This window comes from Ceratotherium simum, chromosome 22 (assembly GCF_057802395.1).
Source record: "Ceratotherium simum simum isolate JZ-2026a chromosome 22, ASM5780239v1, whole genome shotgun sequence".
Taxonomy (NCBI): Eukaryota; Metazoa; Chordata; class Mammalia; order Perissodactyla; family Rhinocerotidae; genus Ceratotherium; species Ceratotherium simum.
In genome coordinates, this window is record NC_141921.1 from 47702125 (window position 1) to 47990482 (window position 288358).

At 51.0% G+C, this 288358-nt stretch overlaps 1 protein-coding gene across 4 annotated transcripts; it reads right to left on the reverse strand.

Moving 5' to 3' along the window:
* Window positions 1-18148: 18148 nt before the first annotated feature.
* On the reverse strand, window positions 18149-151741 carry AJAP1 (adherens junctions associated protein 1). Of its 4 annotated transcripts, none has more exons than XR_015555878.1 (6): window positions 151633-151741; window positions 83590-84398; window positions 32181-32268; window positions 29893-30135; window positions 27922-28052; window positions 18149-20770 (listed from the first exon to the last, which is right to left on the reverse strand). XR_015555878.1 is itself a non-coding variant. In XM_087446933.1 (5 exons), the coding sequence occupies exons 1-5, from the start codon at window positions 120088-120090 to the stop codon at window positions 20749-20751; spliced, it is 1272 nt and encodes a 423-aa protein (XP_087303059.1). In that variant the 5' UTR covers window positions 120091-120352; the 3' UTR covers window positions 18149-20748. The 4 variants fall into 4 exon arrangements, 2 of the variants coding, with proteins under 2 accessions (XP_087303059.1, XP_087303058.1); XR_015555877.1 differs by lacking the exon at window positions 151633-151741 and adding an exon at window positions 119981-120352; XM_087446933.1 differs by lacking the exons at window positions 27922-28052; window positions 151633-151741 and adding an exon at window positions 119981-120352.
* Between the last annotated feature and the right edge of the window lie 136617 nt (window positions 151742-288358).

Below are 288358 nucleotides of genomic sequence, written 5' to 3' on the forward strand. Positions count from 1 at the left end.
TGCCACTCCCTAGTAAATGGTCAGCCAGACTGTGTTGAACCCACTCAGTAACTGGGAACTTATTATTTGTCATGGCAGTCTGCACCATTTCTGACCTATTTGATTGTTAGAAATTGCACCAGACTCTTCTTCCACATAACTTCCATCCATTGGCCTCAGTTTGCCCTCTGAATGTGTGTAGACAAGTGCTGTCCTATATTCCAATGATCACTATTCAGTATCACAAGACTTCTCACAGCTCCCAAGTCTTCTTGATAATGATAACAAATGTCACTATATCGGCTGATATTTGTCAACTGTTTACCTGCTTATTTGAATTTGACAACACTCCCAAAAGATAGTTCATATTATCAATTCTGTTTTAAAGATGAGGAAACTGTTTGAGTGATGAGGAAAATGAAGCTCACAGGGGACCACATAGAGAGAGATGCCCAAGGAGGCCCAGCTGTTTGAGTTTTTTCAGCTCTGGCTCCAGACACACGAGTGATGGAGCCTTCAGAGGATTTCAGCTCCAGCTACCATCTGACTACAAGCAGGTGAGAGACCTCGAGAGAGAACCGCCCTGCTGAACCCACTTAACTCCCAAAAGAGTTAGAGATGAAAAATAAAATGATCATTTTTATTTTAAGTCACTACATTTGGGGTGGCTTGTTGTATAGCAATAGACTACCAGACCACTGACTTCATCTTGCACTGGCCATTCAGGCCAGAGTCAGGGAAGACTCTGGTCTAGATGTGCACAAGGCAAATGACCAGTCAGTGCCACCTGTTGTCACTACCACTACCTCCAGTACTGCTGTTACAGTGATGAGCATGTACTACAGACACAACCCAATGCTGTGGGAGCCTAGGGCAGCGGTGGACCAATCCCAAGGTCAGGGTGTGTGTGTCAGAATGTCAAAGAGTTTGAAATACTTTTCCTGGGAGAAGAGTAATTTAGGCTGAGCAAACAGTTTAAGCATGGACCCCAAATAATAAGTTATATTGAGGACTAATGCTTTGCTCCTTGAGGTCGAAGCATAGGAAGAGTAGGGAGGGGGCAGAAAAGCTGTGAAGGTGGGGAGGAGCCTGTCCAATCTAGTGCCTTTTGAAGGAAAAGGGCAGCTTCTCATTGGCAGAAAATATCCAGGCTTTGGAAACCCCTTCATTTGATTTGCCCATGTGGTTTATCTTATCCAAGTATTGGAAATGAGAGGCATGGCCTTACCAGCTTATCTCACAAGTGAACAAGGGATTTATGAGATGCTAGCAGCAGAGTTACAGCAATAAATGATATGACCCTGATTTGGCCATTGTCCCGCCATATTTCCAGAAGTTGGTGTTGTAAGGTCTTGCTTGGGCAGATGCTTCTTCCGGCTCCTTCATGCTCAGCCCAGCATCCCTGACTGCAGGCAGGGTGCTGTGGGGTGCATGCCTGTGCTTCTGGAGCGCAGCCAGGAAAAGGTGGAGCAGAGGCAGACTGCCTCTCCCAGGCGCCCAGCAAAGGGCCTCCAATGACCCAACGGTTTGATTTGTATGCTTTCTGTGATGCTTGATATTCCTTCGCCCATCACGGGCCAGAGCCCAAACCTTAATAAAAGGGGAAGGAAGAAATCCTCCTTTGGTGGTGGGTTTCACCTTGGTCAGCTCTCAAACAGGGGCCAGATGACAGACGACACCCAGGGGAGAGGTTTGGGAGAAAACCACCGGTCTAGCCATAATTAAAGTCGACCCAGAAAATCTGGATGCAACCAAGAAGTGTGACTCCACCATTCAGGGGAAGGTAGGAAATACTCCTAAAAGAATTAGGGTTTGTCTTTCATTGAATAAAATAAACCTTCCCCTGTGTTGTCAATTTCCAAAGGACTGTTCTTTTCTAGGCAAAAAGTTAATTCAAGGGTGTCCATTCCCTGGGTGAATAGATGAAATGAACACTCAGCCCTTCCCTAAGACCATCACAAAGACAGACATTGAATGGGTTTGGAAGCTCTGTGAAGGCATTTGGGCCAATGAGGAGCCACTGGAGATTTTTGTGCAGAAAATATTTAAGGTCAGATTTGTAACAGGCAGTTAGGTGAGAAGGTTAGGAGAGAGGGTGGCCAGACCAATCAGAAAGTGATGCAAATAGACCAGATTAAGGACCCCAAGGCTTGATCAGAACAATGAGAGAGTGATGCAGAGAGGGAGAGGGCAGAGCCATTTCTTAATGACCTGTGGGGAGAACTGGCCTCCCCAGGGATGGGGTCTTGATTCCTGGGTGGCCCCCCTGCCTTCCTCAGCACTGGGCAGCCCCCAATCTCTGCTCTGCACCCCAGTCTTTATTCACCAGAACCCACCCCAAGACCCTTCTTCCCTGATGGGCACATGTCCCTTCCTCCTCTCTGGCCACATTCCTGCAAGGTGGAGACAGGAGTCCTAGTATGTGGTGAGCAAGAGATGGGGCTGACGGGCCACCCTGGGGGAGGCTCCAGGAGAACGGGGCTCTCTGGTCCTGGCTGGGCTCCTGGTCTGTTTTCTCCCAGATCACACCGTAAGACCTTCTGCCCCAGCCACCTCCACCACCTTCGGGCATTGTGCCTCGAGCAGCCTTGTGCATGGACGTTTCACAGCACGGACATCTGGCTTCCTGGTGAGCACCCCACATGGTCATGGAGACAGCTCTGTGTTCTGTTCCTCTGTGGATCCTCCCCCTGGGCCGTGGGTCTGCCTTGGGTGGCCTCTTCCCCTGGGTGACTGCTCTCATGTCTCCTCTCTGACCCTTGGCTATGGTCTCATTTCCTCCAATCCACTGCCCAAGTCTTTTTTCTCAAACTCTGCTCCGTTCATGTCACCCCCCTGCTCAAAAACACCAACGGCTCCTCATTGCATAAAGAAGTGATTCTGGTCCAGTGGGATACATCTGGCCCACCTGGGACACCTTTCAAAACCAGACCCATTTAGTCTGAATGAGAGCCCATTGTCCAGGTGACCCAGTGTGTGACAATTGAGTGTGTTCCCCTCTGGTCCACAGAATGAGGTCAGAATGTCTGAACCCATCCATCAAGGCCTGGCCCTACCTCTGTAGCCTCATTGCAATCGCTCCCTGGAGGAAACCTCTGGGGCAGACTGGTCCCCTTCAGGTTCCCTGACATTGCTCCCAAGCCACGACCTTCCCACCCGACTGCACACGGGAGCCACGCTTTCCCTCTGAGACCCAGCTCTGTCTTCCTTTGAGTTCCCTGGTTTCTATGCCAATGCTTTAGTACAGGGGTGACATTCTAGGAATGCAACCGCTGTGGGGGACGAGGTGAGTCCAGAAGGGGAAACAAATGCCAGGTGGGGAGAGTTACCGCGTTGACCGCAGCCTCTCCAGAACACACAGTGGGCTTGCTTGGTCAGGCAGGACTTCTCCAGAGAGGCCACGTGGACACACTCTGTTTGCAGTGGTCTACTGGGGGTGGAAAGGAGAAGAATTCATCACCCAGCTCCTTCTTTCCTTCCTTCTCGCAAAGTTTGCCCCAGAGGTTGTTAACCCCTGCGCGTGTCCAGGTTTAAACGACCTGGCCTGGCGGGGCAACATCTGGGGAAGCCCAGTTCTGCGATATCAAGGGATCACCCAGGCATGGCATGCTGGGGGAACTGGTGAGCGGACACAGCCCACAGATCTCTGCAGGCCCAGCCATGTGTGTAAGTGCTAAGCAGGATTTGTAGCACCTCACTTGGCCACGGGGACCAGGAGGGTGGGAGGGGGAGGTGGGAGGTATGAAGTGAAGCTTTGTCTGGACTCAGGGGGGAGGCACAGCTGCTGCCCTGTCCCCGCTGCTCAAGTAGGTGCAAGTTCAATGGCCTCCACCATAGAGGCTATGACGGGGCTCAGGGAGAATGTCTCCACCACAGAGCCCGGCCTCTTCCCTGGGCAAGGGTGAGTCTGGTGCCCAGTGATCCTCCTGGAGGGGCATCAACTGCACCACCAGCAAACCTCAGTCAAGTGACATAGTGAGGCAGCTAGACGGAGTACGGCATCGTCACTTCCATGGGGCCCTCCTCGGGGCTCCCAGGCCTTCTCATCTGTAGCTTCCACATGCTTGAAGCACCCTCTTTCTTGGACTTCCCATTTTTGTGTATCTGACTCAGTTTCCTTCCCTCATCTGATGGTGAGTCTTCTTCCCAGGACTCACAAGCCCTCCAGGAATGTTGGTTGAAGACCTCTCCTCCAGAGGGCTTTGCCAGAACCCACTAAGCCACCACCAGCATGTGGCATTCCAGACTGGCCTTCCTGGCAGGTGGCTTCGCAGAGTGATGAAGTGTGTCTATGCTGGAGTAGGACCACCCGGTCCCAGTCAGGCTGTGTGACCTCAGGAAAGTTACTCAGTATCTCCCCACCTCAGTTTCCTCGTCTGTAAAGCTTGGATGGCACTAATGCTTCCTTCCTAGCATGATTGTCAGGAGTAAATGAGGCAATGCAAGCAATGTGCTTGGCACTGGATCTGTGGCCAGGAAGGGCTCAAGCCCTCTTGTAATGGCGCCATGAGGGAGGAGGAGGAGGAAGCCAAGGTTTTGCTGGAGGGACTCTCACCCTTTGACTCCAAGGCGGTTCCTTCTCTCCCTGCTCACCTCCAGCAAGTTGCCCTACCTGGTACATTGAGCTTTCTTGGCAATGCTCAGCAGTGCAGGAGGAATACTGAACCCAAGGAAGGATTAAGGCTCCTCCTCCTTAGGTTCAAGAAGACAGGCCCTTACAAACCAGAGATGATGTTCTGGCAGGTGTGGTGGTGGGAGGAAGGAGAACAGAGCGAGCTTGAGCAGGAAGTGGGGCATGGAGGAGCTCCAGCCCCTGGGTTTGGATGCAAATGGTCCACAGATCAGAACAACCCTCTGCCTTCACTCATGCTCATCTCAATGACAGTGATGAGCTTGCAGCTGCACCACTGGGCCCTCCGATCTGCCATTTCTGCAGAACTGGAGCTGAACTATTAGTCTCCCTCATGTGTGGTTCACCCAAGTTATGTTGCTAATCAATATTTGTGTCCAGGAAATTTAAAAATAACCATGAGAACTGAGTTAGAGTAAACCTCTCTCAGCCACCTCTCCAAAGAGTTCTGTGCTGAGGCCACCAGGACAGGCTTAGAGACCATGCAAGGTGGGTGAGCTGGGTGTGAGCACCCCTCAGTCCACGTTATATGTGATAACCTTACACAGAAGGTGAATGTGAGCCATGAAAAGATGCTACTCACTTTGAGAGCCACACTCTTGGGCAAGTTGACAGAAGCTTGGCTCTACCAGTCAAAAAGACCCCCAATGAGAGGACTGAGACAAGGTCATCTTTGACCTCCTTTTCAGGAGAACAAGCGGAGGTTCTGAATCTACCACCTAGGATTGGACAGGCAGGAAGAGGAGGGTGGGATGTGTCCAACACTGAGGTGGTCTGGGCGCCAATGGGACCCGACTGGGAAAGTTGGGGTCTGAGTTGGGCTGGTCTCTCTCTATTGCCCTGGCTGTTGCACCTTCGCCCCTCAGCCCCTGGCCATGTGCAACCCCTGCTAACACTGACAATGGGAGACAAGCCTAATGCCTGTTGATGACGTTCAGAGGAAAAGCCCCAGGAACCACAGTTCCCACTCCACCCACAAGTCCCCCCTTCCACAGGTCCCTCCATCCTGCCTTGAGCTGGGGATTAAACAAGGAATACGGCAGAATTGCAAGTTGCCTCCTGTGCTCTCCCCCAGCGCCACATCCTTCCGAGCCTGTTTCCCGTGTCATTGATTCCAGAATGAGATGTTCATTTGCTCTTTGAAAATAACATTCGGAACCATTCAAACAAGCCTCTTCAGCTCAGATAAATCACAGCGGATGGAATGGGAGCTCAGTGTTGTATTTCACTTAGAGGAGCCCTGCTCTCCTGGAAAGCACCCAGACCTTCCCAACTGAAACACAGCTTCCTCCTTAATTCCATTCCACCAGCACCCGCCCACCGTCAGCTTGATTTAAGCAGTAATTCAATCCCAAAGTGAACAGCATCTTTCAATAGTTCTCATTATTTTTCTGCATTATGTTATCATACCTAAGGACCTGGGCTGAGAGACACTCACATCCCAATCATTACGCAGCCACAGGGCATGGTCTTGAAGCCCAGCGAGGGTCTGGTCTAGGGAATCAGGTGTCTGCTTCATTCTTGGAGCGATTGTGGCGTGATTTCTTTTCTCATGGGAAGAACAAGGCTCAGCCAGGTGCCCGTGATAACACTTCACTATTATTTTTCTCCATGACCCAAAGTGATCCAGCATAATGGGGGGGGAGTCCTTTGTGGATGTGGGGAGGATATAAGATAAGCGGGGTCACCGAATGAACCGCCTCGACGCACGACTTCAACAGAATGGGGTGAAGCAGTCAAAGCCCTGAGGTGCTCTCCTGACTCAGCTGTTTTGTGATGACAGCCCCACAAAGCCAGCTGGTATTCATGAGATCAGTTGGAGGTGGTTAGTGGTCCGAGCCTGTGTCCACAGCTCATTCAGTGTCATTCTCAAAAACTCATTATCTTGTAGTTTTCCAGAAGCTCTTGTTTGTGCAGAAACATTCTCTGTGACCAGGCTCTGGGTGACTGCCTCTAAAACTCCCAGCAGGATGTCCACATGCTGGTTCTCAAGATGCGCTATCAAGCCAGAGAGCAAGTGAACCAACCCCAGCATCTCCAGTGCCAAGGGGAGCTCTGAAACCGGCCGGGGCCGTCTTAGAGCAGAGCTGCAAGCACACAGTAGGACAACCCAGACTGGCTCTGCACTGTGGCTAGGGCGTGGCCTCCCTCCCACACCCTCTCACCCCGCCTCCCGCCTTGGGGCCCTCAACCTCACTCCCAGAAACTCCGCAAGCCTGGAGAGCCACAGCCTCTAAGGCCGGAGGTATTGCTGCTTCGTTTCTGCCAAGTTCAAAGCTTAATAGCTAGGAGACGCAGAGAGTGCTGTGGAGAAGAGGGAGCGTACAGCACTGGATCTGCACAGGTCAGAGGGCAGAGGGGTCCTTCTCAAATCCAGACTCTCTTGCCAAAGGTGAGTGTAGGGGGGAAAAGAGTGCTGGGAAGAGCCCAGTGGATCTCGAGGCAAAGTTGCCGACAGCGTCTCTCGCCAGCCACAGCGGCCTCCTTCCCTTTCTCAATGTGGCAGATCCTCGTGGGGACACTGTGACGCTGCTGGAGGAAGCATGCAGGAACTTCAGGGAGGAAGAGAAACAGAAATAAGGAACCACAGATGCCGAGCAAGAAAAAAAGAGGCAAATCTCTGCCTTTGCAGCTGCTCTGGAGCAAGGAGGTGTGTATCCCGGGCCCTCTTTCCTGAGCTTCATTACAGCAGACAACCTTGGCAGCTGCTTCACCTCTGTCTGGCAACCTGAGACCAAAACCAAAGCAGTATTCTGGGGACATCACTTGAAAGGGGAGCCGCTTCTCCTTTCAAAGCCCAGCTGGGCCTCCGACTAGAAACCCAGCTGCCTCGGAACTCAAAGGTGCGGCCACTGTCCCGTCTTTTCCCGGACCAGCCCCCAGCTTCAGCGGGGGTGGAGAAGGAACTGGAACCTCCTTGGAGAAGGAACTGGAACCTCCTTTCTGGATTCACCCCCCGTCCCCAGCCCCCCACTTTTTCTCAGGTTAGATACAGAACTAGGAAAAGTGGGCAGGTTCCAATACTAGTGATGGCACTGCACTCTGATTCCCCGCTGTTCTGGGCTGATTTGTGTCCCCCCAAATTCACATGGTGGAGTCCTAACCCCCAGTACCTAGAATGAGACCTTATATGGAAACAGGGCACTGCAGCTGTGAGGGGTTAAGATGAGGTCGTGCGGCCCTAATCCAATAGGACGGTCATCTGTATAGAAAGGGGAAATGTGGACACAGAGCACACACAGGGAGAAGGCCATGTGGAGCTTGGAGTGATGCTGCCACGAGCCAGGAGCCACCAGAAGCCAGGAGAGGGGCCTGGGACATCCTTGTGAAGGAGCACGGCTGTGCCAACACTTCGATTTTGGACTTCTGGCCTCCAGAACTGTGAGATGACACATTTCTATTGTTCTAAACCACCCTGCTTGTGGTACTCTGTTCCAGCAGCCACAGCAAACCAATAACCCAGTTAAAAAGGAAAATAAATAAATAAATTAAAAACCAGGGAAAAGGGAGGCCATGCTTCACTGCCTGGGACGCCACCATGTCTCCCGATGGAGTCGTGGTTTTGGGGAAGACTTTCCAGTCAGTCCTGGGAGCCACCCAGTGGCAGACAGGATGTCTTGGATGATAACATCCCGTCTATTCCCAACAACCCTCTGCAGAAAGAAGATCACCTTCAACTCCCCTAAGGCAGGCTGTCTCAGCGTTGGCACTATTAACACGCGGGGCCAGATGGCTCTGCCGTGGGGCTGTCCTGCGCGTGTCGGGGCTGTGGCAGCATCCCCGGCCTCTGCACGCCATAGGCCGGCAACACCCCCCTCCCCAGCTGTGACAACCAAAAACGTCTCCAGGCAGTGCCACATGTCTCCTTAGGGGGCGGGGCGGGGTAGCAAAATCCCCGGGGTTGAGCACCACTGTCCTAAAGGAGCCCATCACACTGTCTTAGACCCCACGTTCTTGCTTCTCCTCGCTTTAATGCCCAGCAATAAAGCACAGGAGATGCATCTACTTGAAAGGCTTTTGTTAGGAGGAAAATGGACGGCTGCAATGTAGAGGGCCCCTGCAGACTGGCAGCCTAGAAGGGTCTAGAATCCTGTGGTCTTTCCCAGCCTGGGTCATTGGTTCAGTTGGTTTTGTAACAGACCCAACGTGCACCTTTGACTTCTAGACGACTGAATTGCCTTTCTCATGAGGGAAGTGATGTGGGGCCCCCTGCTCCCTGAAAACATATTTCTTTGCCCTCCTTCTTCTCCCTACAGTCAGTGGGGACACTTCTAAAGGGATCCTGTGTAACACGCCATGTCCCTTTGATGCTCAGCCCATCTTCCCTGTGCCGGGAGGGGAGCCTGCCCAGCCATCCTCCAGTGCCAAAAGGTTTCTGCTGTGCTTGCGTATTTGGAAACCCGTCATGGTCAACTCTGCCAAGTTGATTCCACCATATTGAGACCCCATATTTATTTTCCTGGCTTCAGTTCAAAGGCAAGAGCTCAATGCACTAGCAAATGGACACTAGAATCCCAATTTCCCCTTCTCACTGGTGAGCAAATTAAGTTTATGTTAATGGTATCCTGGCTGTTGATTTGTTTAAATCAGCTAAATGACCGAAGCGGTATTGTTTTTTCTGCTTGTTAAAGACAGTTATGTATCCCATTCATCAATGTGTCTCAGGGCATTAAGCCCCTCACTGACTCAGGAGAGGTTTTCCCTGGAGAGCCAGTGGTTACTTCAGCCATCTGCCCGCTCCCAGCCTCAGAAACAAATGGAGGCTCCCAGGGTGTACGAGGAGAGAGACAAAGGCAGCACTCCGAGCTAAGATAGAACAGAAGCTCAAACGTCACTGAAGGTCCCGCATGCTGGAAGAGGCAATGAGTAAATCATCTATCGATTCCACAGTGGACATGGGATGGGGGTGGGGGAGAGCACCACCTGCTCTCCTGAGCTAATTAGGGGAAAATGATGCTCATCCAATTTGTGAGGAACGCTCTACCGCCTGCTTTCAGTCCTTGGCATGTCTGCATCCTTGAATGTGTTTTCCTCTTAAGAAAAGATGGCTGAGACTTTCTCCAGCTCTGCACACCTTCACTTGGGGTCCTTATGTGCAGGTCAGCTCTTTTGGGCTGGATGATCCCTAGGACCACGGCTCCCTGCCTCCTGCCTTCCTGTATTTCTGACGCTGGTCTTTGGCCTTGGCAATGGCTACACTTAAGAAAGAAGGGCCAGAAAACTTAGCAGCAGGTTAACCATGCCAGGAAGACATTTCTGGAGGCATGTGAGGCTGCAGTTGGAGCGGGGGTGGACTGGGTACGGTGCTGGGTCCAGCTTTGCCCCACCTCTCCCAGGCTAGGGGCCCTTCACAAGCCATGTGCTCTCGTGGTGTCCTGGTCTGTCCCACCCATTAAATGGCTGCCTTATCCTCCCGGCTTTCTTAGATGAAGTCTTAGAGCCCGCTGGCCAGGGGCCGGAAACCTCAGCAGCTGACACAAGGACTTCGCCTTTCAGTCTACCTCAGGGCGAGCAAGACCTCTGCTCCCACCAGAAGCCGAGTTCAGTCCAGCAACCCCTAAAAAAGGGGACAGTCTTTCTCATCCTTGGCATTATTGACATTTCGGGCAGGATAATTCTTTGTTTGGGGGGCCATCCTGTGCACTCTAAGAGGTTTAGTGGCATCCCCAGCTTCTACCCAACAGATGCCAGTAGCACCCCCTCCCCAGCTGTGACAAGCAGAAATGTCTCCAGACATTGCCAGATGTCCCCTGGGGGGAAAACCGCTCCTGGGTAAGAACCGCTGGGCTGGCGGCAGGGCTCTTGCTCACATGTCATTGGCTGGATCTGAGCCTGTCTTTTGCCCTCTGTAAATTCTGTGCCTTCCACGTGTCCCCCAGCTCCACTGATGGAGGCCCTTTGGCTCTCTGGCCATGACACAGGTGCACAAGTATATGCTTTTCCCCGAGGGGCGGTTTCCACTGCAGGGATCTGCAGACTTGAGCTGGGCTCGGACTGTCCCTCAAAGCGCAACGGGAACCCCCAAGCCTGCTGTTGTGGGTGCTGCTGGTCTCAAGTACAGCCTTGTGGGACCGTCCCCGTTGGCCCAGACTCAGCTACACCAACCCCAGGACCCGCACACAGAGACCTGGAAACCTTCTTAGTTGTTAAACCGGGAAAGCGTTCGTTTGGAAATAATGAAGAATCAGGGTGGAAATCTTAGAATCTGTGAGCCATAGCGTAGAAATCTGAACGTGCATATTCTTAGAGTAGGTCTCAAATAAGATTGTCAAAAAAATAGACAAATAACACTAGGAAAAAAAGTCCCTTTGAGATCATGGCCTCAACTCATGGTGATTCTTTTCTCATTTTTTTTTTCATATTATGTTTTTTTTTTTAATAGCAACATCAGAGTACTAAATATACACAGGAAAGTTGATATAGGTGTTGCATTTACAATGTTTTCCAAATACATAGCTTTGAAATACAGAAACAACTTAAAAAAATCTGGAATAAAAGTTCACCTGTATGGAAATCACACCCAGCCCCCCACCCCCCAACCAAATATATTGTGTCATTTCTGTTTATTAACATGATTATGATATGCATTTAAAGAAAAACACAACAATAAACTACAATAGTTTAACTCTTTCAAGAAGATGATATATAAATATGTCTATAAGGACAGCAGTGGTATAGATTTATGTATAACACTGAAACAGAGAGGTTTTCCTTTTTCTGTTGAAAAATAACAAGTGCTCCGTGTAAAAGTATAAATAAACAGTTAACAGTTTATTGTATCAGAAAATAATTTAGGAAAATCAAAATAAACCCAGTTTTACTATACATGAGTAAGGGGGAAAAAATAAAGTTCTAAAACATTCAACTTAAAACCTGTGAAAATAGGCCACTGTGGCCATCATCATTTAATTTCCTGTCCTGCGGTTCAGGTTCCTGGTTTGTGAGTTTTCTAGTTCCATGGGTGAGCTGGGGAGGAGGAGGGAGAAATGGGCCCCATCTTTAAATTTATGAATGAGACCTGGTGAATTCAGTGTTATTCTAAAACACTGGGAGTGTCGAAATGGAAATGAACCCTTCTGTTTCTCATACCTGTGTCTCTCAGATAGATGCCCCACAAGAAAAATGCAGCCAGTCATTTGGATGTTTCTCTGGGTATGCTGTTTATCCCAGCCTGATGCCCAGATGTGCCCAACAGCCCACGCTGGATGATGTGAAATCAAAACATCCAAAAGGCTGAGTGCCTTTTCCACTTAATCACAGAGACACTCTAATGATCAATGATGAGCTAAGCCAATGATAAGTGAAACTGGCAAAGATGCAGTCAAAAGCTAATTGGACGTCCTTTTCATACAACATTCACTGGAGCCAGAATTGTCAACTGTGCTAACCATGGAGAGACCCCTGCAACTTGTCCTCGCTAGTTCGGCATTTAATGACCAGTTTCCACTGAATTACACAATAATTGAAGGGTTTCAGACGTTTCCGTTCTGTTTGGTTATTGGTATTTTCTAATTGTTTTGCAGTAAACATTTATTCCTTTTGAAAAAAATATAAAAGACTAAAAATACAACCAAGGCCTGGACTTAGGCTTCCTGCAATGTGCAGTTTGACACCTTCTGGGTCCAACTCATGTTCAAGGAGACTCTCAGGCAATAGCATGTGTAGAGGGACTGAAAACTGCATTTCAGTCCCATTAATCTCTTGTCGATCCATACGTCAATCACTAATTAAGTAAATTTAATCAACAAGGTCATTAAAGTTCGGGTGAGGCTTTGTTGCAGTTGACCTGCTTTTCCTTTAAATGATTTTAACTGAAGGGTGAACAACCGTGTTCTGGGTTCCAGTACCTGCCATCTTGTTCCTCCAGGGATGGTAGGAGGAAGAAAGGATCCAAATGGGGCCGCCAGAAGAAGAGGAAATTTAAAAAAAAACCAGAACTCTCTAGTTTTTAAGAAAACAATTATCTGGAGCTCAAAACTGGTCACGTTTTCCCAAAATCTCAATGTTTCATTCCAAAACCTTGCAAGTTCCCACTTCTCCCTCTCACCACGACTGGGAAAGTTTCAGGGAGCGTCGAGTGCTGTGGACAGTGTTCTCCTGTCTTCACACCAAGCAGCACAACACGTGAAGGTCTGAAACATCTACTGAACCTCAAGCCGTGCCGCATCCTCCTGGGTTGGTAATTCATCCTTAAGGATCGACTTTATGGTCAGTTGACTAAGAAGCAGGTTTGCAATGGTCATTTCACCCTTCTGGCTTCAGGGGAAGCAACCCGAATGCAAGCGCAAAGCAAACAAAAAAATAAAACAATCTGTCTGAAGGTCATGGCAGTTCAATTCAAGAAGAGTGTGGCTAAACGTGGGATCTGTAATGCCCACTGGCTTTTCAAAACCAGCTGCCCATCCCTGTCTTTAAGGCCTTTCACTGGAGAGCAGTTGTGCTTGTATGGGAAATGGCACAGTACCTAAGAGCACCTTAGGGATCCCTCCTCTCCAGAACTTTCATGCGAGTTCATGTTTCCTGGCTGTATGTAAACTCATCAGTCAAAAAAAAAAAAAAAAAAAAACACTCATTTTGCTTTGTAGACTTTAAGTTATAGGCAGTTACATAACTTAATATTAGGGATCCATATGTATAAGAGAGAGAAAATACAGAGTGGTCTTCCCATCCTAAAATAGACTTGAGAGGCAGACGGAGAGAGTTCCTTCTGGTGGCAGCGGCTGTCACACAAAACCTTGTCAAGAAGAATGCTATTGGCTTGCTGCTACACCCTTACATGGACTTCAGCAGCTGAAGACTTCAGTAAAACGCCTCTCTCCTACTCCAATTAGTCCCCCAAAGGTTGGAAATTGGGTTTGGGGTGTCACAAGGGCTTTGAAGTTACCCCTTTTGGCTTGGGATGACTGAAGAGTGGAGAAGGATGTTCTCCATCCTTCCATCTCTTCCATCCCAAGAGTGGGATGGTCCTCTTGGGAAATGGGACAGTGGCCCAGGAGGTTGGTGCAATTGTGTCTGACCTTGCAGTTTCCTGTGTAATGATTTGAAACAATTATATGGGGGTCTCAAAGGGTCCCCCATCCTAGACTTTTACTGGCTACAAATCTATATGATGGTGATGAAAAGTCAAACTTAGTACTGCATAGTGTTCTTGTTTCTCCCATGGTCAAAGTTCTCCTCGATTCTCTAGAAGCAATAACTTGCCAAATGCAGTAAGACTGGTATTAACTGACAGTCTGCCAACCCAAAAGCCATAAACATCAACACTAGAGAATTTTATGGCAGAATTTCAGAATTTCGACAAATGTTAACCAGTGTGATCAGCTGACTTTATGTCCACATAAGAATGAAGCTTCTAGAAAGTTGTTATTTAGCGTTGCAAATATTTGGGTGTTGATTTATGCATGAAAATCCAGGTGTCCAGGGGATTCTATTTTAAGAGAGAGACCACCTGGAACAAAACTAATCAACTTTCATAAAGGAGTGTTTCCTACAATCCCATCCTCTCTGCATCATTCCTGCCATGCATTTCTCAGCAGGTGTCTACTGCGGGGTTCAAGATATTAGTAAGAGCTAATTCACCTGCTGGGCATGTCCTAGCAACTCTCTTGGCATGTTATATTAGCCCATTTGATTTATACTATCCATGGTGCATGTGTGTTCTGATTCCAACCTACACGGAAGAAAGAACATAGCATTTATACATTCGCTGACCCGCCCGCACTACTCACTAGCTGCTTAAACTACTCCCACTCTAAGTGCTTATAAACCTATGTGTCCCACATGGGCAAGGTCGACCCCGTTTATATCATGCTTCTTAAGCTGAGGCTGTTCCATCTATGACTTAGATTTATGGTTTTATTCAAAACTACTCTCTTGATTCTATGCACAGTAACTCTCAGAGCATTTAGGAGGAAATCTATCAAGTGGGAAATGCAATGGAGCTCCTGAAAGGATTTATTTTAGCATTTCAGCTCCAACACAGACACATATTATAACCGAGTTAACCATTCTCTTCAGTTGCCTTTAGAGCTGGGCGTGGGCTGTGCATTTACAAGTGTGGATTGCGGACCTATGGCTGGCGTGCTGTCTGGGAATCCTGGAGAGAAGCCCCTGCCCCAGCCTCGCCTCTTGCTCCTGTGTCATTCTACATTCTTGGTGCCATTGTGTGCACAGCTTCCTCATCAGCTGAGCCTGTGTTTAATTAACTTCCCCCAAAGCAAAGTGAAACAGCACGAGGGGGGAACGTGCGAGCACCTGGGAGCCTGGCTGTCCCAGTTCTGGAGGGGCTGCTCCTCTGCTTCATCGCAGATGCTACTACTGGCCCTTTGGCATAAAGGGAGATTGTGCACAGAGTTAAATTCCCTACCCACGGATTGCCCGCTCACGTGGTGACTGATTTGAACTCCACAGATTGGCTAGAGCGTGCTTGCTGGCTGAGATCTTTCTAGAATCATTTGAGGTCAAAAGAAGCTCAATCTTTCTCTTTGCTCGATGGTTGGGGTGATAGAAAAGATGATGATTCTGTGCCTCTATTCACCCACTCCTTACATTCAAATGCAAACTCTAAACCCAGAAATGCGAAACTCTGCACAACCCTACTCCACCCTTTTGGAAGGAAGGGCTGGTAGCATATTTCAAAATGTCAAACCACCATGCAAGACTTCACTGGAAACCTCACGGATAACACTGAGTGTAACTAACACAGAAATCTTGGCTCAGAGTGGAGGACGAAGAAGAAGTTCATCCTCATACAGGAAGCGCATCAATGTAAAATAAGTCGGGACGGATACTCAAAGATGCTCAGATGGCGCGAGTTTGGCTCATTTATGTGGGCTGTGCTATTTACATTGGAAAAAAAACAAACGATCAGAAAACAGTATGGCACAGCAAATTGACAAACTGCACCCAAGTAACCACTCCAAAATTACATGAATCACAGCATGTTTTGGAATAGCTGCTTACTTAAAAGCAGATGTTGTTTAAGAAGTACGCTGCTCAGTGTGATCAGTGTTGAGGGTGAACTTTTGACAAGGCAGCTGCCTTCTCGTAGGAGGAGGGATGACTCTCCTGGGGGCCCACAGTGCCTTGTGGGCTGCATCTCTGTCCTTGAATTCGTTTGTCCTCCTTGAGACCTGGTTAACCTAGTGGTGACTTGACAACATAGGTATGTGCATGGGGAGGAGTCCGGGGGCAGAGACAGCACCCAAGGAAGATGAAAGTTCATCATCAGGGTAACATCCCACCCCTTGGCCCCGCCTCTCTGCTTCCCCTGCAGTACCACTCCTGGCTGAATGATTGAGGGGTTTGGTGGAAAACCAGATAGAAGAGTTTGTAATGATTGAGACATCTTATCCTCAGCACTGCACTGCATTTTTATCCGGAAGGTAGGAGTAAGGCTTTCTTGCTCCCTTCAACCCCAGACCAGCCCTCGGTGATGATTTCCCAGGAGCAGGTGGTGGCATGAGGAAGAGACACAAACTCCCTCTTCTCTCTCTCTCCAGTCACTCTGCTCTGTTCCCTTCCTATCACTTACTCCTCTCTCTGGAAATCATTTGGTTTGCTTTTATGTTAATTATCTGCCTCCTCTCAGAGCAGACAGTAAAACCCATGAGGGCAGGACTTGTCCGTCTGTCTCCTCATCTTACTGCCAACATGGAGAAATTCAACAAGACTTTGTTGAACAATCAGATGGATAAATGATCAGCTAGTTATGGTGATCCAGGAAGAGTTGTTTCTCTTCTAATTGTATACATGAGTAGTGTCTTCTTAAAGAACTCACTCGGCGAAACAAAATGGCCCTGGAATCTCGATAGAACTCAGGAATCTCATTATCTTTTCCCATCCTGACTTGCGGGATGACTCTGTGGAAGAGAGGGGCAAAGACAGCCCAGCGGAGTATCGACACTCACTTTTGCTGAGACCTCCCTGATGAAAGAGGGTGACAGTGTCATATATAGACAAAGAAACAGTGTGTACTGATGCCATTTTGAAATGAATGCCATGGGAAGATCCAGCCTGGCCTTGAAAGAGCTGCTGGTCCCTGCCCTGAACATCAGCCCTGGTTCCTCATCTTATCTTCCAAGAAACTGGGATCCAGATACTGGATCATCTGGGAGAAGCAAAAGAGATGGAATATCTCCAAGGGCAATAGAGTCAAATAGAGACTGTACAAGGTGAAGGGGTCAATTCTCTGATGTGTACATTTCATAATACGACAGATGGGAGTGGACATCCACGCACAAAATTCCTGAAGACCAAAACCTGTAAGGAAGGTTCTGCCTGATGTTGAAATGTGACTGAGAAAGAGTAATATATTTGTGAGAAGAAAGAGTGAAGACTGCAAGATAACTGTAGTAATTACTGAATTCCTGGAAGTCCAATTCAGAGAGCTGGTGGGATTTGCACATGAGTCCAGGTTTCTAAATTTAAAATGCTCCACGAAGGACTGAGATGAATATCTAGGAGTTGAATGCAGCATGAGAAGTCCACCCAAATTCAAGATGGGGAAGGACCAGCAACACGTGGGAGAAAACATAGCCTCCTAAGTGGCCCCTCCTTTCCGTGCAAGAAGGACACTAACTGGACACTGACAACCCTCTGACATGCCCCAGGGGTCCCTCTACTTCCACACTATGCGTGAGCAGGCTGGAACTGAGAAGGAAGACTCGGTGGGCACACGGCCTGGCTTTGCCTTGGACACTGCTGGAATCTGAGCCTGGTGGGAAATGATCAGTAAGCCTTCCTGGCCATGCCTGGAGCATCCCCCCCTTAGCACTCAGAACTTGTAAAGAAAAGTCATTACATCTGTTACTTCAACCAGATAAAAATGATATCAAGTACGTGAAGATTAGAGGTGATTACGCCTAGAAATAGATTTGACTATACAGCAGAGAGTTCCCAAAAGCCAAGCCCAGTTGTTCTGGAAGCTTTAAGAATCTAATGGTAGGCAATAGACAGTGGTCTATGTGCTGCCCGGGGGCCCAGGACTGTGGGATTTCAGGGAGTCACTGAAGGAATGAGATGGAGGTTAGACAGTAATTTGGGGACCTTACCAAACCACATCGCCCTTCCTTTGAGTACCTTTCTTTAGGAAAAAAACGCTAAAGCAAATGTAAGGACTGAGCCTTGGGGCCAAGAAGCTGTAGCCTTTGTGATGGATGGACCCCCGCGGGGTTGCTAATGGACCCTGACGTACAGACAGCCACGCAGAGAGAACACTGACCAGCCCAGAACATTACTCGCGGCTGCGCAAGGATGGGCAGGCCAAACTCGTCAGACACTGACACATAAAATGTTTGGACGTGTGTACACAGGGCCTGATTCAGTAAAAACCTGTGCTCTGTCGTTTAGTAGACCTTCCTGTGGTGGAGCTGGATTTTGTAAGCCTCCCTACTTTCATTTATTATCTCCTTGTGCAGAGATGAGGTTTCCAGGTAACCATTTAAAAAATAAAACAAAACATCTATACACACACTCCCTCAATCGTCACGAGATGGGAGTCTTCCCCACGTGGATCTGTTTTGACAAATGTTAGTGCCAACTAGACCTCCTGGTGGAGAACGTGCTGGGGTCTGCCTGTCTGGAGGTTGGACTTGTGCGCGTCTCCTGGCCCTGCCCTGAGCGTGTGTCCGAGGGGCTGTGTGTGTGTGTGTTTGGGGGAAGGGGGCTTTGTTATTTCAGGCCTGGAGTCCTAAGGTGCTCTGGAAAGAGTTCGGGCATCGGGCGTGCAGCCGGAGGTGAGGTGGTGGACACCGAATTGCGGCCCCATCGGGAACCCTGGGTTCCCACTGTCGGAGAATGAACAGGCCCCCTGCCATCCCCTTCTTCCTGGCTGGGCTCACTGGAGCTCCGCGTGTTAGAGCAGAGCAGCAGCTTCAACGGCCTTGACGGAGGCTGACAGCCTGGCCCTGGTGACAGTGACACCAAGCTGTGCTCATCTGAGTCAGGAAGGCCCAGCGCCAGCCTCCAGGGGAGCGTGGTTTGCAGGCAGTGAGACGGATGAGTGGAATGGCCCACAAAGGGAGGTGCGGGATGGAGCGCTACACAGGTGAGTCCCAGCAACGGGATGTGATCACACGCCAGTGGCGGATGTTTGTGGTGTCTCTGTGTGCCGAAGCTTTGGGGGAAAACAACAAAACCAAAACCAAACCAAAACAATGCCTTTCCTACTCAGCGAGCAACACCATGAACACAGACCTTCACCCTACGGTGTTACGAAAAAAATTTTTTCCCTCCATTGACGTTGCTTTACTCTCCCATATTCAAGAGGTGCAACAGGGAACTTGTCAAGCACATTTTAAGGTGACGCAGAGGGAGACTGAGCCCAGTGGGAGAATCAGGAGGTCTCCAGCCCAGCCAACAAAGGGGTGTGAGGTTAGCTGTCCACCTGACCTTTAACCTTTGAACCTGGTCTGCAGACATTCCATTAGACTGGCTCACATACCCCACAGGTGAAACCACAGTCACACATGGGCCATTCATAGGAGGTAGGCCATGCGCACCTGATCCGGGGTCCCCACAAGGAGACACTCGCTTTCGAATGGGGAGGTGTGAGACCCTCAGATGGACCCGCTTATCCCTTACAGCGCCCCCTACTGACGCGCGATGGGGCACCAGGGAGCCTTCGTAAGTGGGGTTGTGAGGGAGTCCCACCCTGCCAGACGTGGCAGTACTTTTAATGAAGTGCGTGTGGTCGGGATTCTCTGTAAGGAGGCTCTGGTCTGGGGCCCCATTTCCGCTGGAAACCTCCTTAGTAGGATTCTTGATGTCAAAACACAAATGTCGCCCAATGGGAGCCGACAAGAGACAGCATCTTTGCTACAGCCTCCCCCAACATTCAAAGTCACTCTCCGGCTCAAGAAAGAGCAGGCACCCTCTGTCCACTGGTGTGGGAAAGAAATGCAGACCATGCTGGGGCACGGCTCACGTGGGAGCAGCCTGGGTCTTTCGCACATGAAATTATTTCTCATTTCCAAACAGACTTGGGCCCTTGTAAATTTCTGAGTTCTGCTCTGACATACACACACACATTATAAGGATATATTCCTTTAATTTTTGGAACTGGAAAATTTCTTTAATTCGGTCTGTGCCTGTATAACACAAGATGGCCAACAATCCACGGCCCACCCAATCTCGCGCTCAGGCCCGTCTGTCGGCAGCCAGCTACATAAATGTGCACGTGGCTGTTAGGTAGCTTCTTCAAACAATTAAATGCAAAAAGATCATATTTATGTGTGTGTGTATATATATATATATATGTATGTATATAAAACCGTGGCATTCTTAATTCTGGCCCAAGATAATAAATCGCACGTCTGTTGCCACTCACCAAATACCTAGCAAATGCGGGACAAGTCATCTAAGGGTCTCCTTGCATGGGTCGAGGCTGTTCCCGGGGTGGATGGCGATGGGGTACCAGGTCACCAGAAAGGATATGCTCACTCGTGGAACTGCATTTCCAATATATGCATATCTATGTGCGTGTGTGTGTGTGTGTGTGTGGGTATGTATGCGTGTGTGTGTGAATTGCCAAAGTAGAAAACACCAGTTTATTCTGTTCATACTAAGCATGTTAAGTAAATCAGATTTTGTAACTGATAACACACTTTTTTTTAAAAAGGAACATTGAAGATCTTCAAAAATTGCTACAGTACAAAAAAAGTGTGTGTGTGTGTCTGTGTGTATTTATATATTTATATATATATATTAACCAGAAATAGAGACTCTATTGGAAGAGATTCCCACCCCAGTTTGCTGTGAGTTTCTACGCGCAGTTCGCTTGGCTTCAGCTGTGTCACCAAGTCTTTCGGTCAGTACATGGCACATAATGGTATTATTGGCACAGGTTCGGAATCGGAGTACACATCCCAGGGTCAGGCGCTCCCTTCGGTCCTGTCGCTTGGTCTCCTCTCCTCTCTGTCTCCAGGTCCGTTCTTGCATTTCTTGGTTCTGTTCTCCAAAGAAAACTCGGGAAAAGGCAGTTCCCCATAGGCGTGAGCATTTTTATAAAAATATATTTGGCCTATAGCGTCCTGCTCTGTCAGTTCCCCACCGGCAGACAGAAGGGGTAGGTGTGGGGACCCTCCCTCTTAGATAGTTTAGTTTTAGGTTTTGTGTTTTTATTGTTTTATTTTATTTTTTTACAGGTTCACCAACGGAATCCTGTGTGGAAAGAAAAGAAGAGATTAAATGGCAGCAGACCGAGGGCAGGCTGAGTCTAGGCAGCCTCTCTGAGCCTCTGTAATCAAGCCCCAGTCGCCCTGCTTCCCAGCCAATGGGCACCAAAGTGTCCTCAGAACACACAGATGTCTGCTGGACCTGGCCCCCAGGACCTGGTACACTCGCTAGGAGTCCCAGGGGTGTGAAGCGGGCCCAGGCCCTCATGTGTGTTACTATATTCAGTGGAGGAGCTGTTTCTGCTGTTGGCACCAGCAGTGGGGCGGGGCTTGCTAAGAGGGGCTGGGATCATCCCGCATTAACTCTCGAGGGGAGATTGCACCCCAAGCCTGCCCGTGACTGAGCGCACCCAGCACCACGCTCGCTCCTTCTCCAGCTCCTACCCACCAAGGGCAGAGGTGCCGCCTGCCCCATGCCTGGACGGCAGGAAGCAGTGCAGTCCATTTCAATCCACTGCTGGGCTGAGGGCTCACTGAGGCCGGGACTCGGGGAAGTTTAACAGATTTCATCAGAAAAACCACCTTCTGGATCTCCCCAAGAGGGGATCTTGCTGAAGAGAGAAAGAACGTGAATCACAGGTGCATGCAGGCCAGATCAGCTGGCTGCAAAGAAGGGGGCGGCTCTTACCCAGCCTGGGTGTGTGCCTCAGAAAGTGGGAACCCCAAAGTCTCCCTGCCTCAGTGATAGACCCCAAAAGTCCACATCCCCCAGGGAGTCAGAGAGCTACAGCCGTGCTGGGCGTGGCCAGGTGAGTCAGAAGGCATCATAGCGGAGCCTGGAGGCACTTGAGCTCGAAGCTGCATCTCCGTTCCAAGGATGGGCATTGCTTCTCTCTGCTGTCACTCAGAGCTCCCACCAGCACCCCACAATGACAGGAAATTAGGACCTTTAAACAGTGTAAAGGGGAATGCCACTGCACCCTCATCTAAGCAGCTGATACAAATTAGAAAGCAGATGGGGGACCCAATGATTCCAAAATGCAGTTGGGAAGAACTCAGCTGGAGCTCTGCATTTTCACAGCAGCTCCCAGACATGGCAGCCAGGCTGGCCCCATCCTAGTCATCTTCGGAGCAGTTCAGAAATACAGCTTCCTGGGCCAGGAAGAAGATTCTGGAGAACCAGAATCAGGGCCTCTGGGCGGGGCCCGTGAATATGGGTTTCTGCAAGCTCTCCAGGTGACTCGGATGACGTGCCAGGCCCGGGCCCATTACCCGTTCTTCTCAACAGACTAGGGTGTGGGGCTCTTTCTCCTGAATCAAATAAGCTGGCTGGGTGATCCTCGCCGGGACTGAGAGGCACCCAGGTGGAGGGGACACATTCTGCTCAGTGCTGTCTTCGTCATCTTCTCCAAGAGCCTCACCACATCTATGTCTATTCCTCCTGGAGCAGGGGTGGGCACGCTTGCTCCCTCTCTAGGACCCCTCCCGGTCTGGACAATGAAGTCAGGGCCCCTGGTCATCACCTTACCCTGCCTTCTACCTTCACATGACACCTGTTTGGGCAACTGCAGGAGGCCTACAACAGAGCATCTACTCGTCTCCTGTGGGATCACCTGCCCACTCTGCTGTGAGCAGGCGTGTCATCTCATCAGATGGGTGCTGGACCACCCAGGGTAGCTTTCCTCCAACTGTGCACCACCCACCTCCTCCACTTTCTAGAACTGGGGGAGGGAGTGGTGGTTAACAAAGCAAAATAATTAAAACAGAGAGAAACGCCCCTCTTGCATGTCTATCTCCATTCTAATTTTTTGAAAGTTAAAAAATGTGGAGACAAATGCTGTATGATCCCACTTCTATGAGGTCCCTAGAGGAGTCAAATTCATAGAGACTGAGAGTAGAATGGAGGTTGCCAGGGGCTGGGGAGGGGGATGGCGAGTCAGTGTTTAATGGGGACAGAGTTTCAGCTTGGGAAGATGCAAAAGTTCTGGAGATGGAGGGTGGTGATGGTTGCATAACAATGTAAATGTACTTAATGCCACTGTCCTGTACACTTAAAAATGGGTAAAACAGTAAACTTTATGTTATGTCTCTTTTCCTACAATTTTAAAAGTTAAAAAAATATATTAAAAAATATGGGGACACTGAAAGCTGGGCCTGGTAACCAACCACCCAGTTCTGGTGGCCGGGGACAGCCTCCGGTTTAAGCTGCCGTCCATTGTCCCAGCGTGATGACTGACAGCGCCCCTCCTCACTCTCAGATGCGTCCAGGGTTGGACCACGAGTCAGTGGCTTCCGGCCCTTACAAGGAAGGTTCTGCAGAACCGTCGCTGAGGCTGCTTTCCGATCCTTTATTCTGACCTTAACCAGACAGATCAAGGTGGGAGGCCAGCTTTCGCTCCTTCCCTCAGGCCAGGCGTCTCCCTCGGGTTTTCCATACAGACGTTAGCCCATCACTTTCCTACCTAAGAGTCTTCAGGGCTTTGGATCCTTTGGGACGCAGTCTCGCCTCTTGTTCCCCTCATCCCTCCTCTTCCTCTTCTTCTCCACATTCCAGGTGGCACCCTGGCCGCCAATGGAAATCTCAGACCTCAACTCCTTCAAGTTGCTGCTGACGGTCACCTCCCTGGGGAGGCCTTTGTGGACACCCCTCTTTTCCTAAATGTGTTCTCCATCCCGTTTCTGTCTATCAGAGCACTGCTTCTGTGGCTTCTCAGGTAGAGGACGAGCTGCAGTGATATTTATCTAAGCGAGTGCGTGTCAGTGCCACCCAGGTGTCACGGGGTGTCTGCCAGGCCCACATTTGGTTCGCCTGGGTTCCGGCTCTGAGCCTGGCCCGGAGAGGGAAATCACTCCTGGATGAAGCTGAGAGAAGAGGCGTCTGTGCGGAAGCAGCCTCGTCCTCGGCCCCGGAGACTGAAGCCTGGGATGACCTGCACGTGCTGCCCGCAGGTGGACACTGAAGGGAGAGCCACCTCGGAGGGTCGACGGAGGGGCTCTGGGCCACCTCGGGACGGAGCCTCTTCCAAACCGATGGGCACCTGTCTCTGCCCAGTGTCTCAGGATGACGCAGAGCCAGGGAGCTGGCTCCAACCCTGCACCTCGCACTGCCATTGTAAGAGCAGTGCTGGCTTCCTGCAGAGGGGTGGGTTCCCTCCAGGGGCTCCGCAGGGGCAGCATCAGCCCCTCAGGCTGGGAGGAGGGGTCTGAGGCTGCCCACCAGCACCTTCAGGGCCTGCCCTACATTCCTGCCAAAACCCTGCTGCTTGCCCTCAGCCCATGGGGGAGTGCTCGTGTTTCTCTGTTTCAAAGGCTCAGCCCATGAGCCTCTCAGCGGAGCACTAACCCGAGGAGGGCTCGGAGAGGGACGTGCGTCCCAGGCCAGTTGGGAAAGATTTTTGACAAGGTGAGCCCTCGACGTCCTGGCTGGAGAAGGACACCAGCGAGGATGGCCCCGGCCAAAAGGGTAAGCTGTGTGCTGCAAAGGGATCCGAGAGATCGGGATCTGGGATAAATCCTGACTTTGGAGAAACTAGTGCCCTCTGCTGCCTGGAAGGAAATTCTCAGCTCTCCTGGCCCCTGAGGGCTGCAAACCACACAGTCAGTCGTGGGCTTAACGATCAGCGTCTGCTTTTGCAAAACAAAGAGAACAGGCAGACTACAGCAAGAGCCCCCTGGAGCGCTGAAGCTGCTAGTTAATTTCTCCACATCCCGAAAGGGCCACTGTCCCCCAAAGTTTTCCTTGGTGCTGGTTCTCATCTTAGAGAGAATGGTTTCCAGAAGGGTCTGGATGTTTCTTTGAAAAAAGTGTTCCTTTGAATTTCAAAAGCTGGATGTTCTGTTAATGTATTTTTTAGAACAAAGCGGGAAGGCTCAGGTGTGGTTCTTGTTTTTTATTAGTTATGTCTTCAGTGTGTTTTTGCAAATAATAATAACACATGATTTATTTCTCTCTTGCTTCAGATGCGAGAGCTTTTATTACTTTTCAGGCTCCCTTCGGAATGAAGTGGCCTTGGCAAATGGGAAGATCTGAACACTAATGAGGTTTTCTGAAGTTTTGTTACATGAAAAATGACAGGAAATTAGCTGAAGAGCCATGGCAGGCGTGTGTCCGAGGTTTCTTTCCCTGGCACACCAGGGGAAGGCCAGCTTCATTTGTCTCACTCAGACGAATCGAGCCCCTCCACAGAGGTCTCAAGGAGGCAAGAATTTGCTGGAATCTATCACAGAGGCTGAATCTAGAGAACCAGAGTAACTGTCTGCCCAGGCTGGGGCGCCTGTGCCCCCCAAGCTCGGGCATCACCCACACTCGCGTGCAGGGAAGCGAACTTGGCCACGGTTGGGCCCCAAATGCGCATCGGGATGGCATGAGCAGACAAGGCGGTGTCATCACAAACTGCTCTCTCATCATTAAAAATGCATCTGGAGAGGCTTAACAGCTACGCACAAGATAAATCTCTCTGCTGGCTCTTAAACCTTAATTAAATGTTTCGGTATTAATTGCTATTTATTTAAGGGACAATAAGTACCTAGTAAATCTGAGTGATCTTCTGGGCCTTTCTCCACCCAATGCTCATGTCCAGGCATTAACTGCAAAAATCAGGGATTCTTAGAATCCGAATGCCTTCCTCCCAGTGAGTGATAAACAGTCTGTCGGACATGCAGTGCCGGAATCTTGAGGCATTTTTCAAGGACTAACAAGGCTGTTTGCACAGCCCTCCTGGTCTGTAGGAACAAGAGATGGCTGGAGTGAGTCATTGCTTTGTGTCCACAGGCATGGTGGCTGAGCACAGCCAGGCCCGGAGTAAGTCCTGTCGGCTCTTCTCACCACCTCAAATGGCCTACCTGAGACCCACAGCGAAGGGCTGAAGTTCTTGGGACACAGAGGTGTCTCCTTCTCTAAATGGAGGTGGTCCTGAAATAGCTCCTCGGTGCAGTTAGGAAGTGGGGTCTGTACACTTTGAGAAGAATGTGGCCCACCCAGGGCCCATCTAGGGGCACCCACATGGCGCCAACACTGTTTGTGGGGGGCCTTCGGTGCCCCGTGTTGCCAGGAGAGAACTCGACTAATGAGATGGGAAAGTTTTCTGGAGGAGAGGAGTAATAATAGCACTTTTTTCCCACTTGGATTTTTTTTTTTAAGTCAGGGCTGCAGCTCCCTGTTCCCAGGTGGATGAAAAGGCCCTCGGCCCAGGCTTTAGGGAGCTCAGGAGCTGACCACTCAGCTGCACAGCTCCTTGCTCAGCAGAATCAGGCTGAATGTCCCTGGGACACCAATTTAGTTGGAGAGATCGACTTCATCTCCCACCACCCAACTCTCTTCCCACTTGGGGCTGGGCTGGCGGTAGAACGGGGTACAGAGGCGTTGCACCGGGGCTCGCAATGGAGGCTCTCTGACGGGTGGGCAGAGCCAGGCAGCCTGGGGTGATCCGGCCCCACCACTCACAACCTGACTGACCTCAGGCAAGTCACTTCACTTCCCCATGCCTCAGTTTCCCCCTCTGTAAGATGGGATTGCTGGGAGAACTGTATGAGTTCCTAAATGTAGACAGTGCTCCAATGAGCTGCCATCTGAACGTCCACATTAGGGAACTGTCCCCCCTAGCGGGGGCTCTCTGGACCAGAAGGTGTGGCTGCCTCCAGGCCCGCGGGCCTGCAGCTCCTGAAGGAAGGGAGCGGAGGTCTTTGATGGCAGGGCCAGCATCAACCAGGTCAACGTCTTACGCTTTTACGCATGTTTAAAATCCTAACAAAGATGTTGGCAACCACCTAGCCCGGCCCTGCAGAGGCCTTGCCAGGCAGGCGGGGACTCGGCTGCTAATAAGCAAGCTCCCCACTGCTAGCCTGGTTGGAACTCGGAAGGGAGCTCTGTCCGTGGCCTTAATGAGGCGAGTCACATCGAGGCAGACAAAGGCACACGCTTTTGATGGATGGGCCACGCTCAGCGCATCTGGCCCTTGCACGGTCGGGGACAGACTGCGTCTCACCTGCCTGGCCCGCACAGTCTCAGCAAAGGCCTTTGGGTGGGGGGCTTGGTTTCCATCCTAATCTAATCACTTCTCTTTGTTCGTTGGCTGAACATCATGCTAAGCAAGTCATTTTGGCTTCAGGATAGGCAGTGAGGGCTGGGATCAGGAACTGACCACTTCATTCCTACTTCTAGAAGCAGCTGGCTCCTCCAGCCCCCAGCTCAACGCTGCGAGCTGAGTCCTCAGAGGGCCCTGTGCAGCCCCGAGAAAACACCTTCCCACCTGGCCCTTCACTCACTCTGACGACAGCATTTTCCATTCAGTCCCCACACCAGAAGGCGAGCAAAAGTAAGAAAAAATATTTTCAAATATCAATACGCCAACCTAGAAATTGGGTTCCCGTCTCATGGAAGGGATCTGATGTCACGTTTAAAAGGAATATCTGGGGGAAAAAAAGATGCTCTCTGGATGAGCAAAATGTGTATCCTTAGAAAACTTAGCATTGAAAAGAAAAACAAAGACACAACCCTGGGTGGCATCTACTGACTGTGCACAGAATGTGCAGCCACGGGGGCGAAATGCTCCCCACAGCAGCCGGGCGTTCGGAGAAGAAAGCAATTTAACGTAGGCATTAAAGTTAATATCATTGAAAGCAAACCAAATGTTCCTATCCAGCAGAGCGTGGAAAATTCATCCTGTCTCGGTACCAGGCCTGGGCTCCAAATTAGTGGATGTCTCAAGTCCTCACTTCCTTTCTTTATCATTTTCCTTCTTATCTCTTATTTTTATGTTTCAAAATTGTATTTTAATTCCGCCTGGTGCCCTCCCTGCCGTGTGAAGACTTGCGGTGGTGGGGTGGGGCCTGCCCACTTAGCCGCTGCCCCGTCTCTCCCGGTTGAGGGAAATGAGAGCTGTGGTTGTAGAGGAACTGCTTCTCCCTGCCCCACAGGCCATGCCTGGCCTTCCCTGGGCTGGGCCGGCACTGACAGAGCCAGCGCGGTGCTGAGTCGGGTTTGTGGGTATCTGTTACTCCCCTCCCTGGGCCGTGGGGCATTTCTAACATGTGCAGCGGAGAGACCACAAGCCCAGCCCTCTGGACGGGGAAACGCCATTGGAATCCCACCCACGGTGAGAAGGGCTTCCAGTTATCCCTGAGTGGAGACGGGTGGGGAAGGTGAGGAAGGTGAGGCAGAGGGAAAAATCAATCGTGTCCAAAAAGAGAGGTACGTACCATAAAATAGACACATGGCGTCTGCCCTGCCCCAGGAGGTAAAAAAGACTTCGGCCAGTCAGCAGGAGATCTCAAACCATTTCTCAGACACAAAGGCCACAGGAATAAGATGCCGATCAGAAGAAGAGGGTCTGCAGCAAGCAGAGAAACGTGCTTGCCCGCGCTGGTACACAACACCGACAGGCAGGCCCGGTTGGGCCTGCCGCAGAAAACTTGCTTCTGGGTAGAAAAGGGCCCAGGAAGATGATGCTCTGCTGGACCCACTGGCCTGTGGCAGGAAGGGACCCACCACCCCCGGTGGCCCGCCAATGCTCCCTTCCACCGTGGGCAGCCTTGGAGGACACGGCCCGAGGGATCCGTGCACAGGAGGAACCCGACACAGAGGCCGGAAGGCTGGCGTTCCAGCACAGTGGTGCGATCTCCAGATTTCAGTTTTTGAATTTGTGGGACAAACACACAGCTCTGTGTCTCTGCCTGAGAGCGCAGGGATTCCACCCATGTTACCACACTTTGTAGAGGGCAGGGCCTGACTCCTAAAATGGCCCCCCCGTGTTTTGTCACTTTTGAGACTCAGCTACCGTTTCCCAAGGCCAGTGAGAGCCAACAGGGCATCACCTTCCGCCAAAAAGCAAGAACCTGTTCCATCCGACGCTTCTGAGCCAGGACGTGGGAGCGCCAACTGTGCCCACCCTGCACGTGGACAGGGCTCTCACACGACGCAGGGGCAGAGAGTGGGACAGAGAGGACAATGACCACTCCAGAACTCGCCTCCTTCCCTTCCCCCAAAGGCTGAGGCACTGGTCAGGCAGGATTCACACCCAAACCGACACACACATTCAGTGAAACGGTTTGAAAATCCTTTTGCCAATTTGTTGCGAACTCGGCCTTCTGGAAGGCTGGGATGCAACCAAGGAGCTCCCCAAATGTCGCTGAGTGAAAGTAAAGTAGTTTAGAAAGACATTTCTGAGGTTTCTGCTCTCCAGGCTCCTCCTCTGGGAAGGAGGCCTCCCAGACAGAGAATATGGCAGAGTCCCACGTGGAGACAGGAGAGGAGTGGCGAGAAGGAATTTAAGGAGCACCCAATCTTCTCAGGGGCAGGACGGGACACATACAGTATGGGCACTACAGCTGGACAGGCAGCCCTCGCTCCCAGGGCCCCTGCCTCCCCCTGATGAGCAAGCAACACAGGAGCGAGCGAGCAGCCACCCCTGAGTCTCCTGGACCTTGGCTCCGGGTGGAACCCCTCAGGGCACCTTGGGTAGTGTCCTCCGCTGCTCATCCTGCTGCCCACAGTGGGCCCTTCAAGGCAGCCTGGTGTCCTACTCACTTTGTCCTAAGATTTTTAAGTCGTTGGAGAATTTTTTTTTTTTATTTACAAAATGATGCATGAATGCATGCTCACTTAAAAAAATAGCTTACTGATGTTTTAATCTAATTCTAGATAAACCTTCAGAAGCTGACCCAAGGGTTTCTTAAATATTCCCAGGGATGGTCTTTGGAGCATGTCTTCTTTGAGAGACTACACGCGATTAATAAAAAAGAGCATTCAATAACCAGGAGTCTGGTTGGTATTTGATATTTTTGCTAGATTTGCTGCTGACATTTTATTGATGGGGTTCAGAGATACTGACTGGGGAGTGATCAATCATGGTTTGTTGATATTTAGGAGGCCTGTACTACAGAGCTGGCTTTGCAGGATGACGCCCGCCCTCGCCAGGTGGTACTGAGGGCTGGGGAGGCGTTTCCGTCCACTATCCAAGTGAACCCTGGCTGCTGCTGCCTTTTCTCTCTGCGTGGAGAAACACCTGTTTATGTCTACCCTGGCCCTCTTGTTTCGCCAAACCGGCTGCCTGCACTTGCTCGGGCCCTCAAGAGATGTAAAGGGTGCTTCACATGGATCAACAGCCCCCGTGACAATGCCGTGCCACCAGCAGTTTGCAGCGGCAGGGTCTGGCCCGAACCCAAGCTTACCGGTTCCCGTTAAACGTGGATTTGTACTCCCCCGTTGGGTGCAGCGTCTCGTCGGTGTACACGGGCACGGACGCCCGGACACACTCGTGCGAACACTGCAGGGTCTCGTTATAGGCTGTGAAGATGTCCAGGCTGCTGGGCACCCGGGCGGGGGTGAAGTCCGTCAGGTTCTGGCAGCTCTCCTCCTGCTGGTTGATTTTCCGCTGGTGGCTGTTCCTACGCGTGTTCCCGCTTTGGGCACAGCTGGAAGACAGACAGGTGGGGTGGGGTGGGGGCAGGTAGATGCCGAAACCCGCAAACACAACTCCGGTGCTAAACTGCGGAGCCTTCTTCTCCAGGCATTAATTATACATCATTTAATATTAAATGGTAATCCCCAGCCTCTTCAGAAAGATCAACCACAATCAAGCAATCAGCTTTTTTTTTTTAATAAAATTTGAATTTTAAATGTGGCCATTACTGCAGAGAGGATTATGAGGTAAGCGGTTGAGCTGTGTTACCCCAGGGCTGAGGCCTTGTCTGGCCGAAGAACATCAGCCGGACAGTGGTGCTGACTCGGTTTCCTCAGGAACGCCTTGACGGGATGAAGACTGATGGGTGCCGGTAGGGAAGCGTTGCTGCATAGGCTGGGGTGGCCCGATTGTTCACTTTGGAACAGACTCTGTAATTATCTTTGGGGAGAGCTGGCATCCTCAGCCCCTCCCCCGCCCATGCCCACAAGTTGGAAATGAGACTGGACTGTCCATCCTTCACCATCCTGCGTGCCCAAGGACACCGGCCTTCATGCCCACTCCTCTGGACCTCGGAGGCTTCCAGATGCCACCTAGGATGGACAGGGGAATCCCACCTTTGTCGGCCAAGGGATTTGACAGAACAGACAATCAATGACCCTCCCTGTCCCCGGATGTCACTTCTGGCAAGTTCATAGGATGGGCAGGAATCCCATCCCCACGGAGGGGGACAGCTAGGAGGAAATTTGGGGAGGCTTCACTTTGGGGAGCCTCATCAGGGCAGCAGTTCTTCTCCTCTCCCTCCCTTCTGTGCTCAGAGCCTATGCGGAATGAGGGGGCTGCAAGGGGCGGGGCTCATGACCCTGCCTCCCTGTAAGTCATGGATATGCCCTGCCTTGTCTTCCCAGCGAGAGGAATCCTGATTCCTGAGGGTGAGATGAATGAAAAAGTCAGGGGGTCCCCAAGGTCACAGAACCCACTCATCTACCCGCTGGGTTTCTCCTTGGGGTAGGGGGCCTTTCCTTGATCAAGATGCTGGATGGGATTGTCCCGCCATGCGTCCACGCAGTCCAGGGCTCCAGAGCACTTCTCCAGCTGGCCAGCTCCTGTCCAAGACGCCCCTCTGTGAGCTGAGTCTTGTCCTCGTCATCTGCCCAGGAAAACGCCCTGGGTCTCGGGCTAGCTGGCCAGTAGGAGGCGGCTCCGAGGCCTCGCTGGTTCAGTGGGAGGTCTGTTGTGGGGTTGTGCCACCCCTCACCCCTCAGCCCCGTCTGATTTCCTATCCCACCTGCGGGCAGCGGGGGATCATTGGGTCCACTTCTCTACGAGGGAGCTCCAGCTTTGATGCTAAAAGGAGCCACGTCTGCTGGAGGGGTGGCTGCAGGCAGACGGCGCCTCCGAGGCATGTGAGCAGCAGGGTCACCCCGCAGCTCCCCGATCTTCCCAGGGTGTAGCAGGCATGTACACCCAGCAAGGCCAACCTCAAAGTAGGCCAATTTTCAGGAGGAAATAGGTAAAGACAGGCCGCCTGGAGCAAAGCAGTAACCTAGTTCAGCAGACACAGAGCGGCTGCGAGAGGCAGGAAGGATACAAAGAGGCTGGCCGGGCACCGGCCGCAGGGACAGCCCAGGACAGCGAGGGGCAGGCGCGGACCAGCCCAGGTGGCTGGTAGGAAATACAGAAAAAGGGTCGTGTGCTGGGTGGGCGAGGTCCAAAGTTACGCTTGGATCCAGAGAAAGGCTTCGGAAACAGGAACCTGCTGCCTGAGAAACTAAGTCAGGAAGGCTCGGCTCACTGGCATTCTGCAGAGAAAGCCCGGGAGGGGGCTACACCCCAGGGTGGTGTCAGGGAGCCCGGCGGCGCCCAGCAGTCAAGCTGCCCTGGGGCCAAGGTGAGTGGGCTGTGCCAGGGCAGAAGGGACTGCACTGGATTCTCTGGCCCAAACGGAAAAACCATTCCTTGGGTTGTGACCGGCCGGGTTCAATCTTTCTGTGCACACTTCCCCAAGGACCCCCACAGCACCGCCTCCTCCAGGCCAGAGGAGCTGAGGATCCTTACCAGTTTTTTAAGACAAGAGTTGTAATCAGGGCAGCTATGACCATGATGAGGGAGACGGTGATGGTGATAATCTGATGGACAGCCAAACCTGGGAACAGAGAATGAGAGAGAGGGGAGCTGTGAAACCAGGGCTGCAAGACAAAGGAGCCCAGGAACGGGGGTGGGGATGACACGGGGAGACGGACTGACGGGGTGGGCCACATGTTCCTGTCAACCTGGCTATGAACACGCAGGTCCCGTCTACAGGCAGTCTACAGCCTCCCCAGGGAAGGGGCCGTGCAGGAGGGCTGCGTGGGGACAGGACAGGCTCTTGGGTCTCTCCTGCCCCACATCAGGTGCTGGCAGGTGCTGTTGGGCACCAGGGCCGCTCTTACCTGGAGTCTCAGAAGGGAGGCCCCAGCCCAGCCTCTCAGTCCCCGAGCAGTGACCCAACCATGGGAGGCTGTGTCCTTTCTTGCACGAGCCCCTCACCTGGGACAGGTAAGCTCTGGCTGAGGCATTCCCCCAGGGCCTGTCACCCTCCCTTCTCCCTCCCACCTTGGGTAAGTCTGCTCCTCGATTCTAAGCACCAGGGCAGCTGGCCTGTGAGTGGGAGCAGGGTTTGGCCTGACCCAGATGAAGCCAGGCTGGCCCAGGACTTTGGGAAGGTGGGGAAGAGGGACACATGGGTTGACACTCTTGCAGACTCAGGCATGTGGATCATTAGGAAACATCTTCTCTTTCCAAGTTCTCTCCAAGAAGTTCATTGCCTGATGAGGTTCCAGGGAATAAAAGCTCCAGACCAGTGGCTGATGCTTCCAAAAGTCCCAGAGGAGGGTCTGTGGTCTCGCCTCACTGCCCTGTCCTTCTCTGTGTGTGCACGTTGCGGGGGGGGGGGGCAGAAACAGAAGGGAACAGGGACAGAGGGACCAGCCACTCTAGAAACAGGGCAGCCAGAGCCCCAAATCAGCTGCCTGCTAACCCCACACATGGGCAGCCAAGCACAGGAATTCTCTCCCACACTCTCCCTCCGCCCCCAGCCCCCTGCACCATCTCGCACCAACTACAGAGGCACAGGGAGGGAGGAAAGGCAGGCTGGCAACAGCTCTCATCTCTGGTCCCCCAAACACAGCTATGTTCCTTCTGGCGACACATCTGTTACATCGTTCCCAGAACATGGACACTAGGGCACCTTTTGGCTGGCGCCACCGGTCAGAGAGGACCACTTGTTAGGTCCCGGGATCCCGCCTCGTCTTCCTGCTGTCAGCAAGAATCAAACCTGAGGAGCCAGGTGATAGAGGCCCTGAGGGGCCGTGCAGAGAGCCCTGCAGGTGGCAGCTCCCTGCCCCACAGAAGCGCTGATTCCCCGTGTCTGAGCACCTGCCTCTCTCCACTCCTAGCTCCCCATCCTGATGTCCACTTACAGAGACCCACCTAACACACCTGAGGACCCCAGGGGTCCTGGGGTGAGAACATGTGTACACGTGTCCCAGCGGGAGGACTTCATTTAGTCTAAGATTTTTCTGGTGGCCTCCCAAGGACACAGTCTCCCAAACAGATGTTACCTCTCTACTGACTGTGTTCTTCGTGGGGGGAATTGCTAATAAATGATTCAAACTTGGTGTGACCAGAAAGTAAGCTTTCTCTTCCTGTTTGCCCCTCTTCCGGGCTGCTTCTGTTTGTCGTGAGGGATTCTCACCCTGAGCCCACAGGATAAGCACCACTAGGAAACTGGGGCACATGCATGGAGGCCACAGGCCTCCCTTCATTCATTCTTTTACCCATTGATTCAAGAACCACTTATCGAGCACCTGCTGAGTGCCAGGCAGGGCCAGTTTTGACCAGCTCAGCCGTGGTGCCACCCTGAGGGAAGAGCTGCTCTGCCGCCATTTTTTACAGTGGCAGCCCTCATTGCTGGTTCTAGCCAGTGGCTTCCCATACACCTGTGACCAATTCATGGCATCTGCAGTAAACCTCTGGGCCAGCTTTCCTTCTCCGCTAGGATTGCCAAATTGGCTTGCCAATGAAGTTGGAAGCTAGCTATACCACTGGGACCACCCTCAACCTCACCAACAATGGAGTGCCCACCAGGCTCAGTAAGCCCTATTTATTCACCAGCTTCCCTGAGATCCAACTCAGACTCTGTTGACAGAGGGAGGTTGAAAAGGGTGTCCAGTTTAATGAGCAACTATGGAGGATAGCTGCTCAGACTCCCCTCACCCTCCATCCACACACTCCACTAACCCAGTCAAGAGACAGCCATGCTGTCATGAAGAGTGTGTGCTCATCCTGTGTCTGTGCTTCCTGTGAGGAGAAGGAGTCCAGTGATGCCGGTGATGGTGATGATGGTGATGATGGTGGTGGTGAAGATGGTCGAGGTGATGATGGTGATAATGGTGATCATGATGATGGTGATGATGGTGGTGGTGGTGATGATGATGAAAGTGATACTATAAGTGGTGATGATGATGGTGGTGGTGGTGGTGACAATGATGACAGTGATGCCATAAGTGGTGGTGATGATGATGCTGGTGGTGGTGATAATGATAGTGGAGATGGTGATGATGGTGATGATGACGGTGATGATGATGATGATGACGATGATAGTGATGAAGATAATTATGCTCAAAAAGTGGCAGCAATCGTCAGGTGTATATTATCGCATTTATTCCTGGCAAGAACTCTCAAAAGTAGATACTGTTGTCATCATTTATGGAAGTGAAAACTATCTGGGCAAGTTTGTGTAAAACCCTTGGATCAACAGGATCTGCCGGCTCCAAAGCCCATACTGAGAGAGGCAGTATTACGGGATTCTGAGCTCAGACTCTGTTCATCTCAGTTTTGGCTTTGACCTGACAGCCTCACTTCTTCTGAGGCAGAGGTGGGCCCCTCTCCCCTCTACATCCTGGGAGAACAGGCTTCTAAATCACGGAGGCAGGTGCTTGAGCCTCACCACCTCCTCACAGACAGACCCCTTGGGGAGTGCTCTGGGCCCATGCCCAAAGCCTCTCAGCCATTTCTTGGCAGGTCACACCCTCATCTCCACGGCAAGAACTATACCTTTGTTTCTTGTGCTGAATCTGCCATCTTCTAGGTCAGGAGAACTCAACGCCTGTGGAGGTGGGGAATGTAAAAGAGCACAGCGAGTGGGTGTGAGCCAACAGGAGCAGTGGGGACCTGTTCAACTGCGAGGCCAGGCCCTGCTAGAGGCACCGGGCATCCCCTAACAAGAGCAGAACATCTCGATCATTCCCCAACGTCTGCAGGCCCAGAGGAGGCCCAAGGTACTGCCAGGTTTTGACCTTTCGTCTTCTTACCAAGGGAATTCTTCTGTTGGGCTGAATATCTGCAGTGGCCAAAGTCCTTGGAAGCGAAGAGTCCATGACCAGCTGTATCTTAGATGGTTAATTCCCTCCCACTCCCCCTGTGGGGGAGGACAGGAAAGCACTGACTCTCTTCTTCTAATGGATGGAAGAAACTGAGGCCCAGAGGGGAAAACAGTGGCTCAAGGGACCCCCTCACTGACAACTGGGAGAACAGAAGCCCAGACCTTTGCCTGAGGTCCTGATGAGTCTCTGAGCCCCTTAAGGAAAGGCAATTCTTCACCATCTTTATAATCATACCTCCCTCCCATACATTGTGTGACACAATACCTTACAACAGTAGCTATGTGACGTATTATTGAACCAAGGCATGAAGAGTGGAGAATAAAAGCCAGGGAACAGGCAGAAAGAACAACAGAATTCTAATGTTTGCCTTGTGCTGGAGGCCCTTCTCCTGCCTTCCGTGTGAAATTTCTCCACAGGACTTGCCAAATCAAAAATTGGAGGAAATGGTACATGGATTCATAACCTAAGATCATCTGGGCAGAAATACAACAATAATATAATGGCTATGCTTTCTGGAAAGACTTCTCTACACCAGGCCCTGTGCTAAGTCTTCACACATGTGCTCAATTTAATCCATCACCTATCCTGCATTTTTGCACCTGCCTGACCAATGAGGAGCCTGATACTCAAAGGAGCAAAATGACTTTCCTGTGGTCATTCGGCAGAGCCAGGAGGAAAGGCAGTTCTCTGCTCTGGAGTTCCAGTGAAAACCAAATGTCTAGGTCCGGATCTAATGCATCTGGAGCCACTTCCTGGTAATGAAATTGGTTAGAGGTAACATCTTACTACTCCTCACACACTTGACTTGCCAAGCAACCAGCCTTGTGCTGCATCCCCCTGCCCATGGGTTTGGATGGGCCACTGGGCTCATGCATCAGGAGTCAATGGCTACAAGAAGACCCCACAGACCCCATGCTTTTGACACGTGGTAGGAATGATATTTGTAGGAAGCAGGTTGGAAGATGGAAAGTCCATAAGGATGCTGCACCATTTCCTCCCCTTGAGGGGCCGGCTACTAAGAAGAGAGCAGAACAATACATCAGAAGTGTAGCGTTTCAAGCATCTGTCCATCATATAGTCCTCCACGAGTGCCAGGAGTCATTTCCTCGTCCGTGTAAGCCCCTCTTTGTGTGGATCCTGGGTAGGAAACCTTGCCCTTAAGGGCCATAGAGTAAATATTTTAGGTTTTGCAGGCAGTATGGTCTCTGTTGCAATTTCTCAACCCTGCCATTATAGCGCAAGAGCAGCCACAGACAGTATGCAAACAAATGGTGTGTTCTAATAAAACTTTATTTATAAAAACAGACAGTGGTCAGATTTTGGTCACAGGCTAGAGGTTGCTGACCCCTGATTTAGGTGAATTATTGAAGGTGACTTGGCGTATAAATGAAATAGAAGTTTACATCTATTTTGAATGGTTGGTTAAAGCCGGGACTCAGACTGCAATCCTTTGGTTCTGAAGACTAGAACCTTCACACTCCATCATCAAAGGTCTACTGTCTTTTGAGATTTTCACTGGTCACTGACAAGGTGATTTCAAAGACAGCCACAGCTTCTATCTTATCAAGTTGGGCCAGGAAACCCAGCAGCGGGCTCGGTTTGTGCATGTGAAGTTGGCTTGAGGATGGATCACTTTGTGTGACGGTTCCCCTTGAGAACTCAATTAGACAGGAGTCTTGAGTTTTGGAAACTGAATCTCAGGGAGAATTTTACCAATTTAATTCCTCCAATGACCCACAGAAATATTTCAGCCATGTGTCTCTCAATTTTCTCCATTAAGGTTGAAAAGAAACTGCATCTTGCAAACGACAAGAATGCTGAGCAGACGCAGTCACCGTGTCGATGGTCTAAGGATGGTGCTCCCCTCCCCACCACGCAAGTGGCCCTGTTCTCAGGAAGATGTCTTCCCAACCTCTCTCCTTCCTTACTGATTTCTCTCAACAATCACACTTTAACAATGTTCCCTCAGGTCAATATCTGGGGGTCATTAAATAATGCACGCAGGAACATCTGTCCCATAATCCCTACTGACCCTGGGCAAGGTGATTCTTGAACAGCGTCTACACCAACTGCTGGGCGGCTGTGATTCGGCAGACAATGATGTCACCTTAAGGGAACATACACTCTATACCCTCAAGAAAGAAGGAAAAAAACCAAGTTTCTCCTCTCCTCTTCCAAGGTCAGTATTAAATCCGTCTTCAAACTCTTTGCAATTCAGACGTGGTCCCAGAGCACAGAGCATGCTGTGTGGGGGTTCCTGCTTCCCTTTCCTGACAGGTGTTATCGTTCCTGCTAATTTAGGGGCTCTTTCTGTTCCTGGTAATTGCCACTGTATACTAATGTGCTAGGAATCAGCTGCCACCCAGATAATGAAAAATTACACCCGGAATAATGGATGAGGACAGATGGATTACCAAGCTCTGCATCAATCAATAGGGCTTTTATGGTTATATCTGTGGTGGTGTGTAATAAGATCAGGCCCCAAAGATTGATGTGGAAGTTGGTAATCCATCTCTGGGTCTGGACGAATTTCTTATTACATGAAGTCAAATCAAACATGGGCCATTGTCCATGGCAAAAACAACCCCATCGAGTGCTTTCTTTTCCTGCACTTGAGGGGGGTGAGTGGCACATCTGGCTGGTATGTTTGGAAGAAGGCAGGAACAATGGCCCTGGAATTTGCCAGAGCAAAGGGATGATGTTTCTGAGTTTACAGCAGCTCATCTTACAACGCAGAGATCTCGTGTGCCTGCATCATGGGAACAAAGACTTGGTGACCAATGGATCCAAGGATGTCTATCATCAGGGGTGTGACAGGTGAGAGGTGACAATGGGTGTTCAAAGTGACAATTCCACTGCAAAGAAACCATCCCTTTTCCACAAAGGCTACAGCACGTTGACTCCACAGTACACCCTTAACAAATAGTCTCGGGAACACGGTGAAGCTGCAGCGTCCACTGTGGGACAGGCCAGAGGCCAACCTGGCTTTCCTGAGGAGGAGGTTTATGCTCCAAGGTTTACGCCAAGGTTTAGGCTCGTTCTGAGGCAGGAGGCCACCTCTGAGGGGTGGGGGCAGGATGTTGAGGAAAATGCACCTTCTAAAACTGGGGTGGTCACAGAAAAACAAGGCTGCCAGCTTCTGTGGCAGGGACACAAAGGCACGCCGTTTTCTGAGTGACCCCGAGAGTCTTCCACGGGGTGAGTGATGGAGGAGCTTCGAGCAAAGGCTCTATCGAGATGAAGTCTCCTCTCATTGAAGTCCCTCCAGCTCAGGGCAGGATCATCAATAGAGAGAACAGGGCCCCACCAGTGAAACGGCTGTGCTGACACCTCACAGGACTCAGCTTTGTCCCCACAACATAGTGAAAGCAAGTCCTCAAGGAATCACCCCAAAGGGACCTCAGAGTCAGATTGCAGCAGTGGTCCTCAGCCGGGGACATCCGGCCTTGTCTGGAGACATTTCTGATTGTCACACAGGGCTGGGGTGGTTCTATTGGCATCTACAGGTAGAGGCCAAAGATGCTGGCAGCTGTCCTACAGTGCACAGGACGGCCCCGTAAGAAAGAATGATCCGGACCCAAACGTCAACGATGCTGAGGTTGCTTGCTAAGGGGAGAAATGTGTGAACAACATCAAGAACAGGGCTTCTGAGTCTCAAACCCACGTCACACCATCCGAATCGATTCTCTGGGACACCATCAGTGTGGCAGCCCGTGGTTAGCGAGTCAGAAATGTCCTGCGATCACACTCCATGTGGCCACAAAGTGAGAAATGCGGTCCTGTCCCCCCACATCCCGTCTTCTCCCTCCAGCACCCCCTCACTGGGAGCAAAGACGGGGCTGGGAGGCCATGCAGGACTGACTTCCCCACAGCGTGCAGCTGCTATGGAGTCAATCCACATCACGGAATGATGCTCCTTTTACTGGCAGTGGGTGCCACACTGTTCCAAGTGAATTAGTTCACGCACAGCTCACTACAATCCTGTGAGGTGGGCGCAAAGATGCTCCCCGTTTCCACAGGGAGGTGCAGGGGTTTTCTTAAGGTTGAACAGTGCAATCTGGGAGGTCCCCAGACCACCCTCGGGTTGAATAATTCGCTAGAAGGACCCACAGAACTGAACAAAGCTGTCACACTCCAGTCACAGGTTATTACGGTGAAAGGATGCAGACTGAAGTCAGCAACGGGAAGAAGCACATGGGGCGGAGGCCAGCAGACAGCAGGCGTGGGGTTGCAGCCATCCCCGCCCAGCAGAGGACCACCACAGCACCACTCCTCCCAGTGACGATGGTGACCACATGCATGGAGCGTCTCGAGTCAGGGAAGCTCCCTTGAGCCTAGGTGTCCAGAGTCTTTGGTGGGGCTCGGTCATGTGGACATAGTTGACCTCCTGCACGGCTGGTCTTAGTCTCCAGCCCCTTTAGAGGTAGAGCTGACACCCTGTAGCCCAAGGCCCCCAGGTAAACAAAGACATTCTTATCAGGCAGGATCTTTCGAGGGCTTTCCTAGAGGTGACCTCCCAGGACCCGAGGTCAAGGACATTTCTTTGAGCAAGGTTAACCATTGACGGCACACAGCTAACAGCCGGTAAGCATGGGACTCAAACCCAGGAAGGCCTGCTCTGGGCCCATGCCCTCAGCAGCTCCCCTGTACAGGCTGTCAGAGAACAGTGGTCCTGTCTCCACAGGGGATGGCCAGTGGCCGTGGTGCCATGGTCCAGAGAGTACCTGGGGATCATTACACAAACCCTGCTGGCTGGGGGTTCCAGAAGGGACTTGCAGTTGGACTTACGTCCTCTGACATTAGGCTCAACTAAAGCTGTCCCATCCCTGGGTTAGCCACATTGAGGAGCAAACTCTTTGGAAAAGGAGAACTTTCTTTGCATTTGGAGACTCCTCTGAACTTGAGAGCACGGTGCCACAGAGGGGGAGACAGAGGAGCCTGGGGGCTATAAAGATCGCGCAGCAGCCAGATCTAGACTCCAACAAAGGCATCCGTCTGCTTCCACATCTCAGCACCATCTTCTCGGCCAGATCTCAGCCTGTTCCGTGGCTTACCCCGAGGGGCAAGCAGACCCCGAGGGGCCCTTTCAGACCCAGTAGGACACAGTGGGCAGAGAGCTTGGGAAACTCCATGCCCTGGCAATGGGGTTTTCCCTACATCATGGGTTGAGTTTGTCCCCCATTATTCATATGTTGAAGTCCTAGCCCCCCAGCACCTCAGAATGTGACTTTATTTGGAAATAGGGTTGCTGCAGATGTAATTGGTTGAAGTTCACATGAGGTTGTACTGGAGGAGGGTAGGCCTCTAATCCAAAATGACTGGTGTCCTTATGAAAAGGAGACATTTGGGGACAGACACGCACACAGGAAGAAGATTGGAGTGATGCTGCCACAAGCCAAGGAACTAACAAAAGCCAGGAGAGGGGCCTGGGACATCCTTCTATAGATCCTTCAGAGGAGTATGGCCCTGCCAACACCTTGATCTCGGACTTCCGGCCTCCAGACTGCGAGACAACAAGTTCTGTTGTTACCTTGTGGCACTTCGTTATGGCAGCCCTGGAATCTACTGCACCTTCTGAGCTGAGATGCTTTCTGACAGCTCAGGGACCTTGGGACATCAGTTAGAGGCAAAGAGGCCCAGAGCCCTCACTGTGTATTTACAAAATCACGATCCACTACACAGCTGACTTCAGAGAGCCACTGTCTTAACCACACACGTTGTCGGCCCCGAGACCGCTGACACTGGGACCTGGGTGTCCAGCCCCTGGACAAGTGACTTGGTTTCTCTGTAATGGGCTGAACAGTGTCCCCCCAGAATTCACGTCCACCTGGAAGCTCAGACTGTGACCTTATTTGGAAATTACAAATTTAATTAACTACCTAAGGATCTCGAGATGAAATCATCCTAGATTCAAGGTGGGCCCTCAACCCAATGGCTGGTGTCCTTATAAGAGACAGAAGACGAGCGGAGAGAGACACAGGGAAGAAATCCACATTGAAGACGGAGGCAGACGTTGGAGTGATGCGGCCACAAGCCAATGACTGCTGTTGGCCCCCAGCGGCTAGAAGAGTCTGGAAGGATCCTCCTCTAGAGCCTGCGGAGGGAGCATGGTACTGTTGACACCCTGATTTTGGCTTCTGTGAGAGAATAAATTTCTGTTGCTTTACGCCACCTAGTTTGTGGTAATTTGTCATGGCAGCCCCAGGGAGTTAATAAATTCACTTTGCCTCAGTTTCCTTATTTGCAAAAAGATGGAGGCAGGATTTATTCAGAGGACGCAGGCACGGCATTAGCCGCACGCCTGGCGCGCAGGAGGCCTCCGTGAGCGCAGGTTTCTTTTCTCCTGTGGTGTTGAGGCTGGGCCTCTACAGCTCTGCTGCTCCTCCCTGCACGTGCGCACAAATCCTCCAGAGATGGAGGTGAATGCAGACTCTGACTTGGCAGCCCTCCCTCTGAGGGGCTGAGGTTCTGTGACTCTCCTGCTCTTTGGATTCAAGGTCAGAAAACTGCGGCCCTCAGGCCACATCCAGCCGGATTTTGTAAATAAAGTTTTATTGGCACGTGGCCACGTCTCTTCACGTACTTGTTGTCTAAGGCTGCCTTTATGCTCCAACGACAGGGTTGAGACCTGACAGCTGAAAACATTTTCTATCTGGCCCTTTAAGAAAAAGTTTGGGACCCCTGCCCTAGAGGACCCCTGAGAATCCCAGAGTGGGCACTGCTATGTGTGGCCAGACCGGGGGGCGAGTGGGCAGCTGGGGGGAGTGACGGCTGACCTTCTGTGACCCGGCCCACCCGCTTTTCTCATGGGTGTCTCCCTGACATGATCACACGGATCCAGGAAGTCGCCCCTTGCGGAGAGCTGCAAAGGCTTCCTAAGCACCTCTGAACTGCATTTCATGGCCACGAGAATGGGTTACACGTGGAAGCCAGGCCCCATCCATCTGGTCTCCCGGACTCACATTCAGCCGGCAGCAGTGACCAGGACGCAGAATGGGGGCCCAGGAAACGTGCCTCCCAGGCTCGGGCGCCGGCCACCCCAGGTGTGGGGGCCAGATCTGCTCATTTACAGGCAGCATTGTTTCCAAGCAGGAAGGCCAGTCCTGAGGGAAATGCAAAACGCCTCCGAGAGAGGATGAAATTCTCAGCTTCCAGGGCAGCTTTCAAAGCAGGAGCATGGGGGCTTCTGAAGCCTGTCACCACCTCCACCTCTCCCCATGTTGTGTGCTGTTTCCTCCCAGGACTCTGGGGCACATGCGCACACGTGCATGCATGCACACGCACGCGTGCACACGTACTGAATTTATCACTCATCTTGTTGAAGACCAAGCAGCTGATACTCAGCTTTGAGCTCAGTAGCCAGTATGGAAATGACCCATTTCCTTCACTTAACTCCCAATAGCATCTGAATATTTCAACAAAGCATGACAGGCTGGGAAGGAATGTGCTGGGGAAAGCCAGCATTGCTCCTTGCTAACAGAGAGGTCAGGGGGGCTGGGAAGGGACACCCACATGGCGCCCATCAGCCAGTGCTTCAGAGAGCAGAGGGGCCTTCTGCTGTCAAAGCAGCACGGTCCACGGACCTGGGCCTGGCAGCTGAGGCTCTGGGTCCCACATGTCAGCTGCGAAGTCTGTGAGTGGATTACTCACCAGCAGCGCCAGCACCCGCCATCGGGACGGAGTCTATATTTAGCCCGTCAAATGGTGAATGGATCAAACCTCTAAGCAATGGCGAGGCTCTCCCCCACAAAACCTGGCTGCCCCGCCTCTCGGAGCCATCCTCGCCATGCGCCCTCACTATTCCCATTCTGCAGATGCTGCTCCTGGCGCTGCCGCGGTACTCCAGATCAGCGGCCGGCGCACAGTAGGTGTGTGGAGGGCAGTGGCTCTCACCCTGGTTAGCATCACAGCCGAGTCTGGACAGAGGCTCAGCCACGGTCCTGGCGCAGGAAGGCTGGGGCTCAGTGCACGGCCGGAGCAGACTCTCGGTAAACAGGTTCTAAACAAATGGAGCCCAATGTCCCTTCTGTCTCAGGAAGCCCCACGACGCTCAGAGCACCGCGGCCCCACTCCCACCCAGTGTCCAATCCCAGGGGTCTTAGTCTCGCCAATCTTTTATTTGAAGCTCTCTTTAAAAATACATCCCCTATGCCCCAGTCACCTACCCAAATTACACAGACGAGAGACCAGACCACAGGACACGTACCTCCCTGTGGTCTGCACCCTCATCACCTACTTGTTTTCAGTGATGTTTCAGTGGGTTGGCTGTGACCGAGGACGGACACGCCCGTCCAGAGGCTCCATCTGAGAGCAGCGGCTCTGAGCACGGCCTCCACAGTCTACAGGCAGAGACCAGGCGAAGGACGGAGCAAGCGGTTCTCGGATGCCGGCTGAATACCAGAGGGGCACTCAGACCAAGTGCAGCGAGAAGACCCCTGACTGTTGGTGCGTCACAGACAAAGACAGAATCCCAGGGCAGAGACAAATACAAGATGAATTCCATCACGCTTGGAGCCGGTTCTACTTGCACTTTGACCTCAGCTCTGTAACTTTGAGCTCCCTACCTTCAGAATCGCTCAGGAGGTAGCAGGTGAAGCACAGGAAGCCTCTAGCCCAGCACGCAGCGCAGAGTGGGCCCACCATCACTGCTCCTGTCCTGAGGTCTTGGGTAGAGGAAAGAGCAGTGTCTGAGACTGATTTCAGACAGAAGCTGCCCCCTGACCCCTGTATCCACGAGGGTCACTCATGAGAACGCCTTCCGCAGGCAGGCTGTCCTGAAGGAGCTGGCCCATGCTGTGTGCCCTTCACTGAGAGTGAGGCAGGGTAGGGCCGTGTCTCAGTGCTGGGCCTGCAGGACCTCAAATGGCCACCCCATCATTTCTCTCCCTCGTCCTCGTGCAGGGCCTGACAGCCCCACAAAGAGACACGATTGAAAAGGGACACACCTCGTCTCCAGAAGGTCCCTCTTAGACAGAAAAGTGCTATGTATCCACTCACTAGCTGTCTACTGAGGACCTACTATGTGCAGGCACTGGGCTGGACACTAAGCTGCAGTTGGGGACAACAGCAGGCGAGTCCCCACCCTGAGCATGCTCAGTCAGAGGCTGAGGAGGCAGGCTCCTAGCAAATATGCTCAGAAATGAATGTGCATTGCATCTGTGACGAAGACTTCAATGACAAGGAGTACCATGAAGGCCTACAATGGAGCCAATCCACGAAGTTGGGGAGAGGGTCCCCGAGAGACTGAAACCAGTCCTCCAGGAGTGAGATGTCGCCACTGTGGCCCCAGGTCTTCAACCCTCCCTCCATGCTCTTTGCTGTGTCTCTTTGCAGTGCTCCCCATCTCACCTCCAGGCTGGGCCAGTGATGGGGGCAGAGGCTGGACACGGGCCTGTGGGTGAGGCCCACTCTCGTGCACCTTGCCGTCATGAGGAGAACATGCCCAGGGCAGGTGCTGGGGCATGAGAGGCACGTGGAGCAGAGTTGGCAGCCTCAGTCATGGGAACTGAAGCCAGCCCAGATCAGCCAACAGACAGCAAGCCCCAGCCACGTATGCGAAGCCGAGGAATACACTCTTCCAGTTGTATGCCCTGAGGTTTGGTGCTGTTTGTTACACGGCATTTCTGGGGCCACAGCTAGCTGATACGCTAGGTGAAGCGGGGAGGAAACGGTCTTCCAGGCAAAGAGAAGGAGCTGCATGGACGAAGGTCAGAGTGGGACAGCCTGGGAGGCCTTGCGGCAGGAAGGCTCCACTGACACAGCAGTATAGGGGGATTCTTGCTCCTCAGGGGTGTGGCAGTTTCCAGACCAGAGAGCTCAGAGTACCAGACATCGCCAGGTGTGACATCTAATCTTCCCAGCCTCACTCACTCTGTTATCACTTCCCCGAACAACTACTCACATGTGAGCCTCGGCTCAGGAACCCCGGGCTCTGCCACATGGAATGAAGGGAAGGGCTATGGGACAGACGGGTTTTACATTGTAGAGAGAGAAGGGCTTAGGGACGTGGCTGTGGGCAGCCTGAAGGCACCCCATCTGCGTGGACTATGGTGGATGCAGCCCCCTGCCTTCCCAAAGACCCTTCTCAGTGTTCCAAAAAGCAAGAGTTCTGTGCTCAAATCAGAACGAGGCACTCTATGCATGAAGCCTAGTGCCCTCCTAGAGATTCATGATGCACAAGTTTGAGAACCCTCCAGAAAATAAACCCATTTCAGAGAGTTGGTTTAACCCAGCATTCCCCAGACAACTTGACACCTGCGCTCTCCTCCCACAGAACACAGACATCGGAACCCCTGGGGAAACGAAGGCTCCATGAAACTCAGCAGAACGTAGGCTCAGGAGGAGTGAGCCCCCTGTCTTGTGGTTCTGCTCACTGCTGCTTCTCCAAATCCAGCATGCTATGTGCTGCACCCTCAGCCCTCAGTAAACGTTTCTGGGAGAGAGGGAAGGAACCCAGCTTGGGAATCGCTGATCCAGGGGGATTCTCCTTGCTGCCCAATCACAGCTGGGACAAGCTCCTGCTTTGGAAATTAAAAGATCAGAGAAGAGCTGTCCAGGATGCATGTCCACTAGAAACGTCACCCAGAGCATTCTGGAGCACTGGTCCTGGGCTCCGAGCCAGGGGGCCCGCTGTGTAGGGACAGTCATCTCTCAGCCCTCACTGAGCTGCCTTCTGCAGGACCGAGTCCCTCACCTGGGCTGGCTGCTTCTGGTGTGGGGCCCATGGTGGCCACCCTCCATTTACATGTTGAGATGGGCTTGCTCATTGATGTAGCTACAGAACTCCATCAGCAGCCTACCTTCCAGTGAGTTCTGAGTCAAACCTTTAGGGTTATACCGAGTCTGAGAGGCAGGGTGGGAGGGTCCGGCCTTGTCTCCTCGGAGCACTGCGCAAAGCTTGCCAACAGAGCCCAGCGGCCCCGTTGGCTGTCAGCTCTGCCTTCAAAACCCACTGACAGCATCACTGGAGCCAGCAGGAGGGACATGGCTACCCCACGTTCCATTAAGATCTCCATGCAGCCAGAAAGTTTGGGGAAATTGCAATGGAACGTTGACGGAGAAGGGTGGTGTAAGAGAGAAGAGAAATGCAGGAGCTCCCAGCACCAGGAGCTCCCAGCACCAGCTTCCCGCAGGGGTTCTCTGGACACTTCCTACAGGCTTCCTGGGAATACTGTTATATCCAATAGCAGGCACTGTCTTTACACCAATAACTACCAGTTTATTAAAAACAATAAATAGATGCATTTAAAAGGCTCCAACGCCCCCTTCCCCTGCCCAGAGGCCCTACTTGGTAGTACTGTTGCCCTCAGGCCGTGGCCTGCTCGCCCTTCTCCCACTAGGATGGGGCACTTGACGAGAGTCACTGCTGTCCCCCCTCCCCCCCCCAGCTCCATGGCAGAGCCACCTGCTGGGCCAGCTGGGAAAGGCTTTGCCTGGGTAGGGCTGGGCTTTTCTCCATATCTTGTCCCCGGGGGCTGCTGCAGTGGTGGCTTTGGACACATGTTCCCGTGGTGTCACGAGAGCAGGGAGGAGGGCCTGAGGGGTGGAAGGGAGGGGAGGGGAGCTCCTGGTGGAAGAAGGAAGCCAACAGGAAAACAGCTGCCCTTCACTTTGCTGTGGCATCCTGGTGACATCCTAACCCATGTTTGTAAGACAGCCTTTCAAAGCACGAGGCTGAGACCCCGTCACAGAGAACAAGCAGAAACAAACACACAGAAAAATGTTCAAGTTCAGTCTGGGAAATCAGAAGCTAGGAATTCCCTGCGAGTTTGGAGAACAGAAAAGGCACTGTTCTCCCACCCTCAAAATGACAGCCATTAGGATTCAAGGAGGCATCCGTGGGCTGCAGAGACAAAACGGAGGCTGAAGCCTTCCGAGGAGGATGGGCCCTCCAGAAAGATGGAAACACAGCTCCCAGTCCACAAGGTCCCAACCTAGTTGCTGAGAAACAGCCACTAGAGCAAGAGTCAGCAGCTGTTTCCTGTAAAGGGCCAAAGAGTTAAAACTTTAGACCTCGTGGCCCCCATAGTCTCCCTTGTAACCAGTCGCCTCTGCCCCTGTAGCCCAGAAGCTGCCACAGACAAACGCAAAGGGGTTCAGCCGTGTTCCAATAAGCCTTTGCCTGTGGACACTGACATTCAAATTTCAAATAATTTTCACCTGTCACGAAATACTATCCTTTTGATTTTTTTCAACAATTTAAAGGTGTGAAAAACCATTCTTAGCTCCCGGAATGTGCAAAAACAGGAAACAGGCAGGATTTGGCCCACAGGCCATGATTGGCCAACCTCTCATCTAGAGCCTCAAATTCCCTCTATCTTTTTGTGCACAATGTCCAGCACTGAACACAAGATTACCAGGCATACCTCGGGGCAGGACCAAATTTACAAAAATCAAGAGAGGCAAAAATAACAGACAAAAGAAACAGTCTTGTAGAGTATATAGGTATTGGAGTTATCAGGCACCAGCTTTAATGTATTCAAGAAAACAGATTACAAGATGCAGAATTTCAAGAGAGAATCAGGACAAATATAAATACTAACATCTTATCTATAAATAATGCACATGAATAATTTATATATTTATATATGAATAATACATATGAATACTTTTGAAGAAAACAATCTATTCCTGCTAATTCCTGTGTGGTTGGCCTTGGGCAATTCTTGTTTCTTTTTTGGGTCCTGGTTTCCCCATCTGTGTAGCAGGGAACTGAGCCTGCATCAGTGGTCCTCCAACTGTTCCTCTGAGCCTTGACATCGTACCTTTCAGGAGCTGGAGAAGAACGACGGAGGAGGCTCTGGGGTCCCCACTCTCTCTCCATACTGTGCTGTCCCCCTTCAACATGTTCTCCACGGGGATACAACATTTCACTAAAAGAACTTTGCAAACCTTTGATTAGTGCACGAGGGCCCTTCCAGCGGCAATGATGCAGATTCTGTAAAGGGAGGAGGTTCCTGATAGGTTCTGGCTAGCATCTTCAGAGGCAGGGGTGGAATGATCAGGAAAGGTCCGGGGAAGGGAACCTGTGAGGTGGCCAGAACAAACGCCATGTGGCCAAGGAGTCCCCAGGTCACGGTTGGCAGGAGTCTGTGCAAAGAGTATGAGGAGGCCTGAGCAGAAAAGGGACACCCTGCCACCTTTGTATCAGGATGCATCTTCGTGGGCTCCACGAGGCCCCCTTCTCCCCAGAGCACCCAGCCTTTGTCTCACGCCTTGAATTCCACCATTTGAGTCCCAGTTTTATAGTTGTCTTTTGAGAAGAATAAATCATTCAGGTGACAGTGTAAGTGGGTGGCAGTGTGGGGGGCATGGGGAATCAAGACCATTTCTTCACGGCAGGAGGGATTCAGAGAAGCAAGAAAATCCTGAGTCCTGATACAGTGGAGACGTTGAGAAGCAAGGGAAGGGTAGAGGCCAACCCTTGGGGAGAACTCTGCCCCAGAAACTGCACTAGGCTCCCTCCTGCTTATCTAACATGGGTGCCACAATGTAACAGTCCTACTATGTGCTGGCTGGACCGCTCAGCCTTCCCAGCTCCATAGGATGGGGAATACGGGCTCGCAGAGATTGCATGGGCACTCTCCCTGGGCAGCCGGTTCAGCTCTCAGCAGCATGATTCCCGTCTCCACACCGACCACGCCCACGGCATCATCTCTTACAAGATCTCTCGCCTTCTACATTCTTCCATCTGTTGGGTTTCTCCCTGGAGTAATTCTGCACCCCTCCAGCACAAAACAAATCCTCCTTCCGTGTCTCTCCGTCTCAGTGGATGCCACCAGTGTTTTCCCCTTCTGCCTCCTCCCCCTCCCCCGCCTCTCCTTTCTGCCCCTCCTTTCAGGACACGCCGTGGCTCTGCCTTCCTCATGTGTCTGATGGAGTTTCTTCCGTCCAGCGAGCCCTGTACTTTGCACGGTGGCTTTCCTGGCTAACTCGCCCCGTCTCACTGTGGGCACTGACATCACCACCCCGTGAGATGGCAGCCACCTGTCTCAGGAGGAGGTCTGGTTGCATCAGGACCCGGGGGCTGAGTCCAGGAGCTGGGACCCCGCCCAACCCCTCAGCTGCTGTGGCCAGAGTCACCTGTGCAGTGGGCTTCTGCTCAGGCCCGGCAGGTGTGTCCGGGCCCAGTGACCTGCTCTTACCACACACGGAGTGGAAACACTTTGCAGTGAGCAGGATGCTTTCCCCTCGGCTTTTGTTTCAATAGCCGTTCTGTCTTCCTGGACAAAATACCATCACCTGGTCTGCCCACCAGGCCTCTCTGTTCTTTGAATGAAATGGTCGGGCCCTGCATAAAACTGGGGAACAGACACCTCAGAGAGAACACGCACAGCCATGAGGGTGAGCCGCACCCAGACTGGCGCACACTGGCTGCAGCCTGGGCCCCCTCTCCTCTAGCTCCTGCATCCCACTGAGGCGGGAGCGCTGCCTCACAGGCTCCTCACGTCAACCGCTTGCTGGAACCGACCGGAATCAGATGCTCATTCACGGTCGTCACCCCGGGTGCCAAACACTGTGCTGGCCGAAGCCTTCAAAATCCTTCCCAGGCCACAAAGCACTCTGCCAGATGCAGTGACCCTGACATCGTCTCCAGATGAGGGGAAGAAATGATCGTGATGGGGGAGAAATGAGTGGTCTTGAGGAGCAGCTCCTCCCAGGCAGTGTCCACAGGTAGCCACCAGCACGGGGAGCAGCCGGGGTAATGGAGGAGCGCTGGCCTTGGGGCCACGTCTAGCCGGGTGACCCTGGGGATCCAGACTGGCTGACCTCTCAGTCTCAGATTCTACAGTGGGATCAATGAAAGCTGACTGCTTCCCCACTCATCCCCCCAGCCCAGGTCAGGGCCGTGGGGGTCTTGACCCTGCCTCCTGGAAGTTCCATCCAATACATCACCAGCTCCCTGGGACACGGAGGATGACCACATCACTTCTCCCTCCCTCCCTCCTGCTCTCTCATTTTCTCTCTCATTCTCTCTGTGTCTCTCTCTGGGAAGGTGAGATCCCTTCCACTCTAGTCCAATCAGGCCAAATCTGGGCCACATCGCCCTCCTCCTGAGGTGCCAGCAGGAAGGAGGACACAGTGATGGAGGATGAAGTTTTACAGGAGATTTCTGAGGTTCGCTATGTCTCCCCACCACAGCATGTGCCCCACCTCGGCCCCACACCTGGGAAACTGCTTGTCCTGGCCTGGCGGCAAGGATGGTTCCACTGCAAAGGTGTTGGTCGCCAGGTGCTCCGTTCACTCCAGGCTTCCGTGAAAACTACTTTAAAAGGAGAGTTATGAGGATGATGAGGTCGGCCATCGGGTCCCTGTGGTCATCTCCTATGTCCCTCTTTAGCACAAAGGTCTCAAGGGCAGTGGGGCAGCCAGGGTCATCCTGCCTTGATGGTGTGAAGTGTGCCCACACCTCCCCTGCCTGCCTCCGGTGCATGTGCGCACAGGTACGCACAGGCACACAAACACACTTGGCCACGCACATAGACACACAAGCACACGCACACTCCCTTCCTGAAATGCCCTCTCTGCCGCAGTGCCCCTCACACATGGGGCCTGCACCCGTCCAGCATCTGTCGGCTCTGTGCACACGCTCCTGGTGACGAAGCAGACACACCAAATATTTCTGTTTTCCCTGGTCGGCCTCTTATCAGCTCACAGCACCCCACACAACGTGCCTCCCTCCCTCCCACGTCTGAGGAAGGCCCGATCAACCTGTCGTCTGAGAGCTTGCACTGCATCTGAGAGATGCAGATGCACAGAAGTACCTGCAGTCCTCCCACAGCCCTACATGTCTGGGATTACCATGTTCCCTGCCTTCACTCTCTGCAGAGACCCATGGGTGGTGAGGGTCTCCGTTTTGCAGATAAGATCAAGGATCCAGGGACAAGGTGACTTCTCCAAGGAGACGCAGCGGCATGAAGCAGAGCACCACTTGGGGTGGCGCCTGACTCCACGCTCCGCGGGAGGCCCTGCAGAGATGTGCGTCCCGAGGGCTTCTTCAGGGTCCCATGGGACCTAGGGGGTCGGGGATCAACAGCTGTTTAAACTCCTGAGGGTACTTGCCACTCAAGCAGGGAATACAAAGTTGATAGGATGGCAATACTGTGAGCCCTTAAGGTTGAACTGCTGGGTGGAGGGACACCTGGACTGTGATAGGAGCAGAGAAATGGTGTTACTAGTTGAATTGTGCCACCCCCCAAAATACAGGGTGAAGTCCTAACCCCAGTACCTAGAATGTGACCTTATTTGGAAATAGGGTCATGGCAAATGTAATTAGTTATAAGAGCATACTGGAGTAGGGTGGTCTCTCATCCAGTGTGTTTAGTGTCCTTATCAGAAGAGGAGAGGACACAGAGACACATGTAGAGGGAAGAAGTCCACGTGATGACAGGGGCAGAGATCAGAGATGCGGCCTCAAGCCAAGGACACGTGGCAATGGGAGAGGCAGGAGCCTCCCCTGGAACACCTGTAGGAGGCACGGCCCTGTCGACAGCTTGATTTCGGACCTCTGGCCTCCAGACTGCGATAGAGTACATTTCTGTTGTTTTAAGCCACCCAGTTTGTGGTGCTTTGTCACAACAGCAACAAGAAACTCACAAACAGTAAAGACTGGATTCTGTGGGGTCAGGCAGCCGAGCCTTCAGAAGGGGGCTTCTGTCGACGAGGCGTGGATGGACCTCACAGGAACACAGCCTCGTCCTGCTGGCTCTGCAGAGAGAGACTCTTTATTGCAGACTAATCCGGGGCCTCCACTCTTGGCTCCACACCCAGACCCCTGTCCCAGCAGTGCAGCGACCACAGGGACACAGTGCCTTCCCAACATGGCATGCGATGACCAGTGGTGCACTGCTGTCTCATCTGGGACACCAAAGGTCACCAAAGTCCTGATTTAGGGAGGCAATTCCTCAGGTGAGGGAGCGTTTCTAGAGGCCACCTGTGAACAACCAACCAAACAGGCAAAACATAAAGCCTGATGTTCATTCCGCACAAGCGCCGCCACCCAAGTGGGTGCCCGCTGAGCTGCAAAAAAACAGAGTTCAATGCAAATAGTTTGTATCAAATGCGACTATTTTCATCCTAGGCCATGAAACATTTTCAGTCATGGTGTGAAATCAGCTTCCGAGAGGACCTAGAGTGGTCAGTGCTGGAGAGTGTGGGTCCTCCCCCAGATGATGACAATGAGCCACCATTGGCTGGGTCATTGCTACAGGCCAGGTGCTGTCCAGGCCCGACACACAGAGTGATCTCACAAAGTGGGTGCAGTGGGTTGAATGGCCGCTCCCCAAAGATAGATCCAATTCCTTACTCCCCGTCCCTCTGAATGAGACCTTATCTGGAAATAGTCCTGGCAGACGTAATTAGTTAAGGATCTCCATTATACTGGACTTGGGGTACCCTCTAAGCCCAATGAAAGACATCCTTATAAGAGAAAAGAGAGGGAGATTTGGGACACACAGAGACACAGAAGAGAAGGCCATGTGAAGAGGAGGCAGAGATGGAGCAATGCAGCCACGAGCCAAGAACACCGTGAGCCCCCAGAAACGGGAAGAGACAGGAAGGATCCCCCCGCAAAGCCTTCAGAGGGAGCACAGCCCTGCCAACACCTGGATCTGGGACTTCTGGCTTCCAGAACTGTGAGGTGATAAATTTCTCTCGTTGTAAGCCCTCCAGTTTGTGGTGACTTGTTGCAGCAGCCCCAGGACACTCACACAGTAGACTTGGCTGTCTTCACTTTACGAGGAGGAGGGTGAGGCTTGTCCAGGTGACCGGGCGTCTGATGAGTGGCAGAGCCCACGTGCAGACTCAGCTCAGCCTGATTCCAAACCCACACTCTCTCCACGTGTCCTCAAGTCCCAGCCAAACGCCGAAGCAGGCCACTCGCCCCAGCAACAGAGGGACATGGGACAAGGACATTCTCCAAGAGAATGTGTTTCCCAGGACCCTGCAGCCTCCGCTGGCCAGACTCCACCTAAGATCCCCAAATGACCCTCCTGCTCTGGACTCAAAGCCAAACGCAAAAGGGACGCCTCAGAGCTTTCGGAGGCAGCCTTTCATCTCCACCTGCCCGCTCCAGCCAGGGGCTCTGGGAACTCCAAGACATACATAATTCATTCCTGGGCATAAATCAGTCTGGGAAGCGCACCGCTGACTGGCAGCGGGAGGGAGGTGTGGTCCTGGCAGGAGGGGGAACCCCAGAGGAGCACTCCCTCGGACCCCTCTCTAAGTGCCGTACTGAGCGTTATTATATTCTAATCAAAGCACCGAGATCTGCAGCTGCCGTCAAGGTTGGATGGTGGGGCGGCATTACTCTCAAAGGTGTGGGGAGAAGCCAAAGGCTCTTAACGGGGAAAAGCAAACAGAGAAGCCAGAACACCTGTGCCCTCCTCGGAAGAAGGGAGCAGAATCGTAGCTGAGCCCACTTCAGCACACGTGGCCCATGACTGCCACTTCTCTGCAGAACAATTAATTCAGGAAATTGTCATCCTAGACTCTCCAACAAACTCCAGGCCTTTGAGGGAGCCTCTGACGACCATTTGTTATTGTTACACATTGTTATCTAGCATGATTGCATACGATTATTTTCATTATCTCAATTCTAGCTGTGGAGGGGAAATGCAGCTGGAAGTTGAGATGGGATTGCCTCGTTCCTTCCTTCCAAGGAGTCTTGGTCTAAGGGGCTCTTTCCTTGGCATGGGGGCGTTGGCCCCAGAGGGGCAAGGTGCAGGTGAGGTCTGGACCCCTGGGCCCCACAACAGCCGCCAAGCTCAGCATTCAGGCCCAACTTTTAGGTCTGCCTCTCTCCTGAAGCTCCCATAACCCACGTGTTTCTACTACTTCTGCCCTCCTGTCACACTGCATGGTGGTGCCACCACCCTTGGGCAAACTATCATGCTTGACTTGAAATTGGAATTTGTCTTTGGGTGTGCGTGCGTCTGTGTGCATGCACGTGTGTGTGCCTGTGCATATGTGTTAGCGTGCGCTGTGTGCATAAGACTGGGCATACAGATGTGTGTGGATGAGTGTGTGCATGTGGGTGTGTGTGCCTGTGTGTGCTGCGTGCACATGGCTGAGCATGCAGGCATGCATGCATAAGTGTGCACATATATGTGTACATGCACATCTGTTTTGGGTGTGCCTGTAGGTGGATGTGCCTGTGCCTATGTGCCTGTGTGTGCTGCATGCACGTGGCTGAGCATGCCGGTGTGCATGCACGTGTCGCATCTGCATTCAGATCCGCATTCTCTCTCTGGCCCAGCTCAGACAGGCCCAGTCCTTCCCCACGGGGCCTCTCCTGGGGCACTCAGCACCATGCTCTCTGATAGAGCTCAATAATTGCTCTGTGGATTGACTCATTGACCTTGGACAAATCACTTAAATTCTCAGCCTACTCATCTTCCAGAGGAAAAAAATACATGAGAGTCCTTTAAAAATCATGAAGCATTGTACAAATGTGAGGATTATGTCTAAGGCTGGGAACAGGAGGGATGGCTGCATCCAGCTTGGGAGCCAAGGTTCCTTCTGGGTCTAAACCTACATGCAAGAGCCTGCCCCGTGTGCTGCGAAGCTCCGGCCTGGCTTCTCTGCCCTCAACAAAATGACTCAGGCCCTCAAAGGGCCAATTTGGTCTATACACTCAGATGTCCCCTGCGGTCAAGGTGGCATTGACCAGAAGCCCGTGTGCCTCTGTGCACCTCTCTCCCACTCTCCTCCTATAACCTCCCTCCCCTTTTTCTGTTTGGTGAGGAAGATTGGCCCTGAGCTAACATCCGTGCCAATCTTCCTCTATTTTTTGCATGTGGGATGCCGCCACAGCATGGCTTGATGGGCAGTGGGCAGGTCTGTGCTGGGATCCCAACCCACAAACCCCAGGCCACCAAAGCAGAGCACCCAAACTCAACCACTACACCACCGGGCCAGCCCTCTATAACCTCTTTTAACTAGCCTCCTAGCCTGTCCACACGATCCCACCCTCTCCCAAGTAGAACACCTGATCGCTTCATCTTCCCATACCGAACCGCAGTCCCAGTCTCGAGAGCTCTCACTGTGATGGTCCAGGATTGCGCTGCCCCGCCGTCTCCCCTAATTATATCATCAAGGCTGAATCAGTACACGTGTGTTACTGAAGTCAGGAGGCCAATCATTCCCCAATCAATTCTGAGTAGGTAAGTCAGGAATTGTTCCTGGCGAGACCTCCTACAGATGGGGTTGAGCCAACCCGACCTTCATTTTGCAAATCTGCCCCAGCTGCACAGAGCACTTAAGGGTTCAGGTCAAAATGTAGAAGATGGACTCATTGGGAGGTGGGGAGGGGAAGAAACTGAAAACCATTAGCTCCTGGTGGAGTCTCAGCATTTATCTGACAGCCTGCTGTTGAATGAGTGAATGAATGAATGAATACATAGATACTTGGATGAATAGGCGTTCAGGGAGAACTGGCAAAGAGGATATCTGGTTTCCATGAAGTTTGTTTTGGTGTTTCTCCACCCACGCTGAGTCCTTTCCCCTTTAATTCCCTACACCCTTATGCCCATCTCGCAGCCCCTTAACTGTGCCTCTTCCCCCGCCCGGGCCCCGCCCCCACCGCACACAAGTTCTCCTCTAAGCTGAGCTTAGCGTGCAGATCTCTGCTTTTGGAAACTCTGTCCTGTGTCCTGCTGCCCCGGGCCTCTGATGAAGTTCTGATAACTTGACAAGGAGCCAAGGGGACCCCGGGGACTCCCACAGCAGAGAACATTGAACACTTTCATTTTCACAAGAGCCTCTCACACCTCCCCCAAGGGTGGCCATTGGTGGGTGTGGACGGCACTGCAGCCATCATGCAGCAAGTGTCTGGGCAAAGGCTAAGCTTCAGAAGCCCCAGGTCATACTCTGGAGGCAGCTGTGGAACCAGCATGGGGTCTGCGGGCACAGGGGACCCGAGGGGCATCTCCCGGCACATGCCAGCCATCACTGCATGAGGGGCATCTCCCAGCACATCTTTGCCATCATTGTCACATTTTTTTCCCCTACAAGATGCAGTTACCCAAAGAAAACAACATAGGGCCGGCCCTGTGGCTTAGCGGTTAAGTGCGTGCGCTCCGCTGCTGGCGGCCCGGGTTTGGATCCCGGGCGCGCGCCGACGCACCGCTTCTCTGGCCATGCTGGGGCCGCGTCCCACATACAGCAACTGAAGGGATGTGCAGCTATGACATACAACTATGTACAGGGCTTTGGGGGAAAAATAAATAAATAGAATCTTTAAAAAAAAAAAAAGAAAACAACATAAAGCCCATTCATTCATGGTGGCAATGGCCTCTGAACACCAGGGCTTTTGGAGAAAAGTATAAGTATTGTCCCTAACCATTTCTTAACTGGGAGTGGGGTAACGATGTCCTCGTTGTGCCTCCCGTTGACTCCTGAAGGCAGGGACGCTTTTTGTGTGTGTGTGTATGTGTGCGTGTGTGTGTGCACACACAGGCACAGGACGGGGCTTAAGGAGGAACTGAAAAGGTGACGGGCTTTTAGACTTAGTGATTTAATTTTTCTTACTTTGTATTTTGAAACCATCTCCAACTCCGAGAAAAGGGGTGAGGCCAGCATGAAGACAGCACGTACCCTTTCCCCAGGCCCCCACCCAGTTTCACCAACCGTCCCGGCATTACCCCTCCCAGACCACATGTCGCCTGTAGTTTTGGCTTGTCACTAATCTCCTTCGATCTGGAACAATTTCCCAGGCTTTCCTCAACTTTCACGACCTCGGCATTTTTGAAGATGATAGAATAACCAGTCATTTTGCAGAATGTCCCTCAATTTTGATTTGTCCAGTGTTATCGCATGAGTTATGAGTTTCGGAGAGGAAAATCATGAAGGATGCCGTGTTCTCGGTGACTCCAATCGGCCGGAGCATGAGGCCGACTTGTCCGCCTCCTGGCGGGGGTGACTTGGACCACTGGGGCCAGGTGGCGTCTGCAAAGTATCTTCACTACAAATTTACTTCCCCACTTTGTGGAAGTAAGTATTTTCTGGGAGATAATTTGAGATGTCAAGTCCCATTCCTCGCCCAACTTTGGCCCACTCTTGTTATCATCTGTTGATGTTTCTCGCCTGAATTAATGATTACTACGATGGTGGCAACTGTTCTAATTCCCTCATTCCTTCTGTATTTATTAGCTGGCATTCTACTGTCAAGAAGAGGAGTATTCTCTTTTCATTTCTTTATTCACTCAGGGACCCCTACTTTACTCACAGGGTTTTACCATCATTGCTTATTTTGTACCTGAAGTTTTCTTGGATCTGGGCAGTGGGAGCCCCTTCAAGCCACTTCTCAGTCTTCCTGACATGTCCCCATCGCTCTTTGAGCACTTCCTTAGTTTCTGGTCCCACAAGATGTTCCAGACCTCACATATTCCTCCCCTGCCCCAGCCCTGGAGTCAGCTACTTCTGCAGAGCCCTGGTCCTCCAGTGGAGAATGCTGGGAACCAAGGCCTGCGTGCTGGGCATGGTCATTGCCACGGGGGTGCTGCTGCTCCCCGGGCCTCTTAGTCGGAGGGCCAGGAAATGCATTTATGAACAGTCACGCGGAAAACCATGAGTCTGCACCAATGCCTCTGTAGTGGGTTGAATAATGTCCCCCCAAAATTCGTTTCTACCCAGAACCGCAGAATGTGACCGTATTTGGAATAGGGTCTTTGAAGCTGTGATTAAGTTAAGGTGAGGTCATCCTGGAGTAGGGTGGGCCCTAAATCCTATACGACTGGTGTCCTGTGAGAAGAGGAGAGGACGCAGAGACACACGCACGGGGGATAACGCCATGTGAAGGTGGAGGTGGAGGTGGAAGGGTGCAGCCACAAGCAAGGAAAGCTCGGAGCCCTCAGAGGCTGGAAGAGGCGGGAAGGGTCCTCCCTGAGAGCCTCCCGAGGGAGCACGGCCCTGCCACACGTTGATTTTAGACGTCTGGACTCCAGACTGAGAGAGAATCAAGTTCTGTTGTTTTAAGCCCCCTGGTTCATGGCACTTTGTTACAGAAGCCCCAGGAAACCAATCCAACCTCCAAGCCAACCCAACACCGTCAGACCATTTCAGCGCCCCCTTTCCACCTCTGTGCCTCCTCCGCCCAGGGAGAAGCCTGGCTCCCAGCATGTGTTTGCGTATCTGCTCAGGCCCTGCATGAGTCTCATCTCAACCCTGCCAGCCACTGCCCTGCCTTCATGTCCTCCCTGAATGGCCGCCAGGCACTGGACTTTCAGCCGAGAGATACTCTCTCTTTGCACGTGCAGAGTCCCGACAGCTCCTGTGCTGTCAAGACATCCAGAAAGTCTCTGCTTTAGATGCTTCCAGAGCATGAAGGCCAGTGCCAGGAGCAAGACACCCAAGTCCTCACACTGGACAGAGCTCTGTCGATCATTTTTTGTTGTTGTTGTTGAGGAAGATTGGCTCTGGGCTAACATCCGTGGCCATCTTCCTCTCCTTTATATGGGACGCCGCCACAGCATGACTTGATATGCGGTGCGTGGGTGCGCGCCCGGGATCCAAACCTGCAAACCCCAGGCCACCTAAGTGGAGCGCACGAGTTTAACCACTACGCCACCAGGCCTGCCCCTCCTTTTTTTTTTAATATTAAAAAACTGTGATAAAAAAACACATAACAAAATTTACCTTAACCCTTTTTAAGTGTATAGTTTGGTAAAGTGTATTCACACTGTTGTGCAACTGACCTCAAGAACTTTTTCATCTTGCAAAACTGAAACTCTGTCCCTACTAAACACTCACTCCCCATCCCCCTCCCAACGCCCCGGCACCCACCATTCCATTTTCTGTCTCTGTGAGCTTGACAACTCTAGGAACCTCATATAAGTGGAATCATATAGTATTTGGCTTTTTGTGACGGGCTTATTTCACTGAGTATTATGTCCTCAAGTTTCATCCACGTTGTAGCATGTGTCAGAATTTCCTTCTTTTATTTAAGGCTGAGTGATACTCCATTGTGTGAATGGACCACATTTTGTTTCTCCTTCATCCATCGATGGACACTTGGGTTGCTTCCACCTTTTGGTGATTGTGAATAATGCTGCTGTGAATATGGGTGTGCAAATATCTCTTCAAGTCTCTGCTTTCTCTCTTTTGGGAATATGCCCCGTCAGGTCCTTTTCTCCTTCCAAGATGAGGGAATCCTCCGTGAGCTGCACGGGGATGCCCAGCAGTGGAGGGAGTGGTCCTGGATGCCCTCTTAGGACACAGTGGGTGAGAGCCTACGGTGGGGAGTATACATAGGGGGATCCCGACCCCCCAGTAGACACTCAGGTGCCAAGGAGACAGGAAGAGACCCCGGACCCTGCTGGGGAAGCAGAAAGAAAAGTGCATTTGACCAAACACACAATGCAAAGTCAGAGGTGAGGGTCATGGCAACCATGCAATACCGTGAGCAACAGAAATCACAAGTACGTAGGAAAACAAGGAAATAAAAAAACTAAAAACCCCAGAATCTGCTGCCTCCTCCACTTCTTCAGATGGCTTTCTTTTTTTAAAAAATATGCTCTAAGGGTCATTTCTGTACAGTGAGAGAACATGAAAATACCAACAACTCACGTGAAATACCAGCCAAGATGACTAAGTAAGAGAAGATGAAATGCAAATTGATCTCTGCTTCTCGGGAACTGATTTAAGAATCTGTTCAAAATCAAATTAACTTTTTGACTTATTTCTCCAGAAAGCTCAGAGGGCAGCAACGAGATCTCGGGTTAACACTCTCTCCCGGGAAACACAGGAGCCTTGCGGGGATCGAGTCACAGATGCATTTCCAACCTTGGGCTTCCCAGGCCTGTCACCTGGCCATTGAGGTGGACAGAGGGGAGCTGTCTGTGCCGGGATGGACCCAAGCTGGCAGACCAGGGCCTGTAGTCAAGCAAGATCTGTTGGCTTGACCAGCACCTGGGCACCCCGTGTCATTCAGGTCCTGGTCAGCAACGGGGGTCTCAGCCCAGTGCTGATGGCAAAACCAGCCTCCTGGGAGAGGGGAAGAGACAGCTTTGCCCTCCCCACGTCCCAACTCTCCACCTGAATGTCACGCCCAGGCATGCCCCGGCTCCATCTCAGCAGGTGACAGTCTCCATTCTCCTGCTGCTTGGCCCAGATCTCGCCGACATCCTCTATCCCTGTCCTTCTCCTACCGGGCTTCCGGTCATCACTGACCCAAGTCAAGTCACAGCCTTCATGCTGGTCCTGTGCCCCTGCACGGTTCCGCTGCCCTGGCATCCCCAACAGGTCTCCCTGCTCCCGCTGTCCCTTCTGAACACACTTGAGAACGGAGATCGGATAGGATCTTGTGGCTCCCTGGCTCAAACCTCCTGTGACTTCTCCTAGTTTCCGGATGCCCTGGGGGTGCTGCCCGTGGTCTGAACGCCCAGGCCGGCCGCACTCTCCCCTCTGCTCCGTGCGCACTCGGCCCGCACCCCGCCTCCCCGCTGCGCCTCGGACCCTGCGCCGGTGCAGCCCGGCCGTTCTGTGCTGCCCACAGCACCCTTCCTCCCACTGCTGATGCGAGTCCTGGCCGCTGCCCCTGCTGCGGGCGCAGGATTCCCCCTCCGAGCGACGTTCCTGCTCTCTAAGCCCTCCTGTGGTGGCCTCACATCCACCCCAGGTGCTCGCCGCAGTTCCCAATCACGCGTTAGTTTGAGTGAATTTCCGGATAATCGCCCTCCCTGGACCACCGGCTCGTGAGAACAAGGCCCGCTGTGTCTACCACGGTGTTTCCAGGGCCTGTCACCACGGCCCAATGAAGACCTGAGACAGGAATGAATGAATGTGCCACCTCTCTGGGCCTGGACCCTCTTCTACTCCGGGGCAGTCCTCCCAGCACCAGGTCGTCCCATCCTGATTACGAGGCTGCCCATCGCCCAGGGACCCGGGCTTTGGGTCTCTTTGCTCTTCTGACAGATTAGGAGGAAAGAAGTACAGCTTTTAAGACCTGTGAGTGAGATCTGTCCTAGCACCCAGGTACAATCAGTGCAGGAAGCCCTGAGCTCCAGGCGGGTGCAGGAAGGGAGACACTGGGTTCCAGGTTATCCCCAGACCCACATGGCACCCCCACCCTTCAGTTTATCGCTCCCTCTTTTGGGACCTGGGCACAATTAGGCAGCTGGCATTTCTCTAGTTACGCCCAAGCCCATGAAAACGGGCCTCAGAAGGCTGGGACCCAGCACCCGGTCCCAACCCTGTGCAACACGACACACCCAAACCGACAGCCATCATGCTGTCGGTCATGACAGCAAGGGAAAGAGAAAACAATGTGCCCAGCCCTCCAACCCCTGCCAGGGAATCAGAACTGTGCAAGATGTGAGGGGCTGATGGGTGGTGAGACGGGCCTGGCCAGGGTGCTCGGAGAGGCGAGGAGCAGGCAGAGCTTACCCCCACTGCCATGCAGCTCTGCCTTCAATACCCACCCCGACCCCAGGGCCTGGGCTCTGATGAGAGCCCCCAAGGCCCACGGGTGCTCCGTCAACCACCCCAGTGGTAACTCCAGGTGGAGAAGGGACAAGGTCCTCTCAAGAAGCAACTCAGAAGTCCCCACTTTGCTTGTGATGACGCAAAAATGGGTAAAAATCCCCATTCAGCCGGTGGGCCAGGGCCGGACTTCAGCAGAGGGATGGGCCGGCTCCACACAGGTGTGCGTGCTCGGAGGCCCAGGGTCCAGGGAACAGGGGACCTTTGGGGCCCGTAGCCCTGGGGTCAGCCTCTGGTTCCGCCCTGCCATAGATGGTGCATGGACTCCCTAATCTCTTTTAGTCTCCATTTCCTAATCTGTAAAATAATTTTAAAAAAATAATATATACCCCAAAGAGTTGTAGAGAGGATTGAACAAGATAAGGCTTACAGTAGTGCAATGCATAACAATAACACCCCTGAAGCTGGGTTCAAATTCTGACTCCACCCCTTAGAGGCTGTGTGACCTTGGGCAAGTCACTTAACCTCTCTGTGCTTCCATTTCTGCCTCTTCTGAATAAGGATCAGAGGAGTGTCCACCTCTCAGAACTGCTGCATGCATACAAGATTTCATTCAAGACAAGCAATTAGAACCTGGCTCCTTGTGAGTATGCAATCTATCTAACTGTTGACATTAAGGCAGGTGATATGAATTGGACCCCCCTCCTTCATTTTCTAGGGCTCAGCTGATGTGATGCTGTCTTCTAAGAGAATGCAACATCCAAGCTGGCACCTTTCTTCCTCCACCCAGAACAAGCGCTCGGGGTTCAGGAGATTTGCGGGTCTGTTGGATTTTAATTGTCATGATTAAAGGGGCCTTTTGCAAATCACTCTGATTTTCTCCTGGGCTGAGCCAAGTCAATACCTGGGACGTGATGGCTTACAAACGCAGCTAATTGGAGCTTCACGAGGCCCTGCTGGTGCTGCACAGACCTCACGTGAACTGCTCCGTTCTGTTCTCTCTCCCTCCATATCCTTTGATCCACATTTCGTAAGGGCATCTTGCCCTAGAATTATGAGCACAGAAATCAGAGCAAGAATCTTCCGCGTTCTATTTCTGGCTCCAACACAGACGACAGTGTGGGCAGATCATAACACCAGAATTTTCTCTGGTCTCTGGGAAATAGCACAAGTCACAGTGACCTTCTCCTGCCCTGGCCACCCGAGGGGGACAGGTTCATCCCAGACCACTCGGGGCGGGGGTGGTCAGGACACACGGGACCTTGACCCCAAGTCATGCCCATTGGGATGTGCCGTGCTAGGGAGCAGGATCAGTTCTCCTGTCCCGTTTTTCCAGAACGATGATTCTCAGAACAGGGAAGGTAGCCGTTCAGTTGTATCTGGTCCCCACTGGCCTGCAGGCTCCATGAGGACAGGGGCGAGACCATTCTGCTGACTGTTGAGGCCCCAGCTCCTAGCGCAGTGCAGGGCACGGGGTATATCTTGGTTGGTTGAATTAACGAATGATTGAACGAATGGACAAGCAAACGGGATTCTCTCGAGCAGCTTCTCCTACCGCACAGCCTGCTTCTAAACCCAGGACTTGGAGATGACGATTCTCAGGGCAGCTGGGGCCTTGGGTAGGGCAGACCCACATTTTCCCCGGGAGGTCTGAGCACCAGGATGTGGGGGCAGTCTGAAAGGAGCATTATACTTCTACAGAAAATAAATCAGGTGAAACCCTGAGCCCAGCCCGGGGGGCCCTGCCTCCCCCCGCTCAACTCCACAAGACCAGAAAGGAGAAGACTGGGGTGCGAGGCGGCCCACAGCTGAGGGGCCAGGAAATCCTGTGAAGATTCCCGAGGTGAAAATGAGTGTTTTAACAGCTTTTTAATTGTTTTCCAAGATCACATGCTCTGGATGCCCTGCCGGGCAGAGAGGCGTCCAGGATCCTATTTTAGTTCATCTGTGGGGAATGTGGACCAGAAGAGGCCACAGGTGGATGTCTGGGCCAAGACAGCTGGCTGGGGAAGGAAGTTCTCCCAGGGGGTCCTGAGAACGTCAGAGGCAAGGAGGATAAAGGCATGCTGTAACTAGTGGGAGTTCTAGTGTCCCCGACCCGAGGCCCAGGGGGGCCTGGCAGCAGGGTCACCCCACTTACAGAGGTGCACACTGAGGCCCGCCCTGGGTCTCGCGGTGGATGGGTGCCACCCCACCCCTGTGCTCCTTCTGCCAGGCTGCTCTGCGCCAGCTGGCACCGTGGGGCCCCCAGGACGGGTGATGCTCTTGTTTCCGGTAAGTGCTGGCACTGAGAGGCTGTCTCTAGGCCTGATTCTGAGGGTCCCCCTTAGACCCCTTGCCTCCGCACCGTTTCCAGGGCCCCAGGACTTGGAGAGGACGGCAGGGGGCAGGCTTCACTCCAACATCTCCGTGCCATTCTTCCTTCCCCATTCCTGCAGTTTGGCCCGTGTGACATCCAACAATGAAAGGTCCTAGAAGAGATGGCTTTAGGGTCCCCTGGTGGGGCCTCCTCAGAACACTCAGACCCTGAGGGTCTACTGCCATCCCGCTCCCTTATCAGGCTCTTTGGGGAGGTGAGGGGGACGCAGCCATTGGCCCCGAGGGGGAGGCATGCTTCCATCTGCCCCCTCCTGAGGATCCTCTCTCCCCAAAGGGCACGTCCCACTGCCATTCCGAAGGCTTTAGGGGCTCACAGGTTCTGGGGGGGTCAGTAACAGGCACCCCCTTCCCCCGTCACTGTCACAGCCAAGATTAGGAGGGACACCTGGCCTCCAGGAAGGCGTCTTGGGGGACAGACCGCATGGAGAGGAATGCGGCTGGTGCCAGACCCCCGGCCCCTCCAGATGGATGTTGGGGAGAACCCCAGCCTCCCAGGATGGATCGGAACCGAGGGAATGGGGGAGGAGGGCATTCTCCCAGGAGCCTAGTACAGCTGTGGCTTTTCTCCAGAAACTTCCAGACAAAGAGGCTGCTCTGTGAGCATCTCTGCCTTGTCCCAGGCAGGCCGGGAGCCTGTGGGGGCCGGCCCTTCCGGAGGTCTATGCAAAATGCACCCCGTGTCAGAACAAGCTTGCTCTGTGGGGTCTCCGTGTGTCACCCCCCAAGCTTTCAGGCCACAGCCCCTGAAACCACCTGCCTCTGCATCCTTCTCAAGCTGCCCCTGCACCTCTGACCTCAGATGATGACAGGACGGGGTCTTCTCTGCCGGCGGACAGTGCCCCACGGCCCTCTGCCTGCACGGCCCGTCTGCTATGTCTCTTTCATTTTCTTTTCCCCCAGCTTTATTGAGGTAGAATTGACAAATAAAATTGTGTATGTCTAAAGTGTACAACAGGATGCTCTGATGTATCACACTTTTCCTAACTATTTGGGGGCACTTAAGAACGCACAGAGGGGGGTTGCAGCTCTACCTGGTGACAACAGGATCTTACAGGAGTCTGAGCAAATGTCAGCTCTTTAGTTACTTAAAAAACAACAACAGCAATGAAATGTCCTCGTGGTAAAAGCATTTGCAATCTCCTCTTAATTTTGGGAGCTGAATCCATGAATGAGACTAAAGAGATACCCAAGGAAGAAGTGACATACTTTCTGCCTAGGGGGAAAAGGAGGAGTGCAGGTAAAGTTTGATCCAGCCAGGCAGGGGATGAGAACTGCTCAAGCACTGAGCATAGGAGGGGGGCCCGGATGAGAGTTGAGTGTCGCTTGGAATGTCTGACCTTTCTTGTGCACCTTTGGGTGCCCAACTCCATGCTGCACCTGACAGATGCTCAAGAAACGTTTGTCTCTACAGGGGAACGGGGCTGCCTCGATCCAGCAGATGTGGGCTCAGTACTGAAGGACAGAAACGGCTAGTGTTTTCCTCCTGAGGGAGATGCATCCTTCCCTCGGGCTCTGACCTGAAAGGCAGGCCTCGGGGTCCACAGTGCTATGTCCTGCTGCAGAGTGGGGGGCCCCGCAACGTTGCCAATATCTGGGTTAGCGGGTGACGCTGCCTGCCTTCCAGGAATCCATCTGCACGAACAACAAATCCAGCAGAAGTAGCGGCTTGTGTTTTTGCTTCTCTTTAAAATTTGCAATGAGACAAGATCAAGAGGAGGGGAGCGCTTTCCCACCGCCTGCTTCTTCTCAGGCACCCGGTGGGGCGAGCGCAGAGTAATCGTGCTGCTGGAACAGCCGTGCCGCTCTGCCCAGAGTGCTCTCAGGGTCTTGTGACTCATTTTTCCCCTGAAGCGAAGTTACAAATAACTTCAAACTTTACAAGAAAACTGCCACCAACACAGCAGCAGACATGTTAAATAATCCACATGTGGTCGAGGAAAACTCCCAGAAACTTCTGTCCTTGTGGGCAAAGAGCCCCTTCCCTCCACAGCCAAACGCCCCCTCCCTCCTCTTGTGGGGCCTCAGGGGCCGTCTGCTGACACCAGGAGACAAGAGAGAAGGGTTCTATTTGGTTGGCAATGGGGTGGGGAAAGAAGGGGGTATTCTAGGGTTGAACTTTGTCCCCCCAAAAGATGCTGAAGTCCTAACCCCCGGTACCTGTGAAGGTGACCGTATATGGAAATAGGGTCTTTACAGAGGTAATCAAGTTACATTGAGGTCATTAGGGGGGCCCTCATCCAATATGACCCACATCCTTATAAAAAGGGGAAATTCGGGCACAAAGACAGACGTGTACACAGGGAAGATGATGTGAGGACACGGGAGACGACGCCCTCTATACACCAAGGAGCACCTGGGACCACCGAGCTGGGGGAGAGGCCTGGAACAGTCTCCCGCGCAGCCTCAGAAGGACCAGCCCAGCCCACACCTTGGTCTTGGACTTCAGCCTCCAGAATTGAGACAATAAACGTCTGTGGTGTAAGCCCCCCAGTCTGCGGGAGCCACGCAACCTCACAGAGCTCCCGAGGCAGAAAGACCCCCTGCCCCCTCGTGTGGAGCTTTTATTTGGCTCCGGCTGACGTTCTGCGATGATTCACTGGCACCAAGTCGGAACCTGGCAAACAGGCCTGTGGACAGGTAGGCAGGCCATCCCGATGGAGCCAAGGAGTAGAAAAACACGGCTCTCCGGGAGGGGCCAGAGCACGGAGCGCGCGGGCAGGTGGCTCTCCCACCTCGGCCGCCCAGCTCTGCACCCTCTAGCTGGACAGTCAGAGCGTCCGGGTTAGTGTAGTGACACCCACAGGGACATGGGCCCGTCGAGTGTTTCTCCTTCTGACCTGCTCCTCGGCCGCAGGAAAAGGGAGCAAGTTGTCAATATCCTGTCCCGGAAGCCTGGAGGCTCATTCATTTCCCGTAGGTGCTATTTACAGGTGGGAGGTCGAGATGGCTGAGCTTATTAATTGATGACCCATCTCCGGGTGTTGATGTGTAATTCATTTCCATGATTTTTCCCAGGACACAGCAGAACAATGGGCTCTGTGCTAGCCAGGGCTGGAAGGAGCAGGAGTGGGGGGGACAGTGCCCTCGGGGTCCATAGGCCCCATGAACATCAGGGGCTAATGGGGAGACCAACAGGGGGTCTGCGGCCAGGGCTGAGGGCCACACATGTGTGGGGTGACAGGCCCATTGAGGCTGGTTCTAAGGGTGAACTGGTGACAGAGAGCCCACCAGGAGGGCGGGCATTGGAGGAGAGGGACCTGAGTCCAGGTAGAGGAAAATTCAAGAAGGAGACAAAGTGTAGCCATCTGCGGCCCAAGATGGAAGTTTCCAGGGCCTTGATGCTCCTCTCTGAGCGGCTGAGGCAGTGGTCACATTGGCCAATGAAGGACGGCCACAGTGCCTGACAGCCCACCCAGACCCATCACCCATGACCACCATTTATTCATGCATTCACTCAATCAAACCCACTTAATGGCCTCCCTAGCTTCCAGGCTGTGTTGGTCATCCATGCTGTGGGACAAATGGCCACAAGCTCAGCGTCTCAACACCACCTTTTGTGATGTCAGATTTGTGGGTCGGGAGCCTCACTGTGGCTTCGCTGGGTCCTCTGCCTGGGGTCTCAGAGGCTCTGGGCTCCAGAGGTGTCAAGCAGGGACCAGAGATCTCCACTGTTCTGAGGTTCCTGGGCCCTCCCATGGCCGGGCTGAGTTCTTATCTGGAAGCCCGACTAGGGAAGGAAACACTTGCGAGCTCATCCCAGGCGTGGGTGGAATTAATTTCCTTGTGGTTGTGGGACGACAGCCCTGGCTTCTCACTGGCTGCCAGGGGAGCCGTCCTCAGCTCCTAGAGGCTGCCTGCAGTCCCCTGTCCCCTGAAGGCCATCCAACCACATGGCAGCTGCTTCTTCAAGGCCGGCAGGGGACAGTCTCCCTAGTGAGTCTGCTGGCAAGGCGGTCCTGTATGACCAAAGGTAATCAAGGGATGATGGCTCCTGTCACCTCTGCCATCTTCCAGTGGTTAGAAGCAGGTTGCAGGCCCCGCTTGTGCCCCTGGGAAGGGATCTCCAGGGGCACCAATGCCAGGAGGGGGATTCATGGGGCAGATGAGGCCAGGGCAGGGAGTGCCCAGAGGGTGTCTGCTCCATGTGGCCGTGCAATAAACACTGTTTAAGGGAGTCGTGAGTTTTCTCAGCCAAGGGGAGGGATGGTGGCCAAGGTGGTGGACTCAGGAGCCCAGAAAACACAGGGGTGGGCCCCGGAGCCAATCAATACTCTGGACGCCCTGGCTCTGGGCTCAGAGTGACAAAGGGGGACCAAGGGCCCTTCCGTCCTGAGGGCTCTGGGCTCCCCCGCAGGCCTTTCCCACTGCGACCCAGCGATGTGCTGCCCCCCGGCCAGGCAGGTGCTGAGCGAGTGGTCAGGTGGTCTTCACACGCCTGCTTCTGCAGGGCTCCCGCATGCAAAGAGCAGTGCGGCCCAGGCTCTGAGCAAGGACTCACCGTGGAGCAGACGCAACCCAAACGGAGGCACCTGGGGCCAGCCCCCAGGCGGTGCTGTGCAGAGGGGATAGCTTCGGGGCGGCCGCCCCTGGGGGCTGGGCTCCGTGGGCCACTCAGCGGGGTTTCTCCCCTGGAGAAGCCGAGTTGGAGAAGAGGAGAGGAGGCAAGGCCAGCCCGTGGCTGCGGTGCAGGCACGCCTCTGCCTCTCCAGGGCCCTTCTTGTCTGTTTCCCGTCCTGCTTCCTGAGATGGTGCTTCTCACCTGCCCCGAAGTCCAAGAGCACTTATGGGGGCTCCAAAACCCACCTCTGGATAAACTGAACCTGGCCACTTCCTCCTGACCAGACCTCCCCCAGAAATCCCCTCCAGGTTCCCAAACTTGCCACCCCAGCCAGTACCCGCTCCCCACTGTGAAGCCCACTCAACTCCAGGAAGCAGACTGCGGGCCCCTCCCGGCTCCTGGGGTGAACGCTTCCCAAACCATGCAATTACTAAGGCTCCCCCACCAAACATAAAAAGATGATGGAACGTTGAATAGGAATGCACACAATCCTGACCACTGTAAGTTTCCAGTACAACCCCCTGGAGTGGTGCCCCCCCGCAGCACACACGCACACATAAACACACACTCAGCCTCTGCTAAGGGGTTCTACAGAATGCCCCCCACATCCACCTCTCTTCATCCCCATGGAGATTGGAGCACCATTTCCTCTCCTACCCTGGTCCCCCCTCAGTACCTCAAAATGTGACTGTATTTGGAGAAGGGGCCTTTAAGGAGGTAATTAAGGTTAAATGATCATAAGGGTGCAGCCCTAATTCAGTAGGACTTGTGACATTATAAGAAAAGGAAGAAACACCAGAGAGCTGTCTCTCTCTCTCCACCTGCACAGAGGAAAGACCATGAGGACACAGGGAGATGGCGGTCATTTACAAGCCAAGGAGAGGCCTCAGGAGAAACCAACCCTGCCGACCCCTTGGTCTTGGACTTTGAGGCTCCACAACTGTGAGGAAATAAATCCTGTTGTTGAAGCCGCGTGGTCTGTGGTACTTTGTTATGGGGCCCGAGCAGACTAATATAGGAGGCCCCACCACCCAAGGAAATCGCTGGGGTGGCCAGGGCCAGCCCCTCCAGCGTAGTGACCAAGGCCATCTGAGGTCTGGTTTTCCCCCTGGGATGTACTGGCAGCAGCAGAACAAGCCTGGTTTCTTGGTCAATCCCAGACACTCCCCCACTTTTGCCACCCTGTTCTCCTCCTCAGCCAAGCCCCTCTGACCAGTTTGGCCCATGCCCCACCCCATCATGGGCTCTCAGAACCAGGTACGTCTCCGTTACAGACCTGTCAAGATTCTGTGTCATGCTGGCTTGTGCACACTATAGGTGACCTGCCTCTGCCTTAGACAGAAGCTTCATGAAGGCAGGAGAGTTCATCGTTATGCTGCCCAAGTTATTCCAACCTCAATCTCAGGGCACTTCCTGGGGAAGGAAGGGAGGGAAGGAGGGAAGCAGGGAAGCCTAGCGCAACTGTATGAGTAATGTGGGCCTGGGCCAGTTACAGCCTCTGTTCTGACGCCATAACATGCTGCACTATGGGAATAATCAATTCCATCTCACAGTCAAAGATCACCTGGCGCCCTCCATCTGTGATCTCCGTGCCCCTCAGAGAAACTGGTCAGTGGTACATACACGATCAACATGTGCGATCTGCAACCTGTTCTGCCCCGGCACGTGCCCAGGTCCTTCTAGCATGTTTTTACCCCTTCTCTTCCTCACCCATCCTTACCCCATCACAGTTCCCCAAACAAAAGCAAGTAGGGATGTCTACATGCAAACTCAGTGCTCCCACCTTTCTAATTGGGGGCTCACTTTGGTGCATGACTCTACTCCAGGGGATGGCAAGTTTTTTCCATAAAGGGCCATAAAGTAAATATTTTAGTTTTGTGGATCGTACAATCTGTGTTGCAACTACTCAACTTTGCCAGTGAGGCGAGAAAGCTGCCATAGACACCACAGAAACGAATGAGCATGGCCATGTTCCAATAAAACTTTATTTACAAAAGCAAGAGGAAGGCCAGATTCGGCCCACTAGCCATAGTTTGCCAACCCTGTTCTGAGTCCTGTAAAGTGCTGGTCTTGACACCTGATGACCTCTTGGTGCTGACTAAGCTCACTGATGGTGTGGTCAACCCCAAAGGCTGCCATCTGTGGACCACAGAGCCACTGGAGAGGCACTTCCCAAGGAGTGATCTCTGTGACACCATCCTGGTAGATTCTCTATACTCGGGGTTCTTTAGTCAAATGAGAAATGAGTTTGAGAAACACTGTCATCTCCCTCCCCCTCAAGGCAGTGCATGACATACATCAGCATTCTGTGAAATTAATAAAAAAAAAATCAACTAAATTGGAGTTGGAAGGCCTGTAGGGGGAGCTCTCATGCCCTGTGATACATTGTTGATTACTCCAAACAGGAAGGGCATATCCTGCATCTCTGACAGGAAGGTGTTTTCTGCTTCACTACTCGGCAGGAGGAAGGAAGATTTCTCTCCCAGCCCAGCAACAGCCCAGCCAATGAGAAGCCTCTACACATCAGACTCCCGGTTTCCTCCAATGGACTCTTTGTTTATTACACCCTCCCCAACTCCCCCTTTTCTCTATAAAAGCAGCCCCCTCCTTTGTTCTCTGGATTTGCCTGTGGTCCCCATGGCCTGTGTACCCTAAATTGCAGTTCTTTTGGTTGTTCCCTAATAGGCTCATTCTGCAGGGAGAACAACTGGACTGTTTCCTTTTTCAGTTGACAATATTAACGGTACCCTAGCATACTAACGTGCTCCAGGAGTCCTGTATTAGGAAAACCCGCTGACCTTTGTCAACCTGAGTCCTCCCCACACACTTCTGTTCTAACGTAAAAGTTTTAGAGTAAAGCCCCCATTGGGAGGAATGTCCTGGGGCTGGCTCACTGGAGAACGCTGTCCAACATGACCTCTCAGGCCACGGATGGGTCAGGTGACACACATGCGAATCCTGGGTCGGCCACTAACACGCACCGGGGCCCGGGGCAGCACGGGCTCTTTGCAAGCCTCGTTCCCGTGGTGGGAGGAGGAGGGTATCCAACAGCAGGCTTCCTTGTTCATGACACAGGCACTCCTTGAGTGTGGTCATGCGCACGGCCCTAGCCGAGGCGCAAGGGGACCCCAGGACAGGATGGATGCAGCCCCATTGCAGTGAGCTCACTCGACTCCCCAGGGTAGGCGTCTCCCTGAGGACTACAGGGAGGGGAATGCTCAGTGCGTAGGCAGGGAAGGGGCGTGGGGTGCTCCACCCAGCGCCTGAGTGAGGGCCCCCCCCCACATGCGGGAGGCCCACCCTGCTGCCCCTCCACTGCTTCCAGGGACATCAGCTTTGGTACCAGCTTTGCCGTAGAAGCGACTTTCCTCCTCCTTGCCTGCTGGGCAGGGGAGGCCCTTGCTACTCAGGGTTCCCAGGGCCCTACCAAAGAAGGCTTCTCCACACCTGGATGGGACTCCCCTCCTGTATCCAGCTGCAGGGGACCAGTCAGCCTCAGCTGAGCTTCCCCGCTACCTGGAGCCTGCGGGGCACAGGCAAGTGGCTTCATTCTTTTCTCCAAGACACGGCCGCTTTGCTCACTCTGGAGACAAGCTGGAATTGCCCACGTTCACCCACGTGGGCTGGTGGTGGATGCCAGCAGGTGTGTCCCGGGATGGCCATGCACACGCAGCCCCAGTGTGCGTAGAGACCAGGGTGTGGAGTGTCCGAACAGGAGCAGAATCACCTTACTCAGGCTGGGCTTTGTCGACTTTGAAAAGCACGAACATTGTTATTCTGTCTCTCCTTTTCCTTTCCTTCTCTCTCCCAAAGATCTAAGGACCTGCGTGGCATTTCACCCTGTGACCCATTCCCACAGCTGTCTCTGAGCCCAGAAGTTTCATTTTTAACACCATTCAGAAAACTGATGTGGGGTTGGCTGTGGACCTGGCACTGTGCTGGGAGCCAGGGGCACAGGGCTGTGGGATCTGGCAGTGGGAGGTTTGTTCCTGATCCTGATGGAGTTCCCAGGCTGGGTGGTCACCCATGGAAAGTACTGGGCTCTCAGGTGAGATGTGCTGTTATTGGCATTAGTGGGGCGCGGGGAGGCCAGGCGTCTGAGCAAGTGACTGTGAAATGAGAGAAGTCAGGTGAATGCCAGGAGATGGGGACAAAGAATCCAGAGGACCTAGAGGTGTGGGCAAAAGGAAGACGGGCGTGGAGCGGGAGGAGCAGGAGCCTGGCCAAGGAAAGGCCCCCAGGTTGCTCCTGGGGGATCCCAGGAGGCCTCCTCTCCCTCTCTCCCTCTAGGCTGCCAGGTTCTTAATGCAGGAACCAGGGAGTGCCTCTCCACCGCGGGGCAGGGGCGGGGATTTTAAGCGTCCCAACAGTGATCAATGGCCCAAAGGATAAACTGCTGATGGGAAGACGGAGAGCTGGGGATGTGGCCAGAAGGACGGCGGGCGTGAGTCTTCAGGATATCTTGGGAAATGTGTAACCTTCCTGCCTCCCTCTCCTTGCCCCAGTCTCCACTCTGCCCCACACGGCACCCACCCCATGGAAGTTTGGGGCAACAGCAGGGCAAGTTAAGTGTCTGTTCTCCATTAAGCGGCAGCCCCCACTGCCAAGCCGGAGGCTTCATTTTTCCTAATAACGGCCTGGAGGCACTAGCCCATCCTTAGCTGCTGCTGAGATATCAAAGGCAGCCAGCACTGCTGCACACGTGGCTCGCGTCTCCCAAGCCTTTGGAAACGGGTGCCCTGCCTAATCTGACGGGTCAGCCCTCCACCGAGCAGAAGGGGCTCCCCAGTCTTCTGAGGACAAGCAGCAACCACGGACGGGGGTTCTGGATGCAGGGCCAGCCCTGGGTCTGGGGTCCACATGCCCTGAATGTAGGCCCATGGCCCCATGGAGGCCACAGAATGTGAATTCCCAGTAAAGCCTGGGCCTCAGAGGGACGAGTGAGGGACTGAGTCTCTGCCAGGAGCAAGGCCAGTCCTGGTGTGGTTGGAGAAGGCTGTTAAAGGGTGTGCTCCAGACGGTCTGTCCCCATGCCTGAGAAGGAGCTGATGGAAGGCAGGGGAAAGTGCCTGGGACGACCCATGCACTTGGTGGTGTTTTCCCAAGAACCTCTCTGACTGGGGCAGGTGGGGGTTGCAAGGCCCCAGAGGAGCTGGTGTAGGAGTTGGTGCAGGGTGGTGTCTGGGATGCATTCTTGAGATTCTGCTGACCCGTTATGTGACCAGGTGAGGATGCCAAGCTCACCTCACCAGGTGACGGGTCACAGGCGAGGCCAGGACATTGCCAAGGCCAGCAGAGCAGAACCGGGTTGCACATTTGGGCACAGCTCTACCACAGCTCCTGTTTGAACTCAGGGAAATGCCCTATTCCTGCTCCTGACCAGGCCACGCCCCCGCCACTAGCTCCAGCCCCACTGCCTCCTTCCCCCGTCCAGTCTCCCTTCTGCCAGGAGGCCTTCGCACTTGCCCTGGAAGGCTCCGGGCCCACATCCTCCCCGACCACCACCTTCCCACCAGTCAGGCCTCGCCCTCATGCTCCCACCTCCCTCCGTGGGGGCCTCCTTGGCCATGACCTAAGTCAGCCCCAACGTTCCATCTGACTCTCCGCAGGTGCCAGGCCATCCTGAATGACCTCTGTGTGTTTCCGCTTTTTGTCTGTCCCCCGCCTGCGAGGACAGAGCCTTCTCCGTGCTGTCTCTCGTGGATACTCGCTGCTCAAGGTAGATCCTCACAAGCAAAGAGGAGAAACGCCCACCAGTGGCTAAGGCAGGACCTCCAGACCCACCTTCTCACGGCCACCCCTCGCTCTCTCGACCCCGAGCTCGGCTCGTCCTGTTCAGCTGGACTGTGTGGGACGGCAGCTCCTCAAGCGTCAGGACAGTCCTTTGTCTCCTTAAGGACTCCCCCTCGCAACACCTCTGCTCCCTCCATCATGATTCTTCATTCTCTACTGGACCATTGGCATCAGCGGGCCAACACGCCTCCACACGCCCTCGTTAGAAACCAGCCAGACACAACAAAACAGCAGAAATTCTCTCACCTCTGTCGTCCTCCACCCTCTGCACCCCCAGCCCCATCAGGCCAAACTCCCAAGATCTCCGGCTCCCCCACTGCCTCCACGCACTCACCTCCTGTCTCCACCAGTCCCCTCCAGCGGGCCTTTCTCTTATCCAGCCTCCAATCGCCTAACCTTGACTAGGACCTCGACTAGGACAAAGGCGACGGTCGCCTTGTGCTCATCTCTCTTGCCTGCCGGGAGCTCTGACATGAGACCACTCCTCCATCCTCTTCCCCCTCCCCCTCCTCCCCTTCTCTTCCTTGGGGAGGTGCTTTCTTCTCCAGGCTTCCATGGGGCCACCCTCTGCTTTCCTCTTCCCTGAGCACTCTTCCTCATGCTGCGCTGACTCCCCAGGGCCCAGTCCTCCGTCCCTCTCTCACGCCGTCCACACCCGCTCCGGGTCCACATGACCTTCCACATCAGACACTGGATGGCTCCTGAATCTCCACCCCAGACTGCACCTTCCCCTGGCTGCAAACTCACAAACCCAGAAGTCCCACAGACGCCTCCTCTTGATGGCTAACACGGCAGCTGAAACTCTACATGGCTGACCGGGGCTGCTGACTGGTCTCCAATCTGCACCCACCCAAGCTCACCCGTCTCAGTCAAAGGCACGACTTGCAGTTGAAGACATAAGTTGCTCAGACCAAAGACTTGGGAGACCTTCTAGATTGTTCTCTTTCCTTCACTTCCCCATCCGATTCCTCAGTAAGTCCTCATCCTCACCTCTCACCTGGATTCCCACCATGACTCCCGCTCCGGGCCCACTGCCTCTGCCCTCCTCCCACGGACTGTCCTCCAGGAGCTCCAGAGCCTACAGGAGCATCAACGGGATCACACCTGTCACTTTGTTTATCCCAAATACTCAGAATAAACCCAGAGCCCTCACACAGCACCTCAGGGCCCCGACGTCCCAGTGGTAAACCTTCCTCAGCATAAGCACCACCCCCTCTGTGGGCGGTTTGAGAACGCGAAGAGTGGAGCATGTGCTTGGCAACCTGGGAAGTGCTGTTAAGGCTACAAGAGGGGCGTGTGTGCAGGGGAGGGTCTGGAGAGAGGAAGTTGTCCCCTGCAAAGGACGTGCTGACTCACCACTCCAGCCCACACCCCTCCCCAGGCCTGAACCTCTGTGATGGGGCTCCCACCAACCACACCTCGGGGAGGCTGCTGATCTGGCACATTATGGGGGGTCTGTTGATGGCTTCCCAGGGTAGATCTGACTGTCTGAAGCCTTCCAGGGCAGAGAAAGGCCACAAAACAACTAGAACAGCTCTGGCCGGACAGCTGCACGTCCTGACCCTAATACCTTTGGGGAAGGATGCTGAAGGAGACAGAACAAGTAGCTCTGTTCCAGCACAAGTGCCGTTCCATCCTCCCAACGCAGCCACAGAGCGAGACGGACTACACGTGAACTGGGCCCGCTGACTATCACTCACTGTCTGCTCAGCTTTCCACATGGGTTAACATGGCCAAGTCTCAGAACGACCGCGAGGTAGAAGTTATTTCCAGGTTCTGCAGGCAAAGAGGCCTGCACTCCCTGAGGTCACATGGCATAGCCAAGGACACGCTCTGGCCAGTGTCGGTGGGCGACCAGCTCCTGGGCCAGGTCTGGGTCAAGGCAGGAGCATCTTCATCCCCAACACATCCCATACGTCGGTCACCTCCAAGGGGAGATTCTGAGCCTTTGCTCCTGTGACATACTCAGCATCTCCACTGCTGAAAGAAACTTCTGGAAAGGGAAAATTACTCCTCTATTATTGCTTATCATCACCTCCTAGCAACAGACTTCAAGGCGGAGATTCACTGAACCACATAGAGAGCAAAGACTCAAGGCCTCGTCTTCCCGTCTGACCATATGGCACACCCATCACGCGTGTGATCTTAGCTGAGTCTCCAGAGCTGGGCGGCCACCACCGGGGAGCGCTGGAGCTTCACGAGGAACCTACCTGCCACAAAGGTGCGGCTGGTGCTTCTCCCACCAGGTGTATCCAGCGGGACCCTTTCAAGCCGACACCTGCGATGTGGGCCACTCCTGGGCAGGGGCCGGGGTTCACCCAGCTCAGGGGAAAGTGACTCCTCATCCCAGGATGGCAGCTCTGACACCCAGTCCACAGCCTGCTGCCCCGCCAACCCCAGAGCTGGCCGGTGCCCAGGAACCGCTGGGCTTGCGCCTGGCCCCCCAGGATGGCAGACTGTTGATGCTGGGGGCGGGGGCAGCAAACCTCTGCAGCTTCTCCTGTTATTGACAACAAACCAGGAGGGAAGTCTTGCCAAGGCCATTTTTCTAGCTACAGGCGGAAGGAACACAGGGCCACGGCAGTTCAGAGCTGGAGGAGCGGGCTCAGGGTTTTCTCATCCAGCATCTGTTCTAGAGGCGAGGAGACTGAGTCTGGTGGGGCCGCCTGCCCGGCTCCCTCTACCATCCAGGCCTCTGGGCTTACAGGAGCTCTGGTCTCCAGCTCTGTGCTCAGCCCTCCCAGCCAGCCACCGCTTCCCCATCCTCTGTACCCCTGCACGTCCTCCCCACCCCTCAGGACTCATTCACTCACCAAGAAGCCTGGCCAGCCATCCCCCCACCACCTGAAACCACCCCTCCTCCTCTGATCCGTGTTTCCAGAATAACAATTGTGTGACTGCCTAAGTTGTGGCTCTGTGACATTTCCTCTCTCGTCCTTAGCTGTTATTTCTTTCCTGTTCAAGTAGGTGTCCTTACCTGTCTAGCTTTCCCAAACAGATTTTAAACTCTTTGAAAGAGGGCAAGGGGCTGCGTTTTCCATCCCCTCACCCCTCCCCGACCCGAGATGCAGCATTTAATTCAACTAAGTAACAGAGTTGATGGTTCCTCTGCCATCAGAAGCCAGAAATTCTACAACCGGCCCTCTTAACATAGCCAAATAAAAATTCTAAAAACGATGTTCTGTCTAATATGTAACCTCAACGTTTAGAATCATTCCCCTGTGAGGGGAGGAAAACCATAAATTCAGTCCACCGATGACAGATCTGTCAGCAATCCAGTGTTTAGTAAAGTGCGGGACGTAAGGAAGACACATGCCACAGGGGGGTGTTGCCTGCAGCTCACCAACACCCAATACCTGCATAGCCGGTCACCCCACTCGTCACCCCCAGAGGAGACCGACTTCCAGGCGGAGGAAGTGTCAACTCAGGCCTCCCTGCAGCTCTCGAGGGCTGAGGCGGGCGAGTTGAGCACAGGCGCCTAGGTAGAAAGTGTGCTAGGAGAGGCCCCACGGTTCTGCAGGAATTCAAGAAACTTCTGATCCCTAACGTGCACTTAGAAGGAGAATGAGGCCCTGGGGGAAACAAAGAAGCTCAAGAAGCACTAAATGCAGAAAGTGGGAACGGGGAGCATGAGAAAGGGAACGAAAGAAAGCCGGTGATCAGCCCTCCCAGAACTCCAGGCTGGCTTTAATGAGTTGGAGCTCATTTATCCACTGGGTGTGAACACAGCTTTGCTCAGCAAAAGCAGAGGGGAGCCCTGGGAGGCCGGATGGGTCCAGAGAGCTGTTGGCAGGCACACGTGATGCCGCGACAGGTCGCCATCCGAAACCACAGCTGGCAGGACATGCCGCACTGCATCCGTTCAAAGGCCCCAGTTAAGACCCTACAGGCCAGCCTCGCCAGCTACAGAGCTCAGGACGTTTAGTGAGCTCTGAATGCTCATTTGTTCCTTGACACTTTTATCCCAATTAGGCCACTCAAAACTTTTGAAGTTCATGAGTCATTTGCTTCAAATATCTTTAAATTAAGGACAGATTCACTTCCCTGGTAGCAAACAGCCAGCCAGTTAATTAAAAGGGTCTCAGCATTGAAAATACCACCGCAGCTGCTGGCAGAGGGGAGGAGCACGTCTCTCCCCGCAACATCGGACTCCCCCACTCCGATCCTGCGTGGAGAAAGCAGTGCATCCTCTGAGCCCTGCTCCGGAGGCAATCCGACCATCAGAGCAAGAGGAGCTGACCCCAGCCTGTCCTTCGTGCTTTCAGAGGGACACACCTAAAGGACACTGAGGGCCTCCGGGTGACAAGGACAACGCAACTTGGAAATCATCCTTGGAAACGCATGAGTGGATTCCAAAGTAAAAATTACCAGGCTGGACCGGGATGACATCTGAGCCAATGCGTCCTTGAGCTGCTGGGTGTCAGGAATACGTGATTGATCCAAATGGGAACAAACCTTGAATGACAATGGGATCTAGAGGGCTTCTTGGCCCCTTCTGTGCGGTGCACTTTCTGAGTTGTGAACATGAGCTGTTGAAGAAAGTGCCAAGGGTGTCTAACAGGCTGGAGAGTCTCGGGGCCGGGGGCTAGCAGGCAGGGTCTAAGAACTTCAGGCACAGGAGACTTCTACAGAGCATTAACTGTACGCCAAGCACCCACGGCCCAGGAGGCCCCACAGCAGGCAAAGGCAGTCACCGAAAGCAGCCGCCTTGCATTCCCCACAGCTCCCTTTATGAGTTTCAAGATTAGAGCCCAGGAAATGACTTTCTGTTTTTCTCCCGGGAGACTTTGTGATTCCAGACTCAGAACACAACCAGCAAGAGAGCTGTCACAGGATGGCACTTCGCTGTGGGGAGCCTTCCTCTCTCGACCTTAAGTGAACTTCTGACCCATCTGACACTCACCCTCTGCCAGCACCATGTGAGGATGGAGCTCAGCGCCTCAGTGAACCTGAGCCAGGTGATTTTCCACCCTGAGCAGTTCCTGGCCAGCGCCATCTACACCTCTGCATGAAGCACCAAGGTCAGGGTTGAGGACGTGGGACCTCAAAAATGACCTCATCCAATACCCCCACGATGGAGCAGCAAGTGGGGCTGCAAGTTGGTAGCAGCAAGTCGTTACAAGGATAATAATCATCATTGTCATCACCATCACCACCATCAACATCATGTCCATCACCATCATCACCATCATCACCATCACCACCACCATCATCACCATCATCAATGCCCACCATCAACATCATCACCACCATCATCACCACCATCATTATTGTTGTCATCATCCTCACCATCATCATCATGGCTACCATCATCACCATCATCACTGATCACTACCATCAACATCATCACCATCATCATTGTCATCACCATCACCACCATCAACATCATGTCCATCACCATCATCCTCATCATCACCATCACCACTACCATCATCACCATCATCAATGACCACCATCAACATCATCACCACCATCATCATTGTTGTCATCATCATCACCATCATCATCATCACCACCACCATCACCATCATCAATCACCACCATCAACATCATCACCATCACCATCATCATCATCACCACCATTATCTCCATCATCATCTGCTCCATCATTATCATCACCTTCATCACCAACATCATCACCATCACTACCAATATCACCACCACCATCATCATATCCATCCTCATCATCACCACCATTATCATCACCACCATTATCATCATCACCATCATCATATCCATCATCATCATCACCACCACCACCATCATCATCATATTAACAGCAGCAAACATATATTGAGTAGCTTTCATGTGTCAGGCACTGAGCACCTGGCACACACTATCTCACTTAATTTTGACAACATTATTAGATGGTTAATTCTGTATTTCCCATGGAGGCACAGTAAGGATAAGCTAGTTACCCAAGTTCAGCTGACACAAGGTGAGGACAGAAATTTGAAGGAAGGCGGGAGCACTCTCAACCACTACAGTAAAACCAGGAGGAATTTCCCGGTCACTTCACTTGCAGGGTGATTCCAGCAGCCACTCCATGTAATGTTAGCTCCTGAGGGAGTTCAGAATACCCCAAATCACCAACCACCTGCCCTTTCCATGCTTGGCAATGCCTGTGCTACAGACAGACAGGAAAATGTAACATTCTAAACATTTCTCTACAGAAGCAAAAATAAAACTCACAACTCCCAAAATTTGATTTCAAACATCCCTCTTTGGACAGCAGAACTGACAATGAATTCTCCATGTCACTTCCTAGAACCCTAATTCCAGAATGTGAGGTGCCCTGGCAGTGAGTGGGCAAAGCTGGGTGTGTCTGAGATGACGAGATTCCCTGGGGGCACATTTGCCCTTGACACCTGGACCCTGTCCTCAGAGTCACTCTTGCTGGGTATAAAAACAACTGGCAGGGACGGAGGAGTCGTAGGCGCCGGGCCCTGTAGAAGTTTCTCCTCTGCGTTGATTCACTGAGTCCTCACAGCAACCCTTGAGGAGAGCAGTTTTGAGCTTTATTTTGCTGATAAAGAAAATGAAGCCGAGAGAGCAGAGAACCTGCCCAGGGTCACACAGCTACGTGCAGCAGAGCCCAGCTTCACAGGCAGATCTGCAGCCTGGAAGCATGTGCTGCTAACTGCCATGGTCTGGGACCCCCAACCACCCTTGCCACATCAGATTCTGAGAAGTGTGAGTGGCGGTCGTGCTCCACACAGACTCAGGGGCCTGGGTCCCCATCTGACGACAGCAGAGCAAGGGGGACTTGGGGGACTCCTGTTTGGGCTCTCGATGCGCCAGAACTTATGTAGCACCAGCTGGGCTTTGACGGACCCGGCGAGGGGAACCATCTCCACGTTTTTTCTCTTCCCTTTGCCTTGGCCTGGGAGCCCAGGACTGCCGGCTGTCCCTTCTCAGCATCGGGCATCGCTTCCCAGAATTAACATTGCTCTGCATTAGAAGCAAACGCACAGAGTTTTCCCCTTTTAAATTTGTTTTGCTAAACAAATTAATGTAGCACCAGATTATATTATGAAGAACCATAAATCTTTTCCAAGATAAGCATCTGTCGAGTTGGATTAGCAGCATCCAATGTACTGTGAATTAATTTGCTAAGCCTTATAATGCTGTCCCGGGTGTTTAACTTAGTAATAACAAATGCAATTTGGAATAAATGGGAACCTGCTTTCTCATCCGTGTCTATATAGTAAGTGACGTATGCAGAGGAGATGACAGTAAATGAATTCAGCACTAAATTCTATTATGATGATGGCTTGTGAGTTTACTGAGGTAAAAACAAGTGCTTTGTGAACTGCTCATGGGAGCCTGGCACAGAGCTGATGAACCGCAGGCCCCTGTGTCCGTAGATTCTGAAAGCAGGCTATGAGGGAGATGGCCTACGCGTGGCCCTGCAGAGCAGACCATGGTGCTCCCCAGCTCACAGCCTCCATCCCTGGGCCCGGGCCCTGACCCCTGGCATTGAGATGGAGCTGGGTTTCCTTTCACAGATACGTTGCTCTCTAGGGAAGAGGAGCTCAGAATGAAAACTGAGGTTCTCGTGTCCCGTAAAGGAAGGAAGTAGGTCATGGCACAAAAGCCACCCACTCCATGGAAACCCGTCCAACTACCGGCCGTGGTCTGCCTGCCGGCCAGGAGGCAGACTCAAGTGCAGACGCCGAGTGCAGGGGAAACGGTGGCGACTTTGCGGAACAATTCTCTTCCATCCCCTGGGTTGTAAAGAGGACCCCTATGGGGCCCGCAGAGCCCAAACCCTGGGGAGTGTGGGGAAACAAGCGGAGGAAGCCCCCACCCCTTTGCGCTTACGCCCCGGCATTTGCATCTCGCTTCATGAAGTCAGCGGACATCGCTGCATGTCTAGGACTGCAGGCAAAGTCTGCTCCGTGAACTTCTGAGTCACAGAAGGGCGTGGGGCCACGGCTGGGTCACAGAGACAAAGGGAGCTGGGGGCGGCCTGGAACACAGGGGTCCTGGACTCGGCACTCTCCCTCAGCTGGCTGTGAAGCTGGGTACACGCCAGTGGCTACCCGTGAATGGACAAGCTTTGGCCTGGGAGATTTTCAAGGAGCAATTCTGAGGCAAGCGGAGGGGAAGGTACAGGAGGAGAAAAGAAAACAAAACTACATTGTAGTAGATATTTCAAAGCCAAGAAATGGTCATCGTCCACAGGCACGTCAAATGACAGAGGCAGAGGAACCAGAGCCATTTGCTCTGACCTGCATCCTCCAAACACCTCGTAACCTGTCTCCGGAGAAAGGACACTCCCCAACCTGAATCAGTGTGCAAAGCCTCACCTAACACCATGGGAAGTTCTTCCTTATGCCTGACCTCAGTCTCTCCTGCTGTTTAAGGGGATTCCTAATTCTGGACCAATCTGGCAATCACCTCATTATAGGGCCACACCCTTGAAGGTTTTTGAAGACTCCACAGGGCCCCTAACTCCATCAGCAGATATGCCCACATCTTACTCCTGGGCTGGCCCAGGAGACAAAGTTCCACCCTTTGGGAAGATGTGGCTCTGTGTCTGGCGGGGCTCAGACACCCGTAAGACAAGCACGGCGGGCACAGCAACCACTTCCAGACCCCCACTAGGGATGGAGCTCTCCGTTTTCCTTCCACCAGCCAAAACGGCCTGGCTCCCTCCTTCTAGAGCACAACCTACACTTGCCAGTACACACGTGTGTGCAAGTTCAGGGACACGCAACGCCCCATCCCTCCCCCAGGCCCCACACCCAACTCCCAGCCCTTCACCATCATTGTTTTAGGCTCCACCACTGGGAAACGGAGATTCCCACAAGGGAGCATCACACGGGCACAGCTCAACATCCCTCCCCCCTACGAGCGAACCCCAACCAAAAGAGAGAGAGGGCCGTACCTGAGGTCTCCCCCAGAATCCGTGGGGGCTTGTCTTGGCCACCGTCTTTGCTGGGACTGGTGGAAGGCTCCGTTGTGCTAAACCCAACTGGGATCCTATTCCTGGGGTCCAGGGGCTCGGTGATCCCCTTAGTCTGCAGCGTCATGGAAGTGGCCGTGGTGGCCATAGTGGTGGTGGTTGTGGTGGCCACAGTTGTCTTTCGAGTTTGGAAGATGGAGACTGTGGTGGGGCCGTAGAAGCCCGGAAATGTGTTGGATTCTGGGGCCTCTTCCTCCCCGGTGGGCCCCCAGGCAATGAACTCCGTCTCCGTGGTGGGCCTGCTGCCTCGGAAGTCAAAACCGTTGAAGCCGGGCCCCTGCAGGTGCCTCCTCCCCCTCCGCAGGAGGGCCTGCTGGTCCGTGGTGGCCCCACTGCCCGCTGGGGACGACGACGAGGAGGAGGAGGAGCCGAGGGACGGGCTGGATTTCACAGCAGCTGGGGGCTTGGCGAGACCCCCTTTGGGAACCAGGGCGGCCACCTGGTCCCGGGGTCTATGCGCCCGTTTGGCACGGGGACTCTGCATCTGCCCGTGACCGCGCTCCACGCGGGGCGGGCGCGGGCTCCACACCGGGGCGGGGACCCGGGCCGGCTGTCCACTTTTAAAACTCCACAACCTGGGAGGCCGGTGCGTTGGCCGCGGCAGGAGCCGGAACTCGGGGCCGGGGCCCAGGGACTCACAGGCGGGCAGATCCATGGCGAGCTGAAACATGGCTATAAGTATCCAAGCATGGCTTCCTAGGGAGCAGCCCGGCCAGCGGATGCACACGGAACTGCGTGGAAAAGAGAGAGCAGCGTCAGTGTGGGGCCCCGGGGGCCGTCTCTCCACCCCCCCCAGGACGAGGGAACTCCCTCTGTGATGAGCGCTAATCCCAACTGCAGAAGGGAATGAACCCCTTCATTAGTTCACTTCAAAGGCTACTCAAGGGCGATCTATTAACTGGCATCCTAAAAGAACAGTCCTGACTGCGTGTGTTTACAAGAGCTCGTCCCCACCTCACGTCTCTTCCAAGGAGCTCACAACACACACGGCTGGTTGGTAACACACAGCCCACCGCATGGGAGGGAAACCAACCCTCAAACCACCCCCATGACAAGATGGCCTCAAAGGCCTTCCATCCTCTGCTTGGTTTCGCCCAGAATAAAACGGAGGCACCAAGAGGCCAGCAGGTGAGGGAACGGCCGAGCCCTGAGCACAGTCTACGCTCCGGGCCCAGGACCCGGTGCATTCCTCCAGGTCACAGAAGTCACCCGACCCAAGCTGGGTGACTCGAAGAGCGCAGTCCTCTCTCCTGAGGTTTGGAGGGGCAGAAGGTAACCTGTTGGGCTTCCCGTGGGGCGCACAGGCCAGCCATCTCCTGAGCCCCTGTCACGCGCTCTGCACTCTGCACACCCCACCGTCTCCCCTCCCCCTGGCATCTCGTCAAATATGCATGTGTTGAAGCAGCGCACATGCTGTACACGGGAAAGCTTCTTATTTTTGGCCTCCTCTGGATGTGCTCAGGAACACGAGACCTGCTGTGGATGAGCAGAAAGTTTACCCGGCTCTGCGCAGGGCGTCTCCTGGCGATGCGCCGATGCGCCGCCTCCCCGCCTCCCCGCCTCCCCGCCTCCCCGCCTCCCCGCCTCCCCGGTTCATCTTCAGTGCAGGTGCCCTCTGAAACCTGATCATCCACCCCCACAGCCCCAGGGAAGGCTGGAGAAAGGGCAGACCCCGCACAGCCAGGTGAGGGTTCAGGGCCGCCACTCAGCGGGCCGGGCTGTAGGGAAGGAGAAGCTAGGTGGGCTCACGGAGTGGACCTGAAAATGCAGAGCACAGTGGGAGCCCCGTGGAAGGGCTGGGGGTCAGGGCCCACCCTCCCCATCCCACCAGCTCAGATAATTGAGGCCAGGTTACAGGCAGAGTCAGTGCTCCTCATCAACATCACGTCTGAAAATTGACATGAACCCAGAACTTCAGTGCCTGTTGCAGGTGGGGGTGGGAGAGGGCATTGGGTGCTTGGAGCCACAGCCAGAAAGCTGCTCCAAACCAGGCCGGGGGAAATGAAGTTTGGCAATTTTTCTTTATGAGGTGTCACATGACTTTAAAAGGGACTAAATCAGTGAGTGAGTGTGTGTGTGTGTCACTGAGGGTGAGCACAGGGGTGTGTTTCAGAATTGCGTGTCGGGTGTGTGTGTGAGATAGTGTCAGTGTGAGTGTGTGTCAGAGTGTGAGGCTGAGTGTACGGTGCGTGTGAGTGCATCAGCACGTGAATGAGTGTGTCGGTGTGTGTCAGGGTGTCTGTGTGGGTGTGTCCGTCTGTGCTCCCCCTCCTCACTCCGCACTGAACCCCATGTGGGGCTGACCCCACTCTCACCGATACCAAGGACCATGCTGCTGCCCGCCGGTCATCAGATGTTGAAAAGAAGAAACTTGCAGTAATGAGCGCTAATTACCAAAAAGGACTTATCCCCAAATAAGGCCCCAGTGTTTTAATCAGAATGAAAGTGCCTTTGCTGAAGAGATTAAGAATTGCTCATTATGCTAATGCCTCCGCAGGTTTCTGCTGGGGTGCAATTTCCCTGCCCAGCCAGGCAAGCTCCGTGCAGGGACTGGGGCCACTGTCACAGCAGGCAGAAATTAGGTCAGTGTGAAATTCCCCCTGCACATAAGGGCACCAACTCTGCAGCCGCAGTGACTCAGGGAGGAGGCTGTGGAGCCTCTGCTGCTCCCACCACTCTGCACACTGGACGGCGGTGCAGGCCGCAGAGAAATGAGATGCTGCCCAAGCAGGCGTGGCGCCTCAGCCCAGAGGGGACCACCGGCCACCATCAGGTACCACCAGGCCCCCTCAGGGCCCCACTGGGCAGGCTGAACGAAGAGCAGCCACAGGCAAACCTGCCTGCCATCAGTACTTCGAGACATATTGCCCCAGGAAATTAAAACCGCGGTACCTGAGCCTGTGCTCGCCTGCCCGCCCTGGCGTAACTTCACACACAGGTGAAGCTATTTGTGAGCTCCGTCATCTGTGAGCTGTAATTGGTTACCATGGAAACCCCGGCATTTCCACACACCCAGCTGTTATGCAGAAAAACCCACCCACTACAACAGCAGGGAGAGCTGGATTCGTTTTTCCTCTTCAAGTTCAGTTTCTTCCTTCTTTTTAAAGTAATGGATCTGTTCAGAGAGGGAAAATATGGAGGGCGCGGGGACAAGTCAGGACAGGGGCTCCACCCCAGACCAGCAGCAAGGAAAGGCCTGGCCGGGGGGGGGGCTGCAGAGAGAGCCCCTCCCACAGGGAGGTCAGGGGCCAATTCTGTGGCCAGCAGGGGACCCACAATTGGTCTCTTTACAGGGGTCAAAGGCCCCAAACCCTCTGCTCTGTCACCAGGCCCATTGGCCTAATGTGCAATCTGGACCTTCCTGGTCCTGGGACACACGTGGGGACTTCCTGGGGTGAGGCCGCATCTTGGCATAAGCGGATTCAGCCACATTGGGAAGGACCACATGAGGAGCACCAAGTGACGTCTGTCCTCATCCCTCCAGCCAGCCTTGCAACCAGGCAGGACCCCAGGAACACTCTTCCCTCTGACCCCACTCAGCACAGGCCTGGGAAGCCCCCAATTCCACCCTCATTTCATGATTAAGAGGTTCTTGGAGGATCACTCCCAAGTCCTCTCACCCCAGGAAGGCATCATGGTGCTGTCAGCCATTTCCCAATATGGCAGAGGACCCCACACATCTGCAGGAGGGAGGCCTCTCGGCTGCCGACGATATCACTAACTGTCAAAGCTAGCATACAACACATACACACCAGGGAGGCCAGGCCACGGTGCAGGCAGAGGCTGTGCCAGCTCCCCCAAAACTCTGGGGCATCCACAGACCCATTAAGAACATGTCCCCACTTCACACCCATGAAGATGGCTACAAGCAAAAAGACAGACAATTCCAAGTGTTGGCGAGGATGTGGGGAGATGAGAACTCTCAGACAGTGTTGGTGGGAATGTGAAATGGTACAGCCACTACGGAAAACAGCCTGATAGTTCCTCAGACACTAAGAGTTACTGTTGACCTAGAAATTCTACTCTTGGGTACAAATATATGCCCACACAAAACTGGGTACAGGAACGTTCACAGCAGCATCACTCATAATAGCAGAAAGAGGAAACAACCTAGTGTCCGTTACTGATGGACGGATAAAGAAAATGTGGTCTACCCCTACAGGCCACAAAAAGAAGCACTGGCACGTGCTACAATGTGCATGGACTTGAAAACAATACACGAAGGAAAAGAGGCGAGACACATGAGGCTACATGTCGCCTGATCCGTTTACATGAAACGCCCAGAATCAGTAGAGAGATCTGTAGAGATAGAAAGTAGATCAGCGCCAGGAGCTGGGGGCAGGGGGAACAGGGCGTGACTGCTAACAGTAACAGGGTTTCCTTTAGGGGTGATAAAAATGTTCTGGAATTAATAGCGGTGAGGGTTGCACATCCTTGTGAATATATTAAAACCACTGAACTGTACACTTTAAAAAGGTGAACTTAGGGTGTGTAAGTCATATCTCAAGAAGCAGATGTGTGAAGGGTAGTGGGGAGACCGACTTGGGGTGCGCTGCACAGCGTCCTAACCTGGGCCCTGGCCTGGCAGGTGGAGGGAGGAAAGGATGCTGAGGCAGGAGTGGCCCCTCTGGGCTACAGGCACACTGCAGTGAACGCGTCGTGGGGACGTCTCAGACTCGTCCACACGATCCTCGCTGGGCCTCGCCCCTCGCGTGAGCACCCTGCTGCCCAGGTCCACACCCTGAGATGGACGGCCGGGATGGCGCCCGCTCAGCAGCGGCCCCACCCAGACCTTCCGGTGGAGAACAAGCTCGCCCACCTCCCCACCTGACGGCTTCCAAATTGGGAACTGCTGCGCCACCTCACTTTAGTTTCTAGTTTGCAGCATTCTTGCTTCTCTTCCTTTTAAATTTTTATTGAAATCTTTTTTTCCCAAGAACAGGTTAATAAGATTCAGTGAATTGAGATTCAATTTGCTACCTTCTGTATATTTTCTTCCCAGCATAAAATCTCTGTCAATTAAGGGAGACAAAGACATGTCTCCACTGGAGGTTGCACCTTTCCCCGACGGGGGCAGGTGTGCAGGGGCTGCCTCCTGCAAGCAGTTCCCAGAGCACTGCCGTGATGAGAACCTGGGCTGGCCGGGCCAGAAGCTCACGCAGGAGCCCTGGGAGTGCCCGGCCCAGAGGCCACCAGGAATGTCCAGGATGGGATGGGACCTCAGAGCCGTCCGCAGGTGGCCAGTCTGTCCCAGCCCTGCCACGGGCAGTGACGAGCACCCCACACACAACCCAGCACTAGATGACTGAGGAAGACCCCAGCCCCCAGAGTGTCTGCTCTTGGGCTTGTCATCAGCTGGCTCGAGGGACAAGCCACAGTGGGAATAATTCTGTTTGATGGAAAAGTGGGCCTATTGCTTCTGCTCTGCAAGCCCCAGTTTTTCCATACTTCACACCAGATGGTCGGAGCAGGTGGGCTCTGAGGTCTTCTCCCCTTCTAAGAAGATGTATGCGTCTATGATCAATAATCGACAGGGTACAGCTGGAAATGACTCCGGGGACGCAGGCAAAGAGACACAGATGTGCTTTTGGCGCTCCGTCAGCTCATGTGAGTCCCTGCTCCTTTGTGGACACTCCCCCGCCCCAGACATAGATGTCCCCTCACCTGGGGCCCAGGGACCCTGTGGAGACTCCCTGCCCCTCCTCAGCATGACTCCGTGTCCAGACGCTTCTTGATCTCACTCCGCTTCCGTTGGTTTGTTTGCTTAAACTTGTCCTCTTAGGATAGTTCTCAATTTTCGTAAAAATTGCACAGAGCACAGAGAGTTCCTGTGTACTCCTGGTGCAGATCCCCTGAAGTTAACATCCTGTACCACCTGGTGTATTTGTCACAACTAAGGAAAAGCACAGGTACATTACCATTAACGAAATTCCGTGCTTTATTTGGATTTCATTACTTTTTCCCTAATGCCTTTTTTCTCTCCCAGGAACCCACCCAGGACACCAGGTGACATTGAGTCGTCACATCTCCTCAGGCTCCTCTGGGCTGTGACAGCTACTCAGACTGTCCTCGTCTTGGGGACCATGAGAGCTGTGAGGAGGGCCGGTCAGCTATTCTGTCGACTGTCCCTCTATCGGGATTCGTCTGCTGTTTTTCTCGTGAGTAGACGGGTGATGGGGTTTTCTCAACACATCATGTCACAGGGAGCTGCTATCGACACGACTCACCCCTGTTGATGCTGACCGCGGTCCCCTGGCTGAGTGGGACCACTGAATGGTGTCTCCACTGAATGACCTCCCTCCCTTCCACATGGGTGCTGACATCGGGAAGCAGGTCACTAAGCACAAAGCGCACTCTTGGTGGGGGCACCCACTTCTTTTAACGCTTCATAACTCACCCCTTTGACAGCCAAACGGGCTGGAGGAAACGGAACGGGACAGATCTAAGGAAGTAACTGTCCCACGCAGAGCTGATGGTGGATGACAGGCACTATTTTCCCTTTCCTTAAAACTTATGCTTCAAGGGTTTCCAGGGTGTTGGCTGGCATGGCGGAGCCAGTGTGTCCGGCCCCCAGGGATCTGTCCCCAGGGAGCTGGAGTGAGGCCTGAGAGGGACGGCGTCACGGAGATTTGCTCTCAGGCATGCTCAGAGCCACCTTCTCCTAGAACACGATGGTGTTATTCCTTTCCTTGCAAAGACGAGACGAAGGGGCAGCAGGCTTGGGGTCCTGGATGGATGGGGCTAGCAGCGAGCCTTCTGAGAACAAATCCCAGACCCCGAGGCTATGACTGAGGGGCCCACGGCTGCCAGGCTCAACCCCTGACTTTGGGCAGAGAAAAACCCCAGGTGGGGGCCCTTTTCTCATCCCTCGTCCTCCTCCTCTAAAACATGCACTCCATCAGGAAGAGACATGTGCTTTTAGGTGGGAAGGGAGATCTTGGTGCCTGCCGCAGACAAGGCCCGTCACCCCCAGGTTCTCCCTCGATTCCACGCTGCCCCCAGCTCTCTGGCGCCCCTGCCCTGGAGAGAGCGATGCCATCTCCCCAGGCCGCAGACCCCTGTCTCTTCCCTCCACATGAGAACCTCTGGTGCCCATACAATCTCAGGGAGCCTCCTTTCGACGGTGTCCCCCGAGCAGCAGGCGGTCCCCCACCAGATCTCAGGAGCAGAGAGCTGCCCTCCGTACTCAGGGACACACAGTCTTTTGGTCTCTGTCCCCAGCATCGGCTCAGGAAAGGATCACGCTCTCTTCTGGAACGCAGTCACAGGTTCCATTTTCCTAATGAAAACCACGGAGCCGTGATTCTCCTGAATGGCATTCTCACCCCGATGTCACTGAGCGTCTGTCAGATGCTGCTCTGTCACCTCGTGACTTAGAGGATCAACAGCGTCCTCCCTCTCAGGAAAGGCGCCCGGGTTGCCTAGAGGGCTTTCACGTCAATGGCCCCAAGGGATTTCATGGGCACGCGTGATATTTGACACAAAGAGAAGGAGCAGTGTTGGAGAGAAACCTCCAGAAGGACAAGAAGTCTCTGGCTACTCTCTTTCCTGAGAGTAAAGAGAGTCATGGGGGTCAGCCATGGGGTGCCAGGGTCCTCTAGGCACCCTCCCCCACAAGAGCAGGTCTCACTCCTGGGTCCCAGCCTGGGAGGCGCCAAAGCCTGAGTGGACCAGGGGCGTGCCTCCTGCCCGCTCCAGGGCAGCTGAGGGCCAGCACCTTGCAGAGGGTGTGCTGGCTGTATCGCGGCCTCCGCCCAGGGCCAGGGTCATCACAGGGGGCGTGTGAGAAGAATCTGAGACCACCCCAAATGTGTGTCCACCTAACCCCTCCACTTGCGTTCACCGGCCGCAGTGGGAATCGCAGGATGTCCTGGCTGGAAGGAAGAGCTGTGGTCTTCTGGTCCAGCCCACCCCAAGGCCAGGTCCTCCACCCGCTGCTGCGTGGGACCTGAGTGGGGTGATCAGCTTAGGTCCTATGGGCAGGCTCATGCGGGAAGCGGTAGGCGAAGCAAAGTGAAACCAGTCTCTTGACTGACCCCTCCCTCGTGGGGCATCTGTGGGTGAGTGTTCCTACCCCACACCCTCAGACCCGGATGATACCAAGACCCACAAATGAAGGGGCCTGGCTGGGGTCACAGGGAGCCAGCATTGGACCTGGACCCGGACTCAGAGACTTAAGATCTCTGTGCTCAGGAACTAGGTCCTGACAGTCCTAGACCTGTGGGACCAGGGACACACTGGACATAGAAAATAGAGCAAAGGCAGAACCTCCGACCCCATAACTGTGGTGACCCCACTCCCTGGACAGTGGCTCCACCCCAGGGAGGCGTGGGGTGGGCACTGGACCTTTTCAGGTGCTACTCCACGCCCCCTCCCAACCTTACACAGAGTCAGGACCCTGCAGGTCTCGGGGAATTGCTTCACACGCTCCTGCAGAAGATAATCAGCCGTAGAATCTCCGTGGTCCTTAGGGTTTACACAGCGCGTTTATATACATCGATGCTTCTCAGCCGGGGTGACTGTGCCCCCAGGGGATGTTTAGCAACGTCTGGAGACATTTTTGGTTATCGGGTAGCCGGGGGTACATTGCTACTGGCACCTAGTGGGCGGAGGCCAAGGATGCTGCAAACATCCTACAGTGCACAGGACAGCCGCCACCACAGACTGAACTGGCCCTGAATGCCCACAGGACTGAGGTCGAGAAACCCTCTTGCACATGTATGGTTTGCTCCTCCTGGGGCCTGGTGAGGTGGGAATGACCATCTTTATCCCCAAGAGCAAAGAGACTCAGAGATGACAGACCCGCACAATGCTCCAGAAGAGGAACAGTGCGGTGCTGACAGGAGGGGCTCACGGCTGGCTGCCTGACTTCCAATCTTGGTGCTGCCCTGCTGGCTGCGTGAGCTTGGGCAATCTGAGTGACCTCTCTGCGCCTCAGTTTCCCTACCTGTAAGATGGGGCGAACACGGGTACCCACACTGCGGGGCATCACGGGGACTCCACACTTTAGGCCTGGCTCCTCGTAAGTGCTCATGAGTGTCAGCTGTGATCCCTCCACCCCCTTGTGCCCGCAGATGGTGCCGAGGGGCCCGCCTCCTCTCCCTGGGAGCTCCGGAGCAGGGCGTCTGCAGAACTCAGAGGCACGGGGGAGGTTGCTCGACAGCCTTCCTGGTACTTGAGGAGACTGAAGGATAGCAACGCTGGCGTTCTGGTTGCCTGGGCAACATGCCCGCGAGCATTCCGGAGGAGTGAAGTGGTGACAAGCAGTGGGTGGGTACACCGTGGGTGGGAACGTTCTCTCCCGGGAGTGGGGAGCAGGGCTTCTGCGTGTCTGACACTACAGCCCCTGCTGCTGCAGCCCCATCCCAGTGCCCTCCTGCAACCATACTGCAGCGGGACAGCGGGCAGGCCACCCAGGACCAGCTGCCCCATGAAGTGTCTCTGGCCCAGCACGTCCCTCGGTTCAGCTACTGTCCCTCCTACATCACATCTGTGCCCTCTCTGGGCAGCGCCCAGGATGTGACCAGCAGCTGCCCCAGTGGCCAGATTGCCTCCCCAGGTCTGCCAGGTACCCTGGGCCACACCTCCCATGATTCCTCTGCAGTTGGGGACAAAGATCTGAGATGGGCCTCCAGCACGAGCTAGCCCATCTTGGGGCCAAGCCTTGTATCCTATCCATCTTCCTTTGGGCAAAGGAACAGACTTGGCACAGCTGGACATTAATAGGAGCTGGACTAGAATCCTGCTGTGTGGTACCCACCCCCCCAGTGACGTCAACTCAGAGCAAAGAAGCTCAGAAGGCCCTGGAAAGGCAAAGTCGATTCTGCAAACCCCCAGCAGAGGTTCTCAGCCTGAGCCTCATGTGAGAATCACCTGGTTGGGGGAGAGCGAGATGACAAGACACTGAGACCCAGGCCCCAGCACAGACTCACTAATCGGCATCTTGGGGGACCAGGCCCAGCATCAATAGTTTTCGGAAGCTCCCTAGGGGCGTCCAGGGTTGCAAGCCGAGGAACATTGCCCATTCCTCACTTGGACCTGGTTTAATCCTACTTTATGTCTATTTTTAAAAAGAGATATAGGATGGGGGCAATTGGGGGGCAGCGATGCTGCAGGCAGGACTGGTGCCGGGGCACCCTTCAGAACAGGGGTCCCGGGCAGGGCATAAACACATGTGTCACTGCTCCTTCAGAGCTCGGCTGCCCTCCGCCAGGGTTCTCAGGCCAGGAAGATGCTCACGGGAAAGTTCTGACTCAATCATGTGAAGAGACAGGAGCACTACACAAAACATAATCATGAAAACCAGTCCGAGGAGGACTGAGCATGGGGAGAAAGGATGGAGTGGAGCACGAGGCGGGAACCCACATGGGTTGTGCAGCAGCCACGCCAGGCGCCGGGCAGAGCGTTTCACAGGGATCATCTCGTGACGTTCGCATGGCAGCCCTCGGAGAAGGGCTGCTGTTACTTTCATCCTGCAGGAGAGAGGGGAGCACGAAGACAGTGGCTGTGTTTTTCTCTGCAAAGAAGTCTCTTAAAAATGCAACGGGAAGCAGGTGATGCTGAAGGAGGTAGATATTCAGCCGCAGGGAGAAGTTGGTTCTAGGCAGGATGTGTTTTTCCAAGGTTTCCGGTTTTGAAAACTGTCCGGTCATCTCTCATGCTGAGCAATATGCATTCCTCTGAGAGAACATTCGAGTATCTCCGACGCTGCTCCTGGAGATATACAGCTCATTATTCATAGTCTCGTCCCTGAAAAGTGGAATTAGAAGACGTTGCCGGCTTCCAAAGCGCCCATTGACGTCCCTCCGTCTTCATGGGAAATATCTATTTTGGTTTTGTTGCCATTGTTATGTTGGTATTTACAAAGCTCGGTACGCGTGCCAGGCACTTTTTAAGCCAACAAGAAGGATGGAGGAGAACAGCGAAGGAGTTGCTGCCTCTCAGAGTAACAACAGCAGGGCTGTAGTGGGCTCCATGGGTTTCCAGGATTTGCAGAGACAAGGAAAAGAATGCCCTTGATGGAGGTGGGGAGGGCGAGGCACTGGGAAGGGGGAGCAAGACGGCCAAGGGAAAGCTCTGCAATCAGGTGGATTTGGGCCAAAGGTCCAGCTCCATCACTAACCAGCTCACCAACCGTATGGCCTGGGCCAGGTCCCTTCACCACCCCTGGGCACCGTCTCCTGTGCCTACCTTGTACGAGGGGATGTGATGATAACAAGATGCTGGCAGAGCTCTTAGCAAAGGGCCTGGCCTCACTTGTTAGCAATGAAAAGGAAGTCTGGACTCTGGCCACAGGAGGTTACGACAGAGCAGCCGTGTGTCCAGTGACAGAGAAAGGCCACAGCCAAAGGAACCCCCAGGGACCAGCTAAGGCTGGGACCCTAGTTCTTTCCACCGGTCTCCAGGCCCACCCTGCCCGAGCCACTCATCTCTGACCCCCAGAACCCCCAGGACCATCCCTTAGGAAAAGCTTGGAGGAAGAGCTTCCTTCCTGGGGTGGCTGCTCCAAGGGGCTCGGTGTAGCTAAGGCACTGTGGCTCCTCCCACAGCAGAAGATAAACTGGGAGGAAGACGAAATCAGTCGTCTAAGAGCTCAGAGTGGGCGTTATTGAGGAGGTGAAACTGCAGAAGAAGCTGGCGAGGTTCAGAACCTCATGGGAGGCACCGGTGTTGGACCAGGAGCACCCCGCAGAGGAAGGACAGACAGGCCCTCTTCAGGCAGCTGGGGGAGGGGCTCCTGCAGTCGACTGGGGGGAAGGGAAGGGCAGATGACCTTGAAGGTCCTTCTGAGTCTCTGACCAGCAGATTCTGGGTAGCACGAGGTGGGAAAAGAAGGGTGCAGCCTTACACAGTCAAAAGTAGACCCACCGACCTAAGGGGACTTGGGAGCCCAGAAGTCCTCAACCAGCCTTCTCCACACCCTCCTACAAATGCATCACTGTCCTCAGTCCCTTATACCTGAGTGTAAATGAGGCTGAGATGAAATGGGGCCTTTGCAGGGGATCAAGGGACTTTTTTGGTGGCCTGCATGGGGTACAGGGGATCTGAACAGAGGGCCTGGAGGGGCAGGGGTCAGTCAGGGGCTCCTCCATGGTCCATCTAACACTCCAACGTCCATAGAAAGGAAAAGAGAAAACGGTAAATTGGAAAGAAGCTGGAATTGACAGAAGTACATGAAATCATCTATGCAAATCCCATAGTGTAGGCCACGGTTCTGTCTGGTCTCCAGCTACGCAAGGTTCCCAGTCCCCATCAGAGAAGAGAGGCTCTGCCCCTTCCCCACCCTGATGCCCACCTGAGCCCAAGCCAAGCCTACGGGGACAGAGCACCGGACGCAAGTCCCAACAGGCCGCAAGTGAGGCCATGGACACACTGGCCTGTGGAAGCGCCCCTGGGAGAGGCGGGCTGCCCGAGCACCAGCAGTGGCCCCAGGACAGCCCTGTACCGTGTGCTCCACTGGGCCAGCTCCCTCCTAGGTCCTCGCTTGGTCCCATCTGCCCCGTCCATGCCCTCTGAGAGAGGCGACCCCACTCCCCATGTGTTACCAATGAGGGGATGGACACTTCAGAGACGTTGGTGTACCTGCCCAAGGTCACCAGGTAGGGGGTGGTGCCTCGGGGACCCAGCACTGGCCTGCGGAACTCGGAACCCACTTTGTGGCTGCCCGGCCCTGCCTCCCCCCAGGGGCTTGGGTGCAGAGCGATTCAGGGGCAAGCTTCCTGCCAGCTGTGCAGAGTCAGAGGGAGCCAGGGGAAGTTCCGCCTGATGCAGACGAATCCACTGTAACCACCACCATCAATGGTTTCCTAGCCTCTGTTTGAACACAAATGGTGACAGGGAACTCACTACCCGCAAAGAACACTGAGCAAACGGGGGGCAGCTCCTCAGATAGAAAAGCCTTCCTGTGTGAACCGTGAACAGTTTCCACGGGGTTCCTGCCTCCCACCCCCAGCTCTGCCTGCAGGGGGCTCAGCTCCCATCCAACCCCTGAGCTAAACTCCCACACACAGCTCGCATGTGCCCTGATGCACACACACACAGACACACATGGTCACACATGGACCCACACAGATGCACAGACACACAGACGCACATGGACGCACATGGATACACATGGACATACACACACACAGGCACACATGGACACACACACAGAGACACAGGGACACAGACACCCACAGACACACACAGAGATACTTACAAACACACATGGACACACACACAGATACACACAGATACACACACAGAGATACACACAGACACCCAGATGCACATGGATACACAAACACAGACACACATGGACACACACGGATGCACATGGACATACACACAGACACACACAGGTGCACACACACCAACATACATGGACAAACACACATACACACAGAGACATATGTGGATACACACACATGCACATAGGCACACACACAGGTATACACATACATAGACACTGCACACACACACACGCAGACACATGCACACATTCACACACATGCTTACACACAGACACACATGGACACACAGAGGCGCACACATGCATGCACACACAGAAACACACATAGACACTAGTTCCCCACTGCCCCTTGTGTGTTCCCCCACCGTCTCCTCTTGGGGCACAGCTGTGAGACCCACTGTCCTCGCTGCCTCCATCAGGCAAACGCCATCTCACTGAGTCTCCAAGTGGAGTGTCCAGAGCTCGGCCACAAACACAGCTTGGTATAAACCTGATGTGATGGCCACCACTGGTGTGGTGACAAAAAACTGCCATTTGGGGAAATTCTTCCCAAAAGAACCCAGTGGAGCCAGGCCAGCGTTCGGCCCAGGAAGGGGCTTCCTGGGGGGTCAGAACCTCGCACTCTTCCTAAGATCACCCATCCTGCCAATGCCCCGAGAAGCAGGTGTCACAGGAGTCCTTCCGGGAATGTCTGGGGTGTGTGACAGCATTTCCAGGAAGCCCAGAGCTTCTAGGCAGCAGCCGTGCCTTGAAGGGGGAGGAAGTGCTCTGTTTTCTGGGAAAGCCATGTCCCCAGATGCTGGGCTCTGAGGGACCAGGACCAAGGAGGCCTCACCACCCCCTCCCCCTCATCCAGGACACCTGGCTTCAAGCTCTGGTCGGCTTTGTGTGGAAGTCCCTGACCAGCTCCTGGGCACTTCCAAGAGGGGTTGGTTTGTAGACACACTGCATTCTCCACTCAGGAGAGGGTTTCATAGGATTGTCTGGAAAGTTCTCCACTCCCGACCCCGGGATGGACGGCAGTGGGGTATCAACGAGCTCTCTGGAATTAGCAGTTCTGTCTTCAGTGTCTGTGACAAGCAGGTCTGGCTTTGCATCTTTTCTCCATCCTGCACCTGAGCTCCACACTCCAAAGACAATGTCCGACACAGGCAGGGCAGGAATGGCCATTCCCACCATAGAGATGGGGACCCTGAGGCCCAAGGTGACAGGGGTTAAGTGGGCAGGGAGTGATTGGGAGCAGAGCCAAGATCTAAACCTGGCCCACCTCCACCTGTCACCACACCACCTCCTGCCGTCGCAGGTAATTATCCTTACCATGGGGACAGCTGTGCAGAAATCAATGGCCTTTAGTTGTCATTAAACATCATTAAGAACATGAGACAGTCCCACGGCAAAGGCTCACCGCTCCAAAGCTGGCCCGTAGGCTGGAGAGGGGGCAGAGGTCGGTGGCCTCCTGAGGACCACCTGCCAAGCTGAGTTTCGAGGGAGGAAGAGGAAGGAGAGAAACGGCTGTCCACAGAAGCCACGAACCTTCTGGGCAGCAGGCTGGGCGCTGAGCTGCACCCTCACAGGAACATCGCCCTGGTGTGAAGAAAGCACCCTAAGCCAGGAGCCAAGAGATGCTGCCTCATGTGCCTTTGTGGCCTCAGGGCACGTTCTTCCACAAAGGGGCCGCCCCCGGGCCTGTCGCCACTGCAGCCCCCTCTGACCCAGCTTCCAACTCCCTGCTCTACAAAACCGTCAAGATCGCCTGCAACCACCGTGATTCTGACCCCGTGGACAGGCCTCTGCTATCAGCGGGTGGGATAGCACCGAGAATTGCTGCCCTCTGTTCTCACCAAGGGGGGTCTTCCCTTGGTGTCGACCTCCCACCTCCCGAGGCCCTGTTATGGACTGAATTGAGTCCTCCCCAAATTCATATGCTGAAGTCCTGACCCCCAGGACCTCAGAGTGTGACTTCATTAGGAGATGGGCCTTTACAGAGGTGACTAAGGTAAAATGAGGTCATGAGGGTGTGCCCTAATCAGATATGACTGGTGTCCTTATAAGAGGAGGAGATGAGGGCACAGACACGCACAGAGGGATGACCATGTGAGGACACGGGGGGAAGACAGCCATCTACACGCCAAGGAGAGAGGCCTCAGGAGAAACCAGCCCTGCCCACACCTTGATCTCAGACTCCCAGCTCCAGGACTGCGAGAGAGTCAATGCCCGTGGTTCAGGGCCCCGTCTGTGGTGCTTTGTGACAGCTGCCCGAGCTGACCACAGCAGGCCCTTCCCTCTCCTGCTGCTGCTGCATCAGCTCCCACCTGGAGGGGTTCAGAGCTCAGGGGCTTCGGCTCGTCTCCATCTCCGCTCTCTCTCTGGGGGCGGGGACCGCGGCTCTGGATGCTGCACGTGCAGGGGTCACTCACGAACATGACCCCACCTCACAGGTCCAGACCAGGCTGGCCAGCCCAGGCTTATCCACCCACATGGCCAGCTCACAGGAGAACTCAACACGGCCCCTGCAAAACCCTTGCCCACTTCAAAATGGTGCACCCGTCCGTGTGCCCAGACGGCACCACCATTTACCAGGTACCAGAGTCGAGAATCTACAGGCCACGGAATCCCACCCTTTCCTTCCCGGCTCCCCAAACACACGCTCAGTGGGCCTTGTCCATTCCTCCCTGCCACACAGGGTTCTCAGCTTCTGTACAAGGACTTTGGAGCCTGTCCCGTGCATCGTGGGACTTTCAGCAGCGTCCCTGGCCTCCACCCAGGAGATGCCAATAGCACCCCCAAAGTTGGGACAAGGTCTCCAGACATCGCCATGCATCCCCTGGGGGACCAAGTGCCCCAGGCTGAGAATCATTGCTCTAACACACACCTTGAAATCCTCCTGTCTCCACCTCCACCTCCTCCAGGTCGCCATCTTGCCTGCCTCCAGCCGTCTCCGCTTCACGCTGGCTCCCCACCAGCCATTCCCCAGCCAGCTGCCAAAAAGATGCTACAACCTAATTGAACGGTGCGCTGCTTCTCCCTCTCGGCGTCCTTCCAGGGACACCACCCCAGTCTTCGTGAACCCATCTAAAGGAAGCCCCCTTGTGCAACCCACGAGCTCATCTCCTCCTTAGTCTGATTATTTTCTCTGGAATTGATGCTCCGTGAGGACAGGAACTGTGCTCATCTTCCTCACCAGGGTGTCTCTGACAAGCAGACAGCTCCCAGGACAGAGCAGGCACCCGATGAAGATGCGTTGAGGGAATGAATGGATGAGTGAGTGAATGAGTGGTTAAGTCACTTGGCCTCTCTAAGCCTCAGTTTCCTTCGTCTGTCAGGGAGAGGAAACGGCGCCAGCTCTGGGACAGTCACTCGACCACCATCCCTCAAGGGGGCCCTGATCATCAAGGTTGTCAGATGGGTTAGGACCATCCTCACCACCATGAGCGGAGGACACCATGTGGAAGGTGTGCAGCCCACATGGATGGAGCCTGTGCCCGCCCAGCCTGGGAGGACCACAAGGGAGATGCCAGTGCAGGGACCTCACCCTGCTCCTCCCAGCTCTCGGGCCAAAGGGTCACTGAGAGACAGAGGAACAGCTCCAGGGAGGACCCTGCAGGCCCCATGGTGGCTCTTCTCCCTGAGACCGTCCACTCTCCTTTACTTGTCCCCGACTCAAGGAATGAGGCTCGTTTTCCTCCAGCGCTAATCATTCTTGACACGACTTGGCAACTCTCTCTCAGTCCCTCAGTGCCCAGTGCACATGCAGCCAGCCTCACTAGGGGAGAAAGGGCCCCTTTGCAGCCAGTGGGAGTTGGGGGTCTGGTGCTTCCAAGGAGGGCATCCTCCAGCCCATATCTGTCCCATCCAGGAAGCTCTCCCTGTCCATCCTTGGGCATCTTCTAGCCCCTCTCCCCTCCTCACACCTCCCAGAAGCCCTCCATGACTCCCTCCCCCACTTCCTTCCTCTTTCCTGGCCCCATGAAGCTCAGAGTCCCCCTCCACCAGTGCCTGCCTGTGTACCCCAGGACCACTGGTGGGCACCACCCCCTGCTTCTGCCTGGGAGGTCTTCACGTCCTGGCAGGTCTTCACGTCCTGGCAGCATCACGGGGCTTCTATGTGGTTCCTCAGAAGCTTTCTCCCCACAAAATGGGAGAGGAGCCCGGCCTCGCCGATCTCCAAGGGCTGGGGTGGGGGAGGGACGGTGCTAGGAAAACGAAATTGCAGCCTGAGGTGAGCGTTTATTAAGCTTGATTGTTATTTAATATTATTTAATATTCATTACACTTTAATACTAAAGTTAATTGTGCTTCTTAATTTTTATTTTTATCCAATTACTCTACAACCATTGATTAAGCAACTACAGTGATGGGTGCTGGGGATCCAGAAATGAGGAGAGAAAGTGCCCACCTTCTCCAATCCAGTGACACCTCAGGGCCCGGCTCAAACGTGCACTCGACGATCGTTTATGGAGTGAATGAGTGAATGGACGGAGGAGTCAGGAGCTCACAGTCCACTTCGGGAAACAGGCATTTTAGCGGACAAATGAGCCAGAGGCAGAGCAGTCTACGTGCTGGGGTAGATTCAGCTCCGCCTGGGTGAGCCTGGGGGGGCTGCTTGGAGGAGGTGATGGGTCTCGAATGCCCAGTAGAAGTTTACCAGGGAGAGGAGGTGGGGAGAGCAGAAGGAATGCCATGGCTTGATTTGTGGAGTCTGCTCGGGGAGGCCCAACAGCGGTCAGGAGGGCTGCCGAGGAAGGTGGGCAGTGGGGGACTCCTGAACCCATCTTCTCTGGGGGCATTAGGAACCCCCCAAGGCTCACTGAGCACTTTGCCTGAGGCAGGAACGGGGCTGGGTTCTCACATTCACAAGCTCAGTCAGTCCCCATGATGACCCGATGATGGAGGACATGGCACCTCCCTGTGCCTCAGTTTCCTCATCTGTGGAACAGGCAGGTGATCTGAGCACCCACAGTAAGAGGGGAGCTGCGGTTCAGGCCCAGGCTCTCGGCCCCAAAGCCCCCGGTGCACCACAGCTCTGCTAGCTCGCCTTGTTGGCGCGGAGGGTGAAGAGATGCACTTGGCAGACGATTCCCGGAGGAAGATCTGGGGGAGCAGTGTTGACGTGTGCAATCCTGGTGACCACATGCAGCGGCGGCGCCAGCCCCCCGGGGTCCCCAGCGCCCAGCTGCTTTGCTCTTGACCAGGAAGCTCCCGCCCACGCCGTTTCCCTCCTCTACCAGGCAGGTGCTTCCTCGGGACCCAATCAGCACAGCAGCTAGAAGTCACCCTGATCACGAATCACTGATGCCACTGCCCGCTGGGGGACCCTGCCCATCGCTGCCTCCCAGGTGGAGGTGGAGGTTTGGGGCCAGCGGGAGGGAAAGAGCTGAGGGAGGGACACGGAGGAGGGGAGAGGGCAGCACACGCACAGGAGAGACGACCCAGCCCCCAACAACCCTCTTCTCTGTGGGATCCTGCAGAGGCCGCAGGCGCCCGGCAGCACCGAGCGCCAGAGAGGAGCCTCCATTTCTGGGCCTCAGTTTCCTCACTTGTAAACGGAGACCACATCTGACCCCTGGGAAGGCGGCGACCATGGAAGGAGATAATACGAGTGCAGGGCTCGAGCTCAGCCCCAGGGGTGCCGGCAGTTTGTCCTTACTCCTACTGTCCTTCTCAACAATGAGGAGAATGGGCCTACTCGGAAGGGAAGCCCGGCCTGTGTCCAGCCTCAGGAGGGAGACATCCTGCGGGGACAAGGCTGTTCTGGCTCCCTCTGCTCACCTGCCCCACCTGCCAAGCCCAGCCCAGCCCAGCCCGGCCCAGGCGCACCTGCACCCTCCCCCGGGCCAGCCTGACTTGGAAATGGGATGGATGGGATTTTCCTCAGGCTCTTGAGAGGAGGAGGCAGCGGGCAGGCCTGGGTTTGGAGGTCACAGGCGGCCCTCTACGAGCCTGTCCCCCTAAATGCATTTTCACCCTCCGGCCTCGAAAGCTTTGCCCATGGCTTTCTCCCAGCTGGGAGCACCTGCCTGACTCCTCCGCACCCCCCTGAATTCTCCCTTCCTTCCTTGTCCACTCCTGGGCCCAGCATTAGCTGGTCAACTGCCTTTACCACCCAAGACAAGTGCTCACGTCCGCCCGGGGCGCCTCGGAGGGTCAGCTAACTCTCAGGTTCTCCTCCAACATCTCCTCGGCTCACGGTTGAGATGCAGCATGAGACCCGGAACCCCACCTCCTCTCTGGATTCCCCTTGGCCAGCCCAGGACACGTGTCCAGTAATTCCCCCGAGGTCTACTGTGTGCCCTGCACTCTCAGAGCAAGCGGGCAGCTGGGCCCTGCTGACCAAATGGCAGCCCAGGGCGCTCCCTCCACAGCCTATAGGTGCCGTTCCCTACTGCCCAGAGGTGGACCCGGGGAGGCCGTCAGTGAGCCCTGCCTGACCCCCGCTGCCCAGCCCTGGCCTGGTCTGAGAAGGCTGCAGGGGAGGGAGGGAGGGTTGCCGAGAGTAGCGGACACTGCCCAGCCCCAGGTGTGTCCCCTGAAAAGGAATCGGGTCACACAGAGTGGAGACTTCCCTTTTACCAGAAATGGTTCCAGGACCTTGAGTGTCAAGAGAACGTGGGAAATTCCATTTCTCCTTGTGGACGGTGCAGCCTTGGGCAGCTGCTGAAGCTCTCAGTGTCCCTGTCTGTAAAATGGACTGAAATGCCTGTCTCCTGGAACGGTGGTGAGGATTAAATGAAATAACAGCAGTCTAGGACCTGGCTTCCAGTAGTTGCTCAGTTAATGGGTGAGGAGCTGTGTTTCTCTTGGACCAGGACAGCACCCAGCGCCCATCAGGCCCAGAGACGCAGACAGAGGAAACAGTGATGTCCCCTCTCCCGGGAGCCACCTCGAGCACGTGCAGCAGCTCCTGGCTGCGGATCCACAAGGAGGAGAGGATGCGGCCATGGGGGCTGCCAACGGCTGCTCTGCTGGGCTCCCATCCTTAAAACCAGAGTCACACAAATCATTGTAAAGGTGCAAAGATCTGGACCCCTTGGGTCAGCATTGCAGACCCAGCTCAGATCCCAGACCCCTAGGTGATGGCAGGGTAGTGCCCAGCCCTGCCTGGGGAACAGGTCTTTGGGACAATGAAGGGGCTGGTTCCAGAGCCTGGAAATCCTCCTGCAGGGTCTGGCTGGGTGCAGCCCTCCACTTCCTGGAGGAAGTCAGAACGTCTTCTGGCCATGGGCCAGGGTAAGGCTCCACCCTCGACTCTGTGCTCCTCCAGGGAAGGGTCGAGTCTTCTTGTCTCCGTCAGAGGAGGAAATACATCCATCGCTTCTCCAGGGGTGCACTAGGGATCCACGTGCCCAGAGCTGGGGAGGTTCTGTGTTACAACTTGGGGCAGCCGTGAAATCCAGGTGCAGCCCTGGGCCAGGCAGCCCAGACGAGGGTGGGAACCCCCTTTCTTGTTCGAAGGGGAGAAAGAACGAACCTCTCCCCTGACTTGCCCCCACCGGGGCCTTCCATCCCCTCGGCAGGCAGGTGTGCTCCCTACCAGCCCCGCTTCTCCGCCTCTCTGCTATCTGCACAGCCGTCCGTCACGTGCACCGAGCACCTTACAGCGTGGAAAGCACACTCTCCTTCATGCTCACGCTGGAGTTCACGGCCCAATCGTGCCTGATGGCTGAGGAAACCGATGCTCAAAGTCCAGGGACCTGCCCAGGTCCACCCCACCCAAAGGAGCTGAAGCCAAGCCCCAGGTCTCTGGGGTCCCCGTCCTCATCCTGCATCTTGTTCCAGCTTCGCACAGCAACCACGTCCAGCGGAATCTACAGGAGGGAATGCCAGGTGCCGTCCCCAGAGCTGTCCCCAGGGTCCTGGGCAGTGGGGGGTCTGGTACTCACCCTGCTGTGTGCAAAATTCCACCAGGAACGCCTTCTACCTTCTGCACGGAAAGCAGGCCCAGCCTCTGCGGTCCAGCCTCTGCCCGCCTGTGGGTGGGCTCTGCCAGACTCCACTCATCTTGCCATTAGACCAGAAAACAGGTATTTTAGGTGTAACAAATTGCTTGTTCGGTTGTTAATCGGGCAACCCTTTGGCAAGGGAAAACAATTTAACCGCCTTAATCAGTTGAATTCACACCAGGCGCGATGTTCTGATTTATCGGTAATTGTCTCTGAAACCTCTTTTGGGGCAGAAGGATGCCGGCGTGTCTCTCTCTCTCTTTACTCTGCCAGGAGCTGTTCTGGACGCTCTGCTCCCTCGACATGATCTCAGGAACATTCCACGGAGAACGGAGAGTGTCCCAGACCAGAGCCGGTGTGCCGGGGTTGGTCAGGAGCCCTCACCACCGTGAAAAGGAGTGACCGGGGAGGGGGAGGCTCGCCTTCCCTCACCAGGCACCTGGAGAGCCCCTGGGCCTCATAAGGAGCCTGAGCACCCAGATGAGGCTCTTCCGATGGGTGTGGACTGACTGGGTGCCACTCAGAGTGGGGCCAGGCACTAGCAGGGCTAAGCGGCAAGCCAATGCCTCCGTGCCTCAGTTTCCCCATCTGTGGAAGGGCAGTGATGTTCTTAGGGACTTCCCCTGAATTTTGCTAGTGATACGATTCGAGTATGTGGAGAATCTCCACAGCAAGGAAAACGACGAGAAAAAAACATCAAATAAGGGCCCTTTTTTTTCAGAATTCTGTTTTCAAGTTAATCATTTGTTTGTTTATAAGTGAGAAGCTACACCTTGAGTGTTTTCACTAAATAAGTCTGTGTTTGAATGTCAATCAGTACACTAAAATTTCTCACATGTTGCATTTCACCTCAGGACTTCAATCTCTCTCTCCCGGTCTATCTCTCTGTCTGTCTGTCTCTGTCTCTTCTCTCTCTTTCTCTCTCTGTATCCCTCTCTGTCTCTCAGTCTGTCTCTGTCTCTCTTTGTCTCCCTCCCTCTCTTCTCTCCTTTTTCTTTCTCTCCTTTCTTTTTGGGTTAATCAGGCCACAATTAGCTCACACGTCTTAGGCCTGCTCCACGACGGATCCTTCCAGGCCCCGGAGTAAGACACACCCACCTCACCTGGTACCCCTGAACCCCTGTCCCCAGCCGTGAGGAGCACAGAAAAGACGTTAGATCTTTTATTTCCATTCAGACAGGAAACTCAGACCTCAGTGGAGATGATCCAGCCGACGAACCCCAGGGGTTCCAACCCCAGCCCAGAGGCTGCTCACCCAAGCTTGACCTCAGGCTGGGCACGGCGTTATGATGGCTACCTTGGTACACTGAGGTCAGCAGAAGGTGTGTCAAGTTTCTAACCTCTTCCATGCTGGGCTTAAGGAGAACCTATCTCCAAATTTCGGCTGAGACAACAGATGATTACGAGAGATTGCAAAAAATGATCCACGACTTCTCTAAATAAATTCCCCCAGGATTCCGCTACACGGTGAGTGCCCACGGTGGATTTCATGAGGTTTTCAAGCCCTCAATCCTATATTCTCACTATAATCACGGTTTTAAAAATTGAATACTTTTCTATGTTTGTTGAATGGATTCCAAAAAGAGAGAGAAAAGACAGACAGACACACTCAGCCATCTTTTAGGAGGAAGACGCCAACTAGAGGGTCTGAGGGAAGGACCAGGGCTCCTGGCTCCTGTCACCATCCATTTTCTTGGTCCTGAAACCTACAGGAGGGCTCCCTTGGGGGGGATTTGGCTGACAGCTGACAGGTGGCTGGCCCGGTCAGCTCGCGGATGGGGAGTGGGAAGCAAGGGTGCTGAGCTCACTCGGGGTGCTAACTCTGATCCCTCTGCAGAAGCGGAGACTATCCTTCACTTCGAGGTTGAAATCCCAAAATCAGGGTTGATACCAGCCAGCGAGTCACACTGAGGGACCACAGGCATTGGTGACTTCTGGAAGGCTGAAGGGGACAAACAGACCAAGGGGCTCATGGTTCCCCAGGTGGGCATCCTCACCGTAGCCAAGAAGAGCAGGTAAAACATTCTGGAATGATGGTCTGTCCACAATGGCATCTAAGCTAATCTCCTTTTTCATTTGTGGGTGTTGAGATGGGTAGAATGGCAACAAAGAAGTAAATTCCCACTGGTGCCACATGACAAGAGGGCTCAGTGGGGGCCTGCCACGGATTTACCTGCTCCCTCAGAGTCGGGGAGGGGTCCAGGAGGACTGGGCTTACTGAAGCCATGTGTGTGTGGGGTGTTCTTTTGGAGATGCAGTTATTCTGGGGGCACAAGGGAATTAGGGACTTACCTGTGCTGTCAATGAAGAAAGAAAACTTGAACCCAGCCCCCGCTGAAGTTCCAGTTGGGAGAAGGGAGACGGGGTCATCAAGGGAGGAATCTGAACCTTGAAGCCCAACAGTCCTGGGGTGAGATCCAGCTCAACCACTCACTCCCTGGCTACACTATACGGCCTTCAGTATGTTTGCTCCTCTGGGAGCCTCGGTTTCTTCATCTGTAAATCATGGATGACAGAAGCTGCCTGTGGAGTTTTCAGAAAGAGCAGGGATGAGGGACACAAAGTCCCTGGCACATAGTAGACACTCAACGTGACAATGCGGTTGTAGTGGGTGAATGGCAGCCCCCAAAAAGATATGTCCATGTCCCAACCCTCTGAATCTGAGAATGTGGCCTTACTCGGAAAAAGGGTATTTGCAGACGTGATTAAGTTAAAGATCTGGAGGTGAGATCATCCCGGATTATCTGAGTGGGCACAAAATACAATGACAAGTGTCCTTATAAGAGAAGATACCTTAGAAGAGATTTTGGAGACAGAGAAGACGGCCACGTGAGGATGGAGGCAGAGATGGGAGTGATGCGGCCACAAGCCAAGGAACCCCTGGAGCCACTGGAGCCACCAGGAGCTGGGAGAGCTAAAGAAGGATTCTCCTCTAGAGCCTTTGGAGGAAGCACGGCCCTGCCAACACCTCGATTCTGGACTTCTGGCCTCCAGAACTGTGAGAGGATATATTCCTGTGGTTTTGAGGCCCCCCACCACCATTGCTTTGTTACAGCAGCCCCAGGACACTCATACAGCTGTGATCATTTGATAAGGGGTCGCTGAGTAAAGGAGACTCTACCGGCTACAAGGAAGGAACAAAAATAAGGCTAAATCATTCCATCAGTTCAGCAACCAGCAACCATCAGCGGCCTCTTGCCTGGCACGTGTGTTTTGGGGGAAGACCTCAGAGGAGAAGAAAGGCCCTGCCATCCAGGCTACCGTTTGGGCTTACCCAGGGAAAGCAGGGGACAATCCCTGAAGGAAGGGGTCCTGCCAAGTTTGGTGCAGGCTTCGGTGGCCACGCGGGCCCCTCTGTCACCTGACACTTCCTGCCGTCCCAAGCTGGCAGAGGCTGTGACAACCAAGCAAGCAGACCTTCAGCCCTGTGGCCTCAGGTTGACCAGATGGCTGATCACAGGCTGCCAACAGCACCTGCCCCCACAGCCGGGGGTGCACCACAGGGGCAGAGGGAGGCCCCCACCATGCATGCTCAGATGGCACCACGGAGCGGTCTTCATGGAGTCTGTGTGTCCCCCACCTGGGGCAGGGGTGCAGGGAGTCTCAGAGTGGGGTCAGGTCCCTGGTCCCCGGAAGGACCTCCTGCCAGCAGCAGCCTGAAGGCAGAGACGCCGGGTTTGGTGATCCATCAGTGTTATTAGTAAAGATCATGGCTGCCACCGGGCCCCCGCAAATTGTGAAATACAAATTGTTAGCAGCTTGCAGAGCATTTGCAAATAAACCATCACAGTGAGGCATTACAAGATCCCCTAAATAAGCGTCCTGGCGGAAGGCAGTGACACGGGGCTTGTGTATATCCTTTCTGCTTGACACTTGTTCCATCAAAAGGAGGCCTCACTCGTCCCCGTGGAGAAGCTATGCAGGCAGCATTTAAAATGCAAAGATCTGCTGATTTTTCACACAGAATTATACAAATGGAACCACTCTTCCATTTTATGATTGAATTAGGTAAGGTATTGATGGTGCAGAGAGAACCAAGGTTATGTCCTTGTTTTTCATGATTTATGGGCTTGGAGCATTTCACAGCTCCTGGTTCTGGACACAGTCATGCCAACACGTGCTGTGGGTGCCCAGGAAGGCTGGCTGTCACACAGCCGCGGGACAGCCGCGGGATGGGATCTAGGCCATTATCGCGTCCTCCAGAGAAGCCCGTAAGAGGGGAAACTCCAGCCCCAGGAGGTTGCCTTTGTCGTCTTGCCCTTTTTCCTCCTGCCATGATGACTTACGATGACAGAAGGCAGAAGACAATTGCTTGGGACTAGGTCTGACTCCATTCTCTGAACCCTGCTGTCCACACCAAGAACTCAGGGGGCTCTCCAGGGAGTCGGGAGCCAGGGGAGGTGAGCGCACTGGACCGTCTGACCCTGCCTCTGTTCTGTCTCTGTACTGCTCTGCATTTACCGGCTGCCCTCGGACAAGTCACCTCCCCGTGCCTCTGCATTCCCATCTGTGAAATGGAGAGATGTCTGTCTGTCTCCAACGGTTAACACATAGCTGTATTTGGAAGCAAGTGATGACCCAGAGGTGCCTACAAAAGTCTTCTCATCCCAGGAATCTACCCGGGAGAGGCAGTGGACCTGGAATGCTAAGAGGGAGAGAAAGAGCTCCTTGGAACCAGGACGTGTGGGTAATTTGCTCCTGTTGCTGTCCCCGCTCCGCCCCCCTGCCCCGCTGCTCACTCCCTCCATCCTCACCCTGCTGCCTCCACCAGGAAGACAGGCAGGCCTCTGAGCCGCCCGGGGTCCGCTCCCTGAACCCGCCCTCCTGCAGCTCATTCAGCTGACGGCTGCGAAAGCCGCTGTTCATAACCGTGGCGGTGTAGCTCCCTTGCCCCGGCCGTGAGGGACTCGCACGGCCCGTCCTTCCTGCCTGGCCTGTGAACTCTTCAACCTGCAAGATGTGCTGAGCCCGGAGCAAATGGAATGGAGATCGGTTTCCACAGAGGACAATTATCGGCTCCCTAACAGCTGCCCCCAAACAGCTAGGGATGCATCCCCGCCCTGCACATGCAGAGAGCAGCAACATCCTGTGAACCTTGGAGCTTTACAGATGCAGGAAACTAAACGCACTGGAGTGAGCCCTGCCACAATCAGCCCTGCACACTCAAGGGCCCTGCCCTTCCCCGCCTTTCCTGGGCTGCTTCCCTGGCCTTCCGCCCTGCCCCCTCCTCCCTCCACCTTTTTCTTCCTCCATCAGGCCCTGCCCACCCCCACTTCCTCACGCCCCCAGCCCCTGTGCATCAAGCCCTCCTGACCCTTCTCACTCTGCACCTGTCCAAGTTCCACCCCGGGCTTTCTGAGGCAGTGATGGCAGGTCCTTCCAACACCCCTCTGCAGCCCCATCCCGCTCCAGAGCTGGCACACAGGCAGTGCCCTCCAGTGGCTGCGGAATGAATGAGAGAAAGGGTGGGGACAACTTCATCTCAGCCCATGAGTCTCACGGAGATTTTCCAAGCTCTGAGGCCAGAACATGTGCGGGAGTCCCCCGGCGGAGCCAGGACCGCGGGCACCCAGCACAGGAAGCAATGACCCTAAACACACAGAATCAGCATTTCCTGCATCTCTTTGCTGTCCTGAGTGTGTGGAGTCACCTTTGCCTTTTGCCCACATCAAGGTCATAGAAGATCTACTGAAACGGAAGAGACCCGCTCTGAGGTTCTGAGGGGCCCCCGGGCCCGTGGCACCAGCATCACCTGAGAGCTGGTAAGAAAAGCAAACTCTCAGCCCACCCCAGACCCACTGAGTCAGAGAATCTGCGTTTTCACAAGCCCTGCCAGGCGGGCGACTCCAAGCCCTGTGGGCGAGCGGGAACCTTGACTGACCATCTCGAGCACATGCTCTGGGCAGGCTCTGGGCAAGGCGCCTTACAGTCTCAATCAACTTAATCCTCCCGCACCCCTGAAGGACAGACACTGTTATTAACCCACTCTACAAATAAGGGGAAGGAGGCACAGAGAGGGTGACTAATGCACCCAAGGCCACACAGCAGATAAGAATCCAGATTTGAGCCTTACCTGTCTGCCTCTCACCATTAATTCAGAGCTGGGACTCTGGTAGGTGGTGCAGTTGGAACCTGCACACACAGGGGTAGAGAGAGCACTGGGGGCCTGAGCTGACACAGCGGGGCTTCACAACAAGGCTGCCTTACTCCTCACAGAATCATCATCCTCACCGTCATCACACCCATGTCCAAAACTCATGAAGGCTCAGCACGGCTGTGGTGCTGTGGGGGGTGGGGTACAGGAAACACACAAGGCAGTCTTGGGTTTGGACCACACAAAACCAGGCCGACTCTATGCGGGTGCCACGGAGACCTACCTGGGAGACAGAGCTCGGAAGGGCCCGGAACCCAGGGGCAGTGGAGATGCGAGCTGGCCTCGAAGGGCTGATGTGGTCTCAAGGCTGGGGAGCAGAGAACAGGGGTCCAGGTGGAGGCACAGGTGGGGGGCCTGGGTGGGGCTGGAGGGAGGGAGCCACACAGAGGGAGGTGGAAGCTAGACAAGTGGCCGGACTGGACTGGGGAGTGGACGAAGCGCCCCTGAACAGGAAGATGCTATTTTAGCAGCAACAACCACATGGTGACAACCACTCACCATTCATGGAGAACTTCATCAACGACCACAGCCCTGCGAGGCCAGCTCCTCCACATTCCATGGATTCTAAGACACGCTGCCTGCTCATTCAGCATCTCCAAAGTTGGGACATTAGGATGTGTCACCAATCCACGGCATCATAGTGCCGACAGACTATGGTGTTATCAGCGGACTCTGAGCCAGGCTCTCTAGATTAATTCTGGCCCTGGTACCTCCTGGATGTGTGGCCTTATGAACTTACTTACCTTCTCCGTGCCTCAGTTTCCTCGTCTGTAAAATGGGGACCATTGCAGGGGTGCTGAGGGCTGACCACGGCACCGTGTCCAGTGCTCAGAGCAGCGCCTGGAACTAGCAGACCCGACAGAAGCTGTGGCCACAGCTACCGTCATCAGCTTCCTTTTGCAGATGGGGAGACTGAGGCAGAGAACCTGACTCACCTGCCCAAGATCACAGAGCTGACGATGTTCCCCACCTGGGGGTGTCAGAGCGGGAGCATGTGGCCTTCCCGCACTCGGCCCACCCTCCTCTGTGGGAGGCCCGCGGACAGGCACATTCAGGGTGCGCCATTTCCAAGAGGCCTTGCTTCCACACCCGTGGTGGAGCGCAGGGCTTTGTCAGGCAAGAAGAACCCCTCTGCCCCAGGAGCAGCCCCTGTCTAAACGTGTCCCCTCTGCCCCTTGTCAACCCCTCTGGGCCTGTCTGTGAGGTGAGCAGAAGTGCCCAGAACAGGCAGAACCCAGCCCTGCCTCAGGCCAGACTCTGGACCCAGACGGAGGCCATCCCCAGAGCAACAACCCCGCCCCCTGTGTCTTCCAGGAGGCCCGCCCTCGAGCAGGGTGTGGCCGGCGCTCCAGCCCTGGCCCGCTCTGGTAGGCACTTGGCCTCCTCTCCTTGGCCTGTGGCTGGCAGACGGGGACGCTGACAGTGCGGCCCCGTTGACACCCCTCTCCGTTCCAGTCTGTGGCAATTTTGCACACTGTCCGTGCTGCCGAAAACACGGGCTTCCAAAGGGCTTTACCAAACACTGCGGGCATTTAGCGGGCTGTGGGTTAACAGTGGGGCGTTTCATCAAACTGTCTGAAATAACACTCGATGTTTGTCCAGTCTAGACAAAGGGATTTTGTATGAGTTTGGCTGTTTAATCTAAAAACTGCACCTGTCTCTTTGATTTATTTAACTCTTCCCCTCAGGATTTTAAGCCAATAACGGGTGCTGGAAAACACTCCATTTCAAACAGAACTTGCTCAGAAGTTTATCTTTGCAATACTTCTAAATCCACCCGAATTCTAATGCCAAAGACCTATTATTTAGCTCATATATCGTATAGGTTATAAGACACTAAACTGTAATCCTACAGAGAAATGGTCCATTTCTACTCCCCTTCAGCCAAAAGTCCATATAAAAACACCTCCAGAAAGATGCTCACGCTGGAATCGAAGCTCCTAAGTAGGAGTGCCACATTGAACGACACCGTTCTTACCGGGATGGAAACAAATTTTATACATCTATATATAAAAACTCCAGTGCACCTGAAAATACAGCTGTAATTCTCCTTCCCGAGCAGCCGTCTCTGCCTGGCATTTGTACCAGACGCGAGGGTGGCTTTGCTACGGAGTGACATGGACAGCAGAGGCCTGGATGGTGGCCAGAGATGAGGGCCAGCAGGATGGCCTGTGTGCAGTCCCGTGACGGTCATTCATTCACAAGTGGCTACTGAGGCGAGATGCTGTGGGATGGAGGAAGGCAAAGCCTGGCTGACCCATAAGCCAAGTCCTTCCCAGCCTCTGCCTCCCATAGGAGGGTGTAGTGGGCTGAATAGGGTCCCCCCAAAATTCATGTCCACCTGGAACCTCAGAATGTGACCTTATTTGGACATAGTGTCTTTGAAGATGTAATTAAGTTAAGATGACGTTGGATTATGGTGGACCCTAAATCTAAGTCTAGTGTGATGGGTAATTTGATGCATCATCTTGACTGGGCCAAGGGGTTCCCAGACATTTGGTCAAACATTATTCTGGGTGTGTCTGTAAGGGTGTTTCTGGATGAGATGAACATATGAATCGGTAGCCTGAGTAAAGCAGATTGCTCTCCCTGCTGAGAGTGGACCTCATCTCATCAGTAGAGATCCAAATAGAACAAAAAGGCTGAGTAAGAGGGGCTCTTTCTGCCTGACTGCTCTGAGCTGGGGCGTCCGTCTTTTCCTGCCTTCACACTCACGCTAAAACGTTAGCTCTTCTCTGGGTCTCAAGTCTGCTGATGTTTGACTGGAACTTAACATCACTGGCTCTCCTGGGTCTCCAGCTTCCAAACCACGGATCTTGGGACTTGTCAGTCTCCAAATCACGTGATCCAATTCCTTATAGTGAATCTCTTCTTATTTATGTGTGTAAACATATATACCTAATACTACATATACACATCTATATATATACACACACACACACATATACACATTTTTTGTTGTTAGTGCTGTTGAGTCGACACTGACTCCTAGCACCCCTGTGCGCAGCAGAGCAGAACCCTGCTTGGTCTTTGTGTGCCATCCTCTCACCTTCCAGCGCTCTACCAGACGATGCTCTGCTGCTGTTCACAGGGTTTTCATGGTCAGTTTTTTTGGAGGTGGGTGGCCAGGTCCTTCTTCCTAGTCTGTCTTACTCTAGAAGCTCCACTGAAACCTGTCCACCGTGGGTGACCCTGGTGGTATTTGAAATCCTGGTGGCAGAGCTCTCAGCCTCACAGCAACACACAGCTGCCACAGTGTGACAACTGACAGACGGGTGGTGTGGTTCCCTGTCCAGGAAATGAACCCCGGGCCGCAGCAGTGAGAGCACCAGATCTTAACCACTAGACCACCAGGGCTGGTTACATACATATATATATATATACACACACACATACACATATATAGTCACGTGCCGCATAACAACGTTTCCGTCAATGATGAGCCGCATATACAGCAGTGGTCCCATAAGATTAGTACCACATAGCCTAGGTGTGCAGTAGGCTCTACCATCTGGGTTTGTGTCAGTGCACTCTGCTATTCACACAACAATGAAATTGCCTTAACAACGCATTTCTCAGAACATCCCCGTCACTACGTGACGCATGACTGTACACATGTGTGCACACATACGTGTGTGTGTGTATATATAGACATATACATACACATGCCTTCTATTGGTCCTGCTTCTCTGGAGGACCCTGACTAATATGACTGGTGTCTTTATAAGAGGAGAGGGCACACAGAGACACACACAGATGGAAGAAGGCCACGCTAAGATAGAGGCAGAGATTGGGGTGATGCGGCCACAAGCCAAGCAACGCCAAGGATGGCCTGCAGCCACCAGAAGCTGGAAGAGGCAAGGAAGGACTCTTCCCTAGAGCCTTTAGAGAGCTTGGCCCTGCCAACACCTTGATCTTTGACCTTTGGACCCTAGAACTGTGAGAGAACCAATTCTCATTGTTTTAAGCCCCCCAGTGTGTGCTCCTTTGTTATGGCAGCCCCAGGAAACTAATCAAGTGGGGTCACTTATGATCTGAGGCCCCTACCAAAGAGTCCAAGACATGATCATTCATCCATTTTAGTCATTCATTGATCCACCAAATATTGATCATCTACTATTTGAAGATCTCTGTTCTAGGATCTGGGGACACAAGAGGCAACTCACTGCCCTCATGGAGTTTACATTCTAGGGAGATGAGACAGGCAAGACACAGATCAGGCAAAACGTACAGTGGATCAGACAGTGATGAGTGAGGGAAATGGGTGCATCACAAAGTGGGATACGGAGCAACGAGGAGGGGGTGCTGTTAGAAATAGGCTGGTACCTTTAAGACTTGGGGGAGCAGAGGGTGCGTGGCACAGAGCTGTCCCCCAGAGTTCAGGTTCTGGTCAGCAGCTTGCCCTTGACCTTCAGGGGTGAAACAGGTAAGGGCATGCACACCTGACTGCGCAGTTCAGATACTTGCTATGTGGCCTTGGGTGAGTTACTGAGCCTCTCTGTGAATCGATTTTCTCAGCTGTCAGGTGGGGATAATGTCAGGGTCGAGCTCACTGGATTGTCGTGAAGATGAGATGAGATGTTTCAAGGTAGGTGCACTGGCCGTGGTACTGCTGAGTTCACAGATGTGAGCAATTATGTGGAACCCCCAGACAGAGCCATTTACCACCATGGCAGACAGACTCTGGTGGTGGACAGTCCCCACCTCCTGGCATTCATGCCTTACATAATCCACTCCTGAGTGTGGGCGGGACCTGTGACTCTTTCTAACCAACAAAACAGCAAAGGTGGTGATGTCACTTCTGGGATAACATTGTATAAGATTCTGACATCCGTCTTGCTAGAGGATTCGCTCTTTGGCTGGCTTTGAAGAAGCAAGCTGCCATGTGAGCTATCATTGGGAGAGGGCCACAGGGCAAGGAGCTGACACCCAGCAAGATATGGAGGCCCTCAGTCAGGCAGCCTTCAAGGAACTGCGTGCTGCACCAACCACAAGCTTGGCAGTGGGTCCTTCCCCAGTTGAGCCTCAGATGAGAATGCAGCCCAGCCGACATCCTGACTGGCACAGTGCCCAGCTAAGCCTGGTCTGGGCTCCTGACCCACAGAAAGTGTGAGATGATAAATGTGTGTTGTTTTAAGCCACTGAGTTTGTGTTAACTTGTTACATGGCAATCGATAACTAACACAAACACTGCTTATCTTTAGAAACAGGCCAGGCCCTGCAGTGCACAGTCTCACACCAGATTCACTAACGTCTGCGATACACACACTTTCTGTACCAGATGCTGTTTCGAGTGACTCACAAATATGTGTTCTTCCTCAACTGGACCTGCAAGAATCCTGTGAATTTCAGGCCACAGGGGAGATTCGTAAGGGAGCTAGTAATTCAACATAGCCCCTAGTGCTTGAGAAAGGCACATCCCCATTACGTTTGCTGGCAGGGCCATCCCTATGCTGTGTGGGAGACGTCTCGGTGTGCCCCACTGGGGCTGCTGAACCCACTGCCTCCCGCCACTCAGGCTGATCCGGGCTCAGCAAACCACGTGCAGGGAGAAAATGCACTATTTGTGCAAACAAGTACCCCACTCCACGTGTTCTTTGTGTTTCTTCTTAAAATTAATAAATTAGCTTTCTGATTTAAACCAATGGTTAGCTCTAGCACCACTACGGATAGAGAAAAGAAGTGTTTCATTTTTATCATTTATGGGATATATTTAGCATATTGGCTCTTAATGACCTGAACACACATTCACATATACATTTTTTTTTTTTTTTTGAATTTCAAGTCATTTTCATTTGGGGCACTAGCTGGTTCCTTCTTATGAGGCAACTCTCTTCCACCCCATGTCAATATCCGCTGACTGACTTGAAAAGAGTTTCTCCTGCAAACCACAGCTTCACACCCACTGTTTGGCAGCTTTTGGTTTCAGATGTTAGGTTTTTTTTAATCCTTCTCTCCCTCCTTAATCCCCTCTCTGTCCTCTGCATGGCACAACAGAGAGGGCCAAGAGACGGTGGGCTCCCCTCTGGGAAAAGGAGAGAAAAGCCACTGGCCAGCTCCTGCCGAGGCCCTCCTCTATTCCAACAGTTCATTTACTACAAATAAAAGCAATTAATCTTAGCAGCGTGCTCGGCAGGGCAGCTGCACACACAGGGCAGCCTCTCTACTGGTGGAAGCAGGAGTGTGTGGGGTCAGAGACTCAACCTTCAGCAGCCCTACAAGCTGGAACGTGCATGAGATTACATCCCACCCTGACTGTCTGCCACGGTGTCCCCTTGCAACATCCCTGCCACCTGTCACTCAACCAGGCTTACATACCTTTTCTGGCGGGGAACTCACTGTCACCATGGGCAGCTCATTGTATCACTGGACGTTTGCAATGACCTCACTGTTTACCTTGAACTAATCCCAGCCACCCTGCAACTCCTGCCCCTGGCTACCCAATCTATCATGGGGTCCTCACACGCCACTAGCCTGCCCTCCTGACCTGTGAGCTTAGCTTTCATGGCCTCAGTCCTTTCAACCTTCCCAAGCCTTCTCTCCTCCCGGATGAACAGCCTCAATGTGTCCACACATTCAGTCCATCTGTCATCCAGCCGTCCATCCATGGGGTCAGGAAACACTGTCTAGGCATCCACTGGGGAAGTGCCAGGTCTGTGCTAGGTGCTGGGACCCAGGAGGAGCAAGATGGACAGAGCCCCTGCTCTCCTGGAGCATCTGTCCCAGAGGAAGCGACCATTTCAACAGGCCACTTTGGATGGTCCCCAATGCCTTACAAACAAAAAGGGGTGTCATGGCGTCTCAGGAGGCCCTTTGAGAAGGAAGGCCAGGGATGTACACTGAACTAGAGACCTGCGGGGCTGAGAACAAACAAGCCAAGGAAAATGCTGGGCACTGGGGCACTCCAGGCAGTCATTCCTGCTTCCAGAATGTTCTCTCCATGGCTCCTGGTGGGGCTGGCTTGGCCTGGTCATCTCTGCGAGGGAACAGGAAGGAGTGTGGTGGGCGGGGGTCAGGATCTCCACAGTCATCTTTGGACCTGCTCCTGGTCTTCCACAGGCTCATCACTTCCTGGGTGTGGGCAAGACAACCACCATGGCTACCTCTTCCCTGGGTAGAGACGGAGCCGTCCTCTCCAGGAAGGACCAGGAGGGGGTGGGAGGGGCTGAGGGGGCATAAGCGTCAGTCCAAAGAGGCCAGATGATTTAAGAATACAAATGCGAGCCTGTTCTTCTGGTGGCTGGGGAACTTTACTCTCCCTCACTCCCTTCCACCCAAGGGTTGGGGAAGGTCCAACCTTCTACTCATACCCAACTGACAGCAGCGCATCAGTGATGTTTTTGTTAATTTTTTTTTTAAACTCCAGGAGCCAGCACCATTGCATTTATTTTTCCAACTCTTAGCAAATTCAGTAACACAGTAATACCCCTCTTGGCATCTAGAGGCTGAAATCCTCAGGTTACCATTTCTTGTTGCCTGGCTTCTTTGTGCAGACACTGGTAGACTGCAGACACTCTCTGTTTGAGGGCCATGTGACCCCCAAAGCATGGATGACAGACAAGCGGGGGGCCCAACAATCCTAGGTCTCCCTCACTCAGCCCCACGTGCTCTTGCCCCCAGATCAACAGCCAGGTGCCTTGTGGGCTGGAGTTCCCAAAGAACAGCCTTTCTTCTCTCTTCTATCATGTGCGTTATTTGAAAGGCGACTTCACAGAGTCCCTCAGACAGCCTTGGTTTTACTGTCTGGGAAGAGGTGGTGCAGAAATAGACATCGGGGACCCCAGGAGGACAGGAGCGAGGGTCAGAGTCTAGCCTGGCCAGCTGGACCGGAAACTCCACACATGATGATGCAACAGATACGTTTCAGAAGCCAGCGGCCTCTTCTGGATTTCTTTGCCAAGGTTTAGATTTGTCGTAAATAAACTCAATTTTCACTCGCTTCACACAAATCATCTATTTTTGGAACTGGTTAAAAAAAAGCACCCGAGCAAGTACATAGGAGATGAGGAAATCAGGGGAGCGTGACTAACACACAGGCCCCAAAGACGAAGCGAGTGGCCGACGCGCGGTGCCCGCTGGCCTCTGCAGCAGAGGATGGACTGGAAAAGGACCCTCTCCCGAAACACGCAGTGTCCAAAAGCCACGGGGGAGGAGGTGTGGCGAGCGACGCGGGCTGGCTGTCCCTCGCGAGGGCACGGGGCAGGGAGCCCATAGGCAGGCCTCCGCTCCAGCGCAGGCGTCCGAGTCCCGCAGGAAAGGTGATGGCACTGGTGGTGCTCCCTGCAGCAACGTACTGTACGCCCGCATGTCTTGCCGATAATGGAGAAACCACTCTCCATCTACTCCTTGGCTTTTCTGTCCAGAAGGCCTCTGGGGCCGTGTTTAACTGGCTTTGGCTACACGGTTATCAGCAGTGGGATTATGTGAGACCCCCGGATCCTGGTGTAAGGCATGTTGTCTAGTAAAGAATTTAGGGGGGCAGAGTCAAGATGGCGGCGTAGGCAGACTCTGAACTCACCTCCTCCCGTGGACACAGCCAATTTACAACTACTCGTGGAAAAATTACCCCTGAGACAGAACTGAAAACTGGATAAGAGGAACTCCTGCAACAACGGACAATCCTAACTGGGGTAGAAGAGGCAGAGACTCCCTTCCGGAGAGGAAAAACGCCGCCTTCACAAGCTGCCAGCTTCACGGCCGCCGGGAGCAGCTCACAGGTACGCAGCCTCCCTGGAGGCGCGGGGCCCTGAGCCGGGGAGCGCCCCCGCTGTGGGCATTTTGTGGACCCAGCACAATTGAGACCAGCAGCATAATATCTGACTTTGCCTGCTACTAAAGCATTGGGTAGCACCCCCAGAAAACCCGGTTCACAAAGAAACTAAACCTGGCTCTTAAAGGGCCCGCGCACAAACTCACCCGTTCCAGAAAGCATCCTAAAATCACCAGAAAGAAAGGTGCACAGTGCTTCGGTGACAAGAGACTCACCTAATAGGCCCTGAGTGCATCTCGGTGAGGGGTGAGACCTCTCCAGGGACTGGGACATTGGCGGCGGCCATTGTTGTGGCCTGGTGTGAGCGTGCTGACACAGACGCCATTGGAGTTCTCCCTGAGACCTGCTAGCCCAGGGTCTGCTCCACCCGCTAGAGCACCGATTTAATCCAGCTCAGCCAGGGCAGGCAGCCCACCCTAGAGACTAGCCCCACCCAACAACAAGCCCTCAGGCAACGTGTGGGCCTGCATAGATTGGTGACTGGATTCTCTGCAGCCGGGCAACTGAGCTGACTTGAGCGGGGCAGGGTGTGCACAAGGAGCGGGTGGAGAGTGTGGGGCGGTGGCAGAGTGTGTGGGGCTCCCGCCGTGGAGAGACTGGGTCCACTTGGGGAGGTCGGGGCGCTCACACGGGGCAGGACTGTGTTGACTGTGTGTGTGGACCTGTGGGCGGCAGGGCTTCTCAGCCACAGAAGACTTGTACTTCTCAAAGACCCACATAGGAGGTTTGCTCCACCTTCCAAAACCTGAAACAATTGGGTGCTCCTGTGCCTGAGGCCAGCCCCACCCAGCTGCAATCCTCAGAGAGCTGACAAGAGACCTAATAGGCTAGAGGCTTACAGCAATTGTAAGGCCCTGAGCCTAACAACCTGCCACGGTGGGGGCCTACTCACTTAAAAGAAATACTGCAACACAAATGTGGTATTAGAACTTGCAGCCAACTGTGCTGGGGCTCCCCACAGCTGATAAAGAGACTGAAGGGCCCACAACAACTACAAGCAGCTGAGCATTACAACAGCTGGCCAGGAGCATAACTCAGCCTCCTGGGCGCCTACAGGGAGAGCAAACAGGCCACAGCAGAAGGATACACGTAGCCCACATAGGGGTCACCCTGGAACATTGAGAACTGAGGGAAGCACACTGGAAGCCTCCTAAGCCATCACTTACATAAGGTCACCTATCCAAGAGCAGGAGACGTAGCTGACCTACCTAATACGTAGACACAAGCACAGGGAAAGAGGCAAAATGAAGAGGCAAAAGAATACATTCCAAGTAAAGGAACAGGACAAAACCCCAGAAAAGGAACTTAGTGAAACAGAAATGAGCAACCTACCTGACAGAGAGTTCAAACTAAGAGTGTTAAGGATGCTCACTGATCTGGGGAGAAGAATAGATGGACTCAGTGAGAATGTCAACAAAGAAATGGAAGATATAAAAAAGAACCAATCAGAAATGAAGAATACAATACTGGAAATGAAAAACTCATTAGAGGGACTCAAAAGCAGAGTAGAGGATACAGAAGAACGGATCTGTGAGCTGGAAGAAAGACTAGAAGAAATTACCCAAGGTGAACAGGTAAAAGAGAAAAGAATCAAAAAGAGTGAGGACAGTCTAAGGGACCTCTGGGACAACATCAAGCGCACTAACATCCGTGTTATAGGTGTCCCGGAAGGAGAAGAGCGAGACAAGGGGGCAGAGAATCTATTTCAAGAAATAATAGATGAAAACTTCCCTAACCTAAGGAAGGAAACAGACATCCAGGTACAGGAGGCACAGAGAGCCCCAAACAAGATAAACCCAAAGAGGCCCACACCAAGACACATCATAATCAAAATGTCCAGAATTAAAGATAAAGAGAGAATCCTAAAAGCCGCAAGAGAATGTCAAGTTACATACAAAGGAACCCCCTAAAGGCTATCAGCTGACTTCTCAGCAGAAACCTTACAGGCTAGAAGAGAATGGCATGATATATTTAAAGTGCTAAAAGGAAAAAACTTACAGCCAAGAATACTCTACCCAGCAAGGTTATCGTTCAAAATGGAAGGAGAGATCAAAATTTTCCCAGATAAGCAAAAATTAAAGGAGTTTGTCACCAAGAAACCAGTGTTACAAGAAATGTTAAAGGGACTGATTTAAGGGGAAAAGAGAAGACCACAAATAGGAAAAATTATCTATTTCCACGATTAGAACGTAATGGATACAAATGCACAAAAAGAGGTTGGATATGATATCAAAAACATGAAAGGAGGGAGGAGGGTAGTTAAAGAGTACAGCTTTCAGACAGAGGTCAAACTAAAGTGACCATCAATTCTGTATAGAAGAAATAAGGAACAGAGAAGGACTACTAAAACACTGAGGAAAAAAAAAAAAAAGTTAAAAAATGGCAGTAAGTACATACTTATCAATAGCTACTTTAAACGTCAATGGACTAAATGCTCCAATTAAAAGGCATAGGGTGGGTGACTGGATAAAAAACCAAGACCCATATATATGCTGCATACAAGAGACACACTTCAGACCTAAAGACACTCACAAACTGAAAGTGAAGGGATGGAAAAAGATACTCCACGCAAATGGCAATGAAAAGAAAGCTGGGGTAGCAGTACTCATATCAGACAAAATAGACTTTAAAACAAAAACTGTATAACGAGACAAAGAAGGGCATTACATAATGATCAAGGGAACAATCCAACAAGAGGATATAACACTTGTAAATATCTACGCACCCAATGTAGGTGCACCTAAATATATAAAGCAATTATTAACAGACATAAAAACAGAAATAGACAGTAACACAATAATAGTAGGGGACTTTAACACTCCACTTACACCAACGGATAGATCATCCAAACAGAAGATCAATAAGGAAACATTGGCCTTAACCGACACACTAGAACAGATGGACCTAGTAGATATATACAGAGCATTCCATCCAAAAACCGAAGAATACACGTTCTTTTCAAATGCACATGGAACGTTCTCCAGGATTGATCACATATTAGGCCACAAAACAAGTCTCCATAAATTTAAGAAGATTGAAATAATACCAAGCATCTTTTCTGACCACAAAGGTATGAAACTAGAAATCAACTATAGGAAGAAAATCAGAAAAGCCACAAATACATGGAGATTAAACAAAATGCTACTGAACAACGACTGGGTTAATGAAGAAATCAAAGAAGAAATCAAAAATACCTGGAGACAAATGAAAATGAAAATACGACATGCCAGAATTTATGGGATACAGCAAAAGCGGTTCTAAGAGGGAAGTTTATAGCAATACAGGCCTATCTCAACAAACAAGAAAAATCTCAAATAAACAATCTAACAATGCACCTAAAGGAACTGGAAAAAGAAGAACAAACAAAGCCCAAAATCAGTAGAAGAAGGGAAATAATAAAAATCAGAGCAGAAATAAATGAAATAGAGACCAAAAAAACAATAGAAAAAATTAATAAAACCAAGAGCTGGTTCTTTGAAAAGATCAACAAAATAGACAAACCTTTAGCTAGACTCACCAAGAAAAAAACGAGAGAAGGCACAAATAAGTAAAATCAGAAATGAAAGAGGAGAGGTTACAACAGACACCTCAGAAATACAAAAGATTATAAGAGAATACTATGAAAAACTATATGCCAACCAATTCGACAATCTGGAAGAAATGGATAAATTCTTAGAATCATACAACCTTCCAAAACTGGATCAAGAAGAAGTAGAGAATTTGAATAGACCAATCACCAGTAAGGAGATCGAAACAGTAATCAAAAACCTCCCCAAAAATAAAAGTCCAGGACCAGACGGCTTCCCTGGTGAATTCTACCAAACATTCAAAGAAGACTTAATACCTATCCTTCTCAAACTCTTCCAAAAATTGAGGAGGGGGAAGCTCCCTAACTCATTCTCTGAAGCTGACATTACCCTGATACCAAAACCAGACAAGGACAACACAAAAAGAAAATTACAGGCCAATATCACTGATGAACATCGATGCGAAAATCCTCAACAAAATACTAGCAAATCGCATACAACAATACGTTAAAAGATTATACACCATGATCAAGTGGGATTTATTCCAGGGATGCAGGGATGGTTTAACATTCGCAAATCAATCAACGTAATACACCACATTAATAAAATGAAGAACAAAAATCACATGATCATCTCAATAGATGCAGAGAAAGCATTTGACAAGATCCAGCATCCATTTATGATAAAAACTCTGAATAAAATGGGTATAGAAGGAAAGTACCTCAACATAATAAAGACCATATATGAGAAACCCACAGCTAATATCATCCTCAATGGTGAAAAACTGAAAGCTATCCCTCTAAGAACAGGAACCAGACAAGGATGCCCACTGTCACCACTCCTATTTAACATAGTATTGGAAGTCCTAGCCAGAGCAATCAGGCAAGAGAAAGAAATAAAAGGGATCCAAATTGGAAAGGAAGAAGTGAAACTGTCACTATTTGCAGATGACATGATTTTATATATAGAAAACCCTAAAGAATCCACCAGAAAACTTTTAGAAGTAATAAACGAATATGGGAAAGTTGCAGGATACAAAATCAACATACAAAAATCAGTTGCATTTCTGTACACTAACAACGAAGTAGCAGAAAGAGAAATTAAGAATACCATCCCATTTACAATTGCAACAAAAAGAATAAAATACCTAGGAATAAACTTAACCAAAGAGGTGAAAGATCTGTACACGAAAACTATAAAACATTTCTGAAAGAAATTGAAGAAGACACAAAGAAATGGAAAGATATTCCGTGCTCTTGGATTGGAAGAATTAACATAGTTAAGATGTCCATACTTCCTAAAGCCATCTATAGATTCAATGCAATCCCTATCAAAGTTCCAACAACATTTTTCACAGAAATAGAACAAAGAATCCTAAAATTTATATGGAACAACAAAAGACCCGAATAGCTAAAGGAATCCTGAGAAAAAGAACAAAGCTGGAGGTATCACACTCCCTGATTTCAAATTATACTACAAAGCTATAGTAACCAAAACAGCATGGTACTGGCACAAAAACAGACACACAGATCAATGGAATAGAATCGAAAGCCCAGAAATAAACCCACACATCTATGGACAGCTAATCTTTGACAAAGGAGCCAAGAACATACAATGGGGAAAAGAAAGTCTCTTCAACAAATGGTGTTGGGAAAACTGGATAGCCATATGCAAAAAAATGAAAGTAGACTCTTACCTTACACCATACACAAAAATTAACTCCAAATGGATTAAAGACTTGAATGTAAGACCTGAAACTGTGAAAGTTCTAGAAGAAAACATAGGCAGTACGCTCTTGGACATCAGTCTTAGCAACATCTTTTCAAACACCACATCTGACCGGGCAAGAGAAACAATAGAAAAAATAAACAAATGGGACTACATCAAACTAAAAAGCTTCTGCACAGCAAAGGAAACCATCAACAAAACGAAAAGACAACCTAACAATTGGGAGAAGATATTTGCAAACCATACATCTGATAAGGGCTTAATCTCCAAAATATATAAAGAACTCATGCATCTCAACAACAAAAAACTACCAACCCAATTAAAAAATGGGCAAAAGACCTGAACAGACATTTCTCCAAAGAAGATATACAGATGGCCAACAGACACATGAAAAGATGTTCAAAATCACTAACTATCAGGGAAATGCAAATCAAAACTACAATGAGATATCACCTCACCCCCGTCAGAATGGCTATAATTAACAAGACAGGAAACAACATGTGTTGGAGAGGTTGTGGAGAGAAGGGAACTCTCATACACTGCTGGTGGGAGTGCAAACTGGTGCAGCCACTATGGAAAACAGTATGGAGATTCCTCAAAAAATCAAGGATAGAACTACCATATGATCCAGCTATTCCACTGTTGGGTATTTATCCAAAGAACTTGAAAACACCAATTTGCAAAGGTACATGCACCCCTGTGTTCATTGCAGCCTTATTCACGATAGCCAAGACTTGGAAGCAACCTAAGTGCCCATCAAGGGACGAATGGATAAAAAAGCTGTGGTATATATAGACAATGGAATACTACTCAGCCATAAGAAACGATGAAATCCAGCCATTTGTGATAACATGGATGGACATTGAGGGCATGATGCAAAGTGAAATAAGTCAGAGGGAGAAGGTCAAATACTGTATGATTTCCTTCATTAAGTAGTAGATAATAACAACAATAAACAAACACATAGGGACAGAGATTGGATTGGTGGTTACCAGAGGGGAAGGGGGGAGGGAGGAGGGTGAAAGGGATAATTGGGTACATGTGTGTGGTGATGGGTTGTAATTAGTATTTTGGTGGTGAACATGATGTAATCTATGCAGAAATAGAAGTACAATGATGTACACCTGAAATTTTTACAATGTTATAAACCAATGTTACTGCAATAAACAAAAANATAAAAAAAAATAAATAAAAAAATAAAAAAAAANATCTNAAAANAAAATAAAAAAAAAAAAAACAAACAAACAAAAAAAAAAAGAATTTAACCTTGCCCAGTTAGAAGCCTGGCCTTTGCCCTCAGCTCCTGGGAGGTGTCTCCAGGCCCTGGGAATGTGCTGCCTAATGAGAGTGTCTGTGTTTTCCGGGGGCCTTGGCCACCAAACAGTCTAACTGCATGACTTAGGATGGTGGCTTTGGGTCTCGTGGTATCTGCTTGACCTCCCCAGGGGCTGGAGACTGAGGTTAGCATGTGGGCCGTCAACCAGGCCTGTGACTGAGCCCCGGGTGAGCTTCCCTGGTGGGCAACCCTCCATGTGCACTGTCACCCACTGTCACCAGAAAAGTAAGGTGTCCTGACTCCACGGAGAGAGGACGGCTGGCAGTCTGTGTTTGGTTCCTTCCTGGACTCCACCCAAGGGCAGCCAAGCTTCCCTTGGCTGATTTTAATCTGCATCCTTTCCCTGTAAACCTCAACTGTGAGTATAAGGGCTTTCCTGAGTTCTGTGAGTACTTCTAGTGAATTACTGAATCTGAGGGTGGTTATGAGGACCCCCCAAATGCTGCAGTTGATGTCAGAAGTGAGAGTGGACCTAGGGACCCCCAAACACTCAGTTGTCATTAGAAGTAAGGATGGTCCTGGGATCCCCGAATGCTGGAGGCAATATCAGAAGTGAGAGTGGTCCTGGGGACTTTGCATAAGCGTGCGTCCACGGCTGGCCCCTGAGGGGTCTTAGAGAGGGGATGGGGGCCAGGAGAGGAGGGCACAGGTTGTGCTCCGGGTCCTGCCCCCTCCTTCCAGTCCCCCTGCTCGGACACCCGGGCCTCATGGAGAAGGGACAGCATTCTCCAGCCCGCAGGAATACACTGGAGCCTGCGCCCAGCACAACTTGTCCGTGGCCACACGGCAACGTGATTCATGGTTGTGCAGATTCTGCGTCTGAAAATGCTGAATGTCAAGAAGGAAGAGCAGCAGGCAACGAGACAGAAATAGGCAGATGCAGATGAAGCGAGGCTTTTGTTTGCACAGAACTTTCTGCCAGAGCCCCCACAACATGGAGCCGGGGAGGCAGAGAAGGACGCAGCCTGCTTCCTCCGCCCTGTCCCCCGTGCTATCAGAACCAGGGCTCTGAAAGCTTCTCCCTGGCCCAGAGCCCCAGGAGTGGGGTCCCGAGCCCAGCCTCTGGACCCTCGCCCGCCCACCCGAGGCCTGGCTGGCAGCCCTCCGGTCAGATGGTCCCTCGAGTCTGACTTCAGCCCTCCATCCCACCCCAGCACTTCTGCCTTCCCGCTGACCTCAACCCACAGCAGGGACTGGCAAACTGTTTCTGGAAAGGCCCAGAGAGCAAGTGTTTTAGGCTTTGCGGACTAGGCGGGGGTCTCTGTCACAGCCACTCAATTCTGTCCTTTGTAGCACAAAAGCAGTTACAGACAATATGCAAACTAGTGGGCGTGGCCATGTGCCAAAAAAACTTTATTTATAAAATCAGGCAGCTGAGAGATTCGCTCTCATAACATACTTTTGCTGACCCCTGACCTGGGGGATAGTTACTACAGGCCGAAGCTTCACAGAATCCTCTCTCCAGTGCCCTCTCCCTGCCCTCTGCCCTGTGCTCTAATTCAGCCTCTCGGCCTGTTTGCAATCTCTGGGACTAGGGCAGCCAGATTTAGCAAATAAAAATACACGACGCCCAGTTACATTTGTATTTCAGAGACGTAACAGCTTTTTTTTTTAGTATAAGGATATCCTGTACAAAACTTGGGACATACTTACACCAAAAAAGTATTTGTTGTTGGTCTGCAATTGAAACATAACCAGGCATCCTATATTTTATCTGGCAGCCCTATCTGGGGGCAGGGCGGTTAGATGTACTCCACCGAGATCCCGAATTCTCTGCTCCTAGCTCAGGACCAGAGGCTCCCCTGAGCCAGTAATTCCAATAAAGCCTTGATTAGAGCTGGCAAGAAAAGTCATGTGTCCAAAATTCCAATGGTGCACTGACTCAGTCATTGACCAGACACCAGGCAGAGCCAAGACTCACGCCCAAGTCTGTCTACTCGAGACTGGAAGTCACTGCGCGACCCCAGCTCTGGGACGGGCACTGGCTACGTCTGTGTGGCCACAGCCCCCAGGGCAAAAGAGGTCTCCTGGACCCCACCCCACCCACATCCAAAGTACAAACTGCAGGGAAGAGTGAGGGGGAGGGAAGAGAGAAAGGAGAGAGGGAGAAGGGAAAATGAGAGAGCGGGAGAAACCTGGGCCATCAAGGGCACCTCACAACCAATTTATCTGTATCAGCCATCGATTGTTGCATGACAAATGACCACAAACACAGCAGCTTAAAACACCACCATTTGTCAGCGCTCAGCTCTGTGGGTCAGAGTTGGAGTGGCATGGCCGGTCCTCGGCTCGGGGTCACACAAGCACACATCATGGCTGCCGGGCTGCGTTCCTCTCTGGAGACCCCGGGGAAGGATCCACTTCTGAGCTCACTCAGGAGGTCGGCAGAATCCAGTCCCTCATGCTGCAGGACTGAGGTGCCGGTTTCCTCAACACGTGGCCGTCTCCATCTTCAAGCCGCGTCACGCCGTCTCTGACCCCTCCCCCACTGCATCTCTCCATCTTTCTTTTTGTCTCTGTGTTTAAGGGCATGTACTGGACCCACCTGGATGATCTGGGATAATCTCCCTATCTTAAGATCAACTGACTAGTGACCTTAATTACCTCTGCAAAGTCCCCATTGCACGTCAGGTGACATATTCAGGGCAATGGGTTCACAGCATAGTCATATCCTGGGAACCAGGGGTAAGAGCTGCCTGAGGTTCACGATTCCCCCCACATCACCCATGAGACAGGGACACACACCACTGGGGACACAGTGGTTCCCGGGACAGATATGGCCCCATCCCTGGACATGACTTTGGAGAGACCTGGTGTTTGCGATGGGAGCCCCTCGACCCTGGGTCTGGAGCCCAGCAAACGGCTGGTTTGGGGCCTCCTGGGGGAGTTGACGTCAGATATTCTGCTCCCAGACCCCTAGGGTTCGAGCTTTATCATCATTTGGAAGCACAATGGGTCCCGAACAGAAACAAATACTATACCCCAATGCCACGTGGGCAAAGCTCATGCAGAAACAAAGTCTTCCACCACTGCCATGTGCCCAAGATGAAAACATCCAACTGTGCGGCCCTTCGAGGCTCCCGGCGGTTTGGCTGTTTCACTTTCGTCTGACACGCCTGGAGCTCCTTTATGTCACGGTGATTAGAGGTGCCAATAACCTCGGCAGCCATAAGGTCCAACTATGGAAGGCCCGAGGGACCCCTGACTGCTCCTTCCACCCAGTACGGCCGGGCACATGCTCCGTGACAGCCCCCATAATAATCTGCACCCCGGGGAGACGCCCAGCTGCTTAGCTTAAACGCACACGTCATAACATGATTCACAAGCAGCTTGGAGAGTCTCAAGCCAACAGGAACCCAAGGATGGCAGGTGAGGGGCTCTGTGAGGACACCACCGAATGGGGAAGAGCAGTGCTCAGGAGAGTGCGCATTCTCCAAGTCTCTGCCCTCCCCAGGCGCCGGAGCGCAGGTGGAGGTCTGTGCGGTGGGTCCCTGGTTAAACCATTACGAGAGCAGGCTCTAACCAGCCTCCCTGTGAAACTCCGTGTTCCCATTAATTACATTTTCTGGTTACCCAGGGATTCAATTTTGTTCAGTCTCTGGATTTACAAAAGCAGGAAAAATAATGGGCCAATATCTTTGAGATTAGAAGCACAGCTAACAAGGTTTCCATGTCACCATGCCAACATCCTTTGATGAATGGGCATGTGCGGACGGGGGTATAGAATCAGAAGGGGCATTTGGGGAAGGATGCAGGACCCGGGTGGGGTCCTTCTCCTCTACCTCCCGGGGGTGCATTCAGGAAAGTCGGAGCCATGACCCTACACTTGTTAGATGGGAAGACCGAGGTTCCAAAGCTAGAAGGGGGGAGAGGATTAAGGAAGGCGATATATGCACGCTATGTGATACATCATAAATTCCTCATTACAATCAGCTGCTGTTATTTTTATGAAGATTGTCATCATAATGTTGGTATTATTATTATTATACTTTGGACCTCAGTTTCTTCTACTATAAAATGAGCAGACTCTACTCATCACTGTGAAGAACAACGGAAACAATGCAGGGGAAGTGTGATGCAAACCAAAATACCAGCAAGTGTTACTATCACCATCATCTCTGCAGAGAGTAATGATGGATAAGGTTCAGGATATTTTCTCAAACAACGTGCATGCCAGGACATCCCTGAAAAGAGGTTTTCCAAAATAAAATCCCCACTATCAACTGAATTTGTTGTCATTTGCTTCTTCCTCTCCTCCCAAAGGGAGAGGGCAAAAGAACATTCTGGAAAACTGTGCTCCAGTTAATTGGGTTTTTCCTGAAGATGTTGCCCAGTGGGTTCTTGGGATAGGAAACCGCAGATGGATCAGCTGGGTGCTGACACCTCAGCCTCATCGCTGCTCTGCGACCTGGGCGCTGGAGTGGAGGGGCGCCAGTGCCCAGGAGCCAGCAGCAGAGTGGGCATCCTACTTCCGTGCCAGCAAGATGCTGCTCTCAATGCAAAGCGACAACCTCAACAAGCTGGGTCATTGCCGGGGAAGCTCCAAGCTCATGGCACGTGGCCGGGTCTTGGAGGCCCCATGTTACCTCGAGGTCCGGGCTGGTATCTCACTAAAAGGATAAACGTCGGCTCAGGTATTTTTCAATAGACCACTCGGCTCAGCGCTGAGGTCCGGAAGAGGGGAAAGCAAAAGTCACCGAGAATAAGATTCATCCCAGGGGCGACTGCTCTAATCCACTCCCAAAATGGTTCATAATCCCTCTTTAGTGTAGAGCTTATAAAAAGTGCTCCTTCTCACCCGAGCGGCCCCCCTGGGGAGGTGTGAGGAGTAAAGACGGAACAGCTGCTCCACACCCAGCGCTCCACACTCGGCCCACAGGCAAAGCGGGGCCCGTCTGCTCGGAGACGGGTGGGGGGCCTGGGGGGGCTTGTCACTGAGCAGCCACCGGTGCTCGCCAGGCGCTGGGCTGTGCTTTTCACGCACAGTCACCATCCTCCCTACCTCATGCAGGGTGACATCCCTGCCCTTCAGATGAGGAAACCCAGGCTCTGAGGGACCATAATCACACAAGCAGTGCAGCTGTTTCCAACCCAGGCTGCTGTGGATAAAACCCACATTCAAGACGCGTTGGCACCGAGGCATGGACCCTGTAGAATCAAAACCAGGTACTGAAACAGACACTTCTACACCCATGTCCACAGCAGCACCATCCACAATAGGCAGAAGGCAAAACAACCCAAATGTCCATCAATGGACGAATGGATAACAAAATGTGGTCCATCCACACAGTGGAGTATTATTCAGCCATAAAAAGGAGTGAAGTGCTGACACACACTACACTGTGGATGAATCTCAAAGACACGACACTGAGTGAAAGAAGCCAGACACAAAAGGTCACATATCGTAGGATCCCATGTATGTGAACTCTCCAGAACAGGCAAATCCATAGAGATGGAAAGCAGACTGGCGGTTGCAGGGGAGGGGAGGGCCGATGGGGAGTGATAGCTAATGGGTACCAGGTTTCCTTTTGGAAGATTAAAATGTTTTGGAACTAGCTAGCAGTCATGGTTGCACAATTCTGTGTACGTACTAAATGCCACTGAAGTGCACACTTTAAAATGGTTAATTTTATGTCATGTGAATTTCACCTCAGGAAAAAAATGTAAACAAAAAAAAAGTGTTGGCTGAGTCTGGGTCCCTCCTGTTTGCTGAGTCTGGGTCCCTCCTATGAAACCCAAATATGCCCTGTGGCCACTGACATAAATTCTACCCACCTGTGACTCAGTAGGACTCTGGAATTCCTACACAAGAGGGGTCTTAGAACAATGGGAGGGGCTGGGGAGGTTATGTGGGGGGAGGGTAAGCCCACCCTTCCCATCCTCTCTGGGAGCTGTATGGACCTCAGTCTCTCACCGAAAACAAGTGAGAAACAATCAAAGGCAGGCAGGGCCCGGCAAGAGGCCTGGCCAGTGAAGGCTCTGCCCTGTGGACACCAGCCCTGGACACACTCCATCTCCCAGATGGGGCCCCTGGCTCCAGGACACGCCTGACCCACAAAACAAGAAAAGGGTGTGTCCCACTCTCCCCGGGCGTCCCCCTCCCAGGACTGGGGCTGGACGGAGGGGCTGCCCGAGTCCAGTCAAGTGCCTCTTGGAGTCCTGGGGTGCCACTTTGCTGACTTGCATAACCTTAGAAAAACTGCTTAACCCTGCTCTGCCTCAGTTTACCATCTGTGAAACAAGGCTAATCTACTTCCCGACCTTGAAGGGCTGTGAGAGATTTTGTTAACTAACGTTTCTGAACCACTCAGCAGCTGATGGATGAAAAGGGCGGAGATTTGTTAACTGGTGACTTTCCAGTCCACTGGGGCCTTCTACCCACTCCCCCCACAACACACAGACACACACACCTCCACATACACTCACCTATGCACACACACACACCCCTACATACACACACACTCCACACACACCTAAACACACACCCCTACATACACACACACCCATACACACACACTCCACACACACCCCTACATACACATACCTACACACATACACTATGCACACACTCCACACACACACTCAGATACAGACACACACCTCCACAAAGGTACCTACTTGCACACACTCCTCACACACACACTCCTACACAACACAGACACACACATACACACTTCCACATATACACCTGCATGCACACACTCCACACACCTCCACACACACACATAGACACACACTTTCCACACACACAGACTCAGCTGCAGACACGCTGCACATATACACACACCTACACACACACCTCACAACACACACACCCCTCCACATATGCACCTACATGCACATACACAAACACCCATACACAACACTTATACACACATATACCCCTACACATACCCCACTCACAGACACACATACATACATGTACACACACATACTCTACACCTACATAGACACACACTCCCAGACACAGACGCTCACACAAACCTCCACATACACACCTACATGCACACACTCCACACACACACACTTACACAACACCTACATACACCCCCACACACATATACAGACATACACACACACTCCACACACAGACACAGACACACACACCTCCACGTATACACCTCCATGCACACACTCCACATACATATCCCCCACAACACACAGACACTGACTCACACACTTCCACATACACACCTTCACACACACACCCCTACCCAACACACACACCTACACACTCCAAACACACACAGACCCAGATAGACACACACTCACACTCCACACATCCACACACCTACATGCACATACACAAGCACTCCTACAGAAACCTACATACACACACATACCTACACACACCCAGGCACAGACACACAGACACTACACCTACACACACACATACACCCAGACACAGACACACACAAACCTTCACATACATACACAGTTACATGCACACACTCCACACTCACCCACACATACACAACACCTACATACACACACATACACACACACATACACCAAATACAATCCTCAATGCACACACTCCACAACACACACAAACACCAACACATACACTTCCACATACACCCCTCCACACACACTTACAGACATAGACACACCTAACATGCATAGACACACACACAGACACACCTACATATCCATACCCCACACACTCCACATACACACACGCACACGCACCCCAGTTCTCTTCTTGAGCTACTTTAAGAAAGGGGCTTTTAGCTTTCCTGCCCCCCAGGTGTGGACCCACACGTGGACAAAGGCAGCAGCCCCTGACGACATTATTTGGGGAGGAAACAAATTCCCTAGAGTCCTCCCTTTCCTACTTGACACCCCGCACTGCTCGGGCTCTTGGTTCACCCCTTGCTCCGGGGGGGTCCTCCCCAAACGCAAACGCGCAGTGTGGGGGCCAAGCTGAGCATCACCGGGAGGGGACGGGTTCCTCTGAGGGAGCGGCAGGGGTGAAAGAAGGAACCTGGAGCGGGGAGAGCTAAAGCGGGAAGGGTGGGGGCACGGTGTGTGCTGTCCCCGTGTGGTCTTGAGCCAGCGCTGCCCCTAAGAGTAATTCTGAGTGGACACAGACCAGAGTCGCCAGGCAACTGACTGCAGCCGCGCTTCCAAGGGCCTGGCCTGGCTGTCTTCCCTCTCCCGGGCCCTGCCCACTGGGGTCTCCTCCGGGCCTCTGCCCCAGGGCTCCCGGCCTCTGTTTCTGATCGGCCTCCCCGGGGCCCAGCACACGACCACGATGACCAGCCATGACTGACCAGCCATGACGTGAGGCTCTGCCCCACGGCGGCTCCTCCAAGTCTGCTCACTGCCCCACCTCTCAGTGGCCCGTGTCGTCCCCACTCACTCCCCAGGGTGGTGTTCCCCCTTCCACCTGAACACACAGCGGGGGAGGAGCAGAACCTCCCCCAAGACCATCCCCGGCTCCCCAGCCTGCAGGACAGAGACAGGAGTCCTGGGCTTGGCGTCAAGGCCCCACACTCGGGCCCTGCTGGCCCTCCCAGGCTCCTCCCTCTGGCTGCCCTACACGCGCCTTCCCCCCCAGCTACACAGAACCGGAGACTCATCCAATGTACCTGCTCTGCCCACTCCCCGCACCTGCACTCCTCCTGGGTGGGGGTCCTCAGCGGGTCACTTAACCAGCAGGTGCCTCCATGTCCCCGTCTGTGAAGCACGCACACCGTAAGTGCTCGATACCCAGCAGCCACCCTGCTCCCTCGACCTGGATGCACCTTCCTTCCTGGGCCCACCTGGCTTCCTTCTACTCGTGCTCCCAGATGGAGGTCTAATGCCACTTCCTCCAGGAAGCCTTCCCAACTGCTCCAGGTAGAGCCACCTCCTTCCTCCTCTTGGCTCCTGCAATTCCATTTGCACCTCTGTTTGAAAGTTCCTGCAGGGCCAGGAGGGGGTTCCCCCACCCCTGTGCCCAGCCCAGCACCCGCACACGGTGGGCACTCCATCTTCGTCTGCTGAATGAAGGCATCAGGAGGGGCTCTTCCTCGCCCCACCGGGCACTGAGTCAGCCTGGGCTGTGGTCCTGGGGCAGCAGACCCTCGGGGGACACCCAGGGTGGTTATTGCTACAAAGCCACAGCCCTGACCCCACCCCGTGACCTGGGCGTGAGAACCAGCTGAGTGAGCTCACAGCTCAGGTTTTCTGGAGCATCAGGCTTCTGTGAAGGGAATCAAATTAGCCTGAAAAGTGCTGAGGGAAGAAGGAACCTGGAGCGGGGAGAGCTAAAGCAGAGCTCCAGGGTGGTGAGGGGCAGTAAATTAGCCCAGCACCGGGGCCTTAATCAAGAGCCCACAAACGCTCCCCGCAAAGCAAGGTGTAACATCACGGCATCCAGGGGCCCCAGCGCCTAATGGGGCCATTCCATCAACGTTTGCTGGGATTTTGAAATGCGGTGTCGTAAAAATAAACATGCTTACGCTTGTCTTGCATAATTGGCTCCCTAAAGAATCCTTGCATTCTGAAAGCCACCGTGTCCCTCGGCAGGAAGCACAGCTTTCCTCAGCATCTGGGTACAGTCCTGAATTTCCTCTTTACAAAGAAGGGGGTGGGAGGCGTGAGGAAAACCGACTCCTGGGTGGGTTCTGTCCCTCCTCATTGTAACATTCTCTTGGCTGAGGGTGGGGACATGGTCCTCAGCGGGGCAGGAGGCTGAGGCTTTGTCACAAGGCCTGCCGCGTGGTTTCGGGAGGTTCACTGCAATATGCAAGATACAAGGCCCCTGCCTGGTAACGGACTCTTTTTTAGAAAAGTCAATTTTAAAAAATAGTACTTGCATGCCAATGAAGTCTACTGTCCCCGGGTAATTCTTCACTCTTGCTCAAGAAGGCTTTTTGCAACAACGTGGAGATGGACTCCACAACGGAACGTTTACTTGCGATCACGGTGCCGTCGCTCCAGGCAGGCGGTTACCGGGCTCCCGTCCAAGGTGAGCTACGTTATTTAGACGCCCCAGCAGGAGCACGTCGGAGCCACGCGGGGCGTCACCTAAAGGTTCGCCAAAGGAAACAGCAGCAGGCGTGGACTCGACCTGCCCTGTCTCCAGAATCACCGCCTCCTCCCAGGGCCATCCTTGACCCGTGTGAGGACTGCGTTCTCGACCCGCCCCCAGCAGGAGGGCGCTGTCCAGAGGTTCTGCAGCCAATCGTGGGGAAGAGCTGACTGTGTGTGTCGGTCCTCCGTGCTCCCCAGCTGATCCCTCAGACAGGCCCGACTCCTGGGGCACCAGCCCCCAAACAGAGAGACAGCCTTCTCTTGTCACAGGGGCACTCCACGGCCACCATCCTTCCTACCAGACTCAGAACACCCGAGGGTGAGGAAGTGTCCTTTTCACCTCTGCATCCTGGGCATCCATGTGTGTCCCACACGGAGCAGACAGGAAAGAAACTGACCCTAGACACTGGGCTCCAATCCCATGCTTTGCTGCCTGCCTGGGCCTGGCGGACACTGCAGTCCTTAAATACATCCAAATTCCATGTGTTGTCTTCTAGGCTGGGGAGAACAGGATGTGACAGTTCAGAGGACAGATACTGGAGCCACACTACCTCAGTTTGAGTCCTGGCTCTGCCATTTACTTGCTGTGTTACCTTGGGCAAGCCACTCAACCTCTCTGTGCCTTCTCTGCAAAAAGGAGATAATTAAATGCCCATAGGGCCAGCCCCGGTGCCCGAGTGGTTTTCAGCACGCTCCACTTAGGCAGCCTGGGTTCAGTTCCAGTGGACCTACACCACTCCTCTGTCAGTAGCCATGCTGTGGTGGTGGCTACATACAAAAAGAGGAAGATCGGCAGTGGAAGTTAGCTCGGGGAGAATCTTTTTCAGCAAAAAAAAAAAAATGCCTACATCACAGCCCTGTTGTGAGGATGAGTTAAGTTATGTCAAGTGCTTAGCGCAGTACCTGGTACACAGTAAGCACACGTGTTCACTGGTATATACATGCCACCATCAAGGTGTTCAGCCCACTACCACTAGCAAGCCCTGCAGTCAGTCCTCCTGGGGGGGACGGGACTCCTGTGGTATTCGGGCAACCAGTCTCCCAACCCACGCTCAGCACAGACACAATGAACAGTCTACAGACACTTTTCCCTCTCTAAGCCTCAAGGAGAACTCAGAATCCTTCTCAACACAGAGCTCGAGGAAGCAGCTACACCCAATCAGCCCTGGTCAGCAGAGCTGAGATCTCTCCTGCGTCCCTGGGTCTGGGGAGCCCCTGCTCTTGACACCAGCTGATAAGCTGGCATCTGAGAGCAAAGACCCTCTTGGGCCAGCTGGGCCATGATTCCTGTCCAGGCACATGGGACCAGCTCGGGAAGGATGCCAGGAGTCCCCCTCCTCATGTCCCCAGCCTGAAACGCAGGCTCCAGGACAACCAGCGGGTCTGTTGTCTCTTCGCATGTTGGTAAATACTCGCTTCATTTTTTCCTTTTATGAAATCAGGCTGTGCAAAGGTCCCAGCTCCTCTGGAAACAGCCCCATCTTGGAACGCACATGCATCGCTGAGCACTGGACCTTCACAGGAGCTGCGTGCGGCACCCACCACGCAGCAAGAGCTCCGCCCGGGAAGCTTCCTGTGGGCTCTGTGCTGTGTGTACGGACCCGGCACTGTCTCCTTCATCTAAAATGAAACCTAAAGCCATTTGCCGCAAGGCACTCCAGGAGGGTGGACTTCCCAGCACCAGTGCCCTCTGGAAGGAAGCACGGGATCAAGACAAGCACGGCACCTCCCTTGGGCTCCCTGGAGGGCCTGAGGACCACGCCACCGAGGCACAGCCAGAGAAGGCTCCGTGGTGGGGGGCTCTTTGCAGGACCACCTACCAACCCCCTCCACTCCCCCCCAGGCCACACGCTGCCTTCCTCCAGCCACAGGACCCACGCCCGGGCCAGCGAGGAGCCCGCCCTCCCATGAATCAAGATGCTCCTTCTCACAGGATCTCTGTACCAAGGCCCACGGAAACCTTTGTCCTCACCTTTATCTCGCCAGGACGCAGCGCCACGGCGAGACACAGATGACACTCAATAAATGTTTATCAAATGAAAAATGAACAAATAGACAATGCTTGTGTGTAGTCAGCTGTTCTCCTTCGAGTGAGGAAAGGAGCGAATCCAAGCCAGAGGGGGCAAGCCTGGACACCTGGCCCAGAGCATCTCCACCAGCCGGATAAGGCATGGGGGCTTCTCCGAGCCCCAGAGGCATCTCCCCCTGTGGTTATAAAGTAGATGAGGAGGCAAGAGAAATGGAAACAACGTTCACAGCAGCATGATTCGTACTGGCCACAAGGTAGAAACAAGCCAAAAGCCCGTCACAGGTGAGTGGATAAACACAGCATCTACTCAGAAATAATGAAGGATGGAAGAAACATGCTACAACGTAAACAAACCTCAAGGACATTGCGCTACATGAAGAAAACCAGACAGAAGACACACATTCTGTATGATTCATTTATAGGAATGTCCAGAAAGGCAAATCTATGGAGACAAAAATCCATAGATTTTTGTGGTTGCTTGAGGCTGGGGGTAGGAATGGGGACTGACCGTAAACAGCGTGGGGACCTTATCGGGGGTGATGGGAATGTTCTAGTACGGCTACAGCGATGGTTGCACATATGGGAAATTTACTAAAAATAATTGAATTGTACACTTAACATGGGTGGATGTTATGGAACACAAATTATACCTCAATAAATAAATACACACAGGCGCGCGCGTGCGCACACACACACACACACGGTGGGCCATCCTTTTTACACAGGCTTCTAAGTTACGCTGAACCCAAGCTTCTCAACCTGGTCATTCACTAATTTCCAGTTTAATTTCACAAGAGCTCTCAAGAGGGGCCTCCTTGGATTTGGTGACATATTTATTTTTAATTATTAAATAGATTGATTAACAGTATCTGTCACAGATATGTTTTCATTCCTTTATGACATTTCATTAATTCTTTGCCGCAAAATAATCTCTCATTTAGACTATAAAACTTTCACCTAAAATTGTGCGTGCCAGAAGGACTTAGGGTTCCAGAGTCAGCTGGATACAAGGGCTGGATCCATAAAGTGCCGGCCTGACATCATAGCAGCTGGGTCCTTCTAGTTTTATTCTGTTTTATTAAATTTTGTTTTGTTTTTCTCAAAATGGCAACATGTAACTTAATCAAAAGAGTGAGAAGTAGATTTTACATAAACCATGGGAGCTGTAATGGACAGTGGGAAGAGCATGAATGGACCTTGGAGTCCATGAAACCTGGGTTCAGATCTCAGCTGTCCCACTAGCTAGCTGTGTGATCTTGGGCAAATTCCTTAACCTCTCTGAGCTTCAGTTTCCTCCTTTGTAAAATGAGAGCAGCCTTGCAGTGTCATCGTGAGGGTCCTGAGGATGAAGTGAGATGGCATATTTTGGTTGTCACTTAGTGCAAAGCCTGGGTTATGGAAAGGTCTGGAACTAGTGTGTTCCAGCACCTCCTAGCTGGATGGGTCTAGTTCATGGGATCTCAGAAGCTCACAGTCAAATCTAACATAGAGCTTCTCAATGCATTACCCAACTTAATTCAACAAGCATTTATAGAGCGCGCGTGTACGCACGCACGCACGCACACACACACGCAAACTCCACGTCTTTATCATAAAGACCAAATCAGCAAAGCCACAGACTAACGTTCCGCCTTCACAACATTCAGGTTCATGTCTACTGATCCAGAAACGAGAAATCAACTGTTTTCCTGTTTGGCTTAAAATCCTCAGAGCATGGTCTTGAAGCCACCCTATGTGCCAGGGTAGGAAAGTGGGGCTGTCCCCAAAAAGGCCGCTCTATTTTCAGAGCTGACCTTATTTATGCAAGGATGTGGACAGCTCTTCTTATCCAATAATTATGCACCAGGTCATTTATTACTGTCACTGATGATGAATCTCATAACATTAGCATCACCGCACATTCATATGCTGCTGTATTTTGCATTCTGAAAAATGTGGCAGAATCACAACAGAGAAAATTTCGTAAAGTAAAATTTTTACCCCTTTCCTCATTTCCACATCACCCATGACTGCCATTAAGTCCACAGAGACAGTCCCTAAAGAGGTCATAGCCCCCCCCGCAAACAAGCAGACAATCAGGTGCTAATCTTTGACAAGTAGGTAGAGAATAATAGTTTCTTTAATTAAACTTTTTATTTTAGGTTCATTGTAGATTCACAAGAACTGTAAGATGTTAACACAGAGAGATCCTGTGTACCGCTTACCCAGTTCCCCCAGCGGCAACATGACAGTAAAGTGATATAAGGAGGATACTGACACTGACACAATCAGAATAGGAAGCATCCCCACCACCACAAGGGCCCCTCACGTTGCCCTGTTACAGCCACATTCTCCTCCCTCCCACCTCCCAGCCTCTCTCTAACCCCCAGCAACTACCACTCCGTTCTCCACCCCCATCATGTCGTCATTTCAAGAACACTACGGAATCATCACACGGTATATAACCTCTGAGACTGGCTTTTTCCACTCAGCATAATTCCCTGGAGACTCATGCAGGTTGCTGGGTGTATCGACAGTTCTTTCATTTTTATTGCCGGGCACGATGCCACGGTGTGAATGAACCACAGTTTGTTTCACCATTCACCCACTGAAGGGCACCTGGGTGGCTTCCAATTTGAGACTACTACAAATCAAGCTGCCATAAACATTCACGTACAGGTTTTTGTGTGAACGAAAGTCTTCATTTCTCCAGCATGAACGTCCGAGAGCGAAATGCTCAACTGTACGGCACCTGCACGTTTCATTTCATAAGAAACTGCCAAACTGCTTTCCAGAGGGGCTGGACCATCTACCTTCCCACCACAGTGGAGGAGGGATCGGTTTCTCCACATCCTCGCCAGCATTTGGTGTTGTCAGTCTTTTTCATTTTACCCATTCTGATAGACGGATAGTGATGTCTCACTGTGGTTTCCATTTGCATTTCTCTAATGGCTAACGCTGCTGAACATATTCCCACGTCCTTTTACCATCTAAATATCCCCTCTGGTGAAACGTGCCCCCACGGCTTTTGCCTGTTTCTAACTGGATTGTGCAATTGTTTTACTGTTGAGTTTTGAGAAGTCATTATGTAGTTTGCATACTAGTACTTTATCAGACACGCGGTTTGCAAATATTCTCTCCCACTCTGTACCTTGTCTGTCATCCTCTTAAAAGAGTCTTTCACAGAGGAAATTTTAAAATTTTGGTGAGGTCCACTCTATCAGTTTTTCTTTTTATGAATCGAGCTTTTGGTGTCAAGTCTAAGAACTCTTTATCTAGCCCCACATCTTGAAGATTTTCTCCTTATTTTTTTCCCAAAAGTTTTACATTTTACGTTTAATTCTGTTACCAATTTTGAGTTAATTTTGTATAAGGAATGAGATTTAAGTTGAGGTTCTTTCTTTTTGGCTATGAATGTCCTGTTGCTCTGGTACCATTTGTTGAATAGGCTGTTTTTCCTCCACTGAATTTGCATCTTTGTCAAAAACCAGCTGGGCATATCTGTGGGAGTCTATCTCTGGAGTCTCTGTCCTGTCTCACTGCCTACGTATCCACCCATCCATCGACACTACACAGTCTTGATTGTGGTAGCTATATAATGGAAGTCTTGTAATCAAACAGACTGATGCTTCTTATTTTATTACTCTTTTTCAAAATTGTTTTAACTATTTTGGTTCCTTTACCTTTACATATGAATTTTAAAATAATCTTTATGTACAAATATTTTGCTGAGTTTTTTATGAGAATTGTGATAAACCTCTATATCAACTTGAGAAGTGACACCCGTACTATGTTGAGTCTTCCCGTCCATGAAGATGGTATGTCTCTCCATTTATCTGGACTTTCTTTAATGTCTTCCACCAGCATTGTGTAGTTCTCAGCATACAAGTTGTCAGCATCATATGTTTTGTTAGATTTACACTGAAAATTTTATTTTTTGAGCGATTGTAAATGGTATTGCATTTTTAATTTCAGTGTCCATGTGTTCACTGCTAATAGATAGAAATACAATTCATTTTTGTATATTTATCTCGTATCCTGCACCTTTGCTAAACTCACTAGTTTTAGGAGTTTTTTATAGATTACCTGAGATCCTTTGTATAGACAATCATATCATCTGCAAAGGGACAGTTTTATTTCTTCCTCTCTGTATGTCTTTTATTTCCTCTTCTTCCTGTGTCACACTGATTAGAACCTCCAGCTCTATGCTGAATAAGAGTGGTGAGAGTGCACATCCTTGACTTGTCCCTGATCTCAGGGGGAAAGCTTCCAGTTTCTCACCATTAAATATGAAGCAAGTGGCAGGCTTTGCAGATGTTCTTGATCAAGTCAAGGAAGTGCTCTCTATTCCTATTTTTCTGAGAGTTCTTATCATGGATAGGTGTTGAATTTATCAAATGCATGTGGTCATATGATTTATCTTTTGTAGCCTTTTCATATGACAGATTGCCTTGATGGATTATATTGAAGCATCCTTGTATCTCTGGAATAAACCCCACTTAGCCATGGTATATACTTCTTTTAACATATTGCTAAATTTTATTTGCTAATATTTTATTAAGCATTTTGGTGGGTCTATTTTCACAGGCAATATTGGTCTGTAGTTTTCATTTTCTTTTTTTTTTACTGTCTTTGGCCTTGATATCAGGGTAATATCAGGTTCATAAAATGAACTGAGAATGTTAGTTTTTTTAACAGCACTTTCCTGATGCCAAACCTTCCCCACTGAGCTCTTCCCTTCTTCAAACCTCAACATCCTTTCTTCAGGACCAGGGATTCCAGGAAATAGCATGAAAATGCCCTGCAGGGCCCTGGGCCCCTGTGGCCCATCACTCAATCCTGAACTCCTGAGATCCCCTCCTGAAGTCACTGCTGTTTACTTACCCCCTCACCCTCCATTCTCTAGAATCTTCACAACAGCTAATAGAACCCTTATGTCAATTTGAGGAGGTTGCACCATTGGATTTGGGAAAAGAGGGCACTTGATCTGCTAGTCAGTCGCCCCAAAGTTCCGTAAGTTTGAATGTAGAGGTCTTACAAGGAATCTGTGCCCTGCCTAACTAGGTCAGTGCATTCAAAATAACTCACATGCGATCACAACCGGAGCTGTCTCAGAGCTCAGAGTCTACCATTTAATTTAGACAGAGCTCCCAAATTGTGGAATTGTCCAGCAATACAAATTCTGTATTTTAACAGGAAGGGCGGCCACAGGTGATCACCAAGGCACCTCCACAGAGTGCGCTCCTTCCACAGGTCCCACCCCACCACCTGGAAGCCACACCTGTGTGGAGCCTGGCACTTAGCGGGCGCCCCATCAAGGTCTGTGAAGGCACAGGGTGGGCTTGCCAATGCAGGGCACACCTCGAAATCCCCTCAGGAGCCCCCCTTGCGCCTGTGCAGCCCTGGAACCAGGTGCCTCTCTGTGCACTTAACAGCAGACAGGTTCTGATGTGGCAGGTTCCACACGCTCTCTTATTCAGACTCTCAAACCTGTGAACCAGCCCAAATTTCCTTCTGCAGGAGGAGTTTTGTTTTAGCAACCAGTCTCTTCATCTGGGGTTGGAGCTCCTGATAATAAGTCCTTTGATATCCACTGGCCTCCAAGCTCCCCAAACACACACCCACACACACTACACGTGCACACAATCACTTATACCCACATAACACACACCCACGCATGTACACCCACATATACTGCCCAACAGAGGCACCCACTCTTCCCCACACACAGCATGCACATGCACACACAGACACAGACTTCTGGAACAACGTTCCCAAAGGTCGTTATTGAGACCAGGCCATGGCAATTCACCATCTCTCCCCGTCCCATGGGGCCCGAGGTGGCATGGAGTCAGCATCGGTGACAGGCGCTGGGGTGCAGGGGAGAGGATGAAGGCCCCGCCTTTGGGTCAGTTCTGGCGAATGTGAGCTGCTGGAGCTCAGCAGGGGCCACCGCGATGTCTGCCACCCCAGGGTGTTCACTCGGGGACCACTTGGTTCTGGCCTGGCGCTGGCTCTGTGGTAGGTCAGGGGAGAACCCTGGAAACCTCCCTCCAGGAGGTCAGCTCTCCCTTCTGGAAGGTGACTCGGCTTCTGTCCTGCTCTTTCACTTGCTGGTCCTCCCTCTCCATCAGCTGTCCCCCCGGCCTCTGTTACAAGTAGACAGGCTCTGTCACTCCCTCCTCGGGTCCCCAAAAGCACTTCGTTACAACCTGGTGTGGGATGTGCCCCAGCAGGTATGAACGACCTACTTGCATAGCCGGCCGCTTCCCTCTCGAGACTGTAGGTCCCTGAAGGCAGGGGCTGCTGGCCCCCACCTGCTCATTGTTCTGCCTCTGGCATTGGCGCTGACCGGGCACAGAGCTGGCACTCGGCAAACGTCCACTGTTGAATTAGGAGGGCTGCCGGCCAGGCTGGCCCTCCAGCGCTTGTACAGACAGAGCAACCGTGCCAAAGTCAGACATTGGCTGGGGAGGTGGCAGGCTCTAAACATTGACTTTTCTCATTTCTGAGTTTCCCTAGGAAAGTGTCCAGTACAGCAGCTGTTAGCCCACAGGGCCACTGTGCACCCCCAGGGCGGCTGGCCCAAAGTGAGATGTGTTGTGAGAATGAATTACACTCCTGATTTCAAAGACATAGAACCGGGTAAGAAGGTAAAGTTAATACTATTTTATACTGATTACACATTGAAATGATAATATTTTGTATATATTGAGCTAAATGAAATATTTCATTATAAATTCATTTCACCTGTTGTTGCTTTTTTATTTTAATATGGCTACTGGAAATTTTCAAAATACAAATGTGGCTCATATCATATTTCTATTGGATGGTTCTGGTCTCTACTCTGATAAAAGTATTTTTATCCACATATATTCCCCCTTCATTATTGGACTGCAGAGTCCTTGACAGCAGAAACCCACTCATTTCTGGGTCTGCATGGCGTCTGCTCGTGGCCGGGCATCCCCCAGGTGTTCAAGAACTGGGGAAAGAATTAAAGATGCAAAGAAATGAATGAAAACAGGGACCAGGGCATTTTCTCCATGGTCCATAGATATTTAAAGCAGACATGTTTTGTTAACTGTAGTCGCCATGCTGTACACGACATCCCCATGACTTATTCATTTCATAAGTGAAAGTTTGTGCCTATTGGCCCCCTTCACCCATTTTCCCACCCCCACGTCCTGCCCCTGTGCTGCATATTTGAGAACTGCTAAGAGAGTAGACTTTTAAAAGTTCTTATCACAAGAAAAAAATACCCTGTAACTATGTATGGTGGACGTTAACTGGACTTACTGTGGTGATTATTTCACAATGTATACAAATACCCAATTGTTGTGCTGTACACCTGAAACTAAGATAATGTTGTATGTCAAATACATCTCAATTTAAAAAAGCAGACATGTTTCAGCCAAGCACAGTGCAAATTCTGTAGCTCACGTTTGGGACAGGAGTGGAGGTGTCTTACGGTATGTACGTGTCCGCTCATGGGCTCATACACTGACCAGAACCTTCTCTTCTGAATGAACCTGCTCTGTCTCTAGTTAACCTTTCCCAGTCCCCAGTAGAAGTATGAACTGTCCCAGTCCCCAAGCAAGCCGAGGAGAAGGGGAGACCTCAGCCTGATTGTAAAGCCAATAAGTTCCCCTTTTGCCCCAAGCCCCTCCCCATGTCCTCCCTTGGTAGTACCTTGGTTTCCCCTTCCAGCTACCAAACCTGTGCCACCTACCTTCATGTTCTCTTCCCAGCTATACCCACCCTTCCTTCCAGACAGTTAAAAATTGGATGCTCTCACTCATCCTGAACTGATAATGACTGAAAGAGCTCAATGGGATAGTCTTTCCTGAACATGTCCGCTTTCAACTGTGACTAAATCCTCTAGCCATAGGAATGAATCTCTAACGGTGGAATTGTGAGTGCCAGTAAGCCAAGCTGAAGAAGTAGTATATCTACTTGGGGCAGGACAGGGCCTAAATCTAAGGCTGACCCTGGCTGGCCACTCCTTTCTAGGGTCTCAGTGTGGTGTCAGAGACAAAGTAACCACAAGGGCAAGACTTGACGAAGCAAGGGCACTGTGCCAGGCGGACACAGTCACTCATCCGCAGACATCTCCTGAGCATCTACTATGTGCCAGACGCCGTGCTCAAGAGGTGATAAAGAATGAGTCACAGTCCCTGCCCTCAGAGCCCAGGTCCAGAGAGCAGGGCTCTTCTCAGTGCGAAACAGGAAGTCTGCACACGGTTCCGAGGTCCCCCGGAGGACACGCCCCTTAGTCCCCATGGCCAGCTACACGGTCCTGGCACTGCTGTTGATGCCGCCCTTTCCAGAAGCCTCTGAGGTCACACACAGGCCTGCGCACTGACGCCCGAGGAGGGCAGGTGGCAGGGCCCGAGCAGCCACACAGCCCAGGCAACTGACCACACGGGTCAGGAGGGCAGAGAGGCCGCGGGCCCTGCAGCCCCGCCCTCCTTGGCCAGCCACCCGAGAGAAAGTGAAACAAATGGTACAAGTCCCAGGGAGAGGACAGAAGCAGCACAGTGACCAGGGGGCTGAGAAGGTCGAAGCACAGATGGACCCAGCACAGCTGCCCCAATCTTTTCCTGGGTGGGAGCAGACAAAGAAATAAAGCGACGCCCTTTTGCAGAGTGTGTACATTGGATGGAAATGCAAATACAAGCTCCCCCTAGCCACACGCCGGCCCGTGGTCCAGAGGCAGGAGCCTGGCCTTCGCCAACACACGACTCCCACCGCCGCCCTCCACTCTGCACTCTCTTTGGGTCACGTTGGAGAGATTTTTCCTCTGTGACCATCGCCACAGACATGGTGGGTTTTTGGCCTCTCACCATCCCCAGGAGCCTGTCCAATGAGAGAAACAGAGCCCAGCACAGCCACTTCCCTGCGCCCGCCCAGGCATCCCAATTAACTCAGCAGGTCCCAAGGCCGCTGGGAGACATTAGTCAGCTGCCCCTCAAGCCCCCACCCTAGAGCAGCAGTCAGGGAATGCGTGCTGCACGCCCTTCTGGAAGGGGTCCCCGGGACCCGCAGCTGAAGAAGCATCCTAACTTCCTGGCCCATGGCTGGGGTCCAGAGTGCAGCCCATAGAGAGGGGGCTGGAGCAGCCAGGCCTCCTCCAGGTGGCCGGCTCTGATCCATCCCCAACATGGATGGACATGGGGGTACCAGGGCCCCCACCCAAGGGCCCCCAGAGCTCTGAGGGGCTCGCTGCAACCTTTGACTACTAACTGAGAGTTAATCCGAGTTACGTAAGCAGTACTCCCCACTTGGCGGCCTCACGACTCATGACTTCTTTGGATTCCTGGAAGAGGGTAGGGGGTCTTAAGGGAAGAGAGTCGAGTTCACGCACAGTTTGCCTGCTCCCGCCCCAGCGAGCCTCTGCTCCTGCCTCCCCCTCACATCTGACTGGTATCAGGCAGGAGAAACCCTCTCGGGCCAGACTTCAAACACGAGAATCTAGATCAAGCACATATTTGGCTTTCCAAGCTAATCTTTACATCAAGTTAGTCTCTCCTGACTTGTAACCCTTTGAAGAATACCTAGCAACCACGGATGGAAAGTAGATGACTCTTAGTGACCCCAGGCAGGAGCCCCTGGGCTCCCGAAGGCTCAGTAGTCATCGCTGGGTCGGGGTTTGGTGTTCAGCCACTCCATCATGACCTGGATGCTTCCGTCCACAAGCTCTGGGCACCCTCTGGGTTTCCCACAAAAAGCCTGGGGACACGCAGCCCACTTCTGCCAAACATCTTGATGGTGCCCAGGCCAGTGGGTTGGGATGAGGATGCCGGGGTGGGACACCAGCATTCCCACCCCATTGGGTGCCCTGGGCCAGGAGGATACAGGAAGCAAGCTGTTCCCTCTCCAGGGACCTGGAGACACACATCTCAGGAAGGCATGGGGCTGTCCTGCCCTGCTCCCTGCTCACTGCCCTCTTCAATGCACAGAAGAAAAGCAAGCAGGTGATTAAATAAGTCAACAGAAGGGACAGACTGGGAGGACCCCACCAGCCCCTCCCTTGCTTGGACTGTGGATCCCCTGGGTGGGGTGGGGTGGGTACATGGGGGCCGGCACCCATGTGGTGGGGAGATTTGAGCTGCCTCCTAACATGGCGATTGCTGCCAGCACTATTCTCCCCGAGGAGTGTCACGGCCACTGACACTCGACGATTCCAGCTGCAGCCAATTTGATAGCAGCAGCTGGAAATGGGCACGAGCCAGGACTCACCAGGAGGGCAATGTCTGTGGACAGAGCGTCTCACTCTGGCCTCTAAAGCCAGGCAGCACAGCCCCAGCTGCTGGAGGACTTCACAAGCGGGGCGGGCGACGGCCCACCCACTGAGTCTGTGCCCGAGGCCCAAATGAGCTGCGACGAGCACGGTGAGGGCCTCTGAGCTGTGAAGCACCCCACGGAAGAAGAGAGGCACATTACGTTGTTACACAGCTCACCCCACCACACACGCACACACCCACCCAGGGCCTCCCACACCAAAGGGGCGACAGAACCTTAGGGAGGGAGGAGGAGCAGACAGAGAGACCCCAATGGACACGGCCTGGGAAGAAGCCGTGGCGTGGGCTAGGCATTACGCTCCTGAGGGCGCCCAGCAAATGCCTCACAGGCTCTGAGCCCCCGAGAGAGCTGCAGCATCCACCCAGGGCAGGGGCCTCAGAGGCCACTCACGACCAGGCAGCCCACCTCGGAACTCTGTGCTGCTTGCTGAGTAAGAGCGCCCCTCCAGGCTGCTCTCATGCTCGTCTATGTGTGAGCTCCCACGCAGCCGGTCAAGCCAGGGCCGCCTTCAAGAGACACCGTCATCTGTGCTGATGGAAGGTATCCTTGGAGCTTTGCTACAACTATACCAAAAAGGCATAAAACAGCTCAGTAAGACTCAATCTGTTTCCCCCCGCTCCTAAGAAGAAAAGGCTCCACGCACAGCTCCTTTCAAACACAGAAGCAAAAATCCAAGCCCAGACTTTGTCTCAGAAGCCGGAGCGGACAGCCCCTCACTCAGGCGATGCCCCAGCTGGGCTCCAGGCTCAGTGTCTGCCTGACATAACCAGGCTCGGAGCCTGGCAGCAGGCCAGTGCTCACCTGGGGAGCGGTGGAGGGGCTTGTGAGCCAAGGTGACGAGCTATCTGCAAGGAAAAAGCACACTTCCAGGTCGCGAGGAAGCAACCCCTGGCTTTCAGTCACCATGACCGCATGCCTGGTGCTGCGATGCAAAGTGCACAGACCTTCCCAGCTCGGCCCCTTCTCCTGGCCGGGAGACGGCTCTAACAGACATGACAGAGCTCTCTCCTGTCAGCCTCCCCAGCAGGCGATGGCTCGTCCTTAGAGGCACGCTTACAGAAAATCTCTTGTGCTAACACCGAAGGGAAAAAAACAAAAGGTCAAACTTCAAAATCACCAACAGAACTATTTCCTAAAGCAAAATCCCAAGGAGCTCTCACCTGGGGATGCTGGAGAGGAACCATTTCAGTGAATTTTGAACCAACAGAGATGTTTCTTTCTGTGATATTGACTCTCCTCTCCCCTTATCAAAATGTACTAATCTTTCAATCTAGCAACTTAGTAATAAAAAAATGTCGGTTCAAATAACTTGCAGGCAGTCAGTCAGCCATTGAGAGCCAGACAGCAGCTCAGGAAGCATCTAGAGCTGAAGGTGCACCCCAGGCCAGGGCAGAGACCCCTTTGATGTTCCCAAGGCCCTTGGGGTCTGGCTGAGACCAGGAGGCAGACAGCAGGGCAGCTGGATGGGGTCACCACAGCAAAGCTGCCCTCGCTCCATTTTGTCTGTGTCCCAGAAAGGCCGAGCCCAGATCTTATGTGGTCCAAGCACAGGGTATCATACCCAACACGAGCCACTTCATAATTAACCTTTTACAGCCCACGCGGCAAGCAAGACCCAGCCACCAAGAGAAGGAACTCCGCTTTCCAGAAAAAGGCAGTGATAACATTTGACAGTTTCACTAGCTGTTTTAAACAGTCTTTATCCCCAGAGTGGGGAATCGGCTCATGAACCAAGGGTAGCTAGAAAACGCTTGGCATGCTCTGTCCTCTTCCGATTTCTCAAAACCAGGACGCGCACTTGATTCTCCCTTCGGCTCACTCCCCCCAGCTTTCCTCGGGCGGCGGTGGGGGCGGCTCAGGCAGCCTGCTCCAGTAACCACCGGCCGCTTTCCTCCCCAGCGCGTGAGCGCAGTGCATCCCAGTGGACAAACGCGAGAACCGCACGCTGGGTTCTCCGCCTCCGCCTATGTCCTCCCGGCTGGCTCTAGGCTGCAACATGGGACCGAAACGCACCAGCTCCGCGGAGCCCCCCAAGAAGGCGACCGACGGCTCGGAGGCAGCCTACCCAGCCAAAGGGACAACTGTGCCCTGCTGGGCCGTAGGCCGGCCAAGGCTGGGGTTGGAGGACTAGCGACACGGCACTCGGGCAAAGTTTGCCGAAAAGGGTCTTCCTAGGTACCCCCACGGCCGGCTCCGGACTCGAAGTCCCGGTTCCAAGTGGCCCCGGAGTCCGGGACACAGACAACCCTCGGGGCGCTCCCGCGGGTGTTTGTGTGGGTGGATGGGGGGGGTGCCCGCTCAGGCTTCCTCAGAGCCCCAGCGTCTCCCGCCCCAGCTGCCCGCCAGCTGTGCGCGCCCGTTGGGCCCGGAGGTCACTGCCAAACAGCTGGATTGGCAGCTGGGAGCCCGGGAGGCACCTGCCCAGGCCCGGGGCCCCGAGGAAGGGGAAAGCGGGCGGAGTGGCTGTTGGTTTTGGTTTTCTCCAACTCCGCCTGCCAAGCTCTGTCCGGGAGCCGGTAGTCCTGGCTTTCCCCGGCAGCTTCGGCCCCCGCCCTGGGCCCACCGGCCCCCGCGTCCAGCGGCCCGCGCCTCGCCCCGGGCCCTTGGGAGGATGCGCGCTGGGGCGGCCGGCCAGGACACTGCGCTGCTGGCGCCGGGAGCCGCGGGCGCGCCCGGCCGGCCCCGCTGCCCGGTGAGCTGGGGCGGGCGCCCCTGCCCGAACCTGGACGCGCGGAGGCCGGGAGAGCGGGCCACTCCCTGCGGGGCCGCGGGGCTCCGAGCTCCGGACTGGCGCTCAGACCCGGTTCCCTGTGCACGCCGTTGGCCGCTCGCGGGGAGCGGGGAAGGGATCCCTTTATTTGCAACCTTAAGGAAAGCACAGCTTCAGCCCAGCCTGGCACCCAGGCACCCATTCGTACCCCGGGCGCCAGCCGGGTCTCTCACCTGAGTCCTAAAAGCTGTTGAATCCACATGGTCACGTTTCGGGGAGCGGAGCCTCAGACCTTGCTCGCCCCGGCCATCTGCGCGGCGCCCGCGCCCGCTCGCTTCCGTCCCGCGGCGCCGGTCTCTGGCTCTCGGTCCGCCGCCGCCCGCCGCCCGCCGACCGCCGGCCGCGGGGCGCAGAGCGAGTCAGAGCGCGGCCGCGCGGGGCTCCATGCCGGCCGGCGCGCCGCCGCCGTTGGGGCGCATGGCTCAGGCGGGGCGGCCCGCGGGGGCGCACATCCTCCGGCCGGGGCGCGGGGCTCCCGGCCCCCTCCGGGGGCGACCCAGCGAAGGTGGAGGCGAGGCAGGGGCCCCCGCGGCCGGCCCTGGTGGGGCGCGCTCCGACGCTATGGCAGCGCGGCGAGGGTCAGAGGAGCTGCGGCTTCGTCCTCCGGGGTAGCGAAAAGGGAGGCCAGGCGGCGCCGCCGCGCACGGTTCGTGTCTCGCGGCGCGACTCCTGCCTCCAGTCCGAGCCCTGCGCCGAGGGGGCGGCGCGGTCCCGGGGTGCGGGCGACGGCGACGCAGGTGGACGCAGGTCCCCTCCGCGCGCCACCGGGTGAGGGGGCTCTGCCCGGGTCTTCGCCGCCGGTCGGCGCCGGTCAACTTGGCCGGGGGCTCCGTCTGAGCGCTCGCTCTGCAGACGGCCGCGGCGCCGGAGGCTGGCAGGAGGAGGGCACGGAAGGCGCGCGGGGCGAGGGCGCCGTGGAGCGCGGGGCGTGGGGACGCGCGGCGGCGGCGCCGCGCCGAGGAGGCGCGCGGGGATCCCGGGGCCCCGCCGCCCGCGCCCACCGCGCCCGCCGCAGAGCCGCCGGCGCTGCTCAGCCGCCTCCCTCCGCGCGTCTGCCTCTCCGCGCGCTCGCCCCCGCCTCCCCGAGCGGGTCCCAACTCCGCCCGCCTGGCCCGGCTCACGTCACCCGCTTCCCCGCCCCTCTAACTGGAGCCCGAGCCCCCTGTCCGGGCCGGCTGCCTCTCGCCGCCCAGGCTCCCAGTGGCCCGCCTCGCCGCGGGGGCCTGTGCCCCACCCTGGCGACGCCGCAGGCAGGGCCCCCGGCCGCGTCTTCCCCCATCCCCGGCCTCGTCCGGTCCCCACCTTGGGAAAGGCTAGAGAAAGGCCGCGGGCTCGGATTGGACCGCCAGCGCCGCCGGATGGTGTTGCCACGGTAACCAGATGGCATGCGAAGCAGTTCGAGGTTCCGGCCCGGTTACGGGTGTGCCGGGTGGACCCAGAGAGCTGATGTGGGGAGGCGGCGTTCCCGAGGGAGTTCTCGGGGGCGCGTGGAGCGGGGGGCTGCGCGAAAGTTTCCTCTAGGCAGAGCTGCACGAAAGGGGCCACGGAGTCTGTAGGAGGCGGAGGGTCCCCTCCTAGGGGATTCCTTTCTTCCCACTGCCTGGGCCCCGGCCTCGGGCGCTGAGGGAAGAAGTCTGCGTTCCTGGTCAGAGTTGCAGCACTTCTGCCCCATCCCTGCCCAGTCCTGAATCCTGACGCTCCAACAGTCCCGAGCTGAGCGTCTGGCAGCCCCTGCTAGCCCAACCGCAGCTGCTGCAGGGCCAGGCCCGCTCCGGAGGAGTCGCTGGAGAGTTCCCGGACTTGGCCTCCCCGATTCTCCATTCTGGCCGCTTAGGCATCCCAGGAACCATGCTTACCTGGGTAGGCTGTATTTGCAAGACAGTGACTAGAGGAGGAAGGGCACTGATGGGGACCCCTTTCCCTGAGAAAGTGACACGCAGTAAGACTCTCCAGTGAAGGCCAGACCTGTTGACTCCTTGAGAAGCCACGACAAAGCCCTACTTTCAACTCTCAAGGCCCTGGAGGGAGGTGCAAAATGAGGGCCCTAGAAATCAAGCTAGTGCAGCCCTTATGCTGCAGATGCAAGGGCGTGGGGGGGAGGCCCAGTGTGGTTGGGACCGCGGCCTCCCAGGTAGGCTCTTCGTCCCCGGGCCTCCAGGTCTTGGAGAGCCAAAGGCGTCTAGGAGGCCGGGGTGACCTGCCTCCCCATGGAGATCCCTGAGGAGGGGGGCCGGAGCACAGGTGGTGGTGTCAGGAACCCAAGTCTTGACATGGGCAGACCAGGCACTGCTGTTTATGACCGTGGGGACCTGGGCGCGTTCTCTAACCTCTCTGACCCTCAGTTTCCTCATCCATAAAGTGGGTTTCATGTTCCTTTCCATGGTTTTTGTGGGGACTAAAGGTGATGGGCCTCACAGGGTGTAACTGTTATGGTCCAGAGACGACAGGCCGAGTCAGCACGTTGCCTGCCTGGCCACTCGTGATGGTCTCCCTTAGAGCCCCCGCCCTGGGCACGTGGGGGACAGATCCCACCAAGGGAGACAAGGAGGTCCTGGAACAACAGGCTGCTCCCAGAATAGCCTGGAGAGAAGGGGGCGCCTGCACTGCTGCCACCTAGCGGGCCGAAGTGGGGGTGCTGCACCAGGATGCCCTTCCAGGAGCCAGAATAACCCTGGAGCAAGCCAGGGGGCTGAGAGCGGCTCCTGACCCCTCTGCTCCAGGGACCCCTTGGGCAGCCTTGTGCAAACCTGCGGAACTTGTCTCAGTAGGTTTATGAGTGCAGACACTAAAATGCACGGGATTGTTAGGAAACCAATTATATTGAAATGCAATGTAAAAATTTTAATAAAATAAATTTTTGACATAGCAATGTGCACTCTTTTTTATTACTACATTAAGTAATTACTTGGCAGATCCAAAAAAATACCACAACTTAGGCGTCGAGATGTGCGGCAATAGTGTTTTGAGATATCCGTAATCACCATAACGGGATCGGAGAACGCCTGCAGGTTCTCTGTTGACAGTGGTAGCTAAGGTCGTCCCACTGCGGTCTGTGCCTACATTTATAGTGGAAGGAGATGCTGAATTTCAGCCGGAGTTTGCAAAATTAAACGTGTAATTCTTCCTCCATCCAAATGTAAAGACCCCTTGAATTCTCCCTGGATATGCTGGGGGTCCCCAGGCCCCAGGTTTGAACCCCTGGCTGAGAAGATAGTCGAAAGGAGAGTTTTCTGAAAGCAATGGTGGGAAGAAGCTGTGACAGAGGCTGGAGGCAGGTCAGAGTCTAAAGAGCCCAAGTGGGTGCGGGCGTCTTGACTGGGGAGGGAGGAGCACCCGAGACTGGAAAGTGCAATTAGGACCAGAGCAGCAGCTTCTCTCTTCCCTTGGCACCAATAACCCCAGTCCAGCTCCCTCCAAAGAGAACCTAGTATTTTGTTTGTTTTTATTTTTTCTCTTGGTGACGACACTGTCATTTTTACACATGGTAAAACAAGAAAACCAGGACTTATATTTCACCACGAATGTAACTGGTCTCCTGTACTTGGACAGCATCTCACATTTCTGAGCATTTCATTTTTCTCCTTTCTTGGGAATTGGGAAGGTAGGTGTTATGTCATCCTGCACCCAACACACACACTGTCACACACAATCACACACTGTTACACACACACGAACACACTGTCACACGCAGTTACACACTGTTACACACGTACATACACACACACATGCCTATCAGCTTCAGCCAGTGCAAAAGGGAAGTCTTCAGATGCACCCGATATGGAAAGATCTCCTGTTCCCCCTCCCCAGGAGAAATCTGCACCCTGGAACCCAGGAGCCACCAGGCGCACGAGGGCCTCTCTGCCCCCCTCACGTCTGCCTCGCCCTATTTTCCCAACAAAGGAGCTGGCAGGCCCCTCAGGAGGTCCTCTTTGAAGCTCTCTTAGGCCATTTACCTAATGGCCTTCACAGACTTGACTATTTTTAAAACCCATTGAAAGCCAAATTGAGCTGCCATTGTTCATTTTCCTCCCAAGGAGGCAAATGTGTCTTAAGCATGACATTTGATTAAGTAGCTAAGTTTGTGATTTTAAATGGAAGGGAAAATGCTGATTAAAATTATTAGAAGTTTCTTTAAAGTGTTCACTCTATTATCTTCTCCACCCTCCTGCCTACTAGCTCCCTCCCCTCAATAAAGCTGGCATGCGGTGGGGGGGACACATGGTGGGGGGCTCCAACACTTTTCCTTCTAGGGGGAAGTCAAGTGCCTGGATTCTGGTGCTCCTCCTCTGGGATTGGAGCTGTTCCCAGGGGAGGCCGCACACAGACACCTGCCAACTCCCACTGAGTGCAGGGACCAGGCTGCCGGGTCAGAGGCTGGAGAGAAGAGCTGAGACCCCCCCCCCCCCCCCCCCCGACAAAATGACTCACAGGCCAACATCCCCCAGCCCCGGGGCTGGCAAGAGAAAGTGCCAGGTCTCCACTGCCCATTCAAACATATTTGTGTATCAGAAAGAGAAAAAGGTGATCCCTGGGCTTACTCTGAGCAAGGGACGGACTCTCACTGCAGGTGGAAAGAAGGCTGCCTAAACATTGCGTCTGGCCTGGGGTGAGAAAAACCCTCATTTCAAGGCTTTTAGGGATTCTCTGTGATGACAGTTTTGCCTCTTCTCTTAAGAGGACAAAAAAGAGGATTAATTTGCATTGCAAAATTAAGTGACAATTTGAACACAGTCCTTGGCATTGTGGGGTCAGGAGGTTTGGGGCTGAAACTGGCAGGAGGAGGAGCGGGTCGGGGGGGGCAGGTGCGGGCAGGGAAGCCAGTCAGGTGCTGGGTTGCCCCCGGGGGAGGGGCCACAGTGCCAAGTTGAGTCCTTACATTTTCTCACAATGGTGGCTGAGAACAAAGTCTGCAGTTTTTGTGTTGTGTTGTGGTTCTGCTCCAGGAAAGTGGCACCCCTGCTAAAGATGTGTCAGGAGTTAAGGAAGGGGTGGTCTCTGCTGTGGGGCAGCCAGGGGGAAGCCAGGAGGAAGAATTGGGACACAATGACTATCCTGGGAAGAGATGTGAGGAAAATTCCCTTCCTCTCTAGTATTCCAGAAGACTCTGGGCCTGGGGCGTGAGTGGGGAGTGGGCAGGAAGGGATACTGGACTTCACAAAGTGCTCGAGACAGGGTTTATTTGGATATTAAGGAAAAGGGTGGAGATCAGGGACACGAAGGAGTGGACCCTTGACTACAGTTAGGAATAACCTAAGGGGCTGAGTCTCTCTCTGGGCTGAGTCTCTCTCTGGCCTGTGAAGGTCCAAATCACGCTTGTAGGAGTGGTGAGAGGATGTGCGCATCTTGTTGACTGGGCCCTGAGAGTGTGCGGAAAGTACCAGTGAACGAGGGTCCCTGGGAACGAGTCCTCCTCCCGGCAGCAGGAGAAGCTCCCCATTCAGGGGCAAGCGCTCAGGGAAGGAGGTCTGACCTGGAGAGGTGGCTGCTACTTGGCTGCAGGCAGAAAAGGCAAAGCTGGGCACCAATGAGTCTGGGCTATTGATGTCTCTTCCCAATAGATTCACAAACCACATTGCTCAGCTCAGACTAGATTATATTGCGTCAACAGACAACCCCCCGAGCTCGGTGGCTGAACCCAATGGAGGTTTCTTGCTCACACTCATGGCCACCAATAGTTGCCATGCTCTGCTGCACGTTGTTTTCATCCTGGGACCCAGCCGGAAGGAGCTGCCCTTACCTGGACATCCCCAGTCACAGCACAGGGCAAGGAGTCATGACGGAACCTCACCATGGCCCTTAAGGCTTCTGCTGGGAAGGGGCACGTGTCACTTCCGTGCACAGTTCACAGCCATGTGGACGCCAGTGAGCTGAGGAAGCATGAACCTCACACAGGAATGGGCACGCAACACTTTGGACACTCGTACAATCTTCTACACTTACCGGTAGATATCCACAATGCAAGAAGATGATTTATATCTTGTTTTCACTGAGTCCCTAAACTTGGCAGTGCCAGAATTTATTCAAAGGAAGAAAGCATGTTTTCTGGCAAGCATGCTGAGTTTGCATACCCTTTTCTACCTCTGAACTCTGAATAGATCCTTGAATCTCAAGGCTGGGAAGATTCTGGACTAGACTTCATCACCCACCTGGGAGGCAGGCACCGGACTAATGTTGGAAACTCAGGGTCAGACACTTGCCAACAATGGTTCGCTCACCCCTAACTGTAAAGTTGGTCAAATAATGTGTCTTTAGGGGCTGTGCTTCTATCTAGAGAGGAGAGCTGTGATTATTCAAGAAAAATCATCACCATCATCCTTGTCATCATCATCCTCATAATCATTGCCTTTTTCATCACCATCATCATCACCACCACCAACACCACCATCACCACCATTATCATCACCATCATGACGACCATCACCACCATCACTATCATCATCACCACCATCACCACGATCACCATCATCATCATCATCATCATCAACATCATCACCACCACCATCATCATGATTTTCATCACCATCATGACGACCATCACCACCATCACCATCATCATCATCACCACCAATGCCACCACCATCATCATCATCAATATCATCACCACCACCATCATCACTATTATCATCACCACCATCACCACCATCATCATAATCACCACCACCATCATCATCGTCAATATCATCACCATCACCACCATCATCACCACCATCGCCATTATTACCACCATCATCACCATCATCATCATTTTTACGAGTTTTGTTGGAGCTCAGGCTCTACTGAGAGAACCACTCTTAACACACCAAAAAGCAGCAGACTCGTCTATCGCCCCCTTTCTCATCCAGTAATTGTCAGACCCTGCCTTCCCCAAGCAGCATCTCAGGTGGCATCTGGGCTGCTCTCAGCCCATCTAGAGAGTAATTGAGCGAAAAAGCCACTTCCTCTAACAATGCCTTGTCCAAGCTGTTATCCTCAGGCTTGAAGAGGCTTCCGGAACACGCCAAGAAGGGAGGAAGACATGTCACGTATTGAATGCCCAGATGCAGGGCAGATACCCAGCTGGTTCGCCCCGTGTGGCCTGAAATTCACCCCAGTCTGTAAGCATCAGCCACCGTGATGAATTTTACATTTCTGATCTTATTTAACTCTACAACAATCCGGAGAGGTTGGTGATATTATCATACCTGGGCCTAATATTTAAAATATTTAACACGTGCAGCTTGGGCACTGGAATGGAGGCTGGCCACAGCCACAGAGCCAGGCAGGGGTTCTGGGCGCTGACCTGAAGCAATTTGGGCTGGTGCTGGGGAAGTTAGGGGCTGTGTCCCACTGGGATGAAGGTGTTCCAATATTGTAATATCCGGTGTGGCTGCTCCAGGGCACGCTGGCTGAATATCAGGCCTGATCACATGCATATGCATAAGAAGTTCAAGCAGATTGCCCAAGATTGCCCAGCAGGGGAGGGAGGACTGGAGGATCCAGCCGGGCCCGTCCAACACTCAGGGTCTCTGTAGCGCAACACCTGCAGGACACTTCACAGAGAGCCCCTTCTCACGCCATGTCCCTCCCCGCTTTCTGAAGATGTTAAAAAGCAGAACTCCTGGTGGGCAACATGTGCGCAAGACAGTGACATCCAAACCACCAATTGCTGCCCTGTATTGTTCTTATCTCACACACAACAGAGCTGTTTCCTGCATCGTCCATGCTGGCCCTTCATTTCTCCTTTGAAAGTGTGCTTTTATAAAGTGCCCACTTTTGTTTGGTCCTCCAGGGAGCGTGGCTGCAGTTACACACTACCAGCTGACCACCTGACATCTGTTCTCCCCTTCATCCTTACTAGCAGAACTGTGGTGGTGGTGGTGAGGTGATAAATGTGCCTGGCTAAAAGTTTATATATTCCAGGCTGCCTTGCACCTAGAGTGGCCTGTGACACAGTTCTGGCCAGCCAGATGTACGCAGAAATTGCTTGATGGGACTTCTGGTAAATTTCTTTAGGAGGGGGCTAACACTTTAGAATGCACCCTTTGCCTTCTTTCTTGTTACTATTCCTGCCTGGAATGCAGACGGGATGCAAGAGATCATGCAGCCATGTTGTAACCATGAGGTGACAGGTATGAGGGTGGACGCTCCATCTGCAGAATGCCAGAGCAAATGGATAGAAGTAGTCTGGGCATTGTAGACATCCATATGAACCCCAAATTGAACCTACCTGCAGACTTCCTGTTGGCAAGAAAAATACATCTCCCATTAGTTCAAGCTACGGTTTACTCCAGCTTTTTATAACTTTTGGCCAAATGTAATCCTAACTTGATAGAGCAGGCCACTACTTGCTGGAAGGCTGGTAAAACTCAGGTACCAGCCTTCGTTTCTTCAAGGTTTTCAATTTCTGGGGAGGAATTTTACTTACCTCTGCTAAATGTTATAACTGAAGAAGGAGACTGAGATAAATCTGGAATCAAAAGGCTAAATAGCAACATAACACACGAGTTTTAAGTCTTCACATTATATACATCTTGATCTACGCCTTTTCACCAGGGCCCAGTGTCGCACTTTTGGGGACTTCTGCACTGGTTTGGGGATGGTGAAGCTAAGGAATTCATCATCCCTTTGTTCCAGTGTCTCTGGAAACTTCTCTGAGGGAGGAGGTAGGTGCCGAGTCTACCAGGAGACAGTGACTCCAGCTCCGGGGGTGACATCTGACGCTCGGAGTTCTCCTTTGTCACAGAAGCCACCCAAAGGCTCTGGAGAAGGCAGCACAGATACACAGTGCCTGGAGCAGGGGTTTAAAAGCTGAATCAGGTCCACAGCTTCCCAAATGAGCTTGAGGAGTATCTGTTCTCCGGGCGATATAAAGCGAAGACAGCAATCCAGGACACTTTCTGAGGAGCAACACTACTCGAACTCTCCCCCCCCCCGACCCCACTACCCAGGACAGAGAGCCACAAAATCAGCACGGACATTGGTATCCAGCAACGGGAAGGTATGGTAGTCAGAAGAACACGGCTTTTGTTTGTTCTTTTTTTTTTTCCTTTTTTTAAGAATCAAACAAATAATTTCAGGACCTGCCTCCACCACTCACCAGCTGCGTGATCTCAGGCCAGTTGCAACACCGCCCAGACAGTGGTTCTCGTATCTTGAAAATGGGGGAGGAAGGGGAAAGCCTCAGGGAGGATTAAATTAGATGGACTGAGCAGGGCTCTGCCACGTCGGGCTCTCATAAAGAGTTGCTCTTATTAGGAAGAGGCCTGCTGTGGGTAAAACTGATGGACAGCTGAGGACAGGTGCCAACTGTCTGTTACCTTCCTCTTCGGGCAACGAGCATGTATTGTGCACGGTGCTCGGTACCAGGTATACTTCGGTAAGTTAAACACACCTGGTCCCCGCCCTCATAGGACTTACCGTTCAGAGTAGAATTCGGATAATAAACAGATGAGCAAGACGTGAATGCATAACTGTCCGTTGACGACCTTCTGAAGGTCATTGCCTGGCTGTTGTCTGTGACACTCAGCACCACCACCTGCCTTCTAAGTTCACTCCTGCTCTCAGGGGCTAGAAGCCTGCAAACCACCTTCCCAGCCTTCCTTCCTGCAGGAGCAAACGATGCTGAACTGCTGTGGAGGGACAGTCCGGATCTCAGAAGGGAGTTAGCAGGATGACACTGTGGGAGAGCCGTGCTCCATCCACGTGTGTCCGTGAGAGCCATCACTACTCAACAGGAGTTGAGTGCCACCAAGGCAGACGAGAACCTGCTGAGAGCCAGGAGGGATAGAAAGCCACCCGGGCCTGTGAGGAGCGTGGTAGGAACGGATGCCCACACATTTGTGTAACTTCTCTTCAGGTCAGAGTCATTCTTCAATTCATTCGTTCATTTAGCCAAAAACGTATTTTGTGACAGCTGAATCAGACAAACGAGGTCTCTCCTCTCAGGGTATTCTCTGTTTCATTCTAGTGAGTTCCAGAAAATACACATTAGACAAACATCCCTTTGAAACCTGGACTTGGGATTAGGGGCTGGCAGGATTGGGCATCTCCACGCCCAGTCCTGGAGTCAAACCCCAAGCCCCAAGCATCTGGGTGGGAAAGTTATTAACTCTCTGTGGTTGGAGCATCGGGCCTGTTAAAGCTTGAAAATGGGGATGGGGCAGGTCACCTCATCCACATGGTATTTAAGAAGGAGATTGCCAGTCTAGGGGAGATGGGGGACCCGGAGGAAGGCAAGCAGGGGACCACAGGTTCTGGTCTGCCTGGGACTGTCATCCTGAAGTAATTGTTGGCAGTGTTCCGTCTCGCTGTCAAAGTGCCCCAGTTTTGACTATAACTTTTATGCTGACCTGATCAGTCAAGTACTCCCACATCAAAAGCTCTCGGGCATTAGGGAGAGCCCACCTGGGGGATGTAAACCACCAGGGTCTTAAGCATAAGGAGTGAGCCCTTACAGAAACATGTGCATGAATATTCATGGCAGTACTGTTCACAATCGCCAAAAGGTAGACACAACCCAAATGTCCATCGACAGAGTAACAGATAAACAAATGCGGTCCATCCACACAACAGAACACTATTCAGTCATGAAATAAAGTGAAGCCCTGACACAGGTTACAGCATGGATGAACCTTGCAAACACGGTGCTGAGTGAGAGAAGCCAGACAAAAGGCCACACGTTGTTTATTGATGTGAAATGTCCAGAATAGGGAAATTATGGAGACAGAGAGTAGATTACTGGTTGCTTAAGACTGGGGGCGTGGTGGTAGGAGGGGGCTAGGAGAGAGAGAGCTAAAGGGTGCCACTTCTTTTTGAGGTGATGAAATTGTTCTAAAATTGACTTTGGTGATGGCTGCGCATGTGTGTGGATGTACCAAGACCGTTGAATTGTACACTTTAAATGGCTGAATTGTATAGTATGAGAATTACGTCTCAATAAAGCTGTGAAAAAATCACTCATGGGTAAAAGATCTATTTGAAGTAAGATAAACCGCTGGATTTTAATGCAGTACAGTACAAAAGGCCGGGGTGTGGATTCCACACTGCAACTAATCCTTAAGAAACTACCACTTGTCACATTTTAGTGTAGAATCAAACAGGATGCCCACAATTATCTGGAAAGGCTATTAAAACTCTCATCTCTTTCCCAACTACATGTATCTCTGAGGCTGCGTTTGCTTCATATACTTGAACCGAAATGACATATTGCAACAGACTGAATAAAGACACAGATATGAGAATCCAGATGTCTTATAAAATTTCTTTTTAATTTGGAAATGTTACTTTTAATAAAAATGTTTTTTACGTTAACAACAGTAATATTTTTAAAAGGAGGAAGGAGATGGAGACTCAGTAGCTGGCTACTGGCCTCAGCTGTAAAATAGATGTCATGTTATTGCTGAACTTACACAGCTGTTCATTCATTCATTCATTCAAAAAATCATTGAATGCCCACTCTGTGCCTGGATGATATGATGATGATGATGATTGTATGAATTCTAACTAATATTATAAACTAGTCACTATGTACAAAGTGCTCCATAAATTTGAGCCATTTAACTCCCACAGCAGCCCTGTGAAGTGGGAATATTAGTGCCCACGCAGCCGCTCCGGGAAGCAGCTGAGGGACGGGTCCACGGTGCGTATTCTGGAGCAGAGCCCGGGTCCAGGCCTTGTTGGGCCGTTCGCCGGCTGGGGGACGTGGGTAAGAGGCAGGGCCCGTCTGTGGTTAATCTGACGCACAGATCCTCCCCGAGGGGATGGTGAGGTGGGCACATACGCTGGTGGCCGTAGCTTTCTCAGTGGGACGTGCAACAGCTGCTCAGGGGTGCTCTCCATGGTCATTATGGGGGACAGTAGCCTCTTCCCCACCCTTCCCCACCCTGGGGCTTCCAGCATGGAGATTCAGTGCCGGGTGCAGAGAGAGATAGGAAATCCACCTGGCTGCCTCCTCAGCCACATCCTGACGGCATTTGGTTCCCACCTGTCTGCTTCCTGGTCAGCCAGTGGGGTAGGGTAGTTCAGTGGTCAAGAACACAGTCCCCGGAGCTGGAATGCCACTTAGAAGCCACGCGGCCTAGGGCCAGTGATGTCACCTTTCTCCTCCTCGCCAGTAAAATTGAGATAATGGTCATATCTGCCTCATGGTTTTTGGCAGGTATATGAACTAAATGTTTGTGTCCCACAAATTCCTATGCTGAAACCCTAACCCCTAGTGTAATGGTATTTGGAGGTGTGGCCTTTGGGAGATTAGGTTTAGATGAGGTCATGAGGGCGGGGCCCCATGATGGGATTGGTGCCCTATAACAAGAGGAAGAGACCAGAGCTCACTCTCTCTGCCCTGTGAGAACACAGAGAGAGGGCAGCTGTCTGCAGGCCAGGAAGAAGACCCTCACCAGGAACAGATTTCGGACTCCCAGCCTCCAGAACTGTGAGAGATAAATTGTTGTTGAAGCTGCCTGGTGTGTGGTATTTGTTCTAGCAGCCAGAGCCGGCCAAGACAGGACTCCAAGGCATCTACCCGCCAGCCCTCCCCAGGTGCTAACTGCTCCTCCCCTGTCTCTCATTGATTCGGAGGCCGGCAGACATCAAGTGTGTCTAGGAGCTCCTCCAGGAGCCCCAAGGATGAAAATTTCTATTTCTGTTCAACTATGAGTAGAGGTGAGCCAGGTCAGGGAGGGCGGACATGAGGACAGTATTTCCAGGATGAGAGAGAAGTGACTAAGTCCCCAGTGGTTGAGGGGCACACAGCCCACAGGGCGGGGGCGTGGGGGATGAAGCATGAGGCCAGAGGCGATGAGACACGGGGCCAAGTCTGGGTGGTAAAGCGGCTGGATTTCACTGTCTGATCAGAGTCTCTGCAGCGCTGCTCATTCATTCGTTCACTCATGTGTTCATTCTGTGACATGCATCAGGCACCTGCCATGAATCAGAGTGGGAAGCTTCTGTGCTGGTCAGGGAGGCGAGCCCTGGGATGTGCTTGGTCCCAGCTCTCCCCCAACCCCTCAGGCTCAGGTGCAGGACACTGAAAGGCGCCCAGGCGGCCTCCAGCTGTGATGGTCCAGTCTCAGGCATCAGGACGGGAGGACAGGGAGAAGGCAGGTGGGGGCAGGACGGCATCCAGCGGCAGAGGAGCAACAGCCCCCAATTCTGCAGGGTGGGCTCCTTCTCGGGTTTCCTTCTGGCTGCCTGAGTCCCACGTGAGTGGCTCCTAGTTAAGAGTCCATTTAGTAAGAAGCTTCATCCAGATGCTAGTTGTCCCTGTACTGTTTCCCTCCCATCGTGTCAAGAGGAGGTGGTCCGTGTGGACTTGACCAAGAGGGAGGGTCCAGGGCTCAGCTCCACCACCTTCTGGCTGGGTGTGTGTCCAGGAGTCCATCCACCCCCTCAGACCTCGGTGTCCTGTGGCCTTCCTGTGTCACTGAGCAGGAAGTTAAAATGAGGCAGCAGATGGGAGTGCACAACTCAGATGAAAATCTATGTTATATGTTGACTCTGACTGGTGATGTAGGAACCCTATACGGCCACGGGGACAGCAGCCAAAATGGTCCAAAGTCACTGCTTCAGGCTGCTCTGACTTAGGGACCCTGGACCCTGATCAAGAGGGGCCTCTAGGACGAACCGTTAATTAACCATTTTACGCCTACCGATTTCCAATGAGGGGTTGAAGACAGACAGAAAAGATCAGGATCCAGTCTGTCAGGGCACTGAGGAAAGGAGGGGCTCTTTACTAAGGGAAGCTGGAAAAGTTATGGTCCAGGAGGAAAACGTGAAGTTGGATCCCTACCTCAGACTGTACAGAAGCTCGCCTCCAGCTGCTAAAGACTTGCAAGCCAAAAGCAAACTTTGCAACACTTAAAAGAGACTGTAGTTTTATCTTGGGGGAGGACAAGATTTCTTAAACAAAACACACAAAGTTCTTACATAAAAGAAAAGATTGAAATGTGTGCTTCATTAAAATTAGAACTTCTGTTTATCAAAAGTTCCTTACGGAAAGTGAAGACAGGCTACAAACCAGGAGAAGATAGTTCCAACATAGAAAATTGAAAAAGCATTAGTATCAATAATATATAAATTTGTAAACACATTAGTAATGCAGGGATAAACTGTGCATTGGGAAAATGGGCAAAAATAAAGGAAAAGACACTTTACAGAAGAGAAAATACACATGGCCAATAAATATTTGAAGAAATACCCAAACTGATTCATAATTAGATTTCATTGAGAAAAGTATGGGAAGACTACAAACAGCATGATATTCTTTATAAAAATAAAAGCAACAAAATTAAACAACATGAATCATATATTCTTAGGCATACCTATAGCTATGACACAACTATTTTTAGAGAAGGAATGATGAACACAAAATCCTGGAGAAGTATATGGGAGCATTAAGTAATTGTACTTGTTCTAGTCCTTGGGTTGGGTGGTGGATTCTCAGGAGTTCCTTATATTATTAAAAGTAAAGAAATAATAAAAACAACCAATAAGAACAACGACAGTAATAATAAAAAAGGGCCATGCATGGGTGGTGGGTCGTGAAGCGAGACGCAGGGTTAATCAGATTCTGTGCACCTGAGGTCCAGAAAAGGAGATAAACAGGAAACGAGAAAGCAAGCCCGCGAGTCATCCCGGTTCTCTGTCCTTCTCCATCCGCATTCCATCTGCTTCCTGCCCAACAGTAGCAGCGCTCCCCACAGGAGCCTCTGCCCGTGGATAAGGGTCCTGTTCTCTCGTCCACACTGAGATTTCCAATGGGGGCCAGTCGATGAGGAGTTTTGGAAGGACTTTCTGCAAGGTCAGGAATCAAGATGGGATCTTGGCCTCATCCTCTGTCAACCAGAAGATTCCCAAAGCCAAGCCCTCCCGCACCCTCTGGTCACCTGCTCAGCCAGAGTGACCACTGGGTGCTCGCCCGAGTGAGAAAGCAAGGCGGACTCGGCTGTTTTTGCTCCCACTAGGGTCAAGAAAGCTGGTGCACACGCTCCCCCACAGGATGGGTGACATCTGGACAGCGCCCTGCACAGGCTCTGCCCCACTGTCGTGAAGAATCCTGTCTTTTCTTGCCTCATTGAAGCAGCTCTGACCCATGAGCATCTAGGGAAACCCCAAGATTGCTTGTTTTGGGGGACACTCCCCACCTCATCCTGTACAGGATGGGGAGGGTTGACTGTTGGGGGACTTACGTTGAAAGGCCTGTTCTTTCCAGGCATTTCCCCGTGGTGAGCAACCCTCAGTGCGTGTCCTGGCTGGAGATCACACCCCAGGTCCGAAGGCTCCGTTCCTTCTCTTTTTGCGAGATCACCCTTATTTTTCTGCACCCCAACAAGGACGGTCAGCTGCTGTGAGCATCTTGCGATTTCTCTCACCCACGCAGCCCGCCTGGCGGCCTCCTGTGCCCCCTGCTAGCGGTGCAGGAAGACTTTCAGGAAGAGGAGGTGGGCGACGCGGACGAGAAGGGCATCGCGTGTCACTGGCCTGACTGTTCCGCCGGGGATAGCAATCCGTGTCCCCCTGTCCCTCACCCGGGGTGTCGGAAGCTTCACAAGTCCTTTCATGCACATGCCGCTGTCTGAGGCTCTTACTGCCCTGGTCCAAGGTGAGGGATTTCCCTGTATTTGGGGCGGAGCAGACATTGCTGCCTCCTGAGTCCAGCAGCGCGGGCTGGACACGTGGCCCAGAGCTGCTGCGGAATTTGTCCTGGATTCTAACACGTTTAAGTCCCTGGTGGTCCCCGGCGCTCCTGCATGACACAAAAGCATTTTTGCCGGATCTTCTAAAGGCCGGGGGCAGGGAGGAGAAAGCCAAGGCGAGGGCGTTACCTCGACAAAGCCCTATTTCTGCGTGAGCCACGCTCCTCGGGCTGGTAGTATTCCTGCTTTAGGAAGGGCACAGGTCAGGTTTCGAGCACAAAGGCGAGAGCACTAATTAGCCCTCCCCTGACTTCAAAGATAAAATGACTGTGCAGTATGATGGTAATGATTATTGTTACCGTTATTCCCATCTTTCCAACCACCACAGCTCCAGCCCTTTCATCCCGGGATTTCAAAGCAGAAGCCTTTATAAGGAGACGGCTATTCATTTGTACAATGAGACGCATCCTTTGAAAATGCAGCTTTCAGACTCATGATGGAAAAAACTCTCATTTCTACCCAGTATGGTTAATAGAATGAGGAAGTCCCTAGATGCATGTGTCTGTTAAGTGGGGTCCAGGCACTGATGTCAGAGGCAAAAAGTCCCCAAACGCTGGAGGAAGTGGGACCTTGGGTGTCGAAGATTCTGAAATTCTCTGCAGCTAACTCTGTCCCCATCATGCCACCCTCTTCCCAGGAGCTGTGGCTTCAATCAAAGGTCAAGGGCTAACCGGATCTGCGTTGCAACAGAGAGCACAGCTAAGGTGCAGGCTTGGCTTCAAACTCTGGCTTTGCATCAGATATTTCGGCTGTGTGTCCTTGGGCAAGTTACTTATCCTTTCTGTGCTTCCGTAAAATGAGGTTAATAATAGTTTCTACCTCTTGGGGGTTCTAAGTATTACATGAGTCATCAGAGATTTGGGCCTTGGAATAGTGTTTGGTGCATAGTAAGTACTCAATAAATCATGGTGAAGTGGGTGGTGGCCATGGTGATGTCACTCCCTGGCTTAAAATTCAGCAATGGCTCCCTATTGCTAGGATACAATGCTGGCCCTTGGCACAGCACACAAGGCTCTTTAGAGCCTGGGCCTTCTTTCCCCTCTACGTTCCTTCCTTGGTACCCGCCACCACACCACCCACCCCACCCAACACCATCATTGCCCTGTGCATTGTGAAGCTCTCTGCACCGCCTCACTCACCCTCAGGCCTCTACATTGGCCAGTGGTCCCTCTTGGAAAGTTCCTCCTCCTTGCTCTCTTGTTCCTGGCCATCTTGCCCCAGTTCTTTAGGACTCAGTTCAGCATCGCCTCCTCTGGGAAGTATTCCCACCCTCCCTGTTGGATTAGATGTCCCATTTCTGTGTGTCCACAGTGCCCCACACATCCCCTTCGTTGCCACAGCCCACAACCGGTCTCCTCCTCCCCATCCTCCTTTTCTATCTTCTCTTTCCTTCATCCTCATCTTCCTCAACTTCTGTTCCTCTGGCTGGACCATTTCCTCCATGGAAGAACTTGGACTGGCCATCTTAGTGACTGGTCCTTGCAAATGCCCAGATACTGTCCTGGGAAGCCTTTCCCAGCTCTGCCAGGAGTGTGCCAGCCTCAACGTGGAGTCTAGTGTTCGTGAACAAAGGCGACGTCCACACTTCTTGGGCAAGCTCCTCCCCTCTCATCGGGCATTTCAGGGGTCACAGAGAGACGACGTAGAGGGGCCACCCACTGCCTGGCTCGCCGAGGTTGCTGAGTGGCTGTGTGTCAAGTGGATGGACAAGTGGATAGGTGCACGGGTGGGCAGTGTGGGTCATTCTAGACTTCTTATACCCTCTCTGTCCTGCAGGGAAGGCCCCCTGGGTCGCCTGGCAGACTCACTGCCCTGTGTCATCATAAAACCCTCTGACAAATTAACGGAAGTCAATTCTAAGGAGACCCTCAAAGAGTAGACATCTCCTTTCATTTTTCTTGAATATCGTGAAGTGATGAATTCATTCTGGAAGTGTATTATACCCAAGAATTTTGCTAAGCACCAAGCTCTTGACTGCACGTTGGGATTACCTGGCTGAGAACAAGAGCTGGTTTAACCGAGAGGAGTGGTCGGATGAGGGTTGCTTGCAGACAAGATCTCCACGCGGTTCTGCCTCCCTGGCATCGGCACTGGAGAGACAGGCACATTCTCATCAATTGCCTTTACTTGCCCAAGGAAGATTATGCTATTCTGGGCTCTGGAGACTTTTAAAAAACAAGTGAAAAGCAAAGCACGATAGCTCAGGATGTCTGACTCACTCAGAAGCAAAGTAGGCCCCCCTTCCGGGAGAGGGGAGACCAAGGATGCGGAGAGACGGGACCCCAGTGGGAGGACCGGCCGTGGGGACTCAGGTGGAGACAGCTGTTTCTCTTGAACTAACACGATCTCACCCACTGCTGTCCACGCTTCCCTCCCAGCTCAGGGCCACGCCGATGACCGATGAGCAATGAGGTGGTACCTTCTGGAACTTGAGAGGAGGCTGATGGGCCTGGAGGGGGTGGCACCTCGAAGCTTGAGGCCCTCCTAGGGTTCCAGGTACCCGGTCTTTGTGTGGTTATTTATGGCTCACAGATTCCTGGCTAAAGCAGCATCCTGGGTGGGAGGGTAGATGGAGAGAGGGTGTAGTGCTGTGTTCCCTGTTGGTGGACAAAAGAGGGAGAACCAGCCTCTGTGGTGGCTTGGTGACCTCCTGCATCTCCGCTCTTCCTGACGCCACTTGCCCACATGTGTCAGAAGCAGGGTTGGGCATGTCCAGCCTCCGGGTGTGCCCCGCCAGCTCCCATGGCAGTTGTCCCGGGAGGACGCTCTGCAGCCCCCACTGCAGTGAGCAAGGTCTCCGCCCTCTCCAGGGTCCACCTTCTCTCTGAACCATCTCAAGAAGAGCCCCGCTAACTCTCACCACCGAATTCATTAGTTCCCTCACGTCACGCATCTGCATGGACCCCCGACTGTGTGCCGGGCACTGAGTAGGACCTGGGGGAGCAGCAGTGAACAAGCTCTACCTCCAGGAGATGTCTAGTCTGGTGCGGGGCTGGGGGAGACGGTTAGTGAGGGAAGGAAATGAAGAGACACCATATAGACATAGATAATGTATAGATAATCTCCCCCTACAGAGGGCTGAATAACGGCCCCCCAAAGATGCCCCCATCCTAATGCCCAGAACCTATGACTACGTGACCTGACATGGCAAAGGGACTTTGTGATGGTATTAAATTAAGGATCCTGAGATGGGAGAGGATTCTGGATCGTCTGGGTGGCCCAATGCCATCCCAGAGTCCTTATAAGACGGAGGTGGGGGGTCACAGGCAGAGACAGACTGGAGGATGCCGCCCTGCTGGCCTTGAGGACAGAGGACAGGATCACCAGCTGAGGAATGCTGGAGCCTCTAGAAGCTGGAAAAGGCAGGAAAGGATTCTCTCCAGAGCCTCCAGAAGGAATGCAGCCCTGTTCACACCTCGACGTCAGCACTTCCAGCCTCTAGAACTGTAAGAGGATAAATCTGTGTTGTTGGAAGTCTCCAAGTTTATGGAATTTTGCTTGAGCAGAAATAGGAAACTGAAAAAAAAGTCTATGAATGTAATAAACCAGAGTAACGGCTGAGAGTGACTGTTGGAGGCAGGGTGGGCTCGTGGCTGCTTTAACAGGGCGGCCAGGGAGCCTCTCTGAGGAGGTGACCTCAGACAGATGGGAGCCTGGATTGGTGAGTGGGGCCAGCCCAGCGCTGGTGAGGTTGGAGGGCAGAGCGCTGCCCGTGGAGGCAGCAAGAGCTGGTGCGGCCAGCAGATGGTGGCATGGCCAGAGGTCATGGCTGGAGTGCCATCTCCATCACCCTGCCTGGTTCAGAGGCCTCCATCCTTCCCGTCCAGTGCTGACACACCATGACCCCTGCCCACAGCCGGGCCGCCAGACCAAGAACACAGGCTCTGACCCTGACTGTCCTGAACCCCTCATTGCCCGGGGATCCTTTAGAGAGCGATGTAGGGGCGTGGTCTGGCATTGGGGGCATCCAGTGGAGTCCACTGACTAGTAAAGAATTTAGCCACGCCCAAAGAACAGTCTGGCCTTTGCCCTTGGCTTCTGGGAGGTAACCTATGTCATCTGACAGGAGGGCCTTTGTTTCCGGTGAGGCTGGCCACGCAGAAAGACCAGTCACGTGACTTGTGGAGGCGCTTTCAGTCATTCAGTCTCAGCCAACCTGGTGACTGAGGTCAACCTCATGGGCAACCAATCAATCAATCAGTCACCGATCGGTCAATCATCAATCAGTCATGCCTACCGAATGGAGTCCTGATGGAGCTCTGGGAGCCGGGCTCAGGTGAACTTACCTGGTTGGTGACACTTGGCGTGTGTTGTCACACCTCGATGCTGGAGGGGGCACGTCCTGATCCCATGGGGAGAGGACAAGGAAAGCTTCCTGTTGGGAGCCTGCCCAGACTCTGCCCCATGCACCTCTGTCCTGGCTGGTTCTGACCCATATCCCCGCCTGTAATAAACCATAACTGCCAGCGAACAGCTTTAGTGGGTGCTCTGGATCTTTCCAGCAAATTTTCAAACCTGAGCATGGTTTGGGGAGCCCCTCCCCCACTGGTGTTGGTGTCAGAAGTGAGAGTGGTCTTGCGCGGAGACTGGGTCCTCTGACCTTGGAGTCTGGCCAACTTCAGGTACCCTCCCCACCAATGTGGAAAGCCACACCCTCCTGAGGCGCTCCCCCTCCAAGGAGGGCTGCAACAGCTGCTTCCACATTCCAGGTCTTCTGCCGCTCATTATTAGGGCTTACAGCTCTGAGATTTTTCTCTAAGAAATGTGAGTTAGAAAAGCAGCTCCAGTGGCTGACCACCTCGAAAATGCAAATCAGGGTAATTTCAATCACACGGGCAGCGCTGAGCGTTAAAAATGCAAATTTCCTGCTGTGCAGAGAGCAAGGAAGAACAGCGCCTTGTTCAGAAAGAAGGTTCAGGTGGCAGGAGGATCTTTCTAGATCCCAAATGTAAACTTGCTTCTTAACTGGGACAGAAGAAGAAGTTGTGCCACAGCTCAAGCTGGGTGACGTGAGCGCGTCCCACTGCACCAACTCGTCTGAGACGTTGTAAACACGGGCTAGCCTGGCGGGCGGCCAGAGCTGCCTCCAGCCCCTGTAAATCAGAGGGAACGTGCGCGGCTGCCCAAGCCCTCATCTGCCTCCCTTACCTTCTTCACGTCTTCCACTGGCCCTTCTTCCTCCTGCCCCTCCTCCTCCTCCGAGCCCGAAGCGAGAACTTGGTGGTTGGAGGGCCTGCGACCCCCACCTGGAAGCAGAAGTGAGAGAGGAGACCTGAGTGGAAGCCTGGGGGCCACACCCGGAGGAGGCCCGGCCCAGGCAAGGGAGGCCGGGGTCCCTGCTGCCGACCCAGCCCTCACCCGCTGCTGCTCTGAGGGATGATCGGCCTCTGCCCTCTCTGTGTCAACGCCAAACCCTTGACGCTGATTCTCTGGAGCCGTTCCTTTCGCTGGGAAGCCATCGCAGCCCCCAGCTTGGTCAATCCCTTCCAAGCGCCCTCCCTGCACCACAGGCGTTGTTTTGCAGCGTGATCCGGTTGCCATGTGTCTGCATGCCAACATATGACCTTCTCCACCTGTGTCTAAGCCCCGCGGGCAGGCACCACTGGGGTTTTTGCTCTAAAGCACACTTTGCACAAAATGTGTTGAAATGAACCAATGAATGAATGAATGAATGATGCCCATCTTCTGGTCTGTGCAGGGACTTGGGATAATGGGTTCTAGATCCCGAGGGCGAGTGGTCTGGTGGGCTCCTTCACCCAGACAGCCAGTCCCTATAAGACTCACACTGGCTCCTCTTGCAGGGACGGGAACTCAGGGTCTGCATGGCTGTCTATGGTGCCAAGAAACTCACCACAAATCCAGCAGCTTAAATGACACACGGTCTTCATCTCACAGTTGCCGTTGGCCAGGAGTCCAGGCTGGGTCCACCACGTGGGTCTCACAAGGCTGCAGTCAAGGTATTGGTGGGCACTGGGGTCTCACCTGAGCCAGGGTCCTCTTCCAAGCTCCCAGAGTTGTTGGCAGAATTAAGTTCCTTGCAGCTGTGGAACTCATGGTGGTTTCCTCCTTCAAGGCCAGCAGGAGACAGAGGCCCTGACTTGAGCAGGGTCCCAATCCCTCTTGTAGGGACCTTCACCTGATTAGATCAGGCCCACCCAGGATAACCTCCCTTTTGACGAGCTCAAAATCAACTGATTAGGTATCTTAATGACATCCCCAGAGTCTATGGGCTGGAAGCAAGTCACAGGTTCCGATTAGACTCAAGAGTGTGCCACAATCACAGATCTCAGAGCTGTTTCTTTGCGGTGTTGCTCATATCCAGCCCTCCCCTCCTTCCTTGAAGCAGTGCCTTGGTTGGCCCAGCCCTGTGTCACTAGTGAATGGACACCTTCCACTGCTGTCCTGCACCTGTCTCTGCACAGCCACCTCGAGTGGCCTTCTAGTTGTTTCCTGTGCATCTGGGTCACTAGAAAGACAGCCAAGACCCACCCAACACCAGACAGAGGAGGTCTGGGCTGGGCTCCACACCTGTGTTAACTGGAGTCAGCCTGTCACATCAGGTGGACATCCTTTTGGGATGAAGAAACTGAGGCTCAGAGGAGCCAAGGCCAGCCTGGGTCTAGGGCTGCACGATAAAATACAGGACAGCCAGTTACATTTGAAGTTCAGATAATCAATAAGTAATTTTTCAATAAGTAATTTTTACCTGTATCCCAAATATTGCATGGGCTATACTTCCACCAAAATGTATTTGTGGTTTATCTGAATTTCAGAATTAACAGGGCATCCCATGTCACACAGCTAGGACCAGACAAGGGAGCAGGAGTTGGAGTCCGGATCTGATTCCAGGGACCAAGCTCTCCCCCTCTGCTTTGCAATCTGCTTGAGGACACGGACATGCTGGCGTCTGTCACCCCGCATTCCTCCACCTGCAGCGGCAGCCCGGGGCGGCCTGAGGCACAGCCAAACGCTTGCAGGTGAGTTGGACGAGGCAGCAGATTCTTGCCATTAGGAGTTTCAGGATGACTTTCCTGCAGTGTTGCCCCAGGACTGCCTGCTGTGGACCGTCTCCCCCAAATCCATATGTTGAAGTCCGAACCCCCATTGTGACGGTATTAGGAGGTGGGGCCTTCGGGAGGTCCTGGGGGTAGAGCCCTTGTGAATGGGGTTAGTGCCCTTCTAAGAAGAGACTTGAGAGATGATCTTCTCTGCCATGTGAGGACACAGCGAGACAGCAGTTGTCTGTGAGCCAGGAAACGGGTCCTCACCAGACCCCAAATCTGCTGGTGCCTTGACCTTGACCTCCCAGCCTCCAGAGCTGTGAGCAATAAACGTCTGTCGTTTAAGCGCCCATCTGCCATCTTCGTTATGGCGCCTAAGCTGACAGAGACCCACTGCCTCCCCACACCGGCTCCCGCAGAGGCCGGCAGCCTCTCCCCTTGGGAGCCTCGACTCCACACCCCAGTCCTTGTTCTCTGCCTGAACTATTTATCAACACAGAGCAGGCCTGTTACATTAAACCCTCAAACTGAAAGTTACGGGGAGTAATCGTTTCCGTGATCTGTCTCTGCCGAAAGTGGGGCAACTTTTACTCCTCTGCATGTCATCGCCCATCTTGAAATGTCGTATTTAAACGATTAAGCCGATGAGCAGTTTTATTTCCTCCAGCAGCTGACAATTGCACAAAATGGAGAGATTTTAATTTAAAGTGGCACAATAAAAAACCCTTCTCCGTTGCTTTGAAACTCAGGGAGGAGGCTCTGAAGGGAGCCCTGGGAGCTGAATGCTCAGTAGATAGAGGCCTCCGCCCTCAGAGTTCGGGTGCGGGCCCGTTCTGGCCCACCTGGACCCATTTCTGCAGGGCACACCGAGAGCCCCGACCTGTGACCACTGGCCAGTCTGCCTTCTCCCCACACCCCCAGCAGCTTCTCACACTGGGCATCTCAAAGTGCACTCTAACTGCTTTTCCTTTAGAGCGTTCTCAGTGTTCACGTGGGTGGGGGGAAGGTCCAGTCTTCCAAGCCGAGCTGTCCCCCAGCACAGCCGTGAAGACACTGACCCCCCCGTGGAGTTGCTCTCCTCCTGTCCCCACAGAGGAAGCCACAGGTGGAGCTGCTCTCAGCCACCTCCTGGCAGAACCGGCGGCCCCTGTAAACCTGTGGCAAACCACAGCGTGGCTGCCCTGGGCCCCTGCCGGCCCCGCCCCTGGGCTGCTGCCCCTCCACCAGCATCCAGGTCGGCCTCTCCTTCCCCTCCATCCCCAGACTCAGTGAGTGAGCTACTGGGGCTGCTGCACTCCACAGCCATCCTGCCCGTCCCTGTGCTGCTGTGCCGGCACACTGGCTCCCTGGAAAAGAAAGAAAGAGAAAAAGTCCTGCTTTGTAGTCCTTGCCGGTTCCCGTGATGCCAATACTCCTACCAGGCCGATTCACACCACCAACCACGGAGCAACTCGCTCACAAACTGCGTGTCCAGCAACCGGCTCTCGTGGGCTGCCCAAGCAGCCCCAACCACCTCTGCACGGACGGCAAGCTCCCCACGCAGGAGCGGAACTGCTGTGCCTACGCGCGTTCTGTCTCTGCCTTTTGGAGGGCAGGCCCACGTCTTCTCCAGGTTCTCGACGTTCGGCAAACGTGGCCCACCTTGGCGTGCATGCTGGGCCTGCCATCCCCAGACCCCTCCCCTCGCCTCGCCCGCTTCCCACCTTGGCCCTTGCTCCCAGCAACACAGAACCTGCTGCTTGTCACTTCCGTACCTTCCAGCGTGGGCCCCTCTGCCCTGCCTGGCTCCTATCCTGCCCGCCTCCAGCCGGCTCAGCATAGGCGTGTCAGTCTCTTTCTTCTGGAAGCCTACGCTGACCAGACACCTCTTGGCCAGATTAAGGACGCCCAACCCTGCACACATCCCAGTGTGTTCTCTGAATTTCATTTTCTTTCTTATTTATTTATTTTTTTTTGTGAGGGAGATCAGCCCTGAGCTAACATCCATGCTAATCCTCCTCTTTTTGCTGAGGAAGACCGGCTCTGAGCTAACATCTATTGCCAATCCTCCTCCTTTTTTTTTTCCCCCCAAAGCCCCAGTAGATAGTTGTATGTCATAGTTGCACATCCTTCTAGTTGCTGTATGTGGGATGTGGCCTCAGCATGGCCGGAGAAGCGGTGCGTCGGTGCGCGCCCGGGATCCGAACCCAGGCCTCCAGTAGCGGAGCGTGCGCACTTAATTGCTAAGCCACGGGGCTGGCCCTTGAATTTCATTTTATAATTATAAAAATTAAGATTTATAATTATAAAATTCCTCTACATGGGTACTCACGGCTTAGGTCTTCCCCATCTCTCTATGAGTAACACGCACCACGCAGCTCAGGGTCCTGGAACATACATGTGTCATGAGCCTTTGCTGAATGAAATGATGGCGACCACCCCAGGCCACAGAAATGACCTTGGACGTAGCCGGAGCTCATTGGAGGAAAATCCCCAAAGCCGCTTGTTCACTCCTCCCTGGGGTCAGGTCTGGTCCTTCAGTTCCCTCCCCAGACCTGCTCAGGCAGGCCCAGGAAACACTGACTGTGCATTTAGCTCTGTCGGGCGCATAATAGGTGCTCAGTAAGAGCATAATCCATGGATGGATGGAGGGCAGGCTCCCGTGAAACAGCTCAGTTTATTAGCTCATTTACAGACCCGACAACCACGAGCGAAGGGAGCTGCAGGCTGGCTCTGCGTTTACCGTTCTTCCTGTCACAGAAGCGCCTGGAATTAAAGCATCGCCGTTAATTGTGGTGGATCTGTCTGAAAGTCTTCCTGTTTGTAATTTGGACAAATTGCCCTGTGTCCTCTCTCTGTGCAAGTCTGCACGCAGAGTGCCTCAGGGAGGAATTGATTTGTCATCTGCTGTAAGTGAGACTAATGCCCATGGGGGCTGCTCCATGCAGGCGCGAGGACCAGGCCTTCTCCTGGGGGCAGTAGAGCTGTTCCTAATACGGTCCATCTCCAGAAGGGACTCCAGCGCTCTCCGAGCAGTCCACTCCCTCCGTGTGCAGGAGGAGCCTGGAGGGAGCCGACCTGAACTTTCCTCACGTTCCCTGGTCCTGCCTCAGCAGCAACGGGAGGTGGGTCCCGTGGTGGGGGGGTGGGGAGGTGGAAATGAGGCAAATGTGTAGAGGCGGCTGTGGGAGAGGACCGAGGGCCGGTGCAGAGGGTTGAAGCCATCCTGGGCCGGGGACAACCTCTGGGTGAACCAGGTGAGGGAGAGCAGGTCCCCTGGGCGCAGGTTCTGGGGTCAGCCGCACCTGGGTTCAGACCTCAGCCCTGAAACCAAGCAGCTGTGTGGTTGGCAGAGCCAAAGAAAGCCTCTGGGTTTTGATTCGCATGAAGATTTGGGGTTCAACAGAGGGGAATTTGGCATTGCTAGCAAGCTGGGCCGCCCTTGCAAAGAGCCTGTGATGGTGAATCTCTGTAGAGAGACGCAGAGGGAAGGGAGGAGCCCTGGACACAGGTTTGAGTTCAGAGACCAGCCTGTCAGGGGCTGGCTGCACCCCAGACCACCCAGGCGCGGGGCCGGGGGTTCCCTCAGTTGCTCCCAGGACCTGGGCTGGTTTTCCCCCAGAGCTGTGGTGGGAACTTGCTCTGATCCTGGATGCACAGCACACCGCTCTGTGAGTCGTTGGTTCCCGCGGAAGTCCCCTCCCTCCTCACGTCTTTCCCGCTCCACTGGAAGGAGCCGAGTCATTCTCTCTGGGGCTCGGGTCAGGGTCGAGCAAGCAAGTGTCTTGCACATGGAGGGGCAGAACAATCTTGCTCAGAGCGTCCAGCCTGACTTCCTGGCAAAGTGGCCACAGGAGGGGTCTGTGCCAGGGCTGGGCGAAAAGGCCTCTGGGACGTCAGGTGGGCCAGGAGCCACTCACAGGCCCCCGGGAGCCGGGTGCAGCTGCGTTCTCCCCAAAAGTAAGTGGTGTGGGACAGAGCTGGGGACAGGAGGTGGGGAGGAAGCAAATGGACTGACTTCACCGGCCTGACCCCCCGCAAAGGGGCCTGCGGGAGGGGAAGTGCTCACCTGCGCGGAAGCCACCTGGGGATCCTGCGGAAGCGCAGACCCTGGTCCCTTGCCTCTAGAGATTTAACGGAGCAGGTCGGCTGGAGCTCAGCTGTGCGTGCGGGGTGAGCGCAGAGAAGGCAAAAACTGGAGGCCCCGAGAGCAGTTTCAATTTAACACATGGTTCAAGCTGAAAGACCACCAGTGGTGACCGGGTAGCCTTGTCCTCAACTCTTTCCAGACCCGACATCTGTCTCTCCTGCCTCCCAGGGAGGATGACCCTGGGCACTGCTCAGACACAGGTGGCAGCAAGAATGAACTCTTCTGGTCTCAAGTGAGGAGAGAAATGTCCCATGTTCCTGCCCCACTCACCCACCCGGGCCAACCCTTGGTGGACAGCCAGCTGTGCTGTGGCCCGTGGCACCACTAGAAAGACGTCAGAACCCCCAGCTGGAAGTCAGTGGGGTTGGTGGGACGTTATTAGCCAAACACGTGAAAAATCTGACAAAGACACAGAGGTGAGCAGTCCTGCCAAGGGGCACACAGACGAGAGGAGCAGCACGCTCTTGCTACAAACAACCCTTTCTTTACGGTAGGGATAAGTACACAACCGAGTATTTATTTCATTGTTTGCTCATGCTTCTTAAATTTTTTAATAAACGCTTTGGCAGCAATGAGCTAAAATAATGAAAGTACACATTTAATGAAAAAGCAAATACTGAACTTCCGTTGGTCATTAAAATTATGCTGAAGCTGCAGCTTGCACAAAATGCTCATTCACGTTGTCCATCTACCCGTGGGCCGTAGCGAGGACACTGACCAGGCAAGGCGTCTACTCCCAACATTAGTGGTCACTTGAAGAAGATTTTCCCTGAAGATGGGCATTTACCACGTCTGGCTGTAGAAGGTCTCTTGCACATCACTCTATAAGGCATGATTTTTCATTTAGATCAAGTGCTGCTCTTCTAACCCAGGCTGCACGTTTCAGAGTCTAAGTTTTCTTGTGCACATGAGAAAGGTGAAGCGGTGACTGTTCATACGTCAGCGCCACCAGCGAAGAAGGACTGCAAACAGGTAAAGGAAGCCAGCTTTGAATGATAACACCAGACACTTCAGATAGGAAATCAGTGAATTCCAAGCATGGTTCAATGTTTTTCAATCCAATTTATGAACTAAAAATACAGCTTTTAGAATTTCACTCTGTTGGAGGCAAAACGTCTGAGACTACTGTAAGTGCTTTTGCAAATTCAGTTGAAAAGTTCCACATTGAAGATAAAGTTATTTGCATTATTGTGGTAATAATATGCATACATATTTGATATAAGTTTCAGGGTAAAAGCAATGTTCTCATTATTGTAAGAAACGTAGGGAGCAGATATGAGGGAGGAGTGGTTGTGGGGCACACATAATTCAAAATTATGTCTCACAAGTTGAGACAATCTAACAATCAAATCATGTAAGTTGTCGCTGTCAAAAGTTACAAATATTTATACGTATAGCGTTAGAGTAACTGAATTGCAACATTTTGTGACAAGCAGATATTGAATTTAAAAAAACCCTTCAACGTGGCAATATGTGATTTCTCTTTGCTGCTCGCCATCAATAAGACTCTAGAAATGTGTGAGCTTTGCAGAGCCTCTTTGTAAGTCTACCCGAGCGTCCTACGATGGCATTGAAGCTCGTGTGAACAAATGCTCTGAATTTTGGTTGCACCCAGTAATCCAACGACTAGAGCAGCAACAAACAAACTTCAGCTTTTGAGGCTTTTATAAAATTATAATTATTGAAAACAAAGCTTGCAAACAGGAAGACATTAAATTTATCCCTATACAAGCAAGGGAGGGAGGCAACAAATAAAACAATGCTAGTCCCGACAGCATATACGATTTAATTTAGAAATTATATAATTGCGCTTTGCAGTATCTCGATGAGGAGAAAGCATCTTTTAATGAAGCCCTATTTTTAATTAAACAAATTTATATCCTGAACCAGGATGGAACAAAATGAAAAGATCTACGAGTTTGCTGCATCGAAATTTGGAGACACATTCGAGAGAATCATATACAGACTCAACGTCAAAATAGACAACTTATTTGATGAGTTTTATCTTGTAAGAGTATTTGTCAAAGAAAGGTTCTCAGAATGGAGGCAAGAAGCCGGCGTCTGTGAATGCATTTGGGTGAGATATTTCCACATTTCAACGTGGAAAACAAATAGCCATGCACATATCCTCTGTAGAGCAGAATTTGCTCTGAGCTTCTCAGGTACCCCTGCACGAGCAGAGAGAAAATGGTTTCAGTTAGAAATGTTATGATCTAACAGAGAGGAATCAGTTTAAAATGTCAACAATTTCAAGTGTGTTAACAAAAAATTGCAACTTTGAGGAAGGGCTCAAGCAATTTTATGGAAACATTTAAAATGTTGAGATTCTATTGAAAAATACTTATTCTTCAGAAAAATTCCAACGAGTCTACCAATATAGTAAAACCCACTTATCAATCAAAAATATATAACTTTCATTATTTTTAGTGCTCCCCTTTCACTCTTCACATGTCCCAGTTTGGATGACAGATTGAATGATCAGCCTACACGCCATTCAAGTTTGTTGAGCATGGAGAGTTTCAAACTTTAGAATCTCCTGGCAGCTTATTTCATTCTGATGCAGGCAATCTGAGACCTATGTTGTTGTTTTTTTAATCGGGGTATAATTCATAACACAGTGAAAGCCAAAAATCTTAGGTGTACAATTCAATAAGCTTTGACATGCATGTACACCTGTGTGACCAATGCCCAACCAAGACACGAAACATTTCCATCACTCTAGAAGTTCTTTTGTGCCCTTTGCAGTTAATTTCCTAGCTCCATAGTAGCCACTCTTCTCTTAGTCTGAACTCAGAAGGATCCGGGTCTGAGCCCCGGCTCAGTCACGGACCAGCTGTGAGAGGTAACGGAAGTCACCTCTCCGCCCATCCACAGAACAGAGCCCAGGGCTGCTGAGAGATGCCGTGAGTTGCTGAGGTGTTGGCACAGTGTTGGGGCATAAAGTCGGCACTCAGCAAAGGCAAGCACAGTCAAGGGTGACTGAGGAGCAGGGAGAACAGGCTCCCACCAGTTGTGGGTGTCCATGGCCGTGGAGGGTCAGAAAGGACACGATTCCACAGTCAGTTCTGTCAAGGTGTCCTGCTCTGCCCTACCTGTCTGCCAGCTGTCCCACCTGTGTACCAGGTGTCCTGCTTGTGTACCAGGTGTCCTACCTATGAACCAGCTGTCCCATCTGTCTGCCCAAGCTCCCTGTAACCGTCCTTCTTCGGACAGAGCCTCGTGACCATCTCCACTGCCTGGAGTGCTGTCTTCTCCTTGAAAGCTCTTCTCCCTTCAGACTCCAAGAGGGATCCCTGTCCCCACATCCCACAGATGTGTCCCCCACGCCCACCCCCTGCCCGTGGCCCTTAGCACATGCAGCACTAGTTACCCCGTAAAGATGGGCCCGATGCCCCTACTATGTGCTGCTCTCGGTGTTCCAGGCACTTCCCAGCAGTTGACACAAACCACAGCTCTGAGAGGAGGGAGCCTGTGAGATGAACTCACGTGCTCTCGATCACACAGCTGGCAGGGGTGGGAGTCGTCAGGCCCGCCTTCACCGTAGTCACTTAACAACACCACCATGATCACGAGCGCCTGTGACAGGCTGTGGGCAAATTGAACATTAAACACTCCTACATGGTAAGCCTTATCGTGCCCACTTTACAGAAGACAATACTGAGGCTCAGAGAAGTTAGGCCACTCACACCACCCATCTAGAAGGTGCTGGAAGGGGACTTCGTGCCTGGGTCTTCTGGCTCTGCCTGCTGGCTCCATCCTGCCTGGCCTATTGGAGATGCAGGTGTGCGTGTCCTGCCTGGGCCTCGCCCTTCACTTCAAATACCTGGGAGTATTCCCAGAGTATTCCTGGCCCCATTCCCAGAGGCTCAAATTCAGCAGGGCTGCCTTGAGGGTTTGCCTGTTGGGAAGTTCCCGGGAGATTCTAATGCAAAGGGCGCAGGTGCCACCAGCCTGTCGGTCCGAGTTCTTGGCTGCATCTCGGTGGCTCCACATCACTAACCCTCAATTCCTGCGTGACCCCGTCACCAGGAAGGGGTAAGGGGAGGGGGTGCTCACACTTCCTGGCTTTCTGAGCCCCTGTCCCTGGACCCGACCCCTAGGTGCTGTGTAGGTCAGACCCCCGCCCCTACCCCGTGGGGAGAGACCACGCGGAGCAGCAAATGTGTCAGCCTTGCCAAAAATCAGGCACATCTGCACCCACAATGCAAATGCCGAGGGGATTATTTTTACCTGCAAGTGCTCGTGGAAGGTGTCTGATAATGTATTTATAACGGCCTGAGAAGCTCAGCTAGTAGCAACCGCCCTGAGTGACAAGGAAAATTGTTAGAAATTGTTCCCTGTGAAAATAATGAGCCCGCTGAAATGAACCAATCAAAACAGCTCCTAATAGCTTCCTGCACAGCCAGGCCTGGTGGGATGGGGGGCTCTTTCTGGAGGAATGTGCGCCCCGCCCAGCCTGCTCTTGGCCCTGTTGTCTGAGACAGGATCTGGGTGGGCAGGGGGTTTGGGACTGCTCTCTTGATACAGACGGCCCCTCTGTCAGCAGCTGTCTCCCCTGAGCACAGCACTGGAGAGCCAGACATGGCAGGGCGGCCCAGAGAGAGGCACAAGGAGTTTGTACCACCGCCCAGGGGTGACCCAAGTCCGTGTCAACACTAGCCACCAGAGCCCGCGGGACCTGAGGCCAGCCCACAGGGAGGGTCCCCCTCAGAGAGCTTGGTCACCCACCACACAGTACAGTCTAACCCAATGCCATCCTGCCCACTTCTCACCACTCGGGATGGTTTTCTCCTCGTGCCCCACCCATCATTCAAAACTCTGCTCGTCAGGGTCCAGTCTGAATGTGCTGCAGCTCTCTCTCTAGCTCTACTGTGGCTCGCCAGTGCCCGGACGATGGAGGCCACACTCCTCTGCAGCACGCAGAGCCCTCCACGGTCATGTCACCCCCACCTCTCTAGCTCAGCGCTGCTCGCGCCCAGCTTCCACTCTGCCGCTCTGCTGCAGAGAGGTCCCGCCACGTCGCCACACAGCCCTGCGCTCACACTGCCCCTCTCTGCGCCCACCCTCCACGCTCCCCTCCCTGCCTGCATTCTGGTCACTCTTGAAGACCCAGCTCTGGGGCCGAGTTCTCCCGGATCCCCTTCCCCCTCCTGCCCCCCACACCCCGCCCCTCCACCCCCGCTAAGCGGTCCAACTGTTGGTGCAAACTCAGTCCTGGTGGGTGGCTTTGGAATGCACGAGTGCGTGTCACTCTCCTTGTGCGTCCTGGGTGGTCTTCTCTTCCCGGGCTTGTGGCTCACATGCTCCCCAAGTGAGGCCGGAGACCTCGGTCTTCACCTTTGCCCTCCTGGCGCAAGGCCTACCCGCACATCACGTTTATGGGTGTGTACATTCCGCCGGCCGGCTCTGAGCTCACACAGAAGGAAGGAAAGTTGTCCTGCAAAGTCCTAGTTGGAGGTCAGGTCTTATTCAAACCCTGTAAATAAACATGGCTGACTCAGCCTTGGGCACACCTTGCCTGACCTCATCCCCACCACGGACGACTCTGCAGGCTGGTTGTGGGTCCATTCCTTCTGCAGCTGGGGAACATGACATGTGCGGTGTCAGGCTCACGTGTGACCGGGTCTCTTGGGCTCCGGGACCCCCCGCTGGCTCTGCAGTGCCCTGAAAGCCCTCTTGAGAAGGCCAGGCATAGAAGTGGCTTTGTCCCCAGCTGACAAAGGGGACTGAGGCCGACACGGACTAGACAGCTGAGCCCTCGAGGAGGCTGGGGTGACTGCGTGTTCCCAAGCTCATCAATAAGATTTTAGGTCTGGGGGTTTTCTTCTGAGTCCAGATAACTCGGTGTATCCATCAGGGTCCAATCAAGAATCCCTGTGGTTCGTGAACAGGGCAAGTTCAGTACCAAGGATGGCTAATTAGGGGCTGCAGTAGGGAGGGCCGGGCCTGAGGACGCAGCCTCAGCTCTCAGAGAGGTGTCCCCAGGCTGCAGACTCAGTGCACAGAGGAAGGAGGAGTGTCGCTCAGTGCCAAGCGGATGGACCTGCATGCTGACCTTCGGCTGGCTTTGCAATCTAGCTCTCTTCATTGAAGTGGATCCCAAACCTAGTGGAATAAAAGGCTTTTCTCTGCCTCTGCCAAATGGTGAGTATGAAAGCGACAGTGTCTATGTCAGCTCTTGGTTCAAGTCGAGTCAGGAATGAGGCAAATTGGATCATTATTCATTTTATCGGTGACTTATTTTTAGAGCAATCTAACAATTACATGGAAAGTGCAAAGCATAAGCCTGATTTACAGCGGAACTGTTAATTTACTGCCCCCACTCGGGCACCTGACAATTTGTGTTTCCATTTGCATTCCCGCCCGCCCCGTGCCCAGGCTTAACATTATCCTTCTGTTCATTTCTAGGAGAACGCTTCTAGAGGATGAAGCCATCATGGAGGAATGAAAGCCACTAATGCGTGAGACCGTCCACGTGCTACCTTCCTGCGGATGACCAGGGGCACCATGTGGGTACCGCAGAGCCACAGCAGAGCCACAGCGCCCTGGGGTGGGCAGGGGGCAGGTTGGAGCAGGAGGCCAGTGGGAAAGACCCTCATAGGAATGACCCTAGCACTACCTCCTGCTGAGGCCCCATCACCTGGACCGAGCAGGCCCCCCGATGGTGAAGTTGCGTCTGGGGGTGGGCACCCCATACAGAAATGGGAGACACCTCAGCACAGCCTTATTGTCTGCTCTGCTCAGGAGCTCCCCCGCAACGTTCTTGGGGGTGTCCTTCCAGTGTGAGCAACTGGCCTCTGGATGGCAGTCTGATGCCCCCCAGACCACCACTCTTCAAAACACACCCACCCCGTGGCCTGAGCGCCCAGGCATCCGCTGTGCACGCCCAGAGACTTTGACCTTGGTTGTCAGAACGGCTGTGATTCTGTGCTGATGCTACACACAGACTAACAGCAAGGGGAGCGGGAAGCAGCAGCAGAGGTGGGGGGCTGGAGGGGGCAGGGCGAGGCGAGGAGGAAGCAGAGGCAACAGAGGGGCAGGCGGCCACCAGTTTATGGGGCCAGAAGAGCTTCAAACCCAGGCCGCAGACCCCCCTGGACGCCACGTCTCATGTCTCATTATTGACCCTAACAGGCTGTGCTGGCCGGCCCGGGGACCGCTCTGGTTTCTAACCCACCCGTCCTGGTCACAGGGAGAGGGGACACGTTGATGTGGAGGCCGCCCTCCCCCAGTTCTGTGCCGACAACGATCCACCTTCCTTTGCCATCATGGCTTTCTCTCCTAATTGAATGCTGGTGAAATGATGGTTCATCTCTGCTGTGTTTTATTTATTTGAAAAAGAAGGAAACCACTTCAGATCCCGATGGGGAACAAAGCCGAACTCATAGACGAGAGCCCCCTCAGACCCATCAAAAGACAAAGCTGGGTCCCTGATTAACCCCTAGGGGTGAGGCAGGAGCAGGCGGTGGGTCTGGAGTGTCATTTTGTTGTCTCTGCTGGCAGGGCTCCTAGGAATTGCCATTTAAATTATTCAGCATGTTTAAGCACCATTTGATCCGGGGATTGTCAGGCCGAGCAATTCAGCCGAGGGGCCTCCTCTGGGCCCTGGCAGCTGGGCGGAGCGCATCCTTTCCCTGCTATTCTCCCGGTTTCTAATGGGTGTCACAGTGTCACTCTCCCTCTCTCCAGGGCACCTGTTTTCGTCACCCACCATCCGCTCCCCGCTTTAGGGAACGGGCACCCACATCTCTTTGAGAAGTCCCACCCCACGCTCTGTCCCAGGCTCCTGTGGGGCTTTCCCTGGCTCCGGCCAGTTGGTCAGCAATTCCCACCACCTTGACCACAGGGGTCGTTCACACGGCACAAGACTGAAGCTGCCGACCTGATGACCTTCTGCCATCTTCTGGGAAAGGTGGGAAGGAGACCAGACTCCAGTCTCTCCCTCGGGGTGGGCTCAGGAAGGGTACAGGCCCGGTGGCCGCTGGCCTGGCAGTCATCTTGCAATGACAAGGGGAGAATGAGCCTTATAATGAAACCTCCTGGAAGCCGTGGGGAGAGACCAGGAGAAAAGAGGCGGGGGAGGGTGAAGTGGGTTGAGTTGTCCCCAAAATTCATGCCCACCTGGAACCTCAGAATGTGAGGTCTTTGCAGACGCAGGTAGTTAAGTGAGGTCATACTGGCTTAGAGTGGGCCCTAAATCCAATACGACTGGTGTCCTTACAAGAAGAGGAGAGGACACGCAGAGACATGCAGAGGGAAGAAGGAGGCAGAGGTTGGAGTGATGTGTCTGCAAGCTGAGATACACAAAGGATTGCCGGGAGCCACCAGAGTCAGGAGACGGGCACAGAAGGATCCTCCCCTGGGCCTCCAGAGAGTGCACAGACCTGCTGACACCTTAATTTCAGACTTCTAGCTGCCAGAATTGTGAGACAATGAATATCTGTTATTTTAAGGCCTCCAGTTTGAGTGTTTTGTTACAGCAGCCCTAGGGAGCTAATCAGAAAGTGTCACCACACTGTTGGGTGTTGAGGGTGTTTCCACCTCTGGACCATGAGGTCAGGAAAGCTCATAAATTCCCTGCCTCGCTTCAGCCAGTTTGAAGTGGGTCTTTGTAGATTTGTGGCTAGAGAATTCCTAACTGACACAGTCTCCGAAGTAAGGGGAGGGGTGTGTATGGCTGGGCAGGAGCAAGGAGTGTGCACATATTCCCAGAAAGACATGTGTTCCAACCATGCAGTGAGCAAGTCCCAGGCACCTTCTCAGGTGCCCTCGTGTCCCCAAATTATGACCAAATAAGTTCTCACCTTCAAAGAGCTCAGTGCTGCAGGAGAAAGAGAAAGAAACAAACCACATAACTAAAACAAAGTTCACTACAGAAAAGCCACTGCAGGAATTCATGGATGGCTCCACCCTTTCTGGCTGGTTTGATCATTGAAGGCTGTATTTAGAGGAAAACATTGAAAATAAGATACTTCCATGCCTCAAATTAACTGATTGAGAAAAAGATACTATTTCTGAGCGACACTTTAATGTGCTACATATTCCTTCCTGCTAAATTACTAAAATTCATAAAAATTGAGTTCCTATTGGTGGAGAAGAAAATATTTAGCTCCCTGCTGCTAAGAACATAGGAACAATTCACGAAGGGTGGGGCTGAACTTGACTGCTCACTTCTGTTGTTTAATTCTCAGTTTCACTCTGGAAAGGAGGAAAGATGACTGTTTTGTTTGTTTGGGGTTTTTTTTGGTGAAGAAGATTAGCCCCGAGCTAATATCTGTTGCCAATCCTCTTCTTTTTGCTGAGGAAGATTGGCCCTGGGCTAACATCTGCGCCCATCTTCCTCTACTTAAATGTGGGACGCCACCACAGCATGGCTTGATAGGCAGTGTGTAGGACCACGCCCAGGATCCAGACCGTCTAAGCCTGGGCTGCAGAAGCGGAGTGCACGAACATAACCACTATGCAACCAGGCCCGCCCCAAGACCACTGTTTTTGAGTGCTTACGTACAAGAGTTTGGACTATGAGTTTTGAAATATATTTTCTGTTCAATTTTGATAACAACCTAATGAGGGGCATATTACCTGTTTATATCAGCTCAGGAAATAGAGTTAGAATAGTTAAATAACTTTCCCAAGATCACATGACTGGGTAGTGTTTAAATGCCATTCTGTCTGGTTCTAAAACTCATGCTCTGTTGGTTTTTTTAAAAACCAGATCATGCTTCATCTCTATGGGTTTTAGAGGAAAAGAGGCCCAGTGTGGTTACAACCCAAACTAAGTTTGCACAGAAGGTTTGGGGCAGAACTGAAGATAGAATCGAGGACGTGCCTGGTTAATTCCCAGCTCACCATCTGTGCGTCCCTCCGTCTTCCCTGTCTGTTCCAAAACGTTACACAAAAATCTTAATACATGGAAGCAATTTTCAGAAGACTTATTTGCATTTTGCTTTTCTAGCAGGAGAGAGGAAGCGAGTGTTCACTTTCTCCCTCTTTTGGAGGAGCAAATCTTCGAGCAGGAGCAGAATGGAAATGTGTTTGGATTGCTGAGGGTCTGGTCCTTCTCACTCTGAGGCAGGACAAACTGACTTTTATTTTTAATGCCTCTAATCTGGGCTTTTCCCTCTGGACTATCTGCGCACACCACAGATGGACCTCAGGGGGACAGAAGGAGGGAAAAGAGGGGCCTCCGAATCCCTCAAGAGTGGACACCTGAGCCTCAGGCTGACACACATGCCAAGGAGAGAGCCACCGGGACGGCCAGGGAGCAGACCCAGGAGGACCACGGACAAGGGCAGCCACCCCACCTCTTTCCCACCCGCCCCACTAGACGGGGAGCTAGAGGTGTTTGTCGCTGGTGGGAGTAGAATGCACCCCGCTCCAGAGGAGGGGAAAAGAAGACCCCAGCGTCATTTCCTCGCCAGAGAAACGCTTCCTGGTTTACTTCCAGCTGCTGCTCCCGGGCTCCTCTTCTTCAAATCCACCCTTCGCAGCTTCCCAGTACACCCTATGCAGGGAAAGACCGTCCACTGGGCACCTGTCACCTCCCCTCCTCAAGAGTACAGGGCTGCCTCCTGCCCTGAAAGACAGGTGTTATTTTCTAGGCAAACACCAAGGTCTTCTCTTTTCATATTGAGAATATTCCAGCAAGCTCAAATGTCAGGCTGCAAAGATGGGGGTTTGACCAGCCTGTAAGATACATGTGGGCCCTTCCCTTTATCCACAGGCAGTGGCTCCCATTTATTTAAGAAACTCATAAAACCGAGTGCGGCAGGTCGAACGGTGGCCCCAAAGATATGACCGTGTCCTAATTCCCAGAACATGTGAATGTGACCTTCAATGGCAGAAGGTCCTGAGAGGAAGAGCTTATCCTAAATTGTCCAGGTGGGCCCTACGTGCAATCGTGCGTATCTTTATGAGAGAGATGCCGAGGGAGTTTTCAGACAGATGTGTAGAGAGGAGAAGGCCAAGTGAAGACCAAGGCAGAGACGGGAGTGATGCTGCCACAAGCCCAGGAACACCTGGAGCCCCCAAAGCTGGAAGAGGCAGGAAGGATCCTCCCCCGGAGCCTCCAGAGAGAGTGCGGCCCTGCCAACACCTGGATTTTGGACTTCTGGCCTCCAGAGCTGTGAGAGAATAAATTTCTGTTCTTTAAGCCCCCAGTCTGGGGTGCTTTGTTATGGCGGCCCGAGCTGACTAATACACAGGCATAAGAACAAAATGCAGCTATAGAGAGCGTTTCCCTGACAGTTGGAGGGAGGCAGCTCAGAACCTTCCAGGGAGACGAAAAGGCCATAATGAAGCACCCACCCAGCCTAAAACGCCCAAGGCTGGGGGTCATGCCCTGGAGAAGGAGCAGAGACCGGTCCACAGGGAGTCATGTTGGCCACGCCAAGGGGTTCAGGTTTTAGTCTAAGGACTCAGGACGTTATTGAAGTGTTTTAAGGAGGAGAGTGATGGATCTGATTTACATTAAAAACAAACAAGTTAAACAAAGCCTGCTATGGAGGTGGCTTATGAAGGACAGACCCAGGACAAGGGGAAAATCAGTGAAGGGACAATTCTAGGGATGGGGCAGGACACAGGGCCCTGCGCGGGCATGTGGAGCTTGAGACACTTGGTGTATTTTCTAATGGAGAAGGCACGCAAGCAGCTGGATGTGTAGTCTGGAGCCCCAGGGGGCAGGTGGACTCCTGTGAATCATCGGCTCATAGGGGTTATTGAAAGTCATGGGGCTGGGTCATATACTTGGGGTGGGAGGAGATAGAGACGAGAAGAAGTAAGAGCGAGACCTGGGGTGCTCTGACCCCTAAAGGCTGGACCAGGAGTAGGAGACAGCAAAGAAGATTGGGAAGGAGTGGGTGGTGACGTAAGAAGTAGCCCAGGGGAGGGTGGGAGGGTCCACGGTGCTGAATGCTGCTGAAAGCTCGAATATGATGAAGACAGATGTGTTCCTTCTATGCAGCAACATGGAAGTCCTTGGCAACCTTGAGAAGGTTAGTTTTCAGTGGTGAGGATGGAATTGACCATGTGCCAGACAGGTTGCTACTGATGAGAAGCAGAAACAATTCCTGGAATCCACTTAACCCAACGCTTGGCACAGCATCAGTCATAGCAGCTATCCTTCCCGAGAGTGAGTTACTATGAAGTCACGCCTGAGCTTCTGCTAGCCTTGAGGTCTGTTGGAAGTACTGGCATGTGCACAAGGACCTGTTCCCCCAAGTGTGCCCGTCCTCGATTTTACCCAGCAGTTGTTGGGTACTCGCTCCGTAAATTCACCGGGTCATACTGGAGCAACATAATTAACATTGTATTTCTTCCTTTCCAGCGGCCTGCTCAGCTCCTGGCCCAGGGTGGAGGCTTTTTAACAGCTTTGATAGCCAAAGTCATTGTTTTTCAATCATGGGGTTGCATCATGTTGTGAAGAAATCCTAAACGACACATCTGATAAAGGACTTTGATCCAAAATATAACAATAAGAAAACAAACCACCCAATTGAAAAACGGACAAGGGGCCAGCCTGGTGGCATAGTGGTTAAGTTCACACACTCTGCTTCAGCGGCCCAGGGTTTGCAGGTTCAAATCCTGGGTGTGGACCAATGCACCGCTCATCAAGCCATGCTGTGGCAGAGTCCCACATATAAAACAGAGGAAGATGGGCACAGATGTTAGCTCAAGGCCAATCTTTCTCAGCAAAAAAGAGGAGGATTGGCAAGAGATGTTAGCTCAGGGCCAGTCTTCCTCACCAAAAAAAACAAACAAATAAAAAAAAAAGGGAAAAGACCTGGACAGACACGTCATCAAAGAAGATATACAGACGGGAAATAAGAACATGAGAAGATGCTCCACACTAAATGTCATCAGAGAATTGCAAATTACAATAACAATGAGACAGCACTGCAAACTTATCAGAATGGCCAAAATCCAGAACACTGCCAACACCAAATGCTGGGAAGGATGGGGAGCAGCAGAAAATCTCACTTGCTGCTGGTAAGAATGCAAAATGTGTGCAGCCACTTTGGGAGAAAGTTGGGCAGTTTTTTACAACACTAAACATATTCTTACCATACGATCCAGCAATTGTGCTCCTTGGTATTTACATGAATTAGTTGAAAACTTATGTCCACACGAAATCCTACACACAAATGTTTGTTGCAAAACTTTGAAGCAACCAAGATGTCCTTCAGCAGGTGAATGGATAAATAAACAGTGGTCCATCCAGACAATGGAATATTACTTAATGCTAAAAAGAAATGAGCTATCAAACCTTGAAAAGACATGGAGGAAACTTAAATGCATATTACTGAATGAAAGAAGCCAATCTGAAAAGGCTACATGCTATATTATTCCAAGTGCATGGCATTCTAGAAAAGACAAAACTATGGAGACAATAAAAAGATCAGTGGTTTCCATGGATTTAGGGGAGTGGGGGAGAGGCATGAATAGGGAGAACACAGAAGATATTTAGGGCAGTGCAAATAGTCTGCTTAATACCAGAACGAGGGATGTATGCTGTTACACATCTGTCCAAACCCACAGAGTGTCCAACACCAAGAGTGACCCTAACGTAAACTGTGGACTTTGGGTGATGATGACATGTCAATGCAGGTTCATCACTTGTAGCAAATGCACCATCTGGTGGGGATGTTGATAGTGGGGAGGTTGTGCATGTCGGGGGTCAGGGGTTGTGTGGGAAATCTCTGTACCTTCTGCTCAATTTTTCTGTGAACTTAAAACTGCTCTAAAAAACAAAGTCTGTATAGATAAAAAAAGATACCCTAAATGTGTCAGGATGGCTGTAGGTGCCCCGCACCCCCGTTAGCTGCATTAGAGACCCGAGATCAGGTGTGCAAACTGCAGCCTGGAAGCAGGAACCCAATGTTCCTAAGTCCCTTTGCAAGACATTCCTGGGTCATTAAATTAAGGTTAGAAGCTGGAGCACCTGGCTCAACCCTTTCCTCACCCCTTGCTTCATTGTAATTATGAAATACTATATATACATGTATTATGTTAATAAAATTATATACCTATTAATCTGCAGATTCCTAATTCTGTCCACCTGAAATAACTAAATTCAAAACCAAAGCTGCCTCATCTTCTCTCATGTGACTCTTCTAAACCTGAACATCTTCTTACACTCATGCGGAAGCGACGCCCCCAAATACAGCTGGAATTGAACAGTAAATTCTGACATTTTCCTGTCTATGGCAGATGACAGAACTTTCAAAAATGTGAAAGCAAACCCCTCCAGAGGGTGGTGGCACTGTGGTCCCCAGTGAGCACTTGGCATATGGGGAGATGAGTCTGAGGTAAACCTGGGTGGCCCCTCCCTGCAGCCTAATTCCGTTCACCTGGGGATGCCCCAGGGGCTCATGGGCGCACCTGACACCAAGCAAGACTGGATCCCTCCTCAACGCTAACCCTTCCTTGCACCTGTAAGACTGATGGCCACACTTCTGACCTGTATTTGGAAAAGAGATTCTTGTAAGTTGCCAATTAGGCCGTGAGCCCCCTGGTGTGCCCCTGCCTTCGCCAGAGCAGAGAACAGATAAATCTGAAAGCAGGGGTCGAGCCCCTTACATGAAGCCCTCTAGGCAGTGGTCTTGCCCTGGCACAGCATGCTGCTCCCCCTCCTCTGCCTCTGCGCAGACCCGGCCCCAGACCACTATGCTTGTGAAGAACAAGGCAAGAAGTGGGAATCCGGGAAAACCTCCCTCTGTAGACAAGTCTGACTGATGAAGAGGTTGGTTGTCTGTTTTTCTCTTTTTCTGGTTGTAGGATCATGGGGCTTCTCCTGCCAGTGCGTTCATGGCTTCACCCCAGCTGCGCTCTGTGAGGACAGGGCTCCCAGCTGCCCCTTGCACTCCCAGTGTTGTGTCGGGTGATCTGGCCTGCTCAGTGCTCAGTCGTTGGTCGGAACACCGGTGCCTCTAAACGTGAGATGTCCGAGCTTTTGACGGAAGGCTGCTTTCACCTGGTTTTACTGTTAGTTTCTCTGCAAAGGCCACTGGAAAGTCAGCTCCGACCAGCCTTCATTTTCCCAAGTCCACATGCACAGTCTTTTTCATTACACCCATCTCTCTCACTGTCTGTGTCTGTGTGCTTGCGTCTGTGAAGGTTCTGCCGTGAGCCATCCAGAAAACCTTAATTCTCAGGCTTTAAAAGGAATTATGTTTTGCCAGCTGATCCACTGGTTTTTATGACAGCTTTGGGTACCATCCCTTTCCCTTCAAACAGAAGATTGCTGAAAACAATTGGAAACCTACCGGGCTGAAAAGTGTGAAAAGAAATAAAGCAGAGACAGAGCTGGCAGAAAGATAAAGTGTCCGCAGAGGCGGGACGGGTCTGGGGTGGCACCAAAGAGAAGTCGGCCCACCTGGCCTGGCCTTTTGTGCGCTCTGCCCCGGTTCCTCCTGGGGCCTCAGCTCAGGTGTCCGCCCAGGGCAGGGAAGCCATTCTCCGGAGAGCTCTTTCACCAGCCCGGGGCTTATCCAGGATGAGGCCTAGGTACGGCAGAAAGGCAGCGGGGAGGCGAGGAGCTGCCTGCTCCCAGGTTTGCTTTTGCTGTGAAACTCAGGAGTGGGTGGACAGCACGTGAGCTGGCTGGGAAGGCAGCCCTTCTGTGGCCAATCGTTGTGGCCTCTTCGTCCCATAGAAATTCTGCTATTTGGGGGAATTAAGGTTAAGATGGAAATACATGCCTGTTTTGGGGGTTATTATTGTGGTTATCTGGGAACCCTTGTTTTCAGAGTGTAGGTGAGTCAATTCTGGGAATTCTAGAATTCTCTGGGAAAGAACAGAGTGTGTCCATCAGAGGCCAGGAGCTTAGACTGCTCTTGTCTCAAGGTGGGATGAGGTCAGGCCGAGAACGAGTGGCCCCCTCCTTCATTCAGGCAGGGGCGTGTTACTGGCCTGCCAGGACAAAGCGGTCCCGATGGGGACAGTGTCCTGACAGCAGAGGACCCAGGAAGGGCCACATAGCCTGCATGCACCACCCTGAGCTGGACAGCTTTTACTGGGACCCTCGAATCGCCAGGTTGAATTGAGGGGCAGGGAGTGAGCCAGCCTGTCCCATAAACAGCTGCCAGCCCCTTCTCTTGCTCCTGGTCACAAACAAGAGCTCGCTGACACCTGATTCTCTTTGTCTTCCTCAGTATTGACAGTAAATCCACCCCACGGCAATGTCTCCGTCAGCAGCCGCCTCACCTGACAGTAATAGGATGAATGGGAACAGACTGGAAGTCACCCAGTTAGCATCGGGGGATCAGAGGGCCAGAAAGCGCCAGGGTGTGACTTCATCCATTTCAGGACAACGGGAAGAGGGAGGGAGGGGGCAAGCTGGCTCCAGGGCAGCTGCATCCAGAGGGAGACGACACGCTGACTCCAGGTGTCATCAACCAGCTGGGACAGGAGGGAGGCCGCGGGGGCGGAAGTGCCGGGTTGAGTTGGGGAGCGCTGGATCTGTGGGGTGCCCCATTCATGCCTGCGTCCTCTTGGTTTCTCACAATCTCCTCTTTTCATAGCTCCAGTGTGACTTGGGAACCTCTCAGCTGTCTGTTGGTGCATGAAAGTGATGATTTGGGCAACAGCAAAGTGGAGAGTTTTTTTCTTTGCCTTTCCTTGACAGGTTTTGTCAACAGAGGGGTGGCCCCCGCCTCCTGTGTTTGCTCTGAGAAAGGACATGAAAGATTGCGTCTCCTAGGGGCCACGGACTCCCTAACTCCAGACAGTGAGCACCCAGGAAAGCACATGCTGGAGTGTCAGGCGGGAAATCACAGAAGTTCACCTGGAGGGGAGGAAGGGAGGGGACCGCAGGCATGTGGTCTGGGAGGGCGATGGAAATGAGAAGAGCGTGAGTGGGTTCTGGGTCAGACGCTCATGAGCACACCCCTTTGTGACACTTCGTGTGTGAAGTGCCCGGCAACATGTGAGTTGCCGCAGACTCATGTCTCTACTGCCATGACCCCACCGCATCGGAGCCCTTTCTAGACTGTTGTGAAAGCGTCTTAATAGTACGGGATGGGAGCACTGGCTGTAAACTTGCTCTGTCCCTTTATAGTTCCCATTTTACAGATGGGGAAACCAAGGCTCAGGGAGGTTAAGTCATTAGTCCAAGACACACAGCTGGCTATAAGTGATGTCCAGAGCAGAATCCATGTCTGTCCAGCCCCAGAGCCCCCTGCTGCCCCATCTCAGCCACACTCCAGCCAGACTCCTCTCACTCTACCAGATTCTCCCATGTGGTCCTTTCTGAAGGTGCTTCCAGGGAAGGACCAAATGTTTGCTTGGTTCCCAAGGCTCTCCTCCTCCAGCTCTGCCTCCATCTCCCTACTTCCTCCTCCCCGGCAGCCAGGCCGCACGCCCCCTCCCCCTCCACCAGGACACTCTCCGCCCGTGCTTGGAACTCCTGCCTGTCTGGCAATACCCAACCACGTCTCCAGTCCCAGAGCGGTTGACAGCCCACCTGCCCCCAGCCAAGTGACCTCCCCACCTCAGTGCTTGGCACAGCGACCCATGGCAGATACAGGTGAAAAAACACAGGCGACTGAAGGTTTACAGCAATCTCTGGAATTCTGTTAGGATTTGGATTTAAGTTATGGACGATGAGGCAGGCATGGGAAAATAAATCACTTAGCTAAGAAGTGAGCCTAGCGGACTGCCAAGCACCTGCACGTTTATTGCTTTCTACATATTACCTGGTGGGGGTGTAACTTGCCAGGTGATATGTAATTTACTAGGTAATAGGTAGGTAAACACCTGGTAGGCACTATTTAAATACCTAGTATTTAAATAGGTATACCTAGTATTTAAATAGCAGGTATTTAATAAGTAAATACCTAGTAATTTACTAGGTATTACCTAGAAAATCTGATGACACGATCAAAACTTTATTTCATTGTGAAAATTGTCTGGAACGAAAGCCAACTGCTGGTTAGTGCTGAATCGATGGGGAGACACGTGCCACCAGGACATCAGTAGCTTGCGTGTCGGCCGTGTGGACTTGCGCCCTCCGCCTGCGGGTCTGTGAGCTCTTTGAAGGGGGCTCTGGTTGGTCCCTGTGTCCCGTTGCCTGGTCCAGCGCTGGAGACACTTAAGTCATTAGCGAATTGGTAAAGACTTCCTGCAAAGTTTCTTTAAATAATACGTCTCCCAGGGCAACTAAAATATGGTTTTATTTATAAACATTGTGATTATATTAAGCAGCCCAAGAACTTTATTAGCTAAACGAGGTTCGCCTGTGCGTGTCGCAGCTGATCCTCCCGGGGTCTAAACTGCCCTGGAGCACGGCCAGTTTCTCATAAGTGAGAGTCTTGCCCACCTGACGTAAAAGAAAAAGGGATGCCTGGGACGGGCCGCCTCTCCGTGTTTGTGAAAGCGCACACACGTACACACACTCATTCACACTCACACACATGGATCTCAGCAGCCATCTGGAGTTTTCCTCCAGGAGCAGCAGATGAGCAGACCGTATGGGAACCGCTGGGGAGAGGCCAGGAGACGTTGGTGGGTTGTGGTTCCATCCTCAGGAGCCTGCTGAGGGCTCAACTGTCGTCTAGCTCTGTGCCCACCTGGTCTGTGGGGCTCTGATACCCCCAGAGAAGACGGGAGCCCTTGGGGCACCCACTGACTCCCTGTCCTGGGACTCAGCACCACATCCTGGGAGGGGAGAGGCCAGGACTGGCTGAGGGGCTGCAGGGGGCTGCTTGTTCGGTGCTGGGCGAGGGGCGGATTCCAAAGGTCCGGAAACCAAGCCCCGCGACATGGGAAGCGCTGTGACGAATGGGTCTGGAACAACGGCCACCACAGTGAGGTCAGTTACCTCCTCCGAGGTGGCTTTCTTTCTAATGTACATCTGGGCCAATTCAAGGTTTTCCTGTGACCACGTCTCATGGACTCTTCCTCACCCACAGCCTCTGGGCCTGGGACGCTGGCCAGGACACACGCACCACGGCCAGCCCGGTCTGGCTCAGCCTGCAAGAGACAGCTGAGATGTCCAGTCAGGGGGGTGATGGGCTGGCCACACTTACCATTTATCACATGCGTTGAGTGGGAGGAAGCCCCGGACCCCTGCTCCAGGTGGTAGGGGCTTAGAAATGGATGAAGCAACCATCCTGCCCACGAGGGTCCCCAAGACCAGAGATGGCGGCCCCAGGCCCTGGTTATAACAGAGCCTCCAACACTCCTGGGATCCGGTGTTCTAGCAAGTCAGATGGAGGCAGGGAAGGTCCTTGGCCGGCTCCTCCCCTCCCCGCCCAGCAGCCTGGGTGTGCGGCGGAACTGGGGCCCCGGGCAGGCCCGCAGGAGCAGGCGAGCAGACAGCAGCTGGAGGGCTGAGGCGCGCTGTGGACTCTGATGGCCGCAGTTTCCACTAGAGGGCTCAGGCTCGCACGCAGGTGGTCCCCAGCTCCAGCAAGAGGCCGAGGTGGCCTGCCCGGCGCAGCTGTGCTCCCCACTGGGACAGAGCAAGGATCCTGGAAGGTGCCCCCTCAGGGTTCTGCAGTGCCCTGTGTCTGTTTCCAAAGGACTCGGGGTACCTCAGAGCCCCCCGCTTCTGTGTTCAGTGGACACATCCAAGCACATCCTCTCAGGACTTCTTTTAATATGTCTTCATCCTTTTTCTTTTCCCTTCTTCCAGCCCCTGAGGTTGCTTGTAACCCCAGAGCTGTTTCTGGAACTCTGTCTGCTTTTGTCTCGCTGGGGTGGGGAAGGACGGGGAGTGGGGGAGCAGCGATAGAGAAGGATGTGCAGAGCCCGGCCCCTGGAGCTGGGGAGCGGCTGGAGGCTGGGTCCGCGCTGCACGTTCAGCCCCAGACCCAGCCCCCCAACCACGACACATCAGCACCAGGGGCCCCCAAACACCACCTCCTAAAATGCTCACAAACTCATCCAGCGAAGGGATCAGAGGATAATCTGTCCGTGGTTTTTTTTTTTTTTTTTTTCTTTTTGTGAGGGAGATCAGCCCTGAGCTAACATCCATGCTAACCCTCCTCTTTTTGCTGAGGAAGACCGGCTCTGAGCTAACATCTATTGCCAATCCTCCTCCTTTTTTTCTTCCCCAAAGCCCCAGTAGATAGTTGTATGTCATGGTTGCACATCCCTCCAGCTGCTACATGTGGGATGCGGCCTCAGCATGGCCGGAGAAGCGGTGCGTGGGTGCGCGCCTGGGATCTGAACCCAGGCCGCCAGTAGCGGAGCGCGTGCACTCAACCACTAAGCCACCGGGCCGGCCCTGTCCGTGGTTTTTTTTTTTTTTTGGTGAGGGAGATCAGCCCTGAGCTAACATCCGTGCTAATCCTCCTCTTTTTGCTGAGGAAGACTGGCTCTGAGCTAACATCTATTGCCAATACTCCTCCTTTTTTTTTTTTCTTCCCCAAAGCCCCAGTAGATAGTTGTATGTCATAGTTGCACATCCTTCTAGTTGCTGTATGTGGGACACGGCCTCAGCGTGGCCGGAGAAGCGGTGTGTCGGTGCGCGCCCAGGATCCGAACTCGGACCGCCAGTAGCGGAGCGCGCGCGCTTAACCGTTAAGCCATGGGGCCGGCCCCGTGGTTTTTTAAATAATGATAGCTTCTATTGGGATGGAGGGATCATAAGTGGGTTCCTCAGAAAGCTGAATAGTGTCCCCCAAAGGTATCCATATCTTAATCCCCCCTAGAACCTTCATACAGAAAACGGGTCTCTGCTGATGTGGTCAAGTTCAGGAATCTGACGTGGGAGACGATCCTGGCCTCTCTGGGTTGGCCCTAAATGCCATAACAGGTGTCCTAAAAAAACAGGAGGCAGAGGGAGATGTGACACAGATAGAGAAGGCAATGCGAAGACTGGAGAGGATGCTGCACTGCTGGCATGATGATGGAGGAAGAGGCCATCAGCCAAGGAATGAGAGGCATGCAGCACAGGGAGGTGGAAGACACAGGGAATAGATTCTCCCCTAGAGCCTCTGGAGGGGGTACAGCCCTGCCAACACCTCGATTTCAGACTTCTGACCTCCAGACTGTGCGAGAATAAACGTGTAGGTTTCAGCCATCACGTTTATGGTGGTTTGTTACAGCGGCCATAGGAACCTGATATGGGGCCACCTCCTCATTCTTTCTAGCTCAGCTTGGGCCTCGCCTCCTCCAGGAAGCCCTCCCTGCCCACCGGCTCTGCGCCCAGCACTCTCCACCTTGCTGTGTCAGTATCTGCCTCTCTGACTGGCTGTGAGCTCCGGGCAGATACCTAGCGCTCAGTAATTGCATTTCCATGCAGGAACGGTGAAACCATCCTTCGCCCTACAAAACCTGCAAAGGCTCTAGTCTTGAAACTTGATGCACTAGCAACAAAGCACCGTGAGACATGCAGTGGAAGCCCGTGCAGGGCAGTGGAGGGGCCTTCACCCTCCTTGAATCCCTGTGGGGCATTTGCTCCCAGGCAGCAATGCCACCTTCTCTTTGTCCCTCTCTCCTGGGACGCCTGGGTGTGGGCATGTGAGAGAGAGGTTGGATCTTCTCTCCTTGTCCTTAGGGTGACCCCCACCCTGCACTCTTGGGGGAGTAACAATGGGAGAATTAGCTCTTCTTGGAAGAACACATCCACCGCCTTCCTGGCAGGGCCGGGCTTCCAGGAAGGGAGAGAGCTCTTACTGCTACAAGGTCACCCATGGTCTCAAACGTGGCAGTCATCTCCAGTCTCCGGTGTTAGAGAAAATGGCTCACACCTGCTGACCAGGTGGTTCTTCCAGGATGGCTGAGCCACGAAGGAATGGCCAGGCTCTTCTCTGCGGAGGTTCTCGAGTAAGCTTCTGGACAGAAGAACTGATGTGCCCACGTGGAGAGTGGATGTGTTGGCTCCAAGCCGACTGCACCTGCCTACCTGTGCACATAGACTCTGGGACTTGGGGGCGAGGGTGGCCGGAGGCTGGGAGACCCAGCAGAGGTGTGATGGTGGAGAAACCGGAAATCTGTTCATTCCACCAACAGATGTTTACTGAGTGACGGCACTGCCCCGGCCTGGAGAAAGCGTGAGAACAAGGATGTTCAAACTCTGTCCTCCTGGAGCTCACGTTGCAGTGCAGGGGCGAAGCCAGACGAGAAACAAGCAAACAACCCAAGTGAGCACAGAGCAGGTTAGCCAGGAATAATAAGTGCTGGGTGGACAAAGAGACCAGAGAAAATATGAGTAAGGGGTGTGGCTGGCGGGGACAGGGCCCTGGAGAGTCCTGAGGTAAGGCAGGTCATGGGGAGGCCTCCTCTGAGCATAGGCCCCAGGCAGCAGCTGAGGGTGTGAGCCACTGAGCTGTCTGGGGGCAGAGGGGACAGCAGCGCCAAGGCCCTGAGGTGGGAGAAGAGCCAGGGTTCCAGGAACACCAGGAGCAAAGTGAAGGGAAAATAATTCCTGGATAATGCTGGGGTTGGAGCTGTGGAGCTGCCCTGGCAGGAGCACTGAAGACACGGGCTTTCCTTTAAATCAGGTGACTGGCCGGCTCAGCTTTCATAGCCCGAAGGACTGGGGAGGGGATCAGGGTAGCTTTTACAGAGCAGCCCCTCACCAGGGATGGTACACCACTTACTCGGACTGTCCGAGTAAGACCCGGGGGCTTCCCGGTGCTGCCAACGGGCGGGGTGAGTGGCAGAAACACAGCCCCAACTTAAAAGACAGCTTTCTAAGGGTGTGAGCCAATTTCCGGGCATTTGTGGAGGGCTGCCCCCTCACTGCCCCACTGCTCCCTTTTTAAAGAGGGTTTGCTCAAAGCCTGCTTGATGCCTGTGGATGGCAGAACCACAGATCTTGTCCAACCAAGACAGAGTGAGGGATTCCGGTGTTACATCTCCAAGATCACCCGTCCAGGGGAGAAAGAGCAACAGGACTGGCTCTGGGGGAGGGAGGCCCCTTTGGTTCAGGGGACAGCCTGATGTTCCCCCATATGCCCACCTGAGAAACGCGGGAGACGCTGTTTGGGAAGCAGGCACCTACCTCGTGTTTGCTCTTAGATGCATCCACAGTGGAGGGGGTGGCATTTCTCTGCTGGGGTGACGCTCCAGCAGAGCCTCGGAATATAAACAGACAAGTGTCTGTTCTCAACATTAAAGCACTTCTTGGGGCAGGCCCCGTGGCTGGGCGGTTGAGTGCATGCGCTCTGCTACTGGCAGCCCAGGTTCGGATCCCGGGCGCGCACCGACGCACCGCTTCTCTGGCCATGCTGAGGCCGCGTCCCACATACAGCAACTAGAAGGATGTGCAACCATGACATACAGCTATCTACTGGGGCTTTGGGGGGAAAAAGGGAAAAAAAGGCGGAGGATTGACAATAGATGTTAGCTCAGGGCCAGTCTTCCTCAGCAAAAAAAAAAAAAAAAAGGAGGATTGGCATGGATGTTAGCTTAGGGCTGACCTTCCTCACAAAAAATAAATAAATAAAGCACTTCTTGGTGCTGCAGCTCCGTTCTGACACCACAAGCACTTGCCTGGGGTTTGACGAGGGTTTCTCTGGGCTAGGCTAAGGTGCTGAGGTGGGCGGATAGAGCTGAGCCTCTGCCATCGGGGAAGGGGCCACCCTAAGTCCCTGGTGATTGGCAGCTTCAACAAAGTGAGTCAGAACTCACTCTGAGCCACACTGTTTCCACTCACCTGTCCAGTTGGCAGATGCAGCACATCCTGTTGCATTTGCAAGATGTTGGAGGACGAGGAGAGGAAGGGACAGGACAGCCTAGACCATTGCAGGTGGTGGTTACCCCTTTCTAAACTGTAGCATCAAGATCCGCCCTCTCGGATGATGTCGTCCCCTGGGTGTGGCTGGAGCCCTCACCTGGTGTTGGTATCTGAGACTGGGCTGGCCACACACTAGGGACAGTGTGGGCACTTCTTACCGGACTGTGGGTGTCCCAAGCTGGCCTGAAATAGGAGAGTCGCTAATAGTCAAGACCATCCTGGGAAACACGTGGTTTTGCATCTACACAAAGTAATTGGTGTGCATTTAGGGACCATGAGGTAAGAAAAATACAAATCTTTGAATGAGATCGTCTCTCCCAACCCAGCGAGATTCGGATGCCGGTGTGGGTGATGTGGCCAGGGGCAACAGGTCCAAGCCCTGACCCCACCACTGGAGCTTGCCCTGCGATGGATTAAAATGCATTTCTGTGTCAGGCAGGCAGGCACCCCTATGGGTCTCTCCTTTCTGTCTCTCCCACCCTTTACTCAGCACGTCTAGATGAATCCCTCTGAGGTAAATAAAACTAGGTCTGATGGGCCCCACCATATTGATGATGAATTAATGAATGGGTGAGTGAATAAACGAAGTCATGTGCCCCCTTCCGGGGCTCCTCCATCTGCCGCGGGTGGCCTCTGACGGTGTCTCATGTCTTAGGGTACCATTCAAAGGTTTTCACCTTCTGCTTCCAATTTACTTTTCCCCCTTCATCTCCGGCCAGTCCCCCTCACCCTCCTTCATCAATAGCATCGGTACACATCCTTTCCTCCTGCCCTCCGAATCTTCACCAGCGTGTCTTCTGGACCCCACCTCCCCCACACCTCCCACTCCTTTGACCCCCAATCCTAATTTCACTCCCCTGTAAAGCCGTCCTCGATACCCTTTTGCAAATGTGGTCATCCCCTCTTCTGCTTTGCCACAGCGTATTTTTTATTTCCTTTTTACTTCACAAATGACAACACAACACGCATCTATTTTCTTTGCAAAACCTTGTTCTCCTTGAAAAGAGGGACATTGTTTATCCTCGTGTGGTGGTACCTTCATCATGTCTGATTCACGGCAGGTGCTCAAGACTCTTGCTGGTTTCATTGAATAGTTAAGCTTCCTGGATAACGACACCCCCAAAGAGCAAGTGCAGTGGGAGGAAGCCCGTCTCCTGACCCCAGGGAGGGCAGCGAGCAAGGGTGTGGCGGGATGTGCACACAGCAGCTGAGTCCTCCTGCAGAACCACTTTGCTGTAGATGACTTAGGTCCCAAGGGGCAGTAATCCTTCTATTTCATCATCTGTACATTTTTTTTTTGTTCGTTTGTTTGTTTGTTTTTTTGTTTTTAAATTTTTTTTTATTGCAGTAACATTGGTATATAACATTGCATAAATTTCAGGTGTACATCATTATACTTCTATTTCTGCATAGATTACATCATGTTCACCACCCAAATACTAATTACAACCCATCACCACACACATGTGCCGAATTATCCCTTTCGCCCTCCTCCCTACCCTCGTCCCCTCTGGTAACCACCAATCCAATCTCTGTCCCTATGTGTTTGTTTATTGTTGTTATTATCTACTACTTTTTTTTTTTTTATTGCAGTAACATTGGTTTATAACATTGCAAAAATTTCAGGTGTACATCATTGTACTTCTATTTCTGCATGGACTACATTTAATTTTTCATTTAGAAAGTCTGATCTTCTATGTCTGTGATATGGGAAAATCTATCTCAGTTGTTTTCCCCAGAAAAAGAATCCTAATTACTTTACAACGTCTTTAAGCAGCTCACACAGCCTGTCCTTGGCTTGGTCCAGCGTCTCAACCAGGACCAGCCTCAGTCTTGTCCCTGTTGCTGCCCCCTGATCTGGCTGGGGCCTTCCTTTGAAAGTTTCCCAGAGGAATCCCAGACTGCAGAGAGAGAGGGAGATGAGGCCCCTGGCCTTTGCGGTAAAGCACTTTTCTGGGCTGGACCACGCAGGACGAGATGCAGAGGCAGTTCTGACATGTGCCACCAGGGGCGGGAGACCAGACACAGAGGTCGACACAGATTTGCAGCTCCGAGTGCCCACCTGTGCATGAGTCTGCAGATTCTATCACCCTCTATGCATTTACAGTCAGACGCTAACACGGAGTGGGCATGGCCTGTCTGCCCTCCTCCCCCACAGCTCTATCTCCTTCCCTCCTGGCCAGCTCTGAGCACCACATGGGAAGGGACAGTATCTTTTCCTGCAAGCTTTCCTGTAAAATCTGAGAAAACTCCCTCCTTCTCCCTGAAAAGAATAGACGCATCTCCAACTTATATTTCTTCAAAACTGGCAAATTACATTTTAAATCCATTTCTATCGTCTGATCTTCACGTTGCTTTTCAAAGATGTGTTCGGGGAGCGGGGAGGTAGGGAGGGTCCAGAGGAGACCTTTGTTTCAGCCCAGATTGGAGAACTGGCGAAAGTAAAATATTTATGTTCTTTATTTACAGCTTGTTTTTCCTGTTTTGCTTCAAAACAAGAGGTCAGAGCCCCCATGAATGAACAGCTTGTTGACTTCTACGTCTGAAAACACCCAAAATATCTCCCATTCAGGCCCCCTGTTCCACTCTCTTTGTTCTGCCTGGGTGGAAGAAGCTGTCGTGTTCCAGAAACAGAATTTCAAATTAGATTATTTGAATGAAATCAGCAGCTGTTGATTCAGAAGAAATGAAGGGCCCGGTGTTATCGAATCCTTGATCAAGAAGAGATCTCAAGAGAACATCTGGCCCTGTCTCCAGCACAAGCCTGTAGGAGCCCAGGCTAAACCCAAGAGGACAGATGGTTTGCATTCTCTTACTGAAGGTCCCTGGGGCCAGATGTCACATCTTTCTAGGTCACCTATTGCTGGCTGGCCATTTACAGAAACATTTGTTTGAGTTGAGCTCCTGCTCGCGGGAAGTAATAGTGTTCAGAGAAAGCTGTGTGGGTGGAGAGAGGGAGTGTTCCTGCTCAGGTCCTGGAAATGGCTCACGAGCCACAGCAAAGCACTAACACAGGGACCCCAGGAGTGGGCCAACAGCCTGCAGGTGCCTCTCGGAGGTGATCTCAGTTAGGGTTTCAGATGCAGCCCATGATGGTTAACTTCACGTGTCCACTTGCTGGGGCCATGGTGCCCAGATGTATGGTCAAACATCATTCTGGATGTTTCTGTGAGGGTGTTTTGGGATAAGAGCAACATTTAAATCAGTGGATTTGAGTAAAGCATATCGCCCTGTATCATGTGGACCTCATCCAATCAGTTGAAGGCCTGAATAGAGCAATGGCTGATTTCCTTCAAGCAACAGGGAATTCTGCCAGCAGACCACCCTTGGACTTCGTCTGCAACCTCAGCTCATCCTGGGCCACCAGCAGACCGCCTTTGGACTCGAAATGCAGCTTCTTCCTGAGTCTCCAGCCCGTCAGCCTCCTCCACCAGATTTTGAACTTGCCAGCCACCACAATCCCGTGAGCCAACTCCTGCAAATCTTTTTCTCTATATACACACATCCTGTTGGTTCTGTTTCTCTGGAGAGCCCTGACTAGTACAAGTCCCAAGAAACGGCTGTGAAAAATGTGAGTGGGGGATGGGTCAGAAAAACAAAACTAGGGTATTTTATATGTTCCAGAAAATAACCCTTTGGTTTGAAAGGTGATTTATTTTTATATTTCAGCCTCGGCCTTTTCCTACTCCTCTGATATTTGAGAACACATCCCGATTGCAGGATTACCCACGAAATTCTGCCTTCAAGAGGTCCTGCACCGTCTTCACTCTGCCACTCTCGGATAAGCCGCATCACCGGTCTCTTGCCATAACTGCTGCCACTGTGTTCTGGGAGGTCTTCTCTCTTGCTTCCCCATGATTCTTTCTCCATGCGGCAGCCAGGAGATTTTTTTTTTTTCTAAAATGTAAATTTAATCATGCCTGAGTTACCACAGATCATGGGGTCTGGTTTGAGGATGAGGAGACGGTAGCTTGATTCAGTTCAGGTTTACTCCAAAGCTGCCAGGAAACCATGCAAAGCCCCTGTGCTCCTGATTGCTTCCTTCATTCTGTCTCTGAGATCTAGGACCCCAGCACCCGAGCTCTGTAACATGTCTCTCTCCACCCTGCTCACTAGGTTATAAATACTCAAGTCTAATTTTTCCATGAACTTACCAAACTTCTTCTCGCCTTAGGGATGTAGACATGTCTGTCCATTAAGTGGACCATTACCTTCTCTCTCCAACTCTCCCTCACGAGCCCCTCCAGGAGGCTAATGATTATTTCCTCAAAGAGTGGGGGAAGAGGGAGGTGATGAGCCCAAGACAGGCTCATACTTCTGTTAGATAGTCTTATAACACTGTGTGCTTTTTCCTCATTGTTCTTAACGATATTTTCAACTATTTGGTTCTTCATGTTATTTGTTATACATCGTCCCCACTAGAGAGTAATCTCCCTGAAGCATAGGACCATTTCTGGGTTAATTATTACTATGTTCCCAGGCCCAGCAGGATACCTGCCTTGTAGTTAATACTCAATAAAGAAGGGCTTGAACAGATAAAAGGTCACGAGCCTCTACCTCTCGAAGGGCCTCGTCACTATTGTGATCAAATAAATCAGGATCTTCCCACTAAATTTTAATTTTTACTTTTTTCATTAAAATTTGAAAACTAATTTTCACTAGCAAGAGAAGGGAACATAATTCTTAATTTTGCCAGAAAGTGGTAAACATTTGTTGTTCTTTTTTCTCTACCTTGCAACTGAAACCCTTTCCTATGTGTGGGGAAATCTCCATCTCTATGGGTCTTGAAGGGAAGCAGTTACTTCCCATTGGAAAAGCTGAAAATGCCAGATAGTCATGTCACCTAGGCTCCACCAATCAGGTGTTCTCACCTGCCCTAGAACTGGGAGCTAGTGAGGCATGGAAAGGATGGTGTGAGGACTCTCCATTGCAGTAGCGATTATAATAAACTTGAGTTCCTAGAGCCATTGGAGACATCCAGTACTAGCAACTTTGATGGTACAAACTGCAGCATCTAATGTACAGCAGCAGCGTCCTCACTGGAGCCAAGAAGTAAAATAGAGATGTATGGGAGGACTCTGAGGAATCCCAGGACCCTCAGCACTTGACCCCACTGAACCTCCTTGCCAACTGAAGCAGCTCCACCTCCCCTCTCTGGTGGAGGGGTTCCGCCTTGCTGGAAGATGCCCTCATGACCTTGCCTGATGACCACTGTGAGTAGAAGCTGTGCCCACACATACCCTCCTTTTCTCCAGACCTTTCAACTCAGCACATCCACGGTAGCACCAATCGTAAGCTAAAATACCAAAACAATTTCAAAATTTTGTTTATATCAAAAAATGTTGCAACTCTAATCTTGACCAATAAAATCAAGGCCCACAAAAAGCACAAAGCATGGAACCAATTATGTGTCAGGTTGAAGGCGTACAAGATTCAAGACATTGTTTGGTGATTTTAAAACATGACAAACATCTAAAGAACAGTAAGCAATCGATAACCACAAAAGTAAGGATAGGAATTGTGTCTGGGGGTGAGTGAAGGGGGGCACTTGATCCCAAGGTGCTAGTCCAAGCAGGGAAGAACACAATATTAAACAGGCTGATTCTTTTTCTTAATACGGGTACATGTGTCAGAGATTTTGATTTCAATATGCTAGGTCAAAACTCTGAAAATTGTTCTGATTATTTGCTGAGTTGGTTGAATGAAACCTGGACCCAACATTTCACCAGAGGCTTGTACTAATGAAGTTGGGAACGCCAGCCTTCTTTTGATAACTATTGAGGAAGGAATCCAAGATGAGGAAGATTAAAATACTGGAGTGGATTTATCACCCACCCTCCGTGTCCTTAATTATTTTCTACAGGAATGCTCAGAGCACTCCCTTCACTAAAGCATTAAGAGGTACTATGTTAATGGAAATAAGAAACTTTAAAAAGAACTGCAGTGGCAGTTGTCTTTAGGCTGGAGATGTGGAGATGCTGCAGATGAATTGGGATCCCTGATTTAAATGGGAATTCCAGGATCCTGGGTGGCAGAGGACATGGCTCTGCCATGTGGTTACATCCTAGGCACCAAAAACAGTAATTGGACTAGTCTGCTGTACATAAATCATTGGAGGTAGCTCACTGATGTTGGGTTCCCCAAGAACAAAATAGATATACAGCACCTGAGATCATATTTGGTTTGTATAGGCCTCATGAACAGAGCCTAAATTGAACCATAAAGATGCAGAGTCTCAGCCCTTCATCAAATCCTCTGACCTGAGTGGTCCATAAATGGATCTTTTGAATGAAGATTTGGCTACACATGCTTGGGGATGGATCTGGGAATAATTTTATAAATAATAACTATGAATTTTCCTCCTAATTCTTTCTAAAAAAGACCAGCAGCCTTGTAACAGCTCAACTGTGCATTGGGAAAAGGGAAATGCTCAGACCTCTGGGGATTGTCGGAAATGGGCCAAGCTCACACTAATCATGGGTAGAGTGTTACGGGGGTCAGGTGACACGTGGAGAGTTATCCTGGTCCGCATTCTGATATGCCCAGGGAAACCTTGAACCAATCCAGTCTCTGGGTGTCTAATTGGAAGAAAGAGACAAAATCCCCACAGTCTTATTGATCCACAAAGTAAGAGCTAGAGTTGTAGGAAGGGCCAAGTGGAGGCAGAGAAACTATAAGGACATTTTGTGATCCTCAAGCCACTAAGTGAAAAACCTAAAAAAAAAGTAGATGATGTTGGCTCAAGTGAAGGATCTTGACCATGAAGGGGAAATAGGTTGTTGACAAACAGTGGAGGGACGGAGGGGTATGGAATTCAGAGGACCTCCTGAATGTCTCCGAGGACTGCCAAGCCCAATGGCAATAGTTAGTGAAACATTAGAGCTACTGTTGCAGGCAGCTCCGCCAAGGGCTCAGATCCCTCAGTAATGAAGGAGTGAAACATCCCACCAAACAAAGAACCTGACCAGCCAAAATGCTGGCTGAAGGCTGAGGGGACGGCTACTGCAAGAGGGGAGTCATCAACAGAAGCTGTAATCTCTTCGCCAGTTATGGACATGAGGACTCTCGCATATGACCACATCTTCTTACTTCCTGAGCCGTGTATATATTTTTGGTATTTTTTTTTTTTATGAATTTTCCTCTTCTTTGCTTTCCAGTGATCCCACTATTATCTATAAGGTATGTTGGTGGTGGTTGTTTTGCGGATTAGAACATGGGTTACAGAATATCAAGATTAGATTGTGGTTGAATGCAGAGGTGGATGCAGTGATTAATAAGACTTAAAAAAAAGGAGTCAACCTTTTTTTTTATTAAAGAGGATGAATTTTCAGCTGTATCAGAGAAAGATACGTTAGGTGGGAGCGTTGTTTCAGAAGTGTAAGGATGGAATGAAGGGTATGTGTTGATGTTGAGCAGCCAGATGGCGGGCTGTAGTAGATGCTGCCTTTTTTTTTCTACCCCTAAGCTTTTTAACTTCCTTCCTGTGTGTGGGAATTTCCCCTTATGGGCCTTGGTGGGAGGCAGAGACACCTTTTGTATAGAAGCAGAAAAAGGCGGATATTCAACATTTTTGGCCCTCCGTGTGACACAATTACATGACCTGGAGTCTACCAACCAGAGGCATTTGCTCAGACTTGGAGTCAGGAGTGGGAGACATAGGGAAGGGGGTACAGGCAGGGGACTGTCTGTGGGAGGAGGGGTTTGCCAGAGCTTTCCTGGGGCGCCAATGCTGCAGTGCTTGTGGCTCTGGCGTCCAGTATCTGCCACTAGCGGATGCTGGAGTGCAAAGGCAGCAGCTAAGGGCCGAGGCCAGGGGGCCTACTCGGGCCGTTCTGCAGCATGATACGTGTGCTGTCCTTGGCTCTCCAGCGCGGAGCCTGATGCTCCACTTCTCAGCGATTCCCTGAGCTACCCGATCTCTCTTCAGCAAACTCCCTTTCTGCTTAAACAGTTGCCATGTTGGTTTCTGCTGCTTGTGACTAAGAACTTTGGTTAATACCGGAGGTGAGAAGCAGGTGAAACCCCTTTCTGCAAACGGAAGCTTAGATTCCTTCACAACACACCTGCAGGCCAAAGACATCAGTATCATTAATAATGAAATCGGCAGTGAGGACCTTGAGGTCTGAGGTCAGCTAATCACCATAAGTATAATTCTTTCTGGTTGAAAATAAATATTTTTTTCCAGGAATCAGGCACAGACTTGAAGTTGATGTTCACATTGTTCTTATTTTTTTCTCAAACTCTTTCTGGGCAATAAACATCTACCAATACATTCAACTAGATGGTGAAATTGATGGTGAAAACCTTAAAGTACCATTTGTGTTTGGGAAGTTACTCAGGCTGCCTCTACCCAGGTGGTGGAGATCTACTGATATGGTCTCTTATGCTAGTGTCTTTTACACCAATGGCATGGCTGATCTTTCCAAAGAACCAAAACCATCAACTAGCTGGAAGCATGACATTTGATCTCTAGGTCACCACATGGAGTACAGAAAGGCATTGCTTTTTCCCAGGAAATCCTGTCAAAATGTGAATACGGAACTAAACAGATTGGCAGCAACTCCTTGGCAGGAATATGTTGATAAATTCATCAGATAATACCCACAGATGGAGCACGGAGAACGTTGGAAAGCAGTGTGGGGTCTGTTTGTTTGTTTGATTGATTCACTGATTATTAAAAAGAAAGATACAAACTGAGTTTTGAATATTTAAGCCAGAATTTCCCAAACTGGTTTGCATAGAACACTACCTCAGGGAAATATTAATAATTATTCCAAGAACAAAGGCTCTGTGATCAAACAAGTTCAAATATCTCCTCTGTAAAAAGAAAACAATGCTCAGATTCTACCTGTCCCTCTAGCTCCAGCCCATTAACAGGGAAACATCTTAAAGAATCATGTACACTCCATTTCTCCTTTCACATCTGTGACGGTTAATTTTATGTGTCAACTTGCTAGACTATGTATCCAGATATTTGGTCAAACGCTATTCTAGACGTTTCTGTGAAAGCAATTTTTGAGGGGAGTAACACTTAAATCAGCAGACGCTGAGTAAAGCAGGTTACGCTCTATAATGTGGGTGGACCTCATCTGATCAGCTGAAGGCCTTAAGAAAAAGACTGAGATTCCCCTGAGAGAGCGGGCATTCTGCCTCCAATGCATTGAGCTCAAGCTGCAATGTCAGCTCTTCCCTGGGTCTCCAGTTGGCCAGCCTGCCCTGCAAATTTCAGACTTGCCAGCCCCACAATCAGGTGAGCCCATCCCTTAAAATAAATCTCTCTCTCTCCATTCCTTCCCCCCCTTACTCTCTCCATACACAGACACACACACACACTCACACACATCCCGTTGTCTCTGTGTCTCTGGAGGACCCTGACTAACACAATCCCTAACACTCTTCCCTCAACCCTCTGCCTTGGGCGTCCGTCCTGACCGTTCTTCTGCGCCTGCCCTTGTTAAGGTCACCAATGCCTCCATATTGTCAAAAACAGTGGTGGCTTCTACGCTTTTATCTTACTTGAACGTTCAGCAGCATTCGACGCTACCTCCGTCTTGAAACCCTCCTCTCCTTCGCTTCTGTGACCCCGCACTCTCCGAGGTCTTCTCCCATTTCAGGAAGTTCTTACTCAGTCTCCTCTGTCAGCTTCTCAATCTCTGACCCCAAAATGTTGGCGAGTCCCAGAAGTTAGCTGCACACTCTTCCTATTTGATGCCATCCTTTGTAAGGTGGATTGTTACTTCCTTCGGTGGTGGTTTTCTTCCCTTGGTTCCCAGCACAGCACGTGCTCTTGGTTTTTCTCCTACATCAGTGGTTTTCCTTTTTACCTCCTGTGAGGTTTCTCCTCTTCTCCACAGCTTCTCAAAGTTGGAGTGCCAGAGAGCTCAGACCTTGTCCTCTTCTCTTGTGTATTCACTCCCTAGGTCATGAATTTTATGGTTTAAAATGACACCTATATGCCAATGACTCCATATTCACATCTTCAGGCAAAACCTCCTCCGACAGTCCAAATTCTTATATTAATCTGCCTGCGCAATGACTGTCAATTACACATTCAGCCAGAATCTTTCCCCCAAACTCCAGATTTATGTATCCAAATTTTCAATCAACATCTCTACGTGGATATCAAATATCTCAAATTCAACATGTCAAAACTTAACTCGTAATCTCTCTGTGACTTCCCCCAGAGGACGTCAATTCCACCCTTCCAGTTTCTCTGGCCACAGTCCTCGGAGAAGAAGGGTTGTGAAGAAGACACTCTTTCTCTCACACCTACATCCAATCTCTCAGGTTATCTTGTTGGCTCTCCCTTCAAAATATATCCCAAATATATCAGATCTACATCTGGATATGATAGACAAGCTTGTCTTGGATGATCTCTTTTGTATAGAACGACTTTCACATAAAAAATTTTCTATGGAAAATTTCTTTCATGTGGAAAATTCAGGAAAAATATCTTTAAATAAACATCTGTTTGAAGGCATCTGAGTGCAACCAAGGTATCAGGGACATGTGGCACCACGATCCCAGAGAGAAGGCCTGCTCGGGTAGGAGAGCTGAGACTTTGGTGTGACTTTTCTACTTGAAGCATCTGCTGGTTTACTGAAAAGAGGCCGAGAGGCTAAGAAGCTGAGCAGAGCATTTTCCAGCCTCACAGGGTTGAGTGTGTGAGCAATGCGCACGCTGTCGAGGAGGATGAGTTCCGGGAAACTCGTGGACGTCAGGCTAGGCCCCAGGAAGGCATCGGGAAGGGCTGTACGCTGGGAATGAGAGCAGACCAGAAATAGACCAGCCAGTCCCTGCCTTGAAAGAGAGGGAGGGGGATGCATCACAGCAACAAAACCATGAGACTTAACTTCAGACAGCCTCCCCGTAAACTGGACTAGGGGACCTCCCACACTCCAGAGACAAGAGCACCCAGCTCAGGGCAGCTTTTCCCGTGAAGGCGTTTGCTGATTAGTTAGCAGAAGTCTAGAGGCTGAAAACACAGGAAGAAAAGCGTGGTAAGGAAGCTGAGACGCTGAGAAGAGTTTTTGGTCATTTCAGGGTGTTTAGGGGATGAAATTACAGGCCAGGATCCTCCGGCCACAAGAGGCCCTGCGAAACATATCTGGCTTTCCATGTCCTGTTGCTTAAAAAAATGCAAGAATTCAATGACAACCAAGAGAAAAACAGACAATAGAAACAAACCCACCGTGATTCACAGATGTCGCAATTTCAGACACAGACCTTAAAGTAACTGTGATTAATATGTTCAGGAAATTTAAGAACAAGATATAGAATTTTGGCAGTGAATTGCAAACTATAAAAATAAATCAAAAGGCAATTTTAGAACTTAAAAGTAAACATCCCCAAATTAAGCACTTAGGCAAATGCAATGGAAAATGGGCAAAAGGTTTTAATAGGCACTTTATAAATGACGGTATCCAAATTGGCCCATTAAACATGAAAAGATGCTCAACCTCATTAATCATCAATGGAGTGAAAATTAAAGTCACAAGATGATACTACTACAAACGAACCACAATAGCAAAAATTAAAAAGCCTGACAATACTAGGGGGGGAATGCGAAACCTTCTTACCCTGAATAAAAGCGGAGAGAATAAAATAGTACAGCCATTTTGGAAAAGTGTTAGATAGTATCTACTGAAGTTGAATATATGCAAATCCTACGACCCAGAAATTCCACTCCTAGGTATACACACAACGGAATTGCATAGATTGAATGTTTTAACAGCATTACGCATAACAGTCAAAATAGGAATAAACTCAAATGACCATCAACTTCAGAATGCAAAAATGTGTTGTGGGATATTTGCACAATTCTATACAGCAACACATTGAGTGAATTCTTGCTGTAATCAACAACAGGATGAAGCTTTCATGATGTTGATCAAAAGAAGCTACATGAAGGGGAACACGTGATGTATGATTCCATTGCCTAAATTCAAAGCCAGACAAACCTGCTCTATGGCTTTAGAACTCAGGATATGGGTTACCCTTGGGAAGTGGATGGCGGGGTTGGGAGGGAGACCTTCTAGAACTAGTGGTTAGTACATGGATATCATGTATCGTGTATTGTGATAATTCGTCAAGCTGTATACTTATGGTTTGTGCACTGTTCTATATGATTAAACATAAAGTATAAAATATTTATTCACAGGAATAATCACATGGATCTATAATACACCCCCTGCTCATCAGCCCCGTGATTGTCACTCTGTCCCAAGCCCCTGTCGTCCCACACCTGAATTTCTGCAATAGCCTCCTGACAGCCTCCTGCTTCTCACCTTGCCTCCTGCTGTTATTCACAACAGACAGGCCAGAGTGACCCTTTGAAAACCTAAATCCAGTGCTGTGTGACTGGGTCCTTCCTGCCTCTCTGACTCCATCTCACACCGCTCTGTCCTTCCCCACCTCCGCTCCCGCTGTTCAGAGTTTCTTTCTCTTCCTTGAATACATCATGCTCATTCTTGCCACAGGGCATTTGTACTAGCTGCTCCCTTTACTGGAACCTTCTCTACCATGATTGTTTCTTGTTCGCGTCTTTATCACTGAGCCCTCAACTTCAATCTCCTCAGAGTCCTGCCCTGCCCTCCCCATCCAAGTAGCCCCCCTGTCACTCTCAGTCATTTTCATTCTCTGCTCCCCACTTTTCACACACTGGTATTTTCTCCTTCCTTCCTCCCTCTTGCTCTCCTCCCATTCCTTCCTCCACAGCTGCTCACCGGCATGAAACCTACAGGACAGCACACTTCGTCTTATTCCTGCCTGATCCTGAACAGCTCAAACAGTGTTTTGCATCTAAATGAACATTATGATTAGGTGTGAAATGAATAACATAAGTTTGGAAAATGCTGCCCACTGTTTATCTCTCTTGGAGAGCCCTTATCTACATTAGCATGTTAATGTTTCCGAGAAGTCCTACAGCAGAAAAAGAAACCTACTTCACTTTCACCTAGTACTTCCCAGCCTGTCTTGGACACAGACACCGTTTTTGCATTGTACCCATTAATGCCACTTTAGGAAATGCCCCCTCCACGGGTTTGCAGCTTTCATTGCTGAGAGCCTCCTCCTGGCAAACACTGGGCTGAGCATTATATACACATTACTCCGTCTCCATGACAACCAGAGGGGCCGGGCATCATCATTCCAGTTTTAAATACGAGGAGACTGAGGTTCGCCAAGTTGAAGTGGCCCCCCCATGTGATGTGGGTACTGTGTGATGAAGCTGGGATGGAACTCCACCTTGGCGTTGCTCTAAACCCTGCTCCTGACTCCTTGATTGGGTGAGCCCAATGAAAAATCCCAACCCAGCGCAGAGCCTGACTTCCCACATCAGGCTCTACCTGTCCGGCTGTGGAGGGAGTGCATGGACAGTTGAGATCGGGGCTCCCTGGTGAGGATGAACTTCTGCATCCTTGTGATTCCCTCCCAGTGATGGCCGTGGGACATATTTCCCAGCCACAAGACTGCATTTTATGAAACTCTTGGCCAAACAGACAGGAAAAGATGGCAAGACTTAGCAAATCCCCAGTCTACCTAGGGGATCATTTATTAAACCAGCAGATAAGCCACAGGAGTCTGCTTCAAGCCACTAATTAGGGGGCATTCCAGAACCTTCTCCCTCACTTGGGCTTTAATCCTTGCACTGCTCCAGCTCTTGCTCAGCATCTGCTGCACTCCAGGGTTTGTCAAGGGGTGGGAGAACCGCTCTGAACAACTCCCACCATGCTCAGGTCCCATTTGCCAGCGGAAACCCCCCGGCAGCACCAGTGAGATTCCTCACTGGACACATGAATTCACTGGTGGTGAGGGCGGTCCCTTCCCTTCCCTTTCCAAGCCTGTTCATCTACAAAACAGCAGTGATGAGTTTCCTGTCTTATGGGTCTCTTTGAGTCTGAGACAGGAAGCAGAAATGTCCAAATCCTTCAAGAACCACATTGAAAACCACAGAAATCCTACCACAGAGGCACCCTTGCCCTGAACAAGAAGAAGGCCCTCTAGGGCAGAGTTTCTCATCTTCAGCATTTTTGACATTGGGGGTCAGATGACACTTTGCTGTGGGGGGCTGGTCTCTGCCCACTAGATGCCAGTAGCACTTACCCTGCCCCAATTTACAACAACCAGAAATATCTCCTGATATTGCCAAATGTCTTCTAGGGGGAAAAATTGTCCCCACTTGAGAACCATTGATCTAGATCAGTGAAAATTCTAAAATATAGAATGCTTTAAAAGAAATGGAGATGAATTAGTCAAATAATGTATTGAATCACCAAAACTAAGTGTTTTTCCCTGAGTGCTTATTTTCATAAAAATATTCATTTCTTCAATCAGAAAATAACTTTGAGCACTAAGCATTGTGCTAGCCCCAGCCGACGCCAGGCCCCTGCCTTACGGTCCAGTAAAAACCAGATAAAATAGGTTGGTAATTATAGATAAAATAAATGGTGGGTCCCTCCAGTCTGTGCGAACAGGCTGCCAACTCAAGGGAGTTGAGCCTCCCTCCTGCAATCTTGTTTGCATTATGAATTTGTTTGGCCAAACCTCCCATTCCCTGTAGCCCCTCTCTATCTAAATTATCAGAAATTCTTGATTAGTGGCGTACATATGAATAGATCTTTTCCTTGCTTCCAATTTTTTGGGAAAACAAGCTGGGAATGGACTCTGAGCAGTTGTGGGCTCATCTCACACCCAGTGCTGTCTCCTAAGGGTGCTCTCCTGGCAGACTGGGGGGTGGGGGAGTGAAATCAGCTCTTCGGGGGTCTAAAGTTTTAAATTAAAATGTTTAAGGGGCTTGGCATTTGGAGCCAACATCAACATTTCCGCCCTCCCTATGATTCATTAACAAGGCAGTGTGTCCTAATTTTGAAAACAATTTCAAGAGAAATTCAATGCCTTGTGTACTAGGGAAGGGCATGTAAGAGAATAGGGGTACTTGTATTTTTCCAATAAAACACGTTTCAGAGGAAAAGAAGTAATTTAGTTGTGTGCACTTAAAAAAATAGAGAAAGAAAACTAAGCCCAACAACTCTGAAATGTAGTTTCAAATACCATCTCCAAATGGAAATGGGGTCACCCATTTAGGAAAGAGGTTTCTCGCACACCCCACTCTCCACACGTTGGTGGTTCAGAGACATCAGCCCTCGCCAGAGCGAATCTCGGAGGCATCCCTGTCATCAGTCACTCTCCCAGATGACTTGCTTTCAGCTATGATCATTGTAGAACCCACCTCCTGGTCCCCACTCGAACTTTCTCCAGCACCAGGTCAGATCTAAAAGCATCAGATAGCAGCACAGACAAAAATCAATTTTGTTGGTCAAAACTTGAAGTGTCAGCATATCAGAAGGCTTGGTGTGCGTGCACGCACAATGTTTTCTTTTTGTACCTTGCTATTTCTTATGAAATGTCCTTGTGATGCCCTTCGCCCAAAGGAATTGGCCTCCAAATGGAAAAGATTAGAAAATGGAAGAATATTCTGGAAGTCTTGCATGCCTGCCTTTTCAAGTGGGTCCATTCTGTGATCTTGTCCTGTGGACGGCGCCACAGAGTGTTGTCACCTCCCGCAGCATGGAGTTCAGGCTCCCAGAAAGTACCCGGGGTGGAAAAGCTGAGGTTCGCAGATCTAGGCCCCACAGAAAACAGGGGATGAGGGGAAAAATGAAAAAGCCATCATTCGTATTGATTTTTTCACTATAAGATTGTGAAGCAGTGAGGCAGGTTGTCCCCAAATCTCCCAGAGGTGGTGAGGGGACATTCACTATGAAAGTCCTCCCACCCTGAATCCTGAAATGGCCTCATGTGGAGCCTGCCTCCTGCACCACCTCCCTGCCAGTCCCCCTGAGATTCTGACGAGCACTGTTATTTTCTCCTCCACTGACATCATTTTCTTCGCTCTTTCACTCGTCCACTTAGAGTTCTTTCTGAGCATTAGTTGGACATAAAGAGTGCAAAATAAATGTTTTTATGCATCAAAAGTACCTTCAAAATGGAACATAATAAGAATAACTAACACCTCCAATGCCCATAAAGCACCAAACACTGTTCTAAGTGCCTCTGAGATATTAGAAATGAGTGACAGCTCAGTTAATCCCATTTACTGCCATTTCTCCAAACAGCAGGAGGTGAGCCTGTTGGTCAAGCAGACCCACGCTTGTGACTTAGTGCAGGAGAGGAGAACGCAGCGGGCAGACATCAGAGGGGGGCGCATGGTGAGTGTTTATAAGGCTTGGGGTCTGGGTTTGAGTGGTGTCAGGTGGGTTCTCAATGCGTGGATCTCACTGGGATGTTCATGATATAATGGTCTAGGACTGATGGACACAGCCATGCCGGGGTCTTGGAACAAATTTTGATGAATAAACGGTTGTGTGATGAATAAGTGGGTTTGCCCACTTGAGTGATTTATTGTCCTGAGAATGGGGTTGTTTGCCCAGATGAGCAAACCATTGTTCAGCTCAATAGATTTCAGGTTGTTGCTGAAGCTAGTGATTCAGCAGTTTACTCATTTACAGCCTTGTCTCCCTGGGCCGGAATTTCCCGGGACTATTATAAATAATAAAGTTACACCGGGCAAGTGCTTTAGTTGGGGGGCTGATAATTCAGCTACAGAGCTGCGAGTCTCAGTTCTCAATTTTTTCAACAACGTTTTGTGGTAGGTGCTGTTATAGGTCCTATTATTTGCCCCCTTTTTACCTCCGAAGAAAGTAAAGCACAGAGACCTTAAGGAACTTGCTCAAAGCCACACAGCTAGCAAGTGGCAGAGCCAGGGTTTGAACCTGGACCGTCTGGCTCCAGAGTCTGTGCTCTCAATTCCTACAGTTTCCTGTTGTTTGCAAAAACAAGACCGAAAAATATACAGGAGAAACAGAAGCAGAGAGATCTGTAAAGAAAGGCGAGCTTTCCACGAAGCCCACACTTCAATTAGAAATGACAGAGGTGTCACTCAGCAAGTCAAGTGAGAGGGGCTCTCTCCTTTCTGCACCAGGTGCAAGACAGCCCTGCCCCGAGGGTGACAGCAGAGAAAGGACAATAGTTGCCTCTGTGCCCTTCTGTTGAAGGGGACTGAGCTGAGTCACACGGAGGTGAAAGCCTGCAGGTTAAGATATTTGGGGCATTCGAATAAATAAATAATGCGTTTATTTCAACAACATGATTGCTAAAGTAGTAAACAATGCCATGGCCTGAAAAAAAAGTCCTCTCATGGCCAAGCCCAGCCCTTAGCAATTGCTCGGAAAGGTTAGAGCCGTTTCTTTACTCTCCTCTGCTTTCTGCAGCTTCAGAGAAACGAGGTTCGTGTATATGAAACAAATACCCTCAAGATGGTGTTTGCTGTGCTCCAAATTCCCCGGCCAGGCTGAAAGCGCAATGGGAATCCCGAGAGGTGTGTAGCGGGAGGCACTTAGCAGTGGGGAAGGCGTGGGCGGCCAGTAGCTGTCTGTTCAGAGGAGACAGCTCCAGTTTGCAAGCAGGAGACAGAACCCAGGTCCTTGGGGAGGGGCAGGAGTTTGGACCTGACCAAAGAGGCAGTGGGGAACCACTGAAGGTTCTAGAACAAGGGGGGTACTTTGCAAGGAAGACTGAGACTCACGACATCAGAAAAGCCGTGGAGCAAACGAGTTTTGAAACCGCTGGTGGCCCCGGTTTATGGGGCTTGCAGAATCGTGTTTCCTTGAGAGGCAGCTGATCCTTGGTGAAGGATTAGGGAGATAAAATTTAACTCAGATCCATCGGGGCGATAGTTAAGCACTGTGCCTGCGATGCTCTCACCTCTGTATGGAAGCAAGTTCATATATGCTCTCCCCAGGAGGAGGAATCTGCTGAGCAAGGGGCTTTGTCATCAAACGCAGGCTCACACCGGCGCATGCAAGGATTGCCACCTCTCCCATATATAAAATTGTTCCTAGTCTATATTCAAAAGCCTTTAAACGTGAGAGGAGCAGTTTGTCTCCGCTTATGGCTGCGGGAGGTGAAAGGGAAAGCTGCCATATCCAGTGGTGAGGAGGCCAAGGTCATTATCACAAGGGCATGACCCTCCTGAAGCTGGGCAGCAGCCGCTGAGAGAGCTGCGGCGGGACAGAAATGGAGCCAGTTACAGAGAGGAGGGGCCTTTCCGCAGGCCGGCCCCTCTGCCCCCTCCGTGTGGCTGTGCCAAGTGGCAGCACAAGGCAGGATGCTGGGCTGGCCTTCAGTGGTGTCACGGGCTGAATTGTGTCCCCCCAAATTCATATATTGAAATCCTAACCCCTGGTACCCCACAATGTGGCTGTATTAGGAGATGGGTCTTTACGGAGATGATCAAGTTACAATGAGGTTATATGGGTAGGCCCTGATCCAAAATGACCGTTGTTCTTATAAGAAGAGGAGATGAGGACACAGACCAGCACAGAGGGACCACGTGAGGACACAGGGAGAAGACGGCCACCTACATGCCAAGGAGAGAGGCCTCAGGAGAAACCAGCCCTGCCCACACCTTGATCTCAGACTCCCAGCCTCCAGGACTGGGAGAAAACAAATCTGTTGTTTAAGCCGCCCCGTCTGTGGTGCTCTGTTATGGCAGCCCCAGGACACTAATACAGATGGTTTACGTGTGAGTCCACATTCCACCGCTAAGGCCAATGGAAGGTCGCACAGTTGGTAACGAATTAGCTGCTCACAGCATGGACAGTCAAAATTAATAAAACCTCATATTTTCAAAAATTAATTATTTAAAAAGGAGTAAAATACCTTATGAGACTTTGTATAAATCAGAGGCCTTCATAGAGATTGCCATCAACTTCCAAAAAACGTTAGAAGTTTCTCCCCTCTGCATCTTGCTGTGCCTTCGGGAGGCCCCTGCTTCAACGTCTTCTTCCCGAGGGTCCTCGTCACCCTCCCCATTGGTTCCACCCAGCACCCAGGAGGCCATCAGAATGCAGTCCTCATAGAACTGTTGTACTCCTCAAGAGGATGAAGGCGGATGAGAAACTCAGAGGAGAAGAAAGCTCTAGAGGAGGGAGAGTCCCCCTAATTCTGCTTCAGAGTCTTGACGATAGATCAGCTGCTCAGTCACATTTGATGACAAGGCGTTTGTGGACAATTGAGTGATTTTGTCCAGGGGAGCTGCCTCTCCAAAACCCTGCCCCCACCTGGAAAGTGCGTTGGTGAGTCAGGATGTTCAGGACGGTCATGCGTCTTCTCATCAGAAACCCATGACAGGGCTCCATGTCCCTTTGCTTTCCTTCTCCTAAAAATTACTTTGCCTCCTGCAACCTAATTAATCCATCTTTGCCCCGTGGTCCTGCCGAGTGTCTTCAGCCTCATAGACAGCTGCAGTGGGCAGGGAAGGGGGGTTATGGTGGGGAAGGGAATGCTGAAGAGCTCAGGATAAACTCTCCTTGCTCTGGGAGAGAAAGGGTTAATTGACTCAGGGCTACTTGTGAAGGGGGCGCTAATTCACCCTGGAGGCATGTGCTTCAGAACGGAAACTGACAGATAAGAGAGAGCAACTGCCCATAACCCCAATTACCCAAGAATAAGAAGACTCAGCAGATACCTTCAAGGTGTGGGTAATGTTTGTACCTGCTCAGCAGTTTTCCTGTAAAAGCCAGCTATTTATATCCATCGCCGCCATCCTGACTCGATGGGAACCAAATGTAGTTGTTCTCTTTAGCAGGGGTCTCAGGCAACCTTTTTCTTTTTATGAATACGGCTGCTAAATCTTGAGGGAAGAACAGTTCATTCAGTGCTCGCTGAAGGAGACAGGGTGATGAGGAGATCCCCACCTTGGCATGACTTTGTCAACATCCTCCAGATCATAAACAGTGGTCCGGTTGGGATTTGGTTTGTGCATAATTCACATTCTCTGCTTGTCCCCATCTCTGTCCCCACAAGGTTCTGCTGTTTCCCTCCTCTGTCTCCTCTTCCTTGTCCAGGTCCTGGTGGGCCTGGGTATCAATGCCTCTTCAAAGGCATTTTGCAGAGTCCTAACCTCTCAGAGCCCTGTTTTGGCTGTCTGGGGCTGACCTGAACATCCAGTCCAGGCAGGTTTCAGGGTGGGTCAACCTGTCATCTCTCCTGGGAACGTATTTGCATGCACACATGGGCACCTTGGAACCTCAGAACCTCCTTCTCTCAGTGAGAGAGTCTCTCATTATAGAAATTAAAATGACTTGAGGAGGGGGCTTAGAAACATGGGGAGCCCGATTTCAAACAACCAAGTTGGAAACTCTAGGGTTGGGACAAGAATTGGTGTTCTTAAAAGTTTCCCATGTGTTTCTAATGTGCATCCAGTGCTGAGAACACCTACCTTAATCTAAAACCTAGACGGTCAGATTTCCCATAACTAGGCCATCTGGGAGGGACATCCTGGTCTCCTGGCCCTGCTGCTGGTGAAATACCTCAGTTTCAAAAGGTCTTTGTTGGTGGTGCCATGGAGTGGATTCTGACTCCTAGTGACCCTGTGCACAGCAGAGCAGAATCCTGCCTGGTCTTTGTGTGCCATCCTCTCACTTTTCACCGCTCTATCAGACAATGCTCCACTGCTATTCACAGGGTTTTCTGGCCAACTTTTTTCAGAAGTGGGTGGCCAGGTCCTTTCTCTTAGTCTGTCTCTTAGTCTGGAAGCTCCACTGAAACCTATCCACCATGGGTGACCCTGCTGGTATTTGAAATCCCGGTGGCATAACTTTCAGCATCACAGCAACACACAGCCGCCACAGTATGACAACCAACAGGCAGGTGGTGTGGTTCCCTGACCAGGAAATGAATCTGGATGGTGGTGGTGAGAGCACCAGATCTTACCACTAGGCCTCCAGGGCTGGCCTTCGAGAGGTCTAGGGAAGGACAAAGAGCAAAAGAGAAGGAAACAGGTATTTATTGAATGTCTGTGTGTGTCAGGCACTCAGCAAGATGCTTTATGTATTTTCCTTCTTTTACTTCTTTCAGTGGTACTTGGAGATAAATACCATATTCTCGACATAGAGGAGGATTCAAGATGGCTACAAGGGTTCTTTGCCACTCCTCCCACGCAGAGATGGAGTCCTCGAGCCTCCACTTGAACCTGAGTAGACTCAGTGACTGCTTGTTGAGTGTGCTACAGTGGAATTGATTCTGTCTCTGTCTGGGTCAGGGCACTTGGAGACTGGCAGCTTCCATTTCCTGTGTCTTCCAACACTCGCTCTTTGGAAAGGCACTTGCCGTGTAAGAAGTTAACTATTCTGAGACAGCCATGCTGTGAGGATCCCTAAGCCAACCATGTGGAAAGGCCACGTGGAGAGAGATGCCCCACCAGCCCCCAGTCCTGCCAGCCATCCCCACGTAGGTGCCCAAGACATAAATGAAGAGACCAGCTCGACCTTCCAGGCCAGCCAAGCCTTTAGATGACTCTAGACGCAGCCACAGTCTGAATATAACCATGAGCGATGCTAAATAAAAGCCACCAGGCTGAGCCCAGTCCATCCGCAGAACTACGAGAAGCATTATTAAATTGCTGTTAAATCGCTGAGTTTAGGGTGGTTTGCTATGCAGCAAAGTGTACAAGAACACTCAGTTGTACTGGTTGTGCTAATAAACAAAGTGAGACTCAAAGAGATGCAGTGATTTGTCTGAGGCCCCAAGGTTATTAACAGATTAGATTGAGAATGAAATGACAATTTGCCTGATGTCAAAGACTACTTTTCCTCCCAAACCCTAATCCTGTCAAATACGACAGCCATGTAAATTCACATTAGAGTCAGAATTTACTTCTCCATCTAAACTGGAGAAGGGGCTTTAAGTCACCCTCTAAACCATCCTGCCATCACCATTGTCTAACTCCTACGGACCCACCAAGCCCCTTCTGCTTCTCCATTTGCACCTGTACACCCAGAAATTGTCCCCACCTCTACCCTGGAGAACAGCTCTCTCTGTACCCTTTCAGAATCTGGAGCTGCCTGTAGAGGTTCGTCCCTGACTGCCCATACATCAGCTGGAACCCCGTGGATGAGGACTATACATCAGGCTGCTGTTACACGATGCTTCTGCCTGCTGCTCATATGAGCGTCTACTCTCAGAAATGCTATTACACCCTAATGAGCTGCTCAGAAGCATCAACTTTTCAGCCTGCCCAGCTGCTGCAAGGGCTGTTATGGCTTCACTGCAAAGACAAAAAACACCCAGAAAATTCCTGAAACTGATCTTAAACTATGCTTTACTACAAGGCAATCTGGCTCTCTGCTACCAACTGATTAAACCATGAAGGTCACTTTCACAAGGAGAGCAGAGGACAAGGCTGGGTGACCACTGGGTTCAGCCCCTTCCTCCTTCTGACCTGGGACTGATGGGAGGTGCTGGCCACAGTCGAGGGTCAGGGCATCTGTAGAGGCACAGGGTTTTGCCTGAACTGCCCATCCCCAGGGCCTTAACAAACACCCTGACTTCTCAAAACTCGTCAGCTCATTACCTTCTCTGCTGTCAGAAGTCACAACCCCAAGGGTGTCTGAAATGTCAATGAGTAAGAAACAGCAGCACTTAAGAAAGGCAGGATAGTGCAAAATAGTGCCAGACTCCAACCCAACAGGTTGGAGTCTATCTAAGAGATAGATCGGCCGATTTGCTTTGTTATGGCCAAAGAAAATGCATCAAGTTCAGTGGGTCAAATGTGCCTTAGATGTTGGCATGTCTCCTCTCTGACTTTAATGATGATGATGATGACGACAATGACGATGACTATGACGATGATGATGATATCAGTGATGATGATGATGATGATGGCGATGATAATGACAATAATGATGACAATAACAGCAATGATGACAATGACAACAATAATAATCAAGAGGAGCAATATTTGTTGAAGGCACTTACCTGCACCGGGTACTTACTTAACAGTAATTACTCCTTTTAGCCCTCACACTTCCCAAAGTGGGAAGTGCCAAAGCTTAAGAAGGGTAAGTGACCTGCCTGAAGTCATCTAGCCAGGAGGGATGGCTCTGGGATTCAGGCACCAGTCTATTCCTGACACCCAATCAGTGGAAGACCCTAAATCTTTCCCTGTGTTCCTCCCTGCCTTGCTTGGATTCTTCCTCCGAGGTTTGCAAGAGTTACAAGGGACCTAAATAAAGATACAGCTTGGTAAAAAAATGCCCTCTTTAAAGAACAGGATTCACATTCTGTTTTTCCCAAGGTTGGCAGAACTGTCTTTGAATTTTTTAAAGTGGTTGTGTATTATGGAAGGACCACACAACACCAACAAAAAGCCCTTCCTTGGTCCAGGCATAGCTGATAATCTGGGAAACAGACACACTCCTAAATTTAATTCTACCCACGTTTATTAAACATCCACCGTGTGTCAAGACCATGTGCCTGTGGGGTGAGGATATAGGGCGACCCAATGTCACCCAACAAGTAAACGTTAAAAACATTGCCCACAAACATAGTATGATGCATTATTAACATATTGTTAAATACACTGACATGATTGTAGAGAAATGAGTTCTATCTACATGGAAAATTATTTTATTATTATGTGCATATATTAGAAGATTAGATAGTCAAATAACCAGATACAGCAACAATAACTTGCTATGCTTTTCCACATAATTTTGCTTATGATATGTTGATTAAACTCAAGTTCATTATTCCAGACAATATTGACCTACTTTGCTCCATTTAATATCATCCAAACAACACTTTCATATAGTCTCATAACCATCAAAACTGTCCTGTCCTTGATATATGGGTCTTTCGCATGAAACTGCAACTTTCAGGCCAACTGCTGGTGCAGCAAGGAATGGAAATGCAAATTTGCCACACGGGAAAGCTCCTTTCCTTAAAGACAGAGAGCCACAAGGTCAAATATCCATCCCGGCCATGCCTGTGACCGTACTATGTCTCACTCAGCTCTTTTCCTTAACTTTGGGAAGTCAGGAGGAGACGGGCTGGAAAATGTTTTTCTCTGGGGAGGTTGGTGAAAAAATCTGTGGAGGTGAAAGGATTTTGACTCGTCCCTCCCCACCCTTCCCTATCGTGTTGCGTTGTTTCAGAGATCAGGCAAATGCCAGCCAGCAGGGTGGCTGAGGTGGCCATCTGCCAAACTGGACAGAGAGCCAGACACTCCAGCCAAACTGCATCTTGACCGTGGGCATTGCTTATCTCTCAGCCTCTCAGCAGTTCCCACCTCCCAGAACACCATCCCCCTCCCTCCCTTCCGTCTCTCCTTCTCCTCACTAACTTGGACCCATCCTTCCAGTCTCTGCTGGATGCCTCTGCCTAACTCTCTAAGGCTGGGTTAGCTGTTCCCCCTTTGTGCTTCCATCAGCCTCTCATGGCACTCATCCCATTAAATTGCCCTTGCCTGTTCTTTTGTCCGAACAAGACCCTGAGCTCTGAGCTTGGGGACATCACCTGGTTTCTTGTTATTTTCCCACATTAGCAGAATGTCTGGCCTACTGTAGATGCCCAGTAAATATTATTGAATGAAATAGATTCAACACACAAAATCCTGGAACTTACAACCTGAAGGAGCCTTTGGTTGATCCCAATTCCCTAAGCCTTCTATCAGTGAACATCTAAACCCCCGAGGACAGTTTACCCTGCTCTGTGCGTTTTGATAAGATTTGACGCAACTGTGCAGTACGCCATCTACCAGGAAGGGAAAATGTCTCTTGGATAGGCTCAAAAGTTGTTTTGATGTTCATTAAGAGGGACAAATATTTTAATCACACTGTCCTGTCCTGTCTAAATTATGCAGAACAGCTCCTAACCCATCATCAAGTTATTTACTTATGCATCCATTCATTCATTCAGTAAACATGTATTAAGGATCAGCTGTGTGCTAAGAAATCTATACCAGATGTTAGAAAATAAAGATTATTAGAAACACAGTTTAAGGAATTCCCAGGCCAATAAGAGAACTTGTGATTAAGCAAGTAAGATTTAAGCAGGGTTAACATGCTGGGATGGAAAGTGGACCAGACAGAGGCCACAATCTATGGGTGCAGAGAATCAGCGTTGCTGGGACCCCATCCAGATGACATGCACTGGCCCTGTCACAGGACGCTTGCCCATGCAGGCTTGGAACCCCAAGGCTCTCTGAGAACCCACCACTACCATCATGTTCCTAGGCACCCACCCTAAGCAGTGGTGGGCGGTGACCTTGGGGTGGGGGCTGTACTCCTGCAGGCCCTGTTTATTCCCCAGTAAAATGAGGGGCTTGGACATGCTGATATTCAAGGGCCCTGCAAGCTCTAACCTTCTGTCGGCATTGAGATGCTTCAAAGGGCAATTGGCTTGGCCATAGACAAGAGTCTTATTTTGTTTTTTCTGAGCCACTTAAAATGTCATCACCAATACAATTACATTACTCCTCACAGGCCCCCTAGAAGCAAGGGAGTGGCTGGTAATTTAAAGAAGGGCCACATAGCCAGGTCTTTGCCAAGGTCAAATCACGACCCAGACTTCTCCTTAGTTCTGTGAGACACGTGGACTTTTCCCCTAAAGGTGCTGGGTTTTGCCAGAAGCTCACAAATTGATGACTTGATTCCTTCAGGCCAGAATAAACAGAGCAAATATTGAGTTCTGACTTCTCATCAGAACAAAGGAAACAAAAAGTAAAATTGTGGAGGAAACAAAAAGTAAAATTTCCCAGTATGTGTTTCTATTCTATGCTGGGATTTTCTGGTCTTAGGTATGTCTTCACAAGAGCTCACAAACATTTTTTAAGAGAAAAAAAGCAGAGGTCGATATTTGTTAAGATTTTCCTGAGGTCTCACGAGATACACAAGCTGAATAAAATGCCAGACTTGTCTCTTCGCCTTCCCCTTGACCCCAGGCTTAAAGTTTGCTTTCAGTTGGCTGGTACATAACTAGCCCTTAGGATTTCTGAACAAAAATGACAGCCCAAAGGGGACACACATTGTATCCAGTTAAATGAGGGTCTCCACTAGTGGTTCTCAAACTTCTTGGTCTACCCTTTACGTTCTGAAAAAATATTGATGACCCCAAAGACCTCTTTTTGCCAGCCCTGGTGGCCAAGTGGTTAAGATTCAGTGCTCTCACTGCCACGGCCTGGATTCATCTCCCTCCCAGTCAGGGAGCCACATTACTCATCTGTCTGTTGTCACACTGTGGTGGCTGTGTATTGCTGTGATGCTGAAAGCTATGCCACCAGGATTTCAAATACCAACAGGCTCACCCATGGTGGACAGGTTTCAGTGGAGCTTCCACACTAAGTCAGACCAGGAAGAAGGACCTGGCCACCCACTTCTGAAGAAACGGGTCATGAAATTGGTTTTCTGGTCATGAAAACCCTGTGAATAGCAGCGGAGCATTATCTGATAGAGCTCCAGAAGGGGAGAGGATGGCACAGAAAGACTGGACAGTGCTCTGCTCTGCTGTCCATGGGGCACTAGGAGTCGGAATCTACTCCACAGCACTAACAACAACGACAAAAAGATCTTTTATTTATGTCTATTCAGATTTATCATATTAGAAATTAAAACTGAGAAAAAAATTATTTCATTAAAATAATAAGCCTAATACATATTAATATAAATATTTTTATAAAAAGAAATATTTTTGTAAAAAAAAACAATTAGTGAGAAGAGTGGTGTTATTTCACAACTTTTGCAAATTTCTTTCATCTCTGGCTTCATAGAAGATGGCTGAGCTCTCAGATCTGCTTCTCCATTCAACAAATTGTGACACTATGTGTCATGTAACTTCTGGAAAACTCTGCTGGACACCTGTGAGAGGATGAGCGTGAAGAGGGCAAATAACATTTTACCATCCTGATGAAAACAGTTTTGACCCCACAAGGGTCTGGGGAATTCCCAGGAGCCCTTGGATCATTTTCTGAAGATCGTGGCTCTGCTCAATTTTCAGGTATAAACACTCACGCTTTGGAAAGACTTAAGGCTTTAAAACCCTGAGTTTAAATCCCTGCCCTATAACTCACTAGCTGTGTGACCTTGGGCAAGTCATCCAAATCTCTGACCACATCAGTCTCTCCATCTCTAAGGTGGGACTAATAATGCCAACTTTAGCTTGTTATGAAGATTGGACATAATGTAGGTGTAGTGGTAACACAGCCCTTGCCTCATAACTGGCCTCCACAAACTCTTCTCTGCCAGGATGCTTCCTTCCATATGCAGGGATCTTCATCCGCACGCTTTCACCCTCTTCCCCAGGGAGATAAGTGACCTATTTGATCGGTAGATTTGGGGAGAAGAAACTGAGAATTCTCCTGAAAGAAGACGTTCTCCTCTGCCCCCCTGGGGTCTGGCATGGGGAGTCCTGAGCGGAGTGCGCATGTCCACCCAACACTGTCAGCTTGCGAGGTCAACAGTGCAGGAGCTGCATCTTCCATCTGACCTCCACCAGGAAGAGGGTTCATATGCTGCTCCATTGGCTACTTTTTCTTTGTTTAATTAATTTGTTCAGAGCCTGGGTCGGGGGATAAATGGAGTCATAATGGGGTATCTGCAGATCACAACAGCTGTCGCCATCACCATCATCATCCTCACGCATGCCACTAGAGCCATTTAATTCTCTAAAAATAGTTCTTGTCACCATTGAGAAGTGAGTACACATGCACACCACACCCAATGTCTACATAACAGGCTTTGAAGTCTGTTTCAAATTGTACAAACACAAAATACTTTAAAATGCTTTCATAATCTAGGCCTCATCAGTTGGACTCAGGATTAAGAGATTAAGAATAAACCGAGGTGCCCGCCCTGTGGCGCAAGCGGTTAAGTGCGTGTGCTCCACTGTGGCAGCCCAGGGTTCACTGGTTCGGATCCCAGGCGCTCACCAATGCACCACTTGTCAAGCCATGCTGTGGCGGCGTCCCATATAAAGTAGAGGAAGATGGGCACGGATGTTAGCCCAGGGCCGGTCTTCCTCTGCAAAAAAAAAAAAAAGAAAGAAAGAAAAAAAGAAAAGAGGAGGATTGGCGTTGGATGTTAGGTCAGGGCCGGTCTTCCTCACAAAAAAAAAAAAAAAGAAGAAGAAACCGATATTTGGGATTTCAATAACTAATTAAAAGATGGAAAAATAAGTGTCAGTTAATTATTTCACCAAGCAACATCAGCAATGATTCCTAGAATGATATGAATTATTTTCCGTATATGAGAAATTGGAGAACAGTGGCTTGATTCTCAATATTTGTCTTATTTTGTTGTGTGGTCACTCTATTCATGACAGGCTCACAAGTGGTCCTCCAACAGCACAGCCGAAAGGATAATCATTGCTGTGGCGTGGTGCAGGTCCCCACCCGGAGCACAGCCAACCCTACAGACACCCAGAAATCTCGGTTCTGGACTAGAATCCCAGTTCTGTCATCCACATACTGACTTCCAGTGTTTTATGGGCCTCCTTTCTCGAGCCGTGGCCCTTTGCCCTCTCCTGTCTCCAGGAACCCTTTACATCGGGTTATACTGTTGGATAAAATTCCAAACTCATTTCTAATTCAGTTGTGGAGGTATTTGAACTTCTTAATCTTGGAAATTGGCTCCCAAGGCTGCAGTTCTGTGGATACTTGTTCTCCCTGGCCCCCAGCGCCGGTTAGTCATTGCTACATTAACTCATTCAGGCCACTAGGGTGCCAGCTGGGTTCCTGAGGCAGGGGACAGCTAACAGCACCCTCGTTAGTTACTATCACCAGAAATTTTGCTGGGGCTTAAGTAGTTAGGTCCTCTTAATGAAAAGGGAGCCAATTAACTTCCAGTTTATAACCAAGAAATGATTTCACCATGAGGTCAGACTCTGCTTTAGGAGGAGACTCACACTGCATGGATCCAGGGACAGGGAAATGTCACCCTGGCTCATGTATGTGGGCTCTTCCGGGGACCCTTCATACCACCTCTGCAATATCACAAAACTCAATCCAGTCTGGGGATGCCTGACAACCTCAGCCCCCAAAAAGCATCCCTTGTTCACATATTATTCTAGAAAACATTTCTGGAGCAGGAACCCTCCTCAAGTTCCCCTTGCAGGAGAGGATCCATTGGACATGCCCATTTGGGACGACAAAGGGAGCCCAGGGCTACATCCTGTGTGGACAGGATCTGGCCCACAGATTCCTGGAGATCTGAGAGGCGGGAAGGCAACCCCAACGTCAGCCATGTGTCACTGTCACGGCTTTACTGCTCCCGGCTGCAGCCTTCCCTTCACTTTAGTACCAGCCCTACCCCCAGAGCTACCACCTGAGGGTGGCCCCAAGAGACTTGCTCTCACCTCCTCAGACCCAGCCCCAGTTAGATGCATTTGCCGTGGTGGGGGCTTTGGCAGGTTATCAGCTGCTCCCTTTGTGCTCCAGGGTAATCTCTCCCTGATGGTGGAATCCTATGGCCTCAAAATGGGCTCCAGATCTTGGGACCCTGAGTCCCCAGACTTACGTACAGCCTTCCCATCCCGGTTGTAGAGTTGGCCGAACAGCAAGAGGAAATGCAGCAGTTGGAACATTTACCCAGAAATGCCCACTCTCCCCTCAGACTCTCCCCAGAACAAGGAGGCGGCTAGCCAAGTGCCCTCCTCCAAGGAGTCTTCAAATTCTGCTCTTAGCCTTGTGCTGCTTTGTGTTCACATAACAGGCATAGGCCAGGGGCCACTCTAGGTGAGGAGAGTACAGAGATGAAAAGCAATGAAAATAGTAGGTAGGTCAACACAGATGATCAAATAACCCTGATATAAGGTAGCCAGGGCTATGTGCAACAAAATAGGAAGAGATGATAGGTTCAAAGGAGGAGAAGATTATGGGAGGATGGAGATTCAGGGAAGGCTTCACAAAGGAGGCACCGTTTGTGAAGGGTGTTGAATGACTTAGGGTAGGATAGCAATGTTACAAAAAGCTGGGGCATAAGAGAGCAAAGAGCGTAGTTTGCAGTAATCTAAGGGGGCAGTAAGAATGGAAGGAATCAAATGTAAGAGAGACCCAGGGCATAAAATTGGCATCCTTTGTGATTGATTGGATATGCAGGATGAGTGAGAGGAAGGAGACATGGGCAGCACCCAGGGTTCTAGTTTGGACATCTGAGTTAACAGTGACAGTATGTTCATTAAGTTGCTAAGCTGAGTTTGGGCATGTGTACTTTGTGAAGGGAGTGAGGCACGCAAGTGGAGATGTCTACTAAAAAGTTTTAGAAACATGTCTGGAGCTTGGGAGAATGGTTGGACCAGAGATAGAGAGTTGGGGGTCACAGGCATAGAACTGATAGTGAAATGAAACGATAAACCTCAGAAGTGAAGGAGATTGATCACCTACATAGTTTGGAGTAAAAGGAGTAGAGGGCTCAGGCACACCAACAGTGAAGGCATGGGCTGAAAAAGAGATGCATTCTAAGAAGAGCAACAAGGGGCAGCCAGAGAGAGAGCAGACATTAGTGTGGTGGTTGATTAACATCTGTCTTCTTTGCCAGACTTTTCCCCCAAGTGGTTGAGGAACACACCTGCCTTTGCTCGGCTCTCCATGCCCAGTGTCAATCATAGTGCCTGGCACACACTAGTTATCAACAACTGTTTAAAACTGAACAACAAAAGGGAAGGAAGTGTGGGGTTGTGATGGCGCAGGGACCTTGCAAAATGTGAACCAACCAGAAAGCGAGTGGCTTGGATCAAGGTAGGTCTTCATGGGCTCAGTGCAAAACTTCACCTATGTCTGGTGTTTCCCGTCTCATGGAATCATCAAAGCGAGCATGTATGTTGTTGACACTGATGAACGAACTCTGCTTCAAGGAGTGGAAAAAGTATTGAGATATTGATTCTTCCACTTGCTCATGGGCCATGCCTCCGTGCTGTGAACCATCGTAAGAGGTAGGAGGAAAATCAGTGAGCTCAGCCCATGTAGAGCAGAGCTGGTACCCCCTAGAGTTCTTCTCAGCCTGTAGTAACATCTAATTTTCCAATTGCACACATTTTCTTCTCTTTATTCTCAGATGACATTTCTTATTAAAAATACAAATTCCCACAAGAAAAGTTCACCTTTTTTTAACCTCTCATCCATCTCTTACAACTTAATGTGCATATAGAGTCTAAGAAAAAAATTTTAAGAACAGAGAGAGACATAGGAGGGCACTGAGTTTCTTATGGAAAGAAGAAAGGGGCACTGGGTAAGGAAAAAAACAAATGACACCAAAACTAGAGCATGGAGGCACAAATCCCCAACTCACAAATCTTGCCTGAGGATTTTGGTAGAAAAACCTATTAGAGAATTTGCAGACATTAGATACGTAGAGTTTTGGCTGTTTGGTGTCTTACCATCAAGTCTAGACTTAGAGGTTATCCTGCCAAATGCTGTGGAAAAGACTGTCCAACATAATTTAGGATCCTGTTTGGATTTTTCTGAGCTCTAAACAATAATTGAATCCAAAGATACTTAGAAGAATCTGACCACACATAGTGAAATTATTTCTTGGTCATAAACTGAAAAGTTAATTGGCTTCATTTCCTTAAATAGATTCAATTATTTAAGCAACAATGAATCTTCCAGAGGTATTTACAAGTCAGGGATGACTACAGGAGACGAAGGTTTAAAGCTTGCTACCCAAATGCCTTTGCAAGCTGCCACCAAGGAGCTTGCAGATTGGGAAGGGATTTATTTGTGATTATAAAATATAAAAGCTGCCCTCCTTGGCATGATTAGATTTGATGCAACCAGCTTATTAAATATTAATACAGCCAAGAAATGATGCCCATATCTATGATAGAGTTCAGTATTGTCAAGAACAGTAGGGAGTTTTTGAGAAGGAGTTTAGATCTAGAACCTATCATCTCATAAGCCTCAGAGAAAACAGCTAAACCACATACCTGGGTCATCTTTGCCACCACTTGCTCCTCGATGACATTCCTCCCCTTCAACTCGGCTCACTATTGGGACCCAAATGAAAAGGTTAATTCCTAAACTCTCAGAGGAAACACAGAGTCACAGCAGAATTCATCTCTAAGCATAAGACTTCCGTCTACACCATAGGCATCTGTGGGGTCAGTTCAAATACTTCTTTCTACTGTGTCCTCTCTCGCCTCCAGTTTTGGCCCTGACTCTAAATGTTAATATGTCCCAGAATGAAGTGCCTGCAATTAGCTGAGAATCTGACCCAACCTCCAACCCTCTTCCTGTTGCCTTAATAAAAGTTGCTTCAAATTGCCCTGGGCCTGCAGCATCGCATGTGACGCCCTTGCACACTTCCTCTAGTATGTGTGAATTACCTTCTGAAAGAACATGCTTAGAAGCAGAGTTGAATCATTAACCTTAACCCAGAATTTCACTAAAGCAAAGATATTTGAAACTGCAGGGTTAGATGGGTTAATTAGGAGCCAATATCTATCCTTTTCTTCAAACAAATAGAGACAAGAGATGAGATCAATTATCTAATGGGGATGAACTTTGCAGTACATCACAGTATGGGAGATGTGTGTGTCCATCTCGCAGGTTGGATTTTTCTCTAATGAAACCAGGAGAAGAAAGACACACACCCCACCATCAGGTCCCTGCAGAGGCTCACTCTGAGGATAAGGGATAAGATTATGGAATCAACTTTTGGGGATGGGTGCTGTCTATCTATTCCCAGCGAGGAACATTTGTGGAGCTGTCCAGAGGCCTCAGTGCTGAAATCATTTAGATGAAATGACAAGTACACCTTGAAATACCAATACACTCTGCGTGTGTTTTTTCTCCAGGGTCCAGATTGGGCCGTAATGAAGAGCAGATAGTTTGAGACAATATATTGAATGACTTCCTGAGAAAAGGACTAAAAGTTCACTTTAAATTTTTACCATTAATACTGTAAATGATTATTTGGCCACCAGCTCCACCTTCCAGTATATAGTATGTCTAGGATATGGGCATACGGAAAAAGCATCATGAGATATCTTATAGGATGATGCATTCCCAATGTTTTAAATAAACTAAGGGGGTAGGAAAACCATTGATACCTAGTTTTCCTATCAAGGGACCCTTGCCTTGCCTGAGTGTGACTCACCATTACCAGAGCTCTGTTTTCCTTCAGCCTCATCCCCCAGCAGGGAGCTCCTCTCCCAGACAATTTCAGGATGACATTGTCATTTCCTCATTTATGCAGTGTGTCTATTCACTCCTTGACTTTTCAAAAATTCATTTGAAGTTAAAAGCGCAAAAGCTAGTGTAAATATGAAACTAATTAAATCTATCTATGCTTAAGTCTTTTCAGAATTAACTTATGAAATGTTTGCCAGTAAAATTATTAACATATAAGTGAAGATAATGAGTCAGTTTAACGTTATTTGATTACTGGTAGAATTCACACTAAATACTGTGTAGTGTAAATACTGGTAGTATTTACACTAAAGTCTTTTCTGCAGCTCTATTCTCATGTGTGATACATCCCTGAAGGGTTTTCAAGTCTAGCCCCTTCTGATATTTCATTTGGATAATTATTTTCACCTGAAAGTACGGAATTTGTCAACAATGGAATCATTTGGCTCTTGATTGGATGGGCATCTTTGGAACCTGTCTGTACTGATAGAAAAGTCACCAGTGAGGACTAATTGATCACCATCCCAATGTTCTGTGAAGTTGAGATGGATCAGAGTGTGTCTTGAAAACTTAGCCCCTGGCTCCCTTTCTGTGAAGGGTAAGTTAGAGTGGGGCTCAGTTAGCACCAAATCCCAGTTCTTCATGGAACCAGTAAGAGCCCCATCAGGAGCGGGACCTCCACAGGAGAGAGCCCTACTGTCCTTTGAGTCCTTGCTAAAGAGTACAACACAGTCCAGTTGAGGGGCCTTTGCTGTATTTTTAGTCAGTCATTCAGCCATGGAGTGAGCTGAGATAGCTGCTCAACTTATGGGTCACTGCTGAGCAGTGAATACTCTTCCAAATTCTTCCCAAACAAGTTCTACTTTCCTGCAGGAAATCCACCCAGGGTTTAGAGCAGTTTGCCTGGAGCAAAGGCCTTCATGTTGTGATCTATCAAACAGACTGTATGCATCAAACATGGCAGCCCATGTTCACTGGGCTCTTTGGTAATGCTTATTCTCCAGCTAGATTGTCAATAACTGACCTTTATCTGATGATAGAGCAAGGCAGAAGACTGCTATGAATGGTAGGGATGGCACTGGGGAGAGGCAGAGGTTTCAAGGAGATGCTTTAGCAAGAAGTGGGGTCTGCTCTCTTCTTGGATGGAGAAGCTTATGGGGGCAGAGTTGGAATGGTCTAAAGAGAGCTAAATGTCACAAATTTAAATAAATGTTGATTTCACAATGACCATCCTGTGGTAAATCCAGCCAGGACTAGTCCCTAGCCATGGCAGTGGCGATGTGTGTGTGCGTGTGTGTGTGTAAGGAAGTGTAGGGTACAGTTCCTGAGCCCCTGGAGCTTACTACTTGGGAAAACAATACTCACATATGTAATCAACTAGAGAAGAGTGTAAGAATGTAAATAAGTAGGGGCACAGCTAAATGGTTCACACTCAAGGCTCTGGGTTCCCAAGTGTCCTCATTTGATGCCAGCCTTTTTCAGTAACATGGGAAGGGCTCTGGGGGGCCTAGGGGAGCGAATATGTCCTGTTAGAGTCCAGGGGAGGAGGAACTCTGGATTACTGGGGGGAGCATCTGTTGGGAGTTATAATCTAAGGTTCCAGTTCTAGTAAATCGGGTGGGAGGCAGAGATGCCCTTCACCGTGAACGGTCATTCTCAGACTGTTGGGCTGAGTGGCTTGTGCACATGTACCCTTCAGTGGGACCAAATACTCTGCAGTTCTCTCTGGATGCTGTCATCATAGGAAGGAATACTGAAAACTCACAACCCTCCCAATTCTAACCTTTCAATTCTTCTCAGAACTTCTTTGTCATCCTGCCCCTCCTCTGGGGCCACATTAGAGCTGTGCAACCACTGTCCCCTGCCAAGGCAGGCTTCTCGCCTGTCAGCAGAGGAGTTTCTGCAGCCTTAGAGAAAAGCCTTTGAGATTTGGAGTCACGCAGCTGACTCCCTGGCTCTCGTGGAAGTGAGGTGACCTGTGGCCCCTAAGTACATGTGAGGTCAAGTATAAGGAAACAAGGTGTAGACCATGCCAGAACCCGCAGAACGCCCGGACAACGATGTGCTCAACAAAAGTTCCTCTTTTCTCCTCCTCTCTTGGCTGCAGCTGACCTTGGGTCTCACAAGGAAACATCTGGTTCTCCTCATCTCCTCGACCGCACCCCGGGGATGGGGCCAGAGAAGCAACGAGCCCATTCACCCACCCAGGCCTCTGCCTGATGGAAGAATATACCTGTGGCACCACCTCTATCTCCACATCCACCAGGCTCCCTGGGACGCTCCAAGCTCTCCAACACAAGGAACAAGAGAGGCAAAGCTGTAAAATAAGAAGACTGTCAATTAAAAAAAAAAAAGGGAGAACTACAGTTCCATGCTCCTGAGAGGCGAGCTGTGGAGTTCCCAAATCTAATGCAAAATGATGAGATTTGAAATGCAGCTAATTTTTTCTGGGAAGGTCTATAGCTCTTCATACTCAGAAACAAGGGAGCCAATTTCATGCTTCAGGGAATTGGTGGATGATCTGTGGGGTCAGGAAGGGACTCCTTCACTTGGGTGGGCACAGCCAATCTGCAGGGTATGAACACGAGAAGCTGCAGACTTAGACAGTCCTGAGACCTGCAGAGTGGCCAGAAATAGACTCTGGGATCATGGGGTCAATGGGGAAACGCAACGATTAAAACAGAATCCAGCGGAGGATGGGGGAGGGGAAATTGATGGTTTTAATATGCCACCTTCCTCTCATTTTTAATAACAGTGTTGCCTTTGCAATATTAGCTCTTAATTCTCACCCCCATTCCATTCGCCTTTGTTTTCACACGCTTGTGCTGTAATTTTCAATTTAATTAGTTGCAGTTCTGTGAGACGGCAACAGGTCCTGGTTTATCGTCACAGCTAATACTGCTAATTGTTTATCCAGCCTTCGGTAATATCTCATTAACTTTATAGGCTATCGTTTCCACATCATCTACAGAATTAATTTTCTGCAAATCTAGAGATGTTGGTGCTTGGGAACATTTTCTTTCAGAAACACGACAAAACCAACAGAAAAACAAAGCAACGGGCAGAGCTGGAAAAGCAAGTGGTCGTTTTCTGATGTGGAGACCCTCGAGGAAATGACATCGGAAAACCATCTTTCCTTTAATTTTTTGAAAAAAGAACCCACCTAAGCAATTCATCATTTTTGTAACAGCCATTATCCATAAGACATTTATGGATACGTAGATAAAAAGATGAGATGTGCATGCAAAATATTTGGAGGCAACACGATGAGGGCCCTTCAATTACTTGCTTTAATATAATGAGGTTGTTATCCAGATGATTGTTATGGCACCTGGCTTGATTTCTCAGAACATTTAATAACCACCCCCCACCTCCTCCTTTAAAGGATGGGAAATTTAGAAGACAAGAGTGCATGATTTAGCTATAATCCTCCATAACCCCATCTACAGCTTGACACCCAGTTCTGCCCCCTTCCACCCCTACCCTGCCACTTTTGACCCAAGGTGCAAAATACTTGCCCTTCACATGTCTCCTCTGCCTGCTCCAGAGGTGGCCTCTTTGTAGCCCATCTGGCCCCTGGGGTTCAAGACAAGAAAGATACATTATATCACCTCACCACTCCCCACCCCACCTTGGGACCACATGGATTGACTGTCCCCTTTTTCTGAGTTGCAGACAGCAAGAAATGACCTCTATTCTTTGTCACAACCACAAGAGAGCTTTGCTAACAGAATGTCCCTACAGAATGAGCCTGCAAAGTGACAGCAGTTTCCGCTTCCTCCCCTGGCCTCTGGGCACACAGTGGCTCAAGGTTCTGCATGTATCAGTATCTTCTGTTTAGGAGAATGTGTTGACCTTCTCCACAGCCTGGATCCCCACCAGGAATGGCTGTGTTGTCACTCCTTCAAAACTGGGAGCTGCTGCTCACCCACAGACTGATCTGGGCAGGGATATAAACATCAGCCAGCAAAAAGTTGGGAAAACTGGACTCACTGGGCTGAAGGCAGCAGCAGGGTCTGACTCTGGCTGCTTAACCATTGCCATGGCAGAGACGAGGGCAACAAGGCAAGAGGCACCCAAGAATCGGCGCATGGTGGTCTTGCTTTGATGGAGTGAGGAGACTCGAGAGAAGATTATAGGTCAGTTGGACAGAGGAGAGGATCCCAGGGTAGACAATGGACTCAGACTTCTCTTGACTGGCCATTCACACTCAACTCGAGCAAAAGGCCAGTGTCGATGCCCAACGAGCGTTCACGACGGACCCAGATGACAGAGGCACATCCGGTAAGTCCTGCGTCAGCACCCCAAGCTCACTGCTTTCCCATACAGGAACCTTCTCCCCAAACCCTACCCACCATCAGCACTCTATGCCTAGTCGTTTGTTCTGCATTTTGCTAAGTTGCAAACTGCTTTGGGAATATGAGGAAAGATATGAACGAGAGGCACATCAATTCTCAGAATTCCAAATAGCTTAGGTTTCGGAGGATTTGTGGGATCATAAAGAATCACATCATCCTCGTTTTATATGTGAGAAGTCCAAAATGGCCAAGAAATAAGCAAAAGTCTTCTAGATGCTTTGGAGACAATGATTAGGCAAGACATTCATGGTGTAGCATTTGGTGGCCCATGGTGCTAAGAAAATAGCTTAATAAATAAGCACTTGGTCCTTCATTTTTGTTGTCTTTGGAAGCAGTAAATTCAATTCAATTCTACAAATATTTTCAAGCATTGACTGTGATTCAACAAAAGCTACAAACTGGGTGCTTTCAGATAAAAGTAGCAGAAACCCAGCTCAAAAGAGTTTAAAATAAAATGAGATTTATTGGTTCCTGGAATTGAGAAGTCTGAGGGCAGAGCTGGCCTCAAGGATCCCCACACTGTGCTCCGGGGTCCAGGTTTTCTAATATTCTTATTTACCTTCTCTTCCCTCTCTCCTCTCCTCCCCTCTCCCCTTCTCTCCCTTTTCTTCTCTCCTCCCCTTCTCTCTATCTGTCTGTCTTTCTTCTCTGTCTATCTCTCTTCTCTCTATCTCTATGTCACTGTCTCTGTCTCTCTCTATGTCTCTTTCTCGATTTGAGCCCTTTTACTCTCTCTTTCTCTCTCTCCTTCTGCAGAAGGGTCTCCTCTATGGGGGGTAGAGAGAATTCAGGAGCTGGTAGAAGAAGCAGGACCAGTTAGCCCTAGGTTTCTCCTTCGGTTCACTGTCCTAAATAAAGAGGCTGTGTGTCTTTTCCTTCTTGGATCGTGAACTGAAGGGGTATGAACCTAGTTTTAACAAGATTGCTCTGGCTTCTGTTTTAATAAAAGACTGGAGGTGACAAGGTCTAACTGGGGATGCCAGTAAACATTCAGGCCGGAGATGATGGCACCCTGGACCTGGCTGGTGAGCCGTGGAGGTGATGAGGGTGGCCAAGGTCTGCATGTGTTTTCAAGGCACAGACAATAGGATGTCCTTACAGGACAGATGTGGGACATGGAAGAAAGAGAAGAGTTAGAAATGGTGCCATGCTCTTTTGGCCCAAGGAACTAGAAGCATGCCATTTCTATCAACTTTATATAAACTATTAACTTTACTGTATTATACAGTGTGTATCACTCTGCATTGCCTTTTCTCATTCAACAATTTGTCTTGAGATCCCTCCATTGATAGATAAATAGGTAGGTAGATAGACAGATACATAGATAGATAGATAGATAGATAGATAGATAGATAGATAGATAGATAGATAGATGATAGGTAGGTGTTTAGGTAGAGGTGTAGATACAGGTACAGGTACAAGTATTGATGTACATAGATGTCGATGTAGACACAGGTAGATACAGGTAGAGTGTGTTAGTTTCCTAGGGCTGCCATAGCAAAGGACCACAAACTGGGTGGCTTTAACAACAGAAGTGTATTCACTCACAGTCCTGGAGGTCAGGGCTCTGAGATCAAGTTGTCGGTAGAGACGGTTCCTTATAGGGCTGTGAGGAGAATCTGTTCGAGGGCTCTCCCTCGCTTCTGGTGGTTTGCTGGCATCTGTGACATTCCTCGGCTTGTTGAAGCATCACCCCAATCTCTGCCTTCATGTTTACACAGCTTTGCTCCCTGTTCGTGTCTCTCTCTTCATATGGCTGTCTACTTATCAGCACACCAGTCATATTGGATTAGGGGCCCACCCTACTCCAGTGTGACGTCATCCTAACTAATTACATCTGCACTGACCCTATTTCCAAACAAGGTCACATTCTGAGGTTCTGGATATTAGGTCTCCAACCTGTGAATTTGGGGGGGCCACGATTTAACCCATAACATATAGGTACGTGAAAGGTATAGATATAGGTAGATGGATGTAGGTAGCTATAGGTTTAAGTACAGATATAGGTATAGGTATAGGTAGATATAGATATGCACCCTCAGGACGATGCTCCTACACTTGAACCCACTACCACTTTTCCATTTCCACCTAGAAGAGCACTTGTGGTGTTCCCAATGTCACTGTTGCAAATAAAGCCTCAATGACTACCTCGGCCCAGGTGCATGAATTTCTCTAGGATCTAACCCAAAACAGATTCATCAGGTCTACATGCATCTTCAACTTCAGTAGATCCTGCCACACTGCCGGCCGAAGCCAAAGCTTGGTTTTCCTCTCCCATCAACCTCACATCCTCATCACGTGCCACGTGTCAGTCACACTCCAGCTCTGAGTACCTCTTCATGGTTTCAGCTGCGTGTCCTGATGCTGACCGTTCTCTGTCCTTCTCTGGGCAGACCCAATCCTTGGGGCAGGGTAAGAATCCATGCAGCGGCTATCTCTTCTGATTCGGAGCCTCTCTATGGGGCGCCTAGAGTGTGGGCACCTGGCTTTGCTGGATTCCTGATGCCTGGGGTTTCCCTCTAGGCTGCAGGCCTTCAGACACCAGCAAGAACACTTGGATGTATAACCACTGCTTTATAAGATGTACTCACTCACCACCAATGATGGAAAACCAAAGATCAGCAATGCCAGGGAGGCGTTTTGAGAGAAGCCGCAAGGAAAACCCCGTCATGTGTCTACCATGTTCTAACCTGTCATACGTCAACCTTCGCCTGTGGCCCAAATCCCTCTCACATTCCCCCTAGACTCCCCCCACCGCCTCCCTACACAGGCGACATTGACCACGTCATGTATGGCCCTGCCTTTAATCGTGGTTTATGTGGTTTACATGCCGTTTTGTCATCATCACGTCACCACTGTAAGGCGGGGTCCTAGAGCCAGGCCGCAGGGGAATCTCTGCCCATCAGGTCCCCACAACGCACGTGGGGGAAACGAAGAGAAGGCAGCGGCTCTGCGGGCCTGATTTCGCCTTTATTTCGTCTCTCCCTCCACAAGGTCCCTCCTGCTCTCAGTCCTCAAGATCCAGCTGATGCTGCTGTTTTCTCCGAAATCTTCTGATTCAACACAGCTTCTCCTTTTCCCCTGCTCTCTCTGCTCAAGGTCTCCCATTCAAAGACCCCAACAATCAGCAAAGTCGAGCATCTTCACAGAGATTTTTTTCAGCCTGATGTGATCCTTCGCAATTGTAGCTTTTGTGCTTATTCAGGAAATCCTTCCCTATTCCACATGATAAAGAGACTCCTTTCTAATTTAAGATGTTGAAGCTTTATTTTCTACACTTAAAACTTCAATTCCTTTGCAATTTATTTTATGTATATTGTGAGACACAAATTCAATGTTCCTATCTCTAACTGAACGTCCCCTCTCTCAAAACCAAGATCTACACAGGTGTGTGTTTGCCCATCCTGACCTCTGATTTCTGGTCCATTGCTTTGGTTTCTTATCCTCCAGCCAGTGATGTAGTTTTTATTACTGCAACTTTGTAATGAACTTGAACATATGATGGGGCCAGTCAATCATTTTTGTTCAGCTTTTTCAAAATTTTCTTGGCGATTCTTTAACACTTACTCTCCCATATCATTTCAATAACCAGTTTTTAACTTTTATGAAAATATCCTGTTGGTCTTTTGGAATCCCATTAAATTTATGGATTAGTGCTTGCATCTATTTTATTTTACATTTGTGCCTAGGTATCTCATCCTTTGATGTTCTGAATGAGATGTTTTCAAAATTATATTTTCTAATTTTTTTATTTTTAGAAATTCTATATGATCTTCAAGATATGCAATAAGATGCAAAGAATAAAAAATACACGCTCATGGACCCATCACCCAGGTTAAGAAATAAAATGTTACCACTGTAATTGAGATCCCTGGTCACCCTTTCCCTGGTCACCCCATCTCTCCCCAAGAGAAGACCATGATTCTAAATTTGGTTTTTGACATAACATGCACATCTTTTTTTGTACACTCCATATATAAACACCCAAGAGCATTGCTGTGTATAATTTGACCTTTATATAAGCTACATTGTATTGGGCACCTTTTTCTGCATCTAGGATTTTTAATTTTCAATTTTTTTAAATTTTAAAAAATGTTTTTCCAACATATTTGTGAGATCCACCTCTCATGAAAATCAAAGCTGTAGTTCATTGATAGTCATGGATGTATAGTTTCCTGTGGTAACAAATATATCTGTTTTTCTGTTGTTGGACATTTTAGCTGTTTCTCCGATTTTTTCTACTAGGAGCAACTTTGCTATGAATGCTTACACAGCTTCTTTCGAGTGCGCAGGAGTTTCTCTGAGCTGCATAACCAGGGACTGAATCTCTGGGCCTTGGGGTGTGCACATCCCAACCTCACCAGGTAATGACATGTGGTTCCAGTGGTGAGAAGATTTGCATCCTGTTCCTCTTATTATATCCTATATTTATTGACCATTTGTGTTTTCTTTTTATTGAATTGCCCATTCATACATTTTTTCCATTTTCTTATTCTATTGATGTATGGAAGTTGCATAAATATCTTAAATACTAGTCATCTGTTGTTACCTGCGTTACAAATACCTTTTCTCAGTCTGTGGCATATATATATTCACACACCACATAATTCACTCTTTTAAAGTGAACAATTCAATGGTTTTTAGTACAGTCACACGGTTGTGCAACTCTCCTCACTATCTAATTCCAGAACATTTTCATAACCCCAAAATGAAGCTTCATACCTTTTAGCAGGCATGGTACCGAGCAATGGGCTTGCTCTGCTCGCCACGATCTGAGCCAATTAATCACGAGTTATAGGTCAAGAAACGAAGTTTGATTAGATTTTCCAGAAAATCAGAAGACAGGTGACTAATGTCTCAAAGACCCATCTTCAAAGATTACAGAATCTTGAGGCAGTTATAGAGGGAAAATGGGCAGTGAGGAGGGGGTCCAGGGATGTTGGTCTCTAGGCATGACGGGTTCCTGGCATCACATTGTTCCATTCTTCTGTCAGCTGTGATGGACACCTTGTAGGTGTGTTTCCCACCTGTGGTCAGCCTGTGCCTGGAGAGAAACTCATAGAACAAAGTTTTAATTTATCAAGCTATTGGGGAGTACATACAAAAGCCGAGGCCATAAATCAGGAGAGCATGTGAATTTTCTTGGAGTATACGCAGAGCAGCAAGTAGTCACGTGGAGGAGGGGCTGGGGCCATTTAGTGTAACAAGATGGTCTCACTTACGTTCACCTACAGGTACTCCCATTTCCCCCTCTCCTGGTCCCTGGCAACCATCAATCTACTTTCTGTCTCTAAGGATTTGCCTATTCTGGACATTTCATATAAATGGAATCGTGCAGTACGTGGCTTGTCTGACTTCTTCCTTTCACTCAGCATAATGCCTGCAAGATTTGTCCATGTTGTAGCATGTGTCAGTACTTCATCCCTTTTTACAGCCAAATAATATTCCTTTATATAGATATACCACATTTTGTTTATCCATTTGTCAGTTAACAGACTTTTAAGTTGTTTCCACTTTTTGACTATTAGGAATAATGCTGCTAGAAACATTCATGTACATGTTTTTGGTGAACACAGGCTTTCAATTCTCTTAGGTATATACAGAGGAATGGAATTGTTGGTGTATTAGTTTCTTATTGCCATTGTAACAGATTACCACAAAAACTTAGCAGCATAAAACAACACAAATTTATTACCTTATAGTTCCAAAGGCCAGAAGTCCTACATCAGTCCACTGGGCTAAAATCAAGGCGTCAGTATGGTTGTGTTCCTTCTGGGAGCTCTAGAGGAGAATCTGTTCCTTGCCTTCTCCAGCTCCTAGAGACTACTTACATTCCTTGGCTCATGGCTGCTTCTTCCATCTTCAAAGCCAGCAGGGTAGCATCTTCTGCCCTTTTTGACTTCTGCTTCTGTTGTCACTTCTTCTCCCACCTTGCTGCATCTTATAAGGACTCTTTTGATGACACTGAGACCGCCAGGTAATCCAGGATAATCTCCCCATACCACGATTCTTAATTTAATCACATCTTCAAAGTCTCTTTTGCCAAGTAATGTAACGTATTCACAGCTTCTGGGGATTAGGATGTGGACATCTTTGGGGGGCCATTATTTAGCCAACTATACTGGATCATATGGTAGTTCTATGTTTAAATTTTTAAGGAACTGCTAGACTGTTTTCTGGCGGTGGTGCAGTGGCTGCACCATTTTACATTCCCACCAGCAGGGTACGAGGCCTCCAATTTCTCCACGTCCTCAGCAGCACTTGTTACTTTATCTGTCCTCTAATCTGGTTTGATTTGATTATAGCCATCCTAGTGGGTGTGAAGTGGCACCTCATTGTGTTCTTAATTTTCATTTCCCTAAAGAGTAATGACGTTGAGCATCTTTTCATGTGCTTATCAATCATTTGTATCTCTTTGGAGAAATATCAATTTAAATCCTTTGCCCATTTTTTAACTGGTTTGTCTTTTTATTGTTGGGCCATAAGATTTTGTTATATATTCTGATACTAGAACTTTATCAGATATATGATTTGAAAGTTTTTGTCACATTCTGTGAGTCATCTTTCACTTTCTTGATAGTCTTCTTTGAAGCACAAAAGTTTTTACTTTTGATGAAGTCCAATTGACTCATTCTCATTTGGTTGTTTGTGCTTTAGGTATCATGTCTGAGAAACTATTGCCTAATCCAAGGTCATGAAGATTTATACCAATGTAAACCTCTAAGAGTCACACCTCTAAGAGTTTTATAGTTTTAGCTCTTATAATTAGGTCTTTGATCCATTTTGAGATATTGTGTATGATGTGAGATAGGGGTCCAAGTTCATTCTTTTGTATGTACATATCCAGCTGTGCCAGCATCATTTGTTAAAAATACTATTTATTGTATTCCCATTGAATTGTCTTGGCACTCTTAACAAAAGTCAGATTACCATGCATGTGTGGGTTGATTTCTGAACTCTCAATACTATTCCATTGATCTATATGTCTATCCTTATGCCAGTACCACACAGTTTCATTACTGTAGCTTTGTAGTGAGTTTTGAAATAGATACATTTTGTAGTAAGTTTTGAAACTTCTAGATTGTTTTGGCTATTCTGGGTTCCCTGCATTTCCATATGAATTTTAGGGTTAGTTTGTCAATCTCTGAAAAAAAGGCACTTGGTATTTGGAAGGCATTGCTTTGAATCTGTAGTTAATTTAGAAAGTTTTCCATCTTAGGGAGTCTTCCAATCCATGGACATGGGATGCCTTTCTATTTATTTAGGTCTTTTTTATGTTCTCTCAGTGATGTTCTATAGTTTTCATTGCACAAGACTTATGCTTCTTTTGTTAAATTTATTCCTAAGTCTTTTATACTTTTTTATGTTATTATAAATGGAGTTGTTTTCTTAATTTTGCTTTTGTTCATTACTAACTAATATAAATAGTATGGATTTTCCTATAATGATTTTGTGTCCTGGAACCTTGCTGAACTCATTTATTAGCTCCAAGAGTGTTTTGTGGATTCCTTAGGATATTCTATGTACAAGATCCTGTCATCTGCAAATAGAGATAGTTTTACTTATTCCATTCCAATTTGGACACCTTTTATTTCTTTTTCTTGCCTAATTGCCCTGACCTATGGCTTATCCTTAGATTTCTAAAATAGTACCTCCCGATGACTGAAAGGTTTGCTTTTAATTTAATGTAGTTGAATTTAGCAATTATTTACTCTGTGATTTTTGCCTTTTTAATCTTATTTAAGAAATACATTTTTAGTCTGAAATTTTGAAGCTATTATAATTTTTTTCTTAATTTAAATTATTTTTCTTTTCTCATTTGGATCCTTAAGCAACTAGAATTGCATATTGGATGTGCCGTGAGATAATGAGATAGGAGCTAGTTTTATTTAATTTCCCATGTGGATTATCAGTTTCCCCAGGCCTATTTATTGAATGGTGCATTGTTTTACCACAGTCTACAGGAACAGCTCTCTCATGTTTCAGTTCTTCATGCGTGCCTGGGTCTGTTTCTGGGCACTGTATTCCATTTGGTTTGTCTTTTACTGACCCCACCTTGCTTCCCCACCACAAGTTTATGGTATGTTCTGACACCTGATACCACAGTCTCCCCCAACACACTCCTCCCTGCCTTATTTAATTACCTCAAAATTACCTTGGCCATTTTTATCATTGCTTTTACATTTAAGCAGTAAAATTGTGTGACATCCTAGATTAATTCGAAGGTAATTTTTATTTTTATAAAACATGATACATTAAATACGTTTTCCATAGTGTTTTAAAATTAATCTTTTGTAGTTTTCTCCATAAAATTCCTGTACATCTTCTATTAAATGTATTCCTGGTTTTTTTTTTTTTTTTTTAGTTTCCATTTACAAAAACAACAAAAGTATAGTTACATTTCATTTTCATTGCTGATATATGGTATTGAAATTGTTTTTTCTGTAGTATCCTTGTATTTTTTCCTTTGTCCAAGAAACATGTACTAAGTACTCGCTATATGTCAGATACTATTCCAGGGGCGAGACTCCACAAGGATCCCAAGCAGACTCAATCTGGCCCTCTTGGAGCTGACATTCTCCTGGCAAAAGGGGACAATAAACCAACAAGTGAATATACGATATGCCAGATGGTGGGAAATGCTGTGGAGAAAAGAAAGGCAGGCACGGGGAACAGAGAGCGCACTCTCCAGGAGTGTCAGCAGGAAGGCTGCTCCCATGATATGGCCACTGAGAAGACCCTTAAGGAAGAGGGGAGTAGTCCTCCAGGTATGGAGTGAAGGGCAGTGCAGGCAAGAGAGGCAGCAGGTGCAGAGCCCGGAGCTGCATGCATGCCAGGTGTGCTCAAGGCCCCCCCCGGGAGGTGACCAGCATGGCCGGAGCCTAGTGAGCCAGAAGAGTATGAAAGGAGATGATACGAGCGGTAGTCAGGGCCAGACGAGGAAGGGCCTTCCCCAGAAACTTGCAGGGCTGTGTCTGCTCTGAGTTCAAGAATCCCTTCCTCAGAGAGGCCGTCCAGGTCCACGGTCACCTCCATTACTGTGTCTGTTCTATTATCTTGGCCGCATGCGTCCCCAGCTGAAACCGTCTTGTTGACTTATGTGTGCTCTGTCTCTGTGCTCTCCGTTAGTGTAAGCTCCACGACAACAGGGCTCGCCCAGCTACAGTGCTGCTGCTTGGTCAGCCCCTGGAACTTCACACGTTTGTTAGTTGTATTCATGAGCGAGTCCACCCCGAGCCGAGCACAAAGCTCTCCCTTCCCCTCCCCACTAAGCCCACCACACCACTTCCTGTGCCCACACATCCACCACAGACACATTTTTGCTCATCGCTGCTGTGCAGCCGTGTGGTAGGGGAGCAAAGTCACCTGCAAAACGATGCACATGACAGTTTTTGCTTGATAACATCACGGACAGGTTCCACAAGTTCGCTTTCAAAGCTGACAATCCAGGATGTGTAAAAGAAGCCCCCAGGCTTCAAATGTGGCTTAAATGTATCTAATCAGTAAGGCAGATTGGTAGATAAAATCCTTCTATTATGGAAAATTTCAAGCATATATAAAATTAGAAAGACTAGTACAATGAAGTCCATGTTCCCGTCACCCAGCTACAATTATCCCTGCTTCCCCTGGCTTGTTTTGAGGCAAATTTCAGGCATCATATTGCTTCTTCTATAAAGTTTTTACCTTGCGTATCTAAAAGGTAGACTCATTTAAAAATACATATAACCACAATATCATCATTGTACCTAAAACTTGACAATAATTACATAATATCATCAAATATGCAGTCATTGTTCAAATTACCTAGTTGTCTCATTTTTTTTCCTTTTTTACAGTTTGTTTGGATTAGACTTCAAATAGAATTCATACATTTCAATGGTTGTTGTGTCTCTTAATCTCTTTCAACCTGAGGGTCCCCCTCCCCTTTTTCCTTATGATCTGCGTTGCTCTGTAGTTTCCTTCAGTCTGGATATAGTTGATTGCATCCACATGGTGTTGTTTAACATGTTATTCTGTTCCCTGTGTATCTTATAAAATGGTGGTCAGATCTAGGATGGTGATCAGATTCAGGTTTTATGTTTTTGGCTGGAACATTTCATCAGTAGTGTTCTACATTTCCACCAGGATAATGTCTGATCATCTCTCTTGTGATGTTAGAGGTCATTGGTGAATCTTGCCTGGATCCATGATTTCACAAGGGGTTGCAAAATGGTGACATTCTATGCTTATCCTAACTACTTTATCTATAAGCTGGAATATTTCCATAAAAGGAAACCTCCTCTCATCAAAAGGGTAGTCAAAAGAATGCCTGATTCTTTCCCTTTATTAGCAGTTTTCAAAATAATGAGTTGGTTCGCTAGCATTTTCCAAAGGTGACAATGAGTTTTAGATCTGTTCGCTTCACTATTTTGTTTATTGATTTTAAGTTTTGTTTGTTCTTTGTATCACTGTGAACTCATGAATTAGACATTTTTGATGTGTTTCCATTGATTATTGTTTTTAATGATGATCAAATTTTCTCATCTTTGGCCAATGGAAATCTCTTAAGGTTGGCTCTTGAAGTTTGCTTGTTTATTACTCTTCATATTGTTGTTGTTGTTATTGTTATTATTATTACATGACCTCAGTAGCCTTTGATGACATCCTTGCCTCCTTTCACTCCGACATGACAATTGATAGGTGATTTGGGCACATCTTGTCCATTTCCTGCCTCATATTTGAAATAAGCCATTTGTCTAAGGAGCCCTTGTTGCTCTGATGGTATTTAGAGACCACAATCTGAGTGTTAGAAGTGCTCATTGCTACTGAGTGTGTCATTATTGCTAGTTCTTTTAGTGGACAGAGTTAAGATATATTTATAATGAGAAAATGCACTAGTTGTTTGTATGGATATTTTCAATTTAAAGTCAGAAATGTACAATATTTACTATCATAAATCTTACATCTGTATCTTATTTCTCCCACAATGAAAATCCCAATTTTCATGACACCAACATAATTGCTTACTCTTTTTATTCCAGAATACACACATAAACATGTCAGAAAAATAGCAACAAATCTAACACCAAAAATATGATTGTGAGAACAGTATCCTTACATTTATTTTGCCTAGTATATATCCTACTAAGGATGTATAATTCAGTTAATCTAAAGTCATTTGAAAGAGTTCTTTCCCATGGTTATACAATCCAACTCAATACATAGTTATGTTCATTCATTTCATTTTGCTTTAGATTTCTACAGATTGCTTTGGGTCTTTGATCTATTTTGAGTTAATTTTTGTGTATAGTGTGAGTTAGGGGTCCAACTTCATTCTCTTGCATGTGGATATCCAGTTAAATGTGCATTTTTATATAATTTTATTTTAAATTGCATAAAATATCTACATGGTTCTAAAGTCAAATCTACAAAATAATTTATATTCAGACTTATGATTCTACCCCTCTTCTCTCTACCCCATTCTCTTTGGATGGGTCACCATTTACAAAATATTTTATACTTTTTATATTATTGGAAGTTTTATCCTTCCAATAATTTTTAACAAAATAAACACGTATATGTCTTTTTAAAAACATTTTGTTTTGGAATCATTTTAGATTTATAGAAAAATTGCAAAGATGATACAGAAAGTTCCCATATATCCTTCACCCAGCCTTCCCTAATATTAACATGTTACTTAACCAGGGCATATTGGTCATAACTAAGAAATTAACACTGGTACAATACTACTAACCAAATTACAGGCTTTATTTAGACTTTGCAAATTTTCCTGCTAACACCCTTTCTCTGTTTTAGGCTCCCATTCAGGATACTCTGCTGCATTTAGTTGCTATGTCTCTTTTGTCTCCTACAACTGGTGCTAGTTCTTCAGTTTTTCCTGACCTTGCACTTCTGGGATGCACTGCTCAGGAATTTTGTAGGAAGCCCCTTCATTTGTCTTATTTTTTCTCATGATTAAACTGACGCTATGGGTTTGGGGGAAGAAGACCATGGAGGTGATGTGCCCTTCTCATCACACCATATCAGGGCTGCACAAATGATACCAACGTCACTTACCCTTGGGGATGTTAACTCCATCGCTTGGCTAAGATGATGTCTACCAGGTTTCGCAACTGCAGAGTTACCAGTTTCTCCTTCCCATACTCTGTTCTTTGGAAATAAGTCACTGAGCCCAGGCTACCCTCAAGGAGAGGGAAATTAAGCTGCACCTCCTGGAGGAGGGCTATCTATATTTATTAACCGGAGTTCTTTTGTGAGGAAGGTTTGTCCTCTTCTCATTTATTTATTCAATTATTCTTTATATCACATGAACTCATGGATATTCTATTCTTTAGGTTACAATCCAATATTATCATTATTTTGTTGCTCAGAATGCTCCAGCTCCAGCTATCTTTCAGGTTGGCTCCTGCATCCTTTTGACGTGCAAATATATTTTTAACATGAGAAAAATTTATATCTTTTTTGTCTTCACTCACCACCTTTCTATTTTCACTTATTTCTGCATCCTAGAGATTGCTTCAAAGCTGTTTAAAGAAATATTCCTCATTCCTTTTTACAGCTGCAAAAGAATCCATTGTGAGGATGTCCCAGGTTTTCTGTAGTCATTCTCTGGTGATGGACACTCGCGTTGTGACCTGTCTTCTGCTCTTTCCAATAGTGCTATGCTGATAGGCTGGTGCACCTGTCTTTTCATGTTGTTCCTGGTGCATCTTTGGGATAGATCCTAGATATGGATTCTTCTGACAAAGGGTACATTGTGAATAAGATTTTGGTAGATTTTGTTGAATTCCTCTTCATAGGGGTTGTACTATTTTGAATTTCCACAAGCAATGTTTTCCCACAGCCAAACCAATGAAGTGTGTCACCAATGTTTCATATTTCTGCAAATCTGCTGGGAGAAGGTAGCAGCACAGGTACCTCTGTACACCTGTGCAAGGCTGGAAACACCTGTGTGAGCTGAAAGGACATCAAATGGGGCAAAATCTTACATAAAAGATAGATGATGCATAAATAGGGAGCTCCTCGGGATCTAATTCACGGTGAGGGAGCTTCAATCCCCACCTCCACCCTGGGCAATCCCTGAATAAACCTTAGGGCAGCATGGAGCAGGGCTCAAAACCACCAGATGGAATAATTAGAACATCACTGTGATTGAGTTGATACGCAAAGGTCTTTCTACATAGGAAGGAAACTCACATGTCTGGCAGGGAAGCTGCGCCAAGCATGTCACATGGGGCTCCTGTTGACTCCTCACAACAACCTGATTGGTAAGTAATCATCTGCTGTTTTCTCCAGAAGAATAAACTGAGGCTCGGAGAGGCTAAGTGATGTGCTCTGTGCCCACAACTGGTGTCAGGATGGACCAAGATTGGACCTCAAGTTTTCCTAACTTTCGGGAACGTTGTTCTTGAGCTGGTAGACGAAGCCAGTATTGGAAGCATCTAACTTGTGTCTTAGTCATCTTAGGCTGCTATAACAAAAATACCACAGACTGGGGGGCTTATAAACAACAGATGTTTATTTTTTACAGTCCTGGAGGCTGGAAGCCCAAGATCAAGGTGCCAGCAGATTCGGTGTCTGGTTCCTGGATCACAGATGGCCATATTCTCACTGTGTCCTCACATGGCAGAAAGGATGGGGGCTCTCACTGGGGTCCCTTTTATAAGGGCACTAATCCCATTCACAAGGGCTCCACTCTCCTGACCTAATCACCTCCCAAAGGCCCCACTTCCTAGTCCCATCACTTTAGGGGTTAGGATTCCAACATATGAATTTGGGGGGACACAGACATTCAGTCCTTAACACTTGCTTAGGATGTTGCCTTCACACCACAAATCTGCGTAAATGTCCTTTTCACATTGCCTGGCACTTGGTCTCTGATTCTGGGACCGCCTCTGGCTGACACGCACACTCTGTTGCTAGGAGCCTCTCCACAGCCCCACTGCCACCCCCACCCCAGTCTGTGTTTTCTAGTTCCTCCCATTTCTCTGCGGTCACTTGAGCAGAAGGGAAGAGGCGCTATGTTCTACCGTCTGTCTCGCTGCTTCAGTCCAATTTGAGGAGTTAAAGATAGCTCGAACACACTCTGCATTTCAAGCCCTGCTCATCACTCTACTAATGAGTTTATGTTCACAGATGAGACTCTTCTGGCTAAAGAAGGAATGAATACAATTTGCAGCAACTTCTATGTGTTTCTCTCCCAGCCCCTACGCTTGGTTGCTACGACTCTGGCATGTTGGAGTTGAAGGTAGGGGTTCGAGTTTGCACTTAGAGACTGGCCAGCCCGTCGCTGTCTCTGAGCTTCTCCACTGTCCTTTCTCACATTCATTCTACTTTTCCAGTCTGGTTTCTACCACCAATGCCTTTCGCTTCTCCACTTTAGGCAGATACCGGGAAGCCTATGAAGAGGATGTTTTTAAATGAGTGCCTTCCTCAGGGGAAAGGCTTGTTTAGGACCCCGGATGAAGACACCAATGCCCAGCCCCTCTGCCATCCTCAATAGCCATGCAGCCCCCAAGCAACAGCTTGCAGGGGAGTTATCCTAAGGGGACCTCTTCTTTATTTTAAACAAGAAAACTGTGAAATGATACGTTGCAATCAACTTGATTAGACATCAGCGAGGTAATTTGATAGCACCCAGCGGAAACAACATCACCGCCATCAGGGCTTACCGAGCACTTGCTCCGCTCAGTGTCTCGATGAACGTCACAGGAACACCGTGAAGGAAGCTCCATCATCTCCATCCTGCAGACAAAAGAGGGAGGCTGAATGAGGTTAAGCAATCTGTCCAAGAATATCCAGCCAGTGAGGAGCGCTGCTGTCACATCTGTCCTGTGGGGCGTCCCAGTGCGGCATGCTGAGTCCTGGCCAGCGATGAAGCACATCTATGGGGCTGACTCTCCGTGCTCCTCGTGAAAGTCACAGAAGAGACTCTGATCACAGCTTTCAAGTCAGATGAAATGTGTCCACTAGTATGCGATTCACAGGAGGGAGGGCACATAAAGTCCCATGTTCTCTTGAGTGGTTTGTTTTTACAGCTCAACCCCTATAAGCCTTAGGGACGGTATTAGCCACAGTTCTCCAGAGAAACAGAACCAATAGGATGTATATTACATACGTACAATAGGATGTGAGTATATATGTACATACAATCGTCCCTCAGTATCCACAGGGGATTGGTTCTAGTAAGCCCCGGAGACACCAAAATCTGTGGATGCTCCAAATCCCTTATATAAAATGGCATAGGAGAATAAACACAATTGGCCTTCCATATCCTCAGGTTTCACATCCATGGATTCAAACAACCGCTGATATTTCAATTAACGGAAATTTCACCATGGGCAGAGACCCCAGGAATGGCTACAGTCCATCCCTCCTAAGGGCATTGACCAAACATCATGAGGCCTCAGGATGGCCAGAGGTTTACAGGATTGCTCCAAGTATTGTTTTAAATGTCATCCCGTTTCCTTTCCCTCTTCTGTTTTTAGTGAACAGATCCATAATAAGACATACAAGATTCCTTCCAATTAGTTACCGTGACCTTTCCCCTCGACTTAGCCAGTCAAAATGAAATATTGACCCACAAGGAGGGTATTTTATGAATTTCCTATTGAATGTTGGATTTATCAGAACCTTTGGACCAAAGACTGGTTCTGCTAGCCAACCAACTTGTGAGCTTGAAGGTTATTTTTAAAAATAGTTTCCAGATATGCTGTGTGCTAATAAAAGCATTAGAGTGTCTGGTGGAGTTGCGTTATTAATATTCGGTGTTACCCCACAGCCCTCATCTGAAAAACGCTTTACAGATGCCTGTTTTCCACTGTTGCTTACAAATTTCATAGTAATTGCTCGGGAGCTGCCTTTGGTTTTCTACTAGGGATTTACGTCCTCAACCATTTCACTTACCTTTCGTGCTCTCGCTGTGCTCACGCAGCTCTCCCTTGTGGGGAGACATCAATAGCAGAAGCAACTGCCTGCTGATTTCTAAACCACCAGAAGCGCAGACACTTGCATTGCTTTCAACACGCTGCACATCTCACAGTGATTTCCCACGTCTCCTTTAGAACTGTATTTTCCCACTACGAAAAGAATTATTTGCGTCTTTCTTAAAAACCTAACAAGAGTGAAACCTAAAAAGACGGAACCGTGGCTAGAGGTTTAGCAGCCGTTCTTTCTGCTCAGTCCTCTGAGATCTTGAGCGTGCCCTTGAGGATGGCTCGGGAGCCCAGAGCTTCATAATCCGGTGGTGCCAGGCTGCAGAGATGTGACAGGTGTGCAGTCCTGGCTGGAGGGTGGGGGGAGAGACCGACCTGTGCCCTCTGTCCCTCCACTATGCAAATTGCACAGCAGTGGGTTTTAAAGCTTCCTTTAAGCATCAGAGCCTCAAGGTACCTTTGGTGACCTCGCGTACATAACCCCTGGGTCTTTGAACAAATCAAGACCACGTTCCAGAAATGACAGAGCACGGGAGGGCGATTCCAGTTTCTGTCTCATTGGCTCAGACTTCAGCTGGAGTGCACCCACGAGCTTGTGAAGGCATTTCCCTTCTGCTTTTATCACCAGCGGTTTGAGCTGGTGGGGCATGTCTTCCCGCAGCTTCCTGTTTTTCCAGAATTCTTTTTATCCTGTGTTCTTTCTCCTTCAGACTTTCCCAGCCTAAAGACCCTGGCACTCTTCTTCACCCAGGAATCCTCGCTGAGACCCGGGGTTCAGCAATGCCCCTTTGGGGACTTCCTGAGGCCAGGAAACGAGGTCACCATTGAGAAGACACCCTGGAGGGGCTGGTGGCATAGGGACTCAGGCAGCTGCCAGGCACGAGTGGGCCAACGCATGCGTGGGGCTCAGGGGCGAGCAGCCGGGATAGAGGTCATTTCCAGCCCCACGGCATCCTGCTGTCTTACCAAGAGGAGAAACGGAGGTCTTAGCTGAGCCTTCCACGAAGACCCCTGATGAGAGTGGTGTCCACCGCCACAGAGAAGCAGGCGAGCAGTTTGGTCCCCAAGACCCTCCTGAGGATCCCCTTCTGCCTCTTTGAGAAAACTGACTCCTGTTCTATCTGCGATGCCCTCGGCAGCGTTCCCTCATCCACGAACCCCCTGAACTTGACCTGGCCCAGAACCCGGCTTCGCTGCTTGCCTGAAGGCTGGCCTTGGTGGGGCCTGACAGCCAAGGAGACTTTGGTTGGCAACAACTTAATCATATTTCACCCGCTCCCTACGACCTTGCTCTGTTCCAACGAAGGAAGAGGGGGCTTGTGTTGGCTCCAGATCCCCCCCTCCCCTGCATACGCTCCCTGCCCTCCACCCAAAAAGGCTTAAGAAACATTTCCAATTTGAGATGCTTTAGAAAAGGCGGGAGCAGTCTCTCAGCTGCCGGCCCCTCTCTGCCTCCGGTCGTTTCTGTTCACTGCTTGAGGCTGAGCTGGCCGAGCCTCTGCGGGTGCGGGAGCCAGGGCTTGTGCGTTAACTGAGAAGAGGAGGTGTGCGGGCTCAGAGCGGGGCCCGAGTGTGCGACACCAACGCGGGCAGAAGCAACGCGCGAGCCCTCGGGCCCCAGCCTTGAAAGGACGGCTCTGGTGAGGGAGAGGACTCGCGCGCCCTCGCTGTGCAGCCGCACCGTCTATCCAGGGCGCTCACGCGGCAGAGGCGTCTGCAGCCGCATCTCTGCGGCGACACATCCATCAGGACGAGGGCTGGCTCCTGGTTTGGGAAATAATAACAGGCGATGTTTGCTGAGGGCTGGCTGAGGGCGGCAAAGCAGCCAGCTTGCTTATTAAACAAGAAAAACGAGCCGCTGCTCTCTCAGAGACGGCAGGCCAAAAGGACACTGGAGTTTTAATTAATTTTTTAACTTTCCAGGCTTTGCTGTCAGCCCGTTTCAGAGCATAGGCCAGGTAGCCCTATGTCCCAGCCTGGGGTCGGATCTAAGACGCTCGCCTGTCACCCTCCTCCTGTGGTCAATGCAAGCAGGATGCCCAGGTGTGATGGGAAGCCCAGCCCACAACGCCTCTCTAGGGAGAGAAGACATCTGCCAGCTCCAATATCTTCCTCCCACGACCCTTTTCCCGGTTCCCAGCCCTGGCAATGAATCGGCCGTGCCCCACAGTGTCCACTCTCCAGGTGAGGGGCCAGGCTTCGGCAGGGACAGCCCCTTGGAGACCCTCATGGGAGCATGCTCTTCCCAGACATGGAACAGTTCACATCCAGGCACCACTTTATTATTTTTCTTATATCCCTCTTTAACTGACGTGGAAGGTAGTATACAGTAGATTCTCTTTTACACTAAGCAACGTACCCTTGAAATCACCCCAGATTATCTCACAGGCATCTTCTTTATTCTTTCCACAGGTGCCTGTTACTCCATCCTGTGGACACGCCATTGTTTGTTCAACCATCCCATGTGTGAGCATGCTGGTGGCTTCCAAAACTTTGCAGTTACAAACAGTGCCACCATGAAAAACCTTGTGTGTATTTATTTTAACCTTGTTGGGTGCATCTTCAGGGTAAGTTTCTAGAAAAGGGATTCCTGGTTCAAAGGGTAGGTGCAACATGTGGTTTTGTTAGGTGTTGCCAAATTCCCGTGCAGAAGGGTTGAGCCACTTTGAGCTCTGCTTTATTTCACTCCACAGCTGGTCCCGGGGGGCAGATGTGGGGCTAGAATCTGTGCAAAACGAAACAACTGAGTCATGTGAAAAAGTCAGAGTGAGAGCTGGAAATTACTGTCTGCTTTCCTGAAATGTGGGGATTTGGCGAACTTCCAAGCTCTCTGGGGAATTGTAAGGCTGACAACGGGACGGTGGCTGTGACCTTTACTTTGTAATAACTTTACAATAGCTGTTTTTTAGTTAATCGCTTCTAACAACCATCACTGGTAACAAAACTGCGGAGATCACAACCCGCCTTCACCCCCATCTGTAGGATAAGACGCCCTCTAAACGGGGAGCCGGGAAGTCTCCCCCAAAGGCACGTGGCAGACTTACTATTGAAACAGAAGGTATGCGTTGCCCTTGACTTTGACCTTCAATAGTGACGCCGTCTTCCACAGGTAATTAAAAATTAGAACAATACTAAACCATCAAGGAAGTGCAAGTAAGTCCAATGAAGCTTTCATTTTTCTTTATGATGCCTCTTTTGATGCTTAAAAACATAAATAGTCAATGCCAATTATTCCTGGATTCCATATTTTGCAAACTCTCCTTCTCTCTAACATTTGTTTGTAACCCCAAGATCAGTAAGTGGTGCATCCGTGGTCCTCCTCAGACACACACAGTGCAGTGAAAACTTTGAGTCACCCAGCATGCACATGCCCAGCTGAGCTCAAACAAGGTGACCCTCTGCCTTCTTGCTTCGGCTCTCAGGCTGTAAACAATCGGCCTTTTCATGGTCTATTTAGTGCCCCGTTTTTTGCACTTTCGTACTTTTTATTGGTGGTTTTGCTATTTAAAATGGCCCCCAAGCCCACTGCAGAAGCGCTGTCTCATGTCCTAAGCACAGGAGGGCTGTGATGTGCCTCATGGAGAAAACACGTGTGTTAGATGAGCTTCGTTCAGGCACGAGTTACATGGCTGTGGCCACGAGTTCCATATTAATGAGTCAACAATAGATATTAAATAAGACGTCTTTAAACAGAAACACACACAAAGCAAGGATATGTATCGATTGGTTGATAAAAATGTTGAGATCCGAGGCTGGCAGGAACTGAGCCCTGTATTTCTTCTAGGAGCAGGGGGTCAGTCTCCATCTATTCAATGTTTGTGATGACTTTATAGATCGTAACTACAGTAAATAATGAGAATTGATGGTGAAATCAATATTTTTCTCTTCTTTGGTTTCCTTGACAATTCTCAAGGCATGTATATCTGTCACTAGACTCTTGGGTGAAGGGCCTGGACCAAGTTCTCCATTCACCCCAAACCTCCTGATCACCCGGCTTCAGGGTGGTGGCCTCATTCAGATTCCAACATCAAATAGGGGCTGACTCCTTCCGGTATTGGCTGTGTGTCTTGGAGCTACATAGTGGGGCTGTCTCTGCAGCTCCCTTCTGTAGCATCAGATACTTCGTCAGGAAGAGAAGAGCATCTGCTGCCAGGAGACACCGAGCATGGGGTACTGCTCGGTGCTTTGATTCAGCAAACATTTTACAAGGTCTTTTGGGCACCCAGCACTGCATGAGGCATTGGAGTTAAAGAGACAACAAGCCATACTCCCTGCTCCAAGGAGCATAGAACCCTGGCTGGGACAGACAGCTGAGCTGGTAACACCACAGCATGTCATGTGTGCTGGGATAGGGTTGTCTAAGGCAGGGGCTGCACACTTTGTCTGTAAAGGGCCACATAGCACATATTTTCATCTTCACTGGCCAGACTGTCTCTGTCCTCATTACTCAACTCTGCTGTAATGGGTAGGCAGCATAGATGATATGTATGTGAACAGGTGTAACTGTGTTCTAATAAAACTTTATTTACAAAGACAGCTGCTCTGTGGGTCATGGTTTGCCAACCCCTGGTCTAAGAAACTAATCAGAATCAATTGAAGCTCCTGGAGCAATCAGGTTTGGAGAGACTTCCTAAAGGAGGTGGGATCTGGGCCAATTCTTAGAGAACACATTTTATTTTGTTATCGTGGGTAGGAAGGAAGGGCGTTCCAGGCAGACTATGGCTGTGCATGAAAACATGAGGGGAGGGAGCAGCCTGACGTCCCATCCGGGAGCTGCGAGTAGCTGGAGCACTAGGCGATGGTGGATATCGAGACTCAAGAGCAGGAAGTTTCCATCCATGACATGTCCTGGGACCACCCTATCCAAAGTGGCCTCCCCCAGCCCCTCCGAGTTGCTTTCCATGTCACCACCCACTCTCCTCACTTCCTTGCACTTACCAGACTCTGAAATCAGTGCATGGATTGGCCTGCTCTCTAGTGTGCTGCCTAGCAAACCCAAGAAGGCAGGTGCCATGATGCTTCCAGCACCTGGTCTGTCTCCATCTGGGATGGCATCCCCTACACGGAACTGTGCATGACACTGAGTGACACTTGACTGGAGACTCATGGAGTGGCCATCAGCCAAGTCATCTAACGCCTGAGTCCAACTGACTCAGTGGAGGTGAAGCTACAGCTCCTCCCGTGAGCCCAGAGGTTCTCAGACTTCACAGTGTGGGAGTCACGGGGGATGTTGTTAAAACGTTGATTCTGATTCCCGAGGTCTGGCTGGGCCTGATCTCCTGGTCTGCGCTTCTAACGAGCTTCCAGGTGACGAGACGCTGCCGCCCGTGGCTCACACAGAGGAGCAAGGGGCTAGATCGGGTCTCATGGCCAGAGCTCAACATGACCACCAAGGCCTTGGTGATTCTGTCCACCCCCTCAGGGCTTTATCATGCTCACTCTGCCCTCACCATCACCAGCTCACCTCACACCCAGCCCCCGTTAGAGTTACACGGCGCCTCGCAGTCTGAACCGAGTTATCTTCATTTCTCACTATGTCTTCATGGTGGAGGGGAGGAGGGAGGGCTGGAGAACACAAAAGACTGTCCCACTTTGGGGATGATGACACTCTGGCCCAGGAAGTTGAAACAGCGTGGCCAAGGCCCCACGGTAAGTGAGCAAGAGCAGAGAGTGTGTTTGGCCTGCTTTGCCCTCTCCATGCCTGAGCAGAGAGCCCAGGAGAGGCCTGGGCGGGCCCTTACACAGCGTGCATCTGGGGCCCGTCTTCCTTCTGTCTCAGGCAGTTCCAGTCGAAGCCATCAGGAGCTCCTGCATGCATGCACCCCAAAGGGAGCCCACTTTGGGGTCCGGGTGCAGCCTTGCCAGTGGATGAGGCCTCCTTTGCTTTCACGGCACATCCTGTCACCCCTCATGTGACCAAGATCCAGATAAAGACAGAAGATCATTTTGAAATTCATCATTTTCTCTGTGAGAACATTTGGCAAATCTCTGCCCCCTGGATGTGGGACCAACCAGAATAAACACTTTAACCCAGTGCTTTGAGCCCCTGGATGTTGCACCAATCCATTTTAATTTGTGTTGTCATCATTATCATCATCATGATCATCATCAAACTAAATCATGCTCCACAGTGAACGGCATCTGACCCTCCATCCTCTGCCCACAGTGAAAATGCTCCCTACCCCTCCCTTTAGGGTCCCTGAGACCCACCCGTGCCCCTGACAGCTGCTCTTTATGAGGACTGCATCCTATTCTGGGATGTTGACAGTGGCGGGATGGGGGCTGGAAGCCAAAGAGAACAGGGGAAACGGTTTGGAAGGGTCAATATTGCGTTCATTTCACCAGTTTTGTGCTTCCCTCTTAGTGAAGGGCCAGGGCAAAGGATTCACGGATCTGCTTTTCTGAACAGGCCAGGAGACAAAGAGCAAGAAAAGAGTCTACATAGCAAATTGTACAGCTCAGTGCGGCTTTCTAAACGACCTTTCCCCTGTGCAGGGTTAAGAATTCACGGATGCTTCAGTCCATCACTACGATTGACTGACCTGGGCCATTCTTCAGGTGATGACTTTTCACCATTTAGTCTTTGAAGAATGTGTGAGTTCCAGACCAGCGGCTCTTAGAGTGGGGTCTGGGGCCAGCAGCCTCAGGATCACCTGGGAACTTGTTGGAAATGCACATTACTGGGCCCCACCCAACCTACTGACTGTGATCCTCAGGTGTGGGGCCCAGGCACTCCCTGTAACAAAGCTGCAGGGGCTTCTGATGCATGCTAAGGTTTGGGAACCTCTGTTCTAGACTGAAGGGATTGGTCCTTTCCCCTAGCCAGCCACTTTTGGCAAGGCTGTGCACTTTCCTGAGACACAGGGAAGCCTCAGTAACCAAAATGTGAATTCCTTCTGGATCTGCTGAAATTTACCTTTTCATTATCTGTGAACAAAGGGTTTAGTAAAGAAATGAATTAGATGAGCAAAGTTACAAGGGAGTTATTCAAAGGAAAAAAGTTGTTTTTGGATACCTTGTTACATTAATTGTCTATATGCAAATCATTTCTTCTAATTACAAATGAGTCTTCGTTATGAAAGCAGAAACACTTTTGAATATCAAGTCAGCTCATTACTCAGGCTTGACTGTGATCAAACAAAAATCCCCTCCAATCTGCACCCCGCTCATTCAGGCCATTTCACCCTCAAGCTAGCAAGTAATCTCCTAGAATGAGCACCCAAGGAAAGAAATCTTCATTTGTGTTGATAAATTGCTAATAAAATCCCACACTGTTACCTCTTCCAACTTTGGACGTATAGTTGCATCGGCAACTGAAGAATAACAAATGGAAAAGCCTTGCAATCAGTGGGCCCCGGCTGATGCTCCATCAGACAGAGTGACAGCAACTCGCAGGAGACAGGAACATGCAAATGCGAGAACTTTTCCCGAACCTCATATCGACTTTGGCTTCTAGAATCAATTTTCTTTATTAGCTGATGTATCTTTGCAAAAGACTTTCTGCATGGAATCTGGATAAATTATTTAAGCAGTAAATTGTTTCCATCCTACCTCGTAATAGCAGGAAGATTTAATAGGATATAACACAAGCTAAGGCTTGGGGCAAGGTCACCCCGGAAGGGCAAATGAGATCTTTTTTTTTTTTTTTTTTTTTTATTTATTGTTCCCCCAAAGCCCCAGTAGATAGTTGTATGTCATAGTTGCACATCCTTCTAGTTGCTGTATGTGGGACGCGGCCTCAGCATGGCCAGAGAAGCGGTGCGTCGGTGCGCGCCCGGGATCCAAACCCAGGCCGCCAGCATCGGAGCGCGAGCACTTAACCACTAAGCCACGGGGCCGGCCCCTGGCAAATGAGATCTTAATGAACCCACAAAGGTATATCTTTGAGGTCAGAACCAGACAGGACGTCTACACTGCACAACTTCAGGGGACGCTGCCCGTATTGTAATCTAAGTGTGGGTGGGCAGGCTATGCCATGAGTGGCCTTGCAACCAAGTATTTAAGACTCATCAAGTATTGTGTCCAGTCAAAGCCAGAACATGTGTGACATGGTGTGCTTCTTCATACGCCCATGTCTCTTGTAGCAATGTATTAATCAGAGTTCTCCAGGGAAACAGATTCAATAGGTTGTGTATGTAGATATGGATAGATATAGATATAGATATAGATATAGACACAGATATAGATATAGATATAGATATAGATATGGATATGGATATGGATATAGATATAGATATGGATGTAGATATAGATATACATATAGATATGGATGTAGATATAGATATACATATAGATATGGATGTAGATATAGATATATCTATTTCAGAAAGAGAGATTTATTTTAAGGAATTGGCTCATATGATTGTGGGCGCTGACAAGTCGGACAGGTTAGAGACCCAGAGAAGAGTTAATGTTACAGTCTTGAGTCTAAATGCAGTCTGTTGGCAGAATTCCCTCTTCTTCGGGGGAACCTTGGTCTTTTCTCTTAAAGCCTTCAACTGATTGGATGTGGCCCACTCAGACATGGAGGGTGATCTGCTTTATTTAAAGTCCACTGATTTAGATGTTAATGTCGTCTAAAAAATACCTTCACATCAATGTCTGGACCCAACGACTGGGCACTGTGTCCTAGCCAAGTTGACACATAAAATTAAGCATTACCAGGGGATATCTGCTGATTTTGTCCGCTGGCATCCTTTCGTCCTTTTGTGGGTAACCCAACCCACGCTTTCCTTGGGGAGGCTACTCTCCTCCACTGAATCCTTAGATCCATGTGTTTGGGTGGACAGGCTTAACCTTGGGTTCCAGGTGTAGACAACTGAGCCGGGCCTGCTCAATCAGCCTGTTCCTTTGGTATCTCCACCTTCACGCCTGCAAGCTGTAGGGATTGGTTTGGGGTGGAAACATGACCTGGGCCGGCCCATCAGAGCACTTTGTGCCCTCCCCCACTCCTGGCCATTGCAGTGGATCCAGGGTTGGGCTGTAACCCAAGTGGTTCCCATGACACCGTGGCCCAGTGATTTTATGTGAACCATTGGGAGAAAAGGAAAACTTCAGAGTGCCCCAATACCATTTGAACCCCTGACCCAGTGTCTCTGGATTTTTCCATTACAAGACGGTAAGTTCGAATGTGAGTCCCAGGCGGGTAGAGCCTGAGTGGGCTCACTTCTCCATCTGTGGTGCCTGGAACTATGCCCGGCACACAGTAGGAGTGCAATGATCACATGTGGCATGAGTGAATGAATGAACCGATGATGCCCCTTTCTTGCTTAAGCCAGTTGAGTGTCTGTCCCTCATAGATGAAGAGGCCTAACTAGCCCATGCTTACGTGAACCACACCACAGCCTGGGACAATGCACCATGGTATCCTCCAAGACTCAGGCATCTTTAAACCCAAAGGCAGCTCTACTTTTCCATCCAGGTCACAGCTTAGCTCACTCAGAAGTAAGCCGATTGGCAAAAACAAGTCTAGAGGTTTTTCTCCCTCCATAAGTGACACTGATATACTCCTGAAGCTTGTCCTTCCAAAAACCTGCCAATTTTTTAATGCAAATCAGCTGCTAACAAAAGAGAGGCCTGGCTGAATAATGATGCTGTGGAATAAGATACGCTTTGCTTGGGCCTCCATGAGAACATCAATTCAAAGCCACTAGATCTTTAGGTCTGATCAAAAGATTCACAATTGATTTAAAGTTCTCGTGACAAATGGCTTTCAGAATTCTTTTGTGTTGTGTTTACACAAAGAATCAGAGTTCTCTCAGGTCCTACAAGCTGCAGAATTTATTAGCAGGAATTGGCAGGAGACAGCTTCAGGATTGAGTCACCAAACCTTGAGAGTGACCTGTGAGCGAGGACTCAAGTGCGTGGTGGGAGATGGAGGGGCCCATGCATGGTGGGGGAGATAGAGGGGTCCATGCATGATGAGAGTTGGAGGGACCCATGCATGGTGGGGAAGATAGAGGGATTCATGCACGGTGGGGGAGATAGAGGGATCCATGCACAGTGGGGGAGATAGAGGGGTCCATGCATGGTGAAAGATGGAGGGCCCCACACATGGTAGGGGAGATAGAGGGGCCTATGTATGCTGAGAGACAGAGGGGCTCACGCATGATGAGAAATGGAGGGGGTCTGTGCGTGGTGGGAGATGGAGGATCTTAGCTTGGGGGACCCCCTCTTGGCTGGGTCATCAACCTTCCCTATTTTCTCAGTTGTGCGAGTTACTGGGAGCAAGACTGTCGGTACTAAAACTGGGACAGTCCCAGGCTGCCCTGGGCTCACTGCTGATGGAGTCCTCAGCCTGGGGCAGCACCCACTCTCCTCTCTCTCTTATCCCTGCATAAGACAAGCCTATTCTGAAGTTTAACTGCTCCAGCAGGAGGAAAACACCCCTTAAAATCAGCTGATGAAAGTTGCATTAATAGGAAATGATGACCTTTTTAAAAATGACTTGTCCATCGCCATCTGACTGAGGAAAACTGCTTTCACAGGAAAGCAGGTAGGTGGGAGGGCAGCAGGCAAGGAGGAGGGTGAAATGTGCCAGATTTAAATTTAATGCTTGTTGGTGATTTCATTTTTCATTGTGACTTAAAGAAAGTGGATCTCTGATTCGGGCTGTCTACACTTTGGGGCCTTAGCACCCACACCCTTGGGGCAGAGTCTTGCTCAGCTTGGTGTTTTATTCCTTCAAAGGCATGGCCTCACAAACTTGCCCAAGTGTTAAGATCAACAGAGAGTTACAGCTGGGGAAGCTGTATGGCCATTCGAGGCCTCGGAGAAGTTTACTTAGGGCGATCATCATCTGACACCCAGGGGTGCCAGCGCCAGGCTCACTGGTGGTCCTGGTACATGTATGTTCCCACGCCACTCAGCCCCCTCTGCTCCTCATTGGCCAGCGTAACTGGAGTAGCCATGGAGGTCAGCCCGGGCTGGATTGGGTGGAGGAACACTGCTTCTGCACATTGATTTCAGGGCTGGGTCTCATCCTCTGATCCGTCTCTTCCTGGGTCCTCCTTGGAGACCCTCTCTGTTGGCTCTCCAGATTTTCACCGCCTCCCAGACACGGCCATTTGTTTGGGACTGGAGTCTCACCAGCCCTGTAACCCAATCTGTGTTAGCTTCCTGTGGCTGTCATAACACATTATCACAGACTGAGGGGTTTCAAGTGGAAGTTTATTTTCTCATAGTTCTGGAGGCCAGAAGTCTGAAATCAAGGTGTCGGTAGGGCCCTCTCCCTCTGAAGCTCTAGGGGAGGATGCTTTCTGTCACTTCCAGCTTCTGGTGTTTACAGGCGACCCTCGGCATCTCTTGGCTTGTAGATGCATTGCTTCAACTACACGGCCATCTTTTCCCTGTGCCTTCACATCGTGTTCCCTGTGTGCATGTCTGTGTCCAAATTTCCTCTTTTCATAAAGACGCCCGCCATATTGGATTAGGGTCACCTGAATGATCCCATTTTAACTTGATTACCTCTGTAAAGACCCTATTTCCAAATAGAGTTACACTGTGAGGTACTGGGGTCAAGACTTCAACATATCTTTTGGGGGAATACAATTCGACTCATAACACCTTCCATTCCCACAAAGACATGTTCTGCTAAGCAGGACTCAGGGGGCTGGAAGGCAGCCAGGATGTGGATCAGACATCCAGCAGCCCCCGAATCCCTGCCCATATTGACCTGTGTGATGGCAAACGTTGGGCTGACAGTCTGTACATGTCCCCATCACTCGGCCAGTGGCCTTTCTTGGACAGCAGGGATGGGAAGATGGGAAGTCTGTGACTGGCCACCTGGCCAGCATTTGTTTTTTGACCCGACTCCAGGTCTGTAGTAATTCCCATGGCACCAGGCCACCGGAACAACTCAGAGCTGCCCAGTGTGAAGGGCCTCACGTGGAGAAGTCTGAGTGGACACCCCTGGCAAGAGCAAAGCGGGTATTGTGGGGCAGCTAGGCTGACCCCTGCAACAACCTGGCACCTGGCAGAGGACACCTCGTTTTTGTGCTCCTGACGTGAACCCCCCCAGATTAATTTCATGTTCTTCCCTGTAAACTCTCTTTTCTCTGAAAAGGAAACATTGAGAAATTTTTTTCCGGATCTTCTATTTCTCTGTTTCTTGATGACTTTACTTTCTTTTGGCCTCAACTAGACTGTTCAAATCACGCAACAATGATCCAGGACAAGAGCGATATATTAGCTGTCTCTTATGATGGAGGATTCAAATAATTAGAAGCCACCGCCCCTCCTCCCGCAGAGCCTGGAGTCCCACACAGGAACGACACTGCTCTGCTTCATGGTGATTCTCTGTGACCGCATGCCGTCAATGGTGTACACTGTGCTGATGACCCCATTGATGGACAGGGTTGCTAAAGCCTTCATGGAAGCCACACATGTAGCCTGAATCCAAAGGAAATTCCAAGGGTGAAGATGACAACGTGAGGAACAGTGTGAGCCGTGGTTCCCTCGAGGAGGAGAATTGAGAGACAAGGCTGGACGGGCTAGACAGAGGAGTTGAGGTCATTTCTGAAGCTCTAGGAGAGCTGGGCTGGGAAGGAGAGTCCGAATTCATTGGACAAGGCTCAGGACCACATGCAAGGTGACTCTAGCCAGAGCAGGCGGGCAGCCCCGGGGCGAGGAAACCGCGTTCCTTGCAGCTGATGTTGGCGGAATTTGTCACATGCCGCCCCTTCTATTTCCTCCACTCTCCCCATGGGGATTCTTCAAGGGCTTCCAACTCTAGGCGTCTAAGTGATTTTGGCCTCAGAATCCAGGGTTGGCGCAGGAAAGCCACCTGATGTGAGTGAGTTGTCAAATGCATCCCTCCTGAGGATGATCTTTCCTGGTGGTCTGTCTCCTGTGATGTCAGGGAGCCCTTGCAAGGCACTTTGCTCCCCAGAGGGGTCACCTGTGACCTCAGTGTTTGCAAAGCTGCAGAGGCCTGCCATGCTGCTTCCAGCTGCCCAGCTCCAGCTGGCAGGGACAGACCTTATATTTCCCAGGGGACCCAGGTGGAGCAGTCAGGGTCCCATTTAGTCACCTTGTCCAGCCCTGGTTCCTGCAGACAGCTGCAGTGGCAGGGGTCAGCGTCTGGGTTAAGCACCGCAAAGTGGACAATGATTTAAGGGAGCCACAAGTGGACAGCCTGCATGAATTAACGCCACGCTTCATGCACACTTGATCAGCCTCCTGTGCTGTGTTTAAGAATTGATGTAAACAATATTGAACTGTCCACAACAGAGCTGCCTGTCACCCGCGCTTGGTAGGGGTTGGAAGTCTGATTCATTAATGCATCCTGGGCAGCCATGCACTTGGCATTGACCGAGCTGCTGTGGTTTTCTCAGGATGAATGATTAATGCCTTATTGGTTAAATGGTTTAGCATATTTACCCCTGTCTTTCCTGCTTCTTTGATCGGCTCTATCTGTTAGACAGTCTGTATGAGTATTTGCCTTCTTTGTATATCCAGTGCTGTTTCTAACCCCCTCATGCAGAGCAGGTGAATAGCAGCACTCCAGAGCATTATCTGGAAAGAGCTGCTGGTGCCTGCAAGTGCCTCACATTCTGCAATTTAGTTTAACTTTTGTAACCAGCTCTTTGCAAATAAAAAGTGATAATGTGATAGATACACACAGGCGCCCGCTTCAGATGGTCTCTGCTTTGCTGGAGAATTTCGCCAAGTGCTGTTCCCTGCAACTTCCTCCTGGGATCACCAACCCCAGCTCTTGGCTCCTCATGGTCTTCCTGTACCTCACATACCCGTGGTGCACCCCTGCCCCAGCTTCCTGCCCTTCTGCCTTCACCCAGATCAGGGGCAGGAGAGGGCTTGCTGTCTTCCAACTCGCCCGGTGACCCACTGCCCTCTGGGTCGCCCCAGACGTGTGTTCTACAGCTGAACCACGCCCGGGGCAGGCAGTGCGGAGCGAGGGGCATCCGGGCAGCACAGAGCAACCAGCTCCACATAATTCCCAGCCATCACCTGGAGCCAGGGAAGGAATCCACAGCCTTCTTTGGGAAAAACACTTAACGTGTCAAAACAGCAGGGCTTTTGACTGTGAATGGGGGAAAAAGGCGGCTCACCAGAGGCGGCAATTAATATGTCCAATTTTTCCATCCAAAGCTGTTTCAAATCCATCTCAAGCTGTTTCTTATTAAGCTCTTTAACATTAAAAACGCTCCATATTTGAAGTCAAAGGGTGTACAAGCACTGGTGGGGTGGAGGGGTGGACCCTGATGCCTGCCCGCCAGAAACAGTCATGTTTTCTCAGGAGGGGCAGCTGGCTCCGGCCATCAGGGGCCTTGCGCTGTGTCCAGCCCCAAGGGGGTGACACGAGGTGTTACACCTGAGCTCTGCCCAAGGTCACATTGCCACTCGTCCTCTGCACTCACTCTCTCTTGTGGTTCTTCTTGCACAGGAGTCTGCACACCATGGCTGTTGCCAAATCCAGCCCTCCACCTGTTTCTGTACAGCCTGCGAGCTAAGAAGGGCTTTTACATTTTCAAATGCTTGGAAAAAAATTAAAAGAAGGATAATATTTTGTGACGTGTGAAAATGATATAAGATTCAAATCTCGGCGTCCATAGATAAAGTTTTATTGGCAAACAGCCACGTCACTCATTTACCTATTGGTCTCAGGCCACTTTCTCCCGAGTCGAGAAGCTGGGACAGAGACCGCACAGCCCGCAAAGCCGAAAATATTTACTACATTTACAGAAAGAGTGTGCCGCCCCTGCTTTAGATGAATAGTGATCACAGAGGGAGAGGGGCGAGGGTGTCGAGCAGACCTTAGCCGAAGTTTGGGTGGAGTAGGGTTTGGGGATTGTTATGGGCTGCATTTTCATGTCCCCCGAGATTCTTAAGTTGAAGCCCCAACCCCCAATGTGATGGTGTTACGAGGTGGGGCCTTTGGGAGGTGATCAGGGTTAGATGAGGTCATGAGGGTGGACCTTGCATAAATGGAATTAGGGCCCTTCTAAGAGGAGACATGAGAGAGGTGGTCTCTCCCCCTGAGCCGTGTAAGGATGTTACTGAACCAGGTTCGTTTTGCCCGCCGCCCAGAAAGCCAATCACCGAGACGACGAGATTGCAGAGAGAGAGGGTTTAATCACAGGGCAACCCCGTGAGGAAACAGGAGAATGAGTCTCAAATCCGCCTCCCCGAAAATAGGGACTCAGGGATATTTATCTGGAAGGAGGCAAGGTGGTCTGAAGTGTGGACATATATGATTGGAGGTGAGGAGAGGTGAGGTAATTGATGATCTGTGCAAGCATAGTCAGACTTCATGTCTCTTCACAGGACGCATGTTCACAAAATGGTGGCATTGGCATGACCCAAGGGTGGAGTTTTTGGCCTCTTGACACCAAATGTTGCTTATGGGACATCTGTGTGGGCCCAGTAGATGGGCTGGTGGTCTCAACTGGCCTGAAGTGGACAAGGGGTTCAAATTCCTGAAAAACAGCTCAAACATCCATTACCACGGTGACCCAGGCTTCAAGGAGATGTTATCTATAGGAATCTAGTGGGAATCAGACAGCATATTGCCTAAATAGCAGTTAACGAGTGGGTAAACAGCTAAAAGCTATAGCCAGTAATTGCAAAAAGGAAAAATAACTTTAGTCTTTAGTCACTAGCTACTTAATCATCAATGGCCAACTTTTTGCCAGTTTCAAGGACACAGGGAGAAGACGGCTGTCTGTGATCCAGGAAGAAGACTCTCACCAGACACCAAATCTTCCAGCGCCTTGATCTTGGGCTTCCAGCCTCCAGAGCTGTGAGAAATAAATATCTGCTGCTTATACTCCCCACGTCTCTGGAACTTCGTTATGGCAGCCCAAACGGACTAAGACAGGGATTAAGGGGACAGAGGGGAGACATCACAGATGTCCGTGGGGATCAGCATGAGGGACGTGAAGGCTGGCTGTCGTCCTGTGGGCCCCCAGGAGGAAACGACAGCTCCGAGAATGTCGGGAATAACTTTCACACCCGTGCAAACTGGCTCAGCCCAGGTGGGTGACCTCCTCGGCCATGGCTGGTGACAGCAGCAGGTTCAGGCTCCTGTCCTTTGTGTGTGGGTCTGTATACACACTCCGGGGGAGCTTCCTAGGACTGCTGTAACAACAACCACCGTCTGGGGGGCTTCAAACAACAGTGCTTGTTCTCTCCCAGTCTGGAGGCCGGAAGTCTGAAATCAAGAGTCTCTGTCTGTCCTAGCTCCTGGAGGTTCAAGGCTTCCTCTGTTCGTGGCTGTGTCACTCCAGTCTCTGCCTCCATTGTCACATGGCCTCCCTCTTTGTGTCTGTGGGTCCTCTCTTCTTTGGATAAGGACAGTTGTCGTTGGATTTAGGACCCCCCAAATCCAGGATGATCTCATGTCAAGATCTTTACCTTAATTACACCTGCAAAGTCCCTTCTCCCAGATAAGTCACCTTCGTGGTTCCGGAGTTAGGTTGTGGATGTAGGTTTTGGGGACCACATAGCGTAGGGTGCAGAGTTTGGTCCCATGCTGGGGCCATTGAGAGAACTCTGCCCTTGAGCTCGGTGGTCCAGTCACCATTCTCTTCCCAGACACTCAGTGACCTTCTCCGTTGTTTCTGATCCTGGGCACCATTCTCCATCCTGGAACCCCAGCCACCTGCTGAGGCTGGCAGCCTCTGGACAAATTTCCAGCCCACACTTTCTCTAAGGTCCAGACACCTCTAATGTGATGAACAAGGCCAACAACACCCGCGTCTGGAGAGTAGCACTTGGGCACTCAAGGCAGCATGCTCACAAACATTTTGCTCACAGCATCCAGTGACGTCGTCTCCTCACCTATGACACAGGAAGGCACGCCTTTCTGGAGACCACACAGCTAGAAAAGGGTGGCTATTTCAAGTCCAGTGTCCATCTGCTGCAAACACTGCTTGTGGCTCTGCTGTGGCTGCCTCCCAGCCCCTGGCACTGTGACCTTGGGAACCCCCTCAACTCCTCACCTGGAGAGCAGAAGGTTTAACCTGGACCATCACAGAGGGCCTGGCTTCAGGCCCATTCCCAAAGGCAATGAGCACCCAGGAAGGACAGTTGTGCCCTTCATTTCTGGGTGCCCAACCAGGAGACAGAAGGCTTCAGGACAGAGCCCTCTCCTCTGCTCCCAAGGGTAAGCAGGGAGGGGGCCCTGCTTTGTCACCTCTTCAAGAACAGCCCACCTTTCCCCACCCATGAGGCCAGCTCCCAAAGTCAGGCAGCAGCAGCCTTGCTGGTGCCCAGCCTGCCTTCCCTCCCCACGTGGGCTGTTGCTTTCCCTCCAGAAAGCCATTTTCCCGGGACAGAGCTCAGTTATTGACTGGGTAATAGAAAGTCTGCCTGCCTCACTTCATAGCTTTATATGCAAATTGCATTTGGATGGAATTCTGCCTCGCTCTCGTCAAGCGTGAATAGAAATCAGTTCAATTAACACCACCAAACAACACAGAGATGCATGGGGGAAGAAAGGGACTGTCTTTCAGGTTCTTGTACAGAGATCCTGAGGGAGAAAGCTCTGAGTTGGGAGGAGGGGGCTGCCTCTTGGATCCCCTCACCCAAGGCTGAGTGGATGAGGGGTTGCTGTGTAGGAGGAAGGAAGGGCAGAGCCCCAAGGACACCCTTAGAGAGACAAGGTGGGGTGAGATGCTGGAGGATAAAGACAGGTGGGGTGAGATGCTGGGGGATAAAGACTAGGTGGGGGTGAGATGCTGGGGGATAAAGACAAGTGGGGTGAGATGCTGGGGAGATGATGGTTAATTTTACGTGTCAGCTTGCCTGTGCTAAGGGCACCCAGATAGCTGGTCAATCATTATTCTGGGTGTGTCTGTGAGGAGGTCTCTGAAGGGATTAGCATTTGAATCAGGAGACGGAGTAAAGAAGATGCCCTCTCCCATGAGGGTGGGCCTCATCCAATTCATCAAGGCCCTAGCAGAACAAAAAGGTGGGCAAAGGACGAACTTGCTTTCTCTGCCTGAGCTGGGACATCCATCCTCTCCCGCCCTCGGACATTGGTGCTCCTGGTTCTCAGGCCTTCAGACTCAGGCTGGAACTAGACCACCAGCTCTCCTGGGTCTCCAGCTTATGGAAGACAGATCATGAGATTCTCGGCCTCCATAATTGTGTGAGCCAATTCTTATAATAAATCTCCTCTCATGTCTATCGATACACACTCTTTGGTTCTGTTTCTCTGGAGAAACCTGACTGACACGGGGTGGAACTCGGAGCGAGGCAGGTCAGCAGACTCCCGGCGGTGTGGAAGCAACTGGTCTGGGAGTCAGAGGCCCAGGCTGGGTGCGTCTTGGTGTCCATCTGGCAAGCTGCTGCCCACTGGAGCCTCAGTTTTCTCTTCTTCCAAGAGAAGATTGGGGCAAGTGTATGCTGACTCTCCTGCCACTGCTAGCGGCCTGCCACCCTCCATCTGCACACCTGTTAGTTCATTCACTCATCCGTGTTTCCCAGGTCAGCGGTCCACCAGGATCAGAACGAGGGTGAGTGTGCAGGAGGTGGATAGGACCACAAGATGGGAAACGCTGTGGGGGGGTGCTGTCATCAGGGGCAGTTCCAGCAAGGTCTCTAACAACTGACCATGCTTCCCTCCAAGACTCTTCTCCAGGCATCAGCTTTCAGCCCTTCCTTGAATGCAGCCAGGCCCCCAAGATGGGAAGAGTGGGGAGGAGGGAGCAGAAGGAGGCCTGGGGGGTGGGAGGAATCTGTCAAAAGGGCTGGAGACAAAGCCAGAAGTCTCTCAGGAATGTGAATTACTCTGCAAGATCTTGGTCCACGATGCAGCCCCCTCCCATCCTTGCCCTGAAACCTGACTTATTTGCTATAACTGGACCTGGGCCGTCAAGGAACTGCCTGGGTCTATTCCCCTCAAGTATTGCCCTGGCAGGGATCATCTCCCTTCAGCCAGGCTCACCCACTTTTGCTCATGATCGTGGAACAGCTCTGGCTGCTTTGGCGGAAGTTGCCATGAGAGGCGACAAGGCAACTCCTGGAGGATGGAATCTGTGTGGTCTCAGGATAAGCGGGCAATGTGCTCACGTCACTCTGTTCCCCTCACCCACTCATCCATTCCTTCGGCAAACACGCGCCAGGCCGAAGCTAGCCTGGCAGGCACCGGGTGTTGGGAGGCTGAGTTCCCATGTCCGTCGTGGGACAGGGCTCAGCCGCGGAGGAGCCACAGTCCGTCAGCCACATCTGGGCTGCAGGTGAGATGCTCTGTGGGCAGGGCAGTGAGATGCTGGGCACACAGGAGAAGGGCCCATGGGTGCAATGGCAAATCCTACAGCAGCCTCCTGAATGGTTCCATCTCCCATCTCTGCTCTGGTCAGACATTTGTCTGCTCCAGACACATCGTTCTTTCCCTGTAGCTACGTGTAGCTCTGCCTGTATCCTGGGCACCCCACTAGGAGAGAAGAGCGCAGAACCAGGACCACTAACCCTGACATGTCGGCTCCATCTCCACTGTCCACGACTGTAGGGGACCGCTGTGTTTCCTTTGGGACCCGGGCATCTCGATTGGCCAGGTGGTTTTGAGCTGGTTTGAGGAACGAAAGATCACCGTGAGAAGCTGGCTCGGAAGCTAAGAGGCTGCCCTTCTCAACCAGAAACACAGACACAGGCACGGAAAGCCAGTGATTTCCAATAATGTGGCTAAGGTCATTCTGGACCATAGGCTTCTTTTCCCCACTCTGAGCAGAGCCCGAAAGGGTTGCCTGAGTCAGTAGTTCTCATTCACTTTCCGCCAAACATTGTTGAACTCTTTGGATTGGCGATGATACACTCCCACCCTTAGAAAGTCTCTGTGCCACTATGTGGGAACCTGAGAAGCCTCTAGATTGTGCAAGCCATACCTTTTGACTAGACAAAGAGTCTGTGTATTCTGCTGCTAAGGCCTGCATGAAAGGAGACTTGTGATTCCATGGCAGTGGTTCTCCACTGGGGCGAGTCTGCCCCCAGGGGATGTTTGGCAGTGTCTGCAGACATTTTCACAACTGGAGAGAGTTGCTATCACTGTCTAGTGAGCAGAGGCCGGTGATGCCACTAAACATCCCACAATGCACAGGACTGTCCCCACGACAGAGTCATCCAGCCACAAGTGTTAACAGGGCTAAGGATGGGCAGCCCCAGTCGACACACCCCACTGGGCCGTGAAAGGACCTTGGAGGAGGTCTCCTTCCCCAGCTGGTCACATAGAGATCTTGATCAGAACCGCATCTGAGGGCAGGGCCTCTGTGCTTTTTCAGATCCAGCAATCATGCCGGGACATGGGGGCTATAGGCCTTCACCCTGCAGGAGGAACAGGCTGGTCATCCCAGAACTCATTCCCCATCACCAGCTCTTCCCAGGCCCCTGAGCAAGATATCCCCAAGTCCTTGGGGAAAACTTGCCCACTCTGCCCTTTCCCCAACAACACACAGGACTGATCCTCCAGCAAGAGCTGTCAGCGGTGTCCTACCTATCACAAAACACCACAGACGAGGGCTTAAACTACACACATTTATTTCTCACTGTTCTGGAGGCTGGAAGTCCAAGATCAAGGTGCTGGAAGATTCGGTTTCTGGTAAGAGCTTCCTGATTCACAGACAGACATCTTCCCTCTGTGTCCTCACATGTTGGAACAGGCAAGAGACCTCTCTGTGGTCTCTTTCATAAGGGTACTAATCCCATTCATGAAGGTTCCACCCTCATGACCTAATCACCTCCCAAAGGCCCCACCTCCTAACACCATCACACTGGGAGTTAGAATTCCGCCATATATTCTGGAGAGACACGAACATTCACTCCACAGCACCACACAAGGTGCCTCGCTGGCTGGCTGGTGACCAACACAACTCTCTCTCAAGAGTCCCAGCTAAGGGATACAGAGGTGGCAGCTAGTTGGCTGCAGGAGCTGAGCTAAGAGGCCAGTTTCACTGACAGCAAAGCTGCACTCCAGGCAGTGGAGGGGAGTGGAGGGGAGAAGGAGGCAGGTGCATGGGGGGAAGCAGAGAGGGGACCAGGTGGACCTCAGGCAAGCAAACACCCCCTGCCCCTGACGGCTCCCGGTCCCCAGCTCTGGTCCTCTCAACTCCAGGCTGTACAGATGACCTCTGAACCCTGGCTGTAACCTCCCCAGTTTGAGCCAGTTCTTTTCCCTGAAACTGATAGAACTTTGAAGTTGTAGTGTCCTGTCCAGAGCCGATTCTCTGGGCCCAGAGCACAGGCCGGTCAGCAGATGCTCGGGCTTTCTTCTCACTAACTAAATGTGTCCTGGACCTCAGGGAATGCAGCCAGTATGGCTGGAAAGCAGAGAGTCATGCAGACCCGGTTCCTGGGCCAGTCCCACCTTCCCTGAGCTGTGTGACACTGGAGCAGTCCCGTCACCTCTCTGAGCCTTGGAGCTGTCCTCTGTAGCGCCCTCTCCAGAGCCCGGCTGTGAGAAGTGAATGAGGTAACAGCTGTAAGATGCTGAGCATGGTGTCTGACACCCAGAGAAGACTGCCACCCAATTTCACACACTTGCTCCAGCGAGGGAGTCAAGAAAGAAGGAAATTATTTGTGGATTTGCTGGGGCATGGCCACAGGAAGGAGAGACCCTGAGGTGACCGGAGAACGTTGGGAATGCAGCAGGAGAGCGGGGAGCCAGGCAGAGGAGGGCCCAAGGGAGGGAGGAGGTCCTGGTGGTGTGGGGTACCGGGATCCCCAGGCAGCCCCGGCTCTTACACTAGTGACTCTGGTTTCACGACTGGCCTCACTCCCACATTCTCCTAGCAAACCTCATGTTGGACCTGAGCTGGTTTGAGCTGGGTGTCTGCCCCTTGCAGCTCTGAGGCAGGGAGAATGTTCGGTGCTCGGCAGACCTCGAAACCCCGACCACTGACTCCAGAGGGGTGGGCCCAATGGTCTCTTTAAGACTTAGAGGAACCAGGCCGTGGTCCCCAGGCTGCTCCCTCATGAAATGAGGGCAATGACGCATAATCTAATGTCCTGCTCTGTTAGGAGGCTCCCAGGAATCAATGCCTGTGAACGGCACAAGTTTTCTAAGAGAAAGGGCATTCTTATCACCGAGAGTCCAGTCTCTGCTTCTCCATTGATAATTCGCCTCCAATCAGTTCACCTCCCCTTGCTGGTTGTGTTGGCATCAGCGTTCAGAGCTGGAAGCAGCAAGTTTGCTGAACCTTGGTTTTCTCCCTCTTTTTTTCTGTCTGGGGGAAAATGTCCTGACACCACGGTTTATGTGCCCATGTCTTTCATTTCAGCCACGTCACCAAAAAGAGCACAATGCCCTGATGTCACCTTCTGAGCTGCTCCCCCCCGGAACCTACATCTCTCTGACGCCCCCTGCTGGGAGGGACAACACTGCCCAGTCTCCCTGCCGTCCTCTCCCAGAAAGACCGTTGTCATCAGCCCCAAGAAGTGCCAAAGAAATACAGCCAGAGTCAAAATAGCCTCTTACGGGCGCTCCAGCCTGCACCCCACGGCCGCAGGGAGGCGGGGTCTCCTCTGCCTCGCTTCAGACGCCAATCGCAAGTCCAGGTTGTCACCTGTGCTTCTGACTCACCAGCTACAAACCAGGGGTCCCCAGGAGCCCTCCTCGGTTTCAATAATTTGCTAGAGCAGCTCACAGAACATAGGAAAATACTTACATTTACCGTTGGAAATGATAAAGGATACAGGTGAACAGCCAGATGAAGAGAAACACAGGACAAGGTCTGGCAGGGTCCCGGGCACAGGAGCTTCTGTCCCTGTGGAGTCGGGGTGCACCCCCTCCCTGTGTGATGTGTTCACTCTCCTGGAGTGTCCCCAAACCCCATACTTTAGGGACTTTTATGGAGGCTTCATCACACAGGTGTGATCTATTAGTGACTCAGTCTGTAACCCCTCTCCTCTCTCTGGACGATGGGGGTGGGGCCGAAAGTTCCAAGCTTGTAAGAATCATGACTCGGTCTTTCTGGTGACCAGCCCCATCCAGAAACCCACCCAGAGTCGCCTCATTAGAAGAAGAGATGCTCCTGTAGCCCAGGAAATTGCAGGGGATTTAGGGGCTCTATGTCAGGGACAAATATTAGAACCAGAGATGCTCCCAGCACTCCTATTGCTAGGAAATTACCGGGGATGTAGGACCTCTGTGCCAGACACTGGTGGCAGAGACCAATATACACACATTTTCTATTACTTCACAATCAGAGACTGCAGATGCAGAGTCCTCCACATCAGCAGAATCGTGCAGTATCCGTCTTTCTGTGACTGGCTTATTTCACTTAATATAATGTCCTCCAAGCTCATCTAGGTTGTAGCATATTGTAGGATTTTCTTTTTTTTTTCAGGCTGAACAGTATTCTATTGTATGTGTATACCACATTTTTTAATCCATTCCTCTGTTAATGGACGTTTATGTTGTTTCCACACTCTGGCTATTGTGATAAGAAGTATCTAAAGTAATTGAACTCATAGAGGCAGAGAGTAGAATGGTGATTCCCAGGGGCTGGAGGAGGGGACATGGGGAGTTGCTGTTCAACGGGTGCAGAGTTTCAGTTATGCAAGATGAATATGTTCTGGAGATCTGCTGTATAACATAGTTAACGATACTGTATTGTATACTTAATCAGTTAAGAGGGTAGATCTCATGTTTAGTGTTCTTAACGCAATAAATAAAAATATCTGCAGACTCCTCCAGTTCCCAGCAAGAAAGCCTGGGGCACCAACTCCCTTCCCTGTATGTTGATCCACGGCCTTGCACTTGTGTTAACTTCTAACCAAGATTGCAATCTCTCCGGCACTCATGAACATCCCCTCTTTAAGCCAGAGTCTGAACCATTTTGCCCGGTTTCCTTGACTCACCGTCTAAGACACTTGCTCCCAGCAGGAGAGAATCTGCTAAGAAAGAAACACCTTTCCCTGGGGGGTCCGTGTCCACTTGGTCAATACCTGAGCCCCTGATGTGCAGACTTTCCTCCCGGGTCACTTAAGAAAATGTTCTTTTACTGACAGAAATAAATGGCCACCTGTCAGGAAGGGTAATGGCTCAGCTGCAGTCAGGTGACACACCTCCCTGCCCAGAGCACTTGCTCACAGGGCACCACGCCTCAGAAAGTACAGCACACGCGTGTGAGCCCCGAGTGCCATGGAGCGTGGCGCACATTTCCTCTGGTCTAGAGCAGCGTTAGGGCTGAGAGGCAAGGAGAGGGTCTGAATATTCATGACACGCAAATCACAGGAGGTGAAATTGTCAGCTCTTTGCCTGGCCCTCTCTCTCCTTTCCCCGCCTCCCCCGGCACCTTGCACTCTCCGTGCCTGCGATATGCTCTCCCCACGGTTGAAGCTGTGACGTGACGATGTTCTAGGTGTGGCCAGGTGTCCCAGGAGAGCTGTCTCCGAGACACGCCTTATTTCTCTGGGGGTGCTGTGGCTAACCCCGAGGGTAGGGGGAGGAGGTGAGCTGATGTTTCTTCCGTGAGATTCTGAGGGTCCCGGAGCAGCAGCAGTTAGGACAGTGGCTTTCTCTCTCTCTTGCTGTTTGTCACTTACTTTTCTTGATCGCACTGCAAACCTTGAAGGTGAGGAAGGTGGGGGCACTGGAGCCCATGCTTCTCCCTCCTTCTTGCTCGAGTTGCTTCTCATCTCGTGGAGATGCCGGGAAATGAAAGGAGACCCGAACCAGGGAATCCGGGTGGAGTCATCCCTCAGAGGCTTCATGGAGGAGTGACCCGTGTGGTCCTACGGGGCCTGTGCCTGGAAGGGCTGCACCTGCATTGGTTTAACGCTCTGCTGTTGCTGTCTTGAAATTCTCCATAATTTTTGAACAAGGGGCCCTGCTTTTTCGCTTTGCACCGAACCCTGCAAATTAGGGAGCTGGTCTTGGTTAGCGGCCCTGGACGACATTCATGGAATGTGGAAGGAAAACTCCCCAGCGCTTCAGAAGGAAACAGACCGCGGGTGGTTGCGGGACCCGCGGAATGTCATGTGCTTCAGTAGGACCTGTCTTTAGCCTTGGAAGACCCCGAGGGTGAAATTGAGGAACCTCTGCCCGAGAGGATCCCCCGTCATCCTGGAGCTCTGCCCCTCTGGCTTCCGTTCCTGGAGACTGTGGAGTAGAAAGAGCGCACTTCCCACCTCTGTAACCACAGGCTGACAGAACCTAAAATAAACGGGAAAGTCATTAACACATATGCAAATGTCACCTACTCAGAATGTGACGACTCCAGTTCTGCACAGAATGTCTGAGCCCACTCCAAAACTGCACTGGTTTAATTTGTTATTGTTATTTTTTACATGAGTATAAAATATTAGTCTTATACACAGCTCTAATTTAAATTCTCTCCATGGTCCCCTAATGTCCTCTGTAGCTTATTTTTTTGAATCCAGGATCTGATCAAATATTATGCATTGTATTTAGTCAACATGTCTCTTTTTTCTAATTTAGTTTAGAACAGCTTTCTTACTTTATTATCTATTTTTTTATTTTTGTTGTAGTAACATATACATAACAATGTTAAGTTTCCTATTTTAACCATTTTTAAGTGTACAGTCCAGTGGCTTTAAATGCATTCATATTGTTGTGCAACCATCACCACCGTCCTTCTCTAGAACTTTTTCGTCTTCTCAAACTGAAACTCTGTCCCCATTAAGCAGTAACTCCCCAACCACCTCTCCCAGCCCCTAGCACCCTCCATTCTACCTTTTCTTTTTATTCCTTTTTTATTTCCCTCTCCCCCCTCCCCCCGCAGAGCCCCAGTACATAGTTGTGTATGGGTGTAAGTCCTTCTGGTTTTTCTATGTGAGCTGCTGCCACAGCATGGCTACTGACAGACAGGCGGTGTGGTTCCGTGCCCAGGAACAGAACCAGGGCCACTGCAGCAGAGTGTGCTGAGCTTTAACCCCTAGACCATCAGGGCTGGATCTCTACTTTCTCTTTCTATGAATTTGACTCCTCTAGGGACATCACATAAATGGAATCATACAGTATTTGTCTTTTTGTGACTGGCTAATTTCACTGAGCATAATGTCCTCAAGGGTCACATGTGTTGTAGCATGTGTCAGAATTTTCCCTTCTTATAAAGGCTCAATAATATTCCATTGCATGTATATACCACATTTTGCTTATCCAGTGGACATTTGGGTGCCTTCTACCTTTTGGCTGTTGTGAATAATGCTGCTGTGAATATAGGTGTGCAAATATCTGTTCTTGGCCCTGGTTATAATTATTTTGGGTATACACCCAGAAGTGGAATTGCTGGATCATATGATAATTCTATGTTTAATTTTTTGAGGAACTGCCATACTGTTTTGCACAGTGGCTGCACCGTTTTACACTCCCAGTAGCAAGGCACAGGGTTCAAGTTTCTCCACACCTTCACCAATACTTATTTTCTATTTTTTTAATAGCCATCTTTTTTTTTTTTTCTTTTGAGGAAGATCAGCCCTGAACTAACATCCATGCCAATCCTCCTCTTTTTGCTGAGGAAAACTGGTCCTGGGCTAACATCTGTGCCCATCTTCCTCCACTTTATATGGGACGCCGCCACAGCATGGCCTGACAAGCGGTCCGTCAGTGCACGGCCGGGATCCGATCCTGGGCCGCCAGCAGCAGAGCGTGCACACTTAACTGCTACGCCATGGGGCTGGCCCCCACTAATAGCCATCTTAATGGGCGTGAAGTGGTAGCTCATTGTGGTATCTGTTTTTTTATGATTGACATTTTGAAGTATCCAGGATGGCTGTTTTGTGGAATCTCCCACATGTGGGATTTTTATGGATGTTTCCTCATGGTTAAATTCAGGTTAAGCAATTTTTGTCCAGATGCTGAGTACTTCTAGTGCATATAACATCAGTTAGTCTCATTAGGGGTTAAAATGGTGCCGCCAGCTCTCTCCATCACAAAGGCAGATTTTCCGTGGGTGACTATAGTCAATCTGCGAGGGAATGCTTCACGAGAGGGCAATGTCCTATTCACCAGCAACTTACCCCCAAGGTGTTAGCATCAATATATGGCCTTGCTCTCATCAATTGTTACAACAGTGGTTGCAAAACAGTAATGTTCTAACCCCATCATTCCTCCAGCGCCTATTAGCTGTCTTTTTCTGTAAATATCTGTTTTCCCACCACACCTCACCACAGCGTTTTTTGAGCATCACTAGGGACTCATGGATTTTTTATCTCAGTGTCATATAATCCTTCACCAGCATTATTCTTCCTGATACTAAAGCTGTCCTACATTTGGCCGGTAGGAACCCCTGGAGGCTGGTCTTGTGTGCTTTCAACACGCCTGCAATTCCTTGCTCTCTGGAACAGCAAGACAATTCAGGACCCTTTGTTCTCTGCCTGCCCAGACTTGGAATCGGCCATTTCTCCAAGGAGCCCTGGCTCCATTTAGAGGAGAGCAGTATTTAGAAATCAAGATCTGGACACTTGGCTGTTCTTTGCTTCCAGAAAGTTCAGCACCACATGTTTTTGAGGAAATCAATGGACAGCAATTAGATTTTCAGAGTTTTCCTAACCAAATTTTATAACAAGGCTGTTAGAAGAGTTAAAATGTCCTGGAGGCAACATTTTGTCTTATGTAGAGAACCATATTTAAGGCAGAAGAGAAGCGAGCAGTCTCTGTATGAAGTGACAATGACGGGGCCTCCCAGGAATCAGGGTTGAGAAGCAACATATTTGAAATTTACGAATTTTTTCTGGAAGAGTCACTGCACATTGATTTCCTCACACTGGAAGTAGCACTAAATGTTTGTCTCAGGTGACAGCTCCGAGTCCACAGGACGGATGGGGAGCAGGTTTCACAGGTGATACATACGATGGGGCAGGAGAGTGGTGTGAGGACTCTAGTGCAAACAAGCACAAAGCAACAGTTCGGGGGGAAAACAACCCAACCACCCTTTGGAAGCGACAGGTTCTGAGCCGTCAGTTATGGCCCCAGGAGGTGATGTCACCATCAGTAACAATGGTGGAGTCATCCTCAGGTGGTCTTCCCCAGCACTCCCAAGGCAGAGGTCCCCACCCGCTTCTGTGTTCCCCTGGAAATTGACCAACAGCCTCACGGTCAGGCTGTGTATGCGTCAGTTTTGCCCAGTGGACAATGAGTTCCTCATTGGGCGTCTACTCTGTGCCAGCCTGGAGATACAATGAAGAACACCAAAATAAGCAAACAAACCCAACTTCGTCCTGTCTCCACGGAGTTTGGAGTCCAGTGGTGGATGCAGACACCTGGTGATCACAGCAGATAATGGGGCTCACGGCCAAGAATGCAGGTGCCACAGAGTAGAGGCTTCGTATGGTAGGGGGAGCTCACATCACGGAGACTGGAGGAAGTCATAATTATGCTGAGAGCTGAAAGATGAACAGGGTTATGTTGAGAGGGGCCAGAGAGTGTTCCAGGCAGGACAAGAGCATGTGTAAAGGCTCTGTGTCAGGGGTAGGGGAGCAAAAAGAGTATGAGAGACAAAAAGAGGCCACGTGAGGAGAGCAGACAGAGTAGAAGGAGATGACACTAAAAAGGAAGGAGGGGTTGGTTTGGTCATCAAATGACTTCAAGAATGAGGTGGACACTTGTTCTCCACTGCCAATGTCTACTCCCAGATACGGGATCTCGATTTCACAAACACCCAGTCTCCTGCAGGGACTGAATTGTGTCTCCCAAATTCCTATATTGGAACCCTAACCCCCAGTGTGATGGTATTTGGAACTGGAGTCTTTGGGAGGTGATTAGGGTTAGATGAGGTCATGGGGGTGGGGCCCCATGATGGGATTAGTGCCCTTGCAAGAAGAGACACCAGAGAGTTTGCTCTCTCTCTCTCTGCCATGTGAGCACACAGCAAGAAGGCAGCCGTCTGCAAGCCAGGAAGAGAGCTCTGACCAGGAACCAAATCTGCTGGAACATTGACCTTGGACTTCAGCCTCCAGAACTGTGAGGAGTGGATGTCTGCTGTGTAAGCCGCCCGATCTATGGCATTTTGTTCCGGTGGCCCCAGCTGACTGAGACACCCCCTGACCCCCATTTACTGACTTACTCCTCTGAGTCCCATCTGCTTCTTCATGCCTTAAGTTTCGGGAGGGCAGGCCCTGCCCCTAAGATGGAGGCCTGATGGGATTCAGGCCCCTGTGACTGAGAGAGTCAGCCCTCTAATTCTGGGGCCCACTAACAGGGAGCCCATTGACCTTCACCTAAGCCATGATCTCTATCATGTCCACGTGTGATAAAGCTGGCCTTTTGCTGTCCGTCTGCCTGACTCCTGTGTTTATCTCAGAATTGTTTCTAAACCTGGCCGGGGGAAGCAGTGTTTGTAACTCCTCTCATGTCCCAGTGCGGGAGCAGACAGATGACTAGACTTGCAAAGAAGACCTGCTTGGCTGTTTTGTGGAGGAGGCCAGGATGCGGGATAGGAAAGCAGTTAGGAGGATCTTGGAGTCATTCAGATAAGAGACGGGGGCTTGGGGCTGAGTGGTGGTGGAGAGAGAGTAGCATTTGGGTGGATCAGAGGAGTATACAGGGGGCCACTGGAAAGGATCTGTTGACTTGAGTGGTAGGTCAGGAAGGAAGGTCTCAGGCCAATCCTAGTCTTCTGGACGAGTGTGATAAGGTGCTCTGGAGGATGACCCAGCCAGGTGGGGTGGGGGTGTCGTTCTTCTCTTTACCCTACTGTATGTCCTGTGTGTCTAATCGTGCCTGGAGAGTTCCTAAAGCTGGGGGCACAGTGATGACCAAGCTCAAGCAGGTGTGCCCTCGCAGGAGGACAGACGGTAAACGGGCAGTGAATGACAGTCCCAGACAGTGATGCCTGCTGGAGCAGAGAACAGGTCCTGAGTGTGCACTTGCACACGAGGAGTCTGGGGTGCCTTGGAGGCAGTTAAGGGAGACGCCAAGAGGCCCCAGCGGCGGCGTCTCCTTCACCCCAGCACCCACCCAGCACCTGCACATGGTCCATCAGCCTATGTTGGTTGAATTAAATTGAATTCAGGGGACAAAGGATGTTGTGTTGGGTAAATAAAGTCAAAGGTGAAATCATCCTGGAAGTGAGAACTGTCTCTGAGGAGGTGACGATATGACACGTCCTGGGGCACCTGGCTGTCACATCAGCTTGGGTTTAGATCAGTTAGAACAACTGAGCTTCAGGGAGAAGTTCTCCTTGGGATTCAGCCTAATCGCCATACCTGGTGAGGGCTTCGACCCCAAACAACACTGCAGAGCGACAGAGGTGCTTTGTTTTACTTTGTTCCTTGTGTGTATCTTCCCTGAATGACATTTCTGGTAAAGATGTAGGACCGAGGGTAGGAGTTGGGTCCTCCACTGTCCTCTAGACAAGAATTATTCTAATCCACAGCTCATATTGAGTGCTCAGTATGTTCTAAGTACTGTGCATGAATTAACTTATAAAATTAGCATATATATACACACATACACATAGATATGTATAAATGTGTGTGTGCATATATATTATATTTTTGTTTTGTTGTTGCTAGGACAAAAATTATAAGTGTATTATGTGGATAGGTAGATAGATAGATAGATAGATACGTAGATAGACAGAGATATAAACAAAATCTCTTGTTTGTTGTTTGTTGTTAGTACCATCTAGTCAATTCCACGTGCTAGCAATCCCGTGTACAGCAAAGGGGAACCCTGTCTGGTCTTTCTGCACCATCCTTTCACCTTCCGGCACTCTATCAGACAATGCTCTGCTGCTATTCACAGGGTTTTCATGGCCAATTTCTTTGGAAGTGGGTGGCCAGGTCCTTCTTCCTAGTCTGTCTAGTCTGGAAGCTCCACTGAAACCTGTCCATCATGGGCAACCCTGCTGGGATTTGAAATCTTGGTGGCATAGCTTTCAGCACCACAGCAACACGCAGCCTCCACAGTACGACAACCAAGAGATGGGTGATATAGTTCCCTGACCAGGAAACAAACCTGGGCCATGGCGGTGAGAACACTGAATCTTAACTATTAGATCACCAGGGTTGGCCATATATTTTATATATGCACAATCATTATCCGTATTTCCAGACGGAGAAACTGAGGCACAAAGACGGGAAGTAGCATGACCAAGATGACACCCCTAGTGAGTGGTAGAACTTGAGTTTGATCTCAAGTTCAAATTTTGGCTGCGGAATCTGTGCTCTCACCCCGACACTATCTCGCTTCTCTAAATACGAGCAGCCGACAGCTATGTCGGGATGAGGAGTCCCTAAGTACACTGATTCTACTGTCCACTGAGAAGCACACTGGTTCACTTACAAGGTCTACCCATCGTCACTTCCCTTGACTCTACAACTCACTGCCTGGTGGAGCTCGAGGTCACTCATAACCTTGGAAATGCAAGCATTGCTCCTCCAGGGCAGTTATAAAGACGAGAATAACACAGGTCTTAGCATCGACCTGGGGGCATCTTACTTTGCCTGTTTTCTGTCTTGAGTTGCAACCCTAGATATGGGATCTTTTCCAAGATTTTCTCGTTGTCTCAGTGGGTGATGTCTTTGATTTTCCCTGATCTGGATGCACCCTTTCAAAGAAGTTCAATAAAGTAATCAAACTGACACTCTAGAGTTCTGGCCCATATCATCTGGACTCCCAGGAGTGCTAAAATTAAGTTCAAGGCTCTTAGCATGGGATCTCAGCACTTCAAGGATGGAAGGAACTCACACACCCTGTGTTCTAAGCAGGACTTGATTTAAGAATTTCTTCCAGGACATCACAGAAAGTCATCTTCCTGCCTCTGCACGTGGCCTGACCTGGAGAAGACACTCAGAGCGTATTTGTCCAATGTTAATTGACAAATGTTTTCTGAGCAGCGTGGATCCACACTAGCTGCAGGAGACATGGGGATAAATAAGAGAAGCAGAGCCAGGCTCGCATAGAGCTTATGTCTTCACACAGGAGGCTGACAAGACATAAAGGAAGAGAAGACAGGTTGGACGCCGAGTGGCAATGAGTGCTTCGAAGCTGAAGGAAGTGGGGTCAGGGCAGTGGAGCACAGTACAAGGGGGTGTGGATGTTGGGTGTTCAGGAGGCGACCTCATGAGACGATGTTTGAGTAGAGAACTCAGAGACTAAGGGGTGAACACATACCCACCTGCAGGGACAGAGGGGCTGTTCTGGGGCAGTGAAGGTCTTACTGTAAATTAATTCTGAGTGTTGAAAATGCTCATCATATTCCTCTGTATTTTGTCGGTGATTTTAATCTGCTTCTGAGTTCCTGGAGGTTGTGGCTTTTTCTGAGGTCTGCTTTTTGTAGTAGTTCTCGTTAACTCTGAGAAAAACCATCATAGATTTGGGAAAAGGTCAAAGAGCATGAACAACAGATGGTAAAGGGGGTGAGAGGACTTCCACGGGAAGATGTAAATATTTAAGGAGGAGGCTGCAAAGTACAAATGTTTCCAGTACACTCTCCCATGATTGCTAAAATATTCCTTTACGTCAAATCTTGCAGGTATTCACCAAACCTTCAGAGATTAGCTTGTGGCTCCCACTTAACCTCAGACCATTAAGTAACAAAAGTGGTGGTACTAAAAATAAAATGGTCCAGAAGGAGTTTTGATCAATGAATGGGCCCCAGAGTCCTACCAGGCTGTTAATGGGAGTTTGGAGTCCTACCCCGCCATTTGAGGTTCACTTAGGGGGAGTAACCAGACATCTTGCACAGTCTGTTTGATTCTGCTGGTAGAGACAGGATATCAGGCTGGATGCAAAATCGGTCTGACTCAATGTAGCTGGGATCTGTGTTCCACATGCTGTTTCCAAAAGCTATTTCCACATTCAATAATTTTGTTCTTTAGTCATATTCCTACCAAAGTGTTATATAATAAAGAATTTGGTTGGCTTTTGTCCCTGGTTCCTGGGAGGGAGATTAAATCCTTGGAATTTCCCCGGTAAATGGAGTATCTTTGTTATTCACCAACCTCTGAGATCACTTCTGAGTTTATGCTGAGAGAAGAGAAGTCTCAGGATGGGGCCTGGTCACAGGCAGACCAACCCCATGATTAAAGGATTGGGGCTTTGAGTCAGATGATACCAGCCTGACCTCTGTGGAGGGAGGGGTCTGGAGATTAAAGTTAGTCATGTGGCCAGCGATTCAATCAACTGTGCCTACGTAATGAAACCCCAATAAAAACTCTGGAGGCAGAAGCATGGTGGAGTTTCATGTTTGCTCAACACATTAATGTTCCAGGAGGGTGACACGTTTGGGAC

Excerpts from the sequence above, each read along its gene's own strand:
- AJAP1 (XM_087446932.1), bottom strand. The coding sequence starts at position 120,090 with ATGGCGTCTGTGTCAGCACGCTCACACCAGGCCACAACAATGGCCGCC. Across the intron at positions 84,399-119,980 it reads ATGCACTCAGGGCCTATTAG|TTCCGTGTGCATCCGCTGGC; the intron begins GTGAGTCTCTTG and ends TTTTCCACGCAG. Across the intron at positions 32,269-83,589 it reads GATTCTGGGGGAGACCTCAG|GTTTGGCTGTCCATCAGATT; the intron begins GTACGGCCCTCT and ends CTCTGTTCCCAG.